The sequence below is a fragment of the Prionailurus viverrinus genome, chromosome E3, assembly GCF_022837055.1.
Source record: "Prionailurus viverrinus isolate Anna chromosome E3, UM_Priviv_1.0, whole genome shotgun sequence".
Taxonomy (NCBI): domain Eukaryota; kingdom Metazoa; phylum Chordata; class Mammalia; order Carnivora; family Felidae; genus Prionailurus; species Prionailurus viverrinus.
In genome coordinates this window covers 32,225,976-32,469,419 of record NC_062576.1, presented here as the reverse complement: position 1 = coordinate 32,469,419, position 243,444 = coordinate 32,225,976, and the positions used below count along the sequence as shown (strand labels likewise).

The 243,444-nt window shown below is 50.8% G+C and overlaps 4 protein-coding genes and 1 long non-coding RNA gene across 12 annotated transcripts; 1 reads left to right on the top strand and 4 right to left on the bottom strand.

Annotated features, from left to right (window-relative positions):
- Positions 1-26,065: 26,065 nt before the first annotated feature.
- LITAF (lipopolysaccharide induced TNF factor) lies at positions 26,066-61,153 on the bottom strand. The gene is made up of 5 exons (XM_047838003.1): positions 60,539-61,153; positions 59,077-59,931; positions 32,898-33,122; positions 30,064-30,220; positions 26,066-27,333 (listed from the first exon to the last, which is right to left on the bottom strand). The coding sequence occupies exons 3-5, from the start codon at positions 33,115-33,117 to the stop codon at positions 27,225-27,227; spliced, it is 486 nt and encodes a 161-aa protein (XP_047693959.1). The 5' UTR covers positions 33,118-33,122; positions 59,077-59,931; positions 60,539-61,153; the 3' UTR covers positions 26,066-27,224.
- Positions 61,154-62,792: 1,639 nt separating this feature from the next.
- LOC125154185 (uncharacterized) lies at positions 62,793-131,157 on the bottom strand. 4 transcript variants are annotated; one of them, XR_007147710.1, is made up of 8 exons: positions 131,043-131,157; positions 120,205-120,383; positions 64,835-65,074; positions 64,489-64,664; positions 64,056-64,224; positions 63,650-63,907; positions 63,004-63,083; positions 62,793-62,842 (listed from the first exon to the last, which is right to left on the bottom strand). It is a non-coding gene; the product is annotated as an uncharacterized LOC125154185 (long non-coding RNA). The 4 variants fall into 4 exon arrangements; XR_007147708.1 differs by having other exon boundaries at positions 64,065-64,224; XR_007147707.1 differs by having other exon boundaries at positions 63,650-64,224.
- A 237-nt stretch (positions 131,158-131,394) lies between these two features.
- Positions 131,395-141,385, top strand: SNN (stannin). 3 transcript variants are annotated; one of them, XR_007147706.1, is made up of 3 exons: positions 131,470-131,524; positions 138,288-139,789; positions 141,053-141,385. XR_007147706.1 is itself a non-coding variant. In XM_047838004.1 (2 exons), exon 2 carries the CDS (start codon positions 138,375-138,377, stop codon positions 138,636-138,638), a length of 264 nt encoding a protein of 87 aa, XP_047693960.1. In that variant the 5' UTR covers positions 131,395-131,524; positions 138,288-138,374; the 3' UTR covers positions 138,639-141,385. The 3 variants fall into 3 exon arrangements, 2 of the variants coding, with proteins under 2 accessions (XP_047693960.1, XP_047693961.1); XM_047838004.1 differs by having other exon boundaries at positions 131,395-131,524; positions 138,288-141,385; XM_047838005.1 differs by lacking the exon at positions 131,470-131,524 and adding an exon at positions 134,247-134,269 and having other exon boundaries at positions 138,288-141,385.
- Positions 141,312-202,453, bottom strand: TXNDC11 (thioredoxin domain containing 11). Of its 2 annotated transcripts, XM_047838000.1 has the most exons (12): positions 202,071-202,453; positions 195,083-195,299; positions 191,483-191,580; positions 187,766-187,895; positions 177,657-177,750; positions 160,507-160,619; positions 158,234-158,434; positions 153,187-153,979; positions 150,579-150,721; positions 150,150-150,259; positions 146,664-146,744; positions 141,312-142,066 (listed from the first exon to the last, which is right to left on the bottom strand). In XM_047838000.1, exons 1-12 carry the CDS (start codon positions 202,325-202,327, stop codon positions 141,424-141,426), a joined length of 2,880 nt encoding a protein of 959 aa, XP_047693956.1. In that variant the 5' UTR covers positions 202,328-202,453; the 3' UTR covers positions 141,312-141,423. The 2 variants fall into 2 exon arrangements, with proteins under 2 accessions (XP_047693956.1, XP_047693957.1); XM_047838001.1 differs by lacking the exons at positions 187,766-187,895; positions 202,071-202,453 and having other exon boundaries at positions 195,083-195,221.
- A 4,166-nt stretch (positions 202,454-206,619) lies between these two features.
- On the bottom strand, positions 206,620-243,230 carry ZC3H7A (zinc finger CCCH-type containing 7A). Of its 2 annotated transcripts, none has more exons than XM_047837755.1 (23): positions 243,174-243,230; positions 232,804-232,905; positions 231,629-231,668; positions 229,475-229,672; positions 227,669-227,827; positions 227,342-227,422; positions 227,190-227,228; positions 226,499-226,532; positions 225,725-226,008; positions 223,051-223,255; positions 221,895-221,959; positions 221,137-221,323; positions 220,251-220,412; positions 218,227-218,423; positions 217,851-217,951; positions 217,207-217,388; positions 216,241-216,317; positions 215,491-215,624; positions 214,898-215,003; positions 212,410-212,518; positions 210,346-210,479; positions 208,353-208,516; positions 206,620-207,534 (listed from the first exon to the last, which is right to left on the bottom strand). In XM_047837755.1, the coding sequence occupies exons 2-23, from the start codon at positions 232,869-232,871 to the stop codon at positions 207,345-207,347; spliced, it is 2,916 nt and encodes a 971-aa protein (XP_047693711.1). In that variant the 5' UTR covers positions 232,872-232,905; positions 243,174-243,230; the 3' UTR covers positions 206,620-207,344. The 2 variants fall into 2 exon arrangements, with proteins under 2 accessions (XP_047693711.1, XP_047693714.1); XM_047837758.1 differs by lacking the exon at positions 243,174-243,230 and adding an exon at positions 242,133-242,598.
- Between the last annotated feature and the right edge of the window lie 214 nt (positions 243,231-243,444).

Below are 243,444 nucleotides of genomic sequence, written 5' to 3'. Positions count from 1 at the left end.
CAAATACAATCGCCCCGCACAAATGTTTACTCCATCTGGGAACCACAAGGTATAAGGCCAGAGCCCCAGGCGTGCTGTTTACTCCGCCAACTGCTGATGACCAGATGGCCTTTCCAGAACTGGCCTCTCTCCTCTGCACGGGCTGCTCTGGGAATGGGGACATGTGCTACGAGGAGGCTGTCCCCACTCACACCAGGCAGCTGGTCGGCTTTGCTCCCACCCCCAGCCCTGTCCGCTCCTGTCTCCAGAGACCCTTGCTCACCTGCACCTGTCTTCAAGCAGGAGGCTGCACGGCTCGTCAGCACATCTTGAGGTTCTGAAATCACAGATCGGACGGAACAAGGGCAGGGCCAGGAGGAGGCACGGGACGGCCCCACCCACCGGCCACTGACCTGCTTGGGGGCGGGGGGAGCTTAAGCGTCCGAGGGGACAAGAAGAGATGATGCCAGTACTCCTGTCTGTCAGAGGGCTGGGAATGACCTCCCCACCCCTTATCCAACCTGCTCTCCCCCATCGTGGATGTGGCACCACTGTCCTCATTGCCCGAGCTGGTAACCTGGGAGTCATTTGCGTTCTTACTCTGTTCCTGGTGGCCGCCCCCAAAGCTCTGTGGAGTCCATCAACAAACGCAAGTCTCCCTCCCTCCTCTCCCTGCCCCGCCTCGTAACTATCCCCCGGGTCCACAACTCCTCGTCCGCAGCTGGAGTTGTCTTAAAAACCAAAATCTGGGGCACCTGGACGGCTCAGTCCAGCTCAGAGCCCGGAACCTGCTTCGGATTCTGTCTCTCCCTCCTCTCTCTGTGACTCCCCAGCTCACACTCTCTTTCTCTCGCTCTCAAAAATCAAGTGTAGGAAGAACAAAAAACTCAATCTGATCACATCGCTCCTGGTTTAACAGCTCCCAAGTCCCCTCCCTGGCCCCCTCAAGTCACATGCACTCCTAAGGACATCCTTTACCACAAGGGCTGGCCGCTGTCTGCCCTCTGGCCACTTCTCACCTGGCCCTCACCCTCTGGACGCATGGGTCCTCTTCTTCAGCTTAAGCCCTTCGCACATGCTGTTCCCTCCTCCCTGAACACTCTTCCTCCTGTTCTCCACACCCCAGGCTCCTCCGGGTCTCACCCCAGCAGGGTTCTCCCTGCCCACTGTGAACCGACAAAGCCAGACCAGGGGGCTGCAGCAATGAGTGGTGGTCTCCAGAGCCTCTGGAACACCTCCTCCACCCCTCACCACCACGGCCGCCTTCTCAGCAGCAGAAGCCAACCACAGAATGAACAGCACGGGCTCCCGACCTCCTAGCCCCTACCCCAGGCCACGGAGGTCCCTCTGCAGGGAATCCGCCCCCGCCTCCTTCCCGGGAAAGGGTCAGCTTCTCTCCCTCACTCGTCCCAGCCCGAGTGCTGCCCACTTTCACCTTCTGTCAACCCTTTGTCCTTCCTTCCAGCCACCTGCCTGGATTTTTCCCAGGCACCACCCATCCCGCTCTCCGGGCACAACCTCAGCCAGGAATCCGTCTGCAACCATGTGCAGACAACAGCTTTTCTAGAATACCGTTTCCATCCTTAAAACCACCCCACCGTGCCTCGACGGCTAACCATTTCCCATAGGAGCCTGCCTAATCCCTTGAGAGATGACACATGTCCCCAAGATGGGGCAAGTGCATTTTACGCCATTTTGTTGAGACCCTTGGAAACAGCAGAACATGAGAGGACAGCCACGTCTCTCAAATGTTGTGTGTCGTCTCACAAATCGCTTTTCGCACTCAAGTGCATTAACACTGGATAAAACCACATTTCAAAGACATTTAGCCTGATGGATTTCCCTTCCCGCTTTCCTCCAAGTCTCTGACAGCATATACTCTGGGCACCAAATTAAACCTGTTTATGCATAATCGTTTGACTTCCAATTGTGCACAGACCCAACATTCGGCTTGTTTGCCCTTCCAACAACCTGTACATCTGTTTTGCCCACCAACTACGCTGCAAAGCAGCCCAGCCCGCGAGCCCCCATCCACCACGAGCTCCAGAAACGGGATGTGTTCAAAGAGTATTGTGCTCGAACTAAATCGTGTTCTCTTCCTTGCTCCAGCACTTAAAAAAAACAATATTTATACAATGGAATACTATTTGGCAATAAGAATGAAATCCTGCCATTTGCAGCAACGTGGATGCAACTGGAGGGTATTATGCTAAGTGAAATAAGTCAGAGAAAGACAGATAGCATCTGTTTCCACTCATATGTGGATCTTGAGAAACTTAACAGAAGACCAGAGGGGGGGGGAGGGGGAAAATAGTTACAAACAGCAAGGGAGGGAGGCAAACCATAAGAGACTCTTGGATACTGAAAATAAACTGAGGGTTGATGGTGGGGGGAGGGGAAATGGGTGATGGGCATTGAGGAGGGCACTTGTTGGGATGAGCGCTGGGTGTTGAATGTAAGCGATGAACCAGAAGAATCTAGCCCCCAAACCAAGAGCACACTGTCTGTTAGCCAATTTGATGAAAAATTATATTAAAAAATTTTAAATAAATATTCTAAGTATTAAAAAAATAGTATTTAAATTTAAAAAGTTCCAGAACGATTCAATAATCCTACCAAGTAGATCAGCCAAAGAGGGGAAACATTGAACTTGGAAAGATAATACATCTCTCTATTGGATTCTACTCATTTCAAGGGAGAGATCCGAAAGGGACTGAAATGGATGTGATTTCTACAGCCTGGAAATGAAACCGGGCCTCCTTTCAGCCTTCTCGGATGTCAGTTCTGGTCCCTATGCATTCATTTATTCAGCCCGGATTTACTGAGTACCTACTGTGCACCAGGCAAATAGGTGCTGAAAATATAGCAAAACAAAATCAAAAAGCCAGCTACAATCTGACCTGCACCGTCCAGGACAGTAGCCACCAGCCACGTGTGGCTATTGGGCATCTGAAATGTGGCTGGTGTTATGGAGGAACTTTCCATTTTGTGTTTCAATTAAAAACCAGTAACTCAAGTCAGCTACTGGAAAACTTAAGTAGGTTTAAAACCACTTAGTATACAAACCCCCCTTTTCAACTCTAAATCTTAGGAAATCTAAATACAGATCAAGTCCTTGCAATGAAAATTTAGCCTCCAAATTGAAATATGGGAGCACCTGGCCGGTTCCGTCGATGGAGCGTGCGACTCTTGCTCTCAGGGTTTTAAGTTTGAGCCCCGAGTATAGAGATTATTTAAAAAATACAATCTTAGAATGGAAATACGCTAAAAAAAAAAATTGGAAATTTTCTCCCAGTATGAAGCACACACCGGACTTCAGAGAACGGAAAATATGTCTCATTAATACTTTTTTTTACAGCAACTACATTCTCTAATGACATTCTGGAAATATTGGGTCGAGTCAATTATATCCCCCAAATTAATTTCACCCGTTCCTTTTCAGCATTTCTTTACACAGGGCTGCTAGCAACTTTGAAATTACATATTATCTCCCATTATGTTTTTATTGAATCTCGCTGCGCTAAACACTTCCGTAGGAAACAGACAACAGATAAAAAGCACACTTCACCAAGTTACGCTGCATCCGAGACAGAGCTTCTTCGAATCTTCATGCCCACCACCTCACATCCCTGCAAACAGCTAAGCATCCCTGCGCACAAGCTCAGAGCCCTCAACTTAGCATTTCATCCCTCAGCATTACAGATCTGGTCTCAAGTTTTTAGAGGAGGTTGGTAGAAGACAGAGGCAAGAGATAAGGATCCACCTGGAGTCTCTTTCCTTCTCCCCATGAAAGGCAAAACCAGGAGAATCAGGGGAGGAGCAGGTCAACAGGCACCTGGCTACATAAATACTGTCCCAGGTGAAGGAGTTGCTGTCCAGGCTTCACCCCACACAGAACCAGGACCACAGCAGCTTTACTTACTCCCCGAAGTCACTGCCACCAGCGCCCCGAGCAGGACCAGACGGAAGAGCCCCATGGGCACCTGCACCGCCACCAGCCCAAAGGAGCCCCACACCGTCAGCCTCTCTCGATGGCACAGAGAACCCTGAAAAGGACTTTCTTTGCAAAGGGGTAGGCACAGCCGGTGGAGAGGGGAGGAGGGGGCTTCCAGGGCAAAGACCCAGCCAATCAGAAGCCTCCGATCAAGTTCTTAGCGTTCTACCCAGGAGGAGGGGGGCTTCTGACTACTGAGGGGGAAAATCCCTTTTCAGGAGAGGCAAAGAAAGGTTTGCCTCTTCAAGCCTTGTAAATGGAGCTTCTGGGGCAGAAGGCAAACACAACCTTGATGTTTGTCTGTGTGTGTGTGTGTGTGCGTGTGTGTGGTCTGATATCAAATTTACCATTTCAACCATTTTTAAATGGCAGTTTGGTGGCACCGAGGGCATTCACAATATTGCAAAACCATCACCGCTGTGAGGTCTGGCTTGTCCTCCCCGCTGCCCAACATAGGCGAACCCAGGCGCCAGCGATGGCTCTCACCCAACAGTGGACAGCTGCAGGCTCTTCCCATGCCCTGACCCAAGGCCACCGTCCTGTTTTTTTTCCCCCAGACCTCACCTCCTCCTCCTCACCTCAAAGTCACCTCCACCTGTATCTTTGGTTTTGAGGCTGCGGGCAGCCAATCTCCGGGTGCACCGCCTCCTTGGGCCCTGTGGGCCTCTCATCACATACACCTACTTCCCACATTAAAGACGCTTTTTATAAACCGCTTTATGGAGATATAATACAGATCACACGATTCTCCCATTCGAAGTGCACAGTTCAGTGGTCTTCAGTTCGTTCATTGCTGTACAACTTTCATCGAACTGATTTTTTTTTAATTTTTTTTGAATGTTTATTTTTGAGAGAGAGAGAGAGAGACAGAGAGCGTGAGCAGGGGAGGGGCAGAGAGGGAGGGAGACACAGAATCCGAAGCAGGCTCCAGGCTCCGAGCTGTCAGCACAGAGCCCGACACGGGGCTCGAACTCATAAACCTCGCGATCGTGATGTGATCCAAAGTTGGACGCTTAACCAACTCCGCCCCCCCAGGTGCTTCAGGGCTAAATGTTTAAAAGCTTCCTAGGACCCACAACATGTTCTGGGCGATGCCAAACGCGATAAAGCAAAGGAGAAAACTATGTCCCACCCACGGGGCTGGCCTCTGGGAGCTAAAGGAAACTGGATTATAAATATTCAAGTGGCTAAGAGATCAGAACTTGGGTGTCACCAATACTAGAAGAAATGATAGTTATATGACACCATAGAGGTGTTAGCTGATGCTATAATGACAACCGCGTTGCCATATAAATGTATGCGGTCAATATGTTCTACACCTTCAACTTACACAGGGCTGTATGTCAAGTATATCACAATTAGAAAAAAAACAACCGCGGGGGTGCCTGGGTGGCTCCGTCCGTTAAGTGTCCAACTTCACCTCATCATCTCACAGCCCTACGTTTGAGCCTTACGTTGGGCTCTGGGCCGACAGCTCCGAGCCTGGAGCCTGCTGGGGATTCTGCATCTCCTCCTCTCGCTGCCCCTCCCCCGCTCGCACCCTATGTCTCTCTTAAAAAAAGAAAAAAAAATTTTTTTTAATTAAAAAAAAAATTTAAAAACCCGTATCAGGCAGTGGGCAAAGCGCTCACAGAATATTAAGTCAGTCATTCAGTCAAACCTCCCCCCAAACCCCACCCCTAAAAATGGTCAGCAAGGTGGAAATGCCATCATTCCATTGTTACAGACAAGCCCTCCGTTTCCCACTGCCTTAAGTCTTGCCCAAGGTCACACGGCTGGACCCCATCTGGCTCCAGAGTCTCCTCTCTCTCAACTCCGTAGCTGAGATCAATGGTTATCACTTCCTCCATCTTTTCCTCCAGGAGACTCTGGCCTCTGCCCATGGCCCTAGAATCCCGCCCTGTTCACGGTCAGGAATCTGAGACACAACCCCGCCATGTTTCGCGCGATGGTTCCCAGTCCACACAGCGGCATCACATTCCAGGCCTGGACGATCAGAACCGCCAGGAGGACTGGGGCCGGGGTGGGAGGGGGTCCCTCCAGGCCACTCTGGGTGCACCATCACCCATCACCCCCTTCTCCCAGAGCTGGCCAGGGTAGTCTCCCAGCATCTCTGGCCTCGCTTCCCATTTTTCTTCCATTACTGGACACAAAGCGGGTGAACTGGATGGATGGAGCACAGGACTCCAGGACTTGATTCCCAGAAAGACCCTCCTAGACAAGCCTTCCCACCCCTCAGCCTCCCACCAAAACTAAGTTCAGCTTCCTCCTCTTAAAAAAAAAAAAAATGCAGGGCTGGTCTTATCAGTACGTGCGGATGGAGCTTCCAGTTCTGAATTAAGACAGAGAATGATTTAAGGCCCATCACACCCAAGCCAGAGTCACAAAAATTAGCCAGACTTCGGTGTAACCCATCAAATGATGGCACTTTTTTGCGCAGGTAGGGCAACAGATAGTCCATGGTAGACAACCAACCAGTAGGGGGCGCAGTGAGTTCTTACCTAGGTGAACGATCTCACCAAAGATTTTGTCCTTTATGAACCACTACCACCATATTTTTTTAAGACTTTATTTTTGCTTTTTAATTTTTTAACGTTTATTTTTGAGAGAGAGAGAGAGGAGCAGAGAGACAGGGAGACACAGAGAAAGAGGCTCTGAGTTGTCAGCACAGAGCCCAACAGAGGGTTCGAACTCATGAGCCACCAGCTCATGAGCTGAGTTGAAGTCAGACGCTTAACCAACTGAGCCACCCAGGTGTCCCAAGACATCATTTTTTAGAGCAGTTTTAGGTTCATAGTAAAACTGAGAGGAAGGCCTAGAAATTTCCCATACACCCCCTGCCCTCACACAGGCACAGCTTCCCCTATCATCAAAATTCCCCACCACACTGGTCCAGTTGACACAAGTGAAGAGCCTACAGTGACACATCGTTACCACCCAAAGTTCATCATTTACCTTAGGGCTCACTCTTGGGGTTGAACATTCTATGGGTTTGGACACCTGTATAATGACCTATATCTGCTATTGGGGGATCAGATGGAGTATTTTCATTGCCGTAGAAATCCTCTGCAAATCACCTATTCATTCTTCCCTCCCCCCAGTCCCTGGAAATCACTGATCTTTTTATAGTCTCCATAGTTTTGCCCTTTCCAGAATGTCATATAGTTGGAATCACACAGGATGTAGCCTTCTGACGACAGCTTCACTTACGAATATGCTTTTAAGGTTCCTCCTATCTTTTCATGGCTCGATAGGATACTTCTCTTTAGAACTCCATAATATTATATCAATAATAATAATAATAATAATAATAATAATATTGCATTGCCTGGATGTACATTTTTTTATCCATTCAGCGACTGAGGTGACCCTACACCTTGATGCTTCCATGTTTGGACAATTATGGATCATGGTGCTATAAACATCCGTGTGCAGGGTTTTGTGTGGACATAGGTAGCTTGTTTTAAGATGACTCTATGCTCACTGTGGGCTTGAACCCACAACCCCATGGTCAAGAGTCACAAGCTCTACTAAAGGGGCCTCTATATGGATGTAAGTTCTTAAATTCTTTGGGTAAGTACCAAAAAGCACGACTGCTGGATCTCATGGTAAGTGTATATTTCATGTTCTGAGAGACCACCAAACTCTCTTCCAGAGTGGCTGCGCCATTTTGCATTCCCACTGGCAATGTAGGAGAGTCCTGGTTGCTCCACATCCTTACCCACATTTGATGTGTGTTTCAGATCTTAGCCATCAAAATAGGTACGGAGTGGTATTCATTATTTTAATTTGCATTTCCGTGATGACGAAATCAATGGCGAAAAGATGCCATCCGTAGATCATGGGTGAGGTGTCTGTTAGGATCTTCTGCCCATCGGTGAATCAGGCTGTTTTCTTGTTGCGTGTCAAAGGTTCTTTCCACATTTTGGATAACAGTCCTTTACCAGATGTGTCACTCGCAAATACTTTCTCCCAGTCTGTGGCTTTCATTCTCTTGGAACTGTCTTTCACAGAACAGACATTTTCAATTTTAATGGAGCCCAGCTTATCAATTTCTTCTCTCATGGAATCATGCATTTGGCGTCCCTTCTAAAAAGTCATCAGCACACCCAAGAATGTCGTTGTGTTTTGCATTTAGGTCTGTGATCCATTTTGAGTTAGTTTATGTGAATGGTTTAAGACCTCGGTCTATATTTTTTGTGCCATGTGGTGTCCAGTTGTCCCAAAACCATTTGTTGAAAAGACTATCTTTGCTCCATGGTACTGTCTTTGCTCCTTTGCCAAAAACCAGTTGACTCTGTGGGATTATTTCTGAGCTTTGTACTCTGTTCCATTGATCTAGTTGTCTGTTTTTTCACCAATACCTTTACAGTACATCTTGAAGTAACGGATTGTCAGTCTTCCAACTTTTTTCTCCTCCTCAATGCTGTATCCGCTATTCTGGGTCTTGTGCTTCACCATGTAAATTTTTAGAATCAATTTGCTGATATCCACAAAATAACTTGCTGGGATTTTTTATTGGGATTGCACTGAATCTGTACATCAAGTTGTAAAGAACTAATATCTTGACAATACTGGCGATTCCTACATAGGAAGAGGGAACATCTTCCCATTTATTTAGTTCTTTTATTTCTGTCATCAGAGTTTTGTCATTTTCCTCACATTCTATTAGGTTTATAGGTATTTCATTTGGGGGGTGCTGTTTTTATTTTCAAATTCCACACGTTTGCTGCTGATAGAAAAGTGATGGACATGTGTGTGTGTAAATGTTTATTATTGAGAGACAGTGTGTGTGTGTATGTGTGTGTGTGCATGCAAGCAGGGGAGGGGCAGACAGAGAGGGGGACAGAGGATCTGAAGGGGGCTCTGTGCTGACAGCAGAGAGCCCAGTGTGGGGCTCCAACTCTAGAACCATGAGATCATGATCTAAGCCAAACTCAGATTCTTAACGGACTGAGCCACCCAAGCACTCCGATAGACTTTTGTACATTAACCTTGAATCCCACAACCTAGCTATAATAGCTTGATAGTTCCAGGAGTTTTTTAGTCAATTCTTTCAGATTTAATGCAGAGACACTCATGTCATCTGGGAAGAAAGACAGTTTTATTTCTTCCTTCCCAATCTGTATATCTTGTATTTCCTTTTCTTGTCCTATTACATTAGCTAGAACATCCAGAACAATGTTGAAAAGGAGTGGCCAGAGGGAACATCCTTGTCTTATTTGTGATGCCAGTGGGAGTTTCTCGTTTCTCACCATTAAGTATGATGTTAACTATAGGGTTGCTTTTCTTTTTTTGTAGATATTCTTTAACAAGTTGATGATTTCCCCTTCTATTTCTAGCTTACCAAGAGTTTTTGTCATGGTGTATAATTCTATTTACACACTGTTGGATTCGACTTGCTAATATTTTGTGGAGGATCTTCACACCGACGTTCACGAAAGCTATCGGACCATACGTAGCTTGTTTTTTAGTGTATTTGGGTTTTTTGTTTTGTTTTTGTCATGTGTAACGTCACAGGATCTATAATGATACATTCTCTTTTTGACAGGAGTAATGGGTATACTTTTTCTTTTTTTTCTTAGTTAACCTGGCTCTAGGCTTGGAAACTGTATTGATCTTTTCAAAGAACCAGCTTTGGGTTTTATAGACTCTGTGGTTTCCTGTTTTCCGCTTCATTGGTTTCTCCTCTGATTTTCAGGATTTCTTCTGCGTTCTTTGATTTGCTCATCTTTTTCTAGTATCATTCTCTTAAGGTGGAAGCTGATTGATTTTAGATCTGTCTTCTTCTCTGATTTAGGCATTCAATGCTATCACTCTCCCTGTAAACACTGCTTCTGCTGAATCCCACAAATTTGGAGAAGTTGTGTTTTCATTTTCACTTAGGTCAAAATATTTTTTAGTTTCTCCGGAGATTGCTTCTTTGCCCCATGTGTTATTTAGAAGTGTATTGTTGATGGGGCGCCGGGGTGGCTGAGTCAGTTAAGTGTTCGGCTTTGGCTCAGGTTATGATCTCACCGTTCCTGAGTTACAGCCCCACATCAGGGTCTGTGCTCACTGCTTAGAGCCTGGAGCCTTTTTTTGAATTCTGTGTCTCCCTCTCTCTCTCTGCCCCTCCCCTGCTCATGCTGCCTCAAACAAGAAGTGTATTGTTTATCACCAAGTATTTTGGGATTTTCCTGCTGTTATTAATCTCCAGTTTAATTTCATTGTAATCTTTTCTTTAGTTTTTTTTAATGTTTATTTATTTCTTGAGAGAGAGAGATAGAGTGTGAGTGGGGGAGGGGCAGAGAGAGAGGGAGACACAGAATCCAAAGCAGGTTCCAGGCTCCGAGCTGTCAGCACAGAGCCCGACACGGGGCTCGAACTCACCAACTGTGAGATCATGACCTGAGCTGAAGTTGGACGCTCAACCGACTGAGCCACCCAGGCGCCCCAAATTTCATGGTAATCTTAGTAGGGCAGGCATTGCAGGCTTTTTTTTTTTTTTGCTGAATCTTTTATTTTTGAAATAAAGCCTACTCCCTGTTGATGAGGGAGTTCGGAAAGGCTGGGGTTGGAGGTGGGGAACCTCTTGACTTGTGCAATTAGCGGCATGATCTTAGAAAAGTCATGTGACCTCTGTGGATTTACGTATTCAATGGCCTAATACAGGGCTTGGAAATGACTGGTTGAGTGTCTTCTGGCTTCATGTCGTGTTCAAGTGGGGAAGAGAGGGACCCGAAAGGAATCAAGTACACATAGGAGTTACCACATGATGAAAACAACACCACATAGTAGAGACAGATTATTCAATAAACGAACGAGGTATGGGAGCACCCCGTTCACAGAAAATAACCCATCAATAGATTCTCATCCAACTGCAAGAGACTCAACATCAGACTGAAAACACAGAATAAACCTAGGATGTGTGCATCACTGAAAGCCACACGTCCATCAACTCTATGCCCCAACCTCTCCACTCTGAGGTATCTACCTGAAAGAAAGCCTTATGTCCACACAAAGACTCAGACACAAATATTCATACAGCTCTGTTTCTCAGGTGCAAACCTGGGAACAACCCAAATGTCCGCCAATAGGTGACCGGACACACATAGCGTAGAAGATCCCAACAAGAGAATACCCCTCAGCCATGAAGAGAAACGAATGACTGATACATGCGAACCTTACGACAATTATTCTGAACGATGCTGGAGTTGTGGGGAAAGTGCAGGTGTACATCCTGTACGTCTCCATTTATCTAAAATTCTGAAAACTAAAAATTCTAGACAGCAGATCAATGGCTGCTTGGTGCAGAGGTGGGGAACGGAGGGGACAGGGAATTGACACTACAGTCAGGAATGAGGCAACTTTTGTGGGTAACAAATGGGCTTCCTACCTCCACTTCCGTATCTCGAAACCCGTGACAATTTCATGGGGATGGCCATATGTCACAATTTATCACATGGTCTAGGGGCACCTGGGTGGCTCCGTTGGTTAAGCCTCTGACTTCGGCTCGGGTCATGATCTTGCGGTTCGTGGCGTCGGGCTCTGTGCTGACAGCTCGGAGCCTGGAGCCTGCTTCGGATTCTGGGTCTCCCTCTCTCTGCCCCTCCCGTGCTCATCCATCCATCCATCCATCCTCCCTCTCGCTCTCTCTCTCTCTCTCTCTCTCCTCTCAAAAAATTAATAAACATTAATGTGGTCTGCTTTATATCACTTATACTTCAATAAAACTTTTAAAATCTATCATGTGATATCCTGTCCATCAACCAGACTGACGGAGACAACATTGTGACTCCAGGAATCAGTCCTCTGGCTACAGGGGGAGGAAGCAACCCCCCGGGATACACAACAGCGGGGCAGAAATGGGCAAAACCCTTGAGGAGGAAATTCAGCAGCTGCCAAAATGTGCCGTGCACCCACCTTTGGACCCGCTTCTAGAAGAGATACCACTTAGAGAAATTGACCTCTGTTACTTTTCTATTGCAGTCCTAACACACTACCAGGAGTTAAGTGGCTTGAAACACCACCCAGTCATTATCTCAAGGTCCCAAGGCCCCAAGTCCAGGTACAGCGTGACTTGGCCAGGTTCTCTGCTTGCAGCCCCACGAGGTGGAGAAAACCTGGTACCAGCTCCAATGGATCCTTCCAGAGAATCGGACATGTTAACAAGCAAGTACATCCAGGGCCACCTGGGTGGCTCAGTTGGTTAAGCCTCCAACTTCGGCTCAGGTCGTGATCTCACAGCTCGTGGGTTCGAGCCCCGCGTCGGGCTCTGTGCTGACAGCTCAGAGCCTGGAGCCTGCTTCTGCTTCTGTGTCTGCCTCTCTCTTCCTCCCCCATTCACTCTCTCTCTCTCTCTCTCTCTCTCTCTCTCTCTCTGTCTCTCAAAAATAAACAAACATTAAAAAAGCAAGGCTTAGCTCCCAGGGGCTGACCTCACGCCTCCTCAGGCTTTCCTTGCAGCCCCCACCATGCTTCCAATGTTTCCTTCCACTTTATCTTTCTGCCACCAGCCAGAGAAATTCTCTTGTTTTTCTCATTGATTTGTTTAATGTTTATTTTTATTTGTGTTTTGATAGAGAGCACGGGCAGAGGAGGGGCAGAGAGAGCGAGCGAGACAGAGGATGCGAAGTGGGCTCTGCACTGACAACAGCGAGCCCCACGTGGGGCTCCAAATCACGAACCACAAGATCGTGACCTGAGCCAAAATTGGGCACTCAACCGACGGAGCCACCCAGGTGCCCCTGAAAGTTCTGGGTTTTTTTTTAATGTGTTCATTTTTATTTATTTTTGAGAGAAAGAGAGTGAGGAGGGGAGGGGCAGAGGGAGACAGGGGACCCCAAGCGGGCTTCGCGCTGACGGCAGAGAACCCGACTCGGGGCTCCAACTCACCAACCATGAGATCGTGACCTGAGCTGAAGTCGGACGCTCAGCCACCTGAGCCACCCAGGTTCTCCGCTTTCAAAGGCTCACAAGACAGACGGCAGTAGGAGCTTCCTGTTGCTGCTATAGAAGTTACCACAAACTCAGTGACTTACAACAATACAAAATTTTTTTTCTTACAGCGCTGGAGGTCAGAAGTCTGATGTGGGGGCGCCTGGCTGGCTCAGCCGGTAGAACCTGTGGCTGGTGATCTTGGACTTTTAAGTTTGAGCCCCACGTGGTGTGTAGAGATTAAAGTCTTGGCGGGGCACCTGGGGGGCTCATTCAGTTAAGCATCCAGTTCTCGATTGTGGCTCAGGTCATGACCTCACAGTTTCATGAGTTCGAGCCCTGTGTCAGGCCCTGCACTGACAGGTGGAGCCTGCTTGGGATTCTCTCCTTCTCTCTCTGCCCCTCCCCTGCTCACAGTCTCTCTCTCAAAAAATAAATAAACAAACTTAAAAAATAAAGAAAATTATTCTCAAAATCGGGGGGGGGGGCGGCGGGAGGGAGATGTGGGTCTTAAGGAGCCAAAAATCAAGGTATTGGGAGGGCTGATTTCTTTTGGAACCTCTGAGTGGAGAGGACCCATGTTCTTGGCTTTTCCAGCTTCTGGAACCTTCCTCAACTCATTGGCTTATGGCCCCTGCCCCTATCTAAAGGATTATCCGGGATCATCTCCCCATCTCAAGGTCCATACCTTTATCCAAAGTCCCTTTGGTCACCTAAGGGTAACATTCAGAGGGGCTGGGGATGAGGAGGCCAACCTATTTAGGGGGCCATAATCAGCTCAACAGGTGGGGCCCACCCAGGCAAGCCAGAAAGAGTCTCCCTACGGGAAGGTCTGCAAGCTTCATCGAATATGCCACGTCCCTCTGGCCTTGTACTCTAACAGCTGCCCTGCTTACCAGATTTCCACCATGCAGAGAAGCAAGATGCGGAGGCTTGGAGGTTTTAGGCCACCGTCAAGTGTTAAAAGGCTGAAGCCAGAGACACTATGTGTGTGTGTTTGCTTGCTACTGTCTAGAACTCTGTGGGCAAGGACCTACCAGGAACTGTTAACTGCGGCTTTGTCTCGGGTGGGCGTGGGGGGCCAGAGGTGAGAGGCCATTCTCACTGCACCATTTGAGTTTTGCTCGGGGACCTATGCTGCTTAGTCAAAAATTAACTGTTTATGGGGGTGCCTCGCAGGCTCATTTGGAAAAGCATGCAACTCTTGATCTTGGGGTTGACGGTTGGAGCCCCATGTTGGGTGAAGAGATTATTTTTAAAAAATAAACTTTTTTTTTTTTTTGAGAGAGAGAGAGAGAATATTAAGCTCAAGGCAGAGTTCGACTCAGGGCTCGATCCCACGACGCTGGGATCACAAGCTAAGCCAAAATTAAAAGTTAGAGGCTCAACGGATTGAGGCACCCAGGTGCCCCCCAAAATAAACAAACTTAAAAAAAATACTATAAAAGAAATACTGGGAACATTTTAAGAAAAATTAACTGTTTGAAAAAAATGTTTAATGTTTATTTTTGAGCGAACATGAGCAGGAGAGGGGCAGAGAGAGAGGAAGACACAGAATCCTAAGCAGGCTCCAGGCTCTGAGCTGCCAGCACAGAGCCCGACGTGGGGCTCGAAGCAACCAACTTCAAGATCATGACCGGAGCTGAAGGCAGACGCTTCACCGAGGAGCCCCCCAGGCGCCTCCCCAAATTAACTATTTATGAGTGAGAGGCCAAGAAGTCTGCATGTGATATCGGCCGCCCGTGAAGAATGAGGGACAAGGAACACGAAAGGGATTTGGACGCTTTGCAGAAAATCTTGTATCCCTCATCTCAGGGTCAAGGCTGACGCAAAATCAGCTCTTTCGAGTTGCTGTGCAGACCCGTGACCGCATGACAACCCAGCTCATGCCTGGAGTCTGCACATTGAAGATGTGCAACCCAGCCTGAGGCTCCCGCCCCAAGTTCCTGCTTCGCTTTCTCTGGGGGCACCTCTTACAAAAATCACTCAGGGTTGAGCACTCTCAAGTTGGTGCCCTCCACCCCCATCACCTTCCAAGTAACAGGTGCAGGCCACCTGCTCTCCCTCTCCTGCTCCCCCTTGACCTGGGATAGAGGATTGGCCATCCCCCAGCTCATGGTGCCCCCCCCCCATTCTTCACATCATAAATCTTGGGAGTCTACTTCTTGTGCGTCGGTAAATTGAAACTGCACTTCCAATCAGAACGACCCCATGGGTGTCACTTCCCCAAGGTGGGAGCTCCCACACCACGGGAGCTGCCTGCCCAGGGACCCCACGGGGGTGGCCCTGTGCCTCCGTATTCAGCTGGTCATCATCTGCATATTGTTGATGGTGGGGTTTTAAACCCAAGCTTTACACCCAGGGCTGGAACTCACGACCGTGAGATCAAGATGTGAGCTGAGATCAGGAGTGGGATGCTTAACCAACTGAGCCACCCAGGTGCCCCCGCATACCGTGAATTTAACACATCAGCTCCAGCACCCCCCCCCCCCCCCAAGTACAGACACCGCTTTGCTGGCAAGGACCGAGGACCCACTTCAGCTGCTGTCAGCTGGGGAGCAGCCAGTTCAAGCCACAAGGCCAAGATGACACCTTAAGCCTTTGCTCACCCACTGTGATGGGGGAAGTGGGACTCCCTCCCCAGGGAACCGTCCTGTGCGGGGGGGGGATCTTCCCAAAATAAAAGGCTCTGGGTACTATGTGGACCTTGAGCTGGAGGGGGATGTGGGATGTGTGGGGAGCACTGAGCTCCGAGTCCAAGTGGGAAAAGCATTTAAGGCCCGCCCCTCTGCACTCACCATAAAGAGCCACCTGAAGGAGACGCCCCCTCCAGCCTCAGATAAATAGACTTAGGAAGGGACACCTGGGGGGCTCAGTCGGTTGAGGGTCCGACGGCTCAGGTCATGACTTCGTGGTTTGAGCCCTGCATTGGGCTCTGTTGTCAGCACGGCTCCCACGTCGGGTCCTCTGTCACCCACCACCCCCGCCCCAAATAAATCAATAACTTAAAAAGGGAGAGAGAACGAGACTTAGGAAGAAAGGCACCAAGACCAAGAACGTCGCTTTGCCAAAAGCACGGCAGGCCGGGGGCCTGAGCCCTTTGGGGGCCCCCTCGGCCTGCCACGCGGTGCTGTTACCAAGCCCGCTGCAGGGAGGGCAGCTCTCCTGCGAGGTCTGCCTGGGGTCGGGCCGGAAAAGGCACACAGAGGGGCTTCGCTAAGGCCTGGCCTCCTCAGCTCCCGGATCCAGGGCCTGCTGGAACGACACAGCTGCCTGCCCCCACCTGCCCCAGGAGCGAGTAGGGGGGAGGCGTCCACACCTCGGGTTTGCCTAGGACGGCCCCCTCTCACACCTGCCGTCTCGTATCCTCATCAACAGCACTCCCTCTTCGTTCTCCGAAAAACCGTCTAACAAGCCATCGTCTTAGAAAGAGGACACGGCTACTCCTTTTGTCCACAGCCGACACAGGGAGTGGCAATTTTGGAACCATGAATTCCCTCGCGGTAAAAGGAAGCCATCGACAGAGAAGCCAGAGGCGGTGCGTCCACACGACGAAAGACTGACGGATAGGCAACAACACGGACGGACCCTGAAAAGGCCAGGCTAAGGGAAAAAAGAGCCAGACGCGAGAAACCACACACTGTCTGAAATGTCCGGAATGAGCAACCCCATAGAGATGGAGATTAGCCGTTGCTTAGGGCTGGTGGGGGTGGGGGGTTGCTGGGGAGAGATGGGGGGTTGATAACTGTCGGCTTCGGGGTCTCTTTTCGGGGTGATGGCAATGTAAGATTGATGGTGGTGATAGTGGCAAAACCCTATGAAAGAACAGACCAAAAAAAAAAAAAAATCCTCCCTGATCACACACTTTACATGGGGGCAGAATATCTCCATAAAATAAAGCTATTACCCTTCTCCGCCTTCGAAAAAGCTCTTACCTTGAAGCCCTTTGTCAGTGGCCTTTTACAGAGGAAATCCTAGGCGGCGGAGTGGGAAACCGGCCTCCCCCGCCCCTCCTCGCCCACTTTTACCCCAGCAGCCACCTCGCCTGGGCCTCACCTCTACTGTCTACACCTGCTTGCCAGCCCGCCTCTTCCAAACGAAAGTACACCTGTCCGCATCCCATTCACTCCAGCTGCGGGGCCTGCAGGGTCCCACGTGAGCTCCTGCGAGGACCGTAACTCACGTCCAGGCATTTATTCGGTCTTGCTTCCGCGCCCCGGGCTCCGGGAACCACAACCCCGGGAAGACACGCCTGGTCTGAGGTCCGAGAACGCAAAAGAGACGCTCCGATGGTGGCGTTCGCAGACTAGAAAGGAAGGCGGCCCCCACGACCCACCGGTAAAAGAAGGTGAAGGCTTTTCGAGGGACGTGCAGAGGTGGCCACGGGCTCCGTCCCCACAGGGAGCCCCGCGTGCTGAGGCACACACTGCACCTGGCAGCAGATGGTGGGGAAGGGGACACGGGCGGCCAGTTCTCGTGATTACTCTCACCCGCTGGGCCAGGCTGATCCTGCTGGTCAAAGCTGAACGCTGCCTGGTCCTAATTGAGACCGACTTCTCGTTGCCTGGCCTGCGTCTTGAGAACTTTCCTAGCTTGCCAGCCACCGGCAAGTTCCAGCACGTGCCACAGCCTTTCCCTAGAGCCCCACATCCCCCGACCCCCATTGCCCAGCGCAGACTTTTAGAGCTGGAAGGATCCGCCTGCCTCTTTTTAGAGAGGAGACGAACGTGGCCCAGGGAAGTTAAAATGACTTGCCCCAACCACACAGCAGGTTGTGGGGGCTCAGACACAGGCCTTGGTGGAGACCCTCTCCACTCTTTCCTTCTCGAGGTTGACAAGCACACACCGCCCCCTTCTGCCGGGCTGTCCTGGTTCCCCAGACGGTAGTACGGAGGCCCTGCCCTCAAGTTCTACCTTTTGCTCTCCAATATTATTTCATTATACGCTACACTCTTATTACACTTGTGAGTGGTTGCCACCTCGTTTACGTACCCCTTCTGATGACACTGGATGCACAATTAATTCACTCTGGCCCCATTCGACACACTGTCACAGTAAATCACCCAAGTTGGCACATTTGGCATGAAGGTAAAACTCACCTAACATGAAACGAACCATTGTGTTTATTTGTTAATGTTTATTTTATTTTTGAGAGGGAGAGACAGCACGAGTTGGGGAGAGGCAGAGGGAAACGGGGAGACAGACGATCTGAAGTGGGTTCTGTGCTGGCAGCACAGAGCCCGATGCGGGGATTGAACTCACAAACTGCAAGACCATGACCTGAGCTGAAGTGGGATACTTAACCGACTGAGCCACCCAGGCGCCCCAAAACGAGTGATTTGACTTGATCTTCTTCTATTGTTATTAATTTTTAAAACTCTTTTCTTTTTTATTATTTTTTAACTATTTATTTTGAGAGAGAGAGCATGCGAGCAGGAGCAGGGAAGGGGCAGAGAGAGAGAGTCCCAAGCAGGCTCTGCTGTTAGCAAGGCAGAGACGGACACGGGCCTTGAACTCATGATCAGTGAGATCATGACCTGAGCTGAAGTCAGACGCTCAACCGACTGAGCCACCCAGGCGCCCCTAGAGGCATTTTTGGTTGTCGTGACTGGGGCGAGTGCTATGGGGCGCGAGGGGAGAGGGCAGAGAGAGAGAGGGAATCCCAAGCAGGCTCTGTGAGGTCAGTGCAGAGCCCGATACGGGGCTCAAACTCACGAAACCGTGAGATCATGGCCTGAGCCAAAGTCGAGTCAGATGCTTCACCGACTGACAGCCACCCAGGCATCCGGCCCCTGTGCTTTCGGGAAGGTGTCACACACCCGATGAGCACCTACTGGATGAAAGAGGCATGAAGAAGACCGTCACGTCAATGAGAAGGGCTTTGAAAGCAACACCAAACCCCAGACCAGGATCGCAGACAGGGGGCACGTGGGAGCCACGTGCAGACATCCCTGGGCTCCTCCTTCCGCAGTAATGTCCAACTCTCTCTCTTTTTTTTTAATGTTTTTAATGTTTATTTATTTTTGAGTGAGCAAGAGAGAGAGAGAGAGACGGAGTGTGAGTAGGGGAGGGGCAGAAAGAGGGAGAGAGGATCCCAAGCAGGCTCCGTGCCAGCAGCACAGAGCCCGACCTGGGGCTCGAACTCACGAACGGCAAGATCATGGCCTGAGCCAAAGTCAGAAGCTTAACTGACTGAGCCACCCAGGCGCCCCAGCAATGTCCAACTCTTGGTCTCAGCTCAGGTCATGATCTCCCAGTCCATGAGATCAGGCTCCACACTGATGACGGAGCTTGCTTGGGATTCTCTCTCTCCCTCTCCCTCTACCCCTCCCCTGCTCCAGCTCGCTCTTGCTCTCTCTCTCCCTCTCTCTCCCTCCCTCCCCAAAAAAGTATAGTTTACGACTGCATTGGTAGAAAGAGGAATGTAATCCAGGTTGGATTCCTTATTGCTATTTTCAGGCTTTTCCCTTCTGATTACAGAAAAATAAAATCAGAGCATTTCCTTGAGCCCCGGAAGTATCGTGGGCCCCCGGCACTGTGCCCACGGTGCCCAGGGGAGAGGTCACCCGAGGCCTGGCTGCACCTTAGAGCTTCTGATTCAGGGGGTCTGGGCTGTGGCTGAAGCTGGGATTCACAGGTGAGGCCCAGGGGGAGCACAATGGCCTAGGCTGGTCCCACCACAGGAGCCTCAGAGGGGCCCCCCGCCCCGGAATCACCAGCCTGAAGCCTGACGAGGGCGGTGACTGTCAAAGCCCGAGGCCAGGAGGCCAAGTACGTCCACACCTACGCAGTATCCAAACAGCTTAAACGCAGGAACGACGACAATCATTCAGGCCCTTTAGTCCTCAAGATCCCCCCCCCCACACACTGGGGTGGTTGACCCGGATGTCCTTGCAGGGCCCCCGAGCTGGAGGACTGAAGGCACAGCCAGGAAGCCACGTGGCCACGTGCAGGACGTGGCTTCCAGGAGGTACAGCCCTATGGCTGCCCTTTGCCTCCACACACCCAGAGACTAGACACAGCAGCTAGGGAGACCCCCAGAGCCCCCCGAAACGCCCACAGAAACACCCACCCGTGCACCGACCCACTCACACATAGCCAGACCCCACACACCCTCGCAGAGGCACACACACTCACTTGCACTCACACGCATAGACACACACATGCGGTGTCACTGATAAACCTCTGCGCTGATGTAAGTGGGCAGGCTCAACATAAAACAAGGAGGGAAGGTTTCCTAGTTAGAAAAGCGACAAAGCAGGGACAGTTCCCCGGGCCGGCCACAGAGAAAGGCTCTCAGTGAAAGGGGGCAAGAATCCTGTAATTACGTGGTCAAGATGCCCGCACCAACCACGCCAAGATCACACACACACACACACACACACACACACACACACACAGAGTTTCCTGCTGGGCTAACAGCTTCGGGTTTGAGAATGTGCAGAAAGCCAAGACGAAAGGAACCCACGGGTGAGGTTTTGGGGTGATGGTGGGGGATCTGGAGATAATGACCAAGAAAGAATTCTTGAAGGCATCTTTGGTGCAAAAAGGTGATTCTCATTAGAGGGGACCCGTGGGCAGGAAGAGCTGCCCCAGGACCATGAGGAGAGACTAGTTATATACTATGGGGTTGGGGGGTAAAGCCCAGGGAAGTTTCCAGTAGGATTTGCATATGCTAAAGAACACTCCCAGGATAGGGGAGGCCTAGCTGTTGCCAGACTAGGGTCGTTTGCCCTCTAGCAAAGCATCAGCATGAAGACATAGGGAGTTCCTGGAGAAAGTTCTACTCTGCCCGCCTCCAGCATCTGTCCACGGGCTGCAGGTTATAAGGAAATGATAGCCGAAGAAGCTTGTATTTGTACCATACATGCTTTCCCCACTCTCTCGGCCTGGGAGCCCACTGGGAACGAAGCAACAAAAACATCCCCACCGGGAATTGTAAGCAGTCGTCAAACGTTTCCCGCAATGTCCTTACTGGGGACGGCAAAGTCTGCTCGGGTGAGCCATCTTCAAGAGGGGGCGCCCCCATCCTCAGGGGGACACGCCTGGGAGAACACTGCAGCCCCGTGGGCAAAGGGCACGTTTTCCACTGGTCACAGGCAGGTAGGTAGGCAGAGCCATACCCCGCCCGCGGCCGCCCACTGACTGGAAGCCAGCCCCAGGCTTCCTGCTTATCGACAGGAAATCAGGAGACAAGAGCTAGGGGAAAGGGTTATGTTTCAAGGACTACCGCTCTTCCACAGAAAATGGCAAGAATCCGGTGATTGCACCCAGGGAGGAAGAAACAGCAAATTGAATCACACAAAGGCACAGAACAACAAACACACTTGCAGACTGCGGCCTAGAAGCCCAAGGGCTGCCCTCCTAAGGCAGAAGGACTTGATCGTCTAAAGGATAAGACACCCCTCCCTGCAAAAGCCATCACTGCCCTTAACGCTGTTGGCCTGTACTTTGTCACAGGGACGAGGGGCCATAAGGCAAGCTGAGGTCAAGCACAGGTGGGATATGGGTGACATTCCTTGGGCTCTCCTGGCTGCCCAAGAACAAAGGAAAGGAAAGAAAACCGACAGTAACTGGTAGCGATCACAGTCTCCATCAGTTTACAAATGTCTTCGTAAATTACAAGAAAAAGGCAATCCTACCCATAGCCTCATCTCCAGAAACCTACAGGCTCAGTTTCCTGGAGCCCCAACATCACCCTCCCTCCACGGCGATGTGGGGAAACAAAGACAGAAGGAAACGGCAGATAAAATTGAATTTCCTTATTCACCTGCAGTCCGTGGACAGATACTTGAGGCAGGCAGAGTAGAACTTTCTCCAGGAACTCCCTAAATCTTTATATATATATATATATTTTTTTTTTCAACGTTTATTTATTTTTGGGACAGAGAGAGACAGAGCATGAACAGGGAGGGGCAGAGAGAGAGAGGGAGACACAGAATCGGAAGCAGGCTCCAGGCTCTGAGCCATCAGCCCAGAGCCCGACGCGGGGCTCGAACTCACGGACCGCGAGATCGTGACCTGGCGGAACTCCCTAAATCTTAATGCTAATGTTTTGCTGGAGGGAAAAACCACCTTAGCTCCACAATAGCTAGGCCTTCAGTAATCACGAGTCTTTAGCATGTGAAAGTCTCCTGCTCAGGGTCCCTGTCCCTAGTGCTTTCATAAAATCACATTTTTTTTTTTCTGGCGCCTGGGTGGCTCAGTCGGTTGAGCGACCGACTTCGACTCAGGTCATGATTTCCCGGTTCATGAGTTCAAGCCCCGCGTCGGGCTCTGTGCTGACAGCTCAGAGCCTGGAGCCCTGCTTTGGATTCTGTCTCCCTCTCTCTCTGCCCCTGCCCCTCTCATGCTCTGTCTCTGTCTCAGAAATAAATAAACATTTAAAAAAAGTCTTTTTAAATCACCTTTTTACACCAAAGATGTCTTCAAGAATTCTTTCTGGGGCATCGGCTCTGAACCCCACAACCCCACCATCACCCCAAAAGCACATCAACAGTTTTGTAATGTTAGGTTTCTTTCTTTTTTTTTTAATTTTTCTAAATGTTTATTCATTTTTGAGAGAGAGAGAGAGAGAGAACGAGAGAGACTGGGGGAGGGGCAGAGAGAGAGAGAGAGAGGGAGACACAGAATGCGAAGCAGGCTCCAGGCTCTAAACTGTCAGCACAGAGCCCGACGCGGGGCTCAAACCCACGAACCGTGAGATCGTGACCTGATCCGAGGCCAGACGCTCAACCGACTGAGCCTTTCTTACTTTGATGTCTCTTCCTTTCTACAGTCAATTGCACAAGGGAGGGGACAGCAGAACCCCAGCTGTACCCCCAATCAGAGCGCACAGATAAACAAGTGACCGACAGCACCGGAGGACTCTGTTTTGGGGTTCATAGCACCTTCTCAAAAGAAGGTCCACACAGAGGGGCTGAATGGGGTTCAGATCAGCTGAGGAGTCAGGGCAAATCCCTGTAGCCACGGGGCTGCTCCAAGAGCATATTCGGAATGGGGAGACCTTGCTAGATGCGGCTTCGCAATAGGAAACATTTCTTTCTTTTTTTTTTTTTTTACATTTATTTATTTTTTGAGAGACGTAGAGAGACAGAGCACATGTTGGGGAGGGACAGAGAGAAGGAGACACAGAATCCGAGGCAGGTTCCAGGCTCCGAGGTGTCAGCACAGAGCCCGAAGCGGGGCTCGAACTCACAGACCGCGAGATCATGACCTGAGCCGAAGTCGGCCGCTTAACCGCCTGAGCCACCCAGGCGCCCCAGGAAACGTTTCTTTAAGAAGCAACTAGGAGGTTCCTCAAAAAGTTAAACTGAACCACCTGATGACTCAGCAAATCCGCTCCGAGGCAAATACTCCAGAAAACCAACCACAGACGTCCGCACAAAAACCTGCACACGTACGTGCACAGCAGCGTTCATTACTCGTAACGGCCAGAAGGCGGAAACGACTCGAATGTCTGTCAACAGACTACGGGACTGCCAAAACGTGGAATATGGCCACACCGTGGCATATCTTTGAGCCGCTAAAAGGGATGAAGCACGGATTCACGCGACAACGCGGACGAACCTGAAAACCGGTCCGCCGGGTGAAAGCAGCCAGCCACGGGAGGCCGCGGATCATAGAGGCGCCTTTACACGAACTATCCAAACTAGGTAAATCCAGAGAAACGGAAGGCAAATGGGAGGCTGCCCGGTGCCTGGAGAAGGGGCAGAGAGCGTGGTGTTTTGCGTTGGGCCGCCGCCGAAGTGTCAGAATTTGCTAGCGGTGACGTTTGCGCGGCACCGTGGATGTGCCAAATGTTGCCGCATCAGACACCTTAATGGCAGGTGGATTTTAGCTTACAAAACAGTCGCCGCCAAGCAATGTTGGCAGGGCCGTGCTGGGCCCACTGCTCCCTCTTCCCAGGCTGGGCTGTGCTTGGTACCCGAGCTGCACGAGGCCCCGGATCCAAGACCCCTACACCGATACGGCCTATCTGGGAAAAGGTGCATCACCTGGGAGACGCCGCGGCGCCCTAAGAGGCTTGTTTGGATCTCCTTGGCTGCGTAGTACATCGGCACAATGGAATACCACTCAGCACTCAAGGCCAATGAGCTGTCAAGCCACGGGGAGATGTGGAGGAACCTTAAATGCGTCATGCTAAGTGGAGGAAGCCAATCTGAAAAGGCTCCACGCTGGACGGCTCCCACTCTGAGACATTCTGGAAAAGCCAAAACTACGGAGACGGTCGAAGGATTAGTGGTTGCCAGGGGTTAACGGGGAGGGAGGGAAGAACAGACGGAACACGGAGGATTTTTAGGGCAGAGCAAACTACTCAGTGTGATGCTATCACGGTGGATACCTATCGTTACACGTGTGTCCAAACCCCTAAGTTCATCAGTTCTAACAAATATAGCCCCTGCGGGGGGGGGGGGGGTGGGGGGAGGAGGAGAGGCTGTGCGTGAGGGCAGGGGTGTATGAGAGAGCTCTGTCCTCTCCGCTCCGTTTGGCCGTGAACCTAAAACTGATCTCAAGTAGCTTATTTAAAAGGGAAATAAAGTAAACGCATGAACATTTTCCTAATACCGCAGAGAATAGTCCCAAAAGTTAGTTAAATGCACTAGGCGATACACTTGGCTGTGAGCTGTGGTTTTCTGTGTGTGTGTGTGTGTGCGTGTGTGTGTGTTTAAATCTGACCCTCAGAATCTTGTTTCTTTAAAATTCTTAGGCTGGAAACACACACACACACACACACACACACACACAAACTGGTTTCTCTTTCATCACCTTGCTGGATCTAGTTACAATCCTGTCCTGCATCTATAAAAAACAGACGACTCTTTGGAGAACAGTTGAGTCATAAATGCAGGAGATAACTTTAATAGGATCCCAAATGCAAATCAGAACTTTGCAAGTAAAATCCCAACGTCTACATTTACTCCTAACAGAGATCCTCGAGCCCAGAGAGTCAGAGAAGGATTTTAACAACCTGAACACGAAAGAGGCTGCCGCCAGGGAGAAAACCGAGGCCAAACTGCGCATGAGTGTATGAAGCCACATTTACGAATCGTTCGGCGCCCCGGAGAGGTGCTCTCACAGTAGAAATTGGGAAACCAGTTATCCCAGGGAAAACATTTTTGTGGGCGGTGCTGCGGTCAGCCGGGAAAAGTCACGGGCTTCCAGCTGGCTTAAATAGGTGCCATCCCTGAATACTTTTTTGTTTACAAGACGCCAACCAACACTGATGTGTTAGGCCACCTCTCCCAGATGGACGAACGGTGTATGAGACAGACAGCCGCTTGGCGTTTGAAATCGGTAAAATTCTTGAGGTCCTAGTAGACATAAAGCTCTTTCGTTCACTGGATGTGGTTCAGCGTTGGCGACACGCTCAACTCCCAACGTCCCCGACAAACACTGGCCACACAAAAGAGCCTTGTAATTTGTAAACATGTATGAGTGTGCCCGCGCTCGGACCAACACAAAGGAGTGACCCACGAATGCTTCCTACTCCAGGCATCTGATGTCAGTTTCAGTTCCACAGAGTGTACGTCGTCGGGTCCCTGAAACAGGGCTCTTGTCTTGTGGACCCTGCATACGTAATTAATCCCAGCTTGAGACCAGTTCTGTACCACCATCCGCCCGGCCCCCATCTTGCCCAATGAGACCATGCGATCGAGAGGAGGTCGGTGGCGATTTTTCAGGACCGTTTAGGTTAGGGTTTAAACGACAACGTAAGCCACGCCGAGATGCCGTCATTTCCCGTGCCTTCCGAAACGAGGCTCTGTGACCAGGTAGGACAAGGGGGGAGGACATTCATATTCCTGGCGAGTTACAATGCCCCTCTTTTCTCGCAACTCACAACCACCCTGATCAATGAACAAAGCAAGTGTTGTTTGGAGAATGAATGAGGACAGCTCTCTTCTGTGCATTTCATTAAAACCTGAAAGCTATGGTTTCCTGCCAGAGATGATGCCTAGTGAGTTCCAACAGCCTAACATTCAATTCTGACTCACTACCAATGCGCCCAGCTCCGCCCTGGTCGTCCTGAAGTGGAGGGATATTCAGCAAGCCTGACGTTTGTTTATCATGAAGGATTTTTCTACCGTTAGGGACCAAATAAAGGTTCTTTGTGGCAACGGCTGGAAACGCAACACGAGCCCTTTCTTTACACCGTTAAGAATGGACAAACAGTTCAATGAGTAAACCAAAGACTTTATTTTGTAAAAGCAGATAACACCAAAGTACTATGTAGTATCCATAAATCGTTGCAAAAATAATTACTTTCAGAACATCCAATGTATAAGCTGAATCAATGGTTACAGCTAGGATTTTCAGCCAATATACAGATTTTTGTTCAAGCCCTGGGCTTGATTTCTACATATCATTCACATGCACGCCCTGTGCATATTCAGTATCAAAACGGGGACTCTTGAAAGCCGGACCCCAGCTTTATCTTGATTTCGAAGATGACACAACAGCCAACCGAGAACTCTGGTTTGCCGACTGAGTCCCAGAAATCATGTCTTCCGACGTCCTACAACAAACTGTATCTCTGAAAAATAAAATCAGAATTTAGATTCCCTTGCAACAGTCAGGTCCCCAAGCTCTCCAGCACCGTGGTACCGGGATGTGCTCAAACTGCTCTTCCTTGGCCTTTCTAACCACTGGGGACCCCATTTCACGGATGTGTGTCTGGTGGGTGTGAGTAGGTCTTCCTTGCACTTAAGAAGGAATGAAGAAATTAAAGTGAATCGGTGTGCTAATGAAAAGCCCGCCGTTACAGACTCTGAGAGCCAAGCCCTTAGTTTATAAGGCAAGATTTTTTGTCGCCCACAAGGGGGGCAGTGGGGGGGGGGGGGGACACAGATGAGCCTGAAGGCAAGCACTCAAAAGGCTGGGTCAGCCGTATTCGGTATCTGGGCCAGAACGGTCTCAAAAAATAAGGCAACGTGCGGCTTCTCGGTTTGAGACTGTCCCCCGGAAAGGCCCCCGAGGCAAGAAAAGGGCCCCGAGGCAGCCGGCCACCGGCCAATCACCAGAAGATACTTGGACGGGGCAACGGTCACGGTTGGACGGGGTGACTTGGGGTCACGGTAGGCGGGAGGCCCTTGAACCAGCACTCAAGGTGAACGTCTTTGCGTGTCCTGTGCACGACGCCAAGCAGCAACGTCTGGGGTTCTGGAGGTGGGGTGCGTTGGCGATGTATTTTTTTGCCCCCAAAAGAAGACACGAAGGTGAAGCCCCTGGGGAGACGAGGCCGGCAAAGTGGAACCCCCACCAGGGGCGGGACTGGGTAGGAGTCGGAGAGCACTTCCTGCGGCGCGCGGCTCCCTCCGAGTCTGGCCGAGTCCTACAAGCGCTTGTAGGTCCCCAGGAGAGCTTTGCAGTTGGGGCAGTAGTGGTCCACGTCCTGTAGGGCGTCCACGCAGAAGGGAATGAAGCAGCAGCCTGCCACGCACCTGGAAGAACACAAAGAGCCACACGCGGAGCATGCCATCCTCCGTCAGGGTTTCGGTTCGGGACGGGGCGGGGGGGGGAGGGGGGGTGGATCCGTCGACGTCCTAACCCCCCCAGAACCTACGGCTGTCACCTTCCTCGGAACAAGGGCCTTCGCAGGTGTCATTGATGATCTCAAAATGGGATCATCCCCGATTATCAAGGTGGGCTCCCTAAACTCAATGACCGACGTCCTTGCAAGAAGACAGAGGAGAGGGACACAGAGACGCGGAGAGGGACAGGGTGAAGACGCAGGCAGAGACCGACGTCGTGCGGCCAGGAGCCGAGGGCCACCTGGGCCACCGGACAAGGAAGGATTCTGCCCTGAGAGTCCTCAGAGGGAGCACGACACTTGCTGTTGAACCTCCGGCCGCCAAAATTGTGAGAGGACACGTTTTTATTGTTTTAAGCCAACGGGTTTGTGGTTGTTGGCAATGGCGGCCCCAGGGCACTAATACACCAACCAACGCCAAGGCTGCTATCTCAGACAGACTGTCCTGGGTGTATCTTCAAATCCTGGCTCATCTGGGCATCTTTCAAAGTCTCAGACTGGGGCCAGCAAACTTGTTTTGTAAAGGGCCCGACAGCACATATTTTGGGCCGTCCTGCCATCATGGCCTGAAAACAGCCATAGATACAATCTGTAAACAAAGGGGGGGGGGGTGGTATTTGTCCCACTAGAACTTAAAACGGGCTGGATTCGGCCCCAAGGCTAAAGTCTGCTGACCCCTGTCTAGACTGATCACTCTTCCATATGGAGAGGCTGCAACCAATCAGAATCCCCCAAAGAACAGCTCTTAACCTACGTCATCTGTTATCAGTGCACACAGGCAGGACCTTCAGATAGCTTGTGGGATAATAAGAACTACAGTTGGTCTTTGTCCCCAGTTCCTGGCAAGGAGCTCCAAAACTCTAGGAATTTCCGGAGTGACCGGAGTGCCTTCTGTCATGCAAAACAATCCCCTTTCAGTCACACCTGCTTTTCTGCTAACAAGGCGACCAGGGCAGGGTTCCTGCCTCAGGATGGGGCTGCTGGGCGTCCTACGTTAGAACTCAGGAGGGGATAGGTAGGGGCTGGGGCTGTAAAAACCCTTGAACAATCTATTTGGAGAGCTTCCGGATTGAACACATCCATGGGCCAGGGGAGTGGTGCACCCCCCAACTCCACGGGGACAGCGGCTCCTGCACCCGGGACCCTTCTGGACCTCACTCTAGGTATCTCTGCACGTACCTGCTGTTCATTTGTATGTACCCTTCATGACAAACTGGTAAATGTTAAGTACAGTGCCTTCCTGAGTTCTGTGAGCCAACAGCAAATAGTTCTGTGAGTTCTAGCAAATTATCAAATCTGAAGGGAGAGTGGGACACCCCATTTATAGCTGGTCGGGGTCAGAAGGATGGATGGCCCGAGATTTGTGACTCGCATCTCTACTGGGGCGCAGGCTATGGGACTGGGTCCTTAAGCTGTGGGGTCTGTGCTAACTGCAGGTACTCAAGTGTCAGAACTGAATTGAATCACAGCTGGGGTTGGAGAGCTGGTTGGTAACAGAAAACAGCCCCACAGGCAATGTTTGCCCAAATGTAGTTAAAAATCGGCATTTCACAATGCACAGGACAGGCAGCGTAATCGACATTATTGTAATCACTTTGGTCGGTGACAGATGGTCGGGAACTAGACCTACCGTGGTGATCATTTCATAATATATGAAAACACTGAATCACTATCTTGTATGCCTGAAACTGATCTAATAATGTCTGTCAATTATCATTCAATACAAAAAAAATCAACAATTTACAGGAAGACATTGGCTTACACAAAGCAGAAACAGGATACCGCCTGGTGAGGAAATAATCTCATGAAAAAAAATTCCCCCTATGGTCTAAGGTTACCCAAGTTCAAATAAGGTCAGCCAGTGCCTTCGAGCTAACCCTCACCACCCTCGCCAGACACAGCTCCAAGCTGCTGGATGCACACATTCACTTATTCTATCCCCAATAACCCCTGGGGGCAAGGGCGGGGAACGTTATCACCTCCAGTTTTCAGAAGAGGGAAACGGAGCAGAGAGGTGAAGTCACTCGCCCACAGGCACACAGTACTGAGGCAGGACTTGACCCCACAACCCTACAACCCTGCATGTAATCAGAAAAGGAGGGAGGGACAGAAAAGCTGCCCCAATCTGAAAGCTAAGATCAGCAGAGTCTGACACTCATCAGAAGTTCCCTTTCTGGGGGCGCCTGGGCGACGCAGTCAGTCGGTTAAGCTTCCGACTTGGGCCCAGGTCGTGATCTCGCGGTTTGCGAGTTCAAGCCCCGCGTCGGGCTCTGTGCTGACAGCCTGCTTTGGATTCTGTGTCTCCCTCTCTCTGCCCCTCCCCTACCCTCCCGCTCTGTCTCAGTCTCTCTCAAAATAAATAAACGTTAAAACAAAAAAAAAGAAAAGAAAAAGAAATGTCTAAGGGTATCACCCCGCCCAGACGCAGGGGGCTGCTGTGTCTGCCCGGGAGGGGTGTGAGCAGGTGGGCCAGACGTGGCGGATGGGACAGCAGTTTCCAGCTGTGATGTGCTGGAGAGCGGTGGTCCCCCACTGGGGACGACTTCTGTCGGGGGAGGGGGTGCGGAGGGCAGGGGTGCCGCTGACCCTCCTGCGGTGGACCCCCGGGGGAGAGCCTGGGGGCTGAGCACGCCGGACTTACCCCAGCAGGCACAAGCTCCCGCAGGAGAGCCAGGTGAGGGCACCGGCGTTATAGGACAGCTGGGTCACGATCATCTTGTTGCACGAAGGACAGCACATCTGGACTGGACGGTCGAAAAAGGACACTGGCTGCTGCACGTAGACGGTCTGCACAGCAACTGAGGGAACAGGAACGGGCGACCGGTGAACGCGGGGGGCCACTGGCCTGGACACGGGAGCCACCCGAGCGTCCCCAGTGAGCAAGTGGATAAGCACGAAGGGACCTCTCCAGACAGTAGAGCCTCACTCGGCCTTCGAGCGACATCCTGGGGCGCCTGGGTGGCGCAGTCGGTCAGGCAGCCGACTCTTGCTTGAGGGTTCAGGTCATGATCTCATGGTTTTGTGAGTGCGAGCCCCGTGTCAGGCTCTGTGCTGCTGCTTGGGATTCTCTCTCTCTCTCTCTCTCTCTCTCTCTCTCTCTGCCCCTCCTCAACTCACCCTGTCTCTCTCTCTCTCTCAAAAATAAATGAAAAATTAAAAAAAAAAACAAAAACAGGAAAAAAAGGACATTCCGACCCGCACTAGAACACGGATGAACTTTAAAGCCATCACACGGAGTGAAATCAACCAGCCACGGGACAAATACCGTGTGATTTCTCATGGACGAGGCACCTAGAACCATCCACTTCACGGTGGAAGGCCATGGCCCTGGGACAGGGGTGGGGGAAGGGCACGCGAAGCTGCTGTTCGGCAAGTTTAGGGTTTCAAGTTTTGTGAGGTTTCAAAGTTCTAGAAAGGGACGGCGGTGATGCCTCGTGAGAACGTGAACGTGCTTAACGCCACTCAACCTCACGCTGAGAAGCACTTTACGATGACGAATTGTACGTTACGTGTGTTTTACAACATGTGGCGTCTTTCCAGCATCATCCTGCGACAGGCTCTCAACCCCCCTCACCCCCACACAGGGGGGGTGGGGAGAAGTTCCTGCAGCCGTTTGCGGCTCAGCCCCGACCGAGCTTTCAAACTTGGAAACATGTAGCAAGCTTGCTGCCCACCCCCCGGCACTTCCCACCTTGCCCAACACAGGCTGATTCAGCAAGACTGGGGCAGGGTCCCCAAAAGGCTCTTTAAGCTCCCTAAGTAGCTCTACGAAGGTGGTCTGCGGATGGTTAATTCCAGAAACAGTGATACGCTGGGGTTTCGCCTCAATTTTCTTCATCCCCGGATTAGTGGTTGCCAGGGGCTGGGGGACGGGGAGGGACGGCTCACGGGTACGGGCTTTCTTTCTGGAAATGTTCTGGAATTAGCGCTGAGGGTCGCACAAGTCTGTGACTTTACTGAAACCCCTGAGTTCTGTACACTTTAAAAAAAGTGAGCTTTACGGTACAGGAATCGTATCTCAGCAACGCTTTTATCTGAAAACATGAAGTAACGGTTGTTGCCAGGGTTACGTGAGATAAGGGGGGGCGGGGGGGAAGGGGGGAAGGAACCCCACGCCGTGTCGCGGGCGCGGTGAACCCTCGATAAATAGTTTCGTCTTTTCACACGGGGCTCCTGACGAAGTCCAACGGCCAGCGGTAAGGCAGGAGTTTCCCGCCTCATCGCTGGGCTGGGAACGCCGGCCCAGACTCTGGGGCAAGTCCAGGGAATCGAGGTGCCCGTGGCCCAAGTACGTAAACTCATGCTAAAACGAGGAAACTATGTAAAGAACACGTACAGGCGTTCACAGTCACCAGAGGTGAGCCTCGAGTGACATAAATCGTGAAGGCCTTAGCACTCAAAATGGTTTTGGTTTTTGGCAAAGCTGTGCAAGCTCGTATTCCTCTCAAAGTGACTACCTTCTGTTCCAGCTGGAACGCCATTTCTGTAATCCAGGCAGGAGGGGAAATTAACTGTCGTCCAAGCTCACAGAGCCTAATACTCCTCGAAAGTCCCAGAAAGCCTCTCCTTCCAGAAAAGGAGTATGTAAGCATCTGCTAACGCTCACATGTGAGCTGTGTTAAAAATCTTTTTTTTAACTTGGTGCAAGAATGAATTATTGATCAGAGCGTGATGTGAAACTGTCTAAAGTCACCTCGCTCTCTTCCAGCTGAAGGGGTCAAAGTTGCTCGAGCACGTCAACACTGGCTCCCTTTTATCAAATGATTACTCATAGAATTTTATTTTTATCTTAACAACCACTGATGTAGGCACTTGATGAGCCCAGTTTTACAGGTGGGGAAACTGAGGCCCGAGGCCATCGGGTGAGCCCAGGCAGTCTGACTCACAGCCCTTTCTCCGAGCTGGTGATCTCCTCCCGAGTGGCTTGCGATACTGAATCAGCTGTGTGCCTGGGCGCACCTGGGCAGCAGGAAGGCCCAGAGGGCAAGGCCAAGAAGAAATTGCTGGAAGGCCGGGAAGCCAGGCGGGCCGGCTGGCGGGCTGGGACAGGGTCGGCTCACCGGTTCTTAACTCCTGTCTTTCTGCTCCCTCTCCTACTCCAGCCCCGGCCTCGGGGCAGAGGTTTGAGCCTCAGCGGGCAGGGAGGGGACCCTTACAAGCAAACCCCCCACCCCCCCACCCCACTTTCCCTGGGATTGCCGTGTGCCTCTGTGGTCAGTGCCAAAGGACTGGTTTGTGGCAGACGTGGGAAAGTTCATAAACGGTACTTTATCAGGGAAATGACAGGAGCCCCACAGATGTGGAACCCAGAGGACTAGATGGAAAATTCCAGGACAGGGGGTAGAGGCGGACTGACCAGCGTTTCACTTAGACTCAGGCCGAGGGACTCCGGTGGCTCCCCTGATTCCTGCAGAGTCCCCAAAGCCAGGGCGGAGGGCCAAGGAGAGGGGAGGGGGCGCGGGAGGCGGCACGTACTTGCGTTGGCGTTGGGGACGGGCACTGGCTGGGTGTAGTACGCGGGGGGGTTCATGCCCTTCCCGTCTGGGCCCGTCACCAGCCCCGTGGTCGGCCCTGGCACAGGTGCAGGAGGCACGGGGAAGTAACTGTTAACCGCCACTGTCTCTTCATAGGACGGGGGTGCGGACGGCACTGAGGAAGGCCCCGCGGCCGCCTGATAGGATCCCGGAACAGACATGTTATCTAAAGCAAAACAGAAGACACCAGATCAGAAATGTGAGTGACACCTCTCCCTCTCTCTCTCTCCCCCACCCCCTTCCACCCGAATCTTCCAATCCCTACCAGACAGAAAATGAGGAAATGGCTTGTGTCCAGCCGCGTCCAAAAGCCAGAAAGGGAGTTAATTAACGTCCCTCCACGACCCAAGAACTATCACCTGAACGAGGGATTCCCCAAATAAGGCTAAAAGGGGAAAAAAATCACCACGCCAAATCATTAGCACCTAGAAAACTCCAAGCACACATCACCCCCAAATGGAGCCGGAGCTTTTTTCTTCACCCTTCAAACTCCTGCCCAGCGGTGGCCCGCCTTTCACATCTAGTGCCTTCTTTTTTTACCCACTGTGGTTTTTACGGATGGGGTTTCAGGAGCCAGAAAAGACCCAGGCGTTCAAACTCAACCACAACCTATCACCAATGGAGTGTCTGCGTGAAGGAAGCCAGAAATGCACACCGTGTGATACCATTTTAATACCGTTCAGAAGCAGGCGAGAGGAGTCACAGGGGCCAGAAGTCAGGAAAGCTGTGAATCCTGCAGGGGTGAGGGGGGGTGGAGGCTGGAAGGGGTGGGTCGGGTGGGGGGAGTCTTCTAAGGGGCTGGTCTTGTTCTTCATGCTGGGGGGTGATCACGTGGTATGAACACTATGTGAAAATCCAAGCGATACAATTAAGGTGTGTGCGCTTGTCTGTTGGTAAGTTACAGGTTTCTCTTTTTCAGTTTATTTATTTTGAGAGAGACAGAGGGAGCGAGAGAGAGCAGGGGAGGGGCAAAGAGAGAGAGAGAGAGAAAGGGAGAGAAAGAATCCCAAGCAGGTTCGGTGTGCGGGCAGCATGCAGAGCCCCACACGGGGCTCGAACTCACAAAACCATGAGTGAGATCATGACCTGAGCTGAAATCAAGAGTGGAACGCTTAACCGACTGAGCTACGCAGGGGCCCTGTTACGGTTTTTAAAAAGTAAACACACACACACACACACACACACACACACACACACACACACACGGCTCCCATTTTGAGAAAGGAGTAATCAGAGAAGCCAGGCACATATTTCCTTTTGTGAGGGCAAAGAAAGGGTGCCCCCACCCCCGCCGCCACCTCGCAGAGCTGATGCCCGCCTAGAATTACGTGGCCTGTACCCAGAGTGCATTCCTGTCTGAAGCCCCGTGCTCAGCGGCCCCAGGGCAGCTGGAGAAGGACACAGTGCCGCCTTTTGTGTGGCTCTGTTTTTCTAAAGGGGCAGGGCTAAGGCAGCCTTAGAAGATCCATTGAAACCTGTCTCAGGAGAAATGGGGAAATGGGCTGGGGGGCGGTGTGCACGAGATCCCCTGCACTCTGCCTTGTCTTCTAGAACCCGTGGGAAGCAGAAGAAGCAATTAACTCTGCCGCGGGGAGAAGGGGAGACTCCTCGAGGAAGCTCAGCCTTTGAGCTGCCCAAAAGAGGACATTTCTCTGGGGGAAGAGAGGGGAGGGGGTTCCAAAGCAGAGACAGAGGCAAGGGAAAGTGAATCCGTGTAAAACAAAGTCAGTGAATAAAGCTAGACAGGTTGGGGCCGGATTGTTGAAAATTTGAAAGTCCTATGGAGGTGTTGGGGCTTAACTGTAGATGTCTGCCCGATGGAACCCTCTGGAAGAATGGAAATGTTCTCCATCTGGGTTGTCCAATATGGCCATCCAGCAGCTCCCCACGTACCACCCCCCCACCCCGCCCCAGCTGCTGGACTCTCAGAATGTGGCTGGTGTGACCTGGGAGCTGAATTTTTAAATTGCATTTCAAGTTTAAGCGATTTAAATTTAGAATCTAATAGGCAGGAGCACCTGGGTGGCTCAGTCGGTTAGGCGTCCAGCTCTTGATTTCGGCTCAGGTCATGATCTCATGGTTTCATGGGTTCGAGCTCCTTGCAGTGACAGTGTGGAAACTGCTTGGGGTTCCCTCTCTCCTTCTCTCTCTCTCTCTCTCTCTCTCTCTCTCTCTCTCTCTCTCTCTCTCTGCCCCTCCCACACATGCTGTCTCAAAATAAGTAAATAAACTTAAAAAAAAAACATCTAATACGCAATGCAATTATTGGAAAACTTATGGAAGCTCTTCCACCTTTCTGAAGGACCCCTCGGCTATGTGAATCGACTTTATCTACAGCAAATTTAAGGAGCTCCGAATCTAGATCAAACATTTTTGACAAAATATTAGCATCCAACTTAGGATATGATGTCAACATAAAACACACCCTGGATTTCAAAAAATTTTAAAACACTGACGTGAAATATCTCATTCCTAATTTTTCAAACGGACAGTTATGTTGAAATAACAATATTTTAGCTAGGTGGAGTCAAGTAAAATGTGTCCTTGCAAGTCATTTCACCTGTGTCTTTGCACGTTTTTAGATGTAACAGCCGAAAAATTTTCAACTATCTATGTGGCTCACTTTCTGCTTCTCCAGGACGGCAGGACTATGGAACACGGGGAGCCATGGAAGGTTATAGAGGAGTGGTCCAACCCTAGGAAGTGTAACTGAAGCTGGTGTGTAACAGAAGCAAGAAACAAACCGTGGAAGGCCCCTACATGTGGGTGGAGGGGACGGTGGGTGGCAGCTACATTCAAGTCTATTGGTGGGGGGGGGGCGGGGGAGGGACAGCTAGTCAGGAAGGCAGGGGCATCTGTGAAAACAGGTCCAGGGTTTAAAAATGGGAACCTTGTGAAAAGTGGTCACAGTATGTTGTCAGTTTCCTCTGACACAGGGAAACAGAAAAGCAGAAGGAAGAAGGGAGACAGAACACAAACATCAGCCCCAGGATCGGCCGGCAGCTGCTCCAGGCCCGGCATGGGCTCCAGGGGACTGAGGCTGGGGGCGCGCTCTGGAGAAATTCCCGACCTCGCTGAAGGTCAAGGACTCGCTGTCCCTTCGCGTCTCAGCAAAGGCAGACCCCGAGCTGCCTCCACAGTTTATTCTAAAAACTGAGTCATAGAAGAAAACCACAAGAGCCGAAAACACAGGTTGTAGAGAGAGCCTAAAATAGCACCGAGCACTCCGGCTGCAAGGGAGCTGCTCTGGGAGGGAAAACTATGGTCTGGGGGGGCCTTGGGGGGCCCTAAATTGTGCAGAAAAGGTTTGGGTCAAACGGCCGGGAAACAATGACTCAACTCGGAAGGCCAAATTCCTCCGCTTCAAAACCACTGCCCCTTCCTCCCAAAGTGACAAAAGGCAGCCAGAAACTGTGTGGTCAAGGGTGAACGTGGGGGTGTTGGGGGGGCCTTCTTTCCCCTAAAGGAAGGAAGAAGGGCCTGCGCTTCTAGAAAACGCTTCTGGAAATCAAGGCTGGGCGGCTTAATTGTCCAGGCATCATGGGTCTGGTGGCCACATCCTAGTTTCTGAACTTCGGGACAGTGTCTCTTGGGAACACTGACTTTGTGTCAAACAGCCACATGATAAACACTTATAATCGTGAAAACATACAAGAACAGGCTAGAATAGTGGGGGAAAAAAAAAAAAAAACATCCAAAAACATAGCCAGCTGGTTTGAAGGCTTTCTAAATAAATTCCAGGGCCTCCCCTCCCCAGGCCCCAGGCCAGGAAATGCCACTTCAGTCCTATTTCTTTTTCTCCCCACATTCCCCCATTTCTTTGTAATTTGGTTCCCCCCGCCAGGGGTGGGGGTGGGGGGCAGCAGGCCCGCCTAGTCGCCCCTCCCGAAAGCTCTGCTCAACCGGCCTCCGCCTCCTGGTCCTCACGGCCTCCGCCTCCTGGTCCTCACCCCACAACGTGAAACTCTGAAAAGGCAGCCAGCCTTCTCTCACTCCAACACACACGTACGTACACACACACACACACACACACACACACACACACACACACACAGACCTACAAGACAGATACACAGACAGACCACACACACACATACGCACTGCACGGTCACCAGAGAACCCTTCGTCCCTCCAGGTAAGTAAGGCCCCCTACGTGCTGAGGTGCTACCACAGTCATATCTGACTCCGGCACTCCTCCCTCTGGGACCCACAGGAAGGCATCTCTGAGGTTCACAGAAGAGCAAAGCCACAGTGCTGCCACATAAAAGCACAGCCTTGAGAATACCTTTGGCGGCCAGGGAGGCCAGGGAGGCGGCTGCGGATCCCAGGCTGCCATCTTACCGGGAGCCTGGGCGGGGGAGGGAATAAAGGAAAAGACGAGAGGGTCTCCTCCCTCGCTCCCCACTTGTTTAACTTTGTGATTAGGCCCCTGAGAGTGGCTTTTCTTGACCGCCCATTGAAAAGGACACGTTGAAGGCAATTCTCCATCCACCTTCCACCACCTTCCACCACCTTCCACCACCTTCCACCACCTTCCATCACCTTCCATCACCTTCCATCACCTTCCATCACCTTCCATCACCTTCCATCACCTTCCCTCACCTTCCCTCACCTTCCCTCACCTTCCCTCACCTTCCCTCACCTTCCCTCACCTTCCCTCACCTTCCACGCATCCAGGAAATGCTCGGGGCTGGGGAGCTCTGTTTTCCCCACCTCAGAAGGGCTCCGTCATCAGCGACTTTAAATCCACAAAGGCATTCCAAACCCATTGTTCAGACCCGGAAAATGTCACCAGAAAATGTCACCGGAGTGTGGCAGCCCCGGGGGGCCCAACACCCGGGGGGGGGGGGCCCCCCCCGCGCTCAGCCCGATCCTCTGCTGTCCCCAACTTGAAATTCTGAAGACTTTGGGAAGCGGGGCCCTGCGTTTCCATACTGCACTGGGGCCCAATGTCACGCAGCCCAGTGTGGCCACAGAAAAGGAAAAGGACGCGTGTCTGATGCACACAGAGGCATTTCTAACACAAAAAGGCCTGGACTTGAACCTAGAAATTGGCCCGTGACTGGCTGCACCATCCCAGCCCCCACTTTATCACCTGTAAATGTGCCACTTGGACTTTTGGGGTCCCTAGCTGAAAATTCCCCTTGTTCGCAGTCTCAACGGATTTCCTCAATGAGAGATTCTCTCTTAAATGGGCAGGGAGGGGTATATAACGGATACTTATTCCTGGGCTTACGGGAATGAGTCCGGGAGTAGCTCATTCATCAAACCCTGGTTTAGAACATGAGTTCTCAATCTTGTTTTCATTATAGCTGCCTAACCCCCTCCTCACCCCCAAGGAAAAAATTAAATTACATTTAAATTTAATTAATGAATTTAAATATAATTTAATTTCTACCTAACAAGAGAAATTAAATACTAAGAAATAAGATTTCGTTGGATAGGGTTGAGTTTTGGAGGGCCACACAGCACCGTACTATCTAAGACTTTTTTTTTTAACCTCTCCCCCACCCCCCCAAACCAATTTTCACTCCCCTAAGTCCCCACTGAGAAAGGGAGAGAGAGGTGGGCAATGAGGTATTTGGGGGCCAATGAGTTTTCCAAACCACCGACATTTATTCATTCAGTAGTCCCAAAATGTGTTTCCCCTCTCCTTGCTGTCATGAATGCAACTGTCTGAACGAATTTCAACCTTTTACTGACTGAGTCCTGGGGTCCCTGACGTCCGTATTATGCCCAGCCTCTCATGGTTTCATCTGGTGAGTCACAACCAAGGGAGGTGGGCAGAGGGAAAGTGATCAGCCCAGGGAGCCCTCCCCTCTGCCTAAAGGGGCCAACCAGGATTGGACTGGCTGGCGCCCACTCCCTCGGGCACTGGGGTCTTGAACCTGCAGGATTCTCCCCCAGCCAGCAAGTGAACGATGCTAAGGGTACCAGATAACCAGGCTGTTTGAACCCTATTTGGGAATCTCTGAACCCAGAGGTCCTGGTCTGAGCAGAACCTGCTGTCTGTCACCTACTCCCCACCCCCCCACCCCAGGTTCACACTAAGATGTGAATTCGCATTCACCCAGCACCGCATTACGATGAACTATAGCATTACGATGAACTGTAACGGGAACTATAAGGGGCTCTCGGTACTGCAGCCGCCTCCGTAATTCACACCCTTACTCGCCACCCCACGTGGTCCCGGTGACTCAGGAATTACTGTTGTCATCCCAACTCACACACGAAATAAACTGGGGCCCACAGAGGCGAAGCTGCTTGTCCAAAGTCACACAGACAGAGTGCATCGGACTATGGTTTTACCTGCACCCATCCATCAGACTGCGGAGGACTTCTTTATTATTATTATTATTGTTATTGTTTATTTTTGACAGAGAGAGAGAGAGACACAGCAATCGCGGAAGACGGGTAGAGAAAGAGGGAGACACAGAATCCGAAGCAGGCTCCAGGCTCTGAGCTGCAGGCACAGAGCCTGATGTGGGGCTCGAACTCACACACCAGATCATGACCTGATCTGAAGTCGGACGCTCAACCGACTGAGCCCCCCCAGACGCCCCTAGACCCTGGAATATTTCCGACCTCACCCAACACCTCCCAGGGAGACACAGACACAATCAGCAGCCTTGTTTTGCACACCTGACCCCCAAATGACACGTGGAAAGAAAAACAGGGGGGCGACATTATTTGAACGCTCTGCCTCCCTCACACGTGTAAAAAGATGCATTTTCTGCAGACGCTCGCACCACACACTCAGGACGAGGCGACAAAAGGCCTGCCTATTATGGATTCCAACTCATTTTGTCACTGGCGACTTTGCCATGCAAAGCGATCTGCTTCTTTAATAAGGATGGAGGGGCGGGGTTGAGGACCTTAATATCAGCCAAAGGCAGATCTCCAGGAAGCTCTTCCTTCTTGTGATGGGAAGAGGTCAGAACCTCCCCAAGATAGTGTTGTTCTGCAGCTTCCTATGTACGGGACCTCACAGGGCCGGGCCGGGTCGGCCAGCTGCCTCCACACCCGCTCGGGGAAAGGCAAAGGCCCCTTCCCCGAGGAGTCTCAGAGCAGCTCAGCCCCGGCTCTTTAATACCTGCTCTGCTGAAAGAGAAGGAAAAGGCCCTCAGCATCCTGGAGAGAAGCCAGGCCCGCCGAGCCCAGCGATCCTCACATCCTGAGCTGATAATGAACCGGTCCTGAAGCCTCGGGACACGGGAACAAACCCAGAGAGACCTCCTGCTCCTAAAACGTTAGGCCTGACCGGGCTCAGAACTCTCTGGAACACACTGGTGGGACCCACTTCGGGCCTTTAGGTCCTCCTGGCTCTGTTCCCGCAGAGCCGCGCATTCGGTGTTGGCGGAGCTGAGCCCGGCCGCGGTCTGCGCGGCATCCTCAAATCCAAGGGTAAGGGCTGACCCCGGGAAGTCTGGAGACGACCGGCAGACGGGCCTTCCCACCGCAAAGTTGGCCCCAAGAGATCGCCGGGTGAATCTCGACAACGCGATGCCGCGGGGTGGGGGGGAAAGCCAGGCGCAAAGACCACGTAGGGTAGGAGTCCATTGACATGAAACGCCCAGAACAGGTATATCCGGACCCAGAAAGTCAGGGCAGGCCAGGAGCTGGAAGGAGGGTGCTGGGAGGAAACAGGGGTGACTGTTAATGGGTGGGGGGAAGGGCAGAGGCGGGGGTACAGAGGATCTGAGGCAGGCTCCACGCTGTCAGCACAGAGCCCCATGCGGGGCTTGAACTCATGAACTGGGAGATCATGACCTGAGCCAAAGTCAGACACTCAACCGACTGAGCCACCCAGGCGCCCCTGCACATTTTTATGCATCTGCAGCCTCGCTTAGATATCCCCAGACATGCTCTGGGCATGCTCTTTCCACTGCCCTCGGTTTCCTTCCTTCCCGATGGGCTGCAAATTCCTCTCATCTGTCACATCCCAGCTTGTGCATCACCTCCCCCAAGAAGCGATCTCTGGCCTTCCGAGGGGAGAATTAAACCTACACAGTGCGGAAATCAAGGGTGCAGGGTCTATAGCCGGACTGCCTCTGGCCAAATGGCATGCCTCAGGGCATGACTTTAGTGCCTCATTGATCCCATCCATAAAATGGGGACACTGGTAGTTTCTTAAGGCTCTTGGGAAGATTAAATGAATCCACTTAAAAAAAATTTTTTTTTTTTTAATGTTTATTTATTTTTGAGACCGGGAGAGACAAGAGAATGAGTGGGGGAGGGGCAGAGAGAGGCGGGGAGACACAGAATCCGAAGCAGGCTCCCGGTTCTGAGCGGTCAGCACAGAGCCGGACGTGGGGCTCGAACTCATGACCTCTGATATCAACACCTGAGCCGAAGTCGGACGTTCAACCGACCCAGCCACCCAGGTGCCCCTGAATGAATCCACTTGTGAAAAGCACGCAGAACAATGGGGGACACAGAAGCACTCTGCTCTATTTGTCACAGAGCACTTCTCTTTACTGGTCTCTCTTCCTGATCAGTCTGTGGGCCTTGTAAGGGCAAGCGCTGAAATGCCTTCAAATCTGCATCCCTAGCATCTAGAACTAGGCTCACAAGGTCACGGGTGCTCTGCGGGGTGACCCTCCACCCCAGTGCGCCTGAGATGGAGGGGTTCCTCTGGATACGGGATTCTGGTGCTCACACGGGGAGCACAGGACAAGCTGGTCATCCTGACACTTCAACAACAAATGGGGAGAGAAAATAAGACCCATCCAGGAAAAAGGGTAAATAAGATCCCATCCCGGCATCAACATTTGGAAGCAGACATCACTGAGGGTCTTATCCTAACACCTCCACCAGGAAGCTGAGGACGTTTTTTGCAGGAAGATGCTTACCTAATGACAAGCCTCGGTAACAGATGGTCTCCTGGTTCAGCTCAAGGTTAACATGAGGCTTTGGCCAAAGTGGCACTAAACACACCCCAGAATTGGAATCACTTGACTGGGTCTGAAACCCTTCATTTCCTCCAGGATTCCTGGGGAGGGTGGTGTTTCTCAACGGGGCACCCCAGGGATGTCAAGGCAGGAGATCGAGTCAAGACGTGGGTGGCAAAGGAAGTGTGGAGGCGGGCAGACACGAACAAGATTGAATCAGAGAGGAAAAAAAAGAAGCCACGGTCTCTGAACGTCAAGACGGGCTCATTCCTATTCCTTGATGGAAGCTGATGCCACTGATGAAGGTCAGGGCTGACCTGCTCTGCGAAGGTGCCCCGGGTTTGTGCCAACGCCCACTCCTGGTTCTGGCTGGGGTTACGGAAGAGAGGGAGGGGTTCGTCCTGTGACTGTAGCACCCGTCCGACATCTGGAGGACTCGTGAGCAGGCTCCACACTGCCACCACCCCCCACTCAGAAACACCTGTCACTCCATGCTCACTACGGGGTAACCGGATGATGACTCATCGACTCTCCAGAAATGACCATCTCTCTTTTTTTCATGGTGTCAAGAAAACTCAGAGGCTCCATCCTGTACCCCCAAAAGACCATAAATGTCAGCAACTGGTGCTGACGCGTGGGGACAGGAAAGGGGACAGGAAAGGGGACGCGTGGGGACAGGACAAGTCACACCTTGGCTGGCACCTCCCTCCTCGGGGCTCGTTTATAACCAGGGAGGACGGAAGGGACGGGCACTCTTGGCAGATGAGGGGCTGAAGGAGTCTCGGGTCATTTGCCCTTCCCACCCCCATCCCTTTCTGCTGAGAGGACCAACAGGCAGGTCCAGAAGCAGGGGAGGAGGACAGAGAGACGATGCCCGACATCAGAGGTCTCGTGGCGCAAGAGTACAGGACATAACAGGCTTCACCGCAGACTCCAACCAGGAACTGACCTGGTGGAGAATCTGAGGCCGTGACCACCGAGCTCAGAGACTGTGCAGTGGGCCTCGCGCCCAAGATACCATCACACAGTTTCCAGAAACGCCTGCATGTACCCCCCCAGGTCATTCACAAGAGTGGGGAGGCACCAGCCATCTCCCGCGGGTCACTAGGAACAGCACGGACTGCGGCCCGGCTTGCTGACTCGGAATGATGTAAACAGGTGCGTGCGGCATGGAGAGGGGAACGTAAGAGCCCAGAAGAAAATTCAGATGATGGAATTTAAAGGCAGGTGGGATCTGCCACGAGCCAAGAAACGCAGGTGTCTCTGGAAGCTGGGAAAGGCAAGCATGGAGTGTCCCCTAGAGCCTCCAGAGGGAACACTACACCTTGATTTTAACCCAGTGACATCCATTTTGGACTTCTGATCTCCAGAGCTGGCAGATAATGGGTTTGTGTTCTTTCAGCACCCCCCTCCCCACCCCACCCCCCCCACCCCCCGGCTTAGGGTACTTTGTTACAGCGGCCATAGGAAATGAATACACCCACCTCCCAGCTGGGCAGCCCATATTCCCCACCTGTGGATTCTCGAGGGGACTCCCCTCCTTCCCACAGTGGGGGCCCCCTGCACCTCTGACCACCCCCCTCCCCCGGCTGACCTGACTCCCTGAACCTCCCATCCGAACTCCCAGGCGTCGGTCCGCCTGCCCTCAGTTCCGAAGGAGGCCTTCTCTGGCTCAACTTCATTTAATCCTCTGAGTGTGGCCACCCTGGCGTCTGCATGCCCGGCCATCTCCCCGGGGACTCTGCTCCAACAGTGTCCCCTCAAATCTTTCCTTATCAACATGTCAAAATGAACACCTCTCTTCCCTTTGCCTGGGTGCTCGGACCCTTGGTCCCCCTGCTTCTCTTTTAAGTGCCCAGGTACAGCCCCCGCCTCCTCTCCACCCCCCTGCCCCAGCCTCACTCCTCCCTCAGCCACAACCCCACTGAGCCCACTTCCCACTTCCTGTCCTCCTCTTCCCAGGCTGGAGGGCTTTCCTCATTTGGCCGAGGCCTGCACCTCTGTCTCCTTCAGGGGCTGCTCTTTCGCCACCAGCCGTCCCCCAGAAGATCCCCAGGGACTTGGGTCTACACCCACTCCTCAACCCCATACCCTTCAAGCTGATCCTGGCCCACCCACCCTGGACAACTCCCCTGGCGGTATTCACACACGAAAAGATGCTCATCTCGCTCCAGGAGATGCAGTTAAAATGGGGCAGAGACAGACAGTCAAGCCTAGTATCGGTGAGAAGTCCTGTGGACATCACGCGCCTGCTGGCAGGATGGGGTGACAAGTGCCCGTCAGTTCTGTGGTCTTCCTCCCCCAGACCCTTGACCCAGGCTCATCAGGAGAAAACATCAGACAAACCCAGACTTTCGACAGAGGACCAGGACAGTACTCCTTCACAAACTGCCTCAAGGTCGCAGAAAATAAGTCCGAGAAACTGTCACAGACCAGAGAATGAGACCTAACAACTAAATACAATGCAGGATCCTGGACTGGATCCCGGAACAGAATCCAGCAGAACAAAGTTCCTCCTCTGAATTCAAATAGTCTGGAGTTGGCTAAGAGTAAGGCACACCAGTGTCAGTTTCTTACTCGTGACAAATACACCCTGATGCCGTGCGATGTCCATCTTACAACGGGGGGAACTGAACGGGGTGTATGCAACTCCTGAACACTTTGCAACTTTTTCTGTAAATGTGCAATGGAGGCACCTATCAAACTGTAACATGCACGAACGCTTCGACCCAACAGTTCCTCCTCTAGGCATGTAGGGGAGAGATGTCTCACGCGTGGGCGAAGAGACAAATGATTAGCCCACAGGGGCATTCACTGCAACGTGGCTAGAAACCACCTAACTCTCCATCAGCAGGAGACGGTGCACATCGGTGATGGGCCAACCGCACAAGAGAACAACAGTACAGCAACCATCAAAACAGAACAAGCAAGAGTTTTATGTGTGGAAATGCATCTCTTGGATAGATCACTACATTAAAGAAAGTCCAAACAGACCATCATTTGGGTACACGGAAGAAGGATATATATATATCTCCTTGTATAACGTGCATAAAATGTCTCCGAAAGGACATATAAGAAACTCTAAGGGGCGCCTGGGTGGTTCAGTTGGTTGAGCGGCTGACTTCGGCTCAGGTCACGATCTCGAGGTTCAAGAGTTCAAGAGTTCCAGCCCCGTGTCGGGCTCTGTGCTGATGGCTCAGAGCCTGGAGCCTGCTTCCAATCCTGTGTCTCCCTCTCTCTCTGCCCCTCCTCCGCTTGCACGCAATCTCTTTCAAAAATAAATAAATATTTTAAAAATAAAAAAAAAAAAGAAAGAAACTGGTAAAGTGGCTGTGAGCAGGGGAGGGAGGTGGACTGTGGGAAGGACAATCCTTTGCCTATACCTTTGCTGATCTTCTGTGTACTGAGCCATAGCAATACTGCATGATCAAAAACCAAATCAAGAAAAAAGTCAACGCAGTAAATTGTAACTTATTAAGCAGACATCATTTAATATGTTTATTAATTATAATATATTATAATTAAGTAATTTAATTTAAAATAAACCCTTTTTTTTTTTTTTTTTTTTTTTAGTGGGGAGAAAGAGCCTCTGCAAACCCGAATCTGTCCTCCCCAGGCCAGCCTCCTGGGTCCTCCCACCCGTGGGTGAAATGATGTCATCACAGCCCTTTGTCCCGCCAACTGTCTCAGGTTGCTGGCGGGCACCTGGCCTTAGCCCCTCCCTGAGTGTTTGCAGAGTGATTAAAGCTTCTGATTACCTCTATTTCGTGAGAAAAACGTATAAACTGCTGTTTTCACTATATCATCCCCAAAGCCATACAACAATCTCCTATTTATCAGAATAAAGTTCTTCTCTTTGAATTTTGTGCTCTGACCCAGTTCTGAAGCCTGATGGTTTATATCAGACCAGGGAGAATGGGCCTTCCCTCACCAGCCTTAAGGAATCCCTTTGAGGAAGCAAAGTTAAGCAACATAAGGGAGACAGGGGAGCGGACCCAAAGGGGAAACTGAGTCCAGATTCTAAGGCAAGTGGTGGGTCTCGGGGACACAGGCGAGGGCAGGCCAGGGGGTGGGGAACAGCATGGTTAGACATGCAGAAGCGGACATAGACTTGTGTCCCGGGGGGAGGCGAGCAGTGCTTGGCCAGGAGCGTGGGGTCCGGTCACGGGGCCCTTCCCACCAAAAAGCCGGGCCCAGGCGAGGTGGGCACCAGGCTGGACCTTCCAGGGAGGGACCCCACACATAAGGGTTCTGCTTAATGAACCAGCAGCCCAAGAGCAACTAGAAAGCCCCCTAAAAGTATTCAACTCCTGCCAACGAGAGTTAGTCTCTAAAAATAAGCCTCAAAACTTAGAACATGAAGAGAAACCAGCCCCAGCAGAAGCCACGCGGGCAGCGGCGGCCCATCAGCACAGACAGCATCAGACAGGCCAAGGGGGCGTCCCTCTCCCCAAATCCTGTCCGCAGGCAAGGAAAACTCCAGCCTCGTAACTTCCGGTGCTGCTGCCTTCTTTCAGCATCCCTCCCCCAAGAGTATCTGAACCATTTTCTAACATCGATTCTGCGTTTCTCTCTGCTTCCTTAAAGTCTGCAAAAAGTAAGAAAGACATACCTGGGTCGGCAGGCGGAGGTTCCGCGCTATCCCACACTGTGGAAGGCCCAGCCTGGGGCTGCTGGCAGCTCCCATCCCCCCCCCCCCCCCCTGCTGTGCCAAAGCCTGGAGCCTGGGAAACCAGCACCCACTGGGTAAGAACTCTGTGCAGAGGAAGAAAGAGTTACTACCTTCCTCAGGTGCCTCCTAGGAGTAAGGTAAACACGCTTGGGCGTCTGTCTTGATGATAAATATCTGTGTTACTCGGGAGTCTCCTATTTGCTTATTTCCTCAACTCTGGCTATATTCCAGTTGACCGTGGGGAGCAGGGATTATAACTGTCCCGTCTTTGAAAGTTAAGGGAAATATCCGCCTTGCCTTTAGCAAGAAGACTTAAGGTGAGAAGAGGGTGGGAAACGTTCCCCACTGAGCTCTCTTAAGTCCTTGCCCCCCCCCCCCCCCCATACAATCCAGCCCTCCGCGACATATGCCCTCCTTCAGCGTCCTAATTGCTTCCGGTCTGCAAGTTAGATTGCGTCTCCCTAACTGGACCACATTGCACCCCTCCAGGGCAAGGGCTGGGTGCTACATTTCTCCGGGGTGCCCACAGGGTTTTGGGAAGGCGATGCCCACACTGCGTCCTCGTAGAGGGGAGATTTTACATGCATAGAACAGTATGTATACTCCACATACGAAAGCCAAGTCTATTGTGCAAGCTCTTTAGAAGTGTGCATTTTTTTCAATACAGAAGAAAAGACAAGTCTTCCTTCCAGAAGAATTCCAAATAGTGTGTGCAGACGCCCCTCCCTCCAGGGGGTGGAGCTTAGTCCCTCCATCCCCCTCCTGGGTGTGGGCTGCATTTTGTATCTCGCTTTTAGGGGATAGTCCACCAGACAAAGACAGGAATTTTGCAATGGAAAAACCTGGCAACCACCACCTCAGTCTAGTGGTGAAGGTTCACATTATTAGGACCCCCTGAGGTCATGAGACACATCCATGCCAATTCTTCCCCACTAACCCCAGTGTGACCAGAAGAAAAACCCCAGACAAACCCAATCTGAGGGAAATTCTACAAAATCCCTGATGGGTACGCCTCAAGAAGTCAGAGAAACAAGACTGAGGCACCGTATGACCAGAGGATGATGGAAAAGGGAATAAGCGGCATGGGGTCCCAGGGATGGGACCTCGGGAGAGAAAGAGAATGTCAGTGGGAAAACTGGTGAACTCCAAACAGAGTCTGGAGTTTTGTTAATGGTGAAGCACCAATGTCATTTCCTTGGTTTGACAGAGGTACTGTGGGGATGACAAAGGACATTGTAAACAATGGGGGAAACCAGGCGAGGGGTCCCCGGGGAACCCCCTATACTAACTAGAACTCTCCTATAAGCCTAAAACTGAACCATAGGGTGAACTGGGGCAGGCAGGCCTTGCCCAAAGGCATTCAATTCAAATTTTAAAAAACAAGTTTTTTTTAAAAAAAGGGTTCTGTGTGTGTTTTTTTTTTTAAAGAAAGTAATTTTGGGGGGCGCCTGGGTGGCTCAGTCGGTTGAGCGTCCAGCTTCGGCTCAGGTCATGATCTCACGGTCCCTGAGTTCGAGTGCCACGTGGTGCTGTGCTGACAGCTCAGAGCCTGGAGCCTGCTTCGGATTCTGTCTCCCTCTCTCTCTGCCCCTCCCCCACTCTTGCTCTGTCTTTCTGTCAAAAATAAATAAACATTAAAAAAATAAAAAAATAAAAAAGAAAGTAATTTTTTAAAGTGTATTTTGGTGAAATGCAAAACATTAGGTGGGAGCCGGTTTCTGTGACCAGGGTTTCTAATATTTCTAAATGGGGAGGAGAAAGGAAAGAAAGAGAAAGAGAAGAAAAGAAAAAAAAAAAGAAGAAAGGAAGGGGGTGGGAGAGAAGAGAGGGAGAGGGAGAGAGGAGGGAAGGGAAGGGAAGGGAAGGGAAGGGAAGGGAAGGGAAGAAAGGAAGGAAGGAAGGAAAGAAGGAAGGGAGAGAGAGGGAGGGAGGGAAGGAGGGGGAGGGGGGAGAGAGAGGGAGAGGGAGAGGAGGAAAGAAAGAAAGAAAGAAAGAAAGAAAGAAAGAAAGAAAGAAAGCAGGCAAAAGGAGGAAAGAGAAAAGACAGAGGGAGGGAGGTAGACAGAGAGAGAGAGAGAGAGAGAGAGAGAGAGAGAGAGAGAGAGATGCCCAAATGTAAGCAAATGTCCAGACCCCGAGGTTTGGGGACTCTCCAAAACCCCTCAGCTGGATGTACAAGGACGCCTGGCCACACATCTGTACCCCTCCCTTAAAACATCAGATTTCCAAACTCTCACAAAGCGGTTTTAAACACATGTGGGTGATAAACTCTTCTAAAAATACATCAGATCAACACGGAAAAGGGCAAGGCCTTCAGGGAGAAGATAAAGCAGTTTGTTTTTTTTTTTTTTAATCACCAACCGAATCCTCCTTCTAAAATCAGTTCTTTCAAGGAGAGAAAAGGACGATTATTCAATTCTACAGCCTGTCCCCACCGTCCAGCCCCAGAAAAGGAACCCAGAGACCAGCTCCGATTGGAATATTTGCAACACTGAAATGATGGGGGCGGGGGGGGGGGATTCCTTAAGCCAAAAAATAAAAGCGGGGGGCACTCATGACAGGACGGACATCTAAGAAAACAGCCCCTATTGGTACACAGGTGGAGAGCCAGCTGGCAAGGCCAAAAAGATCGGGTCTTTTGCGATCTCTGGAGAAAAATGTTCTCTAACAAGAATGCAAACATTAAGTGAAACCTGATTATAAAAACGCTAAGGAACTACCGGCCTCGTACATGTAGTGAATCGAATAGTGCTCCACATTCTTAAACTGAGACTAGGTAGCAGTCTTGAAAATACACAGATTCTGCAAAAGGCCAGTTTTGTTAGAACGGAATTTAACCTGCCTACGGTTCCGGAAAAAATGTCCAAGGCGGACGGGACTTCCTAAACTCTAAATTACCACAGGGGAGGAATTTCGACAAAAGGAGAAAACGCGATCTCCTGCCTTCTTCGGAAGACGAAGCGAGAACCCTGTACGACAGTTCTTAGGCTATGTGACCTCAAACAAATTCAGGCTCATAGGCAAGATTCCAGAGAAATATTTTCAACTGCCATCATCATCTGGACTCAGTCTGTTTCTACAGGGGGACGCGTCCCACAAATCAAAGATAAAGTTACTACAATCTGAAGGCCAGGTTCAAATATGGCATAAGTACAAATTACAGTGATTCGCGGGATGGAAAAATCCTTCCACTGGGGAGGTGGGCTTCTCCTCCCTCCCCGCCCCCCCACCCCCGCAATCGGGAGAGGGGAACTTCCCTCTGGATTCCTGGTGAAACCACATCCCCAAGTTTCCACAGGAATGATGAGTTTTGATGAAACGGCACGAGAACACAAACACGACTGCATCGGGATACAAAATTGTAACGGACCCTGATTACAGCTTCAGAAAAAACAACACAAAAAACAGTCTCCATGGTAACAGACCAAGCCGTGCAACAAGGTAAACTGAGGCTAGCTGTTTGGTTCACAGGCTGAGATCGTCCCCGATCTTCTTTAACTTCCACACTTTCTGCAATATTGTTATTTTTTACATAACTTTCAGAAATACCACTGCATCCTCTACAAATAACCTCCCTGCACTCAAGGTTAAGGCAAAAGTGAATGATAAGCTCTTAAATTTATTCCAGGAACACTGACAATTCTAAAGTTCCCTGAACTAAGCAGCTGAAATTCTTTGGCTGTTCCTTTCTCGAAAGTTAACGCCTATAAGGAAGGAAGACATAAAGAACACAGTGCCTTGAGCCTTTAGGATCCTGGTGAATTAATTTCCCACCCACTACAGGGAAGCAGGGAACCACCAAGCAGATACCCTCTATATTTCCTTTCTTCTGTCTCTGTCTTTTTTTTTTTTAAGATTTTATTTTTAAGTAATCTCTACACCCAACACGGGCCTCGAACTCACAACTCCGAGATCAAGAGTCGCAGGCTCCACCGGCTGAGCCAGCCAGGCGCCCCTCTGTCTGTATCTTAGAGCCTGTGAAATCACACACAGTTCTTCTACTGAAATAACTTGCATGCAGGGACGACTACATTAGCCAAAGGAGTGTTATCACGGCGGCCCAGAATACAAAGATTCGAATAATAAGACATTGTGTGGACCCAGGAAAGTACCACTTGGAGCTCAAGTAACAATTTTAAGGTTAAGCAAACACCCGTCGAGCTCAGAACGGACTATGGCAGGCCAAATGGGCACCAAGGACACCATAAACACGTCCGCACTAGAGAAATGCAGAGTCAAGGGGGTCTCTTTGCCTGATGAGACGGACCCCCTCACCCACTGGGCTGTTTTCATTGCAATAAAAGCAAAAACAAATACAACACAAGTTGCAGTGCCCGGACTCTAGGACTCCCTCTCATGAATCTCCTTTCTTCCAAACCATCACTGGAGCTCCGGGTTGATTCATGGTTGGCAGCAGAATTTTAAATCCCAGATGGGCACCAGCCCATTCTCACAGTGGCATTGTGGTTAATTAACAGCAAGAGGATGTGCTGCTTAGCTCCTTGAAAATTAACTTAGGCCGGAAATGCCTTCTGGCTCCTTCCCTCCCAGTGGTTCCCCTTTTCCGACCCAACCCTCGTCTTGTCTGTGCCTCCTCTGAAACTTTGCTGAGATCCTTCTGCTGCTTCCACATGTCCCCCGACGTGTCCACATATGCTCAGGCCTTGGCTTTGCTACTAAACCCACAGTGGCTATTCGCCTCTTGCTCACACCTCCCTCCTTTCCACTCCCCTCAAGCTCCTTCCAGGCATTAGAGAGCACTGACTTTTTCACCTGCATGTGTTTCCACTTTTAACCCACAGCGTAAATCCTTCAGGACCAGGAGCCATTTCTTCCAAGTCCTTTAAAGGGCAAGGGCGGCACTTTGTTTCTTCACAACCAGCCCATAAAAGAGACTGAAGAAGTAAAGGGAGGTATACTCACCAAAGTATCTAGTATTTTAGAGACCTAAGAAATTGATCCTGTTTCAGATCAATCACCCAGTCACGTAATCCGCAAAAACATTACAAGGATACTTTTTCAAATGTGAACAAAAGCATCTATTATTAATGCCTTAAAGTAACAGGAAAGAGAGAAGACGGGCCTCTCTCTAGTTGATCTACAATTAATGTTTCTTAGAGAGGCTGGTGCACTTTTTGATCCCACACAAAGGCTGGCTGAGCGGTAAGCCAAGTACAGCATGGGTGTTACTTCATGCAGGTAGAACAGGTCACCTGCTCTCCAGAGTCTGATCCAACTATGAGAAAACCAAACACGGTCGTGGAGTCCCAGATACCAGCTCATGCCTCTCTTTACAATGGAATCCAGGTTAGTCCTACTTTAAAAGAACCACCCTAGAAGGCTGCGGGTGGGGACAGGAAGGTAAGCAAGCAAGGGAGGCAGTCAAGCATACAATCATGCAAACCATGCCCTTGCTTAAAAAGGGCCCCCGGGGAAACTGCAGGGCCAACCCGCCTTCCAGGCTGCCCCAGAATCAGCACCAGCCCCCAGGCCAAGGCCAGGGTTTGTACCCCCTGGGGAGGGCTCGTGGGACAGTCTAACCTGATGGGGTAAGGGAAGGCCCTTGACTTCCAGAAACTGGATTTCCCAACCAGCAAGCTCAGTCCAGCAGGTAATGACATCAGCCCCACGAATCGGAAGCACAAAAGTGATCAGAAAACTAGTGAAGGTCCAACTGGCCTGAGCCCTGGAATGCTCGGCCTTTCTAGAATGGGCCCATTTCCCCATCCCCTGACCTTGACCAACACCAACCACTGCCCAGATCCATACTGACCGGGAGAGCAGAGGGGAGGAGGCCACCTGCCTAGCTTGGTCGAGAGGGGTGATGTCCACCTCCGCCACAAGTTCCCCAGCCGGAGCCACCAGCACGCATCGGGCACCGCCAGTAGGTGGGTCTGTCGGGGCTCATCCCTGAGCTGACCGGGTGCCCACCTTAACCCGCGGGGAAGGGGTTTGGCCAGGACCAAGGCTCCCTTCTCACTGTGTCCGGATTTTCGCCTCTCGGGGGCTTCCTCGGCCCCCAGGTGTCCACAAAGGCACGCGCTGACAGTGGCAGAGGCAAAAAGCGCCGCTGCCGCTGCCCCTAAAAGCCGACTTTCCGGGGCCGGCGTCCGGAAATTGTTTCGGGCGACCCCAGCGCTGGCGCTGGGCCCACTCGTCGGGGCAGGGACGGAACCCGGCCTGTCCCACGGCCGGGACAAGCGCCGGGAGGCTGGACAGCCGGCCCCGGGCGGGCCCCGCGCCAGATCTCGGCCGGTCCCCTACGCCCTCCACCCCGCCTCGACCCCCGAGGCCCGCCGGGGCCCCCCCAGCCCCGCGACCGGCGCGATGCCCCGGGTCTCCCGGCCTCGGCTGCTCCCGAGCCCGGGACCAGTGCTCGCGCCGCCGAGCCCCGCTCCCTCCCGGGCCGCCGCGCCCCCCGCCCGCGCCCGCGCCCGCGCCCGCGCCCGCGCCACACTCACCGCCGCCCGCGCAGCCAGTCGAGCCGGGAGGTCTGAGCGAGCCGCGCAGGCGGGCGGCCGGGCCGGGGTGGGGCGGGGCCGGGCCGGGGCCGGGGGCGGGGCCGGGGGCGGGGCGGCTCAGGCTTCCGGCTCCCCCTTCAGCCCGCGCGCGGACCCACCCCGCCCAGTGCGGCCGGGAACGTACCCGAGGCTGTCCGCCCCCCTCCGGGTTCTGCCCGTCCCTTCCGTCCCGCGGAACATCCCCAGAGTGCACCCCGACCCCGCTCACTCCCTGGATCCCCTAGGTTCTGCCGAGGCTCCTCGCGATGACCTCGGGGGGGCCCCCAGTCTCCCCATCCTGTCCCCCTTCCCCCACTGCGGATTCTGCCCCTGCACGTCGATCCCCCTCCCCTCCTGATTTCCGCATCCTGCTCTCCCCATTCCCCTAGGTCCCCCATCTCTGGCATTCCTAACCCCTCCCACCCTCAGACAAGGTGGACCACCAACTTCTGAGTCCCAGGTTCAGGGTTCCCTGCTCTCAGTAGAGCAGCCCTTACTCTACCTGGAACTGAGTTCCGTACCTTCAGACGCATCCGGATAGCCCGAGATACACTGTGTACCTTTGGAAAAGTCACCCACTCTGGGCCTCAGTTTCCTGTCTGTAAAATAGGCATTAACAGTACCTGTCGCATATATCTAAGAATGCATTGAGATCTTGCAAGCAAAGGGCTTAGTACAGGTTAGGTGTTAAATAAAACCAATATCCTGTCTTACTACCTTCTATGTCCCCAGGGAGGTCCACGCCCCCTAGGTACTTTCTTATTCCATCACTAAAATCTCTCTCTCTCTCTCTTTTTTTTTTTTTAATCTTGAAATTTATTTTTGAGAGAGAGAGAGAGAGAGCATGTGCGTGAGCAAGAAGAGGAAGACAGAGGATCTGAAGTGGGCTCTGTGCTGACAGCAGGGAGGCCCATCTGGGGCTCAGACTCATGAACCATGAGATCATGGCCTGAAACACCCAGGTGCCCCTGCCCCTAGAATCTGCAAATCAATATCTCCTGTTTCAACATCCACTCAGTCCTCTGCCCCTAAATGGGTGCTGCCTGCCTATCCGCTAAGAGCCCCATTTGCCTGGTAAGGTCGTAACCGCAGCCCTGATCCAGCAGGGTTCTGGGAGAAGTCATTACAAGCCATTAGGGAGCTTGTGTGGCTTTCAGAGTACACAGTCTTGGAAATGGGAGGAACCCTGATGCGGCCATCTAGAGAAATGCCACTTGGGCGGAGAGCCTCTGAGTCCCTCCAGGGATTCATAGATTTGGATCCTACTGGATCCTAAGACTCTTCCGGTGACGGGATCCTCTGCCTTCACACGAAGACCCCAGAGACACTGAGACCCAGACAGGTAGAATGACTTGTCCAAAGTCCCAGAGCAAACTGTCCTCTCTGCCCCTGTTCAAAGCTCTCACCACCTTTTACCATATGGACCCAGCCACTACCAGCCATGATAGGTATTACTCAATTGGGGGAGGGGATTTCAAAGTCCTCCCAACTGTGAGTAATCGCCAGGGAAAGATTATTAGGGAGGCCAATCTTTTATTTTAAAACTATTGAGGAAGCTGGAATAAGCCCAGCCTCTGCCATTCTCCATTTTCAAGGTGGGCAAAGAGGCATGTTGTCCTGACATAAAACCAGAGTATCACGGACTGTCACTAGCAAGATACAAGCCCTACAGAAACTCTGTCAGAGCAAAATGTTCAAGAAACAGCCTGTGTGAATGCTTTCCCCCTCCCGTCCCATCCCATCCCGTCCCGTCCCCTCCCCTCCCCTCCCCTCCCCTCTCCTCTCCTTTCCTTTCCCCTACCCCCCACCTCTTTCTTTCCTTCTTTTTCTGCAGAGGGAAAAGTAATCGCACATCTGAATTACTTCTGTCTTTTACTCAATGCTACCACGTCATTCCTTTTTCTCCTTCAACAGCTGAGCATCACGGGAGCTGGCTTTGTTTGTTTGGTTTTTTTTTTCAGATGTCCTAAACACTTAACTGCGCCTGTGAGCTAGCGATTATTTATGGGGAGAGCTGTAAAACTGTGACTCTTTTTTTCAATCCCCAAGAAACCATAGAGATTGAATTTCTAACCCAGTGCTTCTGAGAAGCGAAGGAAAGTAACCCAGACCCACGATCATCTCAATAGACACAAAAGCATTTGACAAAACTCCAACATCTTTTCACGAGAAAAATACTCAACAGGGCAGAAATAGAAGGAAACATTCCACAACCTGATAAAGAGCATCTACTGTGACCAACATCCTCCATGGTGAAAGACTGGATGTTCCCCCCCCCTTCCCCCTGAGATCAGGAACAAGCACTTTTGCCACTTCTACTCAACGTTGTACCAGAAGTGCTAGCCAAGACAATAACACGAGAAAAAGAAGTAAAAAGCATCCAGAATGGAAAGGAAGAAGTAGGAACTATCTCAGTTCACAGACAACATGATCTTACACAGAGAACATCTTAAGGAATCCACAAAACGTCATCAGTGCGAATAACCAAGGTCAGCGAGGTGGCAGGGTACCAGATCAGCATACCAAAATCAGTTGCATTTCTGTACACCAGTAAGGAATGACACAACAATGAAAATCAGAAAATAATTTAAGAAAGTCTGACTTATACGGTGAAAACTACAAAATACTGTTGAAGAAATTAAAGACCTAAATGAAATGGAAAGACATTCGTGTAGTATATCAGTCAGAGGTCTCTCAGAGAAACAGTACTGGAAGGAGATGATAGATGGATGGATGGATAGATAGATAGGATGGGAAGGAAGGAAGACAGAAGGAAGGAAGGAATAGATAGATAGGATGGACAGATAGATGGGATGGACAAGTAGGTAGGTAGGAAGGAAGGAAAGGATAGGCTGGATGGATAGACAGGATGGGTGGGTGTGGCTGATGGACGGATAAAGAGACAGATAGATGATAGATAGATAGATAGATAGATAGATAGATAGATAGATAGGATGGGAAGGAAGGAAGGAAGGAAGGAAGGAAGGAAGGAAGGAAGGAAAAGATAGGTAGATAGAAAGATAGATAGGATGGACAGATAGATGGGATGGACAAGTAGGTAGGTAGGAAGGAAGGAAAGGATAGGCTGGACGGATAGACAGGATGGGTGGGTGTGGCTGATGGACGGATAAAGAGACAGATAGATGATAGATAGATAGATAGATAGATAGATAGATAGATAGATAGGATGGGAAGGAAGGAAGGAAGGAAGGAAGGAAGGAAGGAAGGAAGGAAAAGATAGGTAGATAGAAAGATAGATAGGATGGACAGATAGATAGATGGGATGGATAAGTAGGTAGGTAGGAAGGAAGGAAAGGATAGGCTAGATGGACAGACAGATAGGATGGGTGGGTGTGGTTGATGGACGGATAAACAGTGATAGATGATAGATAGATAGATAGATAGATAGATAGATAGATAGATAGACAGGATGGGAAGGAAGGAAGGAAGGGAGGGAAGGAGGGAGGGAGGGAAGGAGGAAGGAAGAAAGGAAGGAAGGAAGGAAGGAAGGAAGGAAGGAAGGAAGGAAGGGATAGATAGGTAGGTAGATAGATAGATGGACAGATAGATGGGATGGATAAGTAGGTAGGTAGGTAGGAAGGATAGGATGGATGGATGGATGGATAGGATAGGATAAGATAGATAGGGAGGCAGATAGGCAGATAGGATGGATAGGTATGTAGGCAGGTAGACAGAATAGGATGAATGAATGTGGAGAGAGAGAGAGAGAGAGAGAGAGAGAGAGAGAGAGGTGAAGCCCTCAGGCAGGAGTAGAAGCTTTGGTCCACAGGTGTAATCCTTTCTCCAGAAAACTTAAGTTTTGCTCTTAAGGCCTTTTAACTGATTGGATGAGGCCCAAATTACCAAAATAATCTCCTTTACTTAAAACTTGTTGTATGGAACATGGTTCACTCATTGTACTGTTTCAAGTACAGTAAGACTTTGGATTGCAAGCATAATTCATTCCTGAAACACGCTTGTTATCCAAAGCACTTGTATATCAAAATGAATTTCCCCACAAGAAATAGTGGAAACTCGGATGATTCATTCCACAACCCAAAAATATTCATATAAAAATGATTACAATACTGTAATATAATGCAAAATAATAAAGAAAATGAGAAATGTACAGAAAAATAAACTAACCTGCACTTCCCTTTAAAAAAAAAATAACAAAAACGTGTTGTAGAAGTTAACCCCTTCCAAAAATACCTTCACAGCAAGACCTAGATTAGTGTGTACTTGAATTACCGGCCACTATGGCCTAGCCCACCTGACATTGAGGCTAACAACCATCACAGGCGGCAAGACTCCCCAAACTGAGGTACAGATCGGTGTGATGTCTATCAAAATCTCAGCTGCCTTTTCAGGCAAGTGTTATGTCCCACTCTGGTGCGGACTGTTGATAACGGGGGAGGGCTGTGCCTTTCTGGGGGCTGGGGGTGTATGGGGGGGAATCTCGGTGCCTTTTTAAAAGAGTCTTTTTTTTAATATTCTGGAGCTGGATGGTGCTAACAGTTGCCCAACGCTGTGAGCACTTTGTGCCACTGAACTGTATGCTAAGAAATGGTTAAAAGGGTACATTTTACCGTCATGCACATTTTCCCATGAAAACTAAAAGTAAGTTATAGTAAAAGTAGGCAAAGGACCTGAGTAGACATTTCTGCAAAGAAGATACACGAGCGGCCAAGAATCAGCTGAAAAAAAAAAAAAATGCTCCACATCGTTAGTCATCGGGGAAATGCAAATCAAAACCACAATGAGATACCGCTTCGTACCCGCTGTGGTGGCCATAAAATTTTTTTTTCTTTTTTTTCAATGGAAAATAACACGGGTTGGGAGGGACGTCAAGAAATTGAAACTCTCACACGTTGCTGGGGGCCATGTAAAACACCGCAGCTGCTGTTCCGGCCCCAAATATATACACAGAATGATTGAAACCAGGCATTCAAACAAAAAGGTACAGAGGAATGTTTTTATCAGCAATATTCACCCCCCGTCAGAATGTGGAAATGACCAAATGTCCACCAACTGATAAGTGGGTGAACGAGACGTTGTGCATCCACACGACAGAATACCGTTCGGGCACACAGTGGAAGAAAGCACAGGCCCACGCTACAATGTGGGTGACCCTTGAAAACATTGTGCTCGGGGAGCCTGGGTGGCTCAGTTGGTTAAGCGTCCGACTTCGGCTCAGGTCATGATCTCACGGTCTGTGAGTTCGAGCCCCGCGTCAGGCTCTGTGCTGACAGCTCAGAGCCTGGAGCCTGTTTCAGATTCTATGTCTCCCTCTCTCTCTGCCCCTCCCCTGTTCACGCTCTGTCTCAAAAATAAATAAACGTTAAAAAATTAAAAAAAAAAAAAAGAAAGAAAACATTGTGCTCATTGAAAGAAGACTGACACACGAGGTCCCATATCATAGGATTCCATTTGTAGGTTATTTCGAGAATAGGCAAATCTACAGTGGCAGAAGGCTGATTCGTGGGGGCCTGGGGCTGGGAGGAGTGGGGAGCGACTTCTAATGGGTATGGGGTTTGTCTACACATGTTCTGGAAGCTGGTTGTGGTGATGGTCACACTATTTTGATGTACTAAATGCCACGAAATCATAGAGTTTAAAATAGTTGAAACACTAGGGCTCCTGGGTGGCTCAGTCAGTTGAACATCCAACTCTTGATTTTGGCTCAGGTCGTAATGCCAGGGCCATCCCCCTGCATCTCTCCTTCACTTGCACTCTCTCTCTAAAATAAAAAAAAAAAAAAAAATGGGGGGGGGCACCTGGGTGGCTCGGTCGGTTGAATGTCTGACATCAGCTCAGGTCATGATCTCACAGTTCATGGGTTCGAGCCCTGAATCAGGCTCTGTGCTGACTTCAGATTCTGTGTCTCCCTCTCTCTCTCTGCCTCTCCCTCACTTGTGCGCTAACCGCCCCCCCCCAAAATAAATACATAATAAACATTTTGTAAAAAAAGGAAAAAATTTAAATAGTTGAAATCTTAAATTCTGTATTGTGTGCATTTTATTTCAATTAAAAAAAAAAAGTAAAGCAGGGACTCACCTATGCCCTGTTAGGACACAGCCAAAGGGGGCCACATGGCTTTTCACGACATCTGTGGTTGTTTCTGTTCCCACTGAAGAGTCTGCTGTTGTGCTCAACCCAAAAAGTCTCGGCACGAGATCCGGGCCGTGAAGACACATGCGCCGATACCCCGGAATCACACGGGCGGACAGAAAGGGAGAGCCGCCCTCAGGCTGTGCTCTGAGACATCAGAAATGACAGCAGCCAGGAGAGAAGAACGAGCTGCTTGGAGAATGCAGAGAACGATCCCATTTTTTTGTTGATGTTAAAAGAGGGGGGAAAAGATACACACACACACACACACCCTGGGAAAATGCCTTGACACTTTCTCAAGGATAAAGAACACCGCCAACGGGAGCCTCTGAGTAGGGATTCTTTGTCTCCTTTTGTTCCCGGCCATTTTTCTGATATTTACAGGACACATACAAATCGCTTGTTTAAAAAAGCTAATCTTCAAAGAAGGAACTCGGTAGCCAGAAATAGCCTCCACTGGCTGGTTTGTGCTATGCATAACAACAAGTTCTGGTAACTAATGTTTCCATAACACCTTTTCCATTTTCAAAACATGGTTGCTGCACACATCACATGACGCATCCTTGAAGAAGCCCTTTGGAGTAGCGAGCCTTACTGCTGAGACACGCAGATGGGGAAATGAGAAGCTTGCCCGTGGCGGCGGTGGTGGTGGTGATGGGAAACACCAACTGTGCCCCCGCTGGCTGCAAGGCCCTGGGCAAAGCATTCGTACGTTCGCCATCTCATTGTCTCCTTGCGAAAACCCTTATATTCTCGAGATGGGGAGATTGAGGTCCGGAGAGGTTCCAGCAGCTGGGCCACCTGTGGAGACAGAGGCGTAAGAGGCACAGGGCTTCCGTGGGTGCCCGTGGTGCGGGAAGAACAGGCAGGGGGACTTGGGCTGGGCTGGAGGAAGTCGGCAGAACTGTCTTTTCACACCGGAGAGGGCACGGGCTGGCTTCCGCTCATACAGACCTGCCTATTTCTCTTTTGTGGGTTGGGGCTCTGTAGGAGAATATACTGGGCGGAAAGGCTCTGAGGCCCTAGCCTGAAAGCTCTCAGTGATCTGGAAGGCTCTAAGCTCCAAGAAGCTCTCCACAACATGGGGGCTAAACACAGGCATGGAGCCAGGCAGCCTGGGTTTCAAACGCCACTGCCACCGTGACCAGCTGGGTGGCCTTTGGCAACTCGCTTAACTTCTCTGGGCCTCAGCTGTCACCTGTATCAAGTGGAAATGGTAATACTTGCTCATAGAGTTGTCTCTGTTCCCACTGAAAACTCTGCTGTGGGTGCACCATGTGAGCATGTGTCAAATAAACGGGATTCTGGGATTTATCTTCCATTCACCCCTGCACGGCCCGCCCCCGCCCCCTCCGCCGGCCTCCAGTCCAGAGCTACACAATGGATGTGTCTGTCCACGGCTCCCCACCTGGCTTTCAAAGGGACGTCCTTGTCTGCGACTTTCACCATCGCTGGGCTCTTTCTGCGTTTTGTGGATTTGAACCTGAGCACGAGTTTTCGTCCATCAGCTCCGGGGCGCCTGACCTCAACTGCAGAACTTGGTTCAAGGCTGGTTTCTCCTCCGTCCAGAAGGAGATGGGCAGGCCGGGGGCTGGGCTTGTGGGTCCGGGGAAGCCTGGAACTGCCCCACCTCCAGAGGGTCTGACCAGGGCTCAGGGGTGGGTTGGGGGGGCTGGTGGGCGGTTTGAGGAAACGGAGCAGTGGTGATGCCTTGAGTCCGGCAAGAGGCCTGGGCCAAAGTTTCCTTGTTGGCTCCTTCCCAGGAGCAAGGCCTCAGCCGGCCCCTCCCTGCAGACTCCCCCGCTCTCTCAGCTGTCCTGCCAGCTCCCAATGTGGCCATGACAGTGAGAAGAAGTCACGAAGGGAAGCAGCGTGGCAAGGTGCCGGCACAAAGGAAGGCTTCGGGGGTTCAGAGCTGCTATTACCGACCTGCTATTGTTCTTAAGCGCCCCTTCCAACAAACACAAAAACCCACATGGGGCGCCCGGGTGGCTCAGTCGGTTGAGAGTCCGGCTTCGGCTCAGGTCATGATCTCGCGGTCTGTGAGCTCAAGCCCCGCGTCGGGCTCTGTGCTGCCAGCTCAGAGCCTGGAGCCTGCTTTGGATTCTGTGTCTCCCTCTCTCTCTGCCCCTCCCCTGCTCGTGCTCTGTCTCTCTCTGTCTCTCAAAAATAAATAAGCATTAAAAAAAAAATTTAAGACAAAACAAAACAAAAAAACCCCCACAAGTCCCATGAGAGTGCCTCCCCTTGTTCTCGAATCAATGTTGATCCGCTGGCTGCAGACACAGCTCCGTGATAAGAAAATGGTCCCGCTCAAACAAATGAACTCTGGACACAGATCACCAAACACCCCCTACCTGAGCTCCTGACTCAGTTTCCCCACAATCCAGAGTGCTGTCAGGACCCTCCCGAAGGCCTCCAGAATGCTATACGATCTGAGCTCTGTTCTTCTCTGCCCTCAATTTCCAGACACCCTCGACCTCACTCTGCTCCGGCCAAATAGGCCTCCCTGCTGTTCTAGCACAGCCCTGCCTCGGGGCCTTTGCACTGGCTGTCCCCTCTCTAAAATGCTATAAATGAGGAAGCAATCAAGACTCAAGGTTTTTGCCACTGGTGTCAGAACTGGGATTTGAACCTAAGGTAGGACTACGAATAAATTCTAATGTGAAGTGCTCGAATTCTCACTCTAATTCACTGCAGCCAAGCCCCCACCCATTCCAAATCGTGCGCCTCTGTGCAGGGAGCCAACCGGTCCCGCCTGGGAGCTAACAAGCCAAGTCAGTAGAGCACGAAGGCCCTAAGGCCCCTGGACAGAAATCCCCAGCAGCAGGGGACAGCTGTGGCATCAGGGCTGAAGAGGGTCCCCTCAAGTGACAAAAGAGGAAGCGAAGAAGCAGAAAGGAGAAGCAGACTGCAGCCCTGCCTCATTTCTCAGACCCACATAGGTAGTTCCCAGCATCGCGAGAATGAAACAGAAGTGAAATCCTGTAGAGTCATCGGACTCAGGGCGCCCGGGGTTGGGGGGCTGTGGGGAGGAAACGATCCTACTGTATCTCCCTGAGCCCCTCTCTGGGCCAATCCCGGCGGCCGTGGAGATGTTGGAGAGGCGCTTGCTTGCAGACCTGTGGGCGATCCGCACTGAGAACTCACTCACTGCACAGATGTCCCGGTGGCTGGGCACAGATGGGTCACCCCACGGAGCCTCCACAGCCCAGAGTGGAGACGATGCAAATGGCTGTTAAAAGGGAGCTGGACAAACCCATCATGAAAAATCCGTGCGGAAACTCCTCTGCCACCATTTAGGAGGACAAAATGGCCCCAGCCCCGTCTGTCCAGTTACAGAGATCGGGCTGTGAAATCCTCCAGGGGGAAAGACAAGCTGTAGAGCAGGGAGGGGGTGGGGTGGGGCTGGGCAATGGACACTGAACGGGAACATGTATGGTACCTGCTTCCTCGAAGGTCACGCCAAGCGGTGGGACATGAAGCCATATGACTGGGTCATGACCAGCCACCTTGCCTTTTAAACAGAACGGGATGGGGGGCGCCTGGGTGGCGCAGTCGGTTAAGCGTCCGACTTCAGCCAGGTCACGATCTCGCGGTCCGTGAGTTCGAGTCCCGCGTCGGGCTCTGGGCTGATGGCTCAGAGCCTGGAGCCTGTTTCCGTTTCTGTGTCTCCCTCTCTCTCTGCCCCTCGCCCGTTCATGCTCTGTCTCTGTCCCAAAAATAAATAAACGTTGAAAAAAAAATTAAAATAAAAAATAAACAGAACGGGATGGGATGAGATAGGACAGGACAGACAGGACAGGACGGGGAAGGACAGCATCCAAGAGACAACCCCAGATGGCATTTCTTATAATAAGTAGCATTGCATACGTTTTCTGTTTAGTTATACGCCAGCATCCGCGTATAACTGGGTTACAATGCAGAATCTATTTTTTCTCTGCGGCTGGGAGCTAAAAAAAAAAAAAAAAAAAAAAAGTTTGAAAACCCTGGAAACGGAAAAAAATGAAAAGAAAGAAAGGACTCAAGGTGGCCCCCTCTGAAGAGAAGGAGGCCACGGGAAGCAGCCTTACTTTATACAATTCCGTGCTTTTTTTTTTTTTTTTTAAACAACGAGCACGCATTGCTGGGCTTTTGCAATCACATAAAGAACTTTTAAAACCTTTTAGAAAACATAAACATGCCTGCCTCAGTCTCCAGGAAAGAGGCTGGGCTGTCTGAACCGTCAACTAGTTTTTGATGTGGAAAAGGCCAAAGCCCTGTCCCCAGGGGCGCTCCCTCCCAGAGGGTTTCCAGGGCCTCCCCGGGTTTTTTCCACTCGTCCCTCTTCCCCGGGACCATCCAAAAAGGAAACACGCCTTAAGACGTCAGTCTTCATTTTCGAAAACGGAACAGGCGCCCCCCACCCCGCAATGGCCATTGTGTTTTCTGTTTTCTGTTTGGCATTACAGAGTCCATATCTTCCATAAAGAGCCTCCCTGACTTCATTTTTAAAATGCCTACAAGGGTGACAACCTACCGGTCGCACCCAATGATTTCCTATTGGACTTGTCACCTTGGTAGATATCCCTGGGGGTGTGGTCTTTCTTTTCTCTTTTTTTAGGATTAGTTCCTTCGGGCAAATTCCCAGAAGTGTGATCGCTGAAGAGGGAAGCGTCCACCTTTCCAGGCCCCTGATACACTCCGCCGAGCTGCTTCCCGAAAGAGCTGGGGACTCACGCCTTTTCAAGGAACTGCCCGCTGTGGGGGTGGTTAGGTCATCGCCACCTTTGTCTCCCTGCGGGACACATCTGTGACCCAGGTGCCTGTGTCACGGAGCCCGGAGGAAGGCGGGAAAAAGCATTCCCCTCTCCGCCACCAGGCCAGAGCCTGGAACAGGCGGGTCTCGGGGACTCCAGAGGGCGGGGAGGGCATCCCTTCCCCACCGTGGAAACCTGGAGGCCAGGCCGGCACCATCTGGAAGCCAGAGCTGGGAAGGTGGGTGTGTTCTCTCACTGGGCTGCTTTGTGCACCGCGGGCCCCATCGGGAGGTTGCGAGCATGAAGAATGTGGCCCAGAGCACGTCACGCTGCATGTCTTGGTGGGTTTGGGCTCCTAGGACAGAAGGACCCAGTAGGACCGGCTCAGAGACAACGCAGATGTATTTCTCACAGAGACTGGGATGTCCCAGGTCAAGGGGCCAGCCGATTCAGTGGCCGATGACCCGGATGTCATCATACGGTGCAAGCGGGCAGGGAGCTCCGTGGGGTCGCTTTCATCAGGGCACTGATCCCATTCATGAGGGCTCTGCCCCCATCCCCCAGTCGCCTCCCCAAAGCCCCACCTTCTCACACCATCCCGCTGGGGGTGAGGTTTCACCTTGTGGACCTCCTGGGGGGGGAGGGTGGTGGGGACACACACATCCATCCATCGCACTGGGCATTTCTGAGCAGAGAGGATCAGGGCCATCCGTTGTCCAGATGGGGGTACAGCTCAGCATCAGCTCTGCCTTCAGGGACCCCCACGGACCTCCATGGGGCCTGGGGTTCTCATAGCTAAAAAAAAGATGAAAAGCTGCTGCTTTCCCACCGGTTAGCATCAAGACCAGACGACCCCGTGACCTGTGACCCAGACTCCTGCTCCCCACCTTCTCCCTTAGGGCCTCGCTCATGCAAGGTGTGCCATTACCCACTTAGTTAAGGGATTGCAACCTTGCAAAACTCACATCCACACAGCATCCACCGAGGCTTCACAGATCTCATCCAGGTCCCCCACGTCCCCTCTGCCACTGGATTTTTTTTTGCTTTTAATAAGCTGGTCCCGGGGAATCATTGTCGTCTTAGAGACTGCCATGACTTTGAAGCAAATCCCCGACATCGGATCATTTCATCTGCAAACAGGCTGGTTTGAGCCTCTCAAAAGATGAGGATTCCTTTTAAAAACACAACCACGAAACTACAATGCACTGCAAAAAGAGAAAGAAAGAAAGAAAGAAAGAAAGAAAGAAAGAAAGAAAGGAACACATTGCTGAATTCCATCCAATGTCATCCAGTCTGGGTTTACATTTCCCCAGCTGTCTCATAAACATTTTTTTTTTTTTAATCTGGCTTCTTTGAAACAGGATCCTGCCCGCTGGGCCTCCAGGACCTGGCATTCGGCTCGTCTGGCACATAGTAGGTGCTCTGTAAATCCTCGCTGGGTTGAACAAATAAGGCTAAAGAATTTTCCAGGGGCAGCTCCCGTTTTCGGAGCGGTTCTCAAGCTGGGCAACTCGGATGTTCCCATCTAATCCTGACAGTCGTGCTGAGGGGGAAACGCTTTCTGTGAGCCCATTTTACAGAAGACACAGCTGAGGCACAGAGAGGTGAAACGACCTGCCCCAGGCTGCACAGCAAGGAGTAACGCCCGAAGGAGCAAGTAAAGAGGGCCCAGGACATAAGCTCACTGTGCCAGATGCTGTGATCTGTAGGGGAGGCTGTGCCGGGCCGGCCTCACCCACTCCCAGAAGCTCCTTAGCAGCATGAAGACACATGGGCGAGTGGCACAGCTTCTGAGGCCAGGAGTCAATCCCTCTTATGGACCGACACCCACGTGGGCACCCTCAGCCACATCGGTGCCCTGCAGAGGTATTCCTGACCTCTGTCTCCTCTAGGAGGACCCCAGGAATGTCCTCCTCTGGGCCCCAGAAGGAGGAACAAGGACATCTGAGACTGTCCTTTCTCCGTTTGGTCACGCAACAAATAAATACTGATCGTTACAAGAGGCCAGTCACTAATCGCAGGCCCTGGAGAACAAGTGGGAGCCAAGAGCAAGTCTGAGTCCAGTGGAGGACTTAAAGAGGCCACGAAATGTATTTGTAAGGGTCAGTGGGAAAAGGGTACAAAGGAAGGATGTAGAGGTTCTAGGGGCATGGGCAGGGAGCGGTCAGTGAGGGCTTCCTGGAGGAGGTGAGGCCAAGAGTGCTGAATGTAAACTCCTGAAGCTAGTGGCTGAGCCCTCTTATTATTTTGAACAATGCTGATGAGCAAAGTACTATTAACAATAATAATCATGAACAAGAATCGCGATGGGTGACACAATCCCTGGATTCTGTTGGTGTGTTCGTTTACCGATGGCATCTCCCTTAGTCTTTATAATAACCCAACAGGTAGAGACCGTAAAGGTAAAGCCCATTCTAGAGAAGAGCAAACTGAGCCTCAGAATGGTGAAGTGATTTAGCCAAGTCACAGAACTCAGCAGGTGGTGACGCTGGGATTTGAACCCAGGCCTGCTAGATCATCGAGCGCCTTCCTTTCTGTTAAGATGTCCCGCTTCCCTGACAGACTGCTGGCCGAGCCCCGCCCTGGGGCTTCATGGAATCATTCAAAGTTGTCTCCCTTCTGCAAACGCGACCCTAGGTCCCTCACAAGGGGTTGGAGCCTGGGCGGCCTTCAGAGTCAGAGGCCCCAGCAGCACTGAGAGCCTGGCCACTGCCCACACCAGCTCTGCAGCGAGGAGGATCTGAGTCCTTCCTCTGGGGCATACTGGCTGTGGGACCCGAGATAGGTTCTGCAGCAGCCTCCCTGAAAAGCAGGGATGACAAGGGGGCTGACCTTGGCGGGGGGGCTTCTGAGGCCAGAGGAACGAGGGCAAGGAGGTGGGGGCCTGTGGGACATACATTTGGGGAAATAGGTTGCAGCGTCCCTGGGACTCAGGGCATGGGGTAGGGAGGCAGGGGACAGAGCTGGAGAACTCTATTAGGGCGGGTGACTGAGCACTTACTTGGTATGAGGGCTGGAGACACGGAAACCCAAGGGTAGGGATTTTGTCTGTTTTGCTCGCTGCTACAACCCCAGTGCCTAGAACAATGGCTGCCACATGGTAGTTCCCCAGTCCTCGATGGGTAAATGAATGATGGATTGCATCAATAAGTGAGTGAGTGAATGATGAATGAGTGAGTGGATGAAAGAAAGAATAAGTGAGTGAATGAATGAGCGAATGAACGAATGAATGAGTGAGTGAGTGAATGAATGAGTGAATGAAAGAGTGAACGAATCAGTGAATGAATGAATGAGTGAATGAATGAATGAATGAATGAGTGAGTGAATGAATCAGTGAATGAATGAATGAGTGAATACGCATTCTGACAGCAGACTTAGGGGAATACCTGGGGAGGATACAAGGAAGAAACCACTGTTCCCTAGTGGGTAGGAAATTCAACACTTTTTAAAGGGGCTGAGGGGCGCCTGGGTGGCTCAGTCGGTTAAGCGTCCGACTTCTGCTCAGGTCATGATCTCGCAGTCTGTGAGTTCGAGCCCCACATCGGGGCTGGCAGCACAGAGCCTGCTTCAGATCCTCTGTCCCTCCTCCACTCATTCTCTCTCTCTCACTCTCTCTCTCTCAAAATAAGTAAATAAACTTTTAAACACTTTAAAACAATAAAGGGGTCGATGTTTCGAGCAAGTCTTACTACGTGAGCAAGGCAGACGTGGGAAGAGGACACTGCACGAGCAAGGCCTGGTGAGTTGACGACGGGCTGGCATCCGGAGTTACTAGAGGATGCAGGTGGGTGTAGAGTGGAAAGGTTGGTGGTGAGTCAGGGACGAGCCCCACATGCCTGGGATACAGCATTTGAAGGCTGCTCTCCTGCGACGAGGAATCAGAGAAGGTTTTCAGCAGGAACACAGCAGGATCACAACTGACCGTGTCGAGCTGCAGGTGTCCCACAGCCCAAAACCTTCCTTGCGCTGCTTTCCAGGGCAGGTCTGGATCCCATAGCATATGCCCCACCCCGAAGGCTGAATCCTTCACGACGCGTACCAAATGCAGGGGTTCCGAAAGTATTTACCAAGCACCCTCCGTGAACAGAACAAGAGTTGATATGCATTAAGCATCCACATTTGCCAGCATTGGGCTCAGCCTTGGGTACGTATTATTTCATGTCCTTCTGCCATCAGCCCTGTAAAGTAAGTAGTAGCTCTACCCCACGTGATGGATAAGGAAACTGAATTCAGAAAGCTTCAGTGAAAGGCCCAGGGTCCCACAGTTACCTGGGGAGAAAATCCGGATCCTGACCCCAGGCGGTCTGGATCCAGAGCCCCTGTTCCCATCACCGTTCTGAACTGCTTAAAGCACGGGGCTTTGCCTTCTGCCATCATGTCGGGAAAGTAAACCACCAGACTCAGGTTAGATGCTTAGAAAAGGGCTGCCTTTGCCGAGCTGGCCTCAGCCTTAGGTCACAGACCTGCTTTGGAGAATGTGGCACTCAATACTGTGTAGGGCTGCTGCTGAGGACAGTGCTGTCAGCTTGAGCACATTGCTGTGGCCCCTGTATAAAAGGCAGACAAGAGAAAAGCCTTGAGTTCTTCAGATCCAGAAAAGCCAGACTTCCCTTGCGCTCTTAATTTGTTTTCAATTTTGGAATGGTGAACATCTTGAAATTGATTGTTTCCCTTTTTGCTCTGGCCACTGGGAAGCTCAGACCACATGTACATCCCAGCTCTGTAAGCAGTAGTGTGCTTTAACATGGGTGATGTTTTATTTTCCTTTTCTCCTATTTTTTTATGACCGTTTCCTCATGAAAAAAAAATCCTATTGTTTTGTTGCTATCTTTGTTAGTTACTTTTTTAAGTTTATTTATTATTTTCTGAGAGAGAGAGAGAGAGAGAGAGAGAGAGAGAGAGAGAGAGGGAATGAGGGAGGGGCAGAGAGAGAGAGAGAGAGGGAGAGGATCCCAAGCAGGCTCCACAGCTGTCAACACAGAGCCTGATACGGGGCTTGAAGTCACAAACCGTGAGATCATGACCTGAGCCGAAATTAAGAGTCTGATGCTTAACTGAGTAAGCCACCCAGGCACCCCTAGTTATTTCTAATCCATTTTGGTGAAGGGCCAGTTTATAAATAAATATATACAGAGATTTACTCCAAGGATGCAAAGATGGTTCAACATCCACAAATCAATCAACGCGATGCACCATGTTAACAAAAGGAAAGAGAACAATCATGTATCATCTCAATAGATGCAGAAAAAGCACTTGACAGAATTCAACATCCGTTTATGATAAACACTCTCAACAAAGTGGGTATGAACAGAACATACTGCAATACAATAAAGTCATGTCTGAAAAGCCCACAGCTAATATCATACTCAGTGGTGAAAAGGAAGTGGTGATCTTCCTTTAAGATCAGGAAAGAGACAAGGATAGCCACTCTCACAACGCTTATTCAACAAAGTATTAGAAATGCTAGCCACAGCAATTAGGGAGGTAAAAGAAATAAAGGGCATTCAACTTGGAAAGGAAGAAGTAAACCTGTCACTATTGGTAGACAACATGATTTTATACACAGAAAACCCTAAAGACGCCACAAAAAACCATTAGAACTAATAAATTCAAAAAAGTTATAGGGTACAAAGTCAATATGCAAAGGTTGGCTGCATTTTTATATAATAATGACAACCTATCAGAAAGAGGGACTAAGAAAACAATCCCATTTAGAATGGCATCAAAAAGAATAACATACCAGGGTGCCTGGGTGGCTCAGTTGGTTAAGCGTCTGACTTTAGCTCAGGTCATGATCTCACAGTCCATGGGTTCGAGCCCCACGTCGGGCTCTGTGCTGACAGCTCAGAGCCTGGACTCTGCTTCAGATTCTGCGTCTCCTTCTCTCTCTGCCCCTCCCAGGCTCATGCTCTGTCTCTCTCTGTCTCTTAATAGTACATAAACGTTAAAAAAAAAAAAAAGAATAAAATACCTAGGAATAAACATAATCAAAGAGATGAAAGGCCGGTACACTGAAAACTGAAAGATATTGATGAAAGAAATGGAAGAAGACACAAATAAACAGTAAGATATTCCATGCTTACAGGTTGGAAGAATTAACGTTGTTAAAATGTCTAGACTACCCAAAGCAATCCACAGATTCAATGCAATGCCTGTCAAAATTCCAACGGCATTTTTTGCGGAAATAGAACAAACAACCCTAACATTTGTATGGAACCGCGGAAGATCACAAACAGCCAAAGCAATCTTGAGATCAAAGCCAGAGGCATCAAACTCCCTGATTTGAAATTATGCTACAAAGCTACAGTAATCAGGACTGTGGTCTTGGCATCGAGACAGACAGAAGTATCAATAGAGCAGAACGGAGAACCCAGAAAAACACCCACGCATACAAGGTCAGTTAATTTACGACAAAAGGAGGCAAGAACTTACAGTGGGTGAAGGACAGTCTCTTCAATAAACAGTGCTGGGAAAACTGGACGGCCACATGCAAAAGAGTGAAACTGGACCGCTTTCTTACACCACGCACAAAAATTAACTCCAAATGTATTCAAGACTTAATTATAAGACCTGAAACCATAAAACTCCTAGAAGAAAACAGGTGGTGAACTCCTTGACATAGCTCTGGATGATGATTTTTTCCTGGAGCCGACCCCAAAGGCGAGGTGAACCAAAGCAAAAACAAACAGATGGGACAACATCTAACTATAAGTCTTCTGCATAGAAAAAAAAATTGGGGCGCCTGGGTGGCTCAGTCGGTTAGGCGTCCGACTCCAGCTCAGGTCACGATCTCGTGGTTCGTGGGTTCGAGCCCCACGTCAGGCTTTGTGCTGACAGCTCAGAGCCTGGAGCCTGCTTCGGATTCTGTGTCTCCCTCTCCCTCTCTCTCTGCCCCTTCCCCGCTTGTGCTCTGTCTCTCTCTGTCTCTCAAAAATGAATAAATGTAAAAAAAAAAAAAAAAAGAAAGAAGAAAAAAATTAACAAAACGAAAAGGCAGCCTACGGAATGGAGGAAGCTATTTATAAACCATATACCCAGTAAAGGATTAATATCCAAAGCAAAGAAAGATAAGAATTCATACAAGTCAATATCGAAACAACAAACAATCCGATTTTAAAATGGGCAGAGGATCGGAACTCTTTTTTCCCAAAGAAAACAGACAGGTGGGCAACAGGCCCACGAAAAGAGGCTCATCACCACCCATCACCAGGGAAATGCAAATCAAAACCACCAGGAGATAGCATTTCACACCTGTCAGAGTGGCTAGAATCAAAAAGACAAGAGCCAGCAGGTGTTGGCGAGGACGTAGAGGAAAGGGGACCCTCGTGCCCTGCTGGGGGGAACGCACACCGGCACAGCCACCGTGGAAAACGGTGTGGAGGTTTCCTCAAAATATTAAAACCAGACCTGCCATCCGATCCTGCAATTCCGTTCTTGGATATTGACCCAAAGAAAACACAAACGCTACTTTGGGAAGATATCTGCACTCTCGTGCCCACTGCAGCGTTATTCGCAACAGCCAAGCTACGGAAACAGCCTCAGTGTCCACGGATGGATATATGGGTAGAGAATATGCGGTGAATATATACAGAGTAATACTGCTCGGCCATTACCCAGAAGGAAATCTGGCCATTTCCGACAGCACAGATGGACCTTGAAGGCATCACACGAAGTGACGTAAGTCAGACAGAGAAAGACAAACACTGGATGATTTCACTCACATGTGTAATCTAAAAAACAGGACAAACAAATAAAACCAAACAAAACGCACAGATAACGGAGAACAGCTTGGCGGTGGCTGGCCGCGGGCCGGGTAGGAGGCCGAATGGATGAAAACGATCAAGAGGTACAAACATCTAGTTGTAGGGGCGCCTGGGTGGCGCAGTCGGTTAAGCGTCCGACTTCAGCCAGGTCACGATCTCGCGGTCCGTGAGTTCGAGCCCCGCGTCGGGCTCTGGGCTGATGGCTCAGAGCCTGGAGCCTGTTTCCGATTCTGTGTCTCCCTCTCTCTCTGCCCCTCCCCCGTTCATGCTCTGTCTCTCTCTGTCCCCAAAATAAATAAACGTTGAAAAAAAAAATTAAAAACAAACAAACAAAAAAAACAAACACATCTAGTTGTAAAATGAATGAGTCACGAGAATGTCATGTTAAGCGGCCGACTTCGGCTCAGGTCACGATCTCGCGGTCCATGAGTTCGAGCCCCGCGTCGGGCTCTGTGCTGACGGCTCGGAGCCTGGAGCCTGCTTCTGAATCTGTGTCACCCTCTCTCTCTCTGCTCCTTCCCCACTCGTGCTCTCTCTCTGTCTCTCAAAAATAAATAAACATTAAAGAAAACTGTTTCAGTAATACTATCGAGGTGTGTATTTGACAACTGGTAAGAGAGCAGATCCGGAGCCTTCATCAAAAGAAAAGAAAAAGTTTTTGTGACTGTGGCGTGACAGTAATTACACAGTAGCAATTATCGTGGCGATCATTTCACAACATATACAAGTATCGCCTCCACAGGCTAGAACCTGAAACTGACGCAATGTTCTGTGTCCGTCTGCGTCAACGAAAAGCATCTTGATCGAGAAATAAATGCACACACGAAAAAGGAGTGACGATACTATCGTTCGATCAGGCGCTGTTAGCAGGTGGAGCTGGGTGGATATTTCTCCGTTGGGGGCCGTCCTGTGCCCTGAAGGACGCTTGGCAGCCGCCCTGGCCTCCATCCGCCAGATGCCAGGAGCAGCCCTCACCCCGCTGTGACAACGGAAGAGGCCCATTGCTAAATGTGTCTCGGCGGTAAACTTGCACGCGGTTGAAAACCTGCACTCTCGCACTGTTCCTTGAAGGCAGGCCGAGGGTGGTTTAGGACAACAACCAAGGCCTGCTTGGGGCTGGAACTTGGGCCGGGTAAGAACCCCCGGCTGGAGAGGGCACGTCTTCAACGCTCCAGGCTCCCCGCACACAGAGCTCTTACCGTCTCGCCCCCCACAGCAGCCCCACGGGGTCAGACTTAGGTCTCATTTCACAGATAAAGGCACTGGGGTCCAGAGAGGCTGAGTGAGCAGCCCGACATCACACAGCAAGAGGGTAACGGGGCAAAGGACGCAAGGGCCGAGCAACCTCCCTGCCTCTGACGGAAGCTGAGAAGAACAGAGAGTGACCACTGTGAGAAAAGGGATGTGCACTGGGGCCGGAGGCGCAGGTCAGACCTGACTGGGCAGGGGGGAAGCCCAGGGAGGGAAGTCCCGGCAAGAGAAAGGCACAGCGGCAGGCACCAGAACAGCTTTCTTAGGAACCGGGACTCCCCAGAGAACTGAAAACCTGCCCGGAACGTTCACGGCAGCACTATTAACAATAACCGAAAGGTGGAAACAACTCAAGGGTCCATCCACGGACAAACCCATGACTGTGCGGTCCGTCCACATCAGGGACATTACTCGGCCGTAAAAGGAACAAAGCTTGACACACGCCCCGATGCGGACGACGTTCCGTGAAAGAAGCCGGACACACAACGGGCCGCATTTTGCCTGATTCCATTGACATGCGGTGTCCGGGAGGGGCAGATCCATAGGGACAGAAGGCAGGGGAGGGGAGGGGCCAGGGGGACTGGAGGTGACAGAGAAGGGGGAAGGGGTGCTTTTCGAGATGACGAGAGCATTCTCAACCGGGCTCTACTGACCGCTGAGAGCTGCACAGCTCGAGATGCTGAAAGCCACGGAGGGCACTGTGCACTTGAACGGGGGAATTGCATGGCACATGAACGGTATCTCAGCGACGCTCTTCTTTAAACAAGCGATAAAAGACTTGGGTAGGTGGGGGCACGCTCACGGTTGAGGATTCGGGCTTCGGTGTCGGCTGTGCCGCTCTCTCACCGCGTGACCGCGGGCACTTTATCTCCTGGAGCCTCAGCTTCCTTATCTGTAAAATGGGTCTCTCAGAGGTCGCCCATCTGCTACGGTTGAGGGAAGACAAGACAAAGGGAGAAGCTTGCACCCAGAGGCTGGCACACAAGTGCTGCAGAGACATCAGTCACAGGACACTAGCCTCCGGCTGTGCCTCGTCCTACCCGCTGCTCCCTCGAACTCCAGAAGCCTGGAGAACGCCCGTTCCAGGAACGAGGCAATTCCTTGAAATCTGAAAAGACCACGTAAGGCTTTCCCGGCTCGGGGAGGAAACAAAAGCCTTCACTGTCGTCCAAGCTCCGGATCCTAAAATCCTGCCCAGGCCCAGAGGCCCTCATCCGTCACTTAGTTTCAAGACACCAAATGACCCCAGCGATGTGCAAAGGGATCTTCACAGCCATCGCCACTTGGGGCCCTGGAATCCATATCCCCTCCCCCGTCCCCGCTGCTCCTGGGAGCTTTGGGGGCCGCAGGAAAGGCGAAGAGAAGCTGGCACGAGCCCTGCAAAATAATCCAGCCCGGGTGGGATGGGGTGGTGGGGGACCCCACAAAGGAGCAAGTGTGTGAGGGGCCTGTCCGTGTACAATGGCCCCTCAGAAACCTGTCCCCAGGGAAAACAGAGGATCTCTATTGGCATGGCCTAAGAAAGAAATGTCTGTATTCTTTTAGGAACTGCCCCCACAGGCTCCAGGCCAAGAATGTGCGGCACAGCATCTATTAAGTTTCTAAAATTATGCCTAGGTTGGGGGGTTGGCCAGGCCCAGGAGCGGGAAAGGATGTGGAGGGCGGGCAGGCGGGCAGGAAATCTTTAATCCTGCTCTTTGCGCGCTCCGGGCAGCGGGAAGGGAGTGCCCCTCCAGCAGATGTCAGGTCGGCGCTGAGAATCAAAAGCCCTTCTGTGCACAGCCTGGGCACTTGACTGTTTTTAAACACTGCTACAGTGCCTTCCCAGATTGCCCGAGTTGTCCTTGGTTGGAGAGAATTAGGGATAATGGGACGGTGTCCCTTGGGCGGCCTAATTTGAGGAGTAAATGAGAGAAAGCAAGCTCCTGGTGGTCAAAATCTAGACATACAAACTGGGTTGCTATATGGGGTTGTGCAGGTTGTGCAGGTCGTGCACTGCACAATTGCCGAGGGACGTATTTTCAAATATGGCGTTGAACTGTGTACAACCCGTACGACCATTTGAAGTGGCCCATGATGTCCCAGAAGGAGGAGCAGCTGGCTCCTGTGGCCGGGGTCTCACTCTTGGGTGGAGCTGGGAGGACGTGAATTGGAGGCCAGTTTGTATGTCAGCAAAGTTGACACAGCAAGACATACATCACCAATGTCAATACAGATTGAAATACTCTGAGCCCCTCTCCCCCAATACGCACAACTAAATATAAGGCAGCGGGAAGGAAAAGCCAAAGGGGTAGGAGCCTCAAAATTTGTGGGTTATCCTACCTCCCAGATATGGTTACCAGAAAAAAAACAGAGGATAGTCAGTTAAATTTGAATGTTGGATTAACAATGAATATTTTTTTTTTTTTTGCAGAATTATGTCCCAAATGTTTCACGGGCTATATTTACATTAAAAATTATCTGTTGTTTATCTGACCTTCCTATTTAGCTGGACATTCTCTGGTTTTAGTTGCTAAATCTAGCAACCCTACCTCCAGAGGACATGCCTATAAAAACTCTCCCACCCACCACCGCCTGGAAATAGCTATTAAAGCAGCAGCTAATTAGAGCATGTTCCCCCAAGCCTTTTTGGCCACTGTTCTGTAGGCAGGACAGAGGAGCGTGAGCACCCCCATCTCCCGCTCCCTCTCCCTCCTCCCCTGGGGGCTCTGACATGACCACCTTGCCACCCAGCCTGGCTACGAGGTTCGTCTGCATGTAGGTGCCTGGTGTGGCCACACGCCCCGTGGGGAAGACTGGAAACACAGCCTCACCGCCCACGCCACCGAAACTGGAGGAGTGGATCTTGCACAAACAAGGCTGGCTGGGCCCAGAGTTACCAGCGGGCCTCTCCAGGTGGTTCCCCAGGACCGTGACGCCGTGGCTTCCTCAAGCCGTGGTGGCCTTGGGCTCCAGTGTCTCCTCTTTGTTGGCAGTGGGGCCACAGCCGGGTCAGCCTGGGGTGGGGGTGGGGGTTGGTGCTCAAGTCCAAGCCAGGCCAGTTTTCTGGAAGGCGGGCAGAGAGTGAGGAAGGAGAGGCCTTAAGTCATCTCCCAGGCGGCTTCCACAGAACGACTGGCCGACCTCTTGTGGGGCCACCTGTGGCCAGAGCAAACTGCATGTGGCCAGTGGTTGGTGGAGCCTATCCAGTAGGCAGGACGCGTCCATGCACGGGGAATCTGCACAGAAAGATATCCAAGGACCGAGCAAGAAAGGCCTGGACCCTGAGCCCCAAAGGGCCCTGGCAGAGAGAAAGAGGGTCTCTCGGCTCCCCTGCCCCAGCTCACAACCGGCCACTGACTTCCTCACCTCCCTTCCCCGCTCCTCTGTTTGTCTGAGTCCCTGGGAAGGGCAGGGAGGCCAGGAGGGGCTGAAATGACATGTGAGGGGTGAATCAGCCCTCTCTGGGAATAAATTCCACCTGGCTAGGTCGGAGGTGATTGGGCACCGTCGGAGTCTCCCCTGTGGCTCCTGACGGCTGCGGGTCCCCTCCCCTTCACCCCAGAGTCCTGTTCCCCGGAGAGGCACAGGGGCACGTGTTCCCTGCAAAAGCTGTCCCACGTGGGGCACAACCAGAAGGCGCCCTCTTCCCACGAGAGGGCCAGCCAGTCGGGTTCTTGACTCTGGTTTATGTTTCCACGTCTGATCCCCGTGGCGGGAGAGAAGGAAGGACACTCACCGGGGCAGAGGCACCAGAGCTCCTGTATCACCTGGGGCGGGTGGGGAGACAGTCAACGCAGCCAGAAGCCAGGTCCCTGGGTCTGCTTTCTCCGAATTATCCGGGTAATTCCTTCACAGCTGGGTTTGAGGTGTCAGACTCTGTTCTTCTGCCTGTTTAGACCTGCCTCACTGTGGAGGCATCAGTGATTCCACACAGTGCCAACTCCGGGAGGGTAGGGCCCCTGATGATTCAGACTGGGCTCCTGGGAGAGCCCCCAGAGGGAAAGGGCAGTCAGGGGAGGCTTCCAGGAGGAAGCAGCTCCGAGTGAAGCCAGGGTTCATTGGGAGAAGAGTGGGAAGGGCATTGTCTGGTGGGGGTGGGGGGGGCAGAGTTGAGATATGCAAGGTGTGGCATGCGCACAGTACCCCCCGGGGCAGTTCAGGCTGGTGGAACTAGAAACATGAGGCTGAACATTAAGAACATCCTGGAACACAGGATGGGGACTCAGAGAGCCAGCCTTGCCCTGCCACGAGCCAGGTGTCTCTGGGCAAAGCCACCTTCGCCTCAGTTTCCTCATCTCTAAGATGGGAACAGTAATGGAGGTCACCGCTGCTCTGTGTGGCTCCTTGGCCCCCCGCCAGGCCATTCACACATGTCCCTGCTCATCTCATCCACTCCCATGGGGATCCCCACGTGCAGAGAGGCAGCTGAGGTTCAGGTTCAGAAAGGTGTTCCACAGGGGTGCCTGGGTGGCTCAGTCGGCTGGGCGTCCGACTTCGGCCCAGGTCATGATCTCATAATTCGTGAGTTCGAGCCCTGCCTCGGGCTCTGTGCTGATGGCTCAGAGCCTGGAGCCGGCTTCGGATTCTGTGTCTCCCTCTCTCTCTGCCTCTCCCCCACTCATGCTCTGTCTCTCTCTCCTTCAAAAATAACGTTAAAAAAAAATTAAAAAGTAAAAAAAAGGAAAGAAAGGTGTTCCAGGGCCCAGGGCCCCAGGTGATCCTCTCCAGTAAGGATGAAACATCTTTAAGCTGAAGGAGGCTGGGAAAACAGTAGAAGCAGGAAGGGCATCTTAAAACGTATGTATCTGGTGTGTTGGCCGGGGGGGGGGGGGGGGGGGGGGGACCCTAGGTGACTCAGTCAGTTGAGAGTCTGACTTCAGCTCAGGTCATTGCCTCTCGGTTAGTGAGTTCGAGCCCCACGTCGGGCTCTGTGCTGTCAGCACACAGTCTGCTTCGGATCTTCTGTCCCTCTCTCTCTGTGTCCCCTCCCGAAAATACATACAACATTTTTTAAAAAGTATGTATTTGGTCTTTGTCCTGGGTTCCTACGCAGAGCCCCTAGAACCCTTGGGATTTCCTGAGGGATAGAAGGTCTTTCCGTGTGTTAATGACATGACTCCAGGCAGGGAGCCTAGACAGTTTCAGGATGGGGGCTGGTCACCAGAAAAACCAGCCAAGTGACTGAGATCAAGATGGGAAGGTCCCAGGAGGGGAGAGGGGCCGGAGACTGGGTTCACTCCCCAGTGGCCCATCATGCCTATGGAATCATGAAATCTCAAGACGAACCCCTACGTGACGGGTTCAAGGGGCTTCCGGGCTGGTGAACACAAACATGTGATGTACTCCAAGTCCACGGGGACTGAGGACCCTGTGATCGGGACCCTGCCAGACCCTACCTCCCTCTTCATCGGGCTGTTCCTCTATACCCTTTGTCAGAGCAAGAACGGCACTTTCCTGAGTTCCTGTGAGTCCTTCTAGAAAATCATGGAACCTGAATGGGAGCTAACCACAGAGCATCCTTGGCCTATAGTCCTCTTTCCCACCCTTGGAGGGGATGTGAACAGAGAGGGATGTTTGTTTTCGGTATGAAAATCAGCCATATGCGAATGAGGACTCAGGGAAGGAATCCACGGCCCCCTGCTGGGGAGACAGACCCCATGGAGGGGGGGCGGGGACTGCAGCAAAGGGCCGAACAAGGCCCCATCTAAAGGGTGCGGCGGGCGCTGGGGTGGCCCTGCCACACCCCCCTGCAGCTGACCTTCAGGTACGTCAACAGTGTGTACATAATGGTGGCTCCCCATCCGTGCCCATCGGGCAGCAGGACTCTGAGGCGTGTTCCGTGTCGTCTCCCAGAGGTGCCCAGTGGGCCCGCAGCAGCGCCGGCCCACTGACGCCCGGTCTCCCCGCATCCTCTCCTCCCCACCCCCGCCTCGGTGCCTCCAGGGATCCCCTCCCTAATAATTAACTTGCACCCAGGTCCGGGGGTCACCGAAACTCAGATAAGGGCCCAAATGCTGCCTAGCAGGGGCCAATTTTCGCCGCTGGGGGCAAGGCAGACCCCGTATTGCAGGACCTTCCGATCTGTTCAAGACAGACCAGAATCCAGAGTTCCCCGGGAAGCCTCCTGAGTCTTAACTGCCAGCTCAGATTAAACAACACAACACAAAAGAAAACAGAACAAAACAGAAGGCATCTGTGGGCTTGCTCTGGTCCTTGACCTGCCAGTTCAAAGCGGTTGGTGGCGGTAGGGCGGGGAGGGGTACAGAAAGTTCTAAGCGTTGGGGGACTAGGTTGGGGGGACAGGGGGAGTCGCCTTGGCAACCCACGCCAGCAGCCTGAGTGGGGAAGGCGGGCGAGGCCCCACGGTGGGCCAGGCGGCATGGCCAGCTGGAAGCATCTGGAGGGCCCGGTGTGGCCACCGTGGGCCGGCAGTAGACAGACGCAGAGTAAATAATTGGCTGGGATGCTTTTCCAAACACGCAGACCCCGAGCCGCCTGCGGCCTCCCCCTGGCTCGCCGGGTGGGGAGAAATCCCAGGACACCCTCCACCCGGCCCCACATCTAAGCTCAGTCCCAGGATAAACTCAGAGCAGCCAAGGAGGAGGAGGAGGAGGAGGAGGAGGAGGAGGAGGAGGAGGAGGAGGGAGGGAGGGAGGGAGGAGGTGGCCTTCACGAGAGCAGCACTTCTAGACCTCACACTTGTGAACGGCTTTTTAATTCTGTGCAGATGGAGAAGACTGTCTTTACAGATTTCCATCTCTCCACGCTGCCCCGCGTCCCTCCTCTCGCAGAGCAAACACAGAGGGTGTCTCTTGAGGTTGTTGTGGTACCATTTCCCAGGGTTATTCCAAGCTACCACTCTTCTGCTGCATTTTCGGAATTTAGATTAAGAATACAGGGTGTCAAGGGTACAGGCGTTAATGTCAAAGTTTGGTGTTGCATGTTTATTCTACTACGACCAGCCAGGCCCATCCAAGCCTGTTATAAACTGTTTTATAATACGTTTAGAAGATTTTAACTTGGAACTATATTCACTGGAGGGCGGGGTGGGGGGCGGTGGGCGGCGGAAGAGAAATTCCTGACAGCTTACCTTTAACGGGCCCCCTATGAGCCACGTATTCTATACATATCCTTAGCTCATTTAATCCTGATTGTGACCCAAATAGCTGTATCACATTGTGTCATTAAGATGTCTTTCGGTTGCAAGGGGTGGAAACTTACATCGAAGGTAATTTATCGGCTTATGTAAATGGGAAACCCACGGTAAGGGCTTCAGGCATGGCTGGATCCAGGAGTTCAAATGCTGTCATCAGGAATCTCTCTCCCCCTCTATCTTTTGGCTCTGCTCTCCTCTGTGCCTGTCTCATTCTCAGGCAGTCCCTTCTCTTCTGATTGCAAAGATGGTCCCCAGAAGTTCCAGGCTTCCGATCGGCCAAGCAATCCAAAAGGGTGGAAAGAGAACACCTTTTTCCCAACAGTTTGAGCAAAAGCCCCATGATCCAATCTCACTGGTCCAGCGTGGATCATGTGCCCATCCTGTGACCAAGCCCTATGGTAGGATTCCTGATCACACGCCCATACCTGGAGTCTGAGAGTGTCAGCCCCACTAAAATCAGGTAGGGATGGATGGCTAGCTACCACACCCCAAAAGGAATGCTGGACACCGGGCATTCAAAAATAACAACTGCTAGGGCACCTGGGTGGCTCAGTCAGTCGAGCGTCCGACTTTGGCTCAGGTCAAGATCTCACGGTTCGTGGATTCCAGCCCCGCGTCGGACTCTGTACTGACAGCTCAGAGCCTGGAGCCTGCTTCAGATTCTAGGTTTCCCTCTCTTTCTGCCCTTCCCCAGATCTCTCTCTCTCTCTCTCTCAAAAATAGACATTTGCAAAAAATTTAAAAAAACAAAACAGCTGCTTACCACGGCAAGGTGTGTGAAAACAGCAGGGTCTTCCTCACAGTTGCACACATTGCGCACTGCACATCCCCCGCGGGCTCCATTTACATTCACTGTCATCGTCCACAAATACATTTTATCGAAACAGACTTCCAACGATGGCAGTTGGGTGTCTCGTGATTGAAAAACAGCCACGGCACTTTGTAATTCTTTCCATCGAGAGAAGGAATCTGCTTCCTCACCCCTCAGATCTGGGCTGGCCTCGTGACTGGCTTTGACTAACACAAGGCAGTAGAAGTGACCCTCCAGATTTTGAGGCTAGGCCTTGGGGGGTTTCCACAGTCACCCTCTTGGAGTCCTGCCTGAGGCCAGCACGTAAGGCGGCCTCCGTGCAGAGGCGCGGTCCTGTGAGGGAGAGCTGGGGTACCCAGCTGCCCGGCTCTGGACCGGAAGTCGTGAGGAGACAGGACAAGTGTGCCTTGTCCACTTATGTCAGCTGGAAACTCGGTTTCCCGGGACGCTCTTCCCACGTGGCCCCAGGTCAGAATTTGCCGGAAGAGGAACACGCGAGAGGCTTGGAGAATGGAAGAAAAGCAGTGGATGAGACTCTGGGAAGGCAGGCATCGTCTGATGAGATGAGGCCGTGCCCGGGGATGACGTCCACCCAAATCCTTGTTTCTGGGGGAGCCTGAGCCAACCTCCCCGCCACCCCACCGCCCATGCTGTGTTGAGTGCCGAGGGAACCCAGTCAGGGAGCTCAGGGCACAAAGAGGGAAGCCCGGGGGCGCCTGGGTGGCTCAGTGGGTTAAGCGTTCAGCTCTTGATTTCGGCTCAGGTCATGATCTCACGATTCGTGAGTTCAAGCCCCGCATCAGGCTCTGCGCTGACAGCACGGTGCCTGCTTGGGAATCTCTCTCTCTCTCTCTCTCTCTCTCTCTCTCTCTCTCTGCCTCTCTCTCTTCCTCTCAACATAAATAAATATTTAAAAATAAAGAAAGAAAAAAAGGAAGAGGGAAATCTGCCCTCCATTAATTTTTCTCCATTCATTCAACAGTCAACGATCTCTTGCTGTGGGTCAGCACTGGGGACAGAAAGAGCCCAGAACTGGGGTTAACCAAGTTGGTGCTAATCCTAGCCCCGAGATCCGGGCAAGACACCCAACCTCACTGAGCTTCATTTAATCCTCACGAAGGTCCCACGAGATAGGAAATGTCGGGGCTCCATTTTTCAGGTGAGGGAATGGAGGCACAGAGAGGTTGAGTGACTGTCCCAAGGTCACACAGCTAGTCAGTGGCAGAGCCAGGATTCCTCCCTAGGGGTCGACTCCCCGAGATCCTAAGTTCTCAGCCACTTCCTTAAAAGTTCTGGAGACTGAGCCTACCGAGGAAAGCTCCAGAATTTCGGATTCGCTCCCGGGAAATGGTATGAATTTATTCCATAATACTTGTGAGAAAGATCTCATGACTCTACTTTTCTAAGGCTGATGACATTGGGATCTGACCCTCCCTGCCTGCCTCCCTAGAGAACCCCCTACAAGTCTCTGGCAGACAGCCAGTCTCCACCCCCTATGATTCTGGGTATAGACAGCACCTCTCATCATTGCTGCCCAAACTCCCCTTCTTCCTAGCCCCGCCCCAGGCTCCCAGGGCTGAGTTGTGCACGTTACCAAGGCTGGCCAGGGCGATGGCTTCAGTAATGGGCACGTGACCCAAGCTGAGCCAATGAGACTCACCTCCAGACTCTGACTAGAAGTTTTGAAGGGGACATCTCAACGAGGCCAGTGAGCTAAAAGCCTGGGGCTGTGAGGCAGCATCCCGGCCAGCACGTGGAGAAAGCCCACGAGCGAATGAAGGAAAGCAGGGCCAAGAAAGGGAGACAGATCCCTGGCGACTCTGCCTGAGCCCCTGGATTCAGCCATGCCTGAAGCTGTTGCACTCCCAACTCGCCAGTGACACAAAACATAAGCTAATTTCAGTGGGATTCCATTATTTGCAGCTGGATGAGTCCTGAGTCAGGTACTAACTAGGCTTTGTACGAAGGTACCAAGGCCTGCTGACTCTAGCCCAAGGCAAACACAGCCCTTCAGAACACAGAGACCCGGTTGTTCTTTGAAGGAGATGCGGAGGGAGGGGAAAATACCTCTCATTCTTTCGTGATGAATCAACAGCCAAACAAAGACCGCCCGTTTCTCAAGCAGGTTACTCTGCCTAACAACGATTAATCATCCAGGCCCAGCCAGCCCTGAGGTTGCTGTGGCCCCAAAGAACCTGCTACCCTCAGAGCCGCCCCAGATTTTCCACGTCCGTGTGAAAACAATGTCTGTGTCATTGGTCCTTTCTCCTCCAGCTCAGAATCCTGGGAGCTGGGTTTTCTAAAACTCCAAGAAAACACTTTGTAGAATGTCCAGCCAACAAATGCTTGTGATGCACCCGGTGGGGGGAGGGGGGGAGGCTCTGGAACTCACATCTCTTTGGAGAGGGTCCCAAGAAGCTGGTCCTGCCCCTTCTTACTGAGTGGTGGGCTAGCCCAGGACCTCAGAAGCCAGGGGGTGGGGGTGGGGGTCAGCAGGGGACAGAGGAGGAATGGTATCGAAGGCTGAGCCACGGAAATGAAACTCTTCCTGGAAGGACGGAGACCATGTGGGAAGATTCTAGGCTGGGAAAATGAGACATGATCTCATCTAGGCTAGGTCCCCTAGAAACAGAGCCCGAGATGGGGATTTAGGTGCATGTGGCTTTTGCAGGGGGAGGTTCTCAGGAGGAGGGGGCTGTCTTTCCCTTTGGGCTGCAGAGGGGGGTAAGGGGGTAAGGGAGGTGGCTGAGCGGCTGGAGCCTCTGCTTCCAGCAGCCGGCCCAGGGCAGCCTGGTGCGCTTCCTTCCTCCTCGGAACCCCATGCCTGCTTTCAGGGAAGGGACTCATCCAGTGGCTGCAGCTGGGCTGGGAGGGATTCACCAGGGACAGTGTGGCGCCGTGATTGAGCACCCAGAGCCCAACGTGTGGGAGGTGCCCCCAAAGTGTTGGCTTTGCGCACATCTCTGAGTATTCCGGGCCTGGGGGGGTCTGTGGTGCAAGGTTTGGAATCAGTCGGCAGGGGTGTGTGTGTGTGTGTGTGTGTGTGTGTGTGTGTGCGCGCGTGTGTGTGCATAGCGTCTTCCTGGGCCCTTCCCAGCGCCTGCAGACACTGACCTTCCTTATGTGCCAGACGTTACCAGAGCTCCAGTCTTTGGGGTGTCTGAAACCTGTCTGTGTTGGGAACCCCGGCTCCCCACTTCCCCTCCCACCGTTGGTCCCTCCGGATGGAAAAGCATCGGCATGAGAACCAGGTCTGGACCATAAAGCTGGGGGGTACTGGCAGAGGAGGAACTCAGGAAGACACACAGGAAGTCTGGCCTCGGCCTTGAACCGGAATTGCTTCAGTGATCCTTAAGGTCCCCAGGACAAGCCCAGACCCTCACAGGCCAGGCTTCTAGGGGAGACCTCTTGGGCCTCATCGCTCACCACCACCGACCTCCTGGCTGCTTGGAATACTGAGGAGTCACTATTTTTCCACACGCTCCTGCCCCTGGGCCTTTGCACCTGCTGGGCTCGCTGCCTAGAATGCCTTCCCCTGCCTACTCCTGGCCTATTTGTCCTCTGCTCTGGCCTCGGGCCTCCCCTGACTCCAGAAAGCCTTTCCTGACTTAGCTCTCCTTCCTGTCCCCACCCTCCTCCCCATCTTGTGCTGTCGCTGTCCCTGTTCACTTGCCTCCCCAACAAGACTGAATGCCCTGAGGGATAGCCCTCGGGCTTGACTGCCTCGGTCTGCAGTGCAGACAGACACAAGGCACATAGATGCTCAGGAAGTAGGTGTGGCGTGAATGAACGAAGCTGGTAAGTGGGGTGGGTGGCCAGTCATACTACCCTCCAGGCCGATGTTGCCCATGGTTTGTGACGGCCAAATCGTTCCAAGATACGTTTATCTGTAACGTACACCCTCCCCATCAAATTACAATTTCCCATTGCCTCTGATGAGTGGGCGACAGGTAGCGCCTGTGAGCAGCAGCCCCCTGCGATCCGTGCTGCCCTCGACGGATCCGGCCCAGCTCGGCAAGGTCTGAGCAGTTTCGTTATTACCGTCCCTGGTTTTACACTTGTGGAAACTGAGGCTTAACGCGGTGAAAGAGACTAGGAGCAGATCTGCAGAAAATAAATAACCAGGCTGCAGCGGGGGAGGGGCACCCACGCGGAGGCGGCTGCGGGTGTCTGAGCAGGTTCCCCGGGGGCTGTAACAGACTGCCACAGGCCCTGTGCCTCAAAACAACAGAGACTTCCTCTTTCACTCACAGTCCGGAGGACAGAAGTTTGAAATCGAGGTGACAGCAGGCCTTTGGGAGGCCTTGGGGATGGACGCTGGCCTCTCCCAGGTTCCAGGGGCCCCGGGGGCTCCTTGGCCTGGGCCCCTGCAGAGACCCTGTTTCCAAATAAGGTCACAGTGACAGGTCCCGGGGGTCATATCTTTTTTTTGGGGGGGGGGTATCACCATCGACCCGCTACAGGTGCAGTGTCAGCTGCCCCTGAACCTGTGACCCAGAGCCTCTTGTGACACCTCCCGCTCTGGCCCTGTGGCCTGGCACGTGGGGTCCCTTGGTGGGGCCCTCACGGAGGAGGCCCCGCAGTGCCAGGCGGAAGCTGCGAGCAGCCGGGCTCCAGGCCCCAGCGAGCTGTCATCCAGACCCTGCTTTGGCTCTGCAAACATCACCGTCCTGTGCCCTCAGAGGACAGACTCCAGCCCCCACAAGTGACCGGGCCGCGTCCCCTCAGCCCTCACCCGGCCTCCAAAGGCAAATGCCTAGAATTCCATGGGATCCCACGGCAGCGGCAGCGGGGCCCCAAGAGAGGAGACAAAGGCGGGCTCTGGGCCCGGTGGGGGGTGGGAGGGCCTGGGGGTGGCCCGGGGCTGCCTTGCCCTGAGATTTGCTCTCAGAGAGCAAGGGTGGCCAAGCCAGCACCCACGGGCCCCTCTTGGAGCCCCCACTCAGGGCCCAGCACACGTGCAGGGCCCACACATGTACGTGACCCCCACACCCGTCCACATGCGTGCCTGACCACACGCCCCGGTCCCCGGGGATCGCTGGGATGGAACACGGGTGAACACATTTCCAGGGGGGTGCCCGTCTGTGTGGACATGGGCAGCCCGGGGACCCCACCTCTGGAAGTCACTCGACCTCTCTGGGCCTCGCTCCCCTCGTCCGAACATTGGGATAAGAGCCCCGACCTCAAAGGGTCGTTGAGGGGGCTAACCGAAGTCATACGCGTGAGCTCCCAGGAGCCAGGCACACAGGACGTGCCATGGAAGCATGAACAACAGGCAAGCGTGAGGCTATCTACCGACATGCAGGGACACACGCAGGGGGACAGATGCAGCCGCAGAGGAAACCTTACGTGCACACGCACACGGACGCACACAGGCACATTCAGAACATAAACACGGTCGCACAGGGGCCACGGGCACAGGCGTGTGCAGAGGTGGGCACACACGCGTCCACACGGGTGCTCACGCGCGTGCGCGCGGCCCCCCTGGCCAGCCCCCCATGTGGTTCACTCCTTTCCAGCGCTTCCCCTCCCCCAGCAGCCCCCCCCCCCCCGACTGTGCCCAGGACAAATCTGGCTGTGGCCACGGGGCCCAGGAGGCTTCCCCGTTTTCAGAGAGGCGCTTGTGGCATCTTCCCGGTTACAACACGCCGTCCCACACAAGGTGGTTTCTGTCTGTCTGACCACGGACATCCCACAGCCCCCTGCCCTGCCCTCCCCCCCTGCCGGGGCATAAGCTGACCCCTGCCCCCACTGCAGCGCCCCAAAGTGGGAAATGAGGTGGGCCAGGGAACAGAAGAGGGACCCAAGCTGCAGCCCAGGGGCTCCTCCAGCCTCCCTCCTTGGATCAGGGATCAGCGTCTCCAGCGGGACCCCTTTTGCCATCAGCGCCCCACCCCTGACGCCGTGGACTGAAACCACAAAGGGCATTTCTGATCCAGGACCCCGACCTTGGCCTTGGCCTCAGGCATGCCCCCCTGGGGCTGTGCGAGAGTGGCACAAAGCCCCTGAGTGTTTCTGGGGGAGGCAGGAGGTAGGAAAGTGCAAGACAGTGGGGCCCGTGCCCCTCACCCCCGCCACCGAGCCTCGGTCTGCTCATCCGCATGCTGGGCAAGAAGCGAACCATCTGTTTGGGCGGTGGGCGTTGTGTGGGGGCTGCCCAGACTGTGCCCTTCCCACACGTGCAGAAATGCCCACCCTCTGGGTCTCAACGAGGGGAAGGTCTGCTTCCCCCGGCAAGACCGCAGATGATGGGTCCTGCACTTCACCGGCCTCCTGGCAGCTAGGATGTGGACATGTGACCCAAGCTGGGCTACTGGGTCCACAGGCGCCAGACAGAGCAGGTACCGGTGCCACAAAGAAGCAGGGAGGGGCGGGGGGGCTCCAGTGTAGGTGGCAGGGACAGCCACCTTCTGGGGCCAGGCCTGCAGCCCTGGGGACAGAAGGAACCCCGCCTGAAATGCTCCAGCCAAGAATGCACTTTCTAGACCATAATCACAGCCCTTAGATGGCACTTCCTGTGCACCAGGCTTCCGAGCCAGCCCTCTTGGCAACCCTCGGAGGCGGGTACTATCATCTTGATTTGCAGAAGAGGAAACTAGGCACAGAGAGGGTGAGCGACTCCCCCGAGGTTGCAGAGGTGGGATCTGAACCCCAGCTGGCTTCCCTCAGTCAGTCTAGATCACTGTCTACAGAGCTCCTTGGAATTTCCTGGATGATGGGAGTGTCTCCTGCTTCTCTGAGGTGACTCTGGGTGGGCTCCTGGATGTGAGTTGCTCTCTAGAAAGATCAAGCCGTGATTAGAAGCTTGGAATTCTCAGCCCCATCTTCCCCCCTCAGGGAGGGGAGAGGGGCTGGAGCCTGAGGTAATGATCCATCGTGTCTAACGTGATGAGGCTTCTATAAAAATCCCTAAACTGTAGGCGTTGGCCAGCTTCCGAGTTGAACACATCTATGGGCTGGGAGGGTGGCACACCCCAACTCCACGGAGACAGAGCCCCTGCGCTCGGGACCCTCCCAGACTTCACCCTACGTATCTCCTCACTGGGTTGTCCCTATGTTTTCTTTATCACATCCTCTACGACAAAACGGTACACATCAGCGTCTCTGTTGCAAGCTGTGCCACAAAATTATCAAACCTGGGTGGCGTGGGGAATGAGAATCCTCCACTGCAGCCAAGTCAGACAGAAGTGGGGGACTCTGTGGGGACCGGCTATTTGTGACCGACGTCTGAAGTGGGGTAGTCTTGTGGGACTGAGCCCTTCACCTGTGGGGTTAACTCCGGGTAGTTACGGTCAGAATGAAATTGAACTATGGGACGCCGGGATGGCGTGCGGAAAGTTCGAGAACTGGTTGGGGCAATCCCTAACATTTGATGTCAGAAGTATTGTGAGTGGAGAAACAGTTTTCGTTTGTCCTCATGGGAACGTTGCAAGGATTAGGTAAGATAATACACATAACAATGGTCAGTATTTCTTCCTTGGTAGCACTTGCCATAGCATGGTAACGGCATGTTTTCCTTGGGCTTCCTAATGCAAGAATGAAGGGTGGGTCCTCAAATTCAGAGGGTCTGTGGATTTGGAGAGGAAAAAAATCACCTCTTCATTTCACTAGCCTACAACTGAAATGCATTTATTTATTATTTTTTTTAATGTTTATTTATTTTTGAGAGAGAGACAGAGCGTGAGTGCGGCAGGGGCAGAGAGAGGTGGAGACACAGAGCCTGAAGCAGGCTCCAGGCTCCAAACTGTCAGCACAGAGCCTGACGTGGGGCTCGAGCACGCAAACCGGGAGATCATGACCTAAGCTGAAGCCGGACGCTCAACCGACTGAGCCTCCCAGGCGCCCCTACAGCTGGAATTTAGTATGTAATTTCAATGCCTCATGTAGCAACACCCACAGACCTGTGACTCTGTCATCATCAGGAATCACAGGGACTTTTTTTATCCCATGCCTGTCACTGTAGATATACTTAGCTAGCTTCTTTTGTAAGCTGTGTATTTTGCAGGGGGAGGGGGCGGGGCGGGGGCATTGAAAAAGATCCTGAACATTCAACACTAGTTACTGAAATACATGCCAAAGACAAAAACAAAAAAACATGCCCAAGTGTCTAAGGAGAGGGTACAGATGTCAGCAACTTACTTTGAAATGCATCAAGGGGCGCCTGGGTGGCTCAGTCGGTTGGGGGGCCGACTTCGGCTCAGGTCATGGTCTTGCGGTCCGTGGGTTCTAGCCCCGCGTCGGGCTCTGTGCTGACAGCTCAGAGCCTGGAGCCTGCTTCATATTCTGTGTCTCCCTCTCTCTGACCCTCCCCTGTTCATGCTCTGTCTCTCCCTGTCTCAAAAATAAACGTTAAAAAAAAATTAAAAAAAAAAAAAAGAAATGCATCAAAAAGGTACATGGAGAGATGGAGGGTGGATGGGTGGATGGAAGGATAGATAGATGGATGGATGGGTGGGTGGATGGATGGGTGGGTGGGTGGATGGACGGATGGATGGGTGGGATGGATGGGTGGAGGAATGGATGGATGGATAGATGGATGGATAGGTGGGATGGAGGGTGGATGGATGAGTGGACGGGTAAGTGATAAGTATAACAAAATGTTCTCTGGGTAATCGGTACATGGCTCTTTGCCAGATAATTCCTTCAACTCCTCTATATGTTTGAACATTTTCACAATAAAATATTGGAGGAAAAGATGTTTTAAAGAGAGAAAAGGATGAAGAGAACGTTCAAAGCATGGGCAAAGAATTTTTTTTAAACGTTTATTTATTTTTGAGACAGAGAGAGACAGAGCATGAACGGGGGAGGGTCAGAGAGAGAGAGAGACACAGAATCGGAAACAGGCTCCGGGCTCCGAGCCGTCAGCCCAGAGCCCAACGCGGGGCTCGAACTCACGGACCACGAGATCGTGACCTGAGTTGACGTCGGACGCTGAACCGACTGAGCCGCCCAGGCGCCCCAAATTTCCTCTGCTTCTTTTTCGCGTTTTTCAACACAGGTACAAGAAAATTTAAATGGCACGTGTGGCTTGCGTTAGTTATATTTCTACAGGGGAAGACCGGCCTAAAGGAAGCGTCCACTGTGAAAATTCTGATACACGCGTTTCTCACGGCACAAAGATTTGTTCTTTCAAAGGCCAGTGAGATGTGGATGTGCCAAAGAGAACGTAATCGCTGCCCTCTGCTTGCCTTCCGGTACATGGCTTTATTTTATTTTATTTTATTTTATTTTTTTCATTCTTCTAGTGGTCAGTACTTCTGGGAGACAGTGTCAAACTAGAACCTAGGATGTTTACAAATAAGGTAAAAAGTGTATGTGCTAAATATTTTTTCGATGAACTGTCCACCCGTAAATCAACAGAAATAAAATCCAGGTACATCATGAAACAGGACACAAGGGCTGCCCGGATGGCTCAATCAGTTCAGCGGCCAACTTCAGGGCAGGTCATGATCTCATGGTTCAGGGGTTCGAACCCCGCGCCGGGCTCTGTGCTGACAGCTCGGAGCCGGGAGCCTGCTTCGGGTTCCGTGTCTCCCTCTCTCTCTGCCCCTCCCTGGCTCGCGCTCTGTCTCTCTCTCTGTCTCTCTCTCTGTCTCTCTCAGAAAGAAAGAAACATTAAAAAAGAAACACAAAACAAGCCTAAATTTGGAAGGGGTCCCTGGGCTTCTCCAGGCTGCCAAAGGAGCCCTAGGGATTCGGGGACATCTCAGCTCAGTTCCCTGCTCTCCTGCCCTTTGAGGGTCATGTGGTTTCTGACCAAGGTTTCGTATTTTCAGATGACTCTACCACACAGAGATGGTCACCATGTAAACACGGGGCAGCATGTGACAGTCGCCTGACCCTGCTGCGTGGGCAGTGGCCGGAGCCCGCGAGGATTTGGCCTTCTGGTCCCTGCTTCAGATTAAGGAAACCGTGGGAGGCACCAGGCCCAAGTGCCAGTGACCCCTTCTCCCGGCCGGAGCCTGGCATGGGGCTAAGTCAGGCCCCTGCACCCCAATATTTACCGCAAAGGGAGCCTGGCCAGTGGGGATACCTGAGCTCTGGGCCGTGGGTAGCGGTTACCATCGACACAACTCATCGGGAGGTAGCTCCTGCCATCGGGTCCCTCTGCTGCCCACCTCTTCACGCCTGAAGCTTTTCCTTCCTTATTTTGACCGTGTCCCAGGTACTGGCCCCAGACAGACATTATCTCATTTCATCCCTGCAGACCCTGGAGGGAGGAGCTATCACCCCATTTCCTATTTCACTAACAAGAAAACTGAAGCACAGAGGGGTTATGTGAATGGCCCCGAGTCACACAGCTCCGGGCCTTTTCTTTTTTCTTTTTTCAAGACTTTATTTTTAAGTAATCTCTACACCCAGCGTGGCGCTCGAACTCAGGACCCCGAGATCAAGAGTCATGTGCTCCACTGACCGAGCCAGCCGGGCTCCTCCTGGCCTGAATTCTTCACAACCACTCCGTGCTGCCTCTTGGAAGAAGGGCCAGAAACCCAGGGGCGGCAAAGGGACCCGGCTCCACCCCGGTAACAACCTCAGGGAGGGCACCGTGCGGACAGAACTGCTCGTCCCCATGCGCCCCGCATCCTGTGGGCATTGCCACCCACTGGTCACCCAGTCAGACACCCGGGAGTCGCCTCCAGCCACCCCCAACCCTGACAGTACTCAGCCTCGTTCTCCAATCCCTCCTCCTATTACCAAGAGAGCTGGGGCAAGCCGCTTGACCTCTCTGTGCCTCAGTTTTCCCACCTTAAGAATGGGGATAATGATAGGCCTGTCTCAGAGTCATCATGAGGTTGAAGGGTTTTTGGTTTTGGTTTTTTTTTTTTTTTTTAATTAAAATAGACACATACGACGGTTGCCTGTGTGGCTCAGTGGGTTAAGCACCCGACTTCACCTCGAGTCACGATCTTGCAGTTCGTGGGTTCGAGCCCCCACATCAGGCTCTGTGCTGACAGCTCGGAGCCTGGAGCCTGCTTCGGATTCTGTGCCTCCCTCTCTCTCTCTGTCCCTCCCCTACTCACGGTCAGTCTCTCTCTCAAAACTTAATGAACACTAAAAATTAAAAAAAATTCTTTTCATGGTTTTACTTTTTATTTTTGAGAGACAGAGAGAGACAGAGAGACAGAGTGAGAGTGGGTGAGGGGCAGAGAGAGAGGGAGACACAGGATCGGAAGCCGGCTCCAGGCCCTGAGCTGTCAGCACAGAGCCCGACGCAGGGTTCGAACCCATGAACCGTGAGATCATGACCTGGGCTGAAGTATCAGCCAATGTGGCCTGGTCCCGATGCTTGTTTTGCAGTCCCGGAAACCAAAGCGAGGATGAGGTGACCTCACAGGTCACACATGTTGTGGGTGACAGAGCCAGCGTCACCTGCATGACCGAGGTCATCATTATGAAATCTTGTGAAAGGACAAAGGGAAATACGCAAGGCAGACACGGCTCTAGAAGATTCCCTCTTTGATTTGCCTCCCAGACCTGGGGGTGCAGGCAGCGAAAGGTTCCCGCTTTGGAAGGACAGTCACCCTGGGTGTGGCACCAAGACACGGACCAGCTGCTAGGTCTCCTTCACCGATGCTGGGATGGGGGTCATGATGGCCCCGCTAGCAGGTCACAGGGCACGCCCCTCCCCCCCTCCCCCCCACCCCCCCCCATGGCACAGGAAGTAGCATCCTCACTGCTGAGTCATAGCCAGGCGGGCAGAGCACCTCATTCACAACGGACACCACGACACCATGACATGCATTCCAAACCCAGCCCATCCCCCCCCCCCCGCCCCCACCGTCCCTGCCCCCCTCCGCTCAGCTGTCTTTAAGTCTGCTCACTGGCAAGAGCTGCTGGGGAGGAAGGAAGGAAGCAAGCTGGAGAGGGGGGAGGACCGATTTGCGGTGGGCGGCCTGGACGGACGTCCCATGTGCAGGTGGCGTGGAGGGCAGGACGCAGTCACGACTCCAAGAACAGCTAAGGCGCACTGAGTGCCTGCAGGGTGCTGGGTGCTGCTGAATCCTTGCTGGCCCCCCTGGGAAACAGGAAGAATGGTTCCTGCCATCTCACAGGTGCAGAAAGAGGACTCAGAGAGGTTGAGGGCCTTGCCCGCGGTCACACAGCTGGCCAGAATTCCCCCGGGGCTGGAAACTCCAGAGCCTCGCCCACAGCGTTCCCAATGAGCATAAACCACTCGCCCGCCCGCCACACTGCCAGGTGCTTAGGACATGTCACTGCCTTTCATTTTTTACAACAAACCTACAAGGGATGGGCTGTTGTTGGCTCCATTTTCCAGATGAGGAAACTGAGGCTTGGCAGGGGAGACCACGTGTCCAGAGTCCACAGTCAGGGACTGGCAGACGTAGGATTCGAACCCAGTGCGTCTCCAGAGCTCCCGCGTTTCCTCTGCACCCGGCTGCCTCCTTCCTCATCTCTTCCTCATCCAAGAGTCACGGGACTCTTGGCTTCTGCAAAGTCAGGCTGAGGCAGAAAAGTGACTCATGCCGTGACTTCCGAGCCAAGGACCTGGGACCGTGGCCACCCCTGCCCGCCTCCCTCCCACTGCCGGGGCCCCTGGAGCAGACAAGCCCGAACAGCAGTGATCTGAGTCTGCACACAGTAGGGGAGGGACAGACTTGAAGGATGTTTGTCACTGACACCCAAGGAGGAAGTCACAGCTAGGGAGGGGCTGAGGAGTTGGCGGCCTTCCCATTTAGGAGATCGGACAGAGAAGTTGGTGACGGTCCCCTCCCCCTTGCCCCATCACATGCTGGGGCACCTCTCACTGTCCCCAAGAGGCCATCTGGTCAAGCCGGCCTCTCAGGACATTCCCCACTCTGCGTTCCATCAACCCACAGAGCCCGCCTCCCTTTCCAGACCCAGTGGAAGAAGCCGGGGTATTTCTCCCACTCTCTGAGTCTCCTGTCTCCTCTGAGCTCAGAACCCAGGCCTCAGGGCTCCGGTCACCACCCCACCTCCTCCTGTCCCTCTGGCCCCAGGCTGCCTTCCAGAACTCCGGCTCTCCCAGCATGGGGATAACTGGTCCCTCTGGTCCCCGGCCATGACCCCACCTGATCTGCTGGCCCGGGAGCCCCTTTTAAAGAATGAAACAGCTGGGACGTATGCTAAGGGAAAGACAGAAGGACAGTCTTGGAGGCAGATGGGGACACAGCCAGGGGACGCAGACAAGCAGGCAACGTACAGGTGAAATGCTGGTGCCAGATGTGAGCGAGGCAGATCCAGGAATAAAAATGCCCTGGTTTTTCACCAGCCGAACACGGCCCCCTGGAGGCCAAGTGTGCGCTGTTTGAGGAAATACCCTGAAAACTGGGCTCGGCTCAGCCAGGAGCCTTGGAATCTTTTTCTTTTCTTTCCTTTTCTTTCTTTCTTTCTTTCTTTCTTTCTTTCTTTCTTTCTTTCTTTTCTTTTTCTTCCTTCCTTCCTTCCCTTTCCTTCTTCCTTCCTTTCTTCCTTCCTTTCTTTTTCTTTCTTTCTTCCCTTTCTTCCTTCCTTCCTTTCTTTGCTTCCTTCTTTCTTTCTTTTTCTTTTTCTTCCTTCCTTCCTTTCTTCCTTTCCTTTCCTTCTTCCTTCCTTTCTTTCCTTTCTTTCTTCTCTTTCTTTCTTTCTTTCTTTTTCTTCCTTCCTTCCTTTCTTCCTTTCCTTTCCTTCGTCCTTTCTTTCTTTCTTACAGTTTTATCAGGGTGCAATTCACATACAACTCACCCTTTTATTTTTTTAATGTTTCTTTACTTTTGAGAGCCAGCGAGTGAGCGGGAGAGGGGCAGAGGGAGAGGGAGACGCGGAATCCAAAGCAGGCTCCAGGCTCCAAGCTGTCGGCACAGAGCCCGACGCGGGGCTCGAACCCTTGAACTTAGAGATTGTGACCTGAGCCGAAGTGGGACGCTCAACCGGCTGAGCCACTGGGTGCCCCACGACTCACCCTTTTGAATGTACATCACAGGGGTTTTTAGTCTAGTCACAGAGTTGTGCGACCATCGCCACCGTCAGTTTCACAACACCTTCAACGCCCCCAAAAAGAAACCCTTTAACTGTCACCTCCCTATCCCTTACCCCTGCTGGCTCCAGCCTTAGCAACCACTAATCTGACTTTCCGTCTCTATGCATTTACCTATTCTGGTCATTTCTTACAAATGGAGTCATGCAATTTGGGTGCTGGTCCCAGAAGGGGCTGGGGGACCTGGGTGGGTAAAACAGTATAGCGCCCACCACAGGGCCCTGCCTGCCTGCTCCAATGTCCCGGGGCTGTAGGATTCTCCCCTCGGACCTCCACGCTGCAGCCCAGGCCTCCAGGGAAGGGTCTGACTGGGCTGAGAGCGCAGAAGAGCCCAGAATTCCAGGCCTGCCACGCGGGACTTTGCCCCACCAGGTTCTAACGCAGCCGGGGCACTGGCCTGTGTGCAGAAGGCCACATGGGCACACAGGGGGCGAGTTAAAAAGCCACCCCCATCCGGGGGAGCACCTAGTCACGGTATGATCTGGACAAGTGACTCAGTGTCTCTGTTTTCTCATCTGTGAAGGAGGAGGAATAATCGAACTTCCCCCTAAGTGGTGACCGAACACATAAAACGCTCGGCACAACGTGCGGCCCACGGCAAGTGACACACACGTGTTCCTCGTCGTCACTGTCATGGCTGGTATTCCTGTGGTCCCTGGAGCAGCCTGGGAGGCGGGTAGTCTCCCCCCTGCCCCCCTGCAGGGGAGGAAAGTGAGGGAGAGCTCTGTGCTTTGGGGAAGCCAAGAATCATCAGACGGTAACTTTCTGGAAACTGCCTCCAGGCGCCGAGAACAACCCAGGCTGGTGATCGGGTCACATCTGTTGCCTATCACCGAGGGGGAGGCCCCACGCTTGTGCCTGCTGCACGGTGGTCTTGCGGTCGCCAAGGAAAACACAACCCCGTCAAGCGCCGGATGGAACAACGCTCCGTGTGCCTGGAGAAGGGACAGGACGCAGCTTCAGCAGCAGGCTTTGGTCCCCTGCGGCCTGGGAGGCCCTCGCGGCAGCCGATGGAGGGCCTGTGGGCCACACACACCCTTCCTGTGTCACAGAGTGAAGGACCCTGTGCCCTCCCCACAGGGGACGGATATGGCGGCCGGGGTGGCCAGGTGCCGTGTGACGTCCACACGCGCTTGGACAGAACAAGGAACGCACGTGGGGTTTGAAACGGGGAAAGCATCCCCCACGAGGCAACAGGCTGGCGCGGGCTGAGCGGGCTCCTCCCGGCCGGGTAAGGAGGTGATCCAGGCCCAAGCCCTACACGCGACCATCCTGAACCCGGGCCACCGCCCTGGGAGGTAGGTATTGCCACCTCCCTTTCAGACTCGCAAAATCTGAAGCTCAGAGAGGCTTACGAGCGACGTGCCCGGGGCCACACAGCAGCTAAGTGGATGTCAGACCAGGCATCCCCGACTCCAAGCCAAGCAGCACCCCCTCTACCCGCTCCGTGGGCCGAAGGACAACTTCACCGAGGGACTTTTGGCAAACAGGCGACAAAGGCCGGCAAATTCTTCACTCCCATCTGCTGACATGTCTGTTGTCAGCCGCAAACATCTGTGTGTTTCTGCTGCCATCCGGCTGGCTCCCGCCAGTCTCCGCCGTCTGTCGGACAAGGGTGGGCTCCCAAGCCGGACCTCCGTGCTTCTAAGCTGACGGGCCACCCACGGCCCACATTATCGCGGGTCTCGGTGGGCAGGTAGCCCTGGTGAGCGTGTGACCATCTGTGATAGTAAGAGATGGGCACACACTCGGCGTGTACCTGGGTTTCCCAAGGGGGAAACTGAGGCCCGGGGCGGGGGCTGAGGGGGAGCCCCCTGCTCTAGGCTGCCCAGAGAGCTGGAGCAGGGCTACAAGGGGGGCTAGGGTGCTTGCTGCTCGTTTGCTTTACTTTAATAGCTTTATGGGCATGTAATTCACAGACCACACCGGCCTCCCATTTACAGGCTCTGCGGTCTATTCACAGCGCCGTGTCTCTGTCACCAGGGTCAACCGCAGACCATTTGCATCCCCCTTCCCCCAAATCCATACCCGTGAGCAGTTGCCCCGACTCCGGTTTTCCCCGAATTCCCCCTCCCCCGCCCCGGCAACCACGAGCTAATTTCCGTCTTCGTGGATTCGCCTATTCCGAACGCGCCGTGTACACGGAATGGCACAGCACACGATCTGCAGCGATCAGCTTCTTTCCCTTAGCACCACAACTGCAAGCCCCCCCCCCCCCCCACCTTGTGGTGGCAGGAATAAGCCCTCTGTTCCTCCGTAAGGCTGAACGACGCTCCCCCATTGTGGACAGACCACGCGCTATCTATCTACGCGTCTGCGACCAATCCTGTGGTTGTACTGGTGTTGGGTGCTTTCTTGTTAACCCCTGTGGACCGACAGCTTCCTACGGGTCAGCCTGACCACATGCCGTGCGGACAGACCACACAGCCCTCCAGGAGGCAAAGCTGTTCCCGTGTCACAATCATGGAAACTCAGAAGAGCCACAGGCCCGGCTCAAGGATCCGAGTCAGAGCTACGCCCCCCCCCTCCCCCAAGAGGTCTCAAACTGGAGCCCTGGGGGCCAACACGGGATGCGTGGTTTGCTTTGGCCTGAAAAGCATTTCACAGTTGTTTGATGAGCTGCCCACATTTGAAACTTGGCAGTTGTCGTGTTTTAAAAAAAAAAAACAACAACTTTCTAAGCGTCTTTTGAAACAAAAAATAGAAATCACGAGATCTGGCCACACGGACCCTGCTTCTCCCCTTCTAGGAGGGTGGGGACAGCTGCTGAAGACTGATGCCACCCCCTTTGGACAAGCCCGTGCTCTCTCCTACCCACCCCCCACCCCAGTTCACCTGCTGGGTTAGGGTGCCTACCCAACACGGTTTGCCCAAGACCATCCCAGTTTTTTAAGTTTTATTTTATTTTTTTTAGCACCGCCCCAGGTTTGTTTTTTTTTTTTTTTGCAGTTTATTTATTTTGAGAGCGAGAGCATGTGTGTGTGAGCGTGCGTGAGACGGGGAGGGGCAGAGAGAGGGAGAGAGAGGAGCCCAAGTAGGCTCGGCGCTGTCCGTGCAGAGCCCGACACAGGGCTCAGTCTCACAACTGTGAGATCATGACCGGAGCCGAAATCAGGAGTCGGACACTTAAACCGGCTGAGCCACCCAGGCGCCCCAACTCTGTCCTAGTTTTAAACTGAAGGTCCAGGACCCGGGAAACCCCTTCGGTCCCAGGCAAACTGGTGACGGTCGGTCACCCTGCTGGGCCCGGGGCCTCATCACCCGCTGTCCCTTTTCCCCTAGCATCTTGCACTACAGAACCTCACCCCTGCTTTTGTGGGGTGGCTGCTGTTCTCGGCCACGGTCTGTAACCATTTCTCATTCCGCCCACATCCTCCAGGGCTAACACCAGCCCCCGCTTCCCACGGGTCCTTGGCGAGATGAGAAAAAGGAAGAGTCTGAATTCTTTGCTAACCTGGACTCACTCCCCGCCCACTCTTGTCCTTTCTTCCGGAGACCAGAGAGCCTCCTGCTGTTGCGGAACATCCTTCCTTTTCTGAAACAGCTCGGGGTGTGGGGGGGGGGGTAATGGGCTGGTGAGATTTTTTAACGTGTTTATTACTAAAAACAAAAAGTTAGCAAACTCATGGCCACCTGCAAAAACTTGCTTTTTAAAAAAAATTTTAAGTTTATTTATGTATTTGGAGAGAGACAGAGGCAGTGTGAGCGGGGGAGTGGGGGAGAGAGAGAGAAGGAGAAGAGAGAGAATCCCAAGCAGGCTCTGCACTGTCAGCACAGAACCCGACACGGGGCTCAAACTCATGAAACCCTGAGACCGTGACCTGAGCTCAAACCGAGAGTTGGATGCTTAACTGACTGAGCCCCCCAGGTGCCCCTCAAAAATTTTCTTAATAACCTTCGTATTTTAATAGACTCTCCGAGTCTGTGAAGGTGGTTCAGAATGTTCCAGGGACACTCACATGCACTTCCTGTATCATTAACGCCTTCGGGGGCACTGGCCGCAGGTAATGAACCAACACAAATACGTTCTTATGAACAGCAGTCTGTGCTTTCTTTGGAGTTCCTTTGTTTTTCCTAATGTTCTTTTTCTTTTCCAGGATCCCAGTCAGGACCCCACATTATGTGTAGCCATCACGGGTCCCTAGGCTCCTCTCGGCTGGGGACAGTTTCCCTGGTTGGATCCCCTTGACGGTTTTGAGAAGTATTTGTCCCGTACTTTGTAGAATGTTCGTCCATGGGGATTTGTGTGATGTTTTCCTTGCGATCAGAACAGGGTTGTGCGTTTGGGGAGGGAGACCACAGCAAACAAGGGCCATTTTGTCACAGTCGTATAAAGGGTATATGCCTTTGGGGCGCCCGGGGGGCTCAGTCGGTTGGGCGTCCGACTTCGGCTCAGGTCGTGATCTCATGAATGTGAGTTCAAGCCCCGTGTCGGGCTCTGTGCTGACAGCTCTGAGCCTGGAACCTGCTTCGGATTCTGTGTCTCTCTCTCTGTCTCTCTTTGTTCCTCCCCTGCTCGCACTCTCTCCCATTCTCAAAAATAAAGGAAGATTAAAAAAAAAAATTTTTTTTTTAATTTAAAGGGTAGATGCCTTCAAGATGACCGATCACCGCTGGTGTTAACCTTCTCACCAGGCTGATGGGGGCAAATTATTTGGAATTCTGCACGGGAGATTTACCCCTCTCCCAGTTAAGAAAAAAAAAAACAACAACCAGTTATCAGCAAAGCCCCAAATCCTTGGCTCCCAAGGCTGCAGACTCCAGCCAGCTAAACGGGGTCTGCCAGAGGAGAGAGAGCCCCCTCTGTGCACCAGGCCTGCGTGAGGCATTTTCATTCCCACATGAGGCTGCTTGCTGGCAGAATGGGGCCCGGCCTCCTCCACTTACTAGATGAGGCTCAGAGAGGGGACCGCAGAGCCGCAGGGCCACAGGGGGGCAGCTGTCCCGTTTGAACACACCGGCTTCCCACCCGTCTCTTTGCAGGCTGTGCTTGCTAAAGCCACCTGCGGGCGAGCAGGAAGAAACCCAGGCCACGGAAGGGGGGCCATTATACCAGCCTGGGTCCTCTGCCCTCTGTTCACGGGGCACCACGGGTGCCCACGTGTGTGCACCTTCAGAGGCCTCCCCCCCCTACCGCTCCGGAAACTCCAGTTAGGAAATTAAAAAGGTCAAGAGAGGAGCTGCAGGACGCCCCGCCTGAAGGCGCCACCTGGCACCGTCCCTCCCCCTCCCCTTTACACAGGGCTTGGTGGCATAATGGGTGCCCACCCGCAGGGAAAAGCCCCTGCATTTCATTCAGGGAGGCTTGACTGCTCCCTGGATCATGCCCCGAGGCTCATCGCCATCATCCCCCCTGCCCCCCTAGCAGAGCAGGGCTGAGCATCGGTGAAACCAGAAAGGCTTACTCCTTTTTTTTTTTTTTTTTTTTTCAGAAAGGCTTACTCCTAAGGGGGGACCTGGGGGTCCTGAACCCCACTCTTGATCTCCAAGTGCTCCCTGGCAGGAGCACCGGACTGGGAGAACCCTCAGGTTGTAATGTGCCCCTTGGGAGGCTCGGGCTCCCAGGCCCTCGGGGGGTCCTTCTTTCTAAAACGGGGTGAGAGCTGGCCCCCTGCGGACTGCCCAGTCCTGCGTTCCCTTACCCCCACCCCACTCCGGGGCCGGCGGGCCCAGCAACCCCGCCCCTGCGCCCGCCTCCTGTGACAGCAGCGCCCCCTTCTGGCCGGGTGCGTCCTGGCCCCCATGGCGCATCCCTTGCTCTCTGCTTCCCCCTGCAGGTCATTCGGGGAAGGGCAGGTCCATTGAAAATCACCCCGAGAGAGACCAGAACCCAGTTTCCAGATTTGGGGCACTCCCGGCTTCAGACCTGGGCTCTTCCACCTACTAATGGAAACTTAAGTGTGCCCCTGACCCCATCAAAACTTAACCCGATGCTCTGTCATTTGTAAAATGCATATGACATATTTTTTATATCTTTATTTTGGGTTGAGGCATAAAACCCTTACAGAAATAAAGACATGTATCTCACTTAAGTCCCGGCTCAACGGACCCTCATAAAGAAAACACACTGGGGGGGGGGCGGGGTGCCTGGGTGCTCAACTGGTTAAGCGTCTGACTCTTGATTTCGGCTCAGGTCATGATCTCATGGTTGTGAGACTGAGCCCCATGTCACAGTCCCTGCTGACAGCGCGGAGCCTACTTGGGATTGCCTCTCTCTGCCTGTCCCCCCGCGCGCGCTCTCTTTCTCTCTCTCAAGATAAATAAATAAACATCAAAATAAAAGAAAACACACCCCGGAACTACCCAGGGCAAGAACCGAAACACTGTCAGCATCCCAGAAAACCCCATCCTTCTCATCCCCAATCACTGCCGCCTTGCTTTGTCCCCCCCCACATGCAGCCACCAGCCTAAATCCCAACACTGCCTGCCAGGTGTATTAATACTAACACCCCCCCAACCCCCTGCAGGATTGTGATGAGGATCGGATACAGGAAATGTGAGCCACAAACCGTTGAGCGTGTACAAAAGCGCCCCATGCGTGGCTCCCTTTCTCTCCCACACTCCCCACGCCCGGTCGACAGGGGCAGAGTCCCTCCCTCAGGGCTGTGTTTGTAGCTGAGCGCGACAGAACGGCCAGCTGAATGGCCAGTGAGCAGAACATCTGTGCCTCTCTGGGCTAACATCTGCCCAGGAAATGACTGCCCCGGAGCCTGGTCCAGTCTGCATCCTCAATGCTGCCATTTCCACCCGCCCACCCCTGGGTCCCTGCCCGGGCTAGCCTCTCTCTTTCTCTCTCTCTCGGATTCCTGCCTCATCCTTCAAGTGGCCCCCAGGCTCCGCTTCCATCTGCCCTCGGAACTGCAGCCAAGGTTCTTTTTCTAAAACAACAGATCTCATGAGCCATTCCACTGCCCGCAACACTCCAAGGCTCCCTAGCACCCTAAAGATAAAGTCACGCCCTGCCCAGCATTCAAAATATTTCACTTCACATCTGTTTGAATGGCTATGAGAGAGAGAGAGACAGAGATAACAAGCATTGGCAATGATGTGGAGAAAAGGGGACCCTCTTGCACCATCGGTGGGAATGCAGACTGGTACAGCTGCTGTGTAAAACAGTATGGAGGCTCCTCAAAAAATTAAACACAGAACTACCCTAGGGTCCGGCGATTCCACTGCTGGGTGTTTATCCCAAGACATGAAATCACTCCCTTGGAAAGATATCTGCACCCCCAGGTTCACAGCGGCATTATTCCAACGGCCAAGACACGGAAACAGCCTCAGTGTCCGTCAGCAGACGACTGGATAAAGAAGATGTGTATATGCAATGGAATACCATTTGGCCATTAAAAAAGAAGGAAGCCCTACCATTTGTGACGACACGAGGGCTTTATGCTCAGGGACACAAGTCAGACAGAGAAAGACAAACGCGGTATGATCTCATATGCGGAATCTAAAAAAGCTGAACTCGTAGAGGCAGAGAACAGGTCGGCGGTTGCCAGAAGCGGGGGTAGGGCTAGGGAGCGGAATGGGTGAAGGTGGTCCACAGGTAGAAACTTCCAGTTACGAGACGGGTAAGTCCCGGGCATGTCGCGTACAGCATGGCCACTACAGTTAACAATACGGTGTCGTATATTTGGAAGTTGCCAAGCGTAGATCTTAAAGGTTCTCATCGCGAGAAAAATCAGTTGTAACTGTGTGTGGTGAAGGATGTTAACTAGAGTTACTGTGGGGATCGTTTTACAATGTAGACCTATCTCGGGGCACCTGGTGACTCAGCTGGTTAAGCCTTCGACTTCAACTCGGGTCACGATCTTACAGTTTGTGAGTTCGAGCCCCACTTTGGGGTCTGTGCCGTCAGCACAGAGCCTGCTTCAGATCCTCGGTACCGCCCCCCTCCGCCCCCGCTGCCCCTCTCTGAAAAATAAATAGATATTAAAATATATATACAGGGGCACCTGGGAGGCTCAGTCGGTTAAGCGGCCGACTTCGGCTCAGGTCATGATCTCGCGGTCCGTGGGTTCGAGCCCCGCGTCGGGCTCTGTGCTGACAGCTCGGAGCCTGGAGCCTGCTTTGGGAGTCTGTGTCTCCCTCTCTCTCTACTCCTCCCCCACTCTCTCTCTGTCTCTCAAAAATGAATAAATATTAAAAAAATTAATATATATATACGTATATCAAATCATTATGTCAGACGACGAAAATTAGTACCGTGTCAGGCCAATTATATCTCCGTAAAACTGGAGAGAAAAATCTTGTAGTGCAAGGCCCTGTCCTGTCTCTAATCCAATCATTTACCGTTTCCTTTTCCATCCTAGCTTCCTGCATGCTAAATTCGCTCTGTACCCCCTCCTCCCGTGTGATTCCTGCATCTGGGCCTTTGCACCTGCTGTTCCTGCTGCCTGAAAGACCTCACCTTTGCCTCTGTCCACAACTCGTCTTCCAGGGCGCAGGCGAAAAGACCTCTCCTCCCCACTCCCTGCGCTGCCCAGAGAAGAGTGGGTCCCTCCTTCAACTTGTCCTTCAAGCCTCTGCCCAGTCTCCGCCTCCTCCGGGAAGCCATTCCTGACTACCCCCACGCCCCCAGAATCCTTCCTTTAGTCTCGGCACTTGTGCACGCTGGGTTGGGATATACTGGGGGTACGCTGGGTGGGGATGTACCGGGTTATTTTTGGTCTCTCTGCCTTTGGGGGCCGTGAGCTCTGTAGGTCAGGGGCCGTGTCTGAGCACGCGGGTGTCTCCCGCACCCTCCCAGGGCCTGGCAAAGAGCAAGAAAATCAGTTGGGGGTTGGTGCTGGACAAAGGAACAAACGAACGGTTGAACGCACGAATCTGGATGAGCGAGCCAGAGCTTGGGAGCACAGGAACGGCGACTGAGCGCCACTGAGAGGGGCCTCTTGGCCTCGTGGGACGTGGAAAGGGCTTGGCTCCTTTCACCCGATCGGAGCCTCGGTTTCTCCAGATGCCAATTTGGGATAATAGTAATACACTTCCCAGGTGGTTGTGAGGACTGAAGGGGGTCACATTGTTGGTTCTACCTGCCAAGCTGTCACCGCCTGGACCCGAGCGCCTGATGTGGGGGCTCAGGACGGGATACGCGGAAAGAGTGTCTAGGGCACATTGTGTCCGAGGTCATCCAAGGTCACCCAGCCGGGAGGCCTGCGCTCTCTGTCCTCAATCCTCCAGGCCCCTTGCCTAACACAGGCACCAGGCTCTTCCTCTAGCCGAGCACCCGGGTTTTTCCTGGATCTGGCGTGACCTTTTCTCAGCCCTCCAGACTTCCCAGGGATGCCCGTATCCTGTCCCATCCATCGGTGTCACAGCCATCTGGCCCCAGGTCCCCCCACTCCCCCATCCCCCCGCCCCCTACCTCCCCACCCCATACCCTACACACCCCGCTGTTAAATAGGCAACCCCTTCCCCGCAGACAAGTTGACAGAGCCCTTTCATGGGCATTGTCTTCAGGGGGCGTCACAGCCACCCAGGAAATGTGAACCCGAGGCCTGTTTTCACAGCAGCAATGACAGCTGACATCTACTGAACACTGACTGTGTGTCAGACCCTCTGCCAAGAGCACGCCCCTCCTCTGCTAATTTAATCTTTAAAACAAACAAACAAACAAAGCAAGATCCCCAGGAGGTTGGTTCTATTCTCCCACCTTCTAGGTGGGAAGACTGAGGCTCAGGGAGATGCCGTGACTTGCGCACGGTCTCGTGCGGGGAAGGGGCAGACCTGGGATCCACACCCAGACTGAACGACTCTGCAGCCCATGTCTCGATCCACCGGACACGGCCCCCGGTGGAGGCATAGGGAAGGCGGAGGGACATAAAGACCGAGGCTTGGAGGGATTCTAGACCAGAGAGGCGGTCACGGGAAGCTCTGAGAGACGCTCCAGAGGGTGTCAGGGGGCAGAGAAGCCCAAGGAGGTGTGCTTAGCAGGGGAGGCAGCCCGAGTAAAGGCTTGAAAGTGGGGGTCCGAGTCAATGTCAGTGTCACGTCCGAGAGGGAAAGTGTCTGAGAGACTGAGAAGGACCCCCAGAAACATGCACACACACACACACACACACACACACACACACACACACACAGTGCGAGCGTGAGACCTGTCTATGTGATTGGGGCACGCATTAGCATGACTGTGTGTGCACAGACACATATGTGCGTGTGCACATGTGTCAGTGTGTGAATACCGTCAGGAAAGATGCAACATTTTGAAACAGGCAAAATAGACAACCGGCGCCTTCTCGGCGCGTCGTTCGTGGTTATCGCGGCCTCTCTCAACTTTAAGGCATCTTACAACTCTCACGTCGTAGCAAGCCGATGGTAAGGCAGATTGTGCCCGGATACACTTTACTGCCCTGTGGGTAAGGACCAGCTTTGCCCCTGTTTGTACATCCCCGGCAGCGGTCCTGATCGCCCACGTGTGTGTGCTTTTTAATTCTCCTTGAGGTCGGTCGTTACGTCGTATTAGTTCCCTCATTAATGGAGGCGTTAAAGAAAATCTTTGACACACGCTCAAGGATCTTATGTTTGCACGGGAGTGGTGGGTTTCCCTTTGCAAAAAGCGGATACTTCCATTGCGCTCATGTGCCCGCCCTCTCAGGGGCTGCAAAGCTGCGCACAAGCCACTCCCTGCCCTCGCGCCCCTCACCGCCTCTGGCCTGTCCAGCTGACCGCACACAACATCCCCCCGGGGCGGGGACGCCAATTGTGACATTCGGCAGCACTCTCCGCGTGCCCAGCTCTGGACCGAGCTACTTAAATGTCTGAGCTACTTAAACATCATCCCACGCTCCTGTGGGGCAAGCGGTCTCACTACCCCCACTTGACAGGTGGGGAAACTGAGGCTCAGAGCCTGTGAGAGAGCTAGAGAGGAAGTGGTGAGGCCAGGCTTTGCAGCTCAGCAGCCCGACTTCTGCGTGTGCAGTTTCCTCCACTGTCTACAGGCAAGAGGGTTTGTGGGACCCTCCTCCCCCTCAGACCTGGTGAAGGCAGAAATTAAGTCCGGTTGTGAAAGATCCTGTTTGCGTGTCGTGATTTTCCCGTCAACCTCTGGGAACCGGGCACCTGGGATCGTCCCGGGTGGGACCGAGGGGCGCACTGTGGTGCCGGCGTGTGACCACCTCCTCTCCAGCCCGACTTCCTCTCAGACTCCATCCCAGAGCAGGGCCCAGCGCATCCTACTCGCCCCGGGGCTGCCACGAGCTGAGCGCCAGCACTGGCCCGGAGCAGGTGGGGGACGCTGTCCCTCTGCAGGTCCGCAGGGACACAGCCACTCCCTGAGTACGACGGCCGTGTGCCAGTGCCACCCGGGTACTTCACACGCCACTCCGTGTCCTCACCATCGTTAGGCAGGTCCTGTCTCACTGCCATTGGACAGAGGAGGGGACCAAGGCTCAGAGAGGCTAAGCAACTTACCGAAGGTCAACAGGGCAGAGCTGCAGTTTGAACTCAGCTCAGCGTGTCTCCTAGTCCCGGGACAGAATCGGGCTGCCTTCCCCCGGCTTGCAGGGGCGGCGGTCCTTCTTATCCCAGCCAGAGCCCAGAGGGGACTGCAAGCAGTCGGCAACAGTGGATACTGGTCCCTCGGCCCCCACCCGCTCCCTGCCCGGGGACACAGGCAGTGCTTTCACGGGGAGCTGGAGGTGGCCCTCTTCTCCAAGACCAGTCTGGGGACACCGGGACTTCCCGATCAGCTGTGACTGGAGCATTCTGCTACAGGGATGCTCCTCCCTACCTCGGCCTCCGTTCCCCCAACACCGGGATCCTGCTCCCTCCGCCGTGCACAAAGCTAGCTCATGTGCTACCCTACGGGGTGCGAGGTTAGAAAGAGCCGCCCCCCTCTGCTTCCTGTCTCAGCAAGTGGCACTTCCACCCACACGTGTGCACAAGCCAGAGAGCGAGGAGGCCTCCTTACCACCTCCCTCTGCTCCCCTCCCCCACCTCCAAACCCTCCCAGTGGCAGTGGAGCCCCAGCCTCCACCGTCGCTTCTCCCGGAGTGATAGAGCCACTCAGAATTAAACTACATTTCCCAGCCTCTCTTGTAGCTAGGCGGGTGTCCTCAAGCGATTAAATTCTGGCAAACGGGGATGTGAGCAGGAGAGAGGCACGCAACTCCCCGGGAGGTCCTCCCCCTTCCCTGCTCTCCCTTCTGCTTTCCCTTCCCACTCGTCATAGTGCAGGACATGGTGTGATCCATTTGGATCACAAGAGCAAAGGCAGTAGCAGGGCAACAAGGCTGAAGGAGCCCTGGACCAGCCAAACCAGAACGAGAACACTTACACCAGGACTGTCCGAAAGAGGGGACATAGAGTTCTACCTTGTTTAAACCAGCACTTTGGGTCTCTGAAGTGGCAGGTGAATCTAGGTGCCAACGAACAGACTGACCAGGTTCTGTGCGTTTTATGTCCCAATTACCACCCACGTTCATCTTCTTCTTTCAAATCTCCACCAACTTCACCGCAAAGGCATGGCCCCCTCACTCCCCTCACTTTCTGAGCTCCAGCCTCATGGGCTTTCTGTCAATTGCTTACATATATCATGCTCGCACCTGCCACAGGACCTTAACACATGCTGCTGCCTGGAACACTTCTTCCTCCTCTCGTCATCTAACCATTTCCCACTTTTCCTTCAGATCTCAGCATGACCACCACTTCTTCCTCAGTGACTGAGGACTCAGGGAAGTCCTCAGTGACTGCCCTGACTAGGGCAGAGCCCTTGTGACCCCCCCCCGCCCCGATAGCATCATGAATTCCTACATAACATGTGCCACAGTTACAATTAAAAATCCCATGAGGTCCCCTCAATTTTGCTGGGAATCTAAAACTGCTCTAAAACAACAGTCTTAGGAGAGTTAACAAAACCAAAAATTCTATGAGAGCATCTAGAAATCTATCTTCAAAATGCACTGCCCAAAGTATGAAATTATGCATGCACCAGGCTTTTATTGCTGCACTGCTAGAAACAGCAGAAAACTGGAAACAATCCAAACATCCACTGAGAGGGAACTGGTTGAATAAACCGTGGACTGCCACATAGGAGAGCACTCTACAGCTGTGACAAGGAGCAGGGAAGTTTTTCTGCCACTGCCCTGGAGTGATCTTCGGGATGTGGGATTCATGTGAGAAAATAAAAAAACAAAATCCATGGGACAGAAGTGTGTTCGCCATCTTCTGAATATGTGCGCGGGGTATATACACCCTTGCTTCTTTTTTCAAAAAATACACAATGGAAGAATAAAGCATACACGAACAAAAATGGTCACCTGTGGAGGAGGGAGGCAACGAGTAAAGGGAAGGGAAGTGGAAGTTAGTCCTCCCCGAGTGTACCTTGTTTCTTATTTTATACATGTAAACAGCTTACAAGAGTGTCAAGCAAAGACAAGAAAAAGGAATCCCTTAAAATAAATTAAAAAAAAAAACAACAAACGAGTAAACCTGGCTGAAAGTCAACTTGGCAACCACACTAAAAAGGATGATTGGCAGTGATTTTAAAACAGCACTTTGGTTGTACATCCCTAATGGGCTTTATCCTAAGGACCAGAGAACCACAAAGAAACAGAACCACAAGGCAATCTTCAACTGCCCTCCATCATTTTATAGGTAGTGATTATAGTGGTATCATTATGTTGAAACTATTAGCTTTATAATATAGGCTGAAGAGAAAAAGAGATACAAAGGCAGAATCGAAGGAGTGAAATGACAACCCTGTCATCTTGAAGGTGAACGAGTTCTCACTTCCTCCAGCTTGAAGCCCCGACTCCGTGAAAACCCAGTGGCAGTGAGCACCCCTGAACGTCCAGATTGTGGTCCCTAATTCCCAGGGATCACCCAAAGGAACAGGACTCCCATGAGAAACAGCTGATTCCAGGTAGAAAGTGTGTAAGATGATCCTAGGAGGGCCGTATGTTATGTTCATTGTACAGATAAGGAAAGCGACTGCCAGGGAGATTCAGCGAGCTGCCCAAGGTCATGCAACGGGTAGGGGGCTGTATGAGGATCTGAACTGGAGTCCATGCCCTTAGCCATCTTCTCAGTTGCCTCTTCATTAATGTTGGATGTTCAGCATCAAAGTAAAAAAGGAAAATGAGGATAACAGCCCCAAGCTTGGCAGAGGCCAGTTGGGTTGGGGGGGGGAGGAGGAGGAGGAGGAGGAGGAGGAGGAGGAGGAGGAGGAGGAGCAGCAGGAGCAGCAGCGTTCAGAACCACGGACAGCACCGCCAATCACTACCCACCTCAAGGGTTCAGCTGTGCCTATACCCAGGGTGCTCAGGCTTGATCAGGGACCGGCTGGGAGGTGCAGACCCAGGTGTCATTATGCCAGCCTTTCTACTGGCCGCTCGTCACATCCTCCTGATGTGCTTGGGGCCAACCAGGCTCTCTCCAAGACCACCATCTTAAGAGCAGGGATCACCACTGAATTCCTCACGGCGCCCAGAGAAGAGGCATTCTCACTGCCCAGATGGGGAAACTGAGGCCCAGAGAGGCACTACGCTGACTGAGGTCAGGCCACTGGGAAGCAGCTGATTCTGGTCATTCCCCTGGCCCACCCCACTTTCCTCTTGTTGGCTCTTTGGAAGGCTGAGAGTGGGGTGCTGGTGGCCCATGCTGAGTGTGAATCACCCTCATCTTGTGTGTGTGTGTGTGTGTGTGTGTGTGTGTGTGTGTGTTTGAGACTTCCCCGGCTGCAGCTGTGAGCTGGGGAGAGGAGTCTGGGCACATGAGCTCCAGGCAAGAAGGCTGCTTTTCCCAGCAAAAAAGGAGCAGTAAGTCTGGCATGGCTCCCGCCCTCCTCATCCATACAGCACCTGACCAAGTCTACCTCCAGAATATTCCTGGGCACTGTTCTGTCTTCACCCTGACCCAGGCCACCATCAGCTCTCTCTCTCTGAGAAGCCGGCAGATTGTAGATATGCTTTGAAGATGGGATTGACAACACCTTCAGGAGATGCACAAATGAATATATTTAGCTGCTGCCAACGTCAACGTGCCTCCGGTTTTCTGCCCAGACCTAATTTTCTTTCTTTGCAGACAACCACTGAAGTGGAAATCCCAGGCTCTCCATAAGGCCTGGAGGCTGGGCCAAACCTTCCCCTCAAACATCCCCTACCCCACCCATCCCCCACCCCACCCCCCACTTCTGCTGGAGGCCATTAAAGAGGCAGCAAATCAATCAAGGACTCCACACTGTGTGCAATGATCAAAACGCGAGGAAATAAAGAGGAGAGAAGCGTTATAGCTTAAAAGGGATTTAGGAGAGGGGCGCCTGGGTGGCGCAGTCGGTTAAGCGTCCGACTTCAGCCAGGTCACGATCTCGCGGTCCGTGAGTTCGAGCCCCGCGTCAGGCTCTGGGCTGATGGCTCAGAGCCTGGAGCCTGTTCCCGATTCTGTGTCTCCCTCTCTCTCTGCCCCTCCCCCGTTCATGCACTGTCTCTCTCTGTCCCAAAAAAAAAATAAAATAAAACGTTGAAAAAAAAATTAAAAAAAAAAAAAAGGGATTTAGGAGATCTACCAGCCAAAAGCAATGTAGGACTTTGTCTCCCAGGGTGAACCAAGCACCCATCAAAACACACTCAGGAAACAATGACAGGAAGGTGGGATTTTCGAGGATATTAAGGGATCATGAACTTCGGGTAGGTGTGAGAGAGGTAATTCCATGAAAATGTGGTTACTGAAGGGAGAGTCCTTATCTTCTAGAGATATGTTCTGAAGGATTTATGGACGAAATGACCTAACGATATGATTTATGACAGGATAAGCCAGCAGCCGTGGGGAGGGCCCCCTACCCTCCCCAGGGTGGCAAGTAGGCGGGGCTGGCCCCGAATCAAGATCATCTAGAGGAAGCTGCACCTGAAAAGAAAAAAAAGAAAGAAAAAAAAGAAACGTGGAGGAAGTTGCACCTTTCCCAGAAGACCTACTTCACATGATTGCAGTCAACGCCCTGTGTCAGGAACGGGGCCAGCCTGCGGTTTACTGATGCGGAGAAGAACACGGCGGGACCCGCCCACTGGCCCACTGTGTGGTGACACTTGTTGATTTTTATACTGTAATCCTCTGTACTTTTGTGAGTGTGGTGGGGGGAGTGGGTAATGAGGGTTTGGGTTACCCTGTGTGGTTCAAACCCTGCCTCTGACACTTCGGTGACCTGGGCGAGTCACAGTGCCACTCAGTGCCTCGGTTTCCCCATCTGTCAAGCAGGGGATGATAATGTCAGCCTGACGGGGCCGTTGTGAGCCACAGGAGTCCACACTGAGAATGGAGCCTAGCATGTCACCCGTGAAAAAGAAATCCTAGCTCTGATTACTGCTACGAGGTAGCATTTGAGCGTTTACGCGGTATTTTTTACTTTTCATGTGTCTGAGCCGATCTGGACCCCACCTCTGTGGAGGAGGACACAGGACAGCCTGAAGGGTTTTTTTTTTTTAATCTATTTTTTTAATGGTTATTTTTGTTTTTGAGAAAGAGACCATCAGCAGGGAAGGGACGGGGACAGAGGATCCGAAGCTGTCAGCGCAGAGCCCAATGCAGGGCTCGAACTCACGACCCATGAGATCATGAGCTGAGCCGGAGGCGGACCCTCACCGACTGGGCCACCCAGGCTCCCTCAACCTGAGGGCCTTTTCAACAGATGGGGATGTAATTCATACACCATGCAATTCGCTCATTTCAAGCACACACCGCTGTGGACTTCAGTGCATTCACGTAGCGAGCACCACAATCAATTTTGGAATATTACCCCACATCAGGGCACTGCTCCAAGGTAGGGTGGTGAGTCTGAGCCCTCTTCTGACTTCTCTCGCGGCAGAAGGGGCGGGCTGTGAGGACCACGACCTCAGGAGCTTCTGGGGGAACTGCCAGCGGGCAGGGCCTGGGGTGTTCTTTAGGGACCCCGGGGAACTGTCCGCTGGCCCGGCTTAGAGATACGTCGTATGTACAGCAATCACTGAGCTGTATCTTTAGAGAAAGGTGCCCACAGACCCCAGTGCGGCTTTCTCGAGATCAGTGATAACCTGCCACAATTTCCCAAGAGGGAGGGAGAGAGAACGTCTACCTACATAGGGGGGGTTCGAGCTGCTACGAGGCCCATTGAGGGGCATTTAATGACCGGCCCCTGGAAGAAGGGCAGTGAGGGAGGAGTCACACGGCTCTGGGGTGTCTGACTGAGCCACTGGGGAGCTGGTAGCGACATTTACCACCATGGGAAAGTGGGACAGTGAAGGGAGGGGTAGGAAAGGGACAGAAGAATCTGTAACTCCTACCATCATAAAACTGTCCTGAGGGGGCACCTGGGTGGCTCAGCCGGTTAAGCACGGGACTCCTGATTTCTGCTCAGGTCATGATTTCACGGTTCGTGGGTTCAAGCCCCGAGTAGGGCTCCACACATGGGATTCTCTCTCTCTCTCTCTCTCTCTCTCTCTGCCCCTCCCGGTTCACAAGCACACACTCTCTTTCTCAAAATAAATACATGACCATTAAACATACACACACACACACACACACACACACACACACACACCCAAAACTGTCCTGAGGCTCTGACGGGGTTTGACAGGCCTTTGGGATGCGACCGACCTGAGTTCAAATCCTGACTCCTGCCTTCTGAGTCACGTGGCCTGGAGAAGCCTCGCTGGCTGCCTGGGTCTCCTGATCTGCAAAATGCAACAGCTGTGAGGCTCTGGGGGGCTCAGACCCGGCAGGTGGAAGGAGGTCCACGCGTGTGGCCTTCACCCTGAGCAGTAGCTCCCCTCTCTGGCTCAGGTCCCGGGGAAATCCCACCCGAGGGAACACCTACAGTGGGGGAAAGGGGTGATGCTGGAAAGACCCTGGGAAAGGACTGACACAGGGCACATGCTCAAGTGGAAGGGAGATTCTGGTGGCTGAGAGGAGAGAAACCTGCCACACCTCCGGGGTCACGGTGATGATAGTCTCCACTCTCCCCTCCCCCACCTCTGCTTGGCCCCCATCACATCACTGTTCCAGTAGTGACCCCTCTCTGAAATCTCTCAATTACCTTATTAACTTGCATGTGCCCTGCCTCCTTCTCTAGAATGTCAGCTCTTCCTGCGGCGACCTGTCCCCAGGACTTGGCATGTGCTTCCCGAATGGCTGAAGGGACACTCCCCGTGCGGGGCTGGGCTGAGCAGGACAGGGGCTTCCTGGGAAGGAGCCCCGGGTTCCCAAGGAAGCCTGGGGACGGCAGCGGGCTCTCAGCCCAGAAGGCAGGTGAGGTTCCCTGCCCAGCGAGGGTCACCCAGCAGCTTCCAGGAGGGACGGCAGGGTGGGGCTCAAAGGTCTCCTCCCCAGGGCACCAATTGCTGGGATTCTGGGAGGGAGAAGGGTGTTGGCTCCTGGAATATGTTTTCCATGGGGACAGGGTCAGCACCCCTTGTGTCCCCAGGTCCCTGGCTCTGGGGGGACTCCTGTCTGTTTGGTGACTGGTGGGCGGCCAGGGACTCCGGGCTTATCAGACCTTGTTCCTGACAAGGGGCTGCTCCTGGCTGGCCTGGCCCCCACTTAGGCAGGACCAGGCCTCAGCCTGGGTCTGCCTGTTCTTCTCTCCGCAGAGCCAGTCCCCACCCGGCCGGGGGTGGGGGGTGGGGGGTAGCTCTTTGCTCAAAATCCTCTGAACTCCTCATCCTTCCATCCCTGCCTCAGTCCCAGTGGCTCAGGGGCTGTAGGAGCCTCCTCCCTGTTCTCTCAGCCCTTTTGATCTGTTTTCCATGTGGCAGACCAACACGGCCATGTTCTAAAATTTGACCGGAGTCCCACCCCAGGGATGCCAAATCCTTGAACGTCCTGGCATTTTTCTGAGGGTAGAAGTTCAGCCACCCTCCCCTCAGCCCCGACCCTCCCACCCTGGTCTCTGTGCTATGGTGTCTCACATGCTCCCCTCTACGTTTTCCTTGACCACTGGGCCTTTGCACATGCGGTTCCCTCTGCCTGGTTAGTTGTTGATTCTCAGCTTGCAGATCAGGCCTCAAATGTCACTTCTTCTTCTTTTAATGTTTTATTTATTTTTGAGGGAGACACAGACAGACAGAGGGAGATTGGGGGAGGGGCACAGAGAGAGGGAGACACAGACTCCGAAGCAGGCTCCAGGCTCCGAGCTGTCAGCCCAGAGCCCGACGCGGGGCTGGAACTCACAGACCGCGAGATCATGACCTGAGCCGAAGTCGGACCCTTAACCGACTGAGCCACCCAGGGGCCCCTCAAATGTCATTTCCTCCAGGAGACCTTCTCAGACCCCTGGCCAGGTCACATCCCCCTGCTACACACTCGAGGGGCACCGTATTTGCCTTCAGGGACTGTATGGGGTAATTATATAACTATTTGTTTAACATCTGCCTCCCCTTAGACCTCGAGTGCCCGGGGCGTGGGAACCCTCTCGACCCAGCTTCCCTCAGGACCGCACCTGGTATCTCAAAGTTTAGGGACTGGGAAGACAGGTTCATTCCTTCACGCACTCGTGCGTTTGCTTCCAGTAAGCGCTTACTGAGAATCCACTGTGGCCGGGCTACAAAGTTGGCATAGACCTGACCCCAGCCCTGTGGGGCCCACAGAGCAGGGGCGCAGGGAGGGCTTCCTCCTGAGAGTCTTAGACAGTGGGCAGGGGGTCTGAAAGGCTGGGGAGGGGACCACTTGCTTGGCAACAGCCCACGCAAAGATCTGGAGGCCGGGAAAGACACGCACGGTTGTGGGTACGCGGGGCTGCGATGCAGGGAGGGAGGAAGGGGGCAGAGAAAACAAGGACAGGCAGAAAGGCTGAGGCCCCAGGAGTCGGAGCAGAAACTCAGGGCCTAGGGCCACCTTCCTGCCTCAGCAGCTCACTTCCCTCTGGCCTCCCAGCCCAGCAGCTCAGGGCCCGCAGGAGACATGCTCGCTGGCTCCAACCCCTTCCCTCGGGGGCCCCTAGCAGCAAGGACAGGGCCTGGCAGGGGCCCAGGGCAGTGTGCGCGGGTTTTCCTCAGTGTATCAGCAAGCAGGGAGCCCTGAGGGGCACCAGCTCTGCTCAGAAATGATCCTCATTTTCAGGCGCACCCCAGTCGGCCAGGGCTCTCACCGAGTGCTCAGGCCGCCTGTGGACCAAGCCCAAGCTACAGATGGAGAAAGTGGGGCTTGGGGAGGTGTGGGGGGTCTCAGAGCTGGGATGGGGCACAGTCAGGCCTGAACCCACAGCCCGCGTGGCTTTGAGCGCAGAACAACGCTCTCTCAGGAGCCGGTTCCGTGTGGGGCAGTCTGGTCCCAGGCAAATCCCCTCTCCTGAGTCACACGGGGTGTGTTGGGGCTCAAGGTGATCACAACAGCTTCAGTGCTTCTAGGTCCGGCTCTGAGCGTTCTGTGCACACGAAGGCACGGACCTCACCATACCCCAGAGGCGGGTACTATGGTCAGCCCATCGGCCCATTCCAGAATCACAGGCATTTCCTGACAGGACAGGCACACTGCCTGAAATCGCAGCATTTGTAGAGACCCTGAGGAGCCTGCCGGCTCCGGATCGCCCTGAACAGGAAGGAGCAGGTAGCTGGCTGGGCACAGAAGGTTCTGGGGCTTGGAAGGTGGGTTGTGCTATAGGAACGTGCCCTCTACCCATCTCTCATCTCACACGTGGAGGCCAGCAGGTCAGCTCCATCTTGACTCCTGGCACCATCTTCCCTTCTGGAAGCTTCTTCCTGCCTGGAGGGAGATCCGAGGGGGCAGAGTCCCGTCCTTGTGCCCCGGTATCCCAACCACAGCCTCATCCCCAAGCACAGGGTCTCAATCCCTGCAGGGTAACTTCTCAGCTCTCCCTGATTACGTTATATTCTTGTCACTATATTGCTAAATTGTAATGACCCCATATTAATGAAATATGATATCACTATACAGGACTATTCTATTATCCTGGTAACTTTGGCAGGGAGGTCTCTCGGACCCTACCATCTAGTAATATTGCCATCTGGGACTTGAAATGTCCCTGAAGTTAGTAGTTCTTATTTTCCACCTGTTTATAAAAGCTGCTCATGAACCTGAACTGTTTTTTGGGAACAGCACCCACACTGAGGGGTTGTGAGGACGATCGGATGAGTGGGCCGGCGATCGGGGCGGGGGGGGTCGGCGCTCAACCAACGCCAGGTTCCGTTTCTCTAGCTCGGCAGCACCATGTTTTCGTATGTTCCAAATTATTCTTTAAAATCAAGAAATCAAACAGAATAAGGCCTATCCATGTGTGATGATGGGAAGTGAGTTCTGAGATATATTTTCAAGTAAGAAGCGCAAAGAACAGCATGTATAGAAGATCACCATCTGTATTTTTAAAAACGGGGAGATCTCATCCATGCAACTCAAGAGCAGAAAACAAACATCTCATTTAAAAATGGGCAGGGGGATCCGAGTAGACATTTTTCCAAAGAAGATGTTACAGACGGCCAAGTATGTGTACAAGGTACGTGACAAGGGGCTCAGTGTCACGAATCGCCAGGAAAATGCAAATCAAAACCAAGACGAGGTGCTACCTCACACATGTACAAGGGCTATTAAAAAACAAACAAACAAGGGGCGCCTGGGTGGCTCAGTCGGTTGGGCGTCCAACTTCAGCTCAGGTCGTGATCTCACGGTTCGTGAGTTCGAGCCCCGGGTCGGGCTCTGTGCTGACAGCTCAGAGCCTGGAGCCTGCTTCGGATGCTGGGTCTCCTCTCTCTCTCTCTGCCCTTCCCCCACACGCGCTCTGTCTCTCTCTGCCTCTCCAAAATAATAAAAAAAAAAAAAAACTAATAAAAAAAATTAAAAACCAAAGAACAAACCAAAGAGGAAACCGGTGTCGGCGAAGATGCGGAGAAAAGGGCAGGAACCCTTGCGCGCTGCTGGTGGGAATGTAAATTGGTGCAGTTCTCAAAAAGTAAATAAAAATAGAACTACCATATGATCAGTAATTCCACTTCTGGGTATAGATCCAGGAAATGACATCACCGTCGCTAAACGATATGGATTCACTGCAGCGCTATTTCCAACAGCCAAGACATGGAAACGACCTACGTGTCCATCGACGGATGAATGGATAAAGAAAATACGGTGGATATGTATACAGCGGAATCCCATCCGGCCATAAAGAAAGAAGGAAACACTGCCATTTTCAACAGCGTGGATGGAACTCTGAGGGCTTCCCGCGAAGCGAAATCAGTCGGACAGAAAGTTAAATGTTGTGTGATCTCATTTACATGCGGAATCTGAAAAAGCCGCACCATGGAAACAGAACAGGTTGGTGGTGGTCAGGCACCAGGGCGAGGGATGGGGCCGGGGGTGGACACGGCGAAGGCGGTCAAAAGGTTCAAATCCCCAGTTACAAGAGAAGTCAGTCCTGGGGCTGTCGCATACAGCGTGGCGACGACAGTTAATAATACTGTATTGTGTACGTGAAAGCTGCTGAGAGAGTAGATCTTAAACGTTCTCATCACAAGAAAAGCACCTCTGTAACTCCGTGCGGTGACCGACATTAAGGCCACTTACTGTGGTGATCTTTTTGCAATATATGCAAATATCGAATTATTATGTTGTATACCTGAAGTTAATATGCTGATTATGTCTCAAAAAGATAAATAAATGAAAAGGAGCAGGGGAGCCCGGGCGGCTCAGCTGGTTAAGGATCTGCCTCTTGGTTCGGCTCAGGTCATGATCACGCTGTATGTGAGTTCGAGCCCCACGTAGGGCTCTGTGCCGACAGCATGGGGCCTGCTTTGGATTCTCTCTCTCCCTCTTTAGCTGCCCATCCCCAACTCGTGTTCTCTCTCTGTCTCTCTCAAAATAAATAAACGTAAAATATACATACCAAAAGAATGGGGACATATCTAATCTGTCCATCCACCCATCCATCTGTCTCCTGTGTTCACACAGGATATGTCGGGAACGGTGCACAGGGGACATATAATGTACCCCTGGACCCCCACCCCTCACGGTTTTCTCTCTCTTGTCCCTCTCCCTAGACGCACATGTCGTCTGTCTCTTCCAGAGAAGAAGCCCCATGAGGGCAGGGGTGTTTGTCCTCCGTGTTGGCCGCTGTGACCCCTGAGCCAGAGTGGCGCTGTCCCAGGGGGTAACCAGCAGGCACAGGTGACGACTGAGCACTTGCAATGGGGCTGCTTGGGACAGAGATGTGACATGAGTCAAATACACACTGGGTTTTGAAGGCTCCGTGTGTGCTATGACTCAACTGTGTCTCCCTCCAAAACTCATATGCTCAAGCCCTAACGCTCACTTGGTCAGAAAGTGACTGTATTTGAATTTTTTTAATGTTTATTTATTTTTGACAGAGAGAGAGAGCGCGCACGAGCACAAGCGGGAGAGGGGCGGAGAGAGAAGGAGACACAGACTCCGAAGCAGGCTCCAGGCTCAGAGCCGTCAGCACAGAGCCCGACGCGGGGCTTGAACTCACGAACTGTGAGATCACGACCTGAGCCGAAGTCAGGCACTTAACGGACTGAGCCACCCAGGCGCACCTGAATGTGACTGTATGTGGAGACAGGGCCTTTAAAGAGGTGATGAAGGTAAAATGAGGCAGTTAAGAGGGGCCCTAATATGATGTGACTGGCGTCCTTATAAGAGGAGATTAGAAAACAGGGACACAGGCACAGAGACAACACCACCTAAGGGCTCGGCCAGAAGCAGACCATCTACAGGCCAAGGAGAGAAGCCTCAGGACAAACCGGTTCTTCCCGCGCTTTGGCCTTGAACTTCCCGCCTCCAGAGCTGTGAGCAAGTACATTTCAGGTCTGTAAGCCCCCCAGCCTGTGGGACTTTGTTATGCAGCCCCAGCAGGCTAGTCCAGGAAGAAATAACAATGTAAGCTATCTCATTAATAATTCTTCAATTGGTTCCGCATCCTGGGTTTGGGTATAGTAAACTAAAGAAACATATTATAAAAATTAATTTCACCGGTTTCTTTCTACTTTTTTTTTTTCAAACGCACCTCCTTGCAAAGTTAAAATTTCACCTGCGGCTCTCATTTGAGGCTCGTTATCGTATTCCTATCGGACCTCACAGCCTAGCACGGTGTCTGGAACATAGTAGGTACTCAACAAACATCTGATGGATGAATGAATGAGATCGCTGGCTTTGGGAAATGACTGGAGGACAGAAGGGAGGGAGCCTGGCTCGTCCCTTTGGTTAAGTATCTTGTTAAAAAAAAAGATCTAAATTAAAACATGGTAATATACTCCTTGCGATGACTTCATATATTACAACATAAGGGACATTAACACTCATGCACTTAAAAGATGCCCCTCATGGGTATAGACATAATAGCCAGCCAGCAGGTGCTTCGGATGGAGTGCCGGAAAGTTGTGATTCAGAGGGCAGGGGCATCCCTCCCCACACCCAGCCTCAGGCGGGGAAGCAGACCCCAGAGTCCGTGCACAAGCCCCTTCCCCATGATGAACAAAACACAGGTGGGGCCCAGGTATAGCCCTCAGGGTCAATGACCTAAGTACCACCCATCCCAAACTCCCTCCAATCCTCCTGTCTGCTTCTGGGGTTTGCTTTGTCCATCTGTAAAATGGGCACATTCGGCTCACACCGTTAAAAAATAAAAACAAAATTCTTATTATGGAAAATTTCAAACATTGGCAAAGGCATAGAAAATAGAAAGGGAGCCTCTAAACACCACACTTACCCTCAACAACCGTCAACTCGTGGCCAATCATTTTGTTTGACATATACACCCCCTCTCCACCTGATTTTTTTTAAGTTTTGTATTTATTTAAGTAATCTCTACACCCCAGGTGGGGCTCAAACTCACACCCCCAAGATCCTGAGTTGCACGCTCTTCAGACAGAGCCAACCAGGCATCCCTCCACCTGATGATTTTAGTTGTTGACGTTTATTTATTTATTTTGAGAGCGTGCGAGCAGGACAGGAGCACAGAGAGAGAGGGAGAGAGAGAGGATCCCAAGCAGGCTCCGCCCTGTCAGCACGGAGCCCGACATGGGGCTTGAACTCAAAACCGTAAGATCACGACCTGAGCTGAAACCGAGAGTCGGGCACTTAACCGACTGAGCCACCCAGGCACCCCTCCACCTGATTATCTGAAAGCTCATCTCCAACTGTGGTATTATTATACCAAATAAAAGAGAACAATAATACCCTAATATCATCCAGGATCCCTGCGGTATTCACATTTCCCTGAATATCAATGAAAAAAAACCACAATATGTTGTTCAAATGAGTGTGTTCAAATCAGGATCCAAACAAGGTCTACGCCTTGAACTTTTCTCAAATCTCCTTTAACACAGATTCTAGATTACTCCTGCAGTTCCTTCGGTCCTGCCAGTATCCACCCTCCTATCAGTTATCTATCCGCTGCACAACAAATGGCCACAGAGCTTAGCGGGTTAAAACAGCAAAAGTTATCTCACGGTTGTTGTGGGGCAGGAGTCTGGGCGTAGCCTCCTCCAGCTCAGGGTCTCTCACAGGCTGTCGGCCTGGGCTGTGGTCTCATTCGCAGGCTGGCTGGGGAAGGATTTGCATCTAAGCTCACTCACTAGATGTTGGCAGCATTCGGTTCCTTGCCGTTTGGTCCCCTCCAACGTGGCAACTTGTTTCACCAAAGGGAGCAAAGGAGAGAGAGAGAGAGAGTGCGAGCAGTGAGTCGTGGGTCTCTGGCTTGTGCACCTGGAGAAGCTGCTGAAACACAGCTTGATGGGGCTCCTGACTCAGTAGGCTTGGGTGGGGCCCAAGAATGTGGATTTCTTTTTCTTTCTTTCTTTCTTTCTTTCTTTCTTTCTTTCTTTCTTTCTTTCTATCTATCTATCTATCTATCTATCTATCTATCTATCTATCTATCTAGAGAGCGAGGGAGAGAGGACAGAGAATCCCAAGCAGGCTCTGTGCTGTTAGCACACATGAACCATGAGATCATGACCGGAGCTGAAATCAAGAGTCAGACGCTTAACCGACTGAGCCTCCCAAGGAGCCCCGGAATGTGCATTTCTAACAAGTTCCCAGGTGACGCAGAGGACCATGCTTTGAGAAGTACTGAATTATAGGGACCTCCCTTCCTTCGGTTTTAATTTCTTCCTTACATTTTATCTGTTGGTGGGTGACTTAAGAATTCCCAGGTCAGGACACTGATTTCAGCCCTGGTGGCAAATAAGAATTAATTGGGACGCTTTAAAAAAGATGGGGACTTAGAGGCCCCGTTCAAGACCTACTGAATCAGAAAATGGGGTGGGAGTTTCAGAGATGGGTTTCTATTTCTTTTTAATGTTTATTTAGTATTGGGAGACAGAGAGACACAGAGAGGGGGAGACACAGAATCTGAAGCAGGCTCCAGGCTCCGAGCTGTCAGCACAGAGCCTGACACGGGGCTGGAACTCACAAACCGCGAGATCATGACCGGAGCCGAAGTCGGTCACTCAACCAACTGAGCCACCCAGGTGCCCAAATGGGTGTTTCTATTTTTAAAACTCTGTGTGTGATCCTCCTGTGCAGCCAGGCAGGGTTGAGACCCACTGGGCAAAGAGAATGGGGGCTAACTCTGGGTAAGTCCCTTTAAATACTCACAGTGCTATCAATGACTGGGGTTGATTGGGATGTCTCTCACATGACAAGCCCTGCACTTGTATCTTCTTGTCTCATTGTCATCACGGCAATTGCGAGGCAGGTGTGATGGCTCATTACCCCCGTCCCACAGATGACAAGAATGAGGCTGACACAGAAGGGACTTCCCCAAGGTCACCCAGTGTGGGGATTTTCAAGTATATTCCATGGGGGATTTTCAAGTAAATTCCTTGACACCCCTTCCCTCAAAAAGTGGAGCTGTGAGCTGGACTTAGTGACCACTTCTAGGGAACAGAATATGGTAGGAGTGATGGGGGCTGACTTCCGTGACGAGCATTCTGCTTGCTCCCTATCTGGAATCACTCAGGCTGGGGAAGCCGGCCGCCATATTGCAAGGCCACTCAAGAAGCCCTGTGGAGAAGCCCTCTCCGTGAAGAATGGAGGCCTCCTGCCTACAGCCAGGTGAGTGAGAGCCGCGTGGAGGTGGGTTCTCCGACCGTGAAGCCTTCATGTGACTGCAGCTCTGGATGGCCTCTTGTTCGCAGCCTCATGAGGGACTCTGAGCCAGAACCAACCAGCTGAGCCACTGGGGAATACCTGACCCATAGAACCTCCAAGAAAAAACATGCCTGCTAAGGGTTGGGGAGTTTGTTGTACAACGATAAACTCATACACGCCAAAAGACAATCTCAGGTCTGAGTGGTTCCGGGGGACTCCACTCTTACTCTGGCCCCTGAGGCAGAGTCTTCCAACAGGCAGGTGTGGGTGACATGGGCTTTGTAGTTTCAGGGATGGGTGTTCATGAGTCCCTACCCCACCCACGCACAGACCTGGGAGCCCTCTGCCCCCAGCCCATGTCCCAGTGTGGCCGCGGACTGACCCCGGGAGGTCTCCCTCTAGCAGGGCCCTGCGTTTCCTGGGGCACTGGACTGTAAGGGCCACGGAGGTGGGGACATGACTGGTGGTCACCACAGAAGCTTATGGGGCACATAGCAGGTGTTCAATAAACAGCCCTTTCATGAATCATTCCCTTGAACCAGCTTCCACGGGGGGGACGTGTTGGCTGATTAGAAGCCCTTTTTTGCATGCAGCACATCAGGGGTCTGTCTCCTGCAGGAGGCTGCAACTCCCTGAGGGGTCACTCTGCCTTTATACTCTAAACGGGGCTGGGACACCGTCCCTGGAGGAGCAAATGTAGTAACAGCACCTCCAGCGATCAGTAACTGGAAAGTGACAAAGCTGGGTTCAAAGGCAGCTCTGAGCCCCTTGTCTACTGGCGGCCACAGGCCTACAGCACGTGCTGGAGTCTCCGTGTTCTCTCGGTGGGAAGCCCCCAGCCCTCTGATGTACACAAGAGGGCTGTGTGCTCAGGCTCAGCTGTGGATAAAAGCCTCGGGGAGCCGGGCCTTGGGAGTAATTCCTGCCTGACCCCAAAGCCACCCCAGGCCCAGGATGGCAGCTGTGAATAATGGATGACCCTGGGGGAACATTATGGCCCGTGATTCATCTGGTTTATGGCCTGTGGAGGGAGAGGCTGGATGGACTTCCCCAACAGCCTCTCATGAGTTCAGAGTCAAAGGCAGGGGCCCCAGGGGAATCGGGGGAGGGGGGTCAACCTCACTGCCTACCGCTCCTCCATTTCAACCTTCAGATGCTTCCTCCTGGAGAGGCAGCCATTCCGCTCCCCAGGCCCAGGGGCTGGACTCTGGACTACGGAGGAAAGGAAAGGAAATGGCTTTGATGGGTCGTGGTGATGGATGAGGGGGTCTACAGCCAGACTGCCAGGGTCCGAGTCCTCTACTGCATGCTAGCTGTGTGCCCTCAGAGGATTTACTCACCCCCACTGAGACTCAGTTTTCTCATCTGTAAACGGTAAGGAATAACATGTATTTCATGGAGTTGCCAGGGGCCCACTGACTTAATAGCACATATCAAGTACTCGGCAAGTGACCTGGCACACAGTAAGTGCTCAATAAATGCTAGTCAGTGTTCTTATGCTGTGTACCAGGCAACGTGGGGAGCATTCTGCATATTTTAACTCATATAATCTCCATACCCAGGGCAGTATCCACTGTCGTACAGATGAGGAAACTGAGGCTCACAGACATGAAGCTTAAGATTTCACAGGCGACAGGCCATGCGAGAAGCAGAATTTGAAAAAGCAGAATTTGAGAAAATCCGGTGAGCGATTTCCAGTACACTCCAGAGTTCCAGTCGAATGTCCTGTCCCACTGTTCCCCAAATACACCTGCTACCCTACAAAAGCCCCTGAGATTATACGACCAATCCCTACCTCGTACCATCTATACAAAGCTCAACTCTAGATTGAAGACTTAATGCCAACGATCAACAAAAAACACTTAAAAGTCTTTAATAGAAATTATAGGTAAATCTCCTTGAGAACTCAGTGTTGGGAAGGATGACAGATTATGAACTCAAATGTCTAAAACAAAGCTGCAGAACCTTAGTAGAAAGTATATGTGAAGATGTTTTAGTCCGTAGGGTTGAGAAGGATGCTTTGTATCATTAGTGATCAAGGAAATACAGATCAAGATCTCAACTGGAAATAATTTTATACTCAATTGGCAAACATTTTCAAATCTAAAAATACCAAGTGTCAGAAAGGACCTGGGTGGCACATGCTGAGGGTAGGAATGTAATTAGTACAACCACTTTAGGGACGCCTGGGTGGCTCAGTCAGTTAGGTGTCCAACTTTGACTCGGGTCATTATCTCACGGCTCGTGGGTTTGAGCCCCACGTCGGGCTCTGTGTTGACAGCTCGGAGCCCAGAGCCTGTTTCAGATTCTGTGTCTCCCTCTCTCTCTGCTCCTCCCCCGCTGGTGCTGTCTCCCCCTCTCTCTCAAAAATAAATAAACATCAAAAAAAAAAATTAAAAAAAAAACCCACAAACACCAAGTGGGACACGACCCAAATGAGACATGGCCCAAAAGGCCATCCACAGGAGAGGTGATGGATCAGGGGTCCAGTGACCTGGTGGACTAGGACAGAACAGCTAAAACAAGTGAACTATTATGGGTCAATCTTAGCTACATACTATTACATGAAGAAACTAAGTCCCAGAAGATTCATATGCCCTGATCCCATTTTTTGGTGGCCTGGATGCCCTTTGTTGTGGATTGAATTGTGTTCCCCCTCCTCCAAAACATACTCAAGTCCTAATCCTTGGAACCTGTAAATATGAACTTATTTGGAAACAGGGTCTTTGCAGATGTGATTAATTAAGTTCAGATGAGGTCATACTGGGTTAGAATGGGCCTCACCCACACGAGGTCGACTAATTTTTTTGACCAGCGTACCAAGAACACACAGAGGTGAAAAATAAGTCTCTTCAATAAGTGGTATTGGGAAAACTGGATATCCACATGCAAAAGTATGAAACCAGACCCCTGTCTTATATCACTCATAACAATTAACTCAAAATGGATCAAAGACTTACACGTAAGACCTCAACTCATAAAACTTCTAGAAGAAAACATTGATGTTAGTCTTAACGTTAGTCTTGGCAATGATTTCTTATATAAGATACCAAAAGCACAGGCAACAAAAGCTAAAACAAACAAGTGGGACTATATAAAACCAAAGAGCTTATGAAAAGCAAAGGAAACCATCCATGAAGCGAAAAGGCAATCTACAGAATGGGATCCCAAATATATAAAGAGCTGATACAACTCAATAGCCAAAACAGCAAACAATCCGATGAAAAAATGGGCTAAGGACCTGAACAGACATCTTCCCGAAGAAGATACATGAATGGCCAACAGGTAGATGAAAAGGTGCCCAACATCACTCACCACCAGGGAAACGCAAATCCAAACCACAAGGTGATACCGCCTCATATCCGTTAGCATGGCTGTCATCACAAAGACAAGAGACAAGTGTTGGGGAGGAAGTGGGGAAGGGGAGCCTTGGTGCACTGCGGGTGAGAATGGAAACTGGTGCAGCCAGGAAGGAAAACAGTATGGACGCTCCTCAAAATATTAAAAGTAGAACTACCCTACGATCCAGCAAGCCCACTTCTGGGTATAGATCTGAAGGAAAGGAAATCAAGATCTTGAAGAAACACCTGTACCCTTATGTCTCTGCAGCGATATTCACAAGATCCAAGACATGGAGACAAGGTTTAATGTCCATCAACGGATGCATGGATGAAGAAGATGTGGGACACACACGTGCGCGCGCGCACACACACACACACACACACACACACACAGAGGCAAGCATGTGAGGGGACGGGTGTGTCGATTACCTTGATATACTATGTATATGCATGGTTGAGAAGGATGTTCAGCATCACGATATAATTATCTTGATACATAATGTGTATGTGTATCAAATCATCATATTGTATACTTAAATTTTTTTTTAATGTTTACTTATTTTTGAGAGAGTGGGGGAGGAGCAAAGACAGAGGGAGACACAGAATGGGAAGCAGGCTCCAGGCTCCAAGCTGTCAGCACAGAGCCCAATGCGGGGTTTGAACTCACAAAATGAGAGATCATGACCTGAGCCGAAGTCGGACTCTCAACCGACTGAGCCACCCAGGCATCCCTGTACCCTTTAAATATATAGTTATATTTGTCGATTACTCTTCAATAATGTTGGGGGGTGGGAGGGAGAGACAATGACACACAGGGGAGATGACTTGTGACAACGGTGGCAGAGACTGGGGTGACGCGTCCACAGGCCAAGGACTGCCAAGCCTGGCCACCAGCCACCAGGAGCGACAGGGAACAACAGATCCTTCCCTGGAATCTTCAGAGGGAGCACGGCCCTGCCGACACCTTGATATCAGATCTCTGGCCTCCTGGGCTGAGAGAGAATAAATTTCTATGGTCTTAAGCCGCCAGGTTTGTGGTTATGCGTCCCAGCGGCCCCAAGAAGCTAATGCAGTCTTCTAATAAAGTTAGCGAGAAGAAACTAAAATTAAAAACACAGGGAGAACTTGTTTTGTCACGCTTCGCTTCACTGTGCATCACAGACACTGTGTTTTTTTTTTACAAACTGAAAGTTCGTGGCAACCCTGTGCTGAGCAAGTCTATGGGTGCCTTTTTCCCCAACAGCATCTGCTCGCTCTGTGTCTCTGTGTCACATTCTGGTAATTCTTGCAATGTTCCGCACCTTTTCATTATTGTTCTATTTGGATTGCGGCAGTGTCATGATAAAACTTTAACGGATGAGGAGCTGCTTCCTATGAAGGAGCAAAGAAAGTGGTTCCTTGAGATGGAATCTACTCCTGGTGAAGATGCCGTGCAGATGGTTGAAACGACAACAAGGGATCGAGAATATTCCAGAGACCGAGTGGAGGAAGGAGCAGCGGGTTTGGAGGACTGACTCCAGTTTGGACAGAAGCTCTACACTGTGGGTGACATGCTCGCGAGGAGCATCACGTGCTACAGAGAAATTGTTCTTGAAAGGAAAGCCATCGATGCGGCAAACTTCACTGTTGTCTCATTTTAAGAAACTACCAGAGCCATCACCCCCACCTTCAGCAGCCACCAGCCATCAACATGGAGGCAAGACCCTCCACCAGCAGAAAGGTTATGACGCACTGAAAGCTCAGACGATGGCTAGTGTGTTTTTAGAATTGCTAAAGGCATGTGCATCGTTTTTTTAGACCTAATATTACTGCGCACTTAATAGGCTCCAGTGTGGTGTAGACATAACTCTTACATGCCCTGGGAAGCCAAAAAAATGCATCTGACTCGCTTTATTGCGGTATTTGCTTTACTATGTCGGTCTGGAAAAAATCGACACTATCTCCACCGTGTGCCTGTATATTTTTTAGGATGTGGGTATGATAAAACCAATCAAAAGGGAAAGCAGGCTGAGAGACAGACAGGATACAAGGCAGGGATGGGAGGGCTGCCTCGGGATTAGATGTTGGCCATTGTTAGGGTCCTAGCTTTTGATGGACGGGCGTAGTATGTGACTAAAATAATTATGGCAATTTTTAAGGGGGCTTGGGTAGCTCAGTCGGTTAAGCATCCAACTTCAGCTCAGGTTGTGATCTCACGGTTTGTGGGTTCAGCCCCGCGCTGGGCTCTGTGCTGACAGCTCGGAGCCTGGAGCCTACTTCGGGTTCTGTCTCCCTGTCTCTCTGCCCCTCCCTGCTCGTGCACTCTCTTTCTCTCTCTCAAAAATAAATAAATCCTTAAAAAATATTCAAGAAAACGAGAGCAGTTCCTGCAAGGACCCAAGAGAATATACCATCATCCGGATTATGATGTGCCCGCAATTCTGTGCACCTGGGGTTCCTAACCTGAGTTCTGGCCGGCTGGACAGGTTCCCCATCTCATCCAACCATCTGCCACCGTCCCCTTGCTTCCCTGTTCCCGTGTCACCTCTACACTTATCTTCCGTTACATTCTGCTTCAAGGTGACTCACTCTTCCCACCCCACTAAATATTAGGGTGATATAATAAGCTATGGGTATATCACTATCATCAATGGCAAAGCAATACCTGTGCCACAAAGAGAAAGTAACTGCAAACATACATAGGCAGAGAACGACACGCTATTAAGTTCTAGGTCAAGGGTGTAGACAGAGCAAGATTCTGAGCCCAGGGTCTGCTCTCTCCAGGTGACAAGGGGCTGAGCCAGCCTTCAAGGGATGTTACAGCTGCGTAACAGGAGGTGAAGCTTCTTCCCCTTGAACCAGACAATCGCTGTGTGATTCAGAGCTACGTGACGGCTTCTCTGTGCCCTACCTAACCCCACCCTGCAGACCCCACCAATGGGTCACCTTTCCCTTTGGGAAACGGCCCGAAGGCCCCGCCGTTTCCAGTTGTATTTAGGCCTGGAACCCTTTTGGGAGGAGACCCAGCCTGATAGCTGTGGCTAAGCAGGGAAGCCCAGCTGGAGTCAGCTGGCTGACACCTCTCTGCTCCCCAGAAAGCCCCTCCCTGGTTCCGGCCCCTCCAGCACCCCAGGGAAGCGGGCACAGGGCCAGGCTGGCACAGGGCAGGCCCAGCTGGGTCTCAGCAAGCCCCAGGGAGCCAGGGTGAACTCATCGCTCGCCCTTAATTATCTTCCTGGCTAATGAGCATCTGAGAAGCTCCACGCCATCAACAGAGAGGACCCCCCTGGGAGATGCTGGGGGCTGGGAGGTTCTAAGGGCCAGATGTCACCCTGGAGGAAGGTGGCAGGGGCCCTGACAGAGGAAATGGGCTTGGGGAGGGGACCTACGCTTCCTGCTTCTTCTCTGTAGGGGAGAAGGCCGGGGCCAGGCAGGAAGTTACAGCCACGGTTAAGGGCACTCGGCAGCCTACAATGTGAGGACGAAACAGGCTCGGGGGGGCCCCCCACTTGTGTGACCTCTAGCCAAGGGCCTCACCTCTCACTGCTCCAAGCACAGTTCACAAACCATCACTACCCCCTGGGAGCTTGTGAGAAAAGCAGAACTTTAGGCCCAGACCCACTGAGTCAGAATATGCATTTTATCACAACTTCCAGGTGATTTCTGTGCCTCAGTTTCCCCATCCCTCAAATGGAGTTAAAATGTGCTTATGCATATGTGGTGCTTGCTGTCTGTTGCTACTGTTACTCGTGTTCTTGTTATTGAAACAACTCACTCTGGACAAGAGGAAGCCTGGTCCCAGGTCGCCTACGACCAGCCCCCCACCTCTGAGCATTCCCACGGGTGGGTTTCATGGGACCCCCTGTGAAGAGGAGGAGCCTGAGGCTCAGAGAGGTGCGGTGACTTGCCCCAATTCCACATGGTGAAGCCCAAGTTCACTCTACACCTGTCTGCCCCTGTTACTAATGTTAAGAGCCGGGGCGCCCAGGTGGCTCAGTTGGTTGAGCCTCCGACTTCAGCTCAGGTCATGATCTCAGTTTGTGAGTTCGTGCCCCACATTGGGCTCTGTGCCAACAGCTCAAAGCCTGAAGCTGCTTCAGATTCTGTGTCTCCCTCTCTCTCTCGTCCTCCTCTGCTCACGCTCTCTCTCTGTCTCTCTAAAATAAACATTAAAAAAAATTTTGTAAGAGTGAATGGGTAGGATTGCTTCCTCTGCATCAGAACCAAGCATTTGACAGGCCCACAATGACCTTGTGATGGTGACCTAACTCCCACCCCCATTTTCACACGAAGGACAGAGAGGGTAGGCTGCTTTTCCAAAGCTAGCCAGCAGGAAAGGCTGGATTTGAACCCAGAGGTCTCTCAACTTTTAAGTCATGGGGCATTTTCCCAGAATCTTTCTCCCCAGAGTGTCCCTGGCCTCCTCACTCATCTGCCAGTCCTGGCACTGGGGTTCTGAGCTCACCCCTGCCATGTTCTCACCACTAATGAGGTCTTTGCCAACTAAGGATGGGGCTGTCCAGACCCGCTAGAACTGGCTCCTTGGGAAGAACCTGTTTCCTCCTGCTCTGGGCTCCCAGGTGTGGCTCCTCTGGGCAGGGGCCAGGAGCTGCTCTGAGATGCTTGATCTGGCCTCAGGGGTACCTGACCTCGAGCTGGGCTTCCCTGTGCCTCTCTGTCCCCTGTTCCCGCTTAATTACACCCCCTCCAGCCACCCGCCCCCCCCCTCCCCCAGTTCACCATCTGGACCTCCTGGGCTAGGGTGTAGTGGGGCCAGGCCCGCAATTCTGCAGTGTGATCATTCATTCATTCATTCATTCACGCATCATCCCCATATTCAGCACCTACTGGGTCCTAGGTGCGATTCTGCAGACTTGGCAGAAAAGGACAGACCCAGTCCTGAGGGGGAGAGACAGACCAGGGAGAATAATGAAGGGGACTGCTGTGGAGATCTGAAAGGTGAAGGGCAAGAATGCTGCAGCAGGAAGAAAGAGCACTGCCCAAGGCCCAGAGCGGGGAAACAGCTGGGTGCGTGCAAACCTGGAAAGAGGCCAGCTGTGCTGGAGTGGGGGGAGTAAGGAGGGCCTGGCCACCAGGCCTGGTGAGCTGGGTCTTCCCATCTTCTCCCAGAGGCTTTGCTGGAGGCTGGGAAGACTGTTACAGCAGACAAGCCTTCCAGCTCCCAGGATGAGGGGCTCCCCCTGCCCCCCTCCTGCCTTCGAAACGGGGGCGGGGGGGGGCCTGGAAACTTGGGCCACAGAGGCTTTGGAGGACCCACTCTCACCTCTCCTGTAGGCCCCAGCTGGCCACAAAGGGAGTGTCATCTCGCTGGACTGCCTTTTTGGGTGGACAAATGGAGATTACTAACTGGCACCTTGGGGTTTACAGGCAGACAAGGCCCGGCCTCGAATCCCACCTCTATCACGAGAGGGCTGGGGGTACTTCAGTACTTTGGAGCCTGGGTTGGTTCTTCCGTCCCAGGTCGGGTCGAAGAAGTGTGTTGAGCGGTTAGTACAAGTCGTGGCACCTGGTGGGGGCTAATCCCAGGGTTCGTAAATTAAATTCCATGACTACAAGCGGCCAAATGCCCCGCGGCCTCAGCCCGCACCTGAATGAGAGCTCCGTGCGGGCAGGGGCGTTGTCTGTCGTGTTCGTGTCTGTTCGCGTGGCCACCGGCGAGCCCGGCACCCGTGGGTGTTCCGTAGTGTGGAGCCAAAGGAAGCACGAACGATGAATGAATGAATGAATGAATGAATGAATGGACGAGTGAATGACCTGCTCCTTCCCCAGACTAGCAGGTTCAACTCCAAGGTCCCGCCTCTCTGCTGCCCCGGCCCGGGGTTCCGCCGCTCCCCGTTTCCAGGCTACACCCTTACCTGCGGCGCGCCTCAGTTTCCCTCTCCGTGAGTGGGCGGGAATAGGGGCAGCGTCGGGGCGCTGGAGGGAGAGCCGCCGCCGGCGTCCCGCACAGCCCCAGGCGCCCAATCCGCGCGCGCCGAGGCCGAGCCCGCCCCCCGCCCCCGCCCCCGGCCCCCGGCCCCCGCCCCCGGCCCCCGGCCCCCGCCCCCAGGGCTGCCAGCTGCGCTCAGCCCCCGCCCCTCCCGGGCCGTCCCGGCCCCGCGCGCACGTGACCCCGCCCCGGTCCGCCCCGCCCCGCCGTCCCAGCGCGGGCTTCCATTGGCCGCTCCCAGCGGGCCACGCCTCCCGCCGGGGCGGAGCCGGAGATGCTCCGCCCGCCGCAGAGCGGGGCTCCAGCGTCCCGACGGTGCGCGGCGGCCGGACCGGGCTAGCTGGCGGGCGGAGCCGGGCCCGCGGGGCTGCCGCGGGGCGATCGGGCCGGACTGCGGGCGGCGCCATGGTGAGCGGAGCCCGACGGGTCGGGCGTTGGGACCGGGCGGGGACGTGCGGGAGGGGAAGGGGCGGCCCCCGATGGGCTGGGGGCTTGCGAGGGGCGGCTTGGCCGCGGGCCGGGGTGGGGGTGGGGATGGGGGTCGCCGCGGCGGGGGAGGGACGGCCCGGGCGGGGGCGCGGCTGCGGGGGGGGAGCGGAGGGTCTGTTCCGGGGGGCCCGCGCCCGCGGGCGGGGGTTCTTTGTCCGCTGCGCTGCGGCGAGATCGGGACAAAGGAGGCGGCGGGGGGCGGCGGCCGCTTTGCGGGGAGCGGGTGTTTCCCCCCACCCCCATTGCGTGCCCGCCACCGCGGCCCGCAGTTCCGCGCCCCAAGCCGGCCGCCGGGCTCCTCGGGATATTTAAAATTAACGGAGAAGGCGGGCGTCCTGGCATCCCCCAGGGTGGTCCGGCGGGCTCCGGGGGTTAGGGGTGGGAGTGCGGCTGCTGGCGACATCTGGCGCCCATTTCGCAGGTGGGGAAACTGAGGACGGGCCGCAGCATTTGGTGCCGGGTTCCATCGGCAATGACTGCGCGGCGTGGGCATGACTGGGTATAGTGGGCGCCCCCCCTCCTCCGTCCCCCCGGGCGGGCAGACTGGAGTCGCTTCTCCAGCTGTCTCTCCCCCTCCAGCTGTCCCCCAGTAGGCTGAGCCCCTTCGTCCCTCTAGCCTCACTCAGCTCCTTGGTGGAGGGGTGGAGATGGCGTCGCCTGGCAGGGTTAAATGAGAGGGTGCGTGGAGCTCGTCTGGCACCGCGCCTGCACGTCGACCGCGCTAGGCACGCGGTAGCTGCCCGGCGCCTGTCATCCCTGTGTCCCCAGCATCGAGCCCTCCTCACTCTGCCTGCCCCGGCGGGACAGGGGTTCACCTGGGCCTGAGGCAGGGGAGTGGGGAGGTGGGGGTCAAGAATATGATATTTCCCTGTTAGGGTTGAAATCTGGGATTCCAGATGCAGATTGCCCGGGTTTGAATCCCTCTGCGGCTACTTCTGAGCTGTGTGACCTTGGGCAATTGACTGAACTTCTCTGAGCCGCATATTATCTGCAAAGTGGGCATAGTGATAACACTAGGGCTGTTTTGAGGCTGAAAGGAGAGCTGATCCGTGTGAAGCGTTCAGCATCTCAGCGTCTAGCACAAAGTAATCATTGCCAACTTTTGTTCAGCATCTACTGTTATTGCCAGAGTCGTTGGGCCAAGTGGCTGACCCTGTGAGAATGACCAGTGGCTGATTCACAGGGTGGGGGCATGAGCCTCAGGCCTGGGCCACGCAAGACCAAGACTGACCTTGGGGCAGTCCCTCGGCTCAGTCTGTACCAGCTTCCTCTTCTGCCCGCGGGGAACCTAGGGGGTTCTGGTGCCAGCTTCCTCTTCGGGGGGGGCTGGGGTATGGTTGGGTGGGTGACGGAGGCTGAGGGGACACTGGCTACGTGGCTGGGCACAGCCCCGTGATGGTTAGTTTCCCATCGGCATCCCTGCTGCTCTCGATCCTGGGTTTTGGAGTGCAGGAACCTCACGGGATGCATCCTTGGGTCCCTGCGCCTGCTTGGGCCTGGCACGAAGTAGATGTTTCAGCTGCGTCCTCCCTGCAATCCTGTGTTCCTAATCGGAAAACCAGGCAGGAAATGTTTCTGGCTTGTGAACTGGGGTCCCCCCAAGGGGCAGAGTCTGGTTTCTTGGCACACCTGGCAGATAGATGGCTTTGTTGTCGCGGGGCATGGTGTAACCCCTAGGGGCAGTGCCACAAGCACTGTAAACAGGGGCCCATGTAAGCTGGGTCGTCCCAGAGATGGAGGCTGCAGGGTTGGGGTGGCGAGCTGGTGTCCTGCTGGGCGGGGTGACACTCGTGATATGCCCAGTTAAGCGAGAAGGTGGCAGGTGTCCTTGAGGAAGAGGCTGTGTGTGGTTACAGGCCCGGACCGGGCTCTGTACCCTCCTGGGAGGCAGGTCCTTGGGGACAGGAGGCGGAGGTGGTCCCAAGGGCTCACTGTCCTCCCTGTGGCACCAGGAAGGCGTGGTGCCTGGTGACACGCAAACCCCATGGCCCCATGGCCCTTCCGTTTTCCCATTGCTTATCGCCGCTCATCCTCCCCACAGCCTGGGGGGTGAGGTCAGGGCCTCATTCCCACTTTGCACACGGAGAAACTGAGGCCATGCGGGGCAGTTTGCGTGGCTAGGTCAGAACAGCTCCCAATAGAGGGGGGAAGGCGGCGGGGGAGGTGGGGGTGTGAATCCTGTTGCTAGCCGTGGCCCCCCTGGGCCTGAGTGTGTAAGGTCACCCGTGGACTGGGGTTAAGGCTCCATTTTGGGGTCCCATGAAGAGGCAGGTAACTGGACCCCAGTGCTACATTGGGGAAGACCTCAGTTGTGGGCCTTTGAGGGAGAGCAGGACAGTGAAAGGCATCTGCCCTCAGCTTGCTGGTGGCCGAGGTGGGGACTGTCCTTTTGAACCTGCTGGTGGGCAGAGGGGGCAGGGAATGGGGGGCTCAGGGGGGCGGCCTCAGTAGACTGGGAGGCGGGGCTTCAGAGCCTGTTTTTGCAGGAGCTGTGGGGGAGACCTGAGGGACAGGCCACCCTGGTCGAGGGAGGCAGGGCTGGGGGTCCTCAGAGTGGGAGGGTGGAGGGTTGGTCCTGTATGTTGCAGGGAATCCAGATGGCCTCAGGTTTCCAGTGCTGATCTTTGTCCTGACCGAGGGAGCTCGTGAGGACGTGCTGCTGAGGTGGGGGACGAGGGAGTACGTTCTGTTGCCCACCCCCCTCCCCCTCCCCCACCCCCGCTCCCACCCCCTCACCAGTCTGGCCCCATCCTCTGCATTTGGAAGACCCCTTCCTTTGGTCGCCTGGGCTTCCACTTCTGGGGGCACATCCTGCTTTCTGGCTCTTCACTCTTGAGCAATCTACTCGAACTCTCTGTGCCTCAGTTTCCTTATCTGTAAAGGGGGGGTTGAGACCAGTGAGCAGGGTCATTAGGAGGATTAAACATACGGAATGAATGTTAACTCCTTGATGATCGTTCTCTGGGGTCCGGGTCTCCCACACGCCATCCTGGGCATCCACCCGGCCCAAGCTGTGGCCCTCCTGATCCCACCCCGTGGGCTTTCCTGGATCAGGGTGAAGTGTCTGCTGATTGCAGGAGCTACTTTGGTTCAGAAGGGCATGAGGGAAGTCCAGGAGAGGTGGGGTCCAGCCCGGGCCAAAGGGGGTGCAGGGGGAACCAGCCAGCCGCCCTCATGCTTCAGGTTTCCTCTGGGCTCTGATTCTCGGTGGCCCCCTCCTCTCCCTGCCCCCCAGCACGTGGAGGCAGCTGCCCTTCATGGGCTCAGGCCTGCTGTGGATCCACCTGCACACGATGCCTCTGCCCTCGCTCTCAGGCTGCCAGCCTCTGGCAGGAGTCGGTTGGGACAGGTGCGGGGATGCACGTGTAGGGTCCCAGTAGTGGCTTTGGGTTGGAGAGCTGGCTCGGGGTGGGGGGTGGGGTGCTGCTGACCATGATCCCCATGAGGGCAGGGGCCCCTCTATCTCATCACTCTGTCCCCAGGCTTGGAACTCTGAGCAGACATTTATTGAGCGCCTGCTGTGTGCTGAGAATAGGGCTGGGGATCAGCCGTGGGCAAGATGGACAATGCCCTCTGCTTACAGACTCAGAGTCGGCCAAGGCGGCACGTTCTCTGACCTGAGAGAACTTCAGGTAGCAGGGAGCCCTAGGGAATAACACAAAGTTGTGCAAGGCGGTGGCAGGCGTGGGGCGGCGGGGCATCTGGAGCCAGGGTGGTCTGGGAAGATATCTTCCCAGAGGCACCTGCAGAGGAAGTCCCATATAATAGGAAGGGGCCAGTCATGGGACAATCCAGGAAGAACATTCCAGGCACAAGGAACAGAAAGTTCAGAGGCCTTGAGGTGGGAAGGCGGCGGGGGGGGGGAGGGGATTTTGATTCTCTGCTGATGCCAGGGAGGATTCTGAGCAGCGGATGACGTGGTGAGACTTTTTGTTTTTTAATCAGTTCCCAGTAAATGTTGCCGAGTGAATGAGGGAATAAGCAAACGCATTCCGGGGGGGTGCCAGGGAGCACAGGCCGGTCATGACCATGGCCTGGTCACCCGGCTCTATGCTCATGGCGGGGAGAGGCCCATACCTGGCTCTGCCCAGTCCTCCTGGCCTGGGGCAGGTGCAGCAGACACGGCTTGGAGGTCACCACTGCTCTCGAAGGGTCTCTTTAAACTGGGGCTGCTGCTGTCTCCGTTTCCTCATCAGTCCAGGGGCCACTTGGCTTCCCCCTGGACTTGTAGGTGCCTCCTAGGCCCCCCGGCAGGTTCGGCCCCTGGGGTCCCCCCACCCTCCATCTTGCTGCCACTGTTTGATTTCCCACTTCCTGCCCCCAAACCACCCCCACTCCCCAAACACACACACACTTCCCCTTCCGAATTGATACACCGCGCTGTCTTCCTTTCCGGGGGCCTGGTGGGAAGGCAGGTGCCCCAGCAGGCCCTGGACACAAGAGGTCCGGGGAGAGGGACGAGGCACGTGGGTTGTCCTCCCTAGCAGGAGGAGAGCCTGGGGGTGGGGACAGGTTCCCCCGCCCAGCTGGCAGGCCGTCTCGGGGTGTGCGGAGGGGGCGGGGGGCTACCTGTCCCGTCTGGAGGCCTGGGGGGACAGGCTGAGAGGGCTTGTGGAAGCCGATGGCAGCCCTGCCGAGGACAGGGAACAAGCCAGGATAAGCCTGTGCACTTGGCAGCACAGAAGTGTGCAGGGCCCCTCCTGGAGCACACAGCCCGATGGGGGAGGCGAGTGCTAACCAGATGGCCGTGCTGTGGGAGCCAGGGTTGCGCACTGAAGCAAGCGCCCTGGAGGGAGTGGTGGGCAGGGGGGATGGGGAGAGCAGGTGCAGTTGAAGAGGGAGACCCTCCTGGACTCTCCCCGCTGGGCTGCGGAGCCTGGAAGGCATCCCCCCCACCCCCCGAGCTGGCGTCAACAGCATCAGGGCTTCTCACCCTCCATCCACACTGTTGATGTTTGGGGCCCGATCTCTGTTCGTGGAGGGCACTGTGGGATGTTTAGCACATCCTTGGCCTCTGCCCACTCCATAGCAATAGCACCCCCACAGCCAGTGGTGACGGCGAAAATGTCTCCAGACATTGCCAAATGTCCCTTGGGAGGCACAGTCGCCCCAGCTGAGAGCCACTGGACAAGGGCGAGGGGAGCAGAGCGTTGGGGCAGAGGAGGACCTGCGGGGCCAAAGGCCTGGAGGTCAGAGGCGGTGGGGTCACTGTGGCTAGGGAGAAGCAGCAGGTAGGGATGCGTCCCGTCAGGCCCTGTAGGTCACTTGTAAGGACTTGGGGCTTTTCCTTTGGGGGACCGGGCATTGGCTACAGTGCACCCGTACAGGTGGGCCAGGGAGCGTGTTGACCGTGACCACAGCAGCCTGACCCTGCAGGTGGGAAGAAGGGGGCAGACTGCAGGGACAGTGCCACCCCCCCCTGCCCAGGACGCCTCTGCAAACGTGAGCACCGGTGGCAGGGCCGTACTCGGGGGGCCCCGGTCCCAGGACAGACTCCAGGGGCGTGGACTTAGCTGCCTCTGACCTTCAGGCTAGCCTGGCCTTGGGCGGGCGGGGAGTCTCCCTGGTGTGGGTGAGAACCATTTCTAATTAAGGCGGTGATTGCTCAAGGACGTCAAGTTCCATCCTGTCTGGAGGGAAAACCTCCCTGTCCAGTGCTGCGTCCTTGCATTGACGTCCCTCTTACCAGAGAAATGGATCCCGCAGCTGGCTCTTACTGCGTGCCCGGTGGGCGCGGGCTTTTCCCCACCCTCACACCAGTCGGGTGCGAGTCACTATCATTTGGTTCCTGTAAGGTGAGGAGGAGAAGCCAGAAAGTGCAGGGTCTTGGGACCCAGGGGAGCCCGCTGGCTTCAGCACCTCCAGCCTCGCCCACCATCACTGGATGCGTCTGGGTGTTTTGTATGTGCTGTGCCTCCCGCTGCCGGCCGTCTGTGCCAGTCCCCAGCCCCGTTAACAGAGGAGGACCCCGAGGCCCCGCAAGGCGGAGGGGCTGGTCTGAGCCTGCAGCGGCCAGACGTGGTCCGGCCGCCCACCGGCACCAGCTGACGCTTCGGGTCCAGCTGCCCACCGCCTGCGGCTCCTGCGCCCTCTCAGCAGCAGGCCCTCTCCTGCCTCAGAGCCTTCAAAGACGCCACTCCCCTGCCAGGAACACTCCTCCCCAAGGGCCGGCCCCTCTTGCCAGCTCAGCCTCCGCCTCGCCTCCCTGGGTCTCACCCACCCCGCCCAACGTAGCATCCGGACACCAGGTCCCCTGTGTCCCTGGCGTGGCCCTGATGCATCTGTAGTGACAGGCACTGTGTACTGACCCGTGCGCAGTCTGGGTCCTGTGCCTGCCGCTGAGCTTGGAGCCTGTGGGGTCCGCTCTGTCCCGCCCTTCCCTGCCCTCCCCAGAGCCATCCTGAGTGCCTCCACGGTCCAGGACCAGGCTGCTTCTGGCTCTTCCCAGGCCGGCTGCATCTCCCTCTCCCAGGTGTTCCAGAAGACTGGGTGACTTCCCCATGCCGCCTGTCTGAGAGAGGGACTGATGTCATTTCCCAGTGTCTTTTACTGGGATGAGGGCAGGGCGGTCAGGCCTGAGATCTGATTACAGAGAGGCCCTGTCGGAGAGCCCCCGTCCCCCACCCCGAGCCCGTGAGCTGTCGGGGTCCCGCCGGCGCCTCACCCCTGCTTTGTCTTCCAGGGCCCTTGCGTCCACCCTGAGTTCCAGCCTCGCTGAGCCGACCGCCCTGCGAGCTTCCTCCCGCGGAAGCGTCCCCAGGCGCTGACCATGTCTATTATGGACCACAGCCCCACCACGGGCGTGGTCACGGTCATCGTCATCCTCATCGCCATCGCGGCCCTGGGGGCCTTGATCCTGGGCTGCTGGTGCTACCTGCGGCTGCAGCGCATCAGCCAGTCGGAAGACGAGGAGAGCATCGTGGGGGATGGCGAGACCAAGGAGCCCTTCCTGCTGGTGCAGTACTCCGCCAAGGGACCGTGCGTGGAGAGGAAGGCCAAGCTGACCCCCAGTGGCCCAGAAGTCCACGGCTGAGCCGGGATGCCGAGGCCCCCAGGCCCGCTTGCGGGCGGGGGCCGCTGAGAGGCGGGGCTGACGCTTGCTGGCACGGCCTCCCCGGGCTTCGTCACCGCATGCACGGACTCCCGACGTCCTGGCCGTCCTGAGCCAGGACCCAGTGGCCCCGGGCGTCCCCTCGGCCTCCTGGTGGGACTGCCCATTGCAGGCAGTGGGCAGGCCTGACCTCGCCGGGGCTCTCGACCCCGTAGCGCTCTTGTTACTTGAATGTTTAGCTGAGCCTGTTCCGGACGGAGCTACTTCTGTAACGCGGGGACTCACAACCCTCCGAAGTGTAAATAGGCCCCGGAAGCATGTGCTTAGAGCCTCCTTTGCTGATTTTTAACGATCCCGTGTAGAGCACGTGGGACCGACCGTAGCGATGATGAGCCGACGCAAGGCTCCGCCGGGGGCGGGGGCCTGGGACACGGGAGGGCCCGCGGTGCACGGCGCAGGGGTCTCCACAAGGGCGTGTGCAGGCAGAGGACGTGACCCGTCCGTTCTCAGTGTCGTGGCTCAGCAGCTGGGGTGCTGTGGGGATTTCTGCTTGGCTGGCAACGGATGGAGGAACCACACGCCCCTGCTTCGGTCGCCGGAGACCAGTTCCTGTTGAGAGCGGAGTTACTGCAAGGAGGCCGCTGCCGCTGGCGAGCCGGTGAAGGACGAGTCAGGGCACGCGTCCCGAGGGCTGCCGGGCGGCCTGGCGGCGGAGCAGTTTCTCGAGCAGGCCGAACACTCTCTCCCCTGCCCCGCCCCCCCCCCCCCCCCCCCCCCCCCCGCCGTGCTGTCCCCCTCCCCGGCATCACTTAGCGCAGGCTTCGCTGGAAACACCAGAGCCCGTGGCCGTGACCGACCATCTGAAACCAGCCGGCCCGGGAAAGAGGAACTTGTGCTTTTTTGTTTGTTGTATTTAGTATTTTCTGCACTGGAGGGTGGGGGGGAGGTTCGAGGGGTTTTTCCCTCCCCCGTTCACACATTAGTTTCCTTTCTTCTCAGAGTACCACCCACCTGCTGGGTCCCGGGCCCCTCCTTCCTTGGCGGGCCACCTGGGAGAGTACCCCGACCTGGCTCGGAGAGTCCCGAGTGCTGCCCAGGGTTGTGAGCACATCACCTGCCTGAACGGCCCCCTGGTACAGGGCGCCTGGGGGAGGGTGCGGGGGGGTGGGTGGGTGGAGAGTGAGTGTCAGGTTCAGGACCGGGTTTCCACGAAGATGAGTTGGTGGCTGTCTCGGTGGGGCTGGCACCCCCAAAGCCTGCATCCCCAAGGCGTCCCACTTGGGTGAACTCGCTAAGATTGTGAATCCCAATCCCGAAGCACATCCTCAGCTATGGTGATTAAAACGTGGCTTGTGTAGGCATCCTTCGTAGTAAACTGGGGGCCGGCCTGGGCTTCACCTGGGAAACCTGGCCCTCCGCGGCTTCCACCCCACTCCCAGCCCACCCCTTCCCCCTCCCAAGCTCTGGCCTCCTGCTCAGGCTGGCCGAGGCTCCTCTGGCCTCACCAAGTCTCCTCAACAAAGCAGTTGAACTCATCTACTTTCTGGAACCCCCAAGGAAGGAGCTTAGCGAACACTTCATTTTGGCGGCACTTAAACTGGGGGTCAAACGTGAAGCATCAGCTCGGGGGGAGGGAGGAGGGTAGCTCTTCAGCCGGGTGAGCTGAAGGCAGGAATGAGATGCCCCAGGGGGCTACCCAGGAGCCTGGGCAAGGCAGGAGGCTGGGCCTTATTTAGCCCAGGAGAGATGTCGGCCCCTAAATGGGGATGGCTGAGCCTGAGAAGTCAGGCAAGACCCCCTCGGAGCCCCCGGGGGCCGGAGGGGGCCAGCTCGTTCCAAGATGCTGGGCAGAAGATCAGGGAGATGGCTGGCCTGCTGAAGGGCCCTCCACACAAACATGGAAGGCGTTGGGGTGTCTGATCCGTTCTCCCCGCATTTCAGAACTTCCAGGCTTTCTACCTCTCCTTCCCGCAGCCAGCCAGCAGCACACGCCCAGGTTGCGTCCCCTTGGGGAGCCGAGGACCCCGGGGCTGACCCCGACCGGGGTGGTCCCAGGGAGGTTTGGGTTTTGAAACCATGAACCGCCACTTTGTCCTGGGTCCCGCTCCTGGCGGGTCCTAGATCCCATGATGCCCCGGTTGCCAGGGGTGTCATCCCTGCCGTGGCGGTGGGTGGGTGCCTGGCCACGGTCACAGGCACAGCGGGGCACCAGTGGCGGGGGTGGGGGGGGGTCTCTGTGGGGCCATTGGGAGTGCCTGGAGAGGCTGAGAACCACCACATAATAGCGCTCATTGTTCCTGGATCGACAGCTATTTTTTTTTTTTTTTTTTTAGCATAGAGGCCAGAGCCACGAATCACACAGCTTAGTCACGGCCTCTCATTCGGTTCTCTCTCAGGAGCCGACTGTTGTGCTGAGGTCTTCCAACGGGCCGGTCAGGAAATCAGCCTTTCATCCCGCGAGTCCTCACAGAAGCAACAGGGGGGGTGGGGAGGGAACCCGGTGGCTGAGCCGCGGAGACGCCGACCGACGTTTCAGCCACATCTTCAAACGGGCTGGGCTGGGCTACTGCTTCCGTCTCAAAGCTACCAAATCTGTGCCATGAGTGGAGGGGTGTCATCCCTGTTCCAAGAAAAGCTGAATGACACTCAACGTGATTTTCTAGACCACTGAGAAAATCTTTATTTACAATAAATTTCAATAAAATTTGCATAAATATATTCCCAACCTACAGCTTTCTCCTCGGATTTCTTCGTGTCGTTTTACAAGTCAGCCTGTCCTGTTCTCCTCGCTCCTTTCGGACGCCGGCGCGGAGCTGACGTTGGGAGGCGGAGGGGCGCTGCCCGGGAGCCGGGGGGGACCTGAAGGCTCGGGGCGGTCGGGGCGGGCCTCTCGCGGGGGAGCGAGCTCGTCCGCTCCGTCCCGGCCCTCCAGCTTCCGCCCCATGGTGGCCACCAGGATCTTGAGCCACGCGTTCTCCGTGAGGAGGTCCTGCGAGGCGTCGGCCAGCTCCTGCAGCCTGCGGGCCAGCTCCTCGAGCTCGCGGGCCTTGCGCTCGGCCAGCGCCCGCAGCTGCTCGCTGTGCAGCCGGAGCAGCCCGTGCCGCGCCTCCAGGCTCTGCTTCTGCCGCAGCAGCCGGTGCCCGTCCCTGCGCGCGCTCGAGAGCTGGGCCTCCACCTGCCCCTGCGCCCGCTGCAGGGCGCCGATCTCCGCCCTCAGCTTCCGGATCTCTCTCTCCAAGTGGGAGATGTGCCCCTGCTGGAAGACGGCCTCGCTCTGAACACACTCTTTGGTGGGAGGATCAGCCCGGCTCCGAGGGGAAGAAGCCGGGTCCGAGTGATGCAGGATGAACCTCAGCAGATTGGGAAGGGTGATGGGAAGGTCTTCGGGGTACTTCACACTGCGGTCCTTCCTGGAGAGAGAGGGAAAGGAGTCAGAGGGGACAGCCCCGTCAACACGCTCCGTCCGGACGGCACTGCCACCGGAGGCCGGGCCGTTGGCTTCCCACCAGGAGACATTCTGAGGATTTTACTTACCAGAAGTCAGCAAGGAAAATGTTATCTGGGCAAAAATGTTTCTACAAGGCGGAGCCTGTCGCCTGTGCTTGTTATGTAATTAAGGCCGCTTATCTCAACTGTGTGTCTGTGCCCAAGACAAAGAGCTCAGTTTCTGTTAACAACCTTCTAAGCAAGACAAGGAGCTCCCAGGCCCAAGAGGGCACCGGCAGCGTGTGGGCAGAGGGGCCTCTTCGAGCTCTGGGAGGCCCAGTGGCCGGTAAGGAAGGGCGTCCCCGGGCAGGACGTCACCTGTGTCACCCCGTGGCCGTCAAAGTGCTTGGTGAAATGAAGACTGAACACTCAGCCGGATTTCTTCAGCCAGCCGGTAGGACGCGTTATTCAGAGCAGGAGTTCTTACCTGGGGGAGACTATAACCCGCCCCCTGCCACGGGCATCTGGCAACATCTGGAGACGTTGTTATTAGCAAAATGGGCGAAGTGTCACTCAGGCCCTGACTCCGGTCAAACAGACCCACCAAGGGACTGTGAGAAAGGAAGGCTGCCCTGCCCTGAGAGCACAGAATAAGGAAGCAAAGCGACGTAGGAAGGGGGTTTTCCCCCAAAACTCTGTTGCAAGCCCTGATGCAGAAAATCCCTTTTGAGAAGTTGTCATTTAACTGCCTGATGACCAAAATGTCTGGCGTGTGTACAGTGACCTGTGTATGCACAATCTGGCCGCACTACATCAGAGCCACCAGCTTGACGCACAAGGTGGGCAAAGAGCAGCTACGTTGTCCTAAAGCAACGGGGGTGAGGCAGGGCCACCTGCCAGGCAGACCTGTAAGGCTGCCGCCCACCATCGTGAGTGCCCAGCCCGGCGGCCTCTCTGCGCCCCTGCACCCCCTCACCCGTGGAAGGGGTGACGGGAGTGTTGTTGCCCTCACGGGACTGTTGGAAGGAGGGCACGAGTTACCTGAAAGCTGAGCGTTAGCCTAAAATCAATCATACTGTTCTTTCAAAGCCCAACCAGAAACCACTCATTACAAGCTCACGAGCCCTCGCCACACACAAAGCCAGGGGCCAAATACCTAAGACAAAAGGTGTTCTACTGATGGGTAGCTCTTTCCCAATGAAATAAGTATTCACAGGGAAATTAAAATCGCATATGCCCCATTTTATACCACACTCAGGGAGACTTTCAGGGAAGTGGAAAAGTCAAATATTCAGAGTAAATATATAACCACGCCCTACTTTAAAACATGGTTTTCTTAGGGGCGCCTGGGTGGCGCAGTCGGTTAAGCGTCCGACTTCAGCCAGGTCACGATCTCGCGGTCCGGGAGTTCGAGCCCCGCATCAGGCTCTGGGCTGATGGCTCGGAGCCTGGAGCCTGTTTCCGATTCTGTGTCTCCCTCTCTCTCTGCCCCTCTCCCGTTCATGCTCTGTCTCTCTCTGTCCCAAAAATAAATAAACGTTGAAAAAAAAAAAATTTAAAAAACAAAACAAAACATGGTTTTCTTAACCTCCAGAAGCTTTCTTCGACTGCGCCCTCCCAGCCATTCGACGACTACAAACCACCTGGTGCCTGTGGGGTGCAGGCGGGGAAGGATGAGCAGAGGCCGGATCGGCGCCGAGACCCACCTAGGCGGCGCAAACCCGGTCTTGTAGGGCAGAGTACCCGAACTGCCCCGGGAGGGGGCTGCCGAGGGACCGGAGCGTGGGTGGGAGACCTTCACATGACTGAAAACGACCTCTGTAAGCACGCTATTTCAGAGCAGAGTTCAGGGCGCCATCCCCGTGAGTCTGCCTAACACGCGTGCTCAAGTGCTTTCCCACTTTTTACAAGTAGCAAGGACACAGGTGTGAACAAACTCCCCAGGAAAGAATCATTTCGGAAACGTGGTGGTAAAAGGCCCCGCGGTCCGACTCCCTTCGGAATTCCCTAGGCGTGTGTTCACGTAGCTCTAGCACCTAAACGGCCAAATAAAAACCTGACCGAGGGTGTAAGGCATCTTCTCCAAAGACGGGGCCGTGCTACTGCGGCCGGGCGGGCTGCTCCTCTCAAGAGGCCCGGTCCTTGCCAGGGCACATGCTAGAATGAACCAGCCCATCCTTGTGACGTCTTCACCCAGGCGCGTGCCAGGGCGCCTCGATTCTGAAACGTCACACGCAGTGGTGGCAGGAAGAGCGGCTCTATGAGGCACCTGCACAGGAAAGCCAGCGGGCGCAGGAGGCGGCCCAGGGCGCGCCCAGTGGCAGAGGACAAGCCCTTGCATGTGGCTTCTGTTCCAGGACTGTGAAACACGTGCTGGCTGGAGGCAATGTGCACAGCAAACGGGGCACCCCCGCCCCCATCACCTGGAATCCTCCTCCAAAGTAACCGTCATCATCTTGACACTACCTTACTTACTGCGCACGTAACCTAGTGTGTGGGCAGGCTGCTCTTATCAAAACGCACGTACGCTTTTGCATTCTTTTCACTGAAGATGACGTAAGCACAGTCACCGTGAAAAAGGGATCTCTCCTTTCCTCTCTTGCCAGCGGTCAGCTCACACCCTTTGCCTGTTCACACCCTCTGAGTAACCTGAGCACTCATTCAATCTGGACCAGCTAACGGGGAGCTCACTTCTCTTGTGACTACTCTTTACTTTTAGGAAATAAGGAAAATTCCATTCCAGAGCAGTAATGAGGTTTTTTGGTTTACCAAGCTCTCTCCGTTAACAAAGAGCTGGACACTCTTCTCACGTTCAGTATTTACATTCTTGACTTTCCAATACTAAGGGGCCGCACGGGCGCCTGGGCAGCTCAGTCAGTTGAGCGTCTGACTTCGGCTCAGGTCACGATCTCAGGTCACGGCTCAGGTTCGTGGGTTCCAGCCCCGCGTCGGGCTCTGTGCTGACAGCTCAGAGCCTGGAGCCTGCTGCGGATTCTGTGACTCCCTCTCTCTCTGCTCTTCTCCCACTAGTGCTGTCTCAAAAATAAACAAACATTAAAAAAGCTAAAAGCAAAACACTAAGGGGCTGCAGGGATCACCAATGCACATCCTCACATGGACAATCAGGCAACTTTCTACTGCAAGGCACTCCAGCCTGACTCAGTCCCCCAACACACACCCCGTCACCAATTCTCGGTGTATCTCTTTCTGTCTCGCTCAAGACGTACTCATGCATTCTAGCTGCTGGCACCTACTGGGTGTTAGGACTTTAATACTTTTCCAAACTATGTTTGAAATTTGAAAACCATGCTTCATTAAACTTCCTGCCCAACCTCCATCCCACACAGATGAAATTGCTTTATGGTCCATGATTCCTTGACTGTGCGGCACTTTATTTCTTAGAAGGAAAGAGGCTCATGACAACAGTCAGCACAACAGGATGAGTCACGCTCTGTTTTTAGTGCATGATGTGACAGGACCCTACTACCCCAGGAAGTATTCCAGCAAAAATTCCTTGAGATAAAGAGGAAACAACAAGGAAATGATTAGGTATCTATGAGAAATAAAAAGAGAAATAAAAAGTATGGCAGTAGCTGCCGTGAACAGTAAAAGCGAGGGCAGGAAATTAAAACAGGAGACACCACATATGTGAATTAAGGACCTCGTTAGAATAACCTGCAAATGTTTTTTCCCTAAAAAGATACCATCAGAGTCGTGTGACTAGGTCCCCGAGGACCCTTTTGAAAACAAAAGAGAGTCTTTTTTTTTTTTTAAAAGGGTCAGAACATCTCGTTTATCAGGCTTTTAAAGGCCAAGAGTTCATTTCCCTTTTAGCAAAACATCCGCACCCAACATTTACTAATTGCCAAGTTAGGCCGTTCGTCCTCCTTGCTTAGGTCCCGTCCCCGCCTGCCGGGCTTTCAGGGCAGTTGCTGTTATCACTGGACTTGGAGCCCGCCTGCACGATGTGAAGAGATCAAGGGGACAGCCCCGTGGCAGACGTTCATGGAAGTCTGCACACGTGGGGAGAAGGCTCCTTGAATCCCATGAACGGGGTACAGTGAGGAGTCATCTCCATTTCCAGCTTGCACAGGAGGGACAAGCCGGGCATCAGGAGAACTCGATGGAAAATGACGCACATGAAAGCCTGGGTCAGCCAGGGCCTGACGCCCGGGGGGCTCAAGAGATGAGCTGCTGTCTGGCCAGGTGAACGTGGCTCTTTGCCATCCATCTCGGGATCCACTGGAGGCTCATAAGACCCAGAAGGCAAACGAGTTCTGACGGCCACATGCACGCTCGTGAAAACACTGTGGGAGGGGTGAAGTTCTTAACAAAAACCACCTCCGACCTTGTGACACGAAAGCCCTTTTACCCCGGGTCCATGATGGCACATTTTTTTTTTCTTTTTTTTTTTCCCCTCAATGGAACATTTTTTTAACAATACATTTTATTCAAAATAGTTTAGTAACAGCTAATGATTTGCATTTCATTTCTGTGAAGCACCTTAAACCCTTTTCATTTTCAAAAGAATCCCATCTGCCCAAATATTGAGTAAAGATCGAAAATAGTGAAAAAACTTACCTGCTGCAGGGGAAAAATAAGATAGTAGGGAGACGGTCAACCATGAATTCCCAAGGAAGGTCATTCTGAGATACATCAATCCTGACAAAGGCAGAGGGAAAGATGAGAATAAGTAAAAGATCAGCCCAAGACACTCCGACCTCAAAGAACTTTCTCCATGGGGTGCCTGGGTGGCGCAGTCGGTTGAGCGTCCGACTTCAGCCAGGTCACGATCTCGCGGTCCGTGAGTTCGAGCCCCGCATCGGGCTCTGGGCTGATCGCTCAGAGCCTGGAGCCTGTTTCCGATTCTGTGTCTCCCTCTCACTCTGCCCCTCCCCCGTTCATGCTCTGTCTCTCTCTGTCCCAAAAATAAATAAACGTTGAAAAAAAAAAAAAATTAAAAAAAAAAAAAAAAAAGAACTTTCTCCAATAAATGAAGATCCTGGAGCATATTCCGTGGCCATACTGGTCGGGCCCTCTGAGTAAACGTACTACTCCTCCAGGTTGGGTGCAGCTCAGCGGACAAGAACCGATGCTTCCAGAACATGCAACTTTCTCCACTTTAACTTACGGAGCAGAAGGGACATGTCCTGAGAGTAAAAAAGAACTTTCAAAAGAAAAAGACCTCACTGACACCTCAGGAGCAGTCCACGCTCCCCTCACGGGGTCTGGGCAAGCAGTGAAATCCCTGGACTAGCTCTGGAAAAAGGAAATCATTGTGCAAAATACATCAAGCCTCTGAAGATGTAAGAAAACTGGAGAGTAAAGGTGATCTCTATTTTATATTTTCTAACTCCGGACGGAGGCCACAAAACACGCATTTTCCTAGCAGATTTTAGATTAATTTTCTAATCTGGAAAATGCCATGTGTGCTGAATTACCCAACCTGGGGTTTATTCCTGGTGAAGCAGGTAGTGGCCCCTCTGCAGCCGGCACTCAGCTCCCCCCCCAACCTCAGCTGGCAGGCACTGCTCAGATGGAATGAAAAACACAAACAAACAAACCAAACAAACAGTAGTCCTCGAAGAAGGGAGCAGACCTTGGAGGGCCATTCGGACAGGTGGTTCGGACATCAATCATCACAAATAATGCATACAAAAGTGGGGACTTTCTGAATCATTAACTTGATAGTAGTTCTCCGAGAATCATGGCCATTGGGCGTCAACCAGCGCCATGCATTCGCCCAAAAGGGTGACCACTTTAGAATGGTCTTAAATAACTCAACGGCACTCCCGTCTCTGCCTGGGCGAGCCTACCTGAAACGTCAGAGCTCCGTTTTTTAAAGAAGTGGTAGGGCACGCTCTAGCCTATCATCAAATACCGTTTTTCCTCCCGATTTTCACTCCAAAATCACGTAAAATTGAAAGAAAAACACTGTTGTAAATATCACTCAGAATTCCACTGGGCCAATCGGGCCTTCTTTCTGGGATTCTCATTCAGGCTTGGTGTATATACCCGCATGTTGTTAAGAGCAGTATTCATATATTTCAAATGCAATTCTTTTCAAAAATTCTACGAAAAGCATTGTTCTAATAAATGGGCAAAAATCCCATCAAACGCCCAACTGTAATTCACTGAGCTGTGCTTCTACCATTAGATACAAATAATGCTACAGGGAGTGACTAGCTCATGCTTCTCTCCGAGTCCTAGTTCCTTGATTCCCCAAAGTAAAATTAACTGGGTCAAAAACGTGTAACAATTTTTGTGCTTTCTTACAAATGTTGCTAAAATGCCTTCCAAAAAGGTGACGCCAGTTCACTTCTGCTATTAGCTCCATCTCTCTGTGCCAATTTCACTCCATTTTATCAACACAAGATTCTGTCACGTCAAAGCATCTGTTAATAAGTGTAAATGACACTTTGTTATTGTTTTCATTGACATTTATTAGGCTGTAACTTCCACACTTGCTTATACTCTCCTCCTCCAGCCGTGAAAAAGCCTATTCGTGTCTTTTCTTCACACAGGAGTCCCTCTCGGCTGTTTCTCCCCGGACCCCCAATTTGTCACTGCGGTAAAATACACACACAACGTGCCATCCGAACCACTCCTGAGCGCACAGTCTGGTCGTGCAAAGTGCACTCATAATGCCGTGCAGCCGTCCCCACCACCCAACTGCAGAAGCGTTCTGTCATCCTGAAAACCTGGGGAATCTCTACCCACTGCACAGCCCCCACCCCTGCTCCCCCGGGCACCCACCATCTCCTCTCTGTCTCTGCGAATGTGACTGCCCTGGGTGCCCTGCATATGTGCAATCGCAAAGGATGTGTCCTTTCGTATCTCTGTATCTCACTTTGCACTGACGCCCTCAAGGTCTGTCCACCTCGTAACGGGTTTCAGAATGTGCTTCCTTTTTAAGGCCGAGTAACATTCCACTGTGTGGACTGACCGCATTTTCTTCTCAGCAGCTCCTTAAACCTTTGTCATTTCTCAGGGTCTAGAGTAGGAGCGCCTGACCGGGAAGCCTGGGCCCTCACTTACAGTCTGTGCGACTCTGGGAAAATTACCGCATCTCTCTGTGCCTCGGTCTCCTCCTCGGTAAAAAGAGAGTGACAGCCGTGCCTGCTTCACCGAGTGCGGCGACAATTAGGTCAGAGGATACGTACAAAGAAAACTCTCACGGCGCAGTTTGGCTCTATGCTGCTCAGAGCAGACCCGGCGGGTGAAACAGAGATGCTGTAAAATATGCCTATTTTTCTTTCTTTCTTAAGCCTATTTTCCTTATGTCTCTCACTGCACACTTTTCTAGTGCAATCTGTCCATCTTTCTTTATTTTTTTTTAACTGCTTCACTTTGGGAAGTTTCCATCCCTCAAACTAGCAAACTCAATATTCTATGTTCTGTTGTTTTTCCTATGATTTAATCTTTGTACTGAATTCTAATCTGTCTGGAAGGCTGAAATCTAAACACCACCTGCCGCCCCCCCCCCCGCCCCGCCCCACAGCTTAGTACCTATCCAAACAGTCTTCATTTGAGACTTGTCTCTACAAAACAGTGATTTAAAAACGGTTTTGCTGACTACGGAGCCCACATCCGGTACCCACGGAATCACAAAACCAGAACACAAAGGTACCAACCAGTGTTTCTTCCTAATGTGAGGAGTGAGGAGGGAGGCCAGACCTGGCGGAGGGATGTGCTCTGGGTCCCGGGGCCAGCGGGCAGCACGTCAGGACCACCCCCTTTCACCGGGCCGAGGCCACCGTGCCACGGAGCAACGTGGGCACCCTTCCCATGGGGTTCCGGGGAGCCGGCCGCTGGTGGGGAGGGGTCAGTGCCGCCCCCACACTCGCCCTCCCGGGAATTCGGTCGGGGCTACACACACTTGGCACCACGGAAGCAACGCTCAGAACTCACTGGGAGCATGCGGGTTTCGAGGAGGTTCTGCTCTGGCTTCAAGCTGACAATCAAACTGCACCCAGTCTCACCCAAGGTTTATGAAAAGCGGGCAGGCCCTCGCCAGCCACACGGCTACGCTGTGAAAGCGAAGACGGGCAGAAGGGGCTTCCTTACCGGGCCACGGTGAGAGCGTCCGCCGGCAGGAGGCGAGCTAGCTGGATGAAGACGTGATTGAGGGATGGACAGAAGCCGCACCACTGTGCGTAATAGAGCAGCAACACGTCCTGGGGGAAGGGAAGACGGTGGTTACAAAGGGCGCACGCGTGTCCCGACCGCACTCGGAACCCAGCGGGCATTCGGGAGCTGCTGCTTACTGCTCCCCTGCCAGGGAATATCTCCAGCTTCACATCGTTCCAATTCTGTGCTTTCTTACGGACTTTCTGCGGTGAGAGAAGCGTCGGGTAACGCGTATGTCGTGCAGGGAGACCGTCCCACCACTGACCTGGGCCTTATCAAAACCCAGCCTTCGCCCCGACGCCCGCAGCTTCGGCAGCTACCTCACCAGGGGGAGGTGGCTGGATTTGTGCCCCTCCGACTCCGTACCTGTTTTTGAAGGACCACTTCCCAAAAGGTATCAGTTGTCACTTCAGTGATTAAATGCTGAGGAGGGAACTGGGCAGAATCACTTCCAATAAGGTGCCTTTTCAAGGGACTGTAGAGAACGCTGAAGTTTTGAATAAAAGACTCTAAAAATAAAGACAAAATGAGATCAGCTCTTGGCGAAGTATAGGGGGAGTAGCTGGCCTACTTTACACTCTGCATGTAAAAGCTGGGGTGGCTTCACAGGCTGGCACTCTGAACACCTCGCCCACAGGGAGCGCCCTGAACGAGGCTGCCCGGGGTGGGGGTGGTGGTGGGGGGGGCACCAGGTTCAGCTCTGAGTGCGACCTCGGCAGACGGTAATCTGGCTACCAAAACACCACGCGGAGTCACAGGCTCTAGGATTTACAGGCCAGGAGTTCTCTTTTCTCCTAACGGGGCTGGTCCCCAAACAGACACCCGATCGACATGCCACCACCCCGAAGAGACTTCAACCTACAACGCTCAGACCTTTAAACAGCACTACAGATGCAGCTAACTCCACAAGGTACTGGGAGGTGACAGGCGTTTAATACTTGAGGCGGGGAGCTGTGGTTTTTGTTTCCTTTGTTCAAGTCCTTCAAGTTTCTTTCTTCAAAGTGTAGGAAAAATAAACTCAATTATATTTCGTGGAAAATCCCATAAGGCTCACAAAGAATCCAAAAACCTAACTCGAACCAACAGCTTTCCCCTCCCACTGCCTTCAGACTCCTTGGCACCTGTCTAGAGCAGCACTGATCGGCGGGTCCCTTCTTTCTCTCTCTCCTCTCTCCATTTTGAGGTCCTAATGAATAGTGAGTGACACTTTCCACAGAGGGAGGAGGAAGTGAAGGATGTCCTGTGCATACTAAAGAGAACTCATTATCTGCATCTGAATAACTTACTTGGCTATGTTTCTGAAACATAAAACCAAAAATTATCTCCTAATCTGAATGAAGCCTCAATTCTGAAACTGCCCCAGACAGCCGACTTAAAAGTCAACTCTCCAAACCAGCAAGACACAGGTACTTTTTCACAAGGACCCTTACAAATTTTGTCAGCAATTCCAGGACAAAGAGCTGAGCTACATGTACATTTCAGAGCAGATACAGAAGAGGAAAAGAAATTACAGGGCGCCTGGGTGGCTCAGTCGGTCAAGCGTCTGCCTTCGGCTCAGGTCATGATCTCATGGTTCGCGGGTTCAAGCCCCACAGAGGGCTCTCTGCTGTGTGTGCAGAGCCCGCTTCAGATCTTCTGTCCCCCTTTCTCCCTGCCCCTCCCCTGCTTGTGCACTCTATCTCTGAAAGGAAGAAAGGAAGGAGGGAGGGAAGGGAGAGGAAAATAAATCTGAAGAAGGCTTCTTTCAGATTACCCTCAAGTTCAAATTGAACACATTATAAGCTCATTGAATGCTTGTGTATTACTGAACATAATTCGGGAAAGTCCAATAAACACTTCAAAAATACAGGCTTGTTTCACTTTAGAAAAACTCAGAACACCAAACGTAACTTTAGAAAACACCAATCAGGAGTAATTTACAGTAACGATAGAGAATGCAATTCATAAAGCGATAGGTCACAGGTTCCTTTAAACACTCGGGAGCTTCACGTTTATAATGTAGACCTTGACACAGGACAAGAATCGACATTTACATGAGCCTTTCCAAAGGTGGCCATTGTAAGAAACAAGCTTTGCCTGGGCTTAAAAGAAGACAGCTAAAAGGACTGTCATTTAGGGGGCTTGGAGTTTCCTTTTGCTTTCATACCCTCTAAAACTTGGATAAGAAAGGTTTCCCTCTCTACCAAATTGCTCCTGCCTCCATCTGGCAAACGCTGGCTTCCCCCACATTTCCAGTGAGGCTGAACTAACACGGCTTTTGAATTCTCACTTCCTCGTGTGGACATCAAGGATGTCAGCAGAGCCCCGGGAACAGGACAGCTGGTGTTCCTTACAGCCGCTGCCACCGCCGAGCCCTGAGGTCAAGCTCCCGGACGCTTTCCCAGAATGGGCCTTACCCACCCCGCCCCCAAAAGTGGTTTCTGCTGGTCTGCAATGTGACACGTGTTTGTGACAGTCTAGGTACCCAAGGTCACAGCAGCATTTCTCAAGGAGGTACAAACAGCGGCAGAACAAATTAGGTCTGGCGGCCTGGAAATTTCTACATCCAAACCCGTGGGCCAAAAGGGAGGACAGGCTGCTGTGCGGGTTCAGTGCCTTCTGTCTCAGCTCCTCTAGAAGGGACCCCGCTGTCAGGGCTCAAATTCCTCAGCCCCCGGGATGCTCCCAAGCCATGCAGCTCACTCCACCTCCAAACAGGACAGGGACCGCCAATTTGCAACGCGGACTTCTACCCACCCCCTAAGGGGCTGCATGAGAAACTTAGCCACAATTTGCAGTCAGGAAGTTTCCGGTCCACTTAACAGACAAAACCAGCTTCTCTTAAAACTATGACCAAGTGCAGTCTAAAGAATTCAAATGAGCTAAAGAGCTGACATCACCCATGACCAAGGGTACTGCCATCCCCGGAGGAAAGTTCCCAGTGTGAGGTTAAGGGATCCTTTTTACGCTTGGGGAAGGGAGGCGCCCACGGTACCTAGGGTGAACTTCCTAAGAGCTTCTTTTGGATCCAGGACGTAGTGAGACTCTTCCCTCACATCGACAATCGTGGCAAATTCCTTCACCCGGGTGGCGCTCGGAGCCCCCAGCCTCTCTGCATACAACCAAAATAAATTCGAATCCAAAAGGTAGATGTTCAGGGTCTTGTTGGTTCTGCAGCTCAGGCCTGTGAAGTTCGTGCTGCTCACGTCCACCTCAGGAAAGAGATAGCGGTTCTCCTCAATGTGAGGAAGGGAGCCCGGGGTCTCAACATGGCATTTCTCCTCCAGGGAAGAAAACGCGACAGCCGGGGTTTCAAAGACACCTTGCGCAGAATCCACGATGCCCGTCGCGGCCCTGTTTATGGTCCTGCAACATGCAGTGTAGTAGCTGAAAGGGCTGTAGGAGCTCAGGAAGTTGCTGCACTCCACGCTGTGGGACACCACGTGATAAAAGGTCTGTTCCTTGAGGTAGAAAGAATCCAGAGCCGCCGCCATCTCAAAAAAGCTGCACTGCGGCACGCCGGTCGAGCTGGGCCTGAGGCCCGCCGTGGTCTGGTTGACGCACAGCTCACAGACGTTGTGGGTCCTGGAGACGGGGCGCCACTGGGGCAGCACCACGGTGTTGCAGCAGGGGGACGCTGCTATCGGCGACGGGTCCGGCAGCTGGGCGGGGGGCTCGGGCGCCAGAGACCGGAACAGCGGGGCGTCCGCTCGCCGCAGGTGCTGAAGGAGCCGCTCGACCACCTGGTCCCCGTGACAGTTGTTGTACTCCAAGGCCACTTCGGTGATCTGAAACACAGGGCGGAGCTCGTGAGAGGCGCAGCGAGGGCCGAGGGGGCGACCCCGCAGCCGTCAGGCCTGGAAAGCATCGGAGTGTGAGTCACAAGGAGCCCCGGCCGGACGCGTCGCCCCGAACAGGAAGCTGCCACACCAAAAGCCTGAATCAAGAGGCTCGGGGTCTCTTTCGGAACACGCGCCTCTATCGACAGGGAACCACCCGTGCAGAGAAGGGGCCGGAGAGGCAGATGTCTCCGTCCAGCACAGGACCAGAGCGAAGCTCTCCCCTTGACGTGCGTCCGGGCCGTCGAGGGACCAGCAACAGGTTTTAAATCTCAACGCCCAGGGGAGCGCCTTTTCCTTCACACCTCTGCCCCTCTCCATACAAACGATGTCTTCCTTCTTCACCTCCACTAAGTCTAAAAACTTCCCAAACACCTGAGTAGATCAAAGTATTTCACGGCATAGGGGTTTCCAAATAAACCCACACCTCACAGGAGGCTCCGAATTCAACCTGCTCCAAACCATTCACCAGGTTTGGATCAAATTTGAATTTGGATCAAATTTGCCAGTTAGTTAAAAGGTGTAAAGTCACTCAGGACTTTGTTTCATTAAGGTAGGTGTGTGTGTGTTTGTGTGTGTGTGTGTGTGTGTGTGTGTGTGTGTGTACATGGACATGTGTAGAACCATTTAATGAGTGCTTTTCCAATTTCAAAAAAATCTACAAATTTTATATATGGTATTTACAGACAATGTTAACTCAAGACATAGGCATTCATACAGAAAAATACCCTGAATAATTCTTGGGCATAAAAAAAAGATTTTAGATGATAAACCAGTGTTTCACTTTCTTCCCCATACAAAAACCTCTCAACCCTTTCTGGATAAGGCTCTGAAAGCACACGGGACTAACCAAGTCAAGCCTACATGATCCATAAAGGGCCCAGCGACCCTCCGGCCCCATCTGAGGACTGCTTTGCACTCAAAGACACAACAGATCACTACTCCTAGCCATGCCCCCAGCCCCCAGAAAAACCCCACAAAAATTCAAGTATTTACAAAGTCCAAGTAGGAGCATACTAAGGGCAAGATTCCTGAAAAAGCATTTTTCCTCCTCTCTTTTCACGACATTGCTCATAAGCAAAGCAGCCACGTAAAGGATGCTTTAATATTATTTATTATTTCATTAAAAAAATATTTTTTGACACTTATTCATTTTTGAGAGAAAGAGACAGAATGCAAGTCGGGGAGGGGCAGAGGGAGGGAAGACAGAGAATCCAAAGCAGGCTCCAGGCACTGAGCTGTCAGCACCAGAGGCTGATGCGGGGCTCAAACCCACGAACCTCGAGATCATGACCTGAGACAAAGTCAGAGCCGCCAGGTGCCCCAATTTCTTCTAATTGAAGAAAATATCTTGGGGGCACCTGGGTGGCTCAGTCAGTTGAGTGTCTGACTTTGGCTCAGGTCATGATCTCACAATTCCTGAGTTCAAGCCCCGTGTTGTGCTCACTGCTGTCAGCTGGGAACCTGCTTGAGATCCTCTGTCCCCCTCTGTCTGCCCCTCCCCTGCTCGCTCTGTCTCTCTCAAAAACAAACAATGAAAATAAAAGAAAGAAAATATTCTGTGTAGAGTAATGCTCTTAAAAAGTGAGGAATTCTTACTTTTCTCCTGTAAACTGAAGTGGTTTTTACTCTTCTATTACTTTGACACAACAGGCGGCTTTACACGTGAATCGCTTCATGTCCTATTTAATTTCGCGTGAACGAATAAGGAAAATGTGACAAATAACCTGAAATGTCTGTGCTATAAATGCCTGCCTCCATTTTCTTTAATCAGATAAATGTTCAAGTCCCAATAAGACAACCGTGACTTTGCTAATCGGACTCCCATGCCGTGAATGCCTCAAAGCAGTGCTGTTCAAGCTGAAAACAAGTCACCGGGTCTTTTGACAAGCACACTGAGGTGTCTCAGGACCCCTCTAGGACTCTCTCTAGACACACAAGGGGGTCAGCAGCCTGACGCCGTGTGCGGCCCATGCCGTGTCCTCCGGAGCCGGGAGCGTGTGCGAGCAGCTGCTGGTCCTGGACCGGGCCTCGCAGGGCAACGACCACACGGCCACCCGCCCGTGAACCCCCCGCCACGCCCCCCACCCCAAAGCCCCGACTCTACCGCCCTCGCCGTATGCTGCCTCCCTGCGCCCCACAGCCCGTAAGCTTCCTCAACCGTCTGCCACTTCCCATCCCCACCACCGTCCAAGTCGAGCATTCTACCTCTTCCCACTTTCCTGGAAAACGTCGATAATGGTAACACACGGTTCTGCTGACACCTCTCCTTGGTCAGTGAGGCTCCGATGGCCACGATTAATCCTGAAGTCCTCAAAGCAGCCCCCAAGGGCCTCTCCTCATCAGGCTTTAACTCTGTGTCTCTCCAGCCAGCCCTTTATGGGGGTCACCACCCGCACTACATCCGAACACTGGACCCGCAGCAACTTCCCTACCTCCACCCACCCAGAAACTCTGTCCCAAACGCCTGCCCCGTCCGAAGCCTCTCCCAGCCTCAGCCCCGCCCAGCCCAGCCCCCAGCTTCCTGGGACGGAGCCCTGTCTCCTCCAATTCCCCCCAATCCAAACCTGGGGCTGACCTTCCTGTGCCTTGAATTACAAGGAGCAAGCTCGTGCTGCCCTACGGCACAAGCCTCTGGGACCATGAGAGCAAGGCTGTGTCTTCTCCATCCTTCTCCCCACGGCTCCCTGACATAGTGCTCAATAAACATTTGCTAAATCGATCTAAAACAAAGAGGGAAATGTACTGCACAGAGCACTCTGCTTGGCTAAGGAGTCCATAATACTGCTAGGATGCCATCTCGTTTTCAACAACCCCTCAGCCATACGCTGATGTTACGGGAATCCACTCACCTTGCGGGGACACTCTGAGCCTTGAGGAAAGGAGCCACAGGCAAACTCTGATAATACAAGGCGACCTGGCCGCAGATGGAGGAAGTGGGGGAGAGAAGGGAAAAAGGCAGAAAACCAAGTGCCTTCCCACCAAGGGCCGAAATCCAACCACGACCCCCTGAACAGAGGAACTGGGCTCTGGTCACAGACCACCACCCCATCCAGGACCCTGGTTTGCCCAAACCAGACAAGAATAGAATTCTCCAGAAAGAAATTTTAAAAGCTGAAGCAAAGATCCAAAACCAGAGCTAACATCTTGGTTAAAAATCCAATCTCTCCTACAAAGAGCCTTAAGGCTCTTATTATTAGATGCAGTGAAGACCGAGTAATTTGGGAGAAAGTCTCAGTCCATAAAATATCTGAGCCAGTGAAGGTTTTCTGAAGAATTAAGTCTTATTACATCAAGTCCTCCCTAATCAGAGGAGAAGAAACAAACTGATTTCGTTTCTCTCCTCTCTTCCACTAAGCCAGGGTAGCAGCAGGAATAACAATGTTCATAAAGAGGCCCCCAGAGTGGCAAAGTCAGGGGTCTGGCTGGGCAAGAACCCCATCTCGCCATCGCCTCCAGGCAGACCATCAGGCTCACGTGGAAGGGCTCAGGGAGAGGCGGTGTCTGGTTAGCCCCGCCAGGGCCACACTGGCTGTCTGAAATTGGTTCTGGCCAATGAAGGGATCCTTGAGGGAAGGAAAAAATAAAACCCCCCAGTAAATCCAATTTAGCAATCCCAGGCGCTCCCCGGTTATTGTCATTACTCTCTCTAAGTGCCTCCAAATGACCCATGTAGAAACTAAACTGACATCCAGAGAGAGTGAGAGCTCGAGACGCAACCAGAGAGGCAGGAGGAGGGGCAGGGACTCCTGACAGCGGCTGTCTCTGGGAACCGCTCTGGTTATCCACGCGACAGGAAAGGCTCAGTGAAACAAGGGGGCCAGTGTCACCACTCCACTCGGGCTGCCGGCTGAGGACGGCCAGGGCTTGCGGTCGGGCATCCCCGAGGCCACACCTGCCCGTGCCGCTGGCCAGCCCCTCTATCCCACTCCCCGAACCGGTCATCACAGAAGAGCGACACCTGGTCCTTCCCCGGCCAGGCGCGGTTCGGTGTGGCTGTCCCTGCCGACTCCCCCAGACCCGAGCAGCTGTCGGTGTGGCCACAGACGCTGTGGCGGACCCTGTCCCGGGCATGGACGGACGGAGGGAGTATCGCCACGGAAACACGGAGAACCCTCAGAACGTGGAACGTGGAGCGAGGCGTCCAAGTTCACGAGGTTCTCCTGCTCCTTACAGGGTATCTTTGAACATGACGACTCTTACCTCATCTATTAAAGGGTGGCTTTCGGCTAAAGGATTGAAAGGCAGAAACACAAGCAGCGCCGGGCCCTTCTTCAGCTCGTTGTTCAGCAGGAGGCTCTTGCCGCCGTGTGGACGCAGCCAGCGGAGGAGCGCCTCTCGGTTCTCCAGGGCCCACTTGTGGATATTCTCCGCCGTGTAGTTGACGGCCTCCCTGGGAAAGACCTGCGGAGGGGACACAGGGTAGACGCGGGGCCGGCCCCCGGTGGCCCCCACCGCCCCACCACTGCCCGGGGGCAGACGGGAGATGCGGGGACCGGACCTGCCCCCGCTCCTCCAGACGCAGCGGCGCCTACCAAGTGCTTGGGAAAAGCAAAAAGTGGCTGCGAGAAGTGACTTTCCCATCACAGATGCCTCCTGCTCCCTTCAGACAGACCCAGCCATGAGCAAAGAACTCTCCCTGTCTGCCTCTGGCAACAAGGACCTCTTCTGCCCTGGCCAAGGGGACCTATTTCATTTGACTGGGTTCTTATAGAAGCATCAATGGATGAATCAGAGAAATTATCAAGTCAAGGAGCCTTTAGATTTTTACACTGCTTCCTCGAAAATCGGCTCGTAAGGCGGGAGCAGACCCTCCACTCGGGCAGAGGCTTGCATCTGTTCTGGTCACCTGTACTCCCCAGGGACTAGAAGAACAAATACTTGAATGAATCTGTGAATGACCGAGAACTTGTATCGGGCCACAGATCACACTTAACGTGTATGGAATGAAGCAAAGAGACACTTAGATTTTTTGCTTTTTTTTTTCTGAAACAACCAAAGAACATCAACGTAAAATTATTTCTGAAATTCCAACGAGATGAATCACTGGGTTTCAAACAAAACTGGCCCCCCAAAAAAGTGCTTTGGAGAGTTCCACGAAACAAGATATTTTGTACTCTCCAAAGCAGAGACTTAAATTGCCTCGTGACAAAGATGTCCACGGCTATTTTAGAAAACTGGTGTCCCGGGAATACTTCATTTGATAAGAGGAATTCTGCTTGTTCAACCAACCAACCAACCTTAGAGACTACAAACCTGATCAGTAAAACCCACTGGATCTGTCAGCGCCGTTCTCACAGCCCTACCTTCTCTTCTCTATTTTAAGTTCCTTGCTCAGCGCCCTCCCCTGTGAATGCACCCGCCCTGTGCTGGCTCTACGAGGAGGATGGAGGAGAAGGGCACACAGCGAAAGCAGAGCGAGTCAGAAGCTTAGACAGAGGCACGAGGAGAGCGGGAGAGAAACCACCACCACAGTGACTCTCCAAGTGGGACGGCGGGAGGTTGAAAAAACATATCCAAACGTCACATACGCATTTCTATTTGGAAAACACAAAAATACATTGGACTTTGGGAACAGGAACTACAAGAAATAAAGCACAGCATCTGGGCTATGAGGGACCTGCAGAAGCCAGGGGGACTGGCCACCAAGGGGGCACCCTGGAGAGGGCCTAAAGGCGCCCCCAGAGGCATAAGACTTGCACGCTGGGCTAAGGGGAGCGCAGGTTCAACGGGCTGCGTACAGAGGGTACAGAGACACTGGCCTTCACTCCACCTGTCAATCAGTGACACTGTCAATGAAGTCAGAGACAGAAAATACTTAAGAAAAATAAACTCTCGGTGATGGGACTGAGGATGCAACAATAAATTAAGCAGAGGCACACGACTAAGCAGGATACATACAGGTCAAAAGCTTAGAAATAGCTGAGTTGGGGCTGGTCCAGCAAAAAGCAAGTGAAATCAGGGAACAAAGACAACAATGGAGAACTGAGGCGCTCTCGGGTGAGAAGCCATCAACTTCTCACTGTGACTTAACAAGAACTTCAAAACCCATTTCATCAGCTAAGGAGAAAAGCGTATCATGTTACTACTCCTGACCAATGGCACAAATGAACAACCAACATCGTCGCCTGATGGAAGCTTAACCTCTGAGGACATGGGCCCAGAGCAACAGTTCTCCAACAGATTACGCCTGCAGTTGCATCCAAGGAGGAAAACTAATGAGGCCAGGCCCAAACCAAAGAATATAAACAAAGAATTTCTCAATGTTACATTCGAGAGCCCTCTAATGCCTGGGTTCGTAAGTGGGGACAAGGGCTCCAGAGTGGGGTTGCAGAAACCCTAAATTTGCATATAAAATCATGTTCGCTTTCCTAGGGAGAGTGCCCAGAGATTTTATCCAATTCTCAAAGAAGTCTGTGACCTAAATAAGGTTAAGAACCACTGCACTAATATAAATGTGATTTCAAAATACTTACAAGTGATGTGTTGAAATGTCTATGTAAATACACACTTCCAGAGTGTACTAAGGATACCAGTTTCGCAAGATGTTTATTTGTGATAACCCCAAATCGTACTGTTCCTAGGTAATCTGAAACAGAAAATTTTCCTTTATTAAAGAAAAAGCCTATGCCTTAAAACCACCACAAAACCCAATCATCAAGTCTTGACGCACAAATTCCCCAGAGCAAAGCTCTTTCTGGTCACCTAGCCTAGAAGAGGAGGAGGAGGAGGAGCTGGAGAAATCTCCTCCAGAAACAGACCTCACGTCTACTCCTGAGTAACGTCTCTGATCATCACCCGCACGCTGTCTCCCTGCGAAGACCCGACCTCATCGTCGGCTACCTGGTTCCCCTCACTCCTTAGCCCCACTGGAGAGCCCAGGCACATGATGCTCTGTCTGGATACTTCCACGGCTGGCCTCTCGTCATTCAGATGTCAACTCCAGCCCCACCTGCTCCGAGAAGCCTTCCCTGACCACCCCGCCTCAATGCAAACATTTAGAGGATGAAGTCCGTAACGGAAAACTGGGGCTTCCTCCCCGACTCATGTAGATGCTCTACCAGTACTCCATTTTTTTATAGCACTTATTAACATCTATAGAATCTGGTTGATTTATTTTTCTCTTCTTCAGTCCAGCTTCCTCGGAACTTATGTGAAATTAGGAATCTTGTTTATAGCTATTACCCCAGTACCTGTAGTGGTGCCTAGGCATATTAAGAGCTCAAAACATATGGGTTAAAATGAACGAACCTAGCATGAACAAAGAACTCATACAAATCATAAGAAAAAGAAAGCAATTAAAAATGGGCAAACCAAAGGAAAAAATGTAAAAGGCTTAGAAGTACATGAACACACACTCAACTTCCCTATTTTAGAGGAAAGCCCATTAGAACAAAATACCCCCTTGTCCCCTCCAACTGCCCCAAACTTGAGACAACGGGAAGTACCAAGCGCGGTGAGCGGTAGAGAGATGATACTCGGATACAACGCTGGTGGGAAACGGTGACACGACAGCTGCTCGGGAGCACAAGCAGCTGCACCTGTCACAGGGAGGTGCGGACACAGGCTGCAGCCCTACTGCTTCTCCGCACACGTGCACCAAGAGGCACACGAAGGACAGTTACCAGGAAGTACTCTGCAGATTTGAAAAACAATGGGGCAGGGCTGTCTACACAATGCGAACATTTTTTTAAAGCCATATGTGAGTGAAAAAGCAAGCTGAAGAAAGATAAAGTGTACCTCTTCATTTAAAAGGTTGGCTCGGTTGGTTCAGCGTCTGACTCTTGGTTTCGGCTCAGGTCATGATCTCATGATTCGTGAGATCGAGCCCCACTTTGGGCTCGGGGCTGGCAGCGCGGAGCCTCCTGGGGATTCTCTCCCTCCTTCTCTGCCCCTCCCCCACTCGTGCTGTCTCTCTCTCAGAATACAAAAAATAACTCACACCTGATGGAACAATATACGTTTGTTTCTTACAGGCACATGTGTTCAGAAAAGTATAAAGCCTCCAAAAAGTAAGAAAAATAGTTGTGGCCCGGGGGTGGGTGGGGGGTGGAAGAGATCAAAGAAAGTATAAGCTTTCTTTCCCTCAAGGAGTACACACAGCATTTGTGTGCCTAAAAATTGACTACAATATCTAGTATTCGTGGAGAGCTAGCGGATAAGACGATGTAGGAAAAGGTACATTCTTTCCTATCCCCTTTCTGCTTTATTAGATGTGAAGTAAGACATCGGTTTAACTTTAATGTTACCAAGTTATACCCAAGTAGCCAAAATATAAAAATATTAAGGTACTGACCACACCAAGCTTCCAGCTTAACCCCACTCCCTGGCAGAGGTGCCCTTTTCCCCTCAGACAAGGTGCGACCAGCAGGGAGGAAGCAGGAACAGCAATCTCTGAGGCCACGTTGGACCATCTATCTTTCCCCCAAATCTGAGGAGTTTAAAATAGCACAAAACCGGGGCGCCTGGGTGGCTCAGTCGGTTGAGCGTCTGACTTCGGCTGAGGTCATGATCTCACGGCCCGTGAGTTCGAGCCCCACGCCAGGCTCTCTGCTGTGGGTGCAGAGCCTGCTTCAGATCCTGTCCCTCCCTCTCTGCCCCTCCCCCACTTGCACGTGCACTCTCTCCAAAAAATAAACCAACATTAAAAAATAATAACAGGGGCGCCTGGGTGGCGCAGTCGGTTAAGCGTCCGACTTCAGCCAGGTCACGATCTCGCGGTCCGTGAGTTCGAGCCCCGCGTCAGGCCCTGGGCTGATGGCTCAGAGCCTGGAGCCTGTTTCCGATTCTGTGTCTCCCTCTCTCTCTGCCCCTCCCCCGTTCATGCTCTGTCTCTCTCTGTCCCAAAAATAAATAAACGTTGAAAAAAAAATTAAAAAAAAAAATAACAAAAACATAAAACGGCACAAAACCAAAGAAACACCAGAAGAATAAGTCACAAGTGACAGAGATTGGTTATGTGTGGAAGGAAGGGGGACCATGATGGGAAAGGAAAGGAAATGGGTTCCGGAGAACAGGGGTGAGGCAGCCTGGTCCTGCTCAGAGACCTTTGTGTATCGGACCCTTGGAACCAGAGCATGGTTCACCCTTCACATCCTCAGAAACAAAAATCATTAAATCGACCACTACGTGCGGGAGCCCAATGTGGAATACAAGCACTAGCAAATAAACGTAACTGTCACTCCATGGTGGAGGGGGTAGGGGTGGAGAGTTAAGAAGTGAGTCACTGACACAGTGTCCTGACCAAGCACTGTAAATCTAAAGAGTGAGAGCCAGGATTCTCAGGGTGGGTGGACGAAGTTCAACACTAACGGAAGAGCGCTCTACTCTGGTGTGAGACTGGAATCAGAAGGAATTTTGATAAACTTACAGCTTTTCACACATACATGCACGCACACACACACACGTAACAGAAACAGAACTACAAACATATACATACATGTGGGTATAAATACATAGATGTCCTAACTCTACCTGCTGAAAAGGCCTAAAAGTTACGACACCTCATACCAAAGAGCACACCCAACGCCCAGATCTTGGTTTCTAAATGCCATTCTTCAATAAAAGAAACCAGGGCTCCCTGGAGAAGAAGCTAATTCCATAGCTGAGGCAAGGAGAGTACAAAAGGAGATTGAAACGTTTTGTGTCACAATAAAGATGTGCTCATAAAAAGAATGAAACTTGTTCAAAGGACACAGGAGCGAACCCAAGACACTCCTAAAGGTGGAACCTGCAACTATCTGAGCAACAAAATAAACCATGCCCACTATCCCTGAAAAGCGTCAAGGTCATACAAGACAAGGAAAGACTAAGGAGATGTCACAGGTTGGAGGAGATGGAGAAAAAAGAATTAAAAGTGATGTGGGATCCAAGACTGGATACTGGATCAGAAAAGAAACATCAGTGAGGGGCGCCTGGGTGGCGCAGTTGGTTAAGCGTCCGACTTCAGCCAGGTCACGATCTCGCAGTCCGTGAGTTCGAGCCCCGCGTCGGGCTCTGGGCTGATGGCTCAGAGCCTGGAGCCTGTTTCCGATTCTGTGTCTCCCTCTCTCTCTGCCCCTCCCCTGTTCATGCTCTGTCTCTTTCTGTCCAAAAAATAAATAAAAACGTTGAAAAAAAAAAATTTAAAAAAAAAAAAAAAAAAAAAGAAACATCAGTGAAAACATGGGAAAAATGCAAATGAGCTCTGCGGTTCAGTCAACGATACTGGATGGCCTGGGTGGCTCAGTTGGTTAAGTGTTGGACTTCGGCTCAGGTCAGGATCTCATGGTTTGTGGGCTCGATCCCCGTGTCGGGCTCTACGCTGACAGCTCAGAGCCTGGAGCCTACTTTCGGAGTCTGTGTCTCCCTCTGTCTGCTCCTCCCCTGCTGGCGCGCGTTCTCTTTCTCAAAAATAAACATTAAAAAATTTTTTGAATAAAAAAACATAATAATAATAATAATAATAATAATAATAATAACCACACCAATGTTACGTTCTTAATTCTGGCCCAAGCACCTTTATAACAAATGGTTACATAATATGTGAACAATGGGGGAAGCGAGGTGAAGGTAGAAATTTGAGGAACTCCCTGTCCTATTTCTGCAACTTTTCTACAAGTACAAAATTGGCTCAAAATCAGAATTTTAAAAAATGGCACAGCAGGTAAGCTCAGATGCCAATCTGTCAGAAGAAAAAGCAGGACGTAAGAGAGGGTATATGAACTGATGGAAGAGGCCACCCTCTAGGAGAAGGCTAAATCTTGGTGGATGCCCACAGCTAAGAAGACAAGAAGGAAAGGAAGGAGGCAGCCAGTGACGAAGTTCATTTGAAAGTCTGCCAATGTCAGCAACACGGTTTATTGGAGCAGAGGAATCATAAGGGACAGCCTGCCCCGTAAGTTGAAAAGGCCCATTCAAAAACCTCTTTAACCGCACTAAAAAGAATGGACAGCCTGCCTGCCTGCACACAGCAGATTCTCGCACGTCCAAACATATCACAATTTCAAAATTTTATTTTTCACACATAGAGAGATCTACGAAAATCACACGTCTATTTTAAGTTCCTGCATATAGCGGAAATCTTGCTAGAAGAAGCAGCTTAAATGTGCACTCTCATGTGTACAAGGAGTACTTGAATTAGCAGGGGAAGTTTATAGCGTAAGAAAGACACAAAAAAATAACACTTCTTATCTCTATGCCCAGAACATTTTCTGTTAAGCAGGGCCCCAAGGCTTTCTACAGTAGGGAATCTCTGTCATTTATAAAGTGAGTAATTTCAGGGGTTCCAAGGTGGTTCAGTCGGTGAAATGTCTGACTTTGGCCCACGTCATATCTCACAGTTCAGGGGATCGAGCCCAAAGTTGGGCTCTGTGATGACAGCATGGAGCCTGCTTGGGATTCTCTCTCCCTCTCTCCCTGCCCGTCCCCTGCTTGCTTGCACACATGCACGCTCTCTCTCAAAATAAATAAGCATAAAAAAACTTAATTAAGTAAATAAATTCAGAATAATGCTCTCCCCTCCTCCACCAAAAGGTCAAACAATGACATACATGATCATATTCAATTAATTTTTAAAAATGTAAAGTCTCTTCACCACCCAGTGAAAGGTGTCACAGAGACCACTGCGAGATACAGCAAGACCAGGAAAGAACGTCTGGGCAAAAGCAGTAGTGGTCGCTGAGCAGCTCCTGCAGCCGGTCCCTCAGGCAACTACGCAGGTCAAGGTGACCACCGCGTGAAGACTGGCGATACGCATCCATCACTTGCTACAAAAGGCGCTGAGCCCCTGGCCCCGGGTCCCTCGGCTGCGAGGCCCACAGCACACACGGCCACCACCTGGGCCCCCTGCGCCACATCACGGTTGGCGTGCACTCGGTAACAAATGGTCTCACTTGGATCCGATCATCGGGCCTCTACTTTTGGTGCTTAGGCAAACCGCCCTTGAGATCTTCTGAGGCTGGGCTGCTTCTGTGCCGCTGATGGAAAGCTCCACCCCTGCTTCCCCCACCACTCCCCCCTAGAACGGCTTCTGCTGACCTTCTTGTGCCTTCCACCTTCCACGGTCGCCATTTACCTCGCGTCAGCCACCAAGGACGCGCTGAGGATGGGAGAATCTGAAAGTCCGTCTGGTTTCTACTCAGATCCATCTGGCTCATTTGGGATCTCTGGTTTACATCAAGGTTTTTGTTTTGGGGCTTTTGCATACTGTTTTAACATCAAAGTACTTCATTTTACTTAAAACCACATGACTTAAATTCAATTTTTAATATTAAAACTTCAGTTTGGTACTGGGGTAAAGCACACACACACCGAGGCAAGAACTACCTCGTGGAGGCAAAAATGTTAAAAATCTCAACCATTCCAGAAAGAGTAACAATAGTTTCTTTTGTTAGCAAAGAGGACAGAGGTTTGATGGTTTCAAAATTAATAGTACATTTGCCTGAAGGAACATTATACAACTCACACTCAGCAATGACAGGTAGCCAGGAGCACAAATCTGACACATTTACCTCGGGGATGTGCTTGCAGGGGACTCAGTAGCTCAAGAAAAATTTGCGTCACGCTGGGACACTGGGGTCAGAGGCCTCTGTCCACAGCTGCACAGTCCTATATGGGAGCCGCTACACTAACAAGCACTTGAAACATGAGCAAGTAAGGGACTCAATTTTTATCTCTACTTGATCTTAATTAATTTTAAAGCGACACTCAACTCAGTCCCTGGACAACTCTGAAGTATATATAAAACAACTTGAGGGTATACCTCTTTTTCCACTGTAATTTTTACGTAATCTAAACAAATATCAGGTGTTTCCAATGAAAATTCAGCACCTGAATTGAGACATGCTGTTACGTGTAAAAGCATAAGAGACTTGGTTCAAAAAATATCTGTAAAATATCTCAATAGTTTTTATACTGACCGCCTGTTGAAATGGCAATAACCTGAATACACTGGGCTAAACAAAATGTATTATTTTATAGATAGAAGTTATTTTTACCAGTTTCTTAACTTAAAAAAAATTTTTTTAATGTTTTTCTTCATTTTTTGAGAAACAGAGAGAAACAGAGCAGGGGGGGGGGGGGGGGGGAAGGGCAGAGACACAGAATTCAAAGCAGGCTCCAGACTCCAAGCTGTGTGCACAGAGCCTGACGGGGCTCAAACCCATGAACCGCGAGATCATGACCTGAGCAGAAGCTGGCCACCTAACTTAACTGACTGAGCCACCTAGGTGCCCCTCTTCTTAACTTTTAATGCAGCCACAGGTAAATTTAAAAATATATATGTGGTTTATGTTACATTTCTATTGGACTATGCCACAGTGGTAATCATGAAAAAGTGAGATTCATATAAACTCAGGAAGAAAATTAGGCTGAGATAATAAATCTAGCAGCAAGTTTTTTTTTTTTGTTTTTTTTTTTTGTTTTTTTAGAGAGAGTGAGCACATGCATGTAAGTGGGGGAGACGGGGGGGGGGGAGGGGGAGAGAGAGAATCTTAAGCAGGGTCCACACTCAGCACGAAGCCCGACATAGGGCTCTGTCCCAATGACCCTGGGATCCTGACCTGAGTCAAAATCAAGAGTCAGATGCTCAACCGACTGAGCCACCCTGGCGCCCTTAGCCAGTAAGTCTTAATGATGGGCAATGATCTGGGAAGGAGACCTAAGAATATTTCTCACACTTTTTTCCCCACAAAAACCCCTCCAACAGCAGAGAATGATTCCTTTTAAACTTTGTTAAGTTTATTTATTCTTGAGTGAGTGAGAGAGAATCAGAGGCAGAGAGAGAAGCCCAAGAAGGCTCCACACTGTCAGGGCAGAACCCGATGCACGGCTCGAACCCACACACCTGAGCCGAAATCAAGAATCGGACATTTCACCGAGTCACCCGGATGCCCCAATTATTTTCATTTTTAGTAGTGTGTGTCCCTATCTCTCCTTCAGGAAGGAAAAGGTGGGTCTCCAGATCTTGACTCTAGGTATAAAACCAGTGAGCTTGTGAAATTCTGTCAGAAGCCTAGAGCTAACAGCACCTGGTGCAGTGCAGAGTAAGGTCCCCAAAGATACACTGAAAGAATGCGCAGAAACACTGGAGCTGAGCAGTGCAGAAACTTTGACATCAGGACGGGCCATGTGCTATCCGGCAGACATCTGTGTGAACTAATCTCTCAGGGATCGTGGAGCAAAACATAGTAGCAGGTCAAGGAAAATACTCCTAAAGAGAACTGCTAACAAATAAAGCATGCTACTTTAATCCCACTGGATCAAGTCTTTTCATCAGCATAGTTAGGAGCCCACGGACCCCCTGGGAAAACAGCTCTCCAGTCTGTATTCTGGGCAACAGTGACATCCCAAAAGGCAAACCTGCATCACGGAACCTTCCACCCTGGGAACGATCCTCGTGTTACCCCATACTTTGCCATTTCTGTTACCTTCTGCTTTCCCGGTCTCCTTTCCAAGGTTTTAGACAAGGCACCAAAAAAGGGAAATGGGATTGTATTAAAAGGAATAACCACTCCCCTCCCGTTATTCAGCATTTACACCGTGATTCATAATTTTTCAATGGATGATTTCCCACATTTCCAATAAAACATTCATCCAAATGCAAAAAACCTTCAAAGAAATGTCATAGATCACAGAAATGTTTGTTTTCAACATAACGAACTAAAGCTATTACTTGCATTTCATCCCTAGAAATGTCACTTTGAGATGTGTGTGTTTTCAAAAGTCAATATAAGGCACAAGGCAATCATCTAGAAATTAATCTGGCACTGGGTGCCCGAGATGACAACACGCGCATTCCAGGGCTTGCCATGACACTGCTGAGTGCTAAGTAAATACGGAACTCTTTCACTGTGACTTCTTTCTCTTGAATTAGGGAGGACAGAGACGTACCTCCAAATGCATTCAGGGGAACACAGAATGCAGCGATACACACGTCATGCGCACTGACATGACCGTGAGCTGACACCCGCACCCCCTCTATCCCCATTTAACCAAAGCACATTACAACGATCAATTCAAATACCTTCCTTGTGCGTACTGCACTTAAATTCCTTTCTGTTTTTACACCTTCAGAGAAGGAAGGACTTCACAAAAGAAACCCACTCGGTTACAAATCCCTCCTCCAACCCCGTTTAGGCTGCTCTTAGTTAGGGGTCACACCTCCTTTTATTTTTTCTCACCAACAACCCTTCCCCGATATAAAAACAATTCTTAGCTCCCAAGCTTCCAAAAACAGGCCAAGGTCCAATGCAACCAGGGCATCTTACAGATGGAAGGCCAGCTGGAAGGAAGGACCGGGTAGTCTGTGGTCCCACAGGGCACCTGCCACTAAAATGACTTATGAGGAGACTCAGTCTGGGCCTATGGGAACTTTGTGCTGGGAAGACACTAAGAAAGCTCAAGGGAACATTAGAAAACAATGCCAGCTGCTGAGTGGGAACACGGCCAACTAGTGCAGCACGAGGTCCAGGAAGGGGGCTGGTGGGATGCACGTCTCCACTCCATGTCCCTAACGTGCCAGACGTAACGCTAGCAAGGCAGTGTTTATAAATGCCACAGGCCTCGAGGTAGGCCTGGAGAAACCAGAAAGGCGGATGTTAACTAGGGAAAGGGCTTCCAGTAAAGCAGCGTCAGGGGCAAAGGCCAGGAGGCGGGAAACACCATACTGGGTCATCCTCCTCATCCCAGGACAGCACGACAGTAAATGGGAGGAACGGGATCCTGGCTTCCTACCTCAGCTCCCCTGCACTGCTTCGTGACTGAGTCAGCTCCCTGCACCGTAACAAAGTTGCACAGATTCAGGAGATTAAAAGACATAAAAGGACACAAATTAATCTCACGGTTCTGGAGGCCAGAAGCCCAAAACGGGCCTCACTGGCCTAACATCACGGGGTCAGCAGGGCATGCCCCTTTGGGAGGCTCCAGGGGAGGAGAACCCAGGTCCTGCCCTTTCCAGCTTCCAGCGGACCCCCTGCGCTCCTTGGCTCGTGGCCCCTCCCAGCTTCAAAGTCAGGGGCGGCAGGACAAGTCCTTCTCAAATGGCATCACTTTGACACTATTCTTTGGCTCTCAATTCCAACTTTTTTTTAAGTTCATTTATTTGAGAGAGAGCGGTTTAGGGTGGGCAGGCGGCGGGGGGGGGGGGGGGGGGGCGGCGCGGGGAGGGAGAGAATGCCAAGCAGGCTCTGCACTGTCAGCACAGAGTCCGATGTGGGGCTCAAACTCACAAACTGCAAGTTCAGGACCTGACCCGAAACCAAGAGTCGGACACTTAACCGACTGAGCCACCCAGGTGCCCCTGCTTCTCAATTCCAATTTCAAGGATCCTCCTGATTACACTGGGCCCACTCAGATAATCCAGATAATCCAGGTCAGCTGATTAGCAACTTGGGTTCCTGCTTGCCACGTAAGGTACCATACTCACAGGCCGTGGTGATTACGGCGTGGGTATCTTTGGGGGGGCATTATTCTGCCCGTCGCAGGGGCCTCCAGGGCGTTAACAACCTCCTGAGAGCCTGTTCCCCACCTGAGACAGTCACAGCTCCTCCTTCAGAGACTGGCAGTGAAGACTGGCTCATCCAGAGAAAGGGCTTGACTCAGGGAAGGGCTCAGCCCAGCATCAGCTTACCTACTCAACTTTACATCAAAAGTGGTCAAGTAGAGACTGCAAATGGGTTTGTCTGCACTGAGTTATTTCACTATAAGCTTGTGACTTCATTATAGAGGATCCCTGAGAGTTTTTCAAGATTTTAATGTTTTTGGTTCTTTGGAGTCTTACTCCAGCTTCAAAAACAAAAAACATCAAACAAGCAAACCAAAACCTTGAAGAAACAGGATTCTCTCTCTCTTCCCCACCCCCCCCCACCCACACACACCTTCAAATAGGTAGAAATAGGACAACCTTCAAAAGGGAGAAAACAATTAGAAAATGAAGATGATGCTATTTTTAAAATACAAGGAATTCAAAAAATCAAAATATCTATATTCCTATATGGGTTCAAGGAATCAAAATAACTACAGATGACCAAATTTGCTCCTCAGCTTCCTGCACAATTTCTGCTTCCCCCCACCCCTCCATCTTCTCTCTAGTTTCCAACACGCTCACCTGAAGGCTGACAACTCACTCTCCTGGGAAACCCTTCCGGCCCCAGCACCATCCCCTCTGAGCAGCTTTCCGAGACCTGATGTGGATGTCCCGCCTCCACGCTCCAGCAACCTGTCACAGACCCATCCCTGGACTCACACTGTAGGCAACCCTACCTGCCCACCACACTATCTGGCGGTACTGACAGGTACTGGATTTATTCATCCTTACGCTTGGAGCACAGATCTCAAATGTTTGTTGAGTTAGTCACGCTTCTGAACCTTAGAGTGCGGGGAGGTCTGCTTTTGGCCTTAATTCTTACCTAGCAGCATTTACAAGGCTTAAGAGAGAAGTCAGAATGGGAATAAAAGCATCTCCTGTGAAATATAATGACATCCTTGCTAAAATAATGGCACCGAAGAAAAAAAGCAGTTTTTATTTTTTTTTTTCAACGTTTATTTATTTTTGGGACAGAGAGAGACAGAGCTTGAATGGGGGAGGGGGCAGAGAGAGAGGGAGACACAGAATCGGAAACAGGCTCCAGGCTCCGAGCCATCAGCCCAGAGCCTGACGCGGGGCTCGAACTCACGGACCGCGAGATCCTGACCTGGCTGAAGCCGGAGTGAGTACAGTGACAATGAGTGAGATCATCCAAGAAATCCAACTGACCCTAGAACCTGTTTCATTCACGAGCGAGAATCGTTAAACCCAATGCCTGATCCAAACTCCCAAGAGTCAGATCCAGGAACCCAGGAAAAAAAAGGAACCTCAGAATCAACGCTGCCCAAGAAATCAGTCCCTCGTTTTTTCTATACCTTTGAGCATATCTGTCACGGAATAAGAAAACCCTACCCTTCAGACTTCCTGATGTTGTATAAAATTTCAGAATCTAACAGAAAAGTGCTCCAAAAAAATTAGCTTTATTAATGAATAAGGATTTGGAGGAGACAATTTTTTCTGTGCTTTGACCCAATTCAACCGGCAAATCACAGCTTAATCTGACGCCACCTGGTGGAGTAGAGGGACCCTACACTGGAATTTGAAGTCCTTACTCTAATATGGAGCACCTGGGTGGTTCAGTTGCATTAAGCGTCTGACTTCAGCTCAGGTCATGATCTCATGGTTTTTGGGTTTGAACCCCCCATCAGGCTCTATGCTGACAGCTCAGAGCCTGGAGCCTGCTTCAGATTCTGTGCCTCCCTCTCTCTCTGCCCCTCCCCTGCTTGTGCATTCGCGCGCGCTCTCTCTCTCTCTGAAAAATAAACAAAAAAACCCCTTCCTTTAATAAATTCCTCTGTAAAAAAATTCATTACAACAGTTATTTCCCAAAGGTTCCCTAGTCATATATGTTTAGGAATTCCGAACGGTGGCAGAAGAAAGTAGAAAGGACATCCTAAATTCATGGTTTAGTGTATTCTCAAGGTAACATTTAAGTACCATGTGAATTTCAGTTCAATTCATGTGTCAGGGGACTGTGAAAAGTCAGTGGAAAGAAAGCGTTAAGAAGAATGCATCAGGCAGGGGTGCACCCAGTCCAGCTGTGACCACTGCCGACACCCTGGGCTCAGGAACCCAAAAGTCTAGGCATGAGGAGAGGTGGGGGGAGGGGCCCAAGGTGACTTTACATCTCACTGTTCAAATCACTCACTTGAGCAATTTCAAGGTACAGTGCCCTGTATTCGAGCCATTCGTTCAACCTTTCCACGACAACACTGGTCAAGCAGGGTGCTGAAGCTGGAGGAGGGGAGGACAAAACCCTGGCCTCAAGACACTCGATCGAAATACTATCTGAACAAAGCAACTCAAATCCTGGTGGGAGAGGGCTGCAGTCGCTCCCACAGGGAGAACACCAGGCCGCTCAAGGAGAAGCTACAAGCAAAGGAAGGCCTGTCGGTTCATTAGTCAGTCAGGGTACACGATACCTGGTGGAGGGATCAGGCAAGGAAAGAGACCCAATACTTATTTTAAGCCCTTTCCACCAGCTGGCTTTCTCATGAAGCTACTACAGACATTAGGGCTATGATCTTACTCACAAGGTATCGCACACATGACGTGGCCTTATAAAGCATGCTTTACTCTTCTCCTCACCTTCTCCAATATCAGTTAGACAAACTCAAAGAAAAGTTAAATGTTTCGTTCAAGTTTGCAGATCCCGTCCGTGGCGGACAAAAGGTGAGGAAGGACCAGGCAGTGTGGGCGCCCAGGCCACGGCTTCCCCCACTCACCGACGCCGCAGCCCTTTTGTAGAGGCCAAATGAAAACCAGGATCGAAACTGGTTGCTAATTTTCTTTTCAGAAAGTCACTGAATCAAAGCAAACTGTAACAACATTGTACCAGAACAGTCTTATAGCAAATAATGAAATAATCATAAGATGGGAAAAAAATCAAGTAAGCAACTTAAAAACACTGACCCTTCTACCAAATTTTCTTTGGGCAAAAGAAGAAAGCCTGCCTGCCAAGATCAAGTGTGAAATGGTTCGAAGAGGCTTTGCGGTCTGGGGAGCGTGGAGAACTGTATGAGACTGGTTTCCCTCCAAATCCTGAAACACACACAGACTGCTGGCCCACAAGTCATCAATCACTCAGCACTCAGAAATGATTAAACATTAATGAGGAATGCCTAAGGCCTATTATAAAAAACCAAAAGGTTTGAATAAATGAGTAATCACGCTGTGATCCTTTTAGAAAAAGGGAAGCCAAATATTGTGAATGTGGCCCTCACCTCTAAGTCAATTTATACCTTTATACAATTACAACCAAAATCCAGCGAGATGCACGGATGGATTTAAAAGAAGATTCTAGGGACACCTGAACCATGGCTCAGTCGGTTAAGCGTCCATTCTTGGTTTTGGCTCAGGTCACAATCTCACAGTTTCGGGAGTTCAAGCTCTATGTCGCACTCTGCGCTGGCAGCAGGAAGCCTGCTTGGGATTCTGTGTCTGCCTCGCTCTCTGCCCCTACCCAACTTGCACTGTCTCTCTCTCTCAAAATAAATAAAAATAAATTAAAAAAAAAAAAAAAAAAAGAAGAGGAAGAAGATTCCATGGGACACAAGAACCAGAGGAAGTGAAGTCCTGACTTTACCAGGTAGTAACTTACAAAGCAAGAAATGAAACGGTATTTACTCATACAAAAAGAGGGATCCAGACCAAGAGAAAACAAAGAAATAGACCCAGGGACACAGAAGAAAACCCTCTGTGATAAAGCCAGGCCTCGTCAGGATGAGGAAAACCGGAAGCATTGTTTTGTAAATGGTGATTAGCTAGTAAGAAGAGGAGGAAAAATATATTCTGCCTTGTAGGTTAAGCCAAAAGAAATCCAGGTAGCATGAAGAGCTAGACAATTTTTAAATTTAAAAAGAAAACGAACTAATTAGTGATCAAATTTTTAGGAAAAAAAAATTAAAGAAACCAAGGAAAAGAACCACAGATTTAGCTACATGAAAATACAGAAGTGTTATATAAAAAACAATAAAAGTAAAATGAAAATGGCTAGGGAAGAAATGTAACAAAGGGGCCCACACCTCCTAACAGGGGGACCTACATAAACTCACAAATCAACACCAAGACTTGAGATTAGCCGGTGAAGCAAAGGCCTGGATAATTGAGACGAGCGGGAACAGTTAAAACGACAAGAGAAAGCAGTCAATATTAAGTGGTCAGGTGGAAAGCCAGTATTCCCTATTTCCCTTATAATAACGTGTAAAACTATCAAACATTAGACAAACGGTTTTAAGAGAACAGCAAAGGGGCGCCTGGGTGGCTCAGTCGGTTAAGCATCACACTTCAGCTCGGGTCGTGACCGTGGGGTTCGTGGGATCGAGCCCCATGTCGGGCTCTGTGCTGACAGCTCGGAGCCTGGAGCCTGCTTCCGATTCTGTGTCTGCCCCTCCCCAGCTCGTGCTCTCTCTGTGTCTCTCTCTCAAACGTAAATAAAAACATTAAAAAAAAAAAAAAAACAACTTAAGAGAACAGCAAAGTACCACGAACCAGATCTCACACTGAACGCCTACATTCCTGAGGCAGGCGTGTACTCTTAGCACCCTCCCAGCACCGCGGCTTCACATACGGGACATTCTCCAAATCCTTGGACGGCGATGGCCGGCCGGCTAGCTTCGAGACAAATGTCAGAGTCCTGGCTGTTTCTAAGACAGTTACAAAAAGACTGAGGCAAAGGAAAGGTGTGTGCATTTCGGGAACATCCGTGCACTGCGCCCAGACATGTGCTTTCTACCACAACAGTCTAAACGCTTCTTTGGTTGAGCTCTCTACAATCAATCAAGCGTTGAGTGTGGCAAATGTGTGTTAGGCCTCAATCTGTGGACACAATCTAAACACAGCCCTGCCCTAAAATTTACATTTCAAACTATAACATAAAACAACAACGACAACAAAACAAACAACCAGCGGGCACATGTCTCTCTTACCGAACACCTTACTATTAAAAGTAAAACACCATGTAACCGCTGGGTATGAGAAAGCAACATAGAAAACAAACCAGACGCTCAAGGCAAGATTTCTTTTAGGGCACAGATTATGGAAAGGTATCATTCCAAATTTGTGTTTTGCTTCTAAAAATGGTTCGTTCACCTTAAGTGAGAGGTGAAAAACGATGAATTAGAATGAATCTCAGCTCTCGCAAAGTTCACACGCAAGAGGGTTTTACCAGACCCAACTAGAGTCGCAAGTAAAGGTAATCTGACTGGATTTATTCTGAGAAGAAACGTCATGTAATCATTTGTCAATATTAGTGATTTGGCCAAAGAGGTTCGTTTCTGTCCCTGTGAGTAGTTTTTAGCCATGTATCACCCTCCTTGGCTTAGAAAGCAAAAAGAAAACACAGGCGAAAAGTTACTCTCTTTGCTTGGAAAGGTTTTTCCAAAAAAGAAGTCCTATTTTGGAAACCTCTGAATGACAAACTAACTTAAGATGAATCATGAGCACATAATATAAGCTAACTGGATAATAAAACATCCATCCATGATCTAGAAACACCCTCTTCAACTCAGAACTTGGATGCTACCATCATTTCCGGGAAGGACTGCAGATTAGCCTTACACGTACAATTTTCAGTTGGGACCTCTGAAGAGCTTTCAATTCTAAGAACATTTTTGAGGATCTGCTTCTTAAGCTTTTTTATTCTGGCAGTATGTTGCTTCCAAAATTCAAACTTTCACTCACTAAGTCTTCTCAGTCACCTGAATCTGTGCAGCTCGGAATCTTTCAAGTGGACAGACACATACTCATGTGACGGCTTAATTTCCTCTTGCAGTGTCGCCCAAGATGAAAAACATGAAAACAGTAGATTCTCTGTGCACAAAACCTTAAGGCAGTGTGTATCTTAAAATGGCCAGTCATACGATTGTTCAAAGTATTAATACTCTACTATTCTAATCCCCCCCCCCCCCCAAAAGAGGCAATTTAATACCCCAGTAACAGAAGGACAGTTACGTGTTTTCGGTTGATTTACTGGGGGAAAGATGACATAACTATCAGTCTGGTCACTCAGCAAAAAGCAACTGAAACCCCACGATGTGCCAGATGCTGAAGAAAGAACACTAAACCGAAGACACACAGGCCCTACCCTCAGAAGTCTCACGGTCTGGGGAGGAAGACAGACGTTACACAAATCTCATAACTTCATACATGAACACAAACCATGTCCGGCACTATGAAAGAAACCAAGCGGGTAGCCAGATGAGATGGGGGGAAAGTGTGGGGTGTTTGAACTGGACCCCGAAGGGTGAACAAGAGGTCTGCTGTGTGGGGAGCTGGGCCCGAGAGGCCGGGCAGAACAGACTCCCATGTGAGGAAGAGAGGGCAGAAAAGGAGACCAGTTAAGGGCCCATTGGTCTAGTCCAGGGGGCGGGGGAAGGGGCCTGGACCAGAGTGGTAACAAAGGAGACAGACAAGGGAGCAGAACCAAGTGTACCGGACAGAGAACTGAAAGGAGGTTGTGACTGTAACAGAGGAAGAACATGGGCAATGTGAAAAGATGGCCAGGATACAATGTTTAACTTTACAAATAGGGACCTCAAATAAGAGAGGATTCCACCAAGTAAAAGAATAGATAGGTAGGTAAGCAGGTAGGTAGGTAGATAAATAAATTTGAGAATAGTGAAACTGTCAGCAGGCTTAGGCTATAATGTGGTATGACTTTCCTACTTGTAAAAACACTTCCTGAAGGAAACATATTCCTAAATCATGCTACATCCAACTGGCAATAATACAACCACTAAAAATTCTGACCAAACCTTGTACCTACACACTCAAAAAAAGATGTTATGCTATCAACTCTCAAGTACAAAACACGGACTTGCAGACAAAGGATGACCAAGCCACATTTTTAAAAAGCTAAACATCTAGGAGACTCTATCTGAAACAGCATGGTATTGTGTTTGCCAATACAACAGAAAACAGTGTAACCATTTAATAAAAATACAGAGAAAAGGAATCAGAACATTTTAAACATATAAACATGAAGACAACGTACACAAAAGAAGGTATCAATATACACGCATTTGCTAAAAGTACTGACGTCTAGATACGAATCGTGTTTACCTTTCTTTAATGAAAGTAACGCTGAAGTGAAGAAGGTCAAATAACCAGGAGGCTGGGGTGAGCCACTGAACTCAAAGTACCCGAGGACTCCAGGCTGTGGGAACAAGAACAGAATTGGGTGACTGATGTACGGTCGGCCACGGCGTGACGCGAATATTTTAGGACATGATGATTTGGCAAGTTCCACCTGTCGTGCCTCAGTTCTTAAAAAGCCTAAACACGTGGGGAAAGCTGGGGATAGGACTCGGCTTTCCCTCCATTTCGGCAACAAGCAGGGAAAGGACGGAGGCGCAGCTTACGGGGGGGGGGGGGGGGGGTGCGGTGTCAGAGCTGACACTTCCTTCCCTCTCCCCAAGGTCTCTCCAGCCTCTGCGGACAGTTCTCCCAGGTCCCTGGCGAGAAACCTCGCCATCAAGTTCAAGTACTCACGGCTTTTGTTTAGCATCTCCAGGCATGTCGTATCAAGGATTTCTTTGTAACCTCTCTCTGACTTCATCCTCAATCACTTCCTCTCATTCACTCCAAACATGCCTTCCCACTTACTGGACATCAGGTTCCATCTTTCAAGGTCATCCTTCCAGGGGCTCTTTCCTACCCCCCCACCCCACCCCAGAAGCCCGCCGCCCACACAACGGCAACCCTCCTGGCTCATCAGGCCGGTCTGCAGAGGGCTCGTCTCTTGCTCTCTTGCTCCTCCCCTCCTTCCTATACATGTATTGCCACCTGCTCATCCCATTTCCCTTCAGCTTCACCACAGGGCAGCCCTGCATCCTGCCAAGCCAGTTAACTGTCCGGACGTATTCTGCCTTCCAGGTCAGGACAATTTCCTCCTTGTCTGAAGGCTCTGTGGCACCCATTCTGTCTGGTGTTGTTCTAACAGCATCCATCTTAAGAGCCAAAGTGGGAAGGAGAGCCAGGCCTGGAGTCAGAAGACCTAAGCTCCAGTCTGACACTGAAGGGTCTTGGGTGGACCATTCAGCGGGAGGCCCCGGCTTCCTTCTCAGGCAAATGGGGACAACGCATCATGGGGTTACTGAGAAGAATGGGCCTGAAAGAGCACTAGGCAAATGTAGACTCCTTTTTGGCCCGAAAGCATGCTCTTAATACGTAACTGGAGCTGATCTGATCACTGGGACAAAATCAGATCCCAAAGCTAAAGGAGAAACGTTATCTGTTGGTAAAAGTTTACATCAGCACATGGTATAAAAGAGGAAATTTCTGATCTGTAGTGGAACACACGATCTTTCAAATCTAAATCACTTGCTTAGTCTCTTAACAAATGAACTGGTTTTAGAAGCTGAAAGAGAATGTTTACTTCTAACACCTAAAAAAAAAAATCATAAGAATAATTTATTTTTCCAACAACTGAGGAAATCAAAAAGCAAAGTTATTGAAAACAGGATTTTCTTTTGCTTAACTCCTTCAAAATGTGTTTAACAAGCCAACCCAGAACTGGCTTAAAGGAGAATTACAGTGTTTGGGTTCCAAATGTTCCAAGCAAGGCTAGGACGGTGTAACAAGCCTTTCTACCACGCACAAAGGAAGACAAAATCCTGAGAAATTCTAGGCACTTAGTTAAAACTGGGCACAAAGGTTAACACAAATGTAAACTGATAGAAAACAGACTTATTTAAGTTTCTTTAAATTCTGACCAATGTTCCAAACCCAAATCAAATGGAATAAATCCATTCTGCCTATTAAAAGTTTCGTGGCTAAAAATCAAATTTCACTGCTCACTAGTGTGGCCTGTGAGCATGCGCATATCTACGTGCACGACACAGCTGCACACGTGGTTCTGCACACACACGCACACGTGTGCACACACCAATGCAAGTAAGAAAAATGTGAATTCTGAGTCTTCAAGGGAAACCCAAATTAAGCCTTTAAACACGAGTAATGGTTGGACCATTCGCAGGGGTCCTGTGTAGACACCTTGACAGCGTAAAGGTTTTCTCTTGCTGATGGTGTCACTGCTGCTGTTTTCTGAGGAGCTACGTAGTTCAGATGAAGGAGACTCTCTTTGCAGAAGAACTCGTAACAAAATTTTCAAGCAGTCTGACCAAGGTAATTCCATAAACAATACGAAGCACACAACCCCATAAGAAAAACTATTTTCACTTCTCATTGCCAAAGAAATGAAAATCCTAAGATTCAACAGCTACAGGAGATGATAAAAGGCTACAGAAACTGTAAAAAAAAAAGTAGCCACTTCGAACACGAGAAATGGGCAAAGTCGATTTCAAGTGTTACTTTTCAAGTATTCACAGTACCATTAACGGTCTGTATTAAATTTTGAAAACTGGCATGTTTCAGAATGTAACTTGAAATATTTCAAAATAAAAAAAGCAAAGAAGTGAGGTGATAATTACCTGTTTATTTCTACTGCCAATTATCATTTAAACGTTACTAAACCGGCTCTGGTTGTGCTTTAAGCAAGACAAATATACCGACCACGTCCCTAGAACTTCCGTGTCTCCCAACAGCTGTCTCTGAGCCATGATTAGGTTCCTCCATGGTCCTTTCTTAAATCTGGAAAAGGGGGACTTTGGGGAACACAACATATGCACATTCACATACCAGGACCTTTCCAGATCCAGGCCCCTTGTCTGCTCAGCCGCAAATAAACCCAGGGGGCGCTACAGAGCAGACAACCCTATCCCACCCCCCCACACCTGCAAGGCCCTTTCGGATGAGCTGGGCGAGCACATAAACCAGGCGCTGGGACACAGGCTGTCCCTTCTCACTGGATGCTGACCCACGTGTAAAGGTCTTCCGACCCCAGGTTCCCACCCCAGTGTCCCGTGAGTCCGCTCCCGGGATGCTTAAGCAGCCACCACGCAAACAGTCAGAGGAACTCAGATGCCAGTGTTGTTCTTCCTTCACGTGTGCAACTCATCACAGGTTTAATCAGGACACGGGGCAGCAAAGCAGCAAGACCCCTCTGGGACCTCGTCTCCTACCAATCTCCCCTCTGCTCTGGCTCCACCAGCCCGATTTCCGCCTCAGGACCTTCGACTTACCGCGCCCGCCCTCTGGAGCACTTTCGCCAAGTTTCCTCAGGGCTGGGCCACACGCAGGCTTCACTCTGACTTTCTGCTCAAACCTCATTTCCTCAGAGAGGTCTCCTCTTCCTTCCGAAACAGCTACACCCTACCTCCCGGCCCTCGTGTCTATCCTATCCCTCTTCTTTCTTTGTCTGGGGGCACTTATCTGAAATGAACCTCGTGTGTTAGCTTCCTAGAGCTGGGGTAACAAACTACCACCCACCTGGTGGCTTAAAACAAGAGAAATGCATTCTCACAGTTCTAGACGCTGGCAGTCCAAAATCGAGGGGGTAGCAGGACCGTGCCCTCCCTGGAAGCTCTAAGAATCCTTCCTTGTCTCTCTCCTAGCTTCTGGGTGGCTCCAGACGGAACTTGGCCACACCCCTCCCACGTCTGCCTGTGTCTTCACCCGGCCTTCTTGCCTGTGTCTCTGCGTCCTCTTATAAAGACACCGATTAGCGGCGTTAGGCTCCACTCTAAGTCCAAGATGATTTCATCTCGTGATCCTAACCAATGACACCTGTAAAGTCCCTATTTCCAAATAAGGCCACGTTCTGATGTTCGGGGGGGGGGGGGGGGGGTAGGGATTAGGGGTGGACACTACTCAACTCCCTGCACTTTGTCTGTGTTCCTGTTTGTTATCTCCGTGTTTACCCCCATGAAACAGAGGGACTCTGTCGTTCATCACTACAAACCCAGCTCAGACAGTACCTGGCACGGAGCAGGCACAAAATAAACACTTGTGAACGAGTGAAAGAATGGAGACAAAAAGATAAGGGAGACAAAGCTCCTCCATTAAGTTGACAATTCAGCAAAGAATAAAATATGATGAATACCAGACTCTAACTTGACCCAGTTTGCGTGTTTTTAATTCCATTCCATGGGGGTAGAGTATATTCAGCACCTGCTATAATGAGGTTGGAAACAGGCTATTTATAGGAGGCCAGCATATCCTTGTCAGCATACAAGAGTTCTCTACTAAGTGAACACCATTTGCAGGGTGGCATAAATTTCAGCAAATGGTGCACACACCCTCTAGTGGCCGTAACACTAGTTACTTCAGTGTGCTTCTAGTCCAAGGCAACTGAAATATCTCTGTACTAATGTTATTATCACACCCTGAAAATTTTAAATCGTTTTGCTCAGTGCTGTCAAACTATGAATTGATAGAGGGAGTATCTGTTAATTTGTTCAACATTCAGAGTTGACTTTTACTAACAAACAACAGGACGGCAGGTGCCCGGCATTCTACTACATTTTCTTCCAAAATACCCGGGTTTTCTCTCTCACCTGGCAATTTTCCTAACACCTGCTTCCCCCACCAAAAGATTCCTAAGATTTTCCCCATGCCACTTAAACTTAAAACAATGGTGGTTTGCCAAAACTGCTAAGAATGAATGAAAGGACATATGCTAAATCACTCATCTTAAATGGATAAATTATAGAAATTCATTAACAATTACAAGGAAAGAGTTCTAAATAAACTGTTGGCACTGGTGGGTAGATTATAAGGCACAAATCAGATGATTCTGTCAAGGGTTTTAAAAAATAAAAAAGAAAGCATTACTGATGTAGAAGCTAGTGATACCAAAATCAAATGATACCTTAAGAAATACTAAAATTAGAACCGTGTTAGATCTAGTCTCTTTGCAAGTGACATCACCATCACTGAATCCTATTCCCTAACCACTGAACTCAAGAGCCACCAAAATGACCATGTCATATGGGTGTCCATGCTGTCCACAAGCTATCAACTAGACTCTCCTGTCTGCATCTCAAATAGGCAGGAAGAACCCTCCAGGAAGAGGGATTCCAGTTAGTTGGAGTGAATGCAGAAAGGAGAATGTCTTAACATGGTTTGTCAATGAGAGGACTTCCAGCTCTTCTCCCTCGCTGGCGAGTTTACTTCAGTTTTTAGCTACATTCATTATTTATAAGGCTGGTATGATTTATTTTATTTTACTTTATTTTTTTTAAGGAATCTCTACACTGGACATGAGGGTCAAACTCACGATCCCAAACAAGATCAAGAGCCGTGCGCTCCACCAAGTGAGTCAGCCAATTGCCCCAAGGTAGGTGTGACTTTAGTGCACATCCGGGAAGAGATTCTAGACCATACCCTGCTTCAAAGTTGGGGTTACCAAAGAACACTCCCAACCCTGCAGAATAAATGCAAATGGGCCAATTAATAACAGGAAATGGTAAAACTCTGCTGCTTTAACAGGTCAATAGCCATGGCCCCATCCTTAATCAGCATTCTTAAAAAACACTCCTAAAAATGAAGGTAAGAAAGTTGAAGTCAAATTAAGAGGCCGACACCTTCAAAATGTTTCTATCCTGAAAGAGAAAGGCTCAAAAATGACATAAGATAGTTAAATATCCCAAGTTTTGACCTCTAGATACATAGTCAAGTTTCAACTCCAGGACCTCAAACATTTCTTCGTATACAAGGGAGAATGTGGGGAGCAAGAAACTCTAAGCCATAGTCCAGTCTCCACTTAGGGTTAAATTACACCCTCTGTACCCCATCTTCTCAATCTGTTCAGAAGGATCTTATCATTTCTGTCTTACACGGCTATTAGGAGGATCAGAAGTAAAAGCACGTGAACACTGGAGGGCACTTACCAGGGCTAGTTTACACACTCTCGCTTGCTAATAGTGAGCTGAGTATTTTGGAATTTACAGAATATTTACAATATTCACCCTCTAATGTCTTTCTGTCATGTTCCAGAAGTTAAAGGCAAAATTATTTTCCTCAACATTGCATCTGGGCTCCGAGTCCTACTCTACAAGCAGAAAACCGGGCTTAGTGACAAACGGATTCGCACAGGTTTGAGACATCAGTGCGACATAAGCATATACACATACGGTCAGGATGCGTACAATATAATAAAAGTTTACATTCAAAGTTGTTAACTTCAGAATATCATCACTTCCCAAGGAATAAATACTAATGGCACAATTTTGTGTCGGTCCAAACTACTCACGAATATCTGGATTAGAGACAAACTTACAATTAGTCAATATCGTTTTTCTAAAGAGGGGAAACTACCAAATGCATTCCTACAACATGTCACGAACACACCTAGAGACATAAGCAAAAAGCAAACAAACCCCAGAAGTACCACAGAAACATTCATGATTCAGCCTAATTCGGATATACTCAAATTTAAACACACTTGATACTGAAATCCCTATTAATAAAAAATATAAATTAGGAGATAAGGGTTTTGATAAAATTATCTTTCATTAGTAAGATTTCTTTATTTTTTTTTTTTAATTTTTTTTCAACGTTTTTTATTTATTTTTGGGACAGAGAGAGACAGAGCATGAACGGGGGAGTGGCAGAGAGAGAGGGAGACACAGAATCGGAAACAGGGTCCAGGCTCCGAGCCATCAGCCCAGAGCCTGATGCGGGGCTCGAACTCACGGACCGCGAGATCGTGACCTGGCTGAAGTCGGACGCTTAACCGACTGCGCCACCCAGGCACCCCAGTAAGATTTCTTTAAATTAGCAAGATCCTTAAGATATTTAGGAGGCATGCTTTTGGGGGAGGTGCACCAACAATGTGAATAAAAGGTCGAGTATCAGGGAAAGCTCTACTGATGACAATACAAGTCATTCCTGGGGCGCCTGGGTGTCTCAGTCGGTTGGGCATCTGACTCTTGATTTTGGCTCAAATCATGATCCCAGGGTCATGAGAGTGACCCTGTGTCAGGCTCTGCACTGAGCGTGGAGCCTGCTCAAAGATTCTCTCTCCCCGCCCCCCACCTGTCTCCCCTGCTCATGTGTGCTCTAAAATTTAAAAAAACAAAAAAACCACCATATATATATATATACACACACACACACATACGTACGTATGTATGTATACATATGTGTGTATGTATGTATACATATGTATATATGTGTGTGTGTACGTGTATACGTATATATGTATAGGTATATATATACATATATATAATTTCTGTCTCTAATCTTCCACAGATAACACTCCAGAATTTTCTAGTCAAGGCACTGCTTTATTTTCATATGCTCTCTGCCCTGTTATACGCGGATAAACTTGGAACAATCAGATGGTGGCATTCTGTGTGCTACATGAAAAAAAAGATGTGTTTTTACTAATACCTGTGAGACACTGAAGGCCTTCTTCGGAAAAACAGTAATTGAAAACAGAGGTTCTCAACTGAGGGGACACCCCAGGGGACATACAGCAATGCCTGGCTATTTTTGGTTGTCACAGCTAAGGAGGGAAGGGAGTGCTACTGGTATCTAGTAGGTGGAGGCCAAGAATGCTGCTAAACATTCTGGAAATCATGGGATAGCCCCCACCCCCAAACACAGAATCACCTGACTCCAAGCGTCAATCAAGCTGAGGTTGAGAAACCTTAACTGAGAGGAACATCCAAAAGTACATGGTGCTCTGGAGTGGGGCCTCCAAAAATCCCTGTATCCTTCCTCTCTCTACTCAACTCTCAAAGCCATGACAGTGGCTTCATTTCTGGATCTAGAATTGTGCCGTTGTGCTATCTTATAGACAGCGTGTATGAAACCCAGACCACATCTATGCAGTGCTGGTACGTCTCACAAGTTGAATGGTTTCACGAGTCCTGTGCTGAGCCTGACTCCTGAATTCTTCCACCATTGATCAAATATTGTCTCTTGCCAACCAGACAATTTCACCTCAGTGAGAAGCAGCCCAGTGACAAAGATGAGACCAACATAATAAAAGCAATCTACCACTTCGGGAGGAAGCGTTTTCAAGGCCGGCAGAAACCACACAGGGCCCCATCCTGGTCCTGTTTGAAAGGCAAGCTAATCATCATTGGACATCATTCTAACTAAGTGGGCTGCCGGAACACAGCCTTGAGTAATGTCGCCGGCACGTCAGTGCATCTGATGTGGACTCTGTCAAACTCGGAGCGTCATCTCTGAAAGCACCGCTGAAAAGCAGATTCAGAGAACGCGGAGGCTAAAGGTTAAGGAATCAGCCTTGCTGCTGTCACTATGAGGGACTTGTCTCTCTCCTGCAGAGCCAACCACAGACACATTAGAGAGGTAATAAATACAACAAGATGAGAAAGAACACTGATACAGATGTTCAAAGGCATGGTCTGAAAAATACTTCCCAACCAATAATGGATGAACCTTCTTCTGCCTGCCTCTTTCCAGCCTCTAAACTTCACCCCGCCAAGACCGGAGGGATTATCTGAGCCAATTCACTTAACTCAGAGATGAGAAATCTGCGTAAAACTCAGAAATCAGAGACCGCAAATGTCAGGGCTACAACGCAGGCCTCTAGCAATCCTTCCTTATCATGTGATCCCTGCTAAGAACTGGCTCCCAACTTTCCGGATACAAATCTCCAACAGGGCATTTGAAGATAATGAAGCTGCCTCTTGGTGCTCTTATTACAAGGCTAAATGATATCAACTTTTTCCATATTGTGTGTGTGTGTGTGTGTGTGTGTGTGTATGTGTGCCACAGCTCCTCTGGCATTCTGCTTTACTTTTGAGGAGAGACTGAATGAAAATGGAAAGAAAAAAAAGAAGGTTGTGTTCTGTAAAATCCCTACAGAGCCTACATGAAGGAAACCCTCTTTGCCCCTGCAAACAAAAGATTTCTTATGTAAGTAGGGAGCTCCAGCAAGTACCATGCACATGGGGGGTTCTCTCAAATAGTGCTGAATATCCAGGATTTTTCCATGATGTCATTTCTACTGCTAAATTTTCGTTTCTTGGGACTACATCCACTAGGCATTTTCATGTCTTACGTAAGTCCGGTTTATAGATGAAAACATGGAGACTTAAAGAAGTTAAGTAGCCCACAGGCCACATAGCTAACAAGTGACAGAGCTCGGTGTCCTAAGTCACCATTTGGCTGTACTGCCTCCGTGCCTCTGTCATCCACTGCAAATCTACATGAAAACCCACTTCCCACACAATTCTTACACCTAATTGTCCTTGTTACACCAAAGGACTAGGCCCAGGTGCCCTGCCTCCCGGTATGGTTCCCGCCCACCAGCGTGCCTGGGAAGAACGAGAGCCAAGCCCACCAAGGGCATAGAAATCTATCCAGTGTCCATGTAAGGTCAAGGGCACATTCGCACTAATTCACATCTGGGAACTTACAGGCTCAGTACCTAGATATTAACACCACCGCCCAGGAAATCTACCCACAGTTAACAACACATCAAAGAGTGTTGCTAACATGACTGAAAAAGCTGTGAGGTCCCAGTAAAAGAAATTCATGTCCAGTCTACAGAAAACCTCCCTAACGCAAAAGGTAAAATCCAACCCAGTCACAATTAGTAAATCCCTCAGTGAGGTCTGGATTCATAGGGTTTATCGCTCAGGTACTTACGGTCCTGATTTTGTTTTATCTAAGGATCATTTTTACTTTCTATACCCAAATGTGATTTACACTTGTTCCAGTGAATATTTTTGTGGAACTATTCTTATAATCTACTGAGATTATTTTAAGCTTTGTACCGGCCTCTGAAATAATAAGCTGTCCTGAACACACACTGAAGATCCTAGGAAAATGATTTACCACGGGATGAAGCTGGCAATGGGAAAGCAGCAGAGAACCATGTTAGGAAACTTTCTGTTAACAAGGCCTTGAAACAGTTATGCACTTTATAAAACAGAAAGGCACATATTCGTAGGTTTTTTTTAAAGCTAAACTACAACTAACACAAAAAAACAAGGAGTTCACAGTAACATGCCATGAGAGTCAAATAAAATGTTTAGACATTTGCAGTGCATAAAAATTGTAATTTAATTCTTATATCCTCTAAATTCATCACAAGACAAATTGAAAATTGCTGGCAATTCCCAAATGAAAAATTCACAAGGTTTTACAAGTGTTCTATTCCCTTAAAACTCACTTGGCCAAACCATCCCTATAATCAAGTATCTCAAAAAGCATTTAAGTGGAGCTGATCTATAATGCGATCTTTTCAATGCTGAAAATCAGGAGGTATAAAAAACCCTTCTAATGTACACAATCCAACACCACCCGGTGAAGCCTTGGGGACGGGAGGAGATATGAAAGACAAGTACCTCGTGGTTTGAGAGAAAATCTAGTAACTCTGATTGAGATGGGATGTAGAGAAGTGGTTTCATCACCCGGCAGACAAACTTCTCAATGTAACCAGCACTCATGGGGCCTTTGTATTCGATTGGTCCAAAACTAGTACCAAAAAAATAAAAAAAAATAACAAATAAAAATAATACACCATGCATTAGACCTGTTACGTGTAACTGAAATCATCAACACCACAAAAAGAAAATGTCTCGCTTTAGGATCCTGACTGCTTCACAGGGGAGTAGCCTTCTGTGTCCCAGCAGGTGAAAGGAGGGCCAACTAAGCATTTCATGAGAGGAGAGGTACAAACAGCCACTGCCCTTCTATGAGCTTAATTCAACTGCAAATGGAATTTCAAAGCAGAGAACATTCATTCATTCTAGCCTCTAGAAAAGAAAAAAAAAAAATAAATAAATCCCCAAACAATATGTCTAAAAAAACAAAACCAAACAGAGAGGCAATCCTGGAAACTGACCAAAACTGCTAAAGGATTCCAGGATCTTAAGTACGTAATTCAGCAAGCAGAATTTACTTTTACACATCACTCTGATGTTTTTTTATTGTTTATTTATTTTTGAGAGAAAGACAGAGAGAGAGAGACAGAGAGCGCGCGAGAGCATGAGTGGGGGAGGGGCAGAGACAGAGGGAGACAAGAGAATCCAAAGCAGGCTCCAGGCTCTGAGCCGTCAGCACAGAGCCCGAAGTGGGGCTTGAGCCCATGAGCCATGACGCCAAGAGCTGAGCGCAACTCAGAGGCTCAATCGAATGAACCACCCAGGCACCCCATACACATCACTCTTAAATAAGAAACAAGGTACGCAGTTGGCCCTTGACCTACTAAAATGTACTTATTAAATATTCCCACAGGCACTTACACAAGGGATCACTAAATCACCTTAAGTCTATTAAAGTTTTATTGCAACAAAATAAGATAATGTGAAGGGACAAAGCCAGGGACCTGCAAAAATGGTCTTATTTTCCTTTCCAGCTGTGCTGAGGGATGCCCAGGAATTGGATTTAGCATTGCTAAGCAATAATACCAACATTCAGTTATCCTTCTAAGCTAATCAGAGTCCTCACATGGCTTTCTTCAATCTTGCACAATACAGACATTCCTCAAATATAACTGAAGGGTATGTGGCGGGGAAGTGGAGTAAGGAGAAATTCAACAACCCCATAACCATTCTTCTGTCCGCACAGAAACTGACATTATGCTTCCTGTTCATTGCAGCGATAAACAGTCAAGAATTACATAAATGCTGCGAGATCCCAATAGTAAATGGTTATGTAAATGAACACACACACATAATGTGATGCGATGACCACAATTCCTCAGTGTGTACTGCAAAAGATGAGGCCAAACAAAAGAATGTTAGCATGAAAAAGGTAAAAACAGCATTCTACATGCACAGCTGGGAGACAGAGTTAACAGTTCTATCAATTCAAGACTTGTAACTAACTTAAGCTCAAAAATTACCACCGCCACGACCCCATCGGTTGCCAACAATGCTTAAAGAAAGAAATCGAAAAATCTTCTGATAATTTATTTTCTTCCGCAAAAAGGGGCCAAAAATCTGGAAACCTCATCTACTCAGGCAAACAGGCTCCGGGAGTGTTGCTATAAGGATCCCAGTGACTTGTGAAAGCAGAGGGAACCTCGGAATGCAGGACGCACAGTGCATTTTACCAACACGCCATCACTGCCACGACCACAGGACAAGCTGGTCTAGGGCTGCAGGGCCTTGGGGAGACTGTTTTAAGAAACGACTCCCTGCTTCAGAGCCTTTAAAAACCTTTCCTCCTCACTGGTATCAACACACGCCAAAAAATGAAATCCACTTAAGCAAAACAGAAAGTCTACTAATTTCTTCAAGCAGCTACTACCACACTAGTTTAGCCGTTACAAAAACAGCAACAACAAAAATACAAACTGCAACGTCCTGCCCAGTGACGGGGCCTAAGTGCCACGTGTGCAAGCGCTATTAACCAAAACAACCTCAAGTCTACTGACTGGTCACAAGAGAGCTTGGGTGAAAAAACGCATTCGTTCACATGCGTTATGTATAAAACAGAGGGCTTTTTAGGCATTTCTGTGCCTGAGCACCTTCTTCTGTTTCAGGTACACTGGGAATGGTGGATACTGAAATGAGTCGGACGAGGTCTGAACTAATTTAAACAAGTAACACTCAACAGGCGAAGAGGAGGGGCCACACTTCGAGGGCAGCGCAACCTCGAATCCCTCATCAGGAAAATGAGAAGGCTGGACTAGATGCTTCTAAGGTTCTCTGCGTGGCCTTGCACTCTTTCTATAAATCTAAGAAAACAGGGTAAGACAATACACTGCACAGCCATACGGCCCCAAATGGTATTTTGCACTGTGTTCAAGGGAACTCTCCTGATTGCAATATCACATCAAGCTAAGCCCACCTCTGGGCAGCTGGCGTGCTTATCTAGAGTTGCAAGGCCTATCCTCCTCGCTAGGCACCTGGGCCCTATTTCCTAGCCCCCCGAAAAAGAAATGCAGGGACCTTCGCAGGGCAAACTTACTGATCCCATTACAGAGCACAGAGCTCTTACGTCTTCAAATCTAACATTACGACATGAGAAGGATTCTTCTATCTAGAATAGACTTTGAAGGTGGAGACGGGGTAAAAAAGTGCATTTTTGCTCAAGTATTATTTACCAGCTCCTAACAAACAGTTCTACGAGCCACACAACATTTTGTACTGGAAACGTGAAGTGTGATGGAGCATGACAGTCCGCAAGTGATACTTTGATGATGTCTGTCATGAATCCCCACTGACGGAAACCCAAGAAGTTCAGACAGAGGAGGGAAAAATGCAGCATAAAAAGAAAAGCTCTTACTAATGAAAGCTTCCGTGCCCATTTTACCTTCATTAACAAACTTCAAGCCAACTACACTGAAGCCGTCCCTTTTCTTCAAACTCCTTCAAGTCAGATTTAAGACATTATTTAACACACACGGCAAGGTCTGGGCAGTACTCCAAACTCAAACACCAGTATTTGTGCAGCATAACAAACTGACTCCCTAAGTGGGATACAGACTAAAGGCAGCCTCTTGTTACTTCGGGCTAGATGAACGCACTGGGGGACAAAATTTATGAAAACCTTTTAGGGTTTCAAAGCTCTCTGGGTTTCAGTATTAAGGGCACAGGATTGAGGACTCGTAGTAATTTTCGTCCCAGTTGAAAAGATGCTACGACTCCCTCCTGACTATGCTATGTTGCCAGGTAGCAGGGTAAGGACTTCTGTGTATTCTCACACAATAAAATACTTGTAGGTTATCCGCGATATACAGCCACACAATGGGGTGCCAGAATTATCAAAAACAATGCTGTAGACTATGTAATGGCATGACAAGATTTTCACAAAAGCAAGAAAAAGCAGTTTAGAAAATACTATCACTACATGACCCCCCTTTTTTTTTATTAAAAAAAAAAAAAAAAAGAGGGTGGGTATGTAGAGTCACAAGAAGATATAAATCAAAACACACAGAGATTATGTAAGGTTGATAAAATATCCAGAACCTTTAACTGATGTAGTTTTGCTTCTCTGTATTTTCTCAATTCCCCACAGTGAATATCTAATACTTTTAAACAGAAAAAAGAATTTGCTTTGGAACTTAATTGGAATTAGAAATCAAAATCTGAAAACTAGTTAACAGTTCTTACCTCCGATGATACAGATGTATTACAGGGAAATGAAAGAAGTGCTTCTGTCTTCTGCATTTCCCCTGGTTCCACCAACAGTTAATTGCCACAAACAACACCTGCAGAGCCAAAAAAGGTTTCAAATGACTATGAATAACAACTGAAAAATTACCAAGATTTTAAAGATAAAATTATAGAAATGGAACCATTCCTCTCTGAAACACAAAGTATGAAAAAAAATTATTTTGAGTATTCAAAGAAGATCATCATTTACCTCTGCAATGAAAAAAAAAGACTCTCCTCTATGTGTCTAGCTCAGACGCTAGCATTTTAGTAGCATTTTATAGTTTAGCCCAAGAGGGAAATGGTTTCATTTGAAACCTAAAAAATATTTTTCATGTTTATTATTGAGAGAGGGAGAGACAGAGAGAGACAGAAGGTGAGCGAGAGAAGGAGGGAGACAGAATCCGAAGCAGGCTGCAGGCTCTGAGCTGTCAGCACAGCGCTGGACACGGGGCTCGAACTCACAAGCCTTGAGATCATAACCTGGGCCGAAGTCGGACGCTTAGCTGACTGAGCCACCCAGGAGCCTGGATTTGCTTTGAACTCTAAAGTGAATGAGCAAGCATTACACTAAAACTCAGTAGAAAGAAAGACAGGTCTTTTGATAGTCAAACTGAGGGTATGAGAAGGAAAAAAAAAAAAAATACCTGCAAATAAAACATCGCTAAAGCCAAAGGACCGTTATTAATGGCTATATTAAACACGAATAATGATAACAGATGATTAAGGCATGCTCTGAAATGGAATATTACACAGCAAAAGTATGAGTTAAATACATATTTATAGGTAGATGCTGCAGTATTTAAATCTCCAATCTACTTTGAAACGTCCCCAAACCAAGATGAGTTAATAGATTAGAGCAGAGTTTCTCAGCTTTTGCACTACGGTTATTTTGGCCTTCTGTCGTTAGGAGGGTCTGTGTTACGTGCATTTCTGTTGTGCGGGGCCGTCCCCCACGCTGGGGGCGCCATGTCCGGGAGTAACCTGGCCTCTACCCACCCCAGGCCAGCAGCTCCCCCTCCAGAGCAGCGGTAACCAAAAATGGCCCCAAACCCTGCTCACGGTTCTCTGGGGGAGAAAACTTCTTCCAGTTGAGAACCACTGACTAGAGGAGTAATAAGATGAATGAATACATGATAAAACAAGCACAATAAAATGTGAATAACAAAACTCTCGTGGCAGGTATATATAAACTCCTTCATCTTTGCTACGTGAAGAAATTTTCATAAGAACATCAAAAAAATATGAAAACTACAAATGAAAAATCACTTTCAAATGCCTTCCTTGTACTTACTAAGTAGCAGTATCGCTCTAAACTCTGTAGAGGCTCTATGGAGCCATTTACGGAAAAGAAAAGCAACAAAATCTTTACTTAAGGGGACATCTCACTTTTTTACTCAAAAATAGGGCACACTCTACCACATTTGCTAATTTTACTAAGCGGTATGGCTTAAAAGATTTTTTGCCTGTTTCCAAGAATAAACCCCCTCCTTCTCCCTAGTGAGAACACAGAATAACCTAAGCTCTCCATTTGGAAGGAGCTGGGAAAAAAAAAAATGTGAAAAAAGCAGTGCCCATTAGTTGTGGATGGCACCATCACCTCCGCCACTTGTCATGTGATCTCTAGCTGAGCGGGCCACCGTGGAGGTGTGAGGTCCCGCTTCCGACAACAGGGACGTGAGTGCCAGCCCCAGGGCTGCCGGGAGAAAGCACAGAGCCCGGCACACCAGAACGCCGTGCCCACCGTCACTCAGAAGGACGGTTAGACGGCAAATAACCGACACCCTGGAACACAGTACATTCTCCCCGTGTTCCCCACATGTTCTCTAATTTCAGAAAACTTGGGGAAGGCCTGGGGAACACCTGCCTCCCAGGGCTCCAGTAGAGTTCCTGTTTCCTCCCTAGAAGGGTCTACCAGGTTATTTGCATTTTTTTTTTTTTTTTGAAGTGAGCTCTACTGCCCAACGTGGGGCTTGAACTCATGACCCTAAGAATAAGAGTCACTTGCTTTGCCAACTGAGCCAGCCAGGTGCAGCTCTTACTAGCCATTTTTCAAGGGGGAGGAGAGTAAAGGGAGCCCAGGGAATTCACTGATCCCCTGGGTCCCAAGTCAGAGCACAGAATCACACCCCTGAGAATCCATGTCATTGGAAACAGAGGTACAATGAAGAGCTAGATTTAAACACTGCTTTGCACCACATTCAGGGATATATATAACGGCTTGAAAGGCTTTGCCAGGCCGGGCAAAAAGCCTCACCAGCATTTATAACATTGTTACTAAGAAGAACCAACCCAGAGTTCCAAAGAAACTTGGGACCCCAGCTGCCTGCAGGAGTTACCTCAGATCAGTGGTTCCCAGCAGCCGCCTCTCAGAAATCTGTGGGAGGCTCGCTCTCTGGCTTGTTGCAATGACCCAGATGCTGCAGGGCATGCGTGGGCAGGGGCTGCAATGACCCAGATGCTGCAGGGCATGTGTGGGCAGGGGTTGCCCTAGGGGTACGTCTGGGATGATGTTGCGTCATCCCAGAGCAGCTTTAAACGTCCAAACGATGTGGGGGGAAAAACCGTTTATCACTCAAGCCTAGGACCGAACTCCTTTTTTATATGTGAATCCACATTATGGCTTTTGTATTCACCGAATTTCTCCGGAAGGCAACACCTATATAAATACAGGGCAGAAAAGACTGGTTCCGGACCTTACCAAGAGTTGTTCACCACTTAGGAAACTCGAATCACTGTAAGCAGAGCCCCTCCGGTAACGGAGTTTCTGACACACCACACCTTTGTGAGTCTGCATTTCCAATCGCCCACCCGCGGTCGTTCCACATAAACGGACAGAAACTACCTTGCCTGAGCATTTACATACGGAAACACACATGGTCTAGTTCTACATTATTTTGGCCTCCCCCACCTTTATGCTGTAATTAGTGTATGGGATCGAGTATCTTGAAATCATATGTGTAGGGAAATTTTATCACCTATGAATTCCTTTTCAGGACAGAAAAAAAATGGCACATCACAAAATGCTTGTTGCATAAATGGCAACGGGGACCCACGGAGTTGAAAACCACTGCCACAAAGAGGACTCACGGGCCCATATATCCCTCGTGTCTAAGCACAAAGGTGACCTTCAGTAAGTATCTGTTGCATATGGCTCCCTGGTCCAAGTATTTTTATTTTTTTTCAAGTATTTTTAAATGCTGCTACGTAGTACTCATGACACATAAATTTGTCTTAGGGTAAACAACTAATCAAATACCAAAAGGAGAGTCAACTACGTCTTCCAGCACTGAAACCAAACAGCATGGGCCCCTTCGGTGAGCACTGAGCTGTGCTACAGGGAAATGCACCTTCGGCTTCCTCTCCGGCCGCTACCCACCTATGACCCTCCCAGCCAGAAATCCTGTTTGTTTGCAGAAGCCTTCACGATGGATGAAGCGAGGCTCCGGGCCCTCACCCGGGCTAACTCAGCCAGCGGGGCAACGTGTGCCTCTGTGGGAACGACCCGCCCAGCACACGGTCACTCGATTCGACTCTCGGGTTCAACGTCAGCATTACCTGGTCCGACAGCTGACTCGCTGCTTGCTCAATCTCTGACCTGGCAGCAATGGACTGTCCACACCACGGAGCGTAGAAAAACAGCAGCACCACCTCTGAATCCCGGCGAACGTGCTCTGCGTAGTCCAGCTGCCCCTGGAAGAGGTCAAGAACCGGAGACCTCGAGGAGAAAAAGCTGACAGGTGGCTTTGCTGGTATTATCACATCTTTTGCTCGACTAGAAAAGAGCAAACACAGACAAGATCGCTAAGTTTATCTTCTTCTGAGGACAGCTTCGTGTGGAAGGAGAACAGAGCTTAACAGACAAATGTCTGGCGTAAGGAAAAGGAGTTCCCAAACCACTGTCCTGGAGTAAAAAATATTCTGTGCTAAGGCGATACTTAGCTGAGAGAAAGCAAGCAAGACATAAACGATAAGCTGAAAACGCCTTTCTAATATTGTCTCCCCAGATGTGGGATGGAAAGGCAGCAGACAAGGAGGATGTCTTGGAATAACCTATATTCTTCCCTCCCACACCCCAAACACTCCATCCTCGGCTCTCTGTGGCAGGAGCCACAACGTCAGAACAACCAGCGAGCTGGCTCAGAACTAAGGGGAGGGAGCACACGCGGGCTACCGCTACTAAGATTTGTATGGCAAATTCTTACATCAACTGAACTTCGAGAAAACATTAAGTTTCTTAGCTGGAGTTGGCTTGTACTTATCCAGGGCATTCTGGCAGAAGTAATACATATTGGGAAGCATCACTATAATGGAGTTGGGGGGCCAGATGGGGGGAGCCAGCACCTCTCCAGGTCAATTACAGGGCAAATGATCAATTACAGACTCCAACAGGAGAATCCTCAACAGGAAAAGAAATAGGGACCCCAAGAGGAAAAGACAGAACACCTCCTACCCAAAACTGACCACTTCATCAGCGATGAGCCAATGAAAAACTGTCATCCCCCTGAACTCTTGCTTCTCTCCAATTTACTTTCATTCACAACAACCCCTCCCGATTTCCTCTTTCTCCATAAAATAATGTTCCTCTTCTTTGTATGTGGGACTTGCCTATGGCCTGCTAGAGCTTGTATGTCCCAGATTACAGTTCTCTGCTGTTCCTGAATAAACCCACTTTTCTGGTAAAGTAACTTAAAAAAAATTTTTTTTTAATGCTTATTTATTCTTGAGAGAGACAGAGGGTGAGTAGGGGAGGGGCAGAGAGAGAGAGGGAGACACAGAATCTGGAGCAGGCTCCAGGCTCCAAGCTGTCAGCATAGAGCCTGACACGGGGCCTGAACTCACAAACCACAATGATCATGACCTGAGCTGAAGTCAAACACTTAACTGACTGAGCCACCACAGTATCATGATCCCAGGGCTAGTAATGATGAACAACAAAGTAACAGCCCATTTTAACTGGACACCAGGCTTCCTGAATCCCTGAGGTTCTCAAAAGGGAGAGATCAAGAGGAGACAGGAAAAACTGAGTGATCTGAAGTCACAGAGCTGGGGCGCCTGGGTGGCGCAGTCGGTTAAGCGTCCAACTTCAGCCAGGTCACGATCTCGCGGTCCGTGAGTTCGAGCCCCGCGTCAGGCTCTGGGCTGATGGCTCGGAGCCTGGAGCCTGTTTCCGATTCTGTGTCTCCCTCTCTCTCTGCCCCTCCCCCGTTCATGCTCTGTCTCTCTCTGTCCCAAAAATAAATAAATGTTGAAGTCACAGAGCCGCCACGACTTTTCCCATCAAGACAAAAACGGTCTTGGCTGAGGCTGCATATCCCACCATGTGAAAGGAGCCTAGGAACACCTTGAGCTGTTCACACATCTGCACTAACATGGCATAAAACCATAATGGTGGTGTAGCCAAGAAACCAACAGAATAAAAATGGGACCCGAGAAAATACTCCATTAACCCAAAAAGCAGAAGGATCAAGAAACGAACAAAAATGGAAAACAAATAGCCAGAAAGTAGACTTATTTCCAACAATATCCATCATTCCATTAAACATAAAAGGACTAAACCATCCAGTTAAGAGGAAGAGAATGCCAGACTGGATAATGAAGCAAGACCCACCGTAAGAACTGAAACAGGGGCGCCTGGGTGGCTCAGTTGGTTGTGTCCAACTTCAGCTCAGGCCATGATAGCACAGTTTGTGGGTTCGAGCCCCATGCATCCGGCTCCAGAGGGACAGAGCAGAGACTGTTTGGGGTTCTCTCCCTCACACACACGTGCACACACACGCTCTCTCTCTAAAAAATAAATAAGCAAAACTTAAAAAAAAAAAAAAAAGAACTGAAACATACTATAATTGGATGAGTCTCAAAATAAGTACACCAAATGAAAGAAGCAAGACACTAAAGAATACGAACGACATTAATGCATTTATACGTTTCCAGAAAGGACACGTTCTGGGGAGAAGGAAATCTTACGCGTCTCAACTGAAAGCATGGAGGTGGTTAAACTTACGTCATCAACCTGTACGTGTCACATGTGTAATTCCACTGAGTGTAACATACACCACAATGAAGCTGATGAGGAAAAAAGCTTGGCCGCTGTGCCCCCTCGTCAGCAAGGCTCGCTCTGACAACTGAAGCGGGAGCCCTGACTTCTTCTCTCAGCTCCCTCTTCGTTGTCTTTATACCCCTCACCACAATCGGTAACTTACTTCTTTTACCGATTACTTATCTACTCTACCACGTCATTAACTGCATGAGGGCAAGAACCCTATCTTTTCCACTGGTAGATCCTCACGATTTATAGCGCCTGGTACTCTGAAGTTCAATAATTTGTGAAATGAACAAACCCACCCTACTCACCTCACCTAAACATACACAAAAGGAAATTAAATATAAAACCCATACAGATAGACATTATGAAGAACACTCAGAACCCAAGTACCAGAGGCCCTAAGGGCCACATCCTTAAGTTCTAACTTCACAGATGTGTCCAAATGAACCTGATGATCTGGTTTCTCAGAACACAGCAGAGGAGCAGGAAGGAAGAACGAGGAGGGAAGCGCTGCCAGCTCTGAGACATGCAGCAGACAGACAGGTATTTAGAAGCAAAAAAGAAAGTGTCAACACCCAAGACCCAGACTCCTCTAAGAGTCTTGGGTCATACAGCACAAGGGAAGGAACCCACACCTTCCTCTGCATTGAGAAGTTGTTAGCTTCCTGAATTAACAAGACAGATTTAAAATTACTACTTCCCTATTTTAGCCAAAAACTATCAATATCCTAAAGGAGTGGTAGTACCAAAGAGCAAATCCCCTATTTACTCACTCAAACTAACGTTTCAACCCAGCAGTCAGGGAGCTTAGGCAAAATGTCTTTATAACCTGAAAAACTCGGTCACTTACCCAGTAATTCAAAAAATGCTCATCAAGCACATGTTGTTTACACTTCAGAAACTGCACTACAGGTACCAAGGCTATAGCAGAGGGCGTAATAACATCCTCAAGGGACTTACTTTCTCGAGGAAGGAGACAGGCCGACAACCAAACACATAAGCAACAGACAAAAAGATCACGGCTGCGTGGAAAATGGACAGGGTGATTTGGCAGGTGACAGGGCATCTTTTAAGCTGAGACCCGAAAAACAGGCAATCATGCAAAGAGATGACGGAGGCCCTGTGTGTGACACATTATTAAAAGCCCCCAAGTTCCCCTCCTTGGAAGTCCTTTTCTACTATTCAAACTGGGTGCAGAGTGTGAAATGACGCAATCTGAGGAAAAACGTAGGTCTGTGACAGCCAGACAAAGGGCACTGACGAACTCAGTATTACTGCCCCGCGTGGTCAGAGCAGGTCCTAGACTAAGTCAGCCAGGTAAACACGTGGCCCATCAAAAGGGAAACATTAACCAGGGAAGAGAAACATCTGCCTCTGCTCCACCAGAAAGGTTGACAAGCTTCCATTTAACTCTTAAGTTCGCTACACATTTTTGAGACACTGTATCTAGATCAAAGATTTCCTGCAGCTTTGAAGGCTAGTAAGTAGTCTCAGGTACAAAAGACTCCAGAGCTGCTTGCAAACAAAACAGGCAGGCTGCAGCTCCCAAGTTTTAGAAGAAATACACACACCCCTACACCTCCATCCAAAGAGGACCTGAAGCAGCTTTGAAATTAGAAAATGCGATAAAGCAAAATGAATATACGCACAAGTACATATATAGATACAGACACACAACTTTTTTCCCTCCAAAACCAGGGTGAAAGGAAAGAGAGCAGGATGAAGCTATGGAGATCCACTGCAGAGAAAGGCAGGTAAATAAAGATTAAAGGGGCCTAGGGGGCTCAGTCAGTTTGAGAATCTGATTCTTGGTTTCAGCTCAGGTCATGATCCCAGGGTCATGGGGTGGAGCCTGCTTAAGATTCTTTCTCTCTCTCTCTCTCTCTCTCTCTCTCTCTCTCTCTCTCTGCCCCTCTCCCCCGTTCAAGTGTGCTCTCTCTCTTCCTCTTAAAAAAAAAAAAAGATTTAAGGCCCCCCAAAATGCACAATTATTGTGTTTCAATGCCCAACCTTATTTTTTTTTTTTTAACGTTGAGAAAGACAGCGAGCAAGGGACAGAGAAAGAGGGGTACAGAGAATCCCAAGCAGGCTCCGCGCGGACAGGGGCAAGCCCGATGTGAGCCTCCAGCTCAGAAACTATGAGATCATGACCTGAGCCAAAGTCGGACGCTCAACTGACTAAGACACCCACGCGCCCTTAAATCAACCTTTTTTATGTGATCTGGTTTGAAGTCAGGTAAGCCACCAATACTGACAAGGGCTGTCACTGATCTTAAGCCTGGAGCTATTAATGAAAATAAAATTTTTTTAAATCCTACTCTCCCGGAAACCTCTGTCTTCATTAATGCAAAAATCTTAAAAGTAAAATAGAAAAAGGGGACCAGACACGTTGGTGTATGTAATAGATGATGACACCCTTCAATCAAACGAGACTGTCCAAAATCAATCTCAGCCTACTGAATGACGGTCCAGATTTGCCAGCAGCAGAGCAAAGCTGGACAGGCAAGCAGCCATTCACCGCTCCCTCCTAGCCTGAAGCAGGAAGGGACCTTGCTCTGCCTGCTCCAGTAACTCGATTTACACAATTCCTGCTTCCCCAAATCTCAAAGGACCTTCTTAGCCATTTCAAGTCAGGTTCTTTCAGAACAAACACTAAGCATTCTTTCTACAGATGAACAAGCGGTAAGCTTCCCACCCTGGAGAGGGGGAACCTCTCTTCCTACTCTGAACCCACGTGACACCTTGTCACTTCACGATGTATAATACTTCATCCATTTTCCTTTGCGCAGCTTGTGATGAAGAGCAAGGTTAAGAGCCTAGAACTGACAACGAAGGATTCAAATTCCAGATCAGTCACTTAATGGGGGGGTGGGGGGTGATTTTGGGCAAGTCTGTAACCGGACCAAAGCTCAATTTCTTCATCTATCAGTTGGAAGCATAAAAATATACCCAGGCTTTACTGAGGATTGAGATTTTAAGGGTCCAGGCCAGGCTCTCAGATTATGCGTTGAATGAATACATGCACTGATGTTCGCTACAGTTCTCGAGGAGGCAATTTTGTTCCCCAGGGGACACTTGGCCAACGTCTGGAGACAGTGCCGGTTATCATACCTAGGGCTGCGTGCTACTGGCATTTAGTAGCTACAAGCCAGGCTACTGCTGGGCACTAACATGGACAGGACAGCCCCCTTCGCCCAGCGGGCAGCATAGCACCTGGCACTTGGCAAATGTTCAAGGGCGGTTATAATCTACTCTCTTTCCACCAAAATTCCCAAGCCTCTGACGCCTCTCTGACAACGGGGGCCACATACGATGCAGAACATACTCAGTACAAATGCTCCAAGGGGAAATCTTCCTCTTAGCTAATATGCCAGTCAGTTGCAACCGAGACTTCTACAATGGAAGTCCCGGGAGATAATACTGAAGACTTGGGAGACCAAAAGTACTCCTGAAATTTGTCTTATTTTATTTTTTTTTTAAGTTTACTTTTTTGAGAGCGAGCGAGTGCCCAAGCGGGGGAGGGCTGAGAAAGGGACAGAGAATCCCAAGCAGGCTCTGCGCTGTCAGCACGGATGTGGGGCTCGAACTCAGGAATCGGGAACCCTGAGGTCGTGACTTGATCCGAAAGCAGATACTTAACTGAGCCACCCAGACGCCCCCAACACTCCTGAAATTTGAATTAACATTTGTACCTGCGTCCCTTCCCCCAAAACCAGCACATAAACTTTTAATTCTTCCTGTTCACTGTGCTCCAGCCTCCTCGGGCTTTCCTTCCAGTTCCAGGAAAACACCAGCTGGCCCGCGCTTTGCACTTGCGCTCCCTCTAGCTCGGACACTCTTCCCCCAAATCTTCCCAATGCTGGCCCCTTCCTCCTTCCTGTATGAGCTTCCTGGTCGCTCCGTCGCGAAGGCCTATCCGCCCCACCCTCGTATCCCTTCTATTATTGCCTGCACAGCACTTCCAAAAGTCCTTCAAAATGCCATGAAGTTGTTTTCTGCCTGTCCCACCCACTGGAAAGGAGAGTGTGATTTTTTTTATCGCCAACGCTCCCCCGGATGAGCGCTCCCCGCACGGCACGTGTGGATAAATAATCTTTAGATCGATGGATGCACGAATTCTCCAAGGGCTCCAACAGCTGTGAATCATCACACGCGACGCACAAGGGCAGCAAAATGCGTGTTAAACGAGGGCCCTACAGCCTGGGCAGAAGTGACAGGTGCATAACCCCAACAGGTGACGAGCAGCTCAGAAGCTGGCGCACTTCCCTCGCTGCTAAATCGGGAGGAAGGGGCCCCGGGCAGCGCCCGAAAACCTCTCCCGGTGGCTGGCTGGCTGGCTGGCTGGCGGGCGGGCGGGCCAGGTGGCGGGCTCGGCTGCAGGCTGGGGAGAGTCGAGCCCGTCGCTGCACGCGAAGGCCGCGACGACCCCCGACCCTGCGCGCCCGGAGCGGGTCCTGCGCCGCCGCCGGGCCGGGGCCCCGGGGACGCGGGCCGCCTCACCTGCAGGTAAACTTGAGGGCGACGAGCAGCGCGCAGCCGAGCGCCACGGCCCCGCAGAGCAGCTCGGGCCGCCGGCGCGCCATGAGGGAGGCGCCGCGCAGCCCGCGGCGGAGCCGGCCCGCCGAGGACGCTCCGGCCGGGGCCGGGCTGAAGGAGCCGGAGCCCGCGGAGCCGCCGCCGCCGCCGCCACCCTCGTCCTCGGCGTCGTCGCTGCTGCTGCTGCTGTTGCCGCCGCCGCGGCCTCCGCATTCCGACATTACATGCTCCCTGTCGCCGGCTTTATACCGCCGCCGCCGCTTCGGGCCACAGGGCCCGGCCCGGCCCGTCGCTCCCCAATCCCGCAGTTCGCCGCGCCCGCTAACCCGGACCCTCCACGTCAGCCCCGCCGCCGTCGCGAAGCCCGCCCCCGCGCAGGCGGCTCCGCCCCCGCCCGCGGAGCCTGCGCGGACGCCGGCACCTCCCGGCGGACCCCGCCCCCTCCCCGCTGACGGAGTCTGCGCGCACGCCGGCCCCGCCTGACAGCCCCGCCCCCGATCGAGCCACGCCCCTCGCCCGCGGAGCCTGCGCAGACGGCCTCCCCGCAAGTGCCACCTGCGGCCCGGCGGTCTTCCCACAGGCCCCGCCCTCCGTCCGCGGAGTCTGCGCAGTCGCGGGTCGAGCGTCTTTCCAGTCCTCACCGGGATCCGCTCAGTGCGCGTGCAGGCAGCCACCGGCCGTCGGGGCTCCCAGCTCGGCCTGCCGCATTTTAGGTGCCATAATGACGACGGCATTCGTGCCCGCGAGTCCGTACAGGCTCCGGGGACATAGGTACCGTTCATTATCTCCGCCGTATTGAAAGAAAATACGGGCAGAGATGAGAAGTGTCCAAGGACCCAGGAGTGAGGCGGGCAGGAGAGGTCACTCGGCCTCGGTTTGCAAGTCTGTAAAGTGGGGGTAATAGGAGTGCCTCTCTGACAGGGTTGTTTTGAGGATCAATGGGATTTATGGAAAATGGCAGGCCCATAGTGAGGTCTTATTCTTAGTTACTGTAGTCTCCCAGTGTCCATGACCTGCCTCAATTAAGCCTACTATCATCCCTTGCACCACAGCCCTTGGGGGAGGGTGCGTGCCGCCTGTACTAGCTTCACAGATGGGAAGAAAAACTGAGGCTTGGAAAAGTCACTTGCCTGAGGCGGCAAAGCTACTAGGTGAGCAATTCAGACTCAGAGGCAGCCCCCACCCCCACCCCCAAGAAGCTGCTCCAGCGACCCACTGCTGACTCTCAACACTTCCCTGACTCTGAAGGTTAGGTCCTTTCTGAATACGTTTTGTGATTATAAAGGACAAGCCAGGGGATGAGATGGGATGGAGTCGTTTCCATGAGGGAGAGGGACAAATGCATATGGCACTAATCATTAAACAGCTCTGGGGGCCGTAGATCTCTGTAAATGACTACAAACTAGGCAAATAGAAGGCAGAGGGAACAAAGCAGTTATGATTGCAGGCAAAAAACAAAAAGCATGGCTCAGACCCAGCAGTTAGGGTGAGACCTCCCCTCTGCCACAGGGCAGCTGTGTGAGCCTTGGGTCTGGTTTCCAGGGATATAAACTGTGGCCACCAGTGGCTACCTTGCTAGGGGCCCAGGACATTCAGCGTGTCCACCACTGAGGCCCGAAACGTTGGTAACTTATTTACATGTACCATTTTACTATTTGTCTTGTATCTCTCCTTTTGTTCGCTCTTCCTTTTGTATTAAGTGGATGTTTGCTAGTATATTAATTCCTTTAATGATTTTTTTTAATGTTTACTTATTTTGAGAGAGGCGGAGAGAGAGAATCCCAAGACTCTGGTCTCCATCCTATGAACTGTGAGATGATGACCTGAGCCGAAATCAAGAGTCAAATGTCACCCGGGCACCCTTCCTTTAATGATTTTAAACCTTTTTGTTGTTGTTCTATCCTTAGCAGTTGCTCTGGGGATCGCTGTATACATTTTTTTCAGAATTTCAGAATTTCTACTTGAGATTTCTACTAGCTTAATTCCAGGAAGGTCTGGAAACTTCTCCAAACTAGCTTTTCCCTCTTCCTGTTCTTGTGCTATTATTGCTTTTCCACCTCTTCGATTACAAACCCGGTAATTCCGTGTTCTATTACTGTTTTATATAATCTTGTTTTTATAGACGCCGGGAAAAAAAATGTATTTAGAAATACATTTTTGATATTAACCTTATTTACCATTTCTAGTCCTCAATTTGCCCGTGTAGATCTGAATTCAACTGTGTATTACTAATATGGTCAAAAGTCACCCGGTCCCCATTCACTGTAGGTTGCTAGGACAGAATCTACCCTACACTTCTATAAGACACCTGTCATTTGCACAGGCCTGTATAAAGTTCAAAGAACTTTTGCTGCCTGTGGGTTGTCTCTTAAGACCCACAATACCTTGTGGCAATACAACGTGATGTCTTATAGGCCAGGAAACCACCCTGGATTAAAAAAGGAGATTGATTTCCTTTTCTCTGTGTAGACATGTGGCTGCTTCTCTGACACCAGAATGTACTTCTGAAACTGACAAATTCAGTTCTGAATATCCCAGGCATTCAGGATCAGGCTGCACTGCTCTGCAGGGCTAAGTCAGCCCTAACTTGTCCACATCAACCTGCATGTGAGTTTTCATGGTCACTTTTTATACCATACTCAAGTTGGTGGAGTTGGAGAAGGGGGCAGGGAGATTATATACCATATATAAACGCTTTCTTAGAACCAGAGACAAGTATGCTCATTAGCTTTTAAAGCTTCTAAGCATTTACCCAGCCAACAGGATGTGCCTGACGAGGCCCTGGTTGGCAGGTATTTCGGGAGGGAAGCCGACCCCTGAGCCTGAGTGGTCCAGGCAGTGGTGGCTATGCTTCCTGGAGACTTTGTGTCAAGACCCCAGAATTGGCTTTCCAGAAATTAGCGTTCTTTCCTTGCAACAAACACCCACAAGAAGTCTAAATTCTAATCTCTCAAGGCCAACTGAAGAGCGTTTCCATTCTCATCTTGGACACTCACAGGATCTCAAACTTTAAGTTTCTAGCCTGGATTCTGAACACGATGACAACCAACTTTTTTTTCTTTCTTTCTTTTTTTTTTTTTTTCAACGTTTATTTTTATTTTTGGGACAGAGAGAGACAGAGCATGAACGGGGGAGGGGCAGAGAGAGAGGGAGACACAGAATCGGAAACAGGCTCCAGGCTCCGAGCCATCAGCCCAGAGCCTGACGCGGGGCTCGAACTCACGGACCGCGAGATCGTGACCTGGCTGAAGTCGGACGCTTAACCGACTGCGCCACCCAGGCGCCCCATCTTTTTTTTTTTTTTTTTTTTTAAGAGAGAGAGGGAGAGCCCATGTGCACGTAAGTGGGAGACGGGTAGAGGAAGAGAATCTTAAGCAGGCTCCAGCCCAGTGCAGAGCCCGACTCGGGGCTCAATCTCACCACCAGGAGATTATGACCTGAGAGGAAATCAGGAGTCAGACGCTTAACCACTGAGCCACCCAGGCGCCCCAAGACAACCAACTTTTTAATCTGTAAACCGAAGCAGAACACCAGAGACAACTTTTGAACACCTGCTACTCTCCCTGAAAAAAGGAGTTGGGAAGCAAGTACAAAGAAAAAACGGAGTGAAGGCTTTCTGCCTAGAGAGACCTCGTACAGAACTAACACTACTGGTCTACTCTCCAGAAAAGGTCACTTGTAGCAGATTATCTATTTGGCAAATAAGAGGCACTCCTGACACATCCAAGTCAAATGGGTCCCAACTGCCTTGTCACGCATGGAGGGAAACCAGTCTGTCCTTGAAGGAGTCATGGGGCTTGCTTGTCCGTCTGCAGCCTCTGGTTCTTCTAAATGCTCTATTTGTCTCATCTCACCACCACCAACTGTGCCTTCCTCTCCACCCTGGCTGGACTCACATGCAGAAAAAAGACCCTTCTCTGTTTACCCCCTAAACCCGCTTAGTCAAGGCTGTCATGAGGGAGTGGCTTTGCCCGACCATTTGGAGGCTGGTTACATCACAGCCCAGCAGATCTCTGTCTTCCAAGTCCGTCCACCGCGCCCCCTGACCCCCGTCCCCAGCAAGGACTCGGCACTGGTAATAGCCTCAGGATGTAGCAGCCCCAAGCCCGACTGTCGGCCCTTCTCTTCTAGCTCGCTGGGTCTCAGCCTCGGAAGCAGGTCAGGGTCCCACAGGACAGCTTAGCTCTGTCTCTGTCTCTGCCGGCCGTCCTGACCATGCCTTCGGTGCTCTCCAGAAACCAACAACGCCAGTCATCTGTAGAAGCCCACAGCCCACACCTGAATGAAACAAAGAAGAGCCCCACAAGGGTTCACACGTCCCTGAACCAGAGAAGCTGCTTCTCACGCCACATCTGGGGGAGCGCAGGACAGAGTGAAAAGTCGCTTTCGTGTCTAATTTGCATCCTGCCAGTAACTGCTTAAATACAAGTGTTGAGAAAAATCAAACCTTGTGACGTTAGGTCCCAGTTTCAATAATTCTTTGTGGGCAAAGGATGACAGTGAAAAATGAAAGACCTCTATATATAAAATGTTTATTACAGGCAATATTGGTCCATACACTACACAATACCAACAGTACAAGTGTAATCTTTCAAAATCATCGTTTAAACAGCAAAAGACCAAGAAATAAAATTTGAGTCGACTGATTATTTTTCAAAATATTCTCAATGCACATTATCCTTAGTTCCCTTATTATAGTGAAACATACAAATACAGAAAAATACCCCATTTAACATGTACTAGTGTTAAATGGTTATTTGGCTTAAAATCTGAGTTAAGAAAATCCTTTTTAGCAACCTACGTACAGATAAGTAGCAAACTTTATTATATTAAACAAAGTCGTTCCGTTTCAAACCTGTGAAGAATTTCATCCATCATGTATTCTGGCCCTAGTGTCTACTCTCTCACCGCCGCGGTTCTGATCCAAAGGACCAACTCAAGGAGTCGTCTTAGACACAACCTCATCCTCTTCCCCAACACGCTTCATCCAAAAGTCTGTTCAACAGATGGCAACCGGGTAGCGGTCACTTCGCCATGCGATGCCAATGATGCCACGAGAGCATGGCCAGACCTGTCAAACAGCCCGTTTTCCTACCTACTGTGGGTTGCTGCTCAGGAGGTACGATAGACGCCAATACAAGCAGAAAGTCTGCGGCTTCTCTGCCACGTGCCTGAGAACACTTTCCATTTTTTTCTGGTCGATGCTCTGATTAGGTAACATACATAAAAGCCAGCATATTAGTTTAAATCTTTAAACAAAAAACTATATTTTCCAAAGTCATTATCATTTGGGGCGATTAAGTGATCTTTTCTTGCTTTGTTGAGCTTCATCTTTAGGGCGTCCCTCCGCTCTTCCCACTCGTGGAGCTCGGCGTTGCCGTGTGCAAACTTACAGCCGCTTCCTTCTGTGCAGGTGCCGTTCATATACCTGCGGGGCAAGTCAGTGCGGTGAGTGCCCGCAAGTGATTCACACAAACCTGAGGAGCACCTGCTTCACCAGCAAAAAAAACCCCTTAGTTCAAAACCTTAACCCTACAGGAGTGACTATGACACAGCCTTGACATCCACAATGGAAAAATTAGTACTTTTAAATGTATTAATGAGAAATACCGATTGATGGGGCAGAAAAGACTACAGTCCTTCCTGATGCAGTGGAAGGAAATCTGAACTGGCAGCGGGGAAAAGACACCTTCCATGGTGTGGGGTATCACGTGCATCTAAACGGGGAAACTAAATATGAAGAGTGATTTAACAATATGAGGAGCAATTCCAAATCGTGGCTGGTGGCTAAAAGATGTTCTAGGTCCACTGAAAACAAAGGAGCGAGAGTCACGTTCTCCTCTGACCTAAGTTCCACACGTGCACTTGAAGTCAGTCATTCAAAGGCAGTTTCAGCACTCACACACACCAGCTACAGGGCAGGTTGTGCTTAGCGACCCGCCCTTGACGACGGGAAGGGGGTTGGGGCAAATGCGAACACACGTACTTCTCTCTTCCGTTATCTCAAGACACTTCGGACCCGTATCAGCAGACCAGTGACTCTTGTCGCATGACCACAGAAGAGCGAACGAGCATCCAAGGAGCAACCACCACTTTGAGCCCCGATCCGAGCATCCAGTGTTGGAGGACTCCACCCCCGGGTGATCCCCACGCGCCGACCCAACGACCTGGCCTAACGACGACGACGTAATGGCCAGGAAAACGGCGTGAGACCCGCCATCCCTGCGGGGGGGGGTTGCTACGTACCTATCGCAAACACTAAAATACCCTGTCGGAAAGCGGTGCTGCCAGCAGTACTGATCGTCCTCGGTGTGGAACACCTTCTCCTTGTGCTTCTCCGAGGAGATGTGGCCTTGCCACTGCTTCTCACTGTTGCAGTTCTTCCCACACATCCAGCAGTGAAAGTCGGCCTGGAGTGCACGAGAGATACGCGTGCCATCAGGGGTGCCGTGTGCCCCTGACAGGCCACACGCTGCTCAGGGAGGGCACCCAGACTGGGCACCACTTGACCTACAACCCCGCCTCCACTCTCGGGGAGCCTGTCTGGCCGGGGTGGGAGAGAGGGGAACCAGGCAGGAAGATCAAGCTCAAGCTCTGGGTCAGAAACAGGACCAAGAAAGGGATCCCGACACCGGGAGGCGGGCCAGGACACCAGCAGAAGAGAGCGGGGGTGATGGATTCGGCCAGGTTCCGGGAGATCTCTGGCAGGGAGGTGACGGACTGGTGTGCAAACAAGGATGTCTGTGGGGAGGACGAGGGTTCATGAGAGGACCCTGGGGAGGAGGAACTCTTAAGGAACAGCAGAGAGGACGTGAAAGCCCGGGGCTCTGCAGCTGCGTAGGGAGCGGCAGCCGCCCCATCCAGGGCACGTGAAGTGAGCCTCCTACTACGGGCCACACTCATGCCAGGGACCAGGGAAGTCCAGATGCTGAGAAGACACTGCCCCTGGGGCACAGACCGCACAGAAGGAACTGTGCTCAGGTAGCTGTAGGTACGACCACAGATGCAAGCTGTAAGGTCTGAGCAGTGGTTCCCAACTGGCTAAGAATCATGTGCACACAGGTAAGAACAGATTCCTGAAGGCTTCCTGCGAGATCGTCACTATGTCTGGGGGAAAGATGAAGATCCACCTGACTGAACAGCCCAGGTAAATCTCACGACCCAGGAAGTCCAGGTGACCCTGCTTTGGGAACAAGGTGTCAAGGGAGTGAGTGCTGCACCCTGGCACAGGAGGGAGAGTTCACAGGGCACATCCCCAGGCACACACGTGGGGCAAGGCCAGGCCCCAGACGTGAGCCAATCCAGCTGAATCAATTACGGGAAATAGGAAACGGGATAATACACACGCCCATGTCATCTTTAAAAAACAAGCCAGGCAGGGGCGCCTGGGTGGCTCAGTCGGTTAAGCATCTGACTCCTGCTCAGGTCACGATCTCGCGGTCTGTGAGTTCGAGCCCCGCGTCGGGCTCTGTGCTGACAGCTCAGAGCCTGGATCCTGCTTCGGGTTCTGTGTCTCCCTCTCTCTCGGCCCCTCCCCCGCTCGCACGTGTGCTTGTGCTCTTTTTCTCTCTCTCAAACATAAACAAACAAAAGCCAGAGAGAACTATGGATGAGGAAGAAATATGTCAAAGATATGTAAACACAGCCTGGCAAATACACACTGGATCTGGTCCGTCCGGGAAGGGGGACAAACGGGGTTCTAACTCTGTAACATTTTATTTATTTCACAGAAGGAAATACAAGAAACTGCTAACATGGTAGCTTCAAGGTATTCATTATATTATCCTTTACTTTTATAAAAAAAAAAAAAAAAAAAAGGTAAAAGAAAACCAAAACAGTACAAAACCACAGATGACTTAATGTCTCCAGTGAACCTTGGAGCCAGAGGCCAGACGCTGGCGCGTAAGGCGGGAATGCGGGCATAGCACCCACATTTCCCAAACATCTTCTGGGGCCCGGCACTGGGGTAGATGCTCCAGGACCCATCCTGCTTCGCCTACCCATCACAACCCCACTCAGGGGCGCTCGATTACTCGCCCAGGCTACAGGCTAGTAAGAGGGGACACAAACTCTTAGGCTCAAAATTCTCTGCCTCCAAAGTCAGGAAAAGCATTTTCTAGAATCAGGAGGCGTAAGCTAGGGGCCCAAGGCCACCTGAGGGAGGAGCGTGGGCAGCAGGGAGCCAGGCTGTGGGAAGGAGAAAAGAAGGATGAAGACAGAAGGACCCCTGGGGACTCACAGTAACTTCAGCGTAATCTGTCGGCATGTGGATTTGTTTTCCGTTCTCCTTGTTTGATTGACTGGCTACATCATCGCTTTTTTCATTTTTTTGACTCTTTAGCCAGAGCTCATAAAACTGCTCCATATCTTGTACTAAAGAAAAATGAATCGATTTCAGCAGATTTGAATACACCATTGAAATACACACAAGATCATGCAGACCTTTTGTATCAGGTGGCGTACGTTTTCAAGAGGAAAGCGAGACGGTGGAACAGAGACAGATTACAGGAGGCGTGGAGAAGGGCCACATCCACGCAACGGGTAAACTCTGGTGGGTCTGAACCAAATTCCGGACTGTTAGACCACAAGCACTAGTCTTCAAGATGAATTAACTCCTCCCTACGTTTGCAAGACACCTTGGGGGTGCTGAAAATTCAGTAACTATTATAAGGATATTGCTAAAAAGAAAGCCTCACAATGCTTCACACTGCCCCCAGGTAAATACTCATGATCACTGCCATAACCACATAGCCACTTACACGGCTCGGGGCCCGAACAGATATGCTCCTCACTGTCTACTGAAAAAGACGAGAAACGCACTACCACTGGGACCATGATTCTGACCCTGACGGGAGCCCATCGAGTGAAGCCACCATCCCTGAGGATTCACACGCTGGGGTGCAATTTACAACAGCACAACTGTGACCAGTTCTTGGGCAGTGGCCACAAGCTGCTTCCTACAGTACGAGCAAGTGCATTCAGCAGTACTGGCGAGTGCTAACGCCAGGTTTCTCAACCTCAGCGCTGGTGACATTCTGGGCCAGATAATTCTTTGCTGTAGGGGGCTGTCCTGGGCACTGTGGGATATTCAACGGCATTCCCAGACTCTACCTGCTGGATGCCAGTAGGACAACCCACCTAAGTCACAACAATAATAACGTCTCCAGACGTTGCCAAACGTCCCCGGGGGAGAGGGGAAGTCTGGCCAAATTCATCCCCGGCTGGGAAATCTGGGAATGAGGTTATGATCCAAAAATTGGCTTTGAGGGGGCGCCTAAGTCCGACTTTGGCTCAGGTCATGATCTCACTGCTCGTGAGTTCGATCCCCGCGTTGGGCTCTGTGCTGACAGCTCAAAGCCTGGAGCCTGCTTCGTGTTCTGTCTCCATCTCTGCCCCTCCCTCACTCATGCTCTCTCTCTCTCTCTCTCTCTCTCTCAAATATAAAATAAAATGTAAAAAAAAACTTTTTTTAAATGGGCTTTGTTGCCTACCCAAGTGTTTCTTACAATACATCATCAGACTAGGAGGAGAGATAACCCAGAAATCCTTCATTCGGACCACTGGTAACAGGAATCACCACCAGAACCCTGGTGTGCAAGAACACCTTCAGTAAGGCCTGACCGCATGTCCCTCCTCCAAACAAGACAGCGGGAAGGAGTCCCCTCCACACGTCCCCAAACGTGAACACTGGTTAAACATGGTAGGTGACACGCTTAAATCTGAATGGTTCACGTAATTCAGAGATCACGGATCTTCAGCAGTTGGTCAATTTCCATCACTCTGCTAGAGACTAAACAACACCAATTCCTGCCTTTGCAGCCAACCTTTCTGATCAAAAGTCAAAGGCTGCCTGAGGCTCCTCTCAAAGACTCCCACAATGAACATGCAGTGTGACCAAGGCACACATTCTCTCTGCGGGCCTCTGAATCTGAGCCTGTTCTCCCGGTGAGGCCTCCTTGAAGAAACTTTCGATTCTAGCCCGCTTTGGGGGTGGGGGGGGCTTGGCTATTCACAATAGGAGCAGACGGTCTGGCGCAGGTGGTCAGGAAGGACTGAACTTCCCAGACCACCTTTCAGGAACACATCTGTGTCACATGCAACCCTACGGATCCGCACCCAGCTCTGCCCTGAGCAAACACAGATCAGAGGTCAGGCTCTGCTCCCCTGACTCAACGGCACGACTGTGTGGGATGCGAGCCGCTCTCTGCGTTCGCGGTGAGCTCGCATGTTTCCAAGGAGGAAGGAGACTTCCCCGCAAGCTAGACTTCGCGGTCGACAGGCCACAGTCAAGACAGCAACTTACTGCCGTTCTCCTTCATGTACGTCCACACTTCCCGCTCCTCGGGGCTATGAGCAAACGAGCAGTTCCCAACATACTGACACTTCTTCCCGGAAGCAATATGATTGCACAGCTGTATCAAAAAAAAAAAAAAAAAAAAAAAAAAAAAAGAATATGCTTTAAGACAAGAGTACATTCAGTAAAACTGCCTAGTTTTTACTGAGGCCAAATAAGCATTATTCTCTGTGCTAGTGCTGAGTAATGTAATTATTAAATAAGATTACTTTATATTCAAATGGACTCTAAGCCCAACATACAGGAGATGAGATTAAGCTTTCTATCTTGAAATTTTTCAAAACAGTATCTCCAACAGAAAAAAAGTAGGGAACCGGGAGATGGAACATTTTCATACAAGAAAATGTCGACAATCTCCCTTGTTCAGAGTATCCGCTTTCAACGCAGCAGAGCATTTGACCTCCACAGCGCAGCTCTCCGGCCCCCTTGGTCTGACAGCTCCCACGCTCTCCCTGCCTAATGCCCACCAAGCCTCCTTGTCAGCTCCTGGGAGGCAGTAGAGAAGCTGCAGTTACTAAAGAGTCTCGGGAAAAATCTCGGCCACTCAGCTGACCCATCACCAACACTGGCAGCGAATCTCAGCCCTCACGCGTTCGCTATGCACTGTCTGGAGACGATTATGACAGTGGCCAGGCCATCCAGCTACATAGCGTTCAAATAATACCCCTCTGGTTATTTGCATTGTGCTTTTACAAAGTAACACAGGGAAATTGGTAGGAAAATGAAGTGAGAGCGATCAGCAGGACACAGACGTCTCTAAGGACCACAACTATCAAGAAAACCTCCATCACTGAGACAGCTCATTCTTAAATAGCATCAGTGTGCTTGTCTTCACAGAGCACACGTTCCAGTACAACGAAACCTTGGCTTAGTGTGTGCTTCAACAGACGCTGGCCCAGCCTTCCAATCTTCCGCATAAAGCGAAACCCCAGTAAGTACTTAGTCGGGTACTACTAATTTACCATAGTCTTTCCAAGTTCAACGATAAGGAACAGGGAAAAGAGAAGATAAAGGAGAAGAGGCCGGCCACTGTGCTGGGTTTTTACATAACACCATCTCATGTAATCTTCCCTATGACGTAAATATTCCCATTTGCAGATGAGCAAACTGAGGCTGAGTAACTTGACCAGGGCCCTTCTGGCAGACCCTGAAGCCCATTCTCTTTCCACCTCACCATACTGTCTACACACATGCACACACAGAGTATTATTTCTTCTTTTAGGAAAAGGATCCCTTAGCAATAAAAAGAGAAAAAAAAAAAAAAAAGAGGAAATGAGCCACCGTAGTATCGCACAGCAGTACGGCACGTCCAAGATTAATAAGGAATCATGAGAAGTCCTGGCGGCTGGACTAAAACCGTTCTCAGTCGCCTTCGTGTTAACAAAGAATGAGGAGCACACGCACCACCTCGTCTTTTAAAGCATCAGATGCCAACGGTTCCAATAAGCCTTCTTCCCCCCTCGGAGGCCCACTGATGACATCACTTGGATGGAGGGGTCTAAAACCACGGTGGATGAAACACAAATGTACCGCCTCCTTCAGACACTGACCTGGGGACCTGTGTAAGTTTCCAAAACGCAAGGCACTCTGGGTGATGGGGAATCAACGTGCCTCTTCCTCTTCCTTCACTCTGTTGGGCAATTCAGAGGGGGTGGGGCCTCATTTACGAGGGGGGTCTGTGATACATCCCACTGCCTCTCTGGGCAAATCTCTCTTCCTGTCTGCCGTCGGGACAGACAGTTTACTACCTGTCAATGCTCCAAGTGTCCCCGTTCACTCACACAGTGGAACCCTCCGCTGTCTCATGAAGGGCGAAGTCCAGAGCCAACTCAAGGGCTTTGCTCGGACGGTCATCTTTAAAATCACGTAAGGCACCAGGGGGTAGCGAGATGAAATGTGCCACCTCCTGAATGAAATACTACCCTAACGGTCAGCTGGTCTATTTTCGTTCTCCGGGTTTTTGACGATCACGTGCCTCTCACACTCAACATTTTTCCTGGGGGTTACTTTTAGAAAAGCCTACAAAGGGGGGTATCTTTTAGCTCATATCCATGACTTGAGTCAAAGAAACTTGTCAATAGTATTCGTAGTAACCCAAGTTTGATGTCAAAGCCAAGGAATCAGATCTCAATGAAATTCTCCCCCGCTCACTCCCCAAGTAATTCATCTGAAAAATAAGTTAGGTCATGCCCATAATTCTTTCTTGAGTCCACTGTCTATTTCCTTTTTCTGAGTAACTCCTCCAATCCCAGTCAATCCGAAAACTGTCACAGAGCCGCACGCACAAAAGGGGAAGGAAAGCAACGGGACCATTGGAAAATTGTGTCACTTCAACGAGCATTTAAAGGTCTCCAAGTTTCGTTCTCAATCACTACTACTTCCTAATGATTTGAAATGCCTAATGAAAAAAAAAGTGGCTTAAAAATTACGTATGTACATCAAACTGTAAAGGCATTTGTTTCTTTGTGGGGAGAGGACGAATGTTCATCCACTTCTTACGTTCGATGGACATCACTCTCATCGCGCGCCGATCTCTGGTCCACCTAAGAAACATGGAGTTCAGAAAAAACAAAGACACACTGGCACAGGCAGCATATAAGGAATATAAAGGAACAGGTACAACGTTCGTACCTGAAGGACCAGAGATTTTTCTCAACCCTTCTCAAAGAAATGCCTTACGATTCTCTCATTTCACTTCCTATTGATATTTGTTAACAAACATTCCCTTTGAACCCTGAACAAAGAACCAATAAGGAAAGATCAGGAATCTGACTGAATTCTTATCTATGAAATCGTAAAAATCTCTTCCCTTTGCTTTGCAATCACTCCTACATTATCTACTTTGCTCTGCTCTCTCCAAAGTCAATCGTTTTTTCTTATATGTATGATTTTATACCCAAGTAACAGAGAATCATGAAACAGGCAATGTTTACACACACTCTCACACACACACACACACACACACACAAAAGTGCACACATGCACACACACACACACACACACACACACAAAGACATACACACTACTTACGAGTGCCTTGCTTTTGCACTACAATATTTTCTGTTCTTGTCTGGTTCAATGACTTGACCATTTCTCAGACACTGAGCACACACAAATTTTATCTTCATATTAAGAGATCCAGGCATTAGCTGGTTGCCAAGTACCTTAAACAATTAAAACCGAAGTTTTACTTTTAGCAGAATACCAGTTTTCTGACAACAAAATTCTCAATTGCCATGTATTTACTTTTTCATAATAGCATACAATTTCTGGTACTGTCTGGTTTGATGAGTTGACCATTATATACATTATCTGATAACGAAATCTCCAGTTCCCACCCAAACATAAGAGCATATGGTAGAAGCAGATTATCGATGCCACACCTCAATTTGTGAAAGCCAGCTCTGAAGGGAGACGACTAGAAATCGGGGGTGGAGGAGAGAAAGCACTTCTGGCAGCTGGGACGCAGAACCACAAACAGTCTACCTCCCTCACTCCCGGGGTCCCCATGGTCCAAGCACCCAATTGTTTTGCCAATTAAACTGAGCAAGAAAACTGTATCCTGCAATCTTGGCAGGTATCATGGGCTGGCTGATTTTTTTTTTTTTTTTATGATGATCACCTAAAATTTGGAATTCGTTTTCACATTAAGCAATAACTCAAGTCACTGAACAGTAAGGAAGGAAGCTGACTGCAAGTGGAAACCACATCTGCCAAATGACCTCCATTAGGCCGCTCCAGAAAGGACACCAAACACAGCGAGTCTATGAGAGAAAATACCTGAGCCCCAGGTACGCTGGCTTCCAGATTTTGCCAGTATCGTTTAGATTCTTGAGCGATGGCATCGTGTGAGATACCTGTGAAACGTACAAGCCTTCCTTTAGGCTCACCCTCTACATATCAACAGTCCACCAGCCCGATCACAGCCTCAACTCCCCCGCCATCCCCTACGCAGCATAATCCATCACCCAAGGTGAATGCTCGTCACGTCCCTCTTTTTTGCAACAGGATATTTACAAATACAGCTTTTGGTGCCTTCTAGGGAGTCTCTCGACCTCACAAAAGCATACTACGTGCGTGAACTGGTTCCAGCAATTAAGTGCATGAGGCGATTCTGAAAATAAGCCACTCTAAAAATAACGGTTTATAGCCGAGGATAAAATGAACGGTGTTGCCGTTATCGGGATGATGGAGAAAGTTGTCTGATAGTGTTTTGTCAAACCCTGACGGCTCCTGAGGAAACGTTTTTTTTTAAATTGTTTTTAGTCTTCATTCCGGTACAGTTAACATCCAGTGTTATATTAGTTTTAGGGGTACAATAACTCACTGAGCACTTCTATACATCCTGGCGCTTATCCCCACCATACATCCTGCCCACTCACTCCTTAACCCCCATCTCCTGTTTTACTCCCCGCCCCCCCCCCCCCCCCCCCACCAGCCCCCCTCCCCTTTGGTAACTATGACTTAAGAGTCTCTTGCTTGGTTTGAGGAGCCTTTTTTTTTTTTTTTTCCAATGTTTAGTTATCTTAGAGAGAAAGACATGGCACGAGTGGGGGGGCGGGGCAGAGAGAGGGGGAGACACCGAATCCGAAGCAGGCTCCAGGCTCTGAGCTGTCAGCACACAGCCCGACCCGGCGCTCGAACCCCAGAACTGAAACCATGACCTGAGCCAAAGTCGGACACTTAACCGACTGAGCCGCCCAGGCGCCCGGTGAGGAGCCATTTCCTAATCATGCACCGACCTACCGGTTTCATTTTGCAGTATCCAGACTTTCAGTTCTACAAGACTATGCGCATAAAAGCACTCATCTTCCCTTAAGCAGCCATACCGGACCTCATGGCGACATAAATCAAGCTGACACTGACCATGAAAAGAACGTATTTTGGAGTATTTTACCGTTGTCTCTCGCAAGATGTGGACAAGGCACCTAAGACAAAAACGGAGTGACACATTATTGTTCTACCCTAGCTTTTTCAAAGGAAAACAAATAAGTAAATATATATAACGTCAAGTTCTAGACTGAAAATACATGCTAAATCTTTACCAGAAAAAACAAGTCCCTTTACACAATTGTTGGATTAACGGGGGTTCGGGGGGGGGGGGGGAGGATAATTACACCATAAATTAAGCCATAAAATACTGAAATCCATGTCATGAGAAGCTACACGTCAATAATGCCTTTTTGTATTAAACATAAAGTTCATAAACCACTTAAAAATTCCCAGCAAAATATACTAACAGACATTTTTAAATAGTCATCATCTTTCAAAACAGCAACAAGGAAAAAGCACAGGGGGTAAAATGCCTGGGCAAAAACTACTCTGGTTTTATTTGGGTCTAAAGACAGAATCTATTGCGTCACTAGAAAAATTAGAAACTACCAACATACTTATTGTCTTCAAACTCATGCTTTGTAACCGGGTGAGAACAAGAAGTAGAATTATCTTTATTTCTTTTACTTATCATTCTAGGCTTATGATCAAAACATTTCTGGAACAGACAGAGAAGAAGAATTACCACAACAACATCACACAAATTAGAACTTTTGTACCATACTTATGCACATACTTATACATTACAAACTGATGCCAACTAATGTCTCATAGGAAGTTTTTGCGTTCTCTTGGATACTGGGAGGTGCGACTATTGACCGAGTGAACGCTCACCAGGTAGCAGGACGTGTGCTAAGTGTTTTATATTTCTGGGCTTGCAAGTCAGGAACGATCACCAATTTTACGTCAGAAAATAAGGTTTGGAGATAGTACCTCACAGAGGAATATAAACTCTCCAAGATGCTCTTGGAGAAGTTTGAATACAGTGAGGTTGATCTTTCCATTGCCACCAAAGAAAGCCTCTCTGCTGAACGCCCCTTTCCGCTCCAGTGTCCAGATATCTATCTCTTCTTGGCAATAAGCAAATGTGCAGTGGCCTGAATATCTACATTCCTCCTCAGCAGCAACATCTAGAAAGACAGACCATCAAAAGACATTTAAAACACAGCCATTGGTTTGGGTTTTTTTGGTTTTTGATTTTTTTTTAGTGTTTTCTTTCTTTTTGAGAGACAGAGAAAAACAGCAAGTGCTCAAGCTGGGGAGGGGCAGAGAGAGAGGGAGACAGAGGATCCGAAGGAGGCTCCGTGCTGACAGTAGAGAGAACGATGCAGGGCTCAAACGCACGAACCGTGAGATCATCACCTGAGCCCAAGGTGGACGCTTAACCGACTGACCCACCCAGGTGCTCCTAGCCGTTGTTTCTTCAAAGCCAATGATTATGAAACATTTTTAGGGCACCAGCTGAACCTCTTTAGCTCACGGATAGCTTCAAGCAATGATACACATTTTACTATGCAGGGATGGAACTCACTCTAGAACAATAGCACCACGGGTCTGGATTGTTTTTATTTTTGATGGGGAAAAGGCTCTCACATACTCCACCTAAGTTTAAAAAATCACTTAAGAGGGGCGCCTGGGTGGCGCAGTCGGTTAAGCGTCCGACTTCAGCCAGGTCACGATCTCGCGGTCTGTGAGTTCGAGCCCCGCGTCGGGCTCTGGGCTGATGGCTCGGAGCCTGGAGCCTGTTTCCGATTCTGTGTCTCCCTCTCTCTCTGCCCCTCCCCCGTTCATGCTCTGTCTCTCTCTGTCCCAAAAATAAATAAACGTTGAAAAAAAAAAATTAAAAAAAAAAAAAATCACTTAAGAGACATTCAAAGCACATTCAGATGAAGGAATCTGACAAAAATGAATACAGGGGTGCCTGGGTGGCTCAGTCAGTTAAGCATCTGACTTTGGCTTAGGTCATGATCTCATGGTTCGTGGGTTCGAGCCCCGCATCAGGCTCTGTGCGGACAGCTCATAGCCTGGAGCCTGCTTCAGATTCTGTGTCTCCCTCTCTTTCTGTTCCTCCCCTGCTTGTGCTCTGTCTCTGTCTCTCTCAAAAATAAATAAAGATTAAAATTAAAAAAAAAAAATTGAATACATAAAGTTCTCTCAAAAGCAACTTAAAAGAACATTTTCAAAGCCTCAGTTCAGTATTCTGATTCTGTTTAGACTCAGCCAGGGAACCTAAAGTGTAAGACGGTTTTCTGTTTAAAACCTGTTTAAAATCGGCCAAAGCCCGGTTTCCATAACCATCTATACACACAGGCACTGGGGTGCCTGGTTGGCTCAGTCGGTTAAGCCTCTGACTTTGGCTCAGGTCATGATCTCATGGTTCGTGAGTTCGGGCCCCACGTCGGGCTCTGTGCTGACAGCTCAGAGGCTGGAGCCTGCTTCAGATTCTGTGTCTCCCTCTCTCTCTGCCCCTCCCATGATCATGCTGTCTCTCTCTCAAAAATAAATAAACATTAAAAAGTCCACACACACACACAGACACAAGCACTGAAAGAAGTTAAAAACAAAGGTAAAAATAATACAAAAGATACAAATGTCTCAATCCAAGGAACTTTTAATTCTACCTACACATTTTTAGGGGCACCTGAGTGGCTCAGTTGGTTAAGCGTGTGACTTCAGCTCACGGCATGATCTCACAGTTTGTGAGTTCAAGCCCCACGTCGGGCTCTGTACTGACAGCTCAGAACCTAGAGCCTGTTTCGGATTCTGTGTCTCCCTCTCTCTCTCTGCCCCTCCTCCACTCGCTCTCTGTCTCTCTCTCAAAAACAGACATTAAAAAAAAAAAATTAACTCTACCTACACGTTTTTAATAACAGTAATACTGGGACCATTATAATAAATGGAATAAATCATTTATCACTTATGTCATGCACACCAATTAAAGTAATTATAGTACATACCTTTACATATATAATAAGGTCCTTCATAATTTGTTTTTGTTGGTCTTGGGCGTATTTTTTTCCATGATTTATCTTCAACATTCTTTATTCTACCAATTAAAATATCTTTCTTACATTTATGATCTACATTAGCATGGTAAGTGAAATCCATTAACTTAGGGCCTGAAAAAGATGTAAAAAAGGATTGCTCATAGGCACAAAGAGCGACATTTCATTTTACAGGCACATTTACAAGCAGACGGATATTGATTATTAAATTCCCACAAAAACCCTATTTTTATAACCCCCAAATGTAAATAAGCTACCGAAGTAATTTGTGCCTTTTATATGCTATTTGTCAGAGAACACGAAGTTTTATTCGACACCAGTGCCCTGAAAACATACTTATTTAACTATGAGGACAGGAATTCTGATGGCTTCTAAAGGGAAAAAACACCCTGAAATATACATAACTAAGAAAGAAAACGAATTTAGGCTTTGGTTTAGGATAAGTTGTGTTTATATCACCTGACTTGGGGGTAAAGGTATGAAACAAACCAGCAGAAAAGACTTTACCTTTATAAACACTGGTCTTAAAATGCTTTTTTTCTAGTTCTTGCTTTATTTGAAAACGATCACATTTTTGAATATATATATAGAAAAGTAAAGAATTTCATAAAAAATTTCAGTAAGACTTCATCATCAGGTAAGGTATTCTAATCCATAGGATTGTATAAATGAAATTATATCAAATAAGAACAGACTTATTCTATCCAGAACTCAAACAGGGACGGAAAAACCACGGTAGCTGGTGTTCTCCACGTGTATTTATGAGTCGGGAACTCTCAGACTATCGACTAGCTTACTATCTCAGACTATCGACTAAGCTCCCCTGTTTGGTCCTGACCTGATTTTACAAAACACATCTGACAAGCTTGTCTCAGTTCATGGGTTCCTTCAAGGGGGTGTCTTGGGGTCACGGATGAAGGTGGTTTAGTAACTGTGCTTCCAAAGAAGTTTCCAAAGTCATTTCTAGGGTGGCTTGAAATTCCCAGGAAACTCTCAGAAGCAAACAAGTTGCCTGGTCCATTCATCTGCAAGAAGGAAAAAAAAAAAAAAAAAAAAAACAACAACCAAAAAAAAAAAAAAAAAACAGCCAACAAATATTGCACTCTCACTAAAGAAGGAACCAAATTTGTGACAAACAAGACATTTCTTCACGTACTGAAATCGGTACTAGTCTGCCGTTGCTGTGCTTCTATGGAAAAGCTGGTTCTTTCTGGGTTTTCCACTCTTTGGGTCTCTGGGCCCCTCCCCCACCTTCCTGGCTTCTTGAGAGTTGACAGAAGTAACAGGTCATCATTCTGCTCCTACGGCACACACTCTTCCTATGCCCTGATCTCATCTTGCCTGCGTGGGTTCTGCGGTGCTAAAGCCTCTTGCGCCCCGTGCCACCGCGAGGACTGTGCCGTGACAGGCGCGGTCTCACGCACGCGGCGTTCGTCCCTGGCTGCTGCTCGAGGGTCCTGTCTCACCACCATTTCCCCCGGCACACGCGAGATGTAAGGGAGACCATCACGTCCATTCGGGTAATTCCGTTACTTAAGTAAAAGACCTACGTTCAATTTAAGCGACGTTATTTACAAAAGAGGAAGTGGCACTTACAAGTAAAAGGGAGGAATTACTGCCGCTAAGCGCTGTTCCCTCTCTAGAAGTTGAGGTGGGCACATCTAAAATAATAAAAACACTTCAACAGACCTCATTCTAATCATGTCACAACAACATCAGGGCTCAGTGGCTGACTACGCTTCCCCCGTGTTACTTTCCCTCCCGCTCCCGCTTCCAAGGAGCTTTCTTGCTCATCAAGGACACTCGCAGAGGGCAGTGGATGGTCTCCTTCCCTCTGGAAATTTCCAGGGGCATACATAACCCTCAGGCAAACTGTTTTCGGAGACATTGGCTGAAGGAGGGCCTGCCGAGTGGGGCTGTTAAACAGACCAAGAAAATAACTCCTGTCCGAAATGGGAAAAACAGCCTCCTCAAACTACAAAGCAGGAATTCACCACAACATTAGGAAAATTAGTAAGGTGCAGTGACTTTCTTTTTCTCAGGCTGCCCCTCGATTACCTTCTCTCTGCCCTCTGCTTCCCACAAATTTTAGTTTTTTCAGGTGTCAGTCTTTAAATCAATCGTTCTGATTTTTCTCCCTTTAACCACCTAACAATACCTTGGGAAAATTGGAAGATTTTGATCAATGTTGTTGAGAGCAGATATTAAAGAATTACAGAGGCAGGGGCCAGACCAAAAACTCAGCAATCTCTTGCAAAACTAAGGCACCACGCACAGTTTGGGGCCCTCTGGGGATGAAGCCTAAAGCAGACAGATCTAATTCTATGGGTTTAATTCTGAATAACTCCGCCTTAAATTAGTCTTTTAACTATTTGCTTCGTTCAGAATTTTACAAAGATAGCCTGCCTTTAAGACCCGTGAGGATGGGGTACGCCTTTCTTGGAGAAAACATTAAAAGCCATTTTGTCCCCCAAAACAATAGACACCCGGCTTAGCAAACTATCTTGTTTAAAAACTCAAAACACCAAAATAAGTACCACATACATTCCTGTGTATTCCCCTGCTCCTTCATCTCCTGAATGGCACGGTTACGCCCAGGCGAATTAAAACTGCAGATTTAGTTTTCATTTTTACAGCTACAACGAAAGTAACTCAAGCACCAACTACCTAAAGTGAGTTACGTAACTGCCAAACAGACTGCCTTCTTTAGAAAACGAACTGCGGTTATTTACACAAACGGCTCGATTCTTACCTCGCTTGGAATCACTCATTGAAAATGAACTCAAAGAAGAGCAGAAATCTTCCAAGGATGAGGTCAAAGGTGGATACAGTTCTGAGAAGGAGGGCGGAGGGGCATACCTCGCACCAATGGGCAAGGTGCCCAACAGAGATGCCGAGAAAGGCATGCTAGGGGGGACACTGGCTGAGGGAAGGGCTCCTCGGACTAAAGCTGACGGCTAAAAAAGAAAAAAAGATTTCGTTAAACCCCAGGAAACTCGATTACAAGTGGGCCAACCTGCTTTGAACATCACCGTACAGAAACAAATTATTGCACTGGGTAATTACGTAACAAAGCTGAAATCAGTATCAAGACTCAAGAGAAGAATCTAGGCTACGGGGGTGCCCTGGTGGCTCAGTCGGTTAGGCCTGTGACTTTGGCTCAGGTCACAATCTCGCAGTCTGTGGGTTCGAGCCCCACGTCGGACTCTGTGCTGCCAGCTCAGAGCCTGGAGCCTGCTTCGGATTCTGTCTCTCCCTCTCTCTCTGCCCCTCCCCTGCGTGTGCTCTATCTCACTTTGTCTCTCAAAAATAAATAAATGTTGAAAACAAAACAAAACAAAAAGAAGAAGAATCTAAGCTATGGAGCTTCTTTCTTTCCAAGCCCACTTTCAAAAAAGGATCAAGGTCTCAGGAAACGAACCGTCTTGCACTGTTGGTGGGAATGCGAACTGTGCAGCCGCTCTGGTAAACAGTGAAGAGGTTCCTCAAAACTTAAAAATAGAACTACCCTACGACCCAGCAATTTGCACTACTAGAAATTTAGCCAAAGGCTACAAAAAAATGCTGATTCGAAGGGGCACATGTACCCCAATGTTTACAGCAGCGCTATCAACAATAGCCAAATGATGGCAAGAGCCCAAGTGTCCATCAACTGACAAACGGATAAAGAAGATATGGTTTACATACACAATGGAATACTACTCGGCAATGAGAAAGAATGAACTCCTGCCATTTGCAACAACATGGATGGAACTGGAGGGTCTTATCCTGAGTGAAATATGTCGGTCAGAGAAAGATATGATTTCATTCATATGTGTAATTTGAGAAATTTAACAGATGAACACAGGGGAAAGAAGGAAAAATAAGAAGAAAACAGAGAGGGAGGCAATCCATAAAAGACTTAAATACAGAGGACAGACTTCGGGTTGCTGGAGGGGAGGTGGGTGGGGGGATGGGGTAAACGGGTGATGGCCAATGAGGAGGGCACTTAGGGGCATCAGCACTGGGCATCATATGTAAGCGATGAATCACTGGGTTCTACTCCTGAAGGCAAGACTACACTGCATGTTAACTAACTTGAGAATAAAAAAATTAGGAGGAAAAAAGGAAAAGGCAAATGGACTAGAATAGACTTCAGAATCCCAAATAAATGCCCGTGAATACTCTGTGGGGGTCAGGGTGTGATGTCCATCCAATATTGTCTCAAACCCAATGTTACATTCACGTTTCATTTCCTTCCGATTCCTTACACGAGGCTCAGAAGAACTGGCTTTATTAAGGAGCAAGAGTGTAGGGGCAGGGGGAAATGGAAGGTCCTCAAGAGAAGGGAGCCGGAGAAGGCAGAAACACTGGACCATCTCTCTGGGGATGTGAATTTACGATCTCACAAGGACACACGGAATGCTGCCCCTCTCTTCCCCCATCACAGCGACAACTTACTGAGGGTTTCCCTGTGCCTTCTAAGTACTGATGCAAGTTCCACGCTATCTGTTGAATTCTTCAACTTTCCAAGATGCGTCCTACCTACTGTGATCGCCATTGTACAGACGAGGAAACTGACGTACTGAGAGGTGAGGTAAAGCCGTCCAAGACCACAGAGGTGGTAAGAATCAAACCCAAACAGGATCAGTTAACTGCCCACAGACATCATCTATCTCAGCCACGCTGGAACCAGCCCTGAATTGCTCCCCATCCTCCTCATGACAGTGTTGCTGCTCTTGCTGCTAGTTTAATATACCGTGTGGCAGGGGTCAGTAAACTTTTCCTGTGAAGGACTAGATATTCAGTATTTTAGCCACGCGGTCTGTTTCAACTACTCAGCTGTGCTGCTTCAGTGCAAAAGCAGCCACACACGATGCAGAAGTGAATGGTCGTGGCTGTGTTCCAATAAAACTTTATTGATGACACCGAAATATGAATTTCATATAATTTCCATGTGTCACAAAATGCTGGTCTGTTTTTCTCCCTTCCAGCCATTTAAAAACGTAAAACCCATTCTTATTTTGCAGCATTTCAGATATGGCCGGACCTTGGCTACACAGTTACCCTGAGGCATTTATCATTTAAGCCTTTAATCCAAAACAAACAAACAAATTCTTTTTCTTTAAATAAAAATAAAGAAATTATTTTTCTTTAAATACCAAATGCCTCTTCTTTTTCAGAATTTTAAGTTTACCCCTTCCATACTATGTGATTCCAACAGGTGTTGAGGAAAACTGGCTCATTACCAGACTGGCGTTTTGTTTTAATTTAAAAAATAACCACACGGGCATGGTACCCCCAGAGAAGGACAAAAGTACCTTTTAAGCTAAGTTTAACCTACAGGAAATGCTGAAAATACCGAGGAGGTCGTACGGCAATTTTTTTTTTTTTTTTTTACAAAATTAAGCCTGGCTTCAGAAGAGAGGAGTGACGCTGACATTTACCATAACAGTTTCATTGGCCTCAGGTGCCGAATCAAGAAGGTCATCTATTTCATCGCCGAGGACCATATCTCCGTCATCCAGAAAAGGTTCCGGCATGCTGAAGGGGGCCTTTCCTCCATTTGCCAACACCGCCGATGGCAGGGGGCTCTCGTCCACTTGCAGGGGCAGCATAGAGGGTAAGGGCATGATAGGAACTGAGGCCAGCTCACTTCCGACTTGGTGGGAGAAACTGGACGCAGGCACAGAGACGACAGGAACTGCTTCCTGCCTCGGAGTTAACAAATCTGTAACACGGATCGAAACGCACCCACTCATCTTCGGTGTACTCACTCACCGAAGACTAGCGTCAAGAGCCAATAAGAGAGAAACGGAAGAGCCAGGTGAGGGTACGAAAGCAATGATAAAAATAAATAGACGAGACAGTAGCAGAGGCAGGTCAGAGACAAGGGTAAAAATCATTCTCGAAGTCGTTGGTTTTACCCAGGGATAGACATAGCGGCTTGTGAAAACTTATCCTTGTGTCTCAAAATGCCCGGGCGCCTGCCGGGCAGCGCTACGAGACGCTGGTAAAGCCACCCGGGGTGCTCACTGACCGCTCACTGACACGCAGAATTACCAATCACTGCCAGCACGTCCAGAAGCGCTAAGGTGGTTTTCAGAATCATTCTTGCTTTCATACCAACGGCCGCACGGCAATCGTATTTGACAAGGCTATCACATCTAGAGCGTCTAACGCCGCCACTTTCTAGACCAACGTGACGCGAGAGAACGTACCTGGCTCGATATCTTCCACAGAACAGCTCAAAGCCTGGAAATGAAACCAAACAACCGATCATCGTGCGTACGGTCAGGATTCCAGACTATGAGCAGTCTGTAAATCTCACTCCGAGACAGCAATGCGAGTTCTCGCAGAAATTTTACTTCCTTCCAATGGAGATCCAAGAGATAAATGGAGTGGGCACACCTCGGGAACGCGTGGTTAAGCAGGGCAGGCCCAGCGGCGTGACCGCTGGGCCCTCGTGGACGGTGCTTCCCAATGGCCGTTCAGGAGCGTTCAAGTTCTGGAGGGCCTCGTCTAGCCACCGCTCACTCCCCAACTCACAAAGGCATCCTAACAGCTCCACGAAGACTTACCTTTTAAAAACCAACCGCTTGGGACCCGTGTTCAACCCAATGGCTCCCAACATTAATATCTGGCCCCGGGCCAATTTTCTAATAAAACCTGACATCTATGAACGTCCTGTAAAATGCGCCATTGGACTTGAGGAAATGCTGGTTGAAAGATACTACTTGAGTTGTTTGTTTCTTTTTATAGGACAGGAAGCTCTGGCCAATTATGTGTCTGAGAAACAAAAAGTTCTCAAAAATAGACACAAACCAAAAATATTAAAAGCAGAACTGCTAACGTGGCCATCTGCTCCTTTTTCCCAAAAAGTTACGCGTCTTACAGGAGCAATAACTTTACCTTGGTAGCCCCGTCCCCAGGAACGGATTTTAACGCGAGCTGAAAGAAAACAAAGATGCTAATTAAAAAAAAAAATTACGTGAAAAACAGAACTGTAACCAAGTTACAACCAAAGAAAACGAAAATACCCCGTGGGGAGAACTCCAGCTTACCTCAGCCCTAACATACGCTTTTCGTATTTTAAATCCCAATTTCTGAGCTAGTTCTTGAGTTAGTTTGATCACATGTTCATCCTGAAAAAAAAAAAAAAAAATGAAAAGATGACTAACGGAGGGTTATATTTACCAACTGTGGAGGCAAATCGCAAAACAGCTAGAACTCATATCCGCGGAGACACTTGCTTGGTGGGCACGTAATCCCAAATAAAGCGGGTGGACCGCGCGGACTGGAAAATGGAACTCTTTAGACGCCCCTTCTCCACAAGGAAGCAACGAAATGGTTGCCATGTCAACCAGTGAACTCAAATATAAATTCCGTACCTGAGGCACCGCCAAGGAGCACTTTGCTACGGAGTCATAAGCCTCTCTGTATCTTCCTAAGTCACTGAGAGCCTTAGATTTCCGATACAGAGCTTTGCAGTTACTGGCATTTAAACTGAGCACTGTGTCACAGTCTTCTAAAACTTTATCGTGCAAACCCTGGGGTGTAAAAGCAAACAAGGTTAGCAACAATTCTTTCTGGCACACACGTCTTCCTGCCGATGCAAACAAATTAAGACCCCGGACTAATGCCCTCCTTTCAAACTCTGTTAGCGGTATTATTTTTCTTTGAAAAAAAATATTTTCATCATGAAACTCCCAAATGGAAAAAGTACAAATATCATGAACTCCCACGTAACCATCATCCAGACCAGACAAATGTTAACCTTTGGCCGTAAAGGCCCCAGGTCAACAAGAAAGAAAGCTTTCCAGACACAGTTGATGCCCCAGGCGGCACTCTCCCTTCCTGCTTCCTCCACTAGCTACCCTTTGTTGGAGATCATTAAAATGTCGACTGGAAGTTAACTCCCAAACAGCTAGCTAGCCCGAGAAGAGTCCATTAGAAAAAACAAAACGAGCCATCGGTGAACCTTCACTCAGTAAGAGTCGGGTGACAACATGGGCACCTTGCTTAAATTCAGTTAAATGTTACTGAATGTCCATGGTGACAATTCAAAGTGCACCAAAATATTGCTTTTCTCAGCTCAGACATGTGAATAGCTCGTGTTAAATCTCTTCAAGGTTAAACACCACGCTGCACTAACAGGGCTCCAAAGAGGACTAACGCATTCTTGACCAAGTGCGCTGTCGGGACAGGGACTTGACTGATGCATGGACCTGGGGCCTGTGTCCTCCTGGGCTGATTTTTGTTATAAGCGGACACACCCCAGAAACCAGACTCACGTGGCAACTCCAAGGACCAGTCACCAAGAAACAAATTTTATTTTTAAAATTCCTCAACATTTATCCAAAGCTGGCTTTTCAAAACTCCAGACCACTCTAAAAGCAGGCAGTTAGAGGCGCACCTGGGTGGCTCAGTTGGTTAAATGTGTGTCTTTGGCTCAGGTCATGAATGTCATTATTTGTCGGTTCGAGCCCCGGGTCGGGCTCTGCAATGACAGCTCAGAGCCTGGAGCCTGCTTCAGATTCTGTGTCTCTCTCTCTCTCTCTCTGGCCCTCCCCTGCTCGTGTTCTATCTCTCTAGCTCTTAAAATAATAAATACATATTTTATTTTTTTTCAACGCTTATTTATTTATTTATTTTTTTGGGGGGGGGACAGAGAGAGACAGAGCATGAACGGGGGAGGGGCAGAGAGAGAGGGAGACACAGAATCGGAAACAGGCTCCAGCCTCTGAGCCATCAGCCCAGAGCCTGATGCGGGGCTCGAACTCACGGACCGCGAGATCGTGAGCTGGCTGAAGTCGGACGCTTAACCAACTGTGCCACCCAGGCGCCCCAATAAATACATATTTAAAAAAAATGTTTTAAAGCAGTAATACGATACTCTTAAAAACTGAAATTAGAGGGGTACCTGGGTGGCTCAGTCGGTTAAGCATGCGACTCTTGATTTCGGCTCAGGTCATGATCTCATGGTTCGTGAGTTCGAGCCCTGAGTCAGCGCTGACAGTGCAGAGCTTGATTGGGATTCTCTCTCTCCCTCTCTCGCTCTCTGCCCCTCTCTCCCGCACAAAATAATTTTTTTTTAATTGAAATTAGAAAACTGACTTACAATGTACTTTTGTTATCAAAAACATTTTTTCCCTCTAGAAATCCTGCTCTGTTCTAAAAAAAAAATCACCACTCACCATATTAGAATAGCAAGCAATACGATTTATATGCAGTTTTTCAATTATTTCTTTAGGGATGACAATTTCTTCCGACTTTGCATAACCAGCTATATTCAGAGCTTCTGTGTACTGGCTTATCGAGCTGTTCCAATCGTGTTCCCGATAAACATCATTTCCTTCATTAAAAAGATTTCTCACAAGAGCACGTAAATATACCTTTAAAAAAAAAGAAAAGAAAAAAGAAAGTGACCACTTGAAGCCCTTTACGAAACAGGACAGGGTATAGGGAAACTTCAATTTTTGTACTGGAGACCTCTGGTCTTAGACATGACGCAGCAGTGAGCGCTGCTGTAAGAAACGGGGAACCCAGGCCACCTCGCTACCGTCTCAGCGAGGCCTTCACCTCGCGTGCTTTCTCAAGAGAAAATGCAATTTCCCATCAGGAGGAAAAGTGCGGCAAAAGCACCTCGTAAAAACCTGTTCACATCCCCAACTCTGTGCCTACAACAAATTCCTACGAGTGGAAACTCTAGGTCTGAAGGAAGGAGCATCTTGGGCCTTGGACCAGTATTTCTAAACTGCCTTCCGAAGCGGCGAGAACAGTGGACGCATCCAGCGGTCTGGTCCCCAGCTCACAGCACCCCCACCAACGCCGGGCAGCGTGTGTGTGCCTGTGTGGGAAGACACAAAACCCCTACTAATTTCTAGGTGAAAACCGGTACCCTTTCTTATCCCTGTGCCTGAGGACCAAGGATCTCTCACATTTTTATGGACCATTGTCTTTCCTCTCTGGTAAATGTCTGCTCAGGACTGGTCCGGGGAGAGGGGATGTTAAACCTTTTTCTCGCCGAGCAAGTACAGTATACAAGGTTCTTTTGGTACGTATAAAAGTTCTGGAGGTTCCTTCATGATTTCCTATCACTGTGCTAATGTTTCACAAGTCAAGATCAGACATGTATTACGAGATCAGGTAAATACTCAGGTTCTGGGTCTCATTTTTTGAAATTCGTGTCTAAGCTGGCAGAATTAGTTAAGCAAACTGGACAGATCAACTTTTAACAAGGGCGGTGGCTCGGGACAGGCCACTTAACCTCTCGAGGTCCCGGTTCCAGTTATAAAAGTCAGGAACGTAAAATGAACTGTACTATGAACGGATTGTTCCCAGTGCTTTCTAGCCATAATACTCTATGATTCTACACCTGTTTGGAGAGAGAGAGGGCAGGGGCAAGGAAGAAGACAGAGAAGGAAACAGGGAAGAGGGAGGGGGAGAGGCGGAGAAAAAGAAGGAACATTGGCAAGCATCAAAACCCTTGGACACCAAAAGCCGCAGGTGAACTAACAGCCTGCACACACGAGGCCCGGTGAACTGGGCTTTCTCCGGGTTTCTAACTAGTTTCACCTCCGGCTGCTCTCTGCTAGGTCCAGGTATCCTTTGCTCCTGTGAGAACCTCCTTTCTCCTGAATAAAAATAGAAGATACTGGGCTCTCTCCTTCACAACATATTCCGTCCAACTTGTCTTCGGCAAATGAGAGGGAGGCTAAAAATAATTTTCGAAGGAGGCGCCTGGGTGGCTCAGTCGGGTAAGCGGGTAAGCGCCTGACTCCCGATTTCGGCTCAGGTCACGCTCTCACAGCTGGTGAGACCAAGCCCCGAATCAGGCTCTGCTCGGACAGTGTGGAGCTTGCCCAGGATGCCCTCCCTCCCTCTCTGGCCCTCCTTCATCCTGTCTCTCTCTTCTCTCGCAAAATAAATAAACATAAAGAAAACTTTACTTAAAAAAAAAGTAATTTTCACGGGGCTCGAAGAAAACTTAGGCAAACTACACTCATGGAGGAAAGAAAATGGAGGACAACTGTCCCCATGCGCCAAAAGCAATGTTGTCCTCTATATGGAGGAGATTGACTAATTCTTTCTGTAGGTGCCCAGAGAGTAAATACTTTAGGCTTTGTGGGCCATATGGTCTCTGTCTCAACTACCGTATGTCGTGAAAACGGCCACAGATCGTAAATACATCACCAAATAGGTGCGGCTGCATTCCAATAAAACTTTATTTACAGAAACAGACAACAGGCCACATTTGGCCCACAAAGCTGGAGTCTGCCAACCCCCACTATTCATTATGGTTCACAAGTTACTTGCACAGCTTTTAAGTAGATGTTCCCAATCATTACCGCATATTGTTCCTGTGTCCCTGGATATGACAGCGGTGACCTAAGAAAAAGAAACCAATGAATTTTAATTATCAGACTCTTATCAGGATTTCTTCACCCAGACGTCATTATAAAGCTAAGGTTCTATCAGCTTGCTACGGGTTCAAAGCACATTTTAAAGACCTACCTTCCTTTACGACTATCATTCACATATGCCATATTCACACACAACATGGTGTGTGTGTGGGGGGGGGGGGGGATCTGTAACTATTCCCTTATATTTTCTTAAGTATAACACTTTTTTCCCTAAACCTACTTCTACTAAAAGAAGGCCTAATTCTTCAAATACCAAAAAACTTTTTCTACAGCACAGAACCACTAATACTTTTTGATTCAATTCGCTGCAGTACAGAGGAGAATGTCTCCTCCCAGGACAAACAGAGAGGGACTTCTGCCTGCTTGTGTCCGCCCAAGGCCTGGGCTGCCTTGTCACTGTCCTGCTTCATGGAGGCCGGTTAGAGACTGAGCTTCTTAAGAGAAATGTCTGATTACAAAAGCCCTATGTGCGTGGTGATCTCATCACTTTTCAGTCATCAGAAGCACTCTGATGGGATCAGGTTCTGATCCCTCTGGGTCTAATATTTTCCGATACGCTACAGGATTTTAGTTCTAAAAATCAGGGACAGGAAGGTAGACTTCAGAACACATGGGAAGTCAAATGTGCCCGAGCCAAAAATATTGCTAGACAAAAATATCTAATTTCTAACCCGGATTAAGAGGACTTATAAACAGGACTAGAGGTTTCTTAATCTAATATAAAAAAGTACAGTCGACTCTTGAACAACACGGGTTTGAACTGCGCGGGTCCACTTACAACGTTATCTTTTTCAATAAACCTAGGACGGTGCTGTAAATGCATTTCTTCTTCCTAACGAATTTCTTAACTTTTTCTTTTCTCCAGCTTACTTTATTTTAATACGGTAAATAATACGCATAACGCACAAAACGTGTTCATCGACTGTTTACGCTAGTGGCAAGGCATCCGGTCAACAGTTGTAGGCTGCTCGTAGCCCTGTTTTGGGAAGTCAAAAGTTACACGTGGATGTGCAACTGTGCAAGGGTCTGCGCCCCTGACCCCGCGGTGCACAAGGGCCAGTTGTATACGTGGCGTGAACACACGCGAGTCGGGCCCTTACTGGATAAACTGCAGTCCTTCCTTAATGTTCTGCTGCCTTTTTCTTCTCTCTTCGGACACACTGGACATGTTACCCCGCACATCCACTTTCTAAACGATCGACCTGGAAAGAAACGAGGCACAAAGTCACGTGAGGCGCAGAGCTCCAGACCCCAACTAAAACACCCACAGTCCGCGGTCTTGCCACACTATCAGCTGTGGGCACGTCCCTCTCTGCTGACTTGACTCTGGGCTGCTGGACACCAGGAACCCTGGCTCATCCACATGGTCCCCGCTGCCCAGCACACGAAAGCATCTGGTTTTCACTCTCTCTTAAGGCTGCACAGCCATGCAGACTTTGCTCCCTCCTAAGTCATCTCCCCCCACCCCTTGGGCTACAGGTTTCGTTTCTTCCGTGTCTATATGCATGCACGCACGCACACACGCACGCGTATGCTGCACTGGAACAGTCCTGGCCTTGTTTCGCTTCTGGAAGCACTCCAGAAGTGAAAAGGTTTCATATCCGCTCGCCTCCGAGGGAGTCTGACTTCCTGGTGAGCAGAGCTGAAACCTCACACGTTTTGTTACACAAACTTCTGAAATAATCCTTGCTGATTCAACTGATAGAATGAAAAATCTAAATGAAGTCATTCAGTTGGAATTCTTGAGAAGGTAAGGGTTCACCTTCCACATAACAGTGGCAAATGTCAACACAAAACAGTGCCGTTGGGATCTGCACACCCCCCCCCCCCCACTGGCCCGCCCCCATCAATGTTCATTAAGCAATTCCCAGCAAGTTAAAGGAAAACCACAGGGAAGAGATCCATGATAAAACACCATCTCCCAGTGTCCTCAACCAGGGTTTGGCGACCTCAGCAGCTCGGGCCAGACAGTCCTTGACTCTAGGGGCCCGCGCTGTGCACGATACGCCCCTGGCCTCCACCCACGAGATGCCAGTAACGCCCCTTCCCCCAGTTGTGACAACCCAAAATTCCTCCAGGCTTTGTTGTGTGTCCCCTGGCAGGGACGGGGAGGGGGCACATCATCCCTCCAAGATGAGCGCTGGGCTCTAAACCTAAGAGGACATCTTACCACACAAACCGTGTCTTTGAATGCGCATGACGGACGGGGAACTTGCACCCAGGTTTCAAGCTCAAATGTTCTAGTTTCATTATTGCTTGACGTTCATAGTTTTATTATAGAATCTACCTTATTCAAAGTGTAGAGGTGGGGACAAGGGTTGAAAGGCCTCGAAGGCTGGTAACTGGTGATCATTTTTTTCCATCTTTTAAACACTGTAGTTCTACATGTTTCGATCTTCTAATCTCAAAGTTGTTGACTTTCCTGGGGCACCTGGGTGACTCGGTTGAACGTCCAACTCTTGACTGCAGCTCAGGTCCTGATCTCACAGTTTGTGAGTTTGAGCCCCGTGTCGGGCTCTGCGCTGACAGTGCAGAGAGCCTGCTGTGGACTCTCTCTCTCTCTCTCTCTCTCTCTCTCTCTCTGCTCCCCCCCCACTCACGCTCATGCTTGATCCCTCTCTCTCTCACAAAAATAAAATAATTCTAAAAAAAATGTTTAATAATAAAAGTTGTTACTTTACTGAAGTGTTTACTTGTGAAATGATCTATCCAAGATTTGCCACGAAATATTCCAGCAAACAAAAACAAAAGGGGGCTGGAGGGGGTGAAACAGCTGAATGTTCCCAAAACTAGTGACAAATACAGGGAATCTGTACTTTGTCAACGTCTGAAATGTTTCAAAATAAAAAGGGTACAAAGCCCAGGATGCTGAAGCGAGATGTCATTATTTCTGGAATTTGTGTTTCAGACAGTCTAGCTTAGAGGGGGATGAATGGGTAGAAATCAAACAAGACCGCCAAAAACACGGACCACTGTCCTAACATGTGATGGGGAGGTGTGGGGGGGGGGGCGGGGGTCTTTCTAATCTTCCACTTGAACTCATCTGACCATTTCCTTAACAACAACAACAAAAAGTTAAATCATACTTGGATGTACAAAGGTATTTAAGGAGGTGCTACCTGTAAGAGGAAAAGACCAAAAACGTACCCAATGTCTATCAAGAAGGACATGGACTGTGTTGGAAAAAAAGACCAAGTAAAGGTGCGGTATCCACAATAGGACCCTGTTCTGTTTACAGAAAGGGTCGGGGGAGGCTGTCTATTCATATTTCCTTGTACATCCTCGCAACAGCTCCAGAGGGAATCTCAGAAAACCACAGCAATGGCAGAAACCTGGGGGCTCAGGGCGCGGTGAGAAGGGCCTTTGCACTGCACACCTACCTTTAAAACTTCTTCCTGAACGCTGAACGTGAATTACCGCTGAGAAAAAATTTGAAGTGTTTTTTAGAAATCCACAGAGCCTCTGCCCCTTCCTTGGAAAGACGACTTAAGGGACCACCAAGCCTTCTTCCTATTTTATGTAAGATGGGGCCGACGTAGAGCCAGAACCGACTGCCCAAAGGCACCCAGAAGGGCACTTGGGGGTGTCACGGCAGTCAGGCCTGAAAGACGGGGACAAGGAAAGGGCTACCCAAAGCAAGAATTCTTGCCTGTCCTCAATGATTAGTCACCTTTCTCCCAACCCCTGCACAGGCAAGGTGAGGAATTAGTCTGAGGTGCACTCAAAAGGCAAGTCTGCTGGCACAGAAGGGACTCCCAGGTAATGATAATCCACTAAGTTAATAGCCTTAGAGCCATTTCCCCAGAAAGTGCCAGAAAACCTTGAACCTCAACCTCTTAAGGACAAAGGGCATGTGGCAAAGAGCTGACAACTCAAGTAGGTGATTAAGAGGAAATAAGACGCAGGCTCTTTTAATAGCATGAACCACCTCTCCTTTCCATGTTTAAAGATTTGGGAACAGATAATCAGGGGAGAGTCAAACACAGTAGGAAGGAGAATTTCGTGTTCTTGTAGTTTTGCCCCCAAGTTAAAAATCTTTCTCGGTGAACACTGTACACCTACCTATGGTCTACAATTGATGTTTTGCTGTTTATCACATCTGCCCACCTTTCTCTTTTAATTTGAAAATGTTTATTAATGGATTTTATTTATTTTTTAAATTGACATCCAAGTTAGTGAGCATATAGTGTCACAATGATTTCAGGAGTAGATTCCTCAATGCCCCTTACCCATTTAGCCCATCCCCCTTCCCACCACCCCTCCAGTAACCCTCTGTTTGTTCTCCATGTTTAAGGGTCTCTTCTGTTTTGTCCCCCTCCCTGTTTTTATATTATTTTTACCTCCCTTCCCTTGTGTTCATCTGTTCTGTGTCTTAAAGTCCTCATATGAGTGAAGTCATATGGTATGTGGCTTTCTCTGACTAGTTTCGCTTAGCATAATTCCCTCCGGTTCCATCCACGTAGTTGCAAATGGCAAGATTTCATTCTTTTTGAATGCCGAGTAATACTCCATTGTATACATATATCACATCTTCTTTATCCACTCATCCATCGATGGACATTGGGGCTCTTTCCATACTTTGGCTATTGGCTATAAACACTGGGGTGCGTGTGGCCCTTAGAATCACCACTCCTGTCCCCCTTGGATAAACACCCAGTACATCGACCCATCTTTATCCATCCGCCCATCCCTCTGTCCATCCATCAATGCACCTTATTATTTTGCTGAACTCCAAAGTGGCAGACATCAATTACAATTCATCAATAAACGCTTCAGAATATGTAGCATTACTTAGGTTTCAAGATTTATGGGTTTTCTTAAGGACATATGCACGAAACCTTTTTCCGTATAAAATGCACAAATTGTAAGGGAGGATTTGACAAACATCGCACTCCTGTAACCCAGACCCCAGTCTTGAGTTCACCATTACGGTCAGTCCAGATAGTTCCCTCAGCCAATCCCTGCCCCACCCTTACCCCCCGGCAATCACTGTTCTGACTTTCTTCCACCACAGATGAGTTGCACCCTCCCACTTCCCACTTTGAAAGAAAGAAAAGATAAACGCTTGAAACATCATCTAATGTGGGGACCCAGTTAAAATCTGGCATCAATTTTAAAGTGAGGAAGAACGTGATAAGGTTCACCCAACAGCGCCCTATCTCATCCTAACTCAGCAGCACACAACAGGTGTACACTCCGTCCTTGAGCCTGGGGCTCTGTCCAGCTGGTCTCTAAATGTGTGAGCCCTGGGGCTTCACTGGAGCTCCTTCCCTCCCCCAGCCACACGCTCAGCTCTGGGACATCCCACATGGCCCAAGGCTGGAGACCGCCTACCTGCCGTTCTGATGGTTCTACTAGCCAGCTCACAGGCATCACAGACTCTTTATTTAATAATGTTTAATGTTTATTTTTTGAGAGCGAGCGGGGAGGGACAGAGAAAATAAGAGAATCTCAAGCACACTGCACTGTCAGCACAGAGCCCAACACGGGGCTCGAACCCACCAACCACAAGACCATGACCTGAGCTGACACCAGAAGTCGGGCACTTAACCGACTGAGCCACCCAGGGGCCCCTACATCGCATAGTTTAAAAGGCAAGATTTTAATATCAGGACGGAGGAAAAAAAGGATGGTCTCCTCTCCTGTCACTCAGCACCCACCCGCCCTTCCCGAGGACAACCACCCATTGTGTTACTGGGCTCTTCTGTGTCCTGCCAGAGGAACTCTGCGGAATAGTGTGTCTCAACTGTGTTGACTGCGGTGGTAATTATGTGAATCTACACCTGGGATAACATCGCACACACGTGCGCACACGCGCGCGCGCGCACACACACACACACACACACACACACCCAGGTGCATGTCAAAAAACCCGGCAAGAGTAAGCGCCCGCAGTCTGGTTAACAGTACTCCACTAACGCCAGCTTCCTGGCACCACTGGGGGAAGTGGACGAAGGGAGGCTTCGTGGGAGGCTCTACATACCCATCGGGCAATTTCCTGCGAGCTTATAATCGTTTCAAAATAAAAAGTTACAAGCATCCTGTGCCTATGTTATCTTTTGTACAAACTGAGGCTCCTGACGTGTCTGCACCCTGCTTTTTTTCTCCCAGTACCTAACCTCAAAGGTCACTCCCCGACAGGACACGTGAAGCGGCTTGACCGGCCGCGATCCGCGATATGGCTACAGGCCACCAGAGACGCACGTTCTGGTGGCGTCCAGTCTCTGAAGCTCACCAGGGACCCAGGGCATTTCACAGAGGCCCGTCTTCAGAGGACGTCCACGGGCTGAAGGGAGCGTGTCTTCCGTCTACTCTACCTGCTCCTGCCCACGTGTGACACCACCCTGCCACCAACAAGGCCTGAGGGCCCCCATTTCGGCACGTGGTTCCCTGGCGGTTCACTACACTCGTGCCAACCGGGGAAGGGACAAGCATGCGACAATGGGGAGACAATGTGACGAGGTTTTGAGGCTGCACAGCCCTTCAAGTTTCAGAGTCGCCGGTTCGTCCTTCTCCGTAAACTGTCTGTTCGTGTCCTTTGCCCATTTTCCTTCCAGGCTGAGCTTTGCTCATTCAGGAAGGCACTTCATGTGCTGACGAAAGCAGTCTTCTGTGACGCTGGGACTATTTTTCCCAACTTCGTATCAATCCTTTGGCTTCAGTTATGGTACTTTTTGACAGCAGAAGCTTCTATCTCTAAGTAGTTGAAATTATCAATATTTTCTATAATGGCACCTGGATTTTGACATACTTTGAAACTGTAAAATAATTCTCTGGGTGTTCTCCTAGTACTCTTGGTTTTGTTTTGTTTTGTTTTGTTTTGTTTTGTTTTAATTTGGGGAGGGGGCACCTGGGTGGCTCGGCTGGTTGAGCATCTGACTTCAGCTCAGGTCATGATCTCGAGGTGTGTGGGTTCAAGCCCCACGTCGGGCTCTGTGCTGACAGCTCGGAGCCTGGAGCCTGTTTCAGATTCCGCGTCTCCCTCTCTCTCTGTCCCTCCCCCCGGCTCATGTTCTCTCAAAAATAAACATTTTTAAAAATTTAAAAATTGTTTTTAATTTTTTAAAAACTAAAATTGTTTTCGATTTTTTAAAAATTAAAAAAAGTAAACAAACGTTTTAATGGGATCTACCAGTTGACTGTAAGGAGTGATGTAGGGATATATATATATATATATATTCCTGCACTGTTTACAAAAAGGCCATCTAGTCTACACCGCTATGCATACAAAATTCTGGGCTGCCCGTGATTTTCACTCAGCATTTCCAACTTAAAGGGTCCTAACCCCAGGCTCTCCTGCCAATCCTATCCTTCTTCCCGCTCCTACCTTTTCAAAAGTCCTGAAACCACCTGCTAGCCACCTGCTGAAACCAGACCCAGAGACCTGGCATCACGCCCTTCTTTCCCCCACACCCACATCCATCACCCTGCTGATGAAGCCCACCGGCGACACTGCAGACTATGCACAGGGCACCCCGACTCTGACCACTTCCCACGAGCTCCCCCGTGCCCCCTGGCCCGGTCACACCATCTCGAGGGACGCGATGTGGCAGCGGCCTCCTGCCCCTGCCTCCCCTCTAAGCTTCCGGTCCTCCCCCTGTCCCTCCCCCACCCACTGCCCACACTAAACTGAAAACGTCCACCAGCTATTACAGCCACGCTCTAAATCCCAGCACTTAGAGTAAAACCCAGAGTCCTCACCCTGCCCTCTCAGACCGAGGAGGACAGTCCCAAGCTCTTTCCTCGGCCCCGCCCCCACGCAGGCGCAGCAGGCTGGCTGTGCTCCCGCCCCGCCCGCGCCCGCCGCCCCCCGGGGTGTGCAGGAGTGCGGGGCTCCGCCCCCTGGGCACTGCGCGCTAGCCCCTCCCCCCGCCCATAACACACTTCCCAGAGGGACCCAGAGCTGGTCCTTCCTTCCTGGAATCTTGGTTTAAATATCACCTTTCGAGGCCTTTCCTGCCGTGCCCCCTAAGTGGTTGCCCCACCTCACTCTCACTGTGCTCTTGACTTCCACAGCTACCTCGTCTTAGTCCTGACCGCATTCCAACATCTGGGTCCAGGTCGATACATATTTGAATGGAAGAACGAATGAAGTGGCCAAGCGTGGAGAGAATGCTTCACACAAAGTTCAGAGGCTCAAGAGTTAACGGCTGTTACAACTGTTCATGAAAAGGCAAGCACGACAGAGGGGGGGGGGGGTGTCCCAGGGAGGAAATGACCAGGCGGGCAGACTGGGCTCTGGTGCGCTCTGCCTGGACCCTTTAGGGGCACAAGGTGGGGAGACAATCGACAAGGCGGGGATCGACCTGAGACAGCCACAGAGAAAGACCACAAGCGACCCAGGAAGTAGTGCAGGGATGGGTTTCCTTCATCACCAACCGGGGTGGGGAGCAAGTCAGACGCGCTGTCTTCTCCCTACGTGAAAGGGAAATGGAGTGGGAGGGCTCTGAAGAGTACACTGCAAAGCAAGAAACCCAATTAAATGTAAATTTCATTAAATCATCTAAAATTTTGCAGCTGGAACATTATCTTTTGCTTATCAGCTGGTCTTAAATGTTACTCATTCTGACCTTTTATGTAAGGAGGAAAGGTACCCCTGATCTTCATTATAATTCCTTAAGTACATACTCAGTGCCTGCTTTAGGTGAAACTGATTATACTCACCATGTTCCAGGCTAGCAACCGGCTGTGTATTCCTGCCCATGACACAAGGTAACTTAAGAAACTAGCTCCCATTAGCACAAGACACGGAGGCAAGTGAAATTTGATTGCAACATGTTGTATAGACAGATACAATAGCTAACACTTAGCGCTCTTACTGGATGCCAAGCATCGTCCTAAGCGGTGGGCATGTATTAAATCATTTAATCCCGTGATAGTCTTAAGGGATAGGTATTAGGAGGAAACCGAAGCACAGACAAGTGACGCAAGCAGTGCACGATCATGGCTAGGAAGTGGCTGAGCTGGATTTCAGAGCCAGACAGTCTGGCTCCAAGCCCGAATCCTGATCCAGCACCCTATTCTGCACTGTAAGTGCCAGGGACGCCAGGAGGAGGGCGAGCAATCTAAGTCAGCCCTGGGCTGGGCTCTGAAAAACAAACACAGCTCTGACAGACAGGTGGGCATTTCAAAGCCACTCAAAGCGAACAGAATAAACACACCCTTGTACACACACACACACACCCCGACATGCTCAAAGAACATCATTTGAAGAAACTTAGACAAAGCAGAGGGTTTCCGGGGGAATGCAATGGACACAGAGGGTTAAAATACCAGTCCAGGGAAACTTTGCATATGGAAATATGCTCCACCCACACCATAATATCTTTATACGCAAAGACTGAATATTAAACAGTCCTACAAGACACACACAGGAAGAGAAAGTGGTCCAACGGTATACGGCACAGTACTGGTATTTTTGCCTAAAAAGGTATTCCTAAATTTCAAGTGAAAGATTATAATACCACATTACAATCTGAGGATAGTCTGAGTCTATCCTCAGACTCCAGCCTCCCGTTGTGTAAGGGCATACACAAACAAAAAGTAGTTTCAAAGTAACATTACTGTCAAGCCTGTCTTGCAACAGTTAGTTTACTCTGGTAAACTTATAAAAGCATACGGCTACAATGTAACCTTCAGAGACTACAGACCCAGATAGGGCAACATCACAGATGTTCTACCATCTTCTTGGAAGAGTGACTATTCTACTGGATACTTCTGGAGAGCAATGATGAGCCCCCAGGCAAAAGTCACAATAACTCAAAGGAAGGCATGGGCTTTCCAGTTCATTTCAGGGGCAGAGGCACTGAAAATTAACATGCTCTCTACAGTATGCACATAAATACTGGTAATACTGAGCTTCGACAACTCACCATCTAATTCTGATTCGAACCTAACATAACCGTTTCCAGACTCCAAGAGACAGCACAGAGTGAACATTTTTCAACAAAGAAAATTCTAATAATTTGAACTATTCTGCAAATTAGGACAAGATCCTCATTTGCAATCAGCTCCACGGTTCAGTTCAGCTCAGGGTAAGAAGGAAGAGGCAAGGGCCTCCTTGAGAGCCTAGGGGACAGGAGGCCACATGCCATCAGAGAAGCAGGGAAAGATAAGCAGAGGGCACAGGCTCCCAGCCAACCTGCCCCCACTCAGATGCTCTGTTTGAGCGCGGTCCAATAGAAATACAATGTGAGCCACATATGTAATTTCAAATTTCCAAGGTGCCACGTTAAACAAAAGTGGAAGGATACTGGAGGGAATTATTTTAACGCTTTTAATTAACCCAATTGTGTTCAAAATATCATCTTGATGTGTATTACTTACACACACACAAAAATTATAAATGTGATAACCTTCCCCCCCCACCCCCGCCATACCAAGTGTTTAAAAAACCACGTATGTATTTTTCACCCTGAGCATATCTCACCTGGGTCTAGCCACACACCAAGTGCTCCACAGTCCCGAGAGGCCAGCGGCCACCCTCCAGGGCCGTGCAGGTCTAATGTCAAGCAGATCCCCGCTCTCTCAATCCCTAAGCGAGGGTGCCCCCTCTGATCTCTAAACACTGGGGGACGGGGGGGGGGGGGGGGGGGTGGAATGCCCGAGCACGACAAATTCCCCAACCCGGGCGCAGGCGCAAACTCTCGGGCCCAGCCGGCGCTTCGCTGCTTGACCACACCCCTGCGATGACCGTCCCCAACCGTGAATGCGCGCTAATGAGAACTGACAGGTCTCCATTCCTTAAGGGTGGGGGAAAGAAACCTAAAGCCCGGCGGTGTCCGCATCCCCGGTAAAGCCAGGAAACCATTCGCCGCGGGTCCCAGATGTGCGCCCGGCGCAAAAGAAAAGAGGGACGGCGCGCGGGGGGGGAGGGGGGGATGAAATCAACGAGCCACGCACTCTGCGCGCATCCTTCCCGTCCCCCAAACCCGAAATCCTCAATTAGGGGACCCACGGTCAGCAGACACACACAAATGATGAAAACACACTGCTGGTGGGGGAGGGGGGTAAGCAAGGCGAGAGGAGGTGCGGAGCCAGCGGAAACGCATGCGGGCGCGGAGGGCAGCGAGCCGCAGCCCTTCGCGCCCCCGTCCTGCAGACGCGCCCCCGGGGGGGGGGGTCCCCGCCGCCCCGAGGGCAAGTGGAGGGGAAGGCGGGGAGGAAGGGATCCCGGGACCCGGCCCGCCCGCGTCCGCCGCGAGCAGCCGGGCCCGGTTGGCGGCGCGCGCTCCGCCCTTCCCACCCCGGGGGGCCGCGATCCCCACCCCACCCCCTCCCGCACCCCCGCTCCGCCGCCGCTGCCCGCGCCCCTCCGCGCCGCCGCCCCTCCCCCGCCCGGCGTCCGTTAACGGCCGCGCGCGAGCACGAGGCGGCGGCGGGCGCGCGCCGGGCGGGGGCGCCCGGCGGGGGAGGGGCGGCGGCGCGGGCCGGGCCGGGGGCGCGCGAGGGCCCGGCGGCGCCCCCCTACCTGCGGGGACGGCCGCGCCGGCCGGCGGGCGGACAGCGGCGCGCGGCGGGGCGGGCGGCGGCGGCGACGACGGCGGCGGCGGCGACGGAGGCCTGGGCGCTCGCTCGCTCGCAGCTTCCCTCCGCGACCGGCGGCGGCGGCAGCGGCGGCTCCGCTGCGCCCGCGCGGCGCCCTCTGGCGGCGGGAGGCCGCGCCCGGCTCCCGGCACAAGCCGCCATTGGCTGCGCCCGCGAGCGTCGTTGCCGGGGGCGGCGGCGCCACGTCGGGCCGG

What these genes read in the sequence shown, in the direction of transcription:
- LITAF (XM_047838003.1), bottom strand. Translation starts at nt 33,117, where the DNA reads ATGTCTGTTCCGGGATCCTATCAGGCGGCCGCGGGGCCTTCCTCAGTG. An exon ending in CGTCCCCAACGCCAACGCAA is followed by an intron (nt 30,221 to 32,897) that starts GTACGTGCCGCC and finishes CTGTTCCCTCAG; the next exon opens with TTGCTGTGCAGACCGTCTAC. An exon ending in GGGAGCTTGTGCCTGCTGGG is followed by an intron (nt 27,334 to 30,063) that starts GTAAGTCCGGCG and finishes GTGTTCTTCCAG; the next exon opens with GTGCGTGGCAGGCTGCTGCT.
- SNN (XM_047838004.1), top strand. Translation starts at nt 138,375, where the DNA reads ATGTCTATTATGGACCACAGCCCCACCACGGGCGTGGTCACGGTCATC.
- TXNDC11 (XM_047838000.1), bottom strand. Translation starts at nt 202,327, where the DNA reads ATGTCGGAATGCGGAGGCCGCGGCGGCGGCAACAGCAGCAGCAGCAGC. An exon ending in ATACATCTGTATCATCGGAG is followed by an intron (nt 187,896 to 191,482) that starts GTAAGAACTGTT and finishes TTTTGGTACTAG; the next exon opens with TTTTGGACCAATCGAATACA. An exon ending in TTATTTTTCCCCTGCAGCAG is followed by an intron (nt 142,067 to 146,663) that starts GTAAGTTTTTTC and finishes CTCTCTCTCCAG; the next exon opens with GAAGGACCGCAGTGTGAAGT.
- ZC3H7A (XM_047837755.1), bottom strand. Translation starts at nt 232,871, where the DNA reads ATGTCCAGTGTGTCCGAAGAGAGAAGAAAAAGGCAGCAGAACATTAAG. An exon ending in TGTGGAAGATATCGAGCCAG is followed by an intron (nt 226,009 to 226,498) that starts GTACGTTCTCTC and finishes TCCGTGTTACAG; the next exon opens with ATTTGTTAACTCCGAGGCAG. An exon ending in GTACATGAAGGAGAACGGCA is followed by an intron (nt 210,480 to 212,409) that starts GTAAGTTGCTGT and finishes ATTTTTCTTTAG; the next exon opens with TACAAGATATGGAGCAGTTT.